Here is a 288,358-nt window from a genome sequence, read left to right as displayed (position 1 = left end):
CATAGTATAGTTTTCTTCTGCTCTTCGTTTAGTTTAGTTACGTTATTTCTCAATTTACTGTATGTTTGCCAGTCTGCTGTGTTGTCACACTTATTTGCTATTCCCTTTGCCTTGTCCCTCTTAGCCATACAGTTTTTCAATTCATCATCTATCAATGGGGATTTGACAGGTCTAACAGTCAGTTCCTTGATGGGCGCATTCCTATCAGTAACCGGAAAGAAGCGGTTTCATAAAAGCTTCAAGTGCAGTGTCCGGATGTTCCTCATTACACACATCAGACCAACAAATATTTTTCACATGTTGCTGTGTGATGTGCCGATTTGTCTCTTCACCATCTGCAGTGTGACTGTAAAAGCAGCAGGGGTTGAGAGAGAGAGGGTGGCGGGGGGCTTCCGTTGGAGGTGGTGGTGAGGGTAATTGTACTGTCCGTGTGTGTATGTGTGTAATTGAACTGTCCATGTCTGTCTGTGTGTGTGGTGTATGTGTGTAATTGATCCAGTGATGTGTTTTGTGAAGGCCAGCCTGCAGACAAAGCCTCTGATTAAACAGACAGCTGCTGCTCTCTCTCTCACACAGGGTTCCCGAGTGACGCAGCGGTCTAAGGCACTGGCTCTTAGTGCTTTAGGCGTCACTACAGACACCCTGGTTTGATTCCAGGCTGTATCACAACCCGGCCGTGACTGGGAGCCCCATAGGGCAGGCGCACAATTGGCCAAGCGTTGTCCGGGTTTGTCTGGTGTAGGCCGTCATTGTAAATAAGAGTTTGTTCTTAACTGACTTGCCTAGTTAAATAAAGGTTCAACAAAATACACACACAGGGTGGTCCAGTCGAAGGCTTATCTTAAAGGTACGGAGCTCAGCTTGGTTGACACATTTGTATAAGGGGACTGAATACACAGACAGATGGGCACGCACACACGCACACACATAAACACATATACTGTCACATTCATGCAAAACTTCTAAATGTATACATATTCCTACAATTAGGCAGGAGAGAAAGAGTGAGAGAGAGAGTGAGAGAAAGATACTTTTTTATTGTTTATTATCTATTTCACTTGCTGTGGCAATGTAAACATACAGTTGAAGTCAGAAGTTTACATACACCTAAGCCAAATACATTTAAACTACATTTTTCACAATTCCTGACATTTAATCCAAGTAAAAATTCCCTGTTTTTGGTCATTTAGGATCACCACTTTATTTTAAGAATGTGAAATGTCAGAGTAATAGTAGAGGGAATGATTTATTTCAGCTTTTATTTCTTTCATCACATTCCTTAGTGAGTCAAAAGTTTACATACACTCAATTAGTATTTGGTAGCATTGCCTTTAAATTGTTTAACTTGGGTCAAACGTTTCAGGTAGCCTTCTACAAGTTTCCTTGCTCGCACACGCTTTTTCAGTTCTTCCCACAAATTTTCTATAGGATTGTGGTTTGGGCTTTGTGATGGCCACTCCAATACCTTGACTTTGTTGTCCTTAAACCATTTTGCCACAACTTTGGAAGTATTCTTGGGGTCATTGTCCATTTGGAAGACCCATTTGCAACCAAGCTTTAACTTCCTGACTGATGTCTTGAGCTTCAATATATCCACATCATTTTTTCCCCCTCATGATGCCGTCTATTTATTTTGTGAAGTGCACCAGTCCCTCCTGCAGCAATGCACTCCCACCCCCATGCTTCACGGTTGGGATGTTAAGCCTCCCCTGTCACATCTGCTCCTGCTACACCCTCTGGTGTTCATCCGGTGTCTTCCTGACCTGCAGTTACTCCCCCTGTAGACTCTCTCCCTCTCTGTGTGATTGTGTGGTTAGAGACAGGTGTGCTGGAGTCAGAGCAGATCCCTACCAGCTGCAACTCGTTCCATAATCAAGACCTCAGTTCATGATTCTAGCCATGTATGATTACTCAAGCACCTGTTACTCTGCTGCGCCTGTTTCCCTGCTTGACACCATTTATCCTCTCATTGCAGTTACTGCTTTGTCTCTGTCTCCTGTCTCCTGTTCCACATCTCACCCCCCAACTACCCTGCTCTGGATTTTACTCACCACCACTACCTTGGATTCCCCTCAGGACCTGTTTACCTTGTTCTACTCTGCCAACTCCAACCTGTCTCCACATCTGTTTTTTCTGCAACTCATCCAAGCTTCCCCAGATCTGCACTCCATATCTCTCTGTGTAACAAAACATATTTTGGTTCATTCATCCTTGTTTCCTCATTACATTTTACATTTTAGTCATTTAGCAGACGCTCTTATCCAGAGCGACTTACAGTAGTGAATGCATACATTTCATAAAAAAATTTCTGTGCTGGCCCCCCGTGGGAATCGACTCCACAACCCTGGCGTTGCAAACAGCATGCTCTACCAACTGAGCTACAGGGAAGGCTGCTCTTGGGTTCCCCTGTGTCACTCCACTTAACAGTACGATCTGGCCAAGAGATGAACCCAGCAAACTCCACTACTCTTCACCAAATTCTTGTTGGTCAAGGCACCCTTCTTGAGCAACATGACCCAGCCCTGAAAACACTGCTGTAGAACATCAAGGAGTTTTCACTGAGCCTGTCTGACCTACAGGTCCGAACCTCCGCCCAGAGTTCACAACCAGTCTCAAGTCCATCTTCTCCGCCCTGGGAGCCTTTTGTTCCGACTCCTGAGCGCTATGATGGTAATCTTGGCGCTTGCAGAGCCTTTCTTGTGCAATGTTCACTAGTATTTGAGCAACAGCCCTACTCTTATGCTAGTGAATGAGCCAAGATTTCTTTTTTGATTGGCTGCCTTCGGGGAGTAGCGCTTTCCTGTGCCACTGCAGTGTGGGAGAGACAGTCACCTATCTGCTTCTCCTACGGTGGATTCACAGATGAGATGAGGAAGGTCTTCGACCACCCGGTCTGTGGAAAGGATGCTGCTAAACAACTTCTGTCCCTTCATCAAGGCTCCCAAAGTGTGGCTGAAATGGCATGTGAGTTCCGCACCCTCACCGCAGAGAGCGGCTGGAATGACGAGGCCCTTCAGGGAGCATTCCGGAACGCACTCACTGAGACCCTCAAAGATGAGTTGGTGTCCAGAGAGGAGCCTGATGGACTTGACGAACTCATTTCTCTCACTATCCGCATTGACCACCATCTCCGTGAGCGTCGGAGGGAGAGGGGAGGTAGGGTTGCATGTCCCATAACATCTGCTTCAGTGCCTTGCTCTCTTTCTCTGACTGCATCACATCTCCAGGCATGTTCTAATCCTGAACCCATGCAGCACGGCCGGACCCGTCTATCTCCAGAGGAGAGGCAGCGGCATATCAGTACTAGGAGCTGTTTATATTGTGGCCAGGTTGGTCACCTGGTCTCCACTTGTTCCCTGTGACCAGGAAAAGAGGGGGCTCAGCAGTAGTGGGGATATACTATTGAGCCAAATCGCCTGCCCAACTCCCCGACCCCTGCTTGAGACCAACCTTGTGTGGCAGAGCCAGGCTTGTCCTCTGCCTGCTATCATCGATTCAGGCGCCGACGAGAGCTTTCTGGACCGAGGGGTCATTAATCAATTGGGTCTGGACACTGTTTCGCTCGATTCACCTCTGGATGCCAACGTTCTCAATGGAAAGATACTCTTCTGTGTTTTGGAGAGAACTGTTCCTGTTATCCTGCGTCTCCCTGGAAATCACCAGGATAAGATCAGTTTCCACATAATCGACTGTTCTCACTCACCTCTGGTTCTGGGTCATCCATGGTTAAAGCTACACAACCCACAGATTGACTGGTCCACCGGAAGGGTAACTACTGGGAGTACATTTTGTCATTCTAATTGTCTACATTCTGCCCTTCCTCCTGCCTTGTCTGCACCCCAGTCCATTCCATAACCCCCAGACCTGTCTTCGTTTCCTCCAGAATATCACGGTCTAGTTCCTGTATTCAGTAAGCACCACACCCTGAGCAAGAAGCCATGGAAGAAGACATCCAGGACTCCCTGGCTCTCAGACACATCAGGCCTTCTTCCTCTCCGGTGGGAGCTGGGTTTTTCTTTGTCAAGAAGAAGGATGGGTCACTGAGGCCATGCATAGACTTCCTTGGGTTGAATAGTATCACTGTCAGGAACAAGTATCCCTTGCCGCTTTTGCCCCCCTCCATGGTGGCACAGTGTTTACTAAACTTGACCTCCGGAATGCCTACCACCTTGTCCGCATCAGAGAAGGGAACGAGTGGAAAACAGCGTTCAACACACCACTTGGACATTTTGAGTATTTTGGTCTCACTAACGGCCCTGCTGTTTTTCAGAGCCTGGTTAATGATGTCCTGAGGGATGTCATTGGGCATTTTGTTTTTGTCTATGTGGATGACACTCTTATTTTTTCGAAGGACCTTGTGGCTCACAAGCAACACGTTCACCAAAGGCTATTGGAGAATAAGCTATTTGTTATGCCTGAGAAATGTGAGTTTCATGTTTCCTCTGTGTCCTTCTTGGGTTACATTATTGCTCAAGGACAGCTACGAATGGACCCTGCCAAGGTTAGGGCAGTCAGAGTGGCCTGTGCCCGCGAATCTGAAGCAGTTACAGAGTTTCCTGGGGTTTGCTAATTTTTTATAGATGATTCATCCGTGACTACAGTCGTTTGGCAGCTCCTCTCACCTCCACTCCATTCCACTGGTCCCCTGAGGCAGAGGCAGCGTTCCAGGAACTCAAGCACCGCTTCACTTTTACTCCAATCCAGACCCAGAACTCCAGTTCGTCCTCGAGGTGAACGCTTCCTACACCGGGGTAGGTGCAGTCCTGTCTCAACGTTCTCCCTCGGATCAGAAGCTCCATCCTTGTGCCTTCTTGTCCTGCAACCTCTCACCTGCAGAGAAAAATTTTGACATAGGTAACCGGGAACTCCTGGCTGTTAAGATGACTCTTGTTGAGTGGCGTCACTGGTTAGAGGGTTCGGTCCTTCCCTTCATTGTGTGGACGGATCACAAAAATCTAGCCTACATCCAGACCGCCAAACGTCTGAACTCTCGGCAGGCCAGGTGGTCACTGGCCTTCCCCCATTGAATGGTAACTCAGTCATCCTCACTATTATTGACTGATTTTCCAAAGCGGCTCACTTCATTCCCCTCTCCATGCTTCCTTCCTCCCAGGAGACTGCGGAACTGCTGGTATCCCATATTTTGTGGCTGCATGGCATCCCTAGTGACATTGTTTCTGACAGAGGACCCCAGTTTACATCCCAGGTATGGAGAGCCTTCTGCACAGCTCTGGGTATTTCGTCTGGATATCACCCCCAGACAAAGAACCAGACCGAGGAGTTGGAAACTGCAATACACTGTGTGACTTTGGCTAACCCTTCCTCCTGGAGTGCCCAGCTACCCTGGGTCGAATATGCCCACAACACCCTCATCAACGCCTCATCAGGTATGTCTCCCTTTGAGTGTGCTCTGGGTTACCAACCTCCCTTGTTCCCTGCCCAAGAGGTCGACGTAGCGGTGCCCTCAGTCCAGGACCACATGCGTCGTTGTCGTCGCACCTGGAGGAGGGCCCGGGCTGCCCTTCTTCGTGCCTCCGCCAGGACCCAATCCCAAGCTAACCATCGCCGTGCTTCAGCCCCAGTCTACACTCCAGGCCAAAAGGTATGGATTTCATCAAAGGACTTGCCCCTGAAAGTGTTTTCCAAAAAACTAGCTCCCGGATTCATTGGCCCTTTCAGATTAATCGTGTCATAAACCCCTCTGCTGTTCATCTGAAACTCCGAGACTCACCCCACCTTCCATGTATCCTTAATTAAACCAGTCTGCTCCAGTCCCCTGTCCCCTCATGCAGCTGCTCCTCCACCCCCTCGGCTCATCGACGACCATCCTGCCTATACTGTCCGGTGGCTTTTGGATGTGCGCTGTCGGGGCCTTGGGTTAGCAGTATCTGGTGGTACTGGCCTGAGGAGCGCTGCTGGGTGCCCCGCCGTCACATTCTGGACCCCTCCCTCTTACAGGATTACTATATCTCACACCCAAACAAGCTGGGTCGTGCACCAGGTGGAGTCCGTTGAGCGCGGGGGGGGTACTGTCACATCTGCTCCTGCTTTATCTGCAACTCATCCGAGCTTCCCCGGATCTGCACTCCATATCTCTCTGTGTAACAATAAATATTTTGGTTCATTCATCCCTGTTTTCTCATCTGAGTCTGCTCTTGGGTTCCCCTGTGTCGCTTCGCTTAACATCCCCCCCCAAGCCAATAGGCTTATTTTTTGAGCTAGGCTCAGCTTGCTCCAATCATTCTCTCAATGTCCTCTTATTCAGTACAGCGTCTGAACGTCAGCAGCAACTGTCATCTCTGGAATGAGATTCTGACTAATGTGGTGCATTGAGGCAGAACAAACCACACATGTGATGTTTATATGCTGCATTAAAACAATCTGTGTGCGTGTGTTTCCAAGCAGGGGCTATAAGAAGCAAAGGCAAAGCCCAAGCCTTTTAAGTAATATGCCTGTTAATGTACAGTAACATGCTGGGTAGAGGAGGAATGTAACCCGTTAATGTACAGTAACATGCTGGGGTAGAGGAGGAATGTAACCTGTTAATGTACAGTAACATGCTGGGTAGAGGAGGAATGTAACCTGTTAATGTACAGTAACATGCTGGGGTAGAGGAGGAATGTAACCTGTTAATGTACAGTAACATGCTGGGTAGAGGAGGAATGTAACCTGTTAATGTACAGTAACATGCTGGGGAAGAGGAGGAATGTAACCTGTTAATGTACAGTAACATGCTGGGTAGAGGAGGAATGTAACCTGTTAATGTACAGTAACATGCTGGGTAGAGGAGGAATGTAACCTGTTAATGTACAGTAACATGCTGGGTAGAGGAGGAATGTAACCTGTTAATGTACAGTAACATGCTGGGTAGAGGAGGAATGTAACCTGTTAATGTACAGTAACATGCTGGGGTAGAGGAGGAATGTAACCTGTTAATGTACAGTAACATGCTGGGGTAGAGGAGGAATGTAACCTGTTAATGTACAGTAACATGCTGGGTAGAGGAGGAATGTAACCTGTTAATGTACAGTAACATGCTGGGTAGAGGAGGAATGTAACCTGTTAATGTACAGTAACATGCTGGGGTAGAGGAGGAATGTAACCTGTTAATGTACAGTAACATGCTGGGTAGAGGAGGAATGTAACCTGTTAATGTACAGTAACATGCTGGGTAGAGGAGGAATGTAACCTGTTAATGTACAGTAACATGCTGGGTAGAGGAGGAATGTAACCTGTTAATGTACAGTAACATGCTGGGGTAGAGGAGGAATGTAACCTGTTAATGTACAGTAACATGCTGGGTAGAGGAGGAATGTAACCTGTTAATGTACAGTAACATGCTGGGGAAGAGGAGGAATGTAACCTGTTAATGTACAGTAACATGCTGGGTAGAGGAGGAATGTAACCTGTTAATGTACAGTAACATGCTGGGTAGAGGAGGAATGTAACCTGTTAATGTACAGTAACATGCTGGGGTAGAGGAGGAATGTAACCTGTTAATGTACAGTAACATGCTGGGTAGAGGAGGAATGTAACCTGTTAATGTACAGTAACATGCTGGGTAGAGGAGGAATGTAACCTGTTAATGTACAGTAACATGCTGGGTAGAGGAGGAATGTAACCTGTTAATGTACAGTAACATGCTGGGTAGAGGAGGACTAATGATGGAGGGAGTTTCTTGGCGCCTGCAGCATGCTGTGGTGGAAGTGCTGAGGTTTATTATTTTTACCCTGGCTGTGTCCCAAATGGCACCCTATTCTCTTTATAGTGTGCCTTATGACTCTGGTCAAAAGTAGTGCACTGTATAGGGAATAGGGTTACATTTGGGATACAACCCAATCTACCTTGGCAGCCCCGGTAAGCCTGCAGAGAGTGTAAATCAGACACAAGACATCTCCTTGCTAAATGTGTTCATGGGAGCGGAATCAAGGAGATAAGACATTCGAATGAAGTTCGACATTAAAGAAGATGGTGACTGGGATTCTTAAAGAGAGAGGGAGAGAGAGATCTCGCTCCAAGACATCTACAGCTCAGAGAGGGAATCCACTCAGATTGTAGGCAGAGCAAAGACAAGATCATGTGTTATTGCTATTTAAATAAAATATTAATCAGTTAGAAATCAATAATGTTTGTCTCAGTGGATGGAATAACAATTTGATTAACTGTCTTAATTAAATTATAGGCTATTCCTAAGGCACAAATGATCAATTAAAACAATACGGAAAGGGTAATCATTAGCATCATTATTATTCTCTGCCCATCATGGATATTGCTCACATAAATAATATCACTAACAACAAGAGGCTCCCTGTTTCACTATTCCTCCATGTATCATGCCTGTCTCAGAATGTAATTATAATAGAATGTTGTCCAAGTATAATAATAGCATGTTGTGCTATTCGACAGCACGTGTTCTAGTGTTCCAGTGTTCTAGTGTTCCAGTATTCTAGTGTTCTAGTGTGTTCTAGTGTTCCAGTATTCTAGTGTTCCAGTGTTCTAGTGTTCCAGTGTTCCAGTATTCCAGTGTTCTAGTGTTCCAGTATTCTAGTGTTCTAGTGTTCCAGTATTCTAGTGTGTTCTAGTGCTCCAGTATATTCCAGCTGCATGTTCAACTCTCCTGTTGAACAAACCATAATTAGGACATCCACTCTGCATCCATGCACCTCTATAAACCAGGTGTGTGTGAACGCACCGTTCTGTGTGTGCATTCAGTCCCCTTGTGCAAATGTATCAGCCAGGCTGAACTCGTGTGTGTCTGTGTGTGTGTGTGTGTGTGTGTGTGTGTGTGTGTGTGTGTGTGTGTGTGTGTGTGTGTGTGTGTGTGTGTGTGTGTGTGTGTGTGTGTGTGTGTGTGTGTGTGTGTGTGTGTGTGTGTGTGTGTGTGTGTGTGTGTATCACATGATGATCCACCTGTTCATTCTAGTCAGATAACCTGTGATTTTCTATTTTAACTACTGGGAGGTGCAGAATGTTACCAGACCCAGTGTAGTTTGTCTTGTTAATGAGAAGAGAAGTAAGAGAAGATTATTACCTCAATTACCTTGACACCGGTACCCACTGTATATAGCTCCTCTATTGTTATTTACTGCTGCTCTTTAATTATTTGTTATTCTTATCTCTTACTTTTTTGTAGGTTTTTTCTGAAAACTGCATTGTCGGTTAAGGGCTTGTAAGTAACCATTTCACCTGTTGTATTCGGCGCATGTGACAAATACAATTTGATTTGATTTGAACAGGATACTAGGAAGAGGAGGCCGTGTAGCCAGTCTTTTCAGCCATCAGGATACTAGGAAGAGGAGGCCGTGTAGCCAGTCTTTTCAGCCATCAGGATACTAGGAAGAGGAGGCCGTGTAGCCAGTCTTTTCAGCCATCAGGATACTAGGAAGAGGAGGCCGTGTAGCCAGTCTTTTCAGCCATCAGGATACTAGGAAGAGGAGGCCGTGTAGCCAGTCTTTTCAGCCATCAGGATACTAGGAAGAGGAGGCCGTGTAGCCAGTCTTTTCAGCCATCAAGATATTAGGAAGAGGAGGCCGTGTAGCCAGTCTTTTCAGCCATCAGGATACTAGGAAGAGGAGGCCGTGTAGCCAGTCTTTTCAGCCATCAGGATACTAGGAAGAGGAGGCCGTGTAGCCAGTCTTTTCAGCCATCAGGATACTAGGAAGAGGAGGCCGTGTAGCCAGTCTTTACAGCCATCAGGATACTAGGAAGAGGAGGCCGTGTAGCCAGTCTTTTCAGCCATCAAGATATTAGGAAGAGGAGGCCGTGTAGCCAGTCTTTTCAGCCATCAAGATATTAGGAAGAGGAGGCCGTGTAGCCAGTCTTTTCAGCCATCAAGATATTAGGAAGAGGAGGCCGTGTAGCCAGTCTTTTCAGCCATCAAGATATTAGGAAGAGGAGGCCGTGTAGCCAGTCTTTTCAGCCATCAAGATATTAGGAAGAGGAGGCCGTGTAGCCAGTCTTTTCAGCCATCAAGATATTAGGAAGAGGAGGCCGTGTAGCCAGTCTTTTCAGCCATCAGGATACTAGGAAGAGGAGGCCGTGTAGCCAGTCTTTTCAGCCATCAAGATATTAGGAAGAGGAGGCCGTGTAGCCAGTCTTTTCAGCCATCAAGATATTAGGAAGAGGAGGCCGTGTAGCCAGTCTTTTCAGCCATCAAGATATTAGGAAGAGGAGGCCGTGTAGCCAGTCTTTTCAGCCATCAAGATATTAGGAAGAGGAGGCCGTGTAGCCAGTCTTTTCAGCTTGGAGTCTCCCTTTCCTTCTTTTTCTTCATCGCCGGTCATCTCGGCCAGGAGCAACAGGTAAGCCCGCTTTGCGAGGAATAAAGGAGTCAATGTATTATTCCAGATCCGATTCATGATTGTCGGTCGTAGAAAAATTATTGCACAAACATTATGAGCAAACAAAGTAATAATTAATGCTAAAATAAAAGGACCTTTGACACTGGGACCTGCCAGGCATGAATATAGGATCACTGGGACCTGCCAGGCATGAATATAGGATCACTGGGACCTGCCAGGCATGAATATAGGATCACTGGGACCTGCCAGGCATGAATATAGGATCACTGGGACCTGCCAGGCATGAATATAGGATCACTGGGACCTGCCAGGCATGAATATAGGGTCACTGGGACCTGCCAGGCATGAATATAGGGTCACTGGGACCTGCCAGGCATGAATATAGGGTCACTGGGACCTGCCAGGCATGAATATAGGGTCACTGGGACCTGCCAGGCATGAATATAGGATCACTGGGATCTGCCAGGCATGAATATAGGATCACTGGGACCTGCCAGGCATGAATATAGGATCACTGGGACCTGCCAGGCATGAATATAGGATCACTGGGACCTGCCAGGCATGAATATAGGATCACTGGGACCTGCCAGGCATGAATATAGGATCACTGGGACCTGCCAGGCATGAATATAGGATCACTGGGACCTGCCAGGCATGAATATAGGATCACTGGGACCTGCCAGGCATGAATATAGGATCACTGGGACCTGCCAGGCATGAATATAGGATCACTGGGACCTGCCAGGCATGAATATAGGATCACTGGGACCCGCCAGGCATGAATATAGGATCACTGGGACCTGCCAGGCATGAATATAGGGTCACTGGGACCTGCCAGGCATGAATATAGGGTCACTGGGACCCGCCAGGCATGAATATAGGGTCACTGGGACCTGCCAGGCATGAATATAGGATCACTGGGATCTGCCAGGCATGAATATAGGATCACTGGGACCTGCCAGGCATGAATATAGGATCACTGGGACCTGCCAGGCATGAATATAGGATCACTGGGACCTGCCAGGCATGAATATAGGATCACTGGGACCTGCCAGGCATGAATATAGGATCACTGGGACCTGCCAGGCATGAATATAGGATCACTGGGACCTGCCAGGCATGAATATAGGATCACTGGGACCTGCCAGGCATGAATATAGGATCACTGGGACCTGCCAGGCATGAATATAGGATCACTGGGACCTGCCAGGCATGAATATAGGATCACTGGGACCTGCCAGGCATGAATATAGGGTCACTGGGACCTGCCAGGCATGAATATAGGATCACTGGGACCTGCCAGGCATGAATATAGGATCACTGGGACCTGCCAGGCATGAATATAGGATCACTGGGACCTGCCAGGCATGAATATAGGATCACTGGGACCTGCCAGGCATGAATATAGGATCACTGGGACCTGCCAGGCATGAATAGAGGGTCACTTGGACCTGCCAGGCATGAACAGAGGATCACTGGGACCTGCCAGGCATGAATAGAGGATCACTGGGACCTGCCAGGCATGAATAGAGGATCACGTGGACCTGCCAGGCATGGGTAGAGGATCACTGGGACCAGCCAGGCATGAGTAGAGGATCACTGGGACCAGCCAGGCATGAGTAGAGGATCACTTGGACCTTCCATGCATGAATAGAGGATCACTGGGTCCTGCCAGCCATGAGTAAAGGATCAGCAGATGAACCAATGGCAGGCTAACAAATGGAACCTGCTAATGAGATTTGTCATAGACTACAGAAGATGGAGAATAAAACAGCTCATAAAATAATGGAGAGTGATGAGAGAGATCAAAATGTATTTGGTGCAACACTGTGTGGGAGCCTACCACCGAGTGAGCAGAGGAGGCTGGTGGGAGGAGTCAAACATTTGGTTTCCATGTGTTTGATGTGTTTCATACCGTTCCATTGATTCCATTCCAGCCATTACAATGAACCTGTCCTCCTATAGCTCCTCCCACCAGCCTCCTCTGCGAGGGAGAGTACTACATTTATATCCCCCTCTCTTTCTGCAGCTGGAGTTATTTTCAGCCCTATGTACTGAGACATCCTTACATAAGTGGATTGGTTGACTTTCCAGGCCTCCTGACAAATTCTGACTGACTGCCATTTTCTTTTCAATTTTATTGAGAGAAATAATTATTATTTACATGGGTGTAGTTTCACATTAAAATCTTGCATTTAATTTACAGCAAGTGAACAATAATGTAGTGAATTCCAGTGTGTCAGTGGGTCTGATGTAAATCTGGTGTCCTGTTTCTTCAAAGGGGCTGAGACTGTTTGATTGGTAGTTCAAGGATTTATGTAACGGCTCAGAAACTATGTCCCCCTTTAACGTGAGGGATTCCACACACACACACACACACACACACACACACACACACACACACACACACACACACACACACACACACACACACACACACACACACACACACACACACACACACACACACACACACACACACACACATATAGTGGCTTGCAAAGGTATTCACCTTCCTTGGCATTTTTCCTTTTTTGTTGCCTTACAACCTTGAATTAAAATGGATTTTGGGGGGATTGTATCATTTGATTTACACAACATGCCTACCACTTTGAAGATGCAAAATATTTTTTATTGTGAAACAAACAAGAAATAAGACAACAAAAACAGAAAACTTCAGCGTGCATAACTATTCACCCCCCCAAAAGTGAATACTTTGTAGAGCCACCTTTTTCAGCAATTACAGCTGCAAGTCTCTTGAGGTATATCTCTATAAGCTTGGCACATCTAGCCACTGGGATTTTTGCCCATTCTTCAAGGCAAAACTGCTCCAGCTCCTTCAAGTTGGATGGGTTCTGCTGGTGTACAGTAATCTTTAAGTCATACCACAGATTTTCAATTGGATTGAGGTCTGGGCTTTGACTAGGCCATTCCAAGGTCTGGGCTTTGACTAGGCCATTCCAAGACATGTAAATGTTTCCCCTTAAACCACTCAAAGTGTTGCTTTAGCAGTATGCTTAGGGACATTGTCCTGCTGGAAGGGAAACCTCTGTCTCAGTCTCAAATCTCTGGCAGACTGAAACAGGTTTCCCTCAAGAATCTCCCTGTATTTAGCGGCATCCATCATTCCTTCAATTCTGACCAGTTTCCCAGTCCCTGCTGATGAAAAACATCCCCACAGTATGATGCTGCCATCACCATGCTTCACTGTGGGGATGGTGTTCTTGAGGTGATGAGAGATGTTGGGTTTGCGCCAGACATAGCGTATTCCTTGATGGCCAACATTTTTGATTTTAGTCTTATCTGAGCAGAGTACCTTCTTCCATATGTTTGGGGAGTCTCCCACATGCTTTTTGGCAAACACCAAACGTGTTTGCTTATTTTTTTCTTTAAGTAATGGCTTTTTTTCTGGCCACTCTTCCGTAAAGCCAAGCTCGGTAGAGTGTATGGCTTAAAGTGGTCCTATGGACAGATACTCCAATCTCCGCTGTGGAGCTTTGCATCTCCTTCAGGGTTATCTTTGGTCTCTTTGTTGCCTCTCTGATTAATGTCCTCCTTGCCTGGTCTGTGAGTTTTGGTGGGTGGTCCTCTCTTGGCAGGTTTGCTGTAGTGCCATATTCTTTCAATTTTTTAATAATGGATTTAATGGTGCTCTGTGGGATGTTCAAAGTTTCTGATATTTTTTTATAGCCCAACCCTGATCTGTACTTCTCCACAACTTTGTCCCTGACCTCTTTGGAGAGCTCCTTGGGCCACTTGCTTGGTGGTGCCCCTTGCTTAGTGGTGTTGCAGACTCTGGGGCCTTTCAGAACAGGTGTATATATACTGAGATCATGTGACAGATTATATGACACTTATTTAGCTAATTCTGTGACTTCTGAGGGTAATTGGTTGCACCAGATCTTATTTAGGGGCTTCATAGCGAAGGGGGTGAATACATATGCACGCACCAGTTTTCCATTTTTTTTAAGTTGTTTTTTTTATTTCACTTCACCAATTTTGACTATTTTGTGTATGCCCATTACATTAAATCCAAATAAAAATCCATTTAAATTACAGGTTGTAATGCAACAAAATAGGAAAAACGCCAAGACTACACACAGAGATAATAGCCACATCTCCTTTTGGCACTGGCACTGTGTCACTGACTGGCTGGACAGGCTGAAGTGAACCCATTACAGAGACATTTTGAATTTTGAAAAAAAGGCACTGAAAGAAAAGCCGAGGCCATCACTCTGACTGACAGCTAGCTGCTAACAATGTTTCCCAACAAGGGAAAGTAAGGTGGTGCCCCAAATGAAAACATTATTCACTACTTAGTGCACTACTTTAAAAAAGTAGAGTACTACTGTATACAGAAAATAGGGTGCCATTTTGGATGCACACTAAATCTACCCAACAGAAGGAGATCGATACAGAATGGTAATGAAGAGGCTGCAAGGAAACAGGCAGATTACTATACCAAATTCACTTATATCTCTCTAGTTGAATCATTAAACAGGAAATCTCAAATAGAAAATAAGTACAAATAAACATTTCCCAATAAACTATACTGTACACAATCTGTACACAATATATAGATATATAGTTATATACATTCATTTTAAGACGTACATTCATTCAAAACGTGGCAATGTAAGACACAATACCTAGTGATCCAACCTGCGACAAATATATTATGTCAAATACATTATGTCAAATACCTATAAATATTAGAAGGTATTTGAGGATGACTTGGTTTAGCTTGACGTTTACACTTCTGGGACCATTCCATTGGTTCAATTGAGCCGGGCTAAACTAAATCAACCGTGGCTCGCATATTTGAAAGTATTTGACATATTGTATTTGACCCAGGTCAGGCATGTGATTTGTGATGTGAACATCATCCAAATTATTTATCATTCCATAAACCTCTGCATATATAAGAGCGCATCAAACATAAACATAATACCAAACATAAATGTAATATAAACCATAAAGATTACAAACTTACAGCAGTCATGTCGCAGGGTGATGTCATTATGTGAAACCTTCCACCATGAATTTATACCAGTTAGAGGTGCACGTACACAAATCAATTCATCACAATGTATTACTGACACAGCAGTAATTAAACCAGTGGCGTAAAGTAAACATCTCAGTAAATTCTATGAATGTAAAGCGTGAACGCAAAGGCTTGCATCCAAAATGGTGTCCTATTCCCTACACTGTGCACAATGTAAGGAATAGAGAATACACTATGTAGGGAATAGGATGCCATTTTGTACACACCCTGATATCAGAATTCTGATGAGACATCTCACTGCTACAGTTGGTTGGCAGGATCTACAGTTAACTGTTGGCAGAACTCTCTAAACTTGAAACTGTGAAAACACCTCCCTCCCTCACCCCTCCCTTCTCCTTCCCTCCTTCCCTCACTCCCTCACTCCCACAGAGTAATCCTCCTCAGATACGGGGGGGAACAGAGAGAAAGGAGAAAGTAAAAGAGAAGAAGGTTAGATTTTCAAGGTTGAATGGTTTGGACCTTTCAGATGTGCAACTCAGCACGTTTCCATCCATCCATCCATGTGTATCTATGTCTGTCCCATCCATCCCTTTATGTCTCTCTCTTTCTCCCTCCCTCCCACCCTCCCTCATCCACACAGAGCAAAACTGAGTAATCATCCTCAGAGACACGGGGACTGGAAAAACAGAGAGAGGAAAAAGTGGAGGAGATGGAGGTTAGGATTCCAAACAAGGAAGAGGAACTCTCAACCCTTTCCACCACTTCTCCAGTTCAGTGAGATCTAGCGTCTCGCCCCAAGAGTTAAGCACGTGCCAGCTTGATCAGTTTGGACCTTTCAGATGTTCAAATCATCCATCCATCTATTTTTGTCTATGTCTCTGTACCATCCATCCCTCCATCCCCCCCCCCTTTCCTCCTCCAGACCTCACAAGTTTCCCTGTTCGGAGCAGAAGAAACCTCCCTCCTTCTTCTTCCTCCTCTTCAGCCTGTGGTCCCTCCAGCAGATGGCTGCCATCAGCAGCATGACCACCCCCACCACCAGCAGCACCATGGACACCACCTTGGTCTGGTACAGGTCTGGCGTGTTATACATGAAGGTGACCGCCGTTCCCGCTACCCCGATCACCAAAGAGATCACCCCGAACGGAAACACACAGCGGTACCAGGACTTCTCCGTACCACCCGTGGCCTGGGCCAGACACTGCAGCGTAGAGAGCGACTCTGGAGGTAGGACCAGGTCCCCTCCTCCATGGGGCGACTCTGGGGGTAAGCTGCTGCCACAGTCCAGGTCTGAGTGAAGCCCTGGGGCCGGGGCCTGGCGTCCCGAGTAGCAGCCCATCTCAGAGCTGAGGTCCTTGGAAGAGGAGAGAAGTGAGAGGGGTTCCTCTGGTGGTTTTCCTCGTGGTTCTCTTCTTTCTGCTGCTACTGGGGCTGCTGCTTCCTCTGATGAGGTTGTCTGGAGTCAGCATTTGTCTGGAGGGTGAAAGACGGAGAGAAGAGATTAGTATCAGGAGGGAGACATTGAGATATATGGAGAAAGAAAGACAGGCAGAAGGGAGACAGAGAGAGAGAGAGAGAGAGAGAGGATGAAGAAGTTATCTGGATAAATAAAAATAAATGGAGATGGGAAGAGGAAGAGGAAGAGACCGATGAAGTCAGAAAAAAGAGACAAAGAGAAAGATTCAGACAGAAAGAGAAAGATTCAGACAGAAAGAGAAAGATTCAGACAGAAAGAGAAAGATTCAGACAGAAAGAGAAAGATTCAGACAGAAAGAGAAAGATTCAGACAGAAAGAGAAAGGGAGAGGGAGATACGAACTCCGGCTTCGCATGCAGTCTCTCTGCAAGACGATCCACTTACTCTGTCTCGGTGTGTGTGGTGCGTGGTGTGGTTGTGTGTGTGTTCTATGTTGCATCCGTCCACACTGCTTTGCTCCCAGGTGTGTGTGTGTGTTGTGTTTCCAGAGCTTGTGGGGTTTAAAAAGACTGAGAGAAGGAGGATTGGCTAAGGAAAGGTGGTGGGTGTGACTCAGGAACCTGATTGGCTGCACAGTCACAGTGACGTCAAAGACAAGAGGGATGCAGGGGGACGTGGAGGGGGGCCGTTGGGAAAGAGAGGGATGATAGAAGATTGTTAACCATCTCCTCTTCAGTTCCTTCACTCTGAGCCATTATGTATGTATGTATGTATGTATGTATGTATGTGTGTGTGTGTATGTGTATGTATGTATGTATGTATGTATGTATGTATGTATGTATGTATGTATGTATGTATGTATGTATGTATGTATGTATGTATGTATGTATGTATGTATGCATGTGTGTTCATGTGTGTATGTGTGTGTGTGTGTGTGTGTGTGTGTGTGTGTGTGTGTGTGTGTGTGTGTGTGTGTGTGTGTGTGTGTGTGTGTGTGTACAATATCTGTGTTTCTGTCTCTCTCTCTGTGTGTGTGTGTGTGTGTGTGTGTATGTGAGTTACTGTGTGTGTGTGTGCATGTATACAGTATATGTGTTTCTGTCTCTCTCTCTGTGTGTGTGTGTGTGTGTGTGTGTGTGTGTGTGTGTGTGTGTGTGTGTGTGTGTGTGTGTGTGTGTGTGTACAATATCTGTGTTTCTGTCTCTCTCTCTGTGTGTGTGTGTGTGTGTGTGTGTGTGTGTGTGTGTGTGTGTGTGTGTGTGTGTGTGTGTGTGTGTGTGTGTGTGTGTGTGTGTGTGTGTATCTGAGTTACTGTCTGTGTGTGTGCATGTATACAGTATCTGTGTTTCTGTCTCTCTCTCTCTGTGTGTGTGTGTGTGTGTGTGTTGATGCAGAAGAGTGAAGCAGGTAACTGTAACATTGTGTGCACTATTTCCCTTCTATATAATCTCCACGTCAGCTACCTTTAACATGCAAAGCCACTTGAACTCAATAACTAGTAATATAGTAAAACAAATCAACTAAGAGTGGAGCACACACAAACACACAGACACACATTTTCTCTATCCCTATAAAATGTTAAAAGCCCAACAAGCAGGATAAATGAATAACGACGCTCCAATTCTCTGGATGGCAGGTTACTCTATCTATACTCTTGGAACGAAAGGTGCTATCTAGAACCTAAAAGGGTTATCCTATGTTCTGCTGAGTCATTTTATAGGCCAATGTTGTTAACATTGAAATAGAGGAAGCCAAAGAAAAGAAGCATCTGGTAAATTTGCGAAGTTCTAAGAAATAAAACCACATAACATCCATAAAACCCCTCAAGATTCTGATCCTGCCTGGCAGGGTTGGTCCTACAAAGCCCCCTGGTGGGTGAGCATAATATACAAGGTATTTCACAAAGCTGCTAATGAGAACATTGACGACCTTGTATCTAGCCGGTGGGTATTCCGGTGCGGTGACCCCACCCAGGTAGTGGCAGTGCTGGCAACACTAGCTGCAATAACTGTCTCGGACAGTCAGAGAGGGGGCAAATGATTGTGTCCCTGCTGGCACAGGGACACAATCCTCTCCACCCTCTCTCCAGATGAAATCTCGCGTCTTGTGACGGCCGGCCGCCCAACAACCTGCCCACTTGACCCTATCCCCTCCTCTCTTCTCCAGACCATTTCCGGAGACCTTCTCCCCTACCTCACCTCGCTCATCAACTCATCCTTGACCGCTGGCTACGTCCCTTCTGTCTTCAAGAGAGCGAGAGTTGCACCCCTTCTGAAAAAACCTACACTCGATCCCTCCGATGTCAACAACTACAGACCAGTATCCCTTCTTTCCTTTCTCTCCAAAACTCTTGAACGTGCCGTCCTTGCCAGCTCTCTTGCTATCTCTCTCAGAATGACCTAATTGATCCTAATCAGTCAGGTTTCAAGACTGGGCATTCAACTGAGACTGCTCTTCTCTGTGTCACGGAGGCTCTCCGCACTGCTAAAGCTAACTCTCTCTCCTCTGCTCTCATCCTTCTAGACCTATCTGCTGCCTTTGATACCGTGAACCATCAGATCCTCCTCTCCACCCTCTCCGAGCTGGGCATCTCCGGCGCGGCCCACGCTTGGATTGCGTCCTACCTGACAGGTAGGTGGCGTGGCGAGAATCTGTCTCCGCACCACGTGCTCTCACCACTGGTGTCCCCCAGGGCTCTGTTCTAGGCCCACTCCTATTCTCGCTATACACCAAGTCACTTGGCTCTGTCATATCCTCACATGGTCTCTCATATCATTGCTATGCAGATGACACACAATTAATCTTCTCCTTTCCCCCTTCTGACAACCAGGTGGCGAATCGCATCTCTGCATGTCTGGCAGACATATCAGTGTGGATGACGGATCACCACCTCAAGCTGAACCTCGGCAAGACGGAGCTGCTCTTCCTTCCGGGGAAGGACTGCCCGTTCCATGATCTCGCCATCACGGTTGACAACTCCCTTGTGTCCTCCTCCCAGAGTGCTAAGAGCCTCGGCGTGACCCTGGACAACACCCTGTCGTTCTCCACTAACATCAAGGCGGTGACCCGATCCTGTAGGTTCATGCTCTACAACATTCGCAGAGTACGACCCTGCCTCACACAGGAAGCGGCGCAGGTCCTAATCCAGGCACTTGTCATCTCCCGTCTGGATTACTGCAACTCGTTGTTGGCTGGGCTCCCTGCCTGTGCCATTAAACCCCTACAACTCATCCAGAACGCCGCAGCCCGTCTGGTGTTCAACCTTCCCAAGTTCTCTCACGTCACCCCGCTCCTCCGCTCTCTCCACTGGCTACAAGACCATGGTGCTTGCCTACAGAGCTGTGAGGGGAACGGCACCTCCGTACCTTCAGGCTCTGATCAGGCCCTACACCCAAACAAGGGCACTGCGTTCATCCACCTCTGGCCTGCTCGCCTCCCTACCTCTGAGGAAGCACAGTTCCCGCTCAGCCCAGTCAAAACTGTTCGCTGCTCTGGCACCCCAATGGTGGAACAAGCTCCCTCACGACGCCAGGACAGCGGAGTCAATCACCACCTTCTGGAGACACCTGAAACCCCACCTCTTTAAGGAATACCTGGGATAGGATAAAGTAATCCTTCTAACCCCCCCTTAAAAGATTTAGATGCACTATTGTAAAGTGGTTGTTCCACTGGATATTATAAGGTGAATGCACCAATTTGTAAGTCGCTCTGGATAAGAGCGTCTGCTAAATGACTTAAATGTTAAATGTAATTAAAGTTATGTATAGTAACCCTAGGTGTAAAATAGTGTCACGGCTGTCAAAAGGAGAGGACCAAGTGCAGCGTGTGTGTAGTTCCACATTTTATTTACTCTGTGAAACTATGCAATACATAAATAAACTGAATCGACAAAACAACAAACCGTGACGCAGAGGAGAAACAAACACTACTCAAAAATAATCACCCACAAAACCCAGGAATAAAAACCCCTACTTAAGACTGATCTCCAATTAGAGACAACGAGGACCAGCTGCCTCTAATTGGAGATCATCCCAAACAAACCAACATAGAAATACAAAAACTAGAACCTAAGAACATAGAAATAGAACACATAGAATAAACCCCCCTGTCACACCCTGACCTACTCTACCATATAAAATAACAGCTTACCATGGTCAGGACGTGACAAATAGTAAATAATGGCTACTTCTCAGAAAGTATTAAACTGTCAAGAGGAGTAAAACAAGGTGGTCCACTATCGGCAAGTGGAAGGGGGGAAAAGTCAGGAACTTGTCTGTTGGCCCTGCAAGAAAATTGTGATAAATAAAAAAGTATACCAGTTTCATTTAAGGACCAGAAACTGACAGCTGTGCCACATAGATTGCAAAATATTTGTGAAGAGATTTTCAATGTACCGATTTCATGGCACATGGTTTATGAACTGATACTCAAAACAATGCCAGATTCAAAACTTTGATTATTTGGTATTTGGTATTTTATTAGGATCCCTATTAGCTGTTGCAAAAGCAGCAGCTACTCTTCCTAGGGTCCACACAAAACATGAAACAAAATACAGAATGACATAATACAGAACATCAATAGACAAGAACGACAAACATTTATTTTAAAGGCACATGTAGCCTACATATCAATGCATACACACAAATTATCTAGGTCAAATAGGGGAGAGGCGTTGTGCGGCGGGGTGTTGCTTTATCTGTTTTTTTTAAACCAGGTTTGCTGTTTATTTGAGCAATATGAAATGGAAGGAAGTTCCATGCAATAAGGGCTCTATATAATACTGTACGATTTCTTGAATTTGTTCTGGATTTGGGGACTATGAAAAGACCCCTGGTGGCATGTCTAGTGGGATAAGTGTGTGTGTCAGAGCTGTGTGTAAGTTGACTATTCAAACAATTTGGGATTTTCAACACATTAATGTTTCTTACAAAAAGAAGAAGTGATGCAGTCAGTCTCTCCTCAACTCTTAGCCAAGAGAGACTGGCATGCATAGTATTTATAGCAGCCCTCTGATTACAATTAAGAGCAAAACGTGCCACTCTGTTCTGGGCCAGCTACAGCTTAACTAGGTCTTTCCTTGCAGCACTGGACCACACGACTGGTCAATAATCAAGATTAGACAAAACTAGAGCCTGCAGGACTTGTTTTTTGGAGTGTGATGTCAAAAAAGCAGAGCATCTCTTAATTGAATTGAATCTATATGTTTTGACATGGCAGTTTACAATCTAAGGTAACGCCAAATAATTTAGTCTCCTCAACTTGTTCAACAGCTACACCATTCATTACCAGATTCAGCTGAGGTCTAGCACTTAAGAAATTATTTGTGCCAAATACAATGCTCTTAGTTTTAGAGATGTTCAGGACCAGTTTATTACCGGCCAACCATTCCAAAACTGACTGCAACTCTTTGTTAAGGGTTTCAGTGACTTCATTAGCTGTGGTTGCTGATGCATATATAGTTGAATCATCAGCATACATGGACACAGATACTATGTTTAATGCCAGTGGCAGGTCATTGGTAAAAATAGAAAAGGGTAGAGGGCATAGAGAGCTGCCCTGTGGTACACCACACTTTACATGTTTGACATTGGAGAAGCTTCCATTAAAGAAAACCCTTTCAGTTCTATTAGATAGATAGCTCTGAATCCACAATATGGCAGAGAATATGGCAGAGGTTGAAAAGCCATAGCACAACAACAGGTTATGGTCAATAATATCAAAGGCTGCACTGAAATCTAACAGTACAGCTCCCACAATCTTTTTATCAATTTCTTTCAACCAATCATCAGTCATTTGTGTCAGTGCAGTACATGTTGAGTGCCATTCTATATAAGCATTCTGAAAGTCTGTTGCTAATTTGTTAATATAGAAATAGCATTGTATTTGATCAAACACCATTTTTTCCAACAGTTTACTAAGAGCTGGCAGCAAGCTTATAGGTCTACTGTTAGAACCAGTAAAGTCCGCTTTACCACTCTTGGGTAGCAGAATTACTTTGGCTTCCTTCCAAGCCTAAGGACAAACACCTTCCTCTAGGCTCAGATTAAAGATATGACAGATAGGAGTGGCTATAGAGTCAGCTACCATCCTCAGTAGCTTTCAAAGTTGTAAATGCCAGGAGGTTTGTCATTATTGATCGATAACAATCATTTTTTCCACCTCTCCCACACTAACTTTACAAAATTCAAACTTGCAATGCTTTTCTTTCATTATTTGTTTTTTTATGCATGAATGCAATTGCTCACTGTTCGTTGTTGGCATTTCTTGCCTAAGTTTGCTCACTTTGCCAATGAAGTAATCATAAAAATAATTGGCAACATCAAATGCTTTTGTGATAAATAATTTAAATCATATTAAATTATTATACAAAATTCTTGCAACCAATAGAATGTTATATATATGGGGGATACAACCTTCCCAGCTCTGCAGATTTTGCTGCGAGGAGGCAGTGTCATTAAATGTATTTTGGTATTGTCCATATGTAGCTTGTTTTTTGGTCACAGGTCCAGGAATGGATGAAGAATTGCAACATTTACCTGGAGCTAACGCTGCAGATAGCAATACTGGGGGATTTGAAAAGTCATAGTCAATCGATCAATAATATAATAATAATTTTTGCAAAAATGTTTATCTTTAATTTACAATCTGTAGAAACTATGAGAATAGAAAGGTTCAGAACTTTTGTGAAACAGCACAGTTAAAAATATATGGCAAATAGAAATCAAACTGGATGGCATTCAGAAATAAATGCGCAGGGTTGAGGGTAGCGGAAGGATTAAAAACCTAAAAATATATGGAGGATTGGAAATGATGCAGACAATTACATTGATGGAAGCTACAAGATAGCTGCAATATTAAAGCAGATCTACCCCCTAAAATAATAAATAATACAACTTTTTTTAAAGTCCATAAACTGATTTATACTTTAGAACTGAGACAGTCTGAAAGGATAATAACATATTAGCCTGAAGGACATAAAATATCCCAACATAGCATTGTGAGAAGAAAAAAAGCACTGAGCAAAAAAAGAAATTGTAAGTGAAATTGTGTGGGCCTTGGTGATTGTTTTCTGGCCAACCATCAAGGGAAGCCATGTGACAGAGTGCATGTGAGGGACAACATGGTTTTTATGTTCATGGTTGTGTGTGTGTGTGTGTGTGTGTGTGTGTGTGTGTGTGTGTGTGTGTGTGTGTGTGTGTGTGTGTGTGTGTGTGTGTGTGTGTGTGTGTGTGTGTGTGTGTGTGTGTGTGTGTGTGTGTGTGTGTGTGTGTGTGTGTGTGTGTGTGTGTGTGTGTGTCTCTCTAAGTGTGAGGGTAAGTATATGCATGTGTGAGTGAACAATGGGGGTCAATCTAATACCAAAGTGCAGGGCCGGTGTAATGGATGCTGTGAATGAATGACTCACAGGGAGAGAAGAGCAAGGAACAGAAGGAGAGATAGAGGGAGGGATGAGGGAGGCGGAGGGATATAGATAGAACTCGACAGAAAAAGCAGGGAGAGAGAGAGAGCTAAAGAAAGATCTGTCACGTCATTGCCAACATATTAGGATCGTTTATGCGCTCCAAAATAATACGGACTATTGTCTTACATACAAAACACCGAAAGACCACTCTCTCAACCCTGACTGTTATTCTGACTGTTCCAGTTCCAGGGATTTACTTCCAGTTCACTGAAGCAATTGATTTCTGATGGAAAGGTGAAAACAAACTGACAAATTCTTAAGAAATCAATTTCAGAGAGGTGATTAGTTTACTGTAATGTGTGTGTGTGTGTGTGTGTGTGTGTGTGTGTGTGTGTGTGTGTGTGTGTGTGTGTGTGTGTGTGTGTGTGTGTGTGTGTGTGTGTGTGTGTGTGTGTGTGTGTGTGTGTGTATTTGAAGTGTGTGGTGCATGTGTTAGCCTGTGCTGTGTGTCTAAAGAGACAGAGCCCTGGGGAAAGAGAAGAAGGCACTCATCTGTGGCCTTCCCTCTCTACTGTCACTGCAGGAGCCATATTACAGATCTCAGAGGGCCAATAACAAGCTAACTGTCCCTGGACGAGACCTGAATGACTCAGTAGTGCCTAAAAAGGTGCCTGTTGCAGATGGTAGGATGGTGGAGGTGTGTGTGTGTGTGTGTGTGTGTGTGTGTGTGTGTGTGTGTGTGTGTGTGTGTGTGTGTGTGTGTGTGTGTGTGTGTGTGTGCGTGCGCATCTCAGAGTAGGAGTGCTGATCATCGGAGCAGTTCTGCCATATAGATCATAATGAACAAGATTACATTGATTGATAACTACTGTGAAAAATTACACTTTTACCTGATTTGTTTGATATTAATAGTTAACAACTAATACTTAACAAATAGGAGGATATTTATGTCCTGTTAGTGTCTGTGTTTCTATGGTCTCCCTGCAGCTAGTCTGGGCGTATTGTCACTAGAGATGGCTTGAGCTGACAAATGAGTTAAAGACTGCATTACATAGACAAGATGTTGTGGGTGTAACCGAGATAGAGATAGCCAGGAGGAGTTTAGAACAATTCCTCATTGTCTCTAAATCATCCTTGCATCTGGGAAACTAAGCCAGGGTGGGTTAAGACAACAACCCATGCGCAGATAATGACAGGATTAACCTAGAGTGGCTTATGATGCTCCTTGGTCTGCATGAGGGGGTTGAACCAACCATGACTGAGCATTGTTAGTGTCAGCTATATATAGGACTCTGCATTTGTGTAAAGATTAGGTTACTTGATCCAACACTCAAGGGTGGGGGTGTCGACCAGCCTCATTATTGCAATAATTAATCGATATTAAATAAAGATGATTGTTTGAAGAAATTACCAAATCTCTCTCAGTACTGAATTTCCACGACACTACTCTCTGTCACTCTTTCATCCCTGTAAAGATTGGGACAGTCTTCCCTTTGAGTGATCTCTAGGCTAGCACGTCATTATAATGTCCTTTCTTTTGAAGATCTATGACAGCTTTTTTTTTCTTGCATTCAATTCTGTAAAAGAAGAAGGAGTATGGAACTGGCATTGGCTTTATGTGGCTTTTTTAAATTTATTTTTTCACTTTTATTTAACCAGGTAGGCAAGTTGAGAACAAGTTCTCATTTACAATTGCGACCTGGCCAAGATAAAGCAAAGCCGTTTGACACATACAACAACACAACAACACACATGGAGTAAAACAAACAGACAGTCAATAATATAGTAGAAAAATAGTAGAAAAATAAGTCTATATACAAAGTGAGCAAATGAGGTGAGATAAGGGAGGTAAAGGCAAAAAAGGCCATGGTGGCGAAGTAAATACAATATAGCAAGTAAAACACTGGAATGGTAGATTTGCTGTGGAAGAAAGTGCAAAGTAGAAATAGAAATAATGGGGTGCAAAGGAGCAAAATAAGGGGAGGAATTGGCTTTGGGGGTGACCAGAGAGATATACCTGCTGGAGCGCGTGCTACAGGTAGGTGCTGCTATGGTGACCAGCGAGCTGAGATAAGGGGGAACTTTACCTAGCAGGGTCTTGTAGATGACCTGGAGCCAGTGGGTTTGGCGACGAGTATGAAGCGAGGGCCAGCCAACGAGAGCGTACAGGTCGCAGTGGTGGCAAGTATATGGGGCTTTGGTGACAAAACGGATGGCACTGTGATAGACTGCATCCAATTTATTGAGTAGGGTATTGGAGGCTATTTTGTAAATGACATTGCCGAAGTCGAGGATCAGTAGGATGGTCAGTTTTACGAGGGAATGTTTGGCAGCATGAGTGAAGGATGCTGTGTTGTGAAATAGGAAGCCAATTCTAGATTTAACTTTGGATTGGAGATGTTTGATGTGAGTCTGGAAGGAGAGTTTACAGTCTAACCAGACACCTAGGTATTTGTAGTTGTCCACATATTCTAAGTCAGAACCGTCCAGAGTAGTGATGCTGAACGGGCGGGCAGGTGCAGGCAGCGATCGGTTGAAGAGCATGCATTTAGTTTTACTTGTATTTAAGAGCAGTTGGAGGCCACGGAAGGAGAGTTGTATGGCATTAAAGCTCATCTGGAGGGTAGTTAACACAGTGTCCAAAGAAGGGCCAGAAGTATACAGAATGGTGTCATCTGTGTAGAGGTGGATCAGAGAATCACCAGCAGCAAGAGCGACATCATTGATGTATACAGAGAAAAGAGTCGGCCCAAGAATTGAACCATGTGGCACCCCCATAGAGACTGCCAGAGGCCCGGACAACAGGCCCTCCGATTTGATACACTGAACTCTATCAGAGAAGTAGTTGGTGAACCAGGCGAGGCAATCATTTGAGAAACCAAGGCTATTGAGTCTGCCGATTATGATTTTAACCTTTAATTAACTAGGAAAAGCCCATTGAGAAAGCCTAAAGCCAAGTCTCTTTTTCAAGGGAGACCTGGCCAAGAAGGCAGCAACAATCAAAACAAAACAGAATTAAAACAATACAATACAATTCAAAACATGATCCAGCCAAAAAAAAGCATTTATACTCCTCTGTAACAGTCTCTCCCATTAAACATGTAAATTCATTCAGTGGCATTAACATATCTAGATGAAGCATGGCTTGTAGACTATTCCATACCTCTGGTGCACAAGATGAGAAGGCAGTCTTGCCTAATACTGTAAATGTCCTGGGGACTTTAAGTAGCAACCACCTAGCAGACCAGGTATGGTAACTGCTGGTGGTGGAGACCAGACTGCAGAGGTAAAGAGGGAGTTTACCCAAAAGGACTTTGTAGATGAACACATACAAATGTAGCTTTCTGCCCATATAAAGTGAAGTTCAACCTACCATTTGGTACAATGTGCAATGGTGGGTGAGTGACTTGGCATTTGTAATAAAGCACAAGGATGCATGATTAACAGAGTCCCAGTCTCTGTAAAACAGAGGAGGCTGCATGATAAACAGAGTCCCAGTCTCTGTAAGACAGAGGAGGCTGCATGCATATACAACAAGTCACCATAATCAATTACAGAGAGAAAATTGGCCTGAACAAGCTTCTTTCAAGCCATAAGCAGGAAGCTTATTACAAAAATAAAAACCCAATTTCAATTTAGGCTTCCTCATATGAATTTTAAAGGAAAACTTGTCATCCAACCATATACCTAGGTATTTGTAGGATGACACTTTTTCAATGGATAAGCCACCAGATGTGACAATGCTAACCTTCTCTTTCTGAGTGCGAGCTCTAAAGGTCTTGAATTTTGTTTTTTGTACATTCAAGACCAGTTTGAGACCATAAAGGGAGGCTTGCGGTGACTGAAAAGCAGTATGGAGCTCTTCAACAGCCTGAACCAGAGGAGGAGCACATGAATATATGACTGTATCATCTGCATACAGATACAACTTTGCTGTTTTCATCCCATGTCCCAAATCATTAATACAAATTGAGAACAACACAGGAGCTAAAATGGAACCCTGGGGCACACCTCTATTCATCTCAAGAAAGCTAGACTTGTGATTGTCAGCGTATACACATTGTGTTCTGTCAGAAAGAAAGTTCCTAAACCAATTTACTGCCCCTTCACTGAGACCAATGTTACTGAGTCTAGCTAGCAACAATTCATGGTCAACTGAATCAAATGCCTTTGATAAATCAACAAACAGAGCAGCACAATGTTGCTTTTATCAAGTACATTTATGATGTCATTTACCACTGCCATAGCTGCAGTTGTGGTGCTGTGCACCGATCTAAAGACTGAACCCTGCTCAGTATGTTCTTTTCAATTAAGGCATTTTTAAACTGTGAGCTCTCTAGTGATTCATACAGTTTGGCCAGGATAGTGAGTTCACTAGGGATTCATAGACTTTGGCCAGGATAGGGAGTTCACTAGGGATTCATAGACTTTGACCAGGATAGGGAGTTCACTAGGGATTCATAGACTTTGGCCAGGATAGGGAGTTCACTAGGGATTCATAGACTTTGGCCAGGATAGGGAGTTCACTAGGGATTTATAGACTTTGACGAGGATAGGGAGTTTGGAAATAGGACCATAGTTATTAGCGTTTGAGGGATCTCCACCCTTTAGCAGTGAGAGGACATAAGCTGATTTCCAAATGCTGTGTATGGAATTGGTCAAGAGACTCAAGTTGGAAATGTGAGCCACAGGTTCAGTAATAATACCAGCTGCTATCTTTAAGAGGTAGGGGTCCAGGTTGTCTGGACCTGCAGACTTTTTAGTGTCTATTGCCTTTAGTGCTTTATAGACCTCAGCATAAGAAATAGGCTCAAAGTTAAAATGGTTCACATGAGGGCCTATATCATAGTTTACTGTAACAGAGCTTACATTAGAGGCCTGGGCCCCACCATTATCAAAAACTGAACCAGCAGATATGAAGTGCTTGTTAAAAACCCCTACAATATTTGCATTATCTTTCACTTCATTAGAATCCATCATTAGAACCTGACACTGATTTAATTAACTTCCAGAACTTGGTAGGGTTGTTTAGGTTCTCTGTGACTGTGTTTAGATATACATCTGATTTGGACTTCCTGATCAATCCTGTACATTTGTTTTTAGCACTCTGAAGGAGGGCTAGTCAACAGGAGCATGTGTATGTCTAACTTGAGCCCAAGAGAAGTTATCTGAAAAACAGGGATTGTCCCTTCCACTGATTCTAAATTCCTTAACATGGGCATGCTTATCACAAATGGACACACATTTCATATAAAAATAGTCCCAGGCAGTGTAAACATCAGGAATCAGACTTACTCAGTCAATATTATGGTACAGATCATGTAAGAACGCTTGCTCATCAAAATGTTTATAGCGGGGTTTGGCTTTGGTCATTTTTGTATATCTAACACAAGCAATTGCATAGTGATCACTGACATCATTACAGAAAATCCCAGTCAATATGTATTTGTGAGGGGTATTCGGAACGTCCAATACTGTCATGCCCTGATCTGTTTCACCTGTCTTAGTGATTGTATCCACCCACCTCCAGGTGTCACCTGTTTTCCCCATTAGTCCCCGGTGTATTTATCCCTGTGTTTCCTGTCTCTCTGTGCCAGTTTGTCTTGTTTTGCCAAGTCAACCAGGGGTTTTCCTAGCTCCTATTTTTCCCCAGTCTCTGGTTTTTATCCTAGCCCTCCTGGTTTTTGACCCTTGCCTGTCCTGCCGCCAAATCCGCCTGCCTATCCCCGTGTACTGTGTGGACTCAGACCTCATCATTGAACCCCTGCCTGTCCTGACTTCGAGCCTGCTTATCGCCTGGTACTGTCTGGACTCTGATCTGGTTTTGGAACTCTCGCCTGTCCCCGACCTGCCTTTTTCCTACCCCTTTTGTTGTAATAAATATCATCGCTCAACCATCTGCCTCCTGTGTCTGCATTTGGGTCTCTCCTTGTGTCCTTATAAACAGTGTTGATTTGTTTGGTGTTCTGGGTTTTAGTCTTGTAGGCGCATTAATTAATTGTGCGAGTTTCAGAGAGTCACACAGTTATTTAAAAGAGTCCGATACAGATGTAAGCATGTTCAAGTCTTCTGAAAGAATGAATTCAGTCATTTCGCTTGTGCAGGACATCAGAAAGAGTTGTTCGTCTCCCAAGGGCGGTCTGTAGCGGCTGACTACAGTGATGTGGGAGTCCATATATACGTTCACTTTAACTGCAAGCAATTCAAAATGTTAGGCTTTGGTAATTGAGAATTTCAGAGGTGTTAAACTTGGATTTCACATCAATTGCAACCCCTCCTTTACTCATCCAATCCATTCTGAAAACCGTGTACCCATCAATAGAAATCAAGTTATTTGACACATTTCTTTAGCCAAGTTTCTGATTAAAATCATTGTCTGCATTTGTCTTATTGGCCCATATTCTATTTTTGAAAATGTATTTCTGACATGTAAGAGGCCAAAAACTGCTCTGTTTTTAAAATCACAGGGAGTCAGTAGAGATTGCATGGTATCTACCGGCCCAAGGTTTGGTCGCATTACAAGAGATCAACAATAAAAGCATAACAATATCTCTCAGTTGCCCAATTTGTGAGGACTTGGCGGAGCCAGCACCATTGTCAATAAAACTAGTCTTTTTACACAGAAAAAAAGTAGTTCAGGAGTTTGAGATTTTGGAAGTATGCCATCAAGTGTAGATCCACTTGCATTTGAGAATGGTACAAATACAGCTGCAGAGAGAGACCAAGTTCCTGGTGGTATTGACATGATGGTCTCGTCGGAGTGTTTGCAAATTGTAGGGCATAAAGCAACGAATTCACTCACCCATTGAACATTTAGCCTATTTAATCCAGGATGGCATTGAGGAAAGAGCAGTAACAGATACATAATTCCGGTTTTTAGAGGTCTTTCAGCACAGGTGTGCAACAACCAGGAGAAGTTGTGTAGAACAACGTAAACATTATTCTATATTCATGGTTAAACTCATCAGTATCCTGTGATGACATAGGAGTATTGAACTGGCTTCGGTTTTATGTGGATTATTTTGTTTTATGCTAATCCTTAATCTTGTTGACTCAGTGATGGGGGTTTATACAGTATTAGAAAAAAAGTTTTTCGAAAGGGTTCTTCAGCTGTCTCCAAAGGAGAACCCTTTTTGGTTCCAGGTAAAACTATTTTTGGTTCCAGGTAGAACTATTTTGGGTTCCATATAGAACCCTCTGTGGAAAGGGTTCTACATGGAACCAAAATGCTTCTACTTGGAGCCAACAAAGGTTCTACTTCTCCAATGGGGACAGCCGAAGAACCCTTTTAGATGATTTTTTTATAAGACTGTAGTGAAGATGAGGCTAATACAGGGAAAAACAAGTCATTCCCGTGATGGACAGTGAGAGAGAGACTAATATTCATTACCCCCCCATCTCAGCTAAAGTGGCTGTAGATTAGAACTACAGTGCCTTGCAAAAGTATTCATCTCCCTTGGTGTTTTTCCTATTTCGTTGCATTACAACCTGTAATTTCAATAGATTTTTACTTGGATTTCATGTAATGGACATACACAAAATAGTCAAAATTGGTGAAGTGAAATGAAAAGAATAACTTTTTTTTAAATTCTAAAAAATTCAAAATTAAAAAGTGGTGCGTGCATATGTATTCAGCCCTTTGCTAGGAAGCCCATAAATAAGATTTGGTGCAACCAATTACCTTCAGAAGTCACATAATTAGTTAAATAAAGTCCACCTGTGTGCAATCTAAGTGTCACATGATCTGTCACATGATCTCAGTATACATACACCTGTTCTGAAAGGCCCCAGAGTCTGCAACACCACTAAGCAAGGGGCATCACCAAGCAAGCGGCACCATGAACACCAAGGAGATCTCCAATCAAGTCAGGGACAAAGTTGTGGAGAAGTACAGATCAGGGTTGGGTTATAAAAAAATATCTGAAACTTTGAACATCCCAGGGAGCACCATTAAATCCATTATTAAAAAATGGAAAGAATATGGCACCACAACAAACCTGCCAAGAGAGGGCCACCCACCAAAACTCACAGAGTTTGCCAAAATGGAATGTAGGAGACTCCCCAAACATGTGGAAGAAGGTACTCTGGTCAGATGAGACTACAATTGAGCTTTTTTGCCATCAAGGAAAACGCTATGTCTGGCGCAAACCCAACACCTCTCATCACCCCGTGAATACCATCCCCACAGTGAAGTATGGTGGTGGCAGCATCAGGCTGTGAGGATGTTTTTCATCGACAGGGACTGGGAAACTGGTCAGAATTAAAGGAATGATGGATGGCGCTAAATACAGGGAAATTCTTGAGGAAAACCTGTTCAGTCTTCCAGAGATTTGAAACTGGGACACCTTGACACCTTCCAGCAGGACAATGACCCAAAGCATACTGCTAAAGCAACACTCGAGTGGTTTAAGGGGAAACATTTACATGTCTTGGAATGGCCTAGTCAAAGCCCAGACCTCAATCCAACTGAGAATCTGTGGTATGACTTAAAGATTGCTGTACACCAGCAGAACCCATCCAACTTGAAGGAGCTGGAGCAGTTTTGCCTTGAAGAATGGGCAGAAATCCCAGTGGCTAGATGGATGTGCCAAGCTTATAGAGACATACCCTAAGAGACTTGCAGCTGTAATTGCTGCAAAAGGTGGCTCTACAAAGTATTGACTTTTGGGGGGGTGTATAGTTATCCACGATCAAGTTTTCAGTTTTTTTGTCTTGTTTCTTGTGTTTCACCAAAAAAATTATTTTGCATCTTCAAAGTGGTAGGCATGTTGTGTAAATCAAATGATACAAACCCCCCAAAAATCCATTTTAATTCCAGGTTGTAACAAACCTAATAGCAAACAAAATAGCAAAAATGCCAAGGGCGGTGAATACTTTCGCAAGCCACTGTATGTTAATTCCACTGCCATTCCAACTCGCCCATTAGATGAGAACGTGTTTGGATCAGTACACACTAATGCAAGCAGACACACACACACAGACACACACAGACACACAACACACACACACACACACACACACACACACACACACACACACACACGCACTGCTGTGTAGGAAAATTCTCAGTAACAAAAGAGTGATCAAATTAAGATCCTACATCTGTAAAAAAAAATAAAAAAAAAAATAATAAGGTTTACATTAATTCTCTCTCTTTCTCTGTCTATCTGCTTTCAGTCCTCAAGGACCAGAGGGTTTTAAGTGGCAGTGTGGCACACAAAGCCATGCCAGCCTCATCTGTTCCTCTCAGACTTTCACCCAAAATAGGCACATCTTTCCTTTGAAACGGTTGAAACCAGTATTTTAGTATTTTTCTGCATCTTGCAACAACAACAAAGTCTGCATTTTGCATTAGGATTTAAAATGAATGAGCCTTATTTTCGCCTATGCAAGATGGTAGAGAGTGGTCGTGCAACTTCAACAGATTATATTGCATTTGTGTGTATGTGTGAACTAAATATCTCACCAATCCAGAGCCACACTCACACATGAATGAATACAACACTCAAATGAATACCTTTCTCCTTCAAAACCACAGAGGGAGAGAGAGAGCCATTGAAGTTTATTATAATGATGTAATAAGTGGTTCCTGTGTGTGTGTGTGTGTGTGTGTGTGTGTGTGTGTGTGTGTGTGTGTGTGTGTGTGTGTGTGTGTGTGTGTGTGTGTGTGTGTGTGTGTGTGTGTGTGTGTGTGTCATTGCTTTCCTTCCTTTTTAGCAGAACATCATTAGCTTGGAGCTCAGCTACTAAACCCACACAGACCTTTAACCAATTTAACCATCCCTAAAAATGTAACACAGAGCATCCTGACCTGGGGTATATTTTGGAAGATGTAGGACTATTCATCATTTTCCAACCTGTCTGCTCCTTTTCCCAGGACACAGACCCACAGAGACTAACATTAGGAGATAAGGTTCTGGTAAAATGATTTAATCTGTCATCACCCCGAGAATACCGTAGGATCAATGTCACCTCGCTCCCTCTATTCCTATCTCTTTTTGTATTTTCACTCCTTTTCTACCTCTGTATCAGCTCTCTCCTTGCAACTCCCAGTCTTTTCTCGCTCTGTCTGTATCAGCTCTCTCCCTGCAACTCCCAGTATTTTTACTCTCTGTCTGTATCAGCTCTCTCCCTGCAACTTCCAGTCTTTTCTCCCTCTGTCTGTATGAGCTCTCTCCCTGCAACTCCCAGTATTTTCATTCTCTGTCTGTATCAGCTCTCTCCCTGCAACTCACAGTATTTTCATTCTCTGTCTGTATCAGCTCTCTCCCTGCAACTCACAGTATTTTCATTCTCTGTAAAACAGAGGAGGCTGCATGATAAACAGAGTCCCAGTCTCTGTAAGACAGAGGAGGCTGCATGCATATACAACAAGTCACCATAATCAATTACAGAGAGAAAATTGGCCTGAACAAGCTTCTTTCAAGCCATAAGCAGGAAGCTTATTACAAAAATAAAAACCCAATTTCAATTTAGGCTTCCTCATATGAATTTTAAAGGAAAACTTGTCATCCAACCATATACCTAGGTATTTGTAGGATGACACTTTTTCAATGGATAAGCCACCAGATGTGACAATGCTAACCTTCTCTTTCTGAGTGCGAGCTCTAAAGGTCTTGAATTTTGTTTTTTGTACATTCAAGACCAGTTTGAGACCATAAAGGGAGGCTTGCGGTGACTGAAAAGCAGTATGGAGCTCTTCAACAGCCTGAACCAGAGGAGGAGCACATGAATATATGACTGTATCATCTGCATACAGATACAACTTTGCTGTTTTCATCCCATGTCCCAAATCATTAATACAAATTGAGAACAACACAGGAGCTAAAATGGAACCCTGGGGCACACCTCTATTCATCTCAAGAAAGCTAGACTTGTGATTGTCAGCGTATACACATTGTGTTCTGTCAGAAAGAAAGTTCCTAAACCAATTTACTGCCCCTTCACTGAGACCAATGTTACTGAGTCTAGCTAGCAACAATTCATGGTCAACTGAATCAAATGCCTTTGATAAATCAACAAACAGAGCAGCACAATGTTGCTTTTATCAAGTACATTTATGATGTCATTTACCACTGCCATAGCTGCAGTTGTGGTGCTGTGCCCCGATCTAAAGACTGAACCCTGCTCAGTATGTTCTTTTCAATTAAGGCATTTTTAAACTGTGAGCTCTCTAGTGATTCATACAGTTTGGCCAGGATAGTGAGTTCACTAGGGATTCATACACTTTGACCAGGATAGGGAGTTCACTAGGGATTCATACACTTTGGCCAGGATAGGGAGTTCACTAGGGATTCATAGACTTTGACCAGGATAGGGAGTTCACTAGGGATTCATAGACTTTGGCCAGGATAGGGAGTTCACTAGGGATTTATAGACTTTGACGAGGATAGGGAGTTTGGAAATAGGACCATAGTTATTAGCGTTTGAGGGATCTCCACCCTTTAGCAGTGAGAGGACATAAGCTGATTTCCAAATGCTGTGTATGGAATTGGTCAAGAGACTCAAGTTGGAAATGTGAGCCACAGGTTCAGTAATAATACCAGCTGCTATCTTTAAGAGGTAGGGGTCCAGGTTGTCTGGACCTGCAGACTTTTTAGTGTCTATTGCCTTTAGTGCTTTATAGACCTCAGCATAAGAAACAGGCTCAAAGTTAAAATGGTTCACATGAGGGCCTATATCATAGTTTACTGTAACAGAGCTTACATTAGAGGCCTGGGCCCCACCATTATCAAAAACTGAACCAGCAGATATGAAGTGCTTGTTAAAAACCCCTACAATATTTGCATTATCCTTCACTTCATTAGAATCCATCATTAGAACCTGACACTGATTTAATTAACTTCCAGAACTTGGTAGGGTTGTTTAGGTTCTCTGTGATTGTGTTTAGATATACATCTGATTTGGACTTCCTGATCAATCCTGTACATTTGTTTTTAGCACTCTGAAGGAGGGCTAGTCAACAGGAGCATGTGTATGTCTAACTTGAGCCCAAGAGAAGTTATCTGAAAAACAGGGATTGTCCCTTCCACTGATTCTAAATTCCTTAACATGGGCATGCTTATCACAAATGGACACACATTTCATATACAAATAGTCCCAGGCAGTGTAAACATCAGGAATCAGACTTACTCAGTCAATATTATGGTACAGATCATGTAAGAACGCTTGCTCATCAAAATGTTTATAGCGGGGTTTGGCTTTGGTCATTTTTGTATATCTAACACAAGCAATTGCATAGTGATCACTGACATCATTACAGAAAATCCCAGTCAATATGTATTTGTGAGGGGTATTCGGAACGTCCAATACTGTCATGCCCTGATCTGTTTCACCTGTCTTAGTGATTGTATCCACCCACCTCCAGGTGTCACCTGTTTTCCCCATTAGTCCCCGGTGTATTTATCCCTGTGTTTCCTGTCTCTCTGTGCCAGTTTGTCTTGTTTTGCCAAGTCAACCAGGGGTTTTCCTAGCTCCTATTTTTCCCCAGTCTCTGGTTTTTATCCTAGCCCTCCTGGTTTTTGACCCTTGCCTGTCCTGCCGCCAAATCCGCCTGCCTATCCCCGTGTACTGTGTGGACTCAGACCTCATCATTGAACCCCTGCCTGTCCTGACTTCGAGCCTGCTTATCGCCTGGTACTGTCTGGACTCTGATCTGGTTTTGGAACTCTCGCCTGTCCCCGACCTGCCTTTTTCCTACCCCTTTTGTTGTAATAAATATCATCGCTCAACCATCTGCCTCCTGTGTCTGCATTTGGGTCTCTCCTTGTGTCCTTATAAACAGTGTTGATTTGTTTGGTGTTCTGGGTTTTAGTCTTGTAGGCGCATTAATTAATTGTGCGAGTTTCAGAGTCACACAGTTATTTAAAAGAGTCCGATACAGATGTAAGCATGTTCAAGTCTTCTGAAAGAATGAATTCAGTCATTTCGCTTGTGCAGGACATCAGAAAGAGTTGTTCGTCTCCCAAGGGCGGTCTGTAGCGGCTGACTACAGTGATGTGGGAGTCCATATATACGTTCACTTTAACTGCAAGCAATTCAAAATGTTAGGCTTTGGTAATTGAGAATTTCAGAGGTGTTAAACTTGGATTTCACATCAATTGCAACCCCTCCTTTACTCATCCAATCCATTCTGAAAACCGTGTACCCATCAATAGAAATCAAGTTATTTGACACATTTCTTTAGCCAAGTTTCTGATTAAAATCATTGTCTGCATTTGTCTTATTGGCCCATATTCTATTTTTGAAAATGTATTTCTGACATGTAAGAGGCCAAAAACTGCTCTGTTTTTAAAATCACAGGGAGTCAGTAGAGATTGCATGGTATCTACCGGCCCAAGGTTTGGTCGCATTACAAGAGATCAACAATAAAAGCATAACAATATCTCTCAGTTGCCCAATTTGTGAGGACTTGGCGGAGCCAGCACCATTGTCAATAAAACTTGTCTTTTTACACAGAAAAAAGTAGTTCAGGAGTTTGAGATTTTGGAAGTATGCCATCAAGTGTAGATCCACTTGCATTTGAGAATGGTACAAATACAGCTGCAGAGAGAGACCAAGTTCCTGGTGGTATTGACATGATGGTCTCGTCGGAGTGTTTGCAAATTGTAGGGCATAAAGCAACGAATTCACTCACCCATTGAACATTTAGCCTATTTAATCCAGGATGGCATTGAGGAAAGAGCAGTAACAGATACATAATTCCGGTTTTTAGAGGTCTTTCAGCACAGGTGTGCAACAACCAGGAGAAGTTGTGTAGAACAACGTAAACATTATTCTATATTCATGGTTAAACTCATCAGTATCCTGTGATGACATAGGAGTATTGAACTGGCTTCGGTTTTATGTGGATTATTTTGTTTTATGCTAATCCTTAATCTTGTTGACTCAGTGATGGGGGTTTATACAGTATTAGAAAAAAGTTTTTCGAAAGGGTTCTTCAGCTGTCTCCAAAGGAGAACCCTTTTTGGTTCCAGGTAAAACTATTTTTGGTTCCAGGTAGAACTATTTTGGGTTCCATATAGAACCCTCTGTGGAAAGGGTTCTACATGGAACCAAAATGCTTCTACTTGGAGCCAACAAAGGTTCTACTTCTCCAATGGGGACAGCCGAAGAACCCTTTTAGATGATTTTTTTATAAGACTGTAGTGAAGATGAGGCTAATACAGGGAAAAACAAGTCATTCCCGTGATGGACAGTGAGAGAGAGACTAATATTCATTACCCCCCCATCTCAGCTAAAGTGGCTGTAGATTAGAACTACAGTGCCTTGCAAAAGTATTCATCTCCCTTGGTGTTTTTCCTATTTCGTTGCATTACAACCTGTAATTTCAATAGATTTTTACTTGGATTTCATGTAATGGACATACACAAAATAGTCAAAATTGGTGAAGTGAAATGAAAAGAATAACTTTTTTTTAAATTCTAAAAAATTCAAAATTAAAAAGTGGTGCGTGCATATGTATTCACCCCTTTGCTAGGAAGCCCATAAATAAGATTTGGTGCAACCAATTACCTTCAGAAGTCACATAATTAGTTAAATAAAGTCCACCTGTGTGCAATCTAAGTGTCACATGATCTGTCACATGATCTCAGTATACATACACCTGTTCTGAAAGGCCCCAGAGTCTGCAACACCACTAAGCAAGGGGCATCACCAAGCAAGCGGCACCATGAACACCAAGGAGATCTCCAATCAAGTCAGGGACAAAGTTGTGGAGAAGTACAGATCAGGGTTGGGTTATAAAAAAACATAAAATGGGTTATAAAAAAATATTCCCAGTATTTGATCCGTTTTTATGTCTTCTTAGCTCAATAACGAGGCTGAAATATATTTAATTTCCAATAGTCAATCGTAAACGCTAGGGCAATAACAGAACAATATGGTTCATTTCCCACTCCCAGAGTTATTACCAAATGATTCGATTTTTCTTTGCCCAGGGGCCAAAAGCAATTCTGAAAGGAGGCAGTTTTTTCTCTCACTGCAAACAGCCATAGTTCTGTGTGGGCAGATATATATTGGATGAAAACACTTGGGGTAGAGTAATGTGATAAAACAGAACAATATAATGAAGAAATATAAATGAAAGGGAAATGTGTGGGAGGGGGATCTCACAACCAATAAATGAAATGGCAATTTGTGGGTGATCTCACAACTTGCCTTATTAAAACATTACAAACAGTTGATTTCAAGTCCCCTCAAAGTTGAATTAGGATAGATTTCTTGCATTTGTAACTATTGTTGGCATTCATTACAGAAATGGCTGAAAGTACAGCATGCAGTATATGATATGATAGGTTATACAGTAGATTAATGATGTCAAAAGATTGTTGGCTTGTCATCAGCACTTCTTTCAGTCCAACAATCAAATACAAAACAAGAATTGTAGATACTGTATGTCGAGTCATGCTATGGTTGCATATAGTTTCCTTGTCATGCTTGAAAGTGCGTAGAGAACCTTTGGGCACCCAAGGGAAACAAGGGTAGTGGATCTGATACTGAAGGTAACCCGAAACCAAGGAGGGATTTACTCAAAGCAATGGTGCCACCTACTGGTTATTCTGGAGAAGAGTATAGTATGTCTGCTCAACAGTATAGCCTTTATCAGCCACACTTAATAGGCTGACTGTTGTCTGGAACCGGACCCAGAACTTAGTAGGGGGTCTCAAAAACAAATATTACAAATAATGTATGATAATTTATGCTTTGGATGCGTAGAGTTTATTTGTCATGCTTAAAAGTGCATAGATAACCTTTAGGTTTCCCAAGGGTTACCAACAATGATGTATATAAACCTGCCTCACCACTGCATCTCTGTTCTCCTCTCTCCCGCAGACCTGATACTGAAGGTAACCCTGAACCAAAGATGGATTTACTCATCCAATGTGAGTACATGTTGTTTGAGGTACAGTTGGTCAATACAGATACAGTACTATAGCAGGTGTTTACATACACCTTAGCCAAATACATTTAAACTCAGTTTTCACAATTCCTGACATTTTATCATAGCAAAAATGTCCTGTCTTAAGTCAGTTAGGATCACCACTTTATTTTAAGAATATGAAATGTCAGAATAATAGTAGAGAGGATGATTTATTTCAGCTTTTATTTCTTTCATCACATTCCCAGTGGGTCAGAAGTTAACATACACTCAATTAGTATTTGGTAGCATTGCCTTTAAATTGTTTAACGTGGATCAAACGTTTCAGGTAGCCTTCTACAAGCTTCCCACAATAAGTTGGGTGAGTTTTGGCCCATTCCTCCTGACAGAGCTGGTGTAACTGAGTCAGGTTTGTAGGCCTCCTTGCTCGCACACACTTTTTCAGTTCTGCCCACAAATGTTCTATAGGATTGAGGTTAGGGCTTTGTGATGGCCACTCCAATACCTTGACTTTGTTGTCCTTAAGCCATTTTGCCACAACTTTGGAAGTATGCTTGGGGTCATTGCCCATTTGGAAGACCCATTTGCGACCAAGCTTTAACTTCCTGACTGATGTCTTGAGATGTTGCTTCAATATATCCACATAATTTTCTTTCCTCATGATGCCATCTATTTTGTGAAGTGCACCAGTCCCTCCTGCAGCAAAGCACCCCCACAACATGATGCTGCCACCCCCGTGCTTCACGTTGGGATGGTTTTCTTCGGCTTGCAAGCCTCCCCCTTTTTCCTCTAAATATATAACGATGGTCATTATGGCCAAACAGTTCTATTTTTGTTTCATCAGACCAGAGGACATTTCTCCAAAAAAGTATGATCTTTGACCCAATGTGCAGTTGCAAACCGTAGTCTGGCTTTTTTATGGTGGTTTTGGAGCAGGTCCTTTGCTGTTGTTCTCGGATTGATTTGCACTTTTCGCACCAAAGTATGTTCATCTCTAGGAGACAGAACGCGTTTCCTTCCTGAGCTGTATGACGGCTGCGTTGTCCCATGGTGTTTATACTTGCGTACTATTGTTTGTACAGATGAACGTGGTACCCTCAGGCATTTGGAAATTGCACCACCCTTTGGAGAGCTTTGCGGTTGTGGGCGGTGCAGTTGCCGTACCAGGCGGTGATACAGCCCAACAGGATGCTGTGAATTGTGCATCTGTAAAAGTTTTAGTGTTTTAGGTGTTAAGCCAAATTTCCTCCTGAGGTTGAAGAGGCACTGTTGCGCCTTCTCCACCACACTGTCTGTGTGGGTGGACCATTTTAGGGAAACGGAGTGATGTGTCAGTGACGTGAACGCTGAGGAACTTGAAGCTTTCCACCTTCTCCACTGTGGTCCCATCGATGTGGATAGGGGGGTGCTCCCTCTGCTGTTTCCTGAAGTCCACGATAATCTCCTTAGTTTTGTTGACGTTGAGTGAGAGGTTATTTTCCTGGCACCACACTCCCAGAGCCTTCACCTCTTCCCTGTAGGCTGTCTCATCTGGCTACAGTCTCCCCAAGAGAGGTCAGGAAGAATTCATGTCTTTGTATCCCAACTCTACCAGATAATGTGGTCATTTAACAGATGTTTTTATCCAATCTGACTTACAGAACTGTCAACATTGACAGTTAGTGATACATATGAGCTGATATTGTGCTGGAAAGGACAGGATCAATAATGTATCTGTCTAATTCAGGGGTTTTCCACCTGTGGTAAGAGGAACCACTGGTGGTCCGTGGGGTACTGCAGTTGGTCCACAATTATGATACATTTTTGAAAACATTGGAGAACATTTGGGACTAATTTTCCATTACTTTTCACAATGCAAATTGTTTAACAAACATCCATCTGTAGTAATAGGCCTTTCATTTGTGGCATTTACTCAGATTTTCAGGCAATGGACTGAGCACACATCTGGTCAACCTCTCCAAGCTGATGGAAAGCTTTCCTCCAAGGTCTGTTCAGTACTACTGCCAGAAATGGAAAGAATGATGAAAAGTGTTTTTCTCTTGAACATCGTACTTCTGTTTAATGGTAGGAAATAACGCATGGGTTCACCTCCCCCTGTGTTTACAATAAAAGACTGAGGGAGCGGATAGTGGATTTCTGGCCTCCTTAGGTTAAAGACAACCTCAGCAGTGTGTAGCCCAAGGAAGCTAAGGACACAGTCACCAACATCCTGAAAGGTGTGTCCTCTGATTGGTAACCGCTTTTCCCATCTCCTTCATTTTCTCACTTTAGTTCCCACCTTTATATAACCATTTTATTTGAATGCCATTGTACAGAACACAGAGGGCAGGTGAGTAGACACCAGATGGAGGCTGGTGGGAGGAGCTATAGGAGGACAGGCTCATTGTAATGGCTGGAATGGAATCAATGTAACGGAATCAAACACATTGTTTCCATGTGTTTGATGTGTTTCATACCGTTCCATTGATTCCATTCCAGCCATTACAATGAGCCTGTCCTCCTATAGCTCCTCCCACCAGCCTCCCGAGTGGCAAGAGTGTGGAGTCTTGGAGTGTAGTTTCCTCTCAGTTTCCTCGTCATCATCAGTTCCACGTCATCAGGTTGTTGGGTATGGACAAGAGTCTTTTCACGTGCCTTGAGAATCACAGTGAGGCTGTAGTCAAGCTTAACGTCCAGTACAGGAAGAACAGGTGGGTTGTTCTCCCTAACAAAATCTGGTCAACTATTTCATCAAATATATATAAATATATATCTATTTTTAAACATCATATCTCCTTTTCTATGCACTCAAAGGTTGCTGTTTTCATCCATCACACCCTATGTTTTTAAACTAATTTCTTGGTGTCCCACCCTGTAAGATCATGTCCCTGAGTAACACTGATGTACGGAGGCAGGCTGGAGTGTGGCTCATAGCGGACGGCCGACGCCATGCTAACCCTGCCCTCCCAGGGCTCTGTCCAGAGGGAGCTGGGGCTGATCCATCCGGGAGACCTGGCCTGGGTCCAGGCAGCTCTCTCTCTCTTTTCTCTTTGTCTTTCTCTCTCTCTCTCTCTCTCTCTTTCTCTTAGTAAACAGCATAGTGGGTCAATTTCCGCAACAACTAAGAGCGATTAGTTAGTGTAGTAATACCTCTACATGTATCAGTATTAATCACAAAACGGGGCACCACGGGGCATTTTTTACCAAAACGGTAGTGGAACAGAAAGAAATGGATGTTGAATCAGTGACCAGATTACTGCATACATTCTTCAAGACGGATATGATGTTCTGATACACAGTACACACAATCTCTATCATTGCTGTGAATCTATGTAAATCAGACAAATTATTTTAAAATGTATTATTTTGTGTATTTCATTTGACTTTCATTGAAGCTCTCACCTTCAGTAGCAGGCTGACTAAGCCGTGCATCAGAGCAGCTTCCATTTGGTCGCTGATTCCCCCCTTGTCAACCGTCTCCAGGACAGGAACCGGCCAGACAGCTGCAGCATGCAGACACAGGTCCAATAACATACTGTACAAAGGTTCAACAACACAGTTACACAATACACAGGTCAAACAAATCACACTTAAAGGTAGAGCGAAATGCCATTGCCACTAGCAGCACAGCAGATATTGAGATGAACGAGATCTGTTACAGTGTGGTAGCCAGGATACCAAAACAGCAGAGAAGTTTAGCCTCGTGCTTCTAACCACGCTCCTGTTCTACTAGGCTGGTTGCAGGGCCAGTGACATTGGGGTCATTGCTCCCTACAGACAGCAGCTGAAGCCCATCTTAGGCCTGCTAACTGGGCAAGCCTTCAGCACTGTGGAGGTCACCGCTGTAGAGAAGTACAACAGCGTCATCACCATTTCCCTCAACAGGAGTCAAACGGAAGGCAACGTGAGTGGACCATAAACCTTAGATGTCTCTTGAGATATGAACCTTTAATTGGCAGAATGCATAACTTTTGGATGGATGGAGAAATACAGTGATGAATGGATTCTGTAGTTTGCAGATAAGCTGGTTGATATGTTGTAGAGGTGCTGTGATATGTCAGTGTTGTATAGAGATCAGTATTTTACAGGTTTAAAAAGTGTGTAAAGTTGTTGTATGACATCTGAGGTAGAACAATGTCTTTCCTCTGCTCACCATCTGGAAATCAGCCTTCAGACTGATCAAGCAATGGATCAATTTCAAAATATTGATTACTTTAAAAAGTATTTGAAATAGTTGAAAGTATGCTACAGTATTTTTGGAGATGAGTGTTTTACAAAGCCATTGCATCTATGGGTTGGTATGTTTTCTTCTTGTTTTAACTATGGGTTGGCATGTTTATTGTTTTAACTATGGGTTGGTATGTTTTGTTGTTTTAAAGATTTCTATTACAACAGAATGTGACCATTCCAAAGTTGAAGTACAGGTACCATTAACACTGAATCTGCACAATCATTAAGGCTATGTAGCAATACTCTGCAGCAAAACAAATTAATGAATTACTCAAACTTTGCTCAGACCTTTCCTCACACAGACCTCTGTTAGATTAAGATTGGTAATTAGTCATGTTTTTGAGACAGTACTGACTGTCAAGCGTTTAGTTTTTATATGTGAATAAATCATTTTTGGTATTATTGTACATGTCTATTTTCCTGTTTGTCAGTAAAATCCCAGACTGTTGAAATACAGTCCTCAATATATGTATTTGAACAACGAAGCTAAAATTTGAATTCTGACTTCAAGTTTGGGGATACCTAAAGTGCTTTTATTTCTTAAAGGAGAAGTCCACTTTATTATTTGAGGCAAATCTGTATTTTGGATGTAAATGGCATGTTAAAGAAGAATCCAGACACTTTTTGTTTTTTGCAATTTCACTTGGTTTTGAGCAACTTACCCCGACCAGTGATACACTTCCTCATAGTCGTTCTGAACCAAAGCTCCAAAAACATCACTTTAGAAATGGCAATGCTCTCAGTATAGTGATGCAGGTCTTTAGATGTTGTACACATGAAACTGTGTCATTCCGAACTTTATCTGCAACATTATATTCCATTTTGTACGACTTGAGTCATACTTTTTTTGTGTGTGCATAGGCGGGCTACACATAGATATCACAGCTGGAAAGGGGAAACAAAATGGAATATAACTTTGCAGATAAAGTTCGGAATGACACAATTTCATGTGTATAACATCTAAAGACCTGCATCACAATACTGAGAGTGCTTCCGTTTCTAAAAATATGTATTTGGGTGTGTGTTTTTTGTTGTTGCTTTTGTTAATGTTTTATCTAAATCCCTACACTGCAGAATGAGCATGAGAAAGTATATTGCTGGCGGGGGAAGTTTCTCAAAACAAAGTGAAATGTTTGGACCCTTCTATAACATGCCATTTAAATCCAAAATACAGATTTTGGTTTAAATAAAGTTAACTTCCTTAATGGTAAAACCGATATGTATGAAAATACCCCCAGATAAAAGGTGACATTCAGTAGTCACCTCATATTCAAAACTTGATCTCATATCCAAAATGCTGGAGTATAGAGACATTAAAAAATGTGCGTCACTGTCCAAATAGTGAAGATTGTATGCTGAATGTTGACTAACAATTTGACACAATGGAATAATCTCTCAAAACCCAAATAATCTACAGACACAGTCAAGAGTTTTTTTTATTTAATTGCTATGCTCCTGTTGTACATTTGGCTAGGTCTGAGTAAACAGTATAGTCTCTACAAAGTGAGAATCCCCTGCAGGACGGTTACCGCCTGGCCAGCGATATTGAGCCTGCCATCATCCTGTAGCTCAAGCTCCAGCTCTCCACCACGGCTAGAGCACTGATAGGCTGTCACACAGGGGGGAAATATAGTGTGTTAGTGGCAGTTCTTCAAATGATTCCATTTACATGATTATTGATTGGATTTTACTGGACTCAAGATGTACCTGTCCACCAATATCTGTAAATGTATTGTTCTGTGCAATGGAATTTGACCTCCATGTTGCAATACTGTTTAGATTACCCACCCAGCATCTTTTTCTTGCCAAGTTTCTCTGACCAGTAGCCTGCAAGGACAGTATGCGCAGAGCCTAAAAAAAAATATTAAAAAAATATATATATTTGAATTAAAGGTTCTAAAGGCCTACAGAATAAGACTGGCCAATGTCCTCTGTTCTTACCAGTCACAGGGTCCTCAGGAACCCCGAACCAGGGGAAGAAGTTTCTGGAGTAGAAGTCATAGCCAGGCTGACAGCCAGGGTCTCCGATCATGGTGACAAGCAGACACCTAACCCTCCCGCCAGTGTCTACACGGAGCAGAACTGCTGGGTCTGGCCGCAGGGACGTGAGCACTGACCTATAACCCAAGACTCACTGTTTCAATCCCTTTCAGGTTAAGTTGCCCTTCCATCCTCTCCGTTTCCCAACAGCCCAGGGATAATGAATAATGAGTGCTTTTATTATATATTTTAAAGGTACCTGTCACAACTGTCAGCAAGGCGCACCATTAGCATTTTGGTGGTGGCACAGAGGCACACTTCTTGAACTGGCTGGTCTCCCACAGCAGCCTGCACATACACATTCAGACTGTCACATCAAGTCTTATTCTTCACCATCAATTATAGAACCAGTGGTAAGAAGGACGATGCACTTACTTTAACTATGTCTTTAAATTCTTTGAGGCCCTGAGGATATTAATAAGCTTCAATTAGAACATTTAAAAAGTTACATTGATATGCAAAGGCTTTTATGCAATATTTATAATAGCATGTGCACTGAGTGCACAAAACATTAAGAACACCTGCTCTTTCCATGACAGACTGACCAGGTGAAAGCTATGACCCCTTATTGAGGTCATCTGTTAAATCCACTTCAATCAGTGTAGATGAAGGGGAGGAGACAGGTTAAAGAAGGATAAGTAAGCCTTGAGACAACTGAGACATGGATTGTGTATGTGTGCCATTCATAGTGTGAATGGGCAAGACAAAAGTTAAGTGCCTTTGAACGGGGTATGGTAGTAGGTGCCAGGTGTACCGGTTTGTGTCAAGAACTGCAGCACTGCTGGGTTTTTCACACTCAACAGTTTCCCGTGTGTATCAAGAATGGTCCACCACCCAAAGGACATCCAGCCAACTTGACACAACTGTGGGAAGCATTGGAGTCAACATGGGCCAGCATCCCTGTGGAACGCTTTCGACACCTTGTGTCCATACCCCGACGAATTGAGGCTGTTCTGAGGGCAAAAGGGGGTGCAAAAAAATACAAATATTTAACCTTTATTTAATTAAGCAAGTCAGTTAAGAACAAATTCTTATTCACAATGACGGCCTACAATATTAGGTAGGTGTTCCAAATGTTTGGTATACTCAGTGTATATAACATGCTGAACATGAATGTACCACATTGATTCCATCACCTACCACAGGAGTAGGTTTGTTCAGGGGGAAAACCATCACTATAGATTCCCCTTGTTGTCGCACATACAGCTCTCCACTCAATGTCTCAAAGATCACTGTTGAGTTGACATTTTCTGAAGGAAGGGGGGTCGTGGGATAGAAACAGTTAATTGAATTGCAGTCTATACAGAAAGTGTGTACTTGTTGCAATTAGCTTGCTTACATGTGAGATACTGTATTATAAACTGGGTGGTTCGAGCCCTGAATGCCGATTGGCTGAAAGCAGTGGTATATGAGACCGTATACCACGGGTATGACAAAACATTTATTTGTACTGTTCTAATTATGTTTGTAACCAGTTTATAATAGCAATAAGGCACCTCGTGGGTTTGTGGTATATGGCCAATATACCACGGCTAAGGGCTGTATCCAGGCACTCCGCGTTGACATACCACCCTTATTGTTTAATGTCGTCACTGTCATTCTTACTTTTTTTGTAAAACAGTACTGCAGCTGAAGCCAGGGTGGCATGGCCACACAGAGGAACCTCAGTGGTGGGGGTGAACCAACGCAAACGGAAGCGTGCTCCTTCAATACAACACATACAAGTTCCCATGTCAGTCATTTTAGGAAGTTGTGGTGAGTTGATTTACATGTTCTTTCCTCAATCCCCATCTACTCTCATTGGCAGCAGTCACCCCCTCTTAGTTAATTGCAATAAAATAGATTACCACCAGATGGCAGATTTGCAAACTTCTGCACAGAAAATTGTAAAAGTGGCATGTCTTTTTATATCGAATACATTTGTAAGTTTCAACTCTATTTCAGAATGTCCAAAAAAAGATACCTGAGCTGAAGTCATCTTTTGAATTGAGCCGTATGATGAAGGCAGTCTCTGACAGGTTCATCTCAGCAGCAATGTTCTGGTACATATCATCCTGCAATTCCTTTGGTTGAGAACAGTCAACAGTATTTTTTTGCATGATTACATTGGTAATATCCTGCTCAAAGAAATAAAGAGAACACTTAAACAACACATCCGAGATCTGAATGAAATAAATAATCTTATTAAATACTTTTTTTCTTTACATAGTTGAATGTGCTGACAACAAAATCACACAAAAATAATCAATGGAAATCTAATTTATCAACCCATGGAGGTCTGGATTTGGAGTCACACTCAAAATTAAAGTGGAAAACCACACTACAGGCTGATTCAACTTTGATGTAATGTCCTTAAAACAAGTCAAAATGAGGCTCAGTAGTGTGTGTGGCCTCCACGTGCCTGTATGATCTCCCTACAATGCCTGGGCATGCTCCTGATGAGGTGGCGGATGGTCTCCTAAGGGATCTCCTCCCAGACCTGGACTAAAGCATCCGCCAACTCCTGGACAGTCTGTGGTGCAACGTGGCGTTGGTGGATGGAGCGAGACATGATGTCCCAGATGTGCTCAATTGGATTCAGGTCTGGGGAACGGGCAGGCCAGTCCATAGCATCAATGCCTTTCTCTTGCAGGAACTGCTGACACACTCCAGTCACATGAGGTCTAGCATTGTCTTGCATTAGGAGGAACCCAGGGCCAACCGCACCAGCATATGGTCTCACAAGGGGTCTGAGGATCTCATCTCGGTACCTAATGGCAGTCAGACTACCTCTGGCGAGCACATGGAGGGCTGTGCGGCCCCCCAAAGAAATGCCACCCCACACCATGACTGACCCACCGCCAAACCGGTCATGCTGGAGGATGTTGCAGGCAGCAGAACGTTCTCCACGGCGTCTCCAGACTCTGTCACGTCTGTCACGTGCTCAGTGTGAACCTACTTTCATCTGTGAAGAGCACAGGGCGCCAGTGGCGAATTTACCAATCTTGGTGTTCTCTGGCAAATGCCAAACGTCCTGCACGGTGTTGGGCTGTAAGCACAACCCCCACCTGTGGACGTCAGGCCCTCATACCGCCCTCATGGAGTCTGTTTCTGACCGTTTGAGCAGACACATGCACATTTGTGGCCTGCTGGAGGTCATTTTGCAGGGCTCTGGCAGTGCTTCTCCTGCTCCTCCTTGCACAAAGGCGGAGGTAGCGGTCCTGCTGCTGGGTTGTTGCCCTCCTACGGCCTCCTCCACGTCTCCGGATGTACTGGCCTGTCTCCTGGTAGCGCCTCCATGCTCTGGACACTACGCTGACAGACACAGCAAACCTTCTTGCCACAGCTCGCATTGATGTGCCATCCTGGATGAGCTGCACTACCTGAGCCACTTGTGTGGGTTGTAGACTCCGTCTCATGCTACCACTAGAGTGAAAGCACCGCCAGCATTCAAAAGTGACCAAAACATCAGCCAGGAAGCATAGGAACTGAGAAGTGGTCTGTGGTTACCACCTGCAGAACCACTCCTTTATTGGGGGTGTCTTGCTAATTGCCTATAATTTCCACCTGTTGTCTATTCCATTTGCACAACAGCATGTGAAATTTGTCAATCAGTGTTGCTTCCTAAGTGGACAGTTTGATTTCACAGAAGTGTGATTGACTTGGAGTTACATTGTGTTGTTTAAGTGTTCCCTTTATTTTTTTGAGCAGTGTATTTAAGTATACCTGTGGTAAGATAACTTAAAGCAAATACTCATGTTGATTATTCAGCAATACATGAGCATATGCAATGACATGTAATCATGTATTATTTGCCTCCCAAATAGAAAAAAGTATACTTACATGTAAAAGCAGACAAACTGCTGCAGGATTTCCTTTGAATGGTAAGTTGGTAAACGCATCAACAGTGAATATTGGAATCTCCATGACTTACTAGAGTAGACCTGTGCTGATTTCACCGAGAAATGAAGAAGTTTAACAGCTGCACGCCTCTAAATAAACTTTAACCAGAGGGTGTATCATTCCAAAAGTCTAAAGTCCATTGCTTCCTCTCATTTTCTTCGTCTGCACCGACTTGATAGGGCTGGCTTGACTAGACAATCTCCCCATAGAATAGGCCCAAAATATTGCGCTTGCAGACCAGTGCAGGTGAAAAAGGTTAGTCAACTCTGGTCTAGTAGCTATCTTTATTTCATTGATGTGATAGAAACCGTAGGTAGGCATCTGCCCAGGGTAAATGTGTATTGTTTCAAAATCATTGTAAAAAGGAGACGAGGAGAGAACCCCACCTAGACTATTTTGATCAGATATAGGCAGCAGTCCAAACTAGACAGCCCTCGGTCCTAAACCCTCGAATTACGTTTTACATCGTCAAATCTGAGTATACCTTATGTCCCTTGCCAAAGCGAGTGAGACTGATGATCGGAGAGGCAACCTCCTTGGTGGAAATATTGAGCTTAAAAACGTATTAAAGGTATTAATGTACCTAGCAAGCGAACATAGCTAGCTAAAACTAACGTAACTGTCAGGTAATTTAGCTAGCTAAAGTTACAGTTACCCATAGCTGGCTGGCTAGTTTTATAGTTTGGGCATTTATTCCAATAAATGTCAGAATTCCAAAAAATATGTTTATGAAACTAGCTACGTTTTATATATATATATATATATATGTTTTTTTTAAGAAAGCTAGTTTTGTAATTTTGTCTGACATGCCGAAAATGCAGTAACGTTGATGACATTTGAGACTTCCTGGACACCAGAGTTTGACACGTGACTATAGTTTGCATTGAATTGTGGGTCATATCAACCCCACAAGTGTTACAGGTCTCTTTTTCATTAACAACAAATCAATACAGACTTAGAATTCAATACATACACTTAGAATTCTAACAGCTTTTTTGTTAGTAGAGTATTTAATTGTCTTAAAATACAGTTCAATTTATTTTTGTAGGGTAAGAATTTTTAAAAAAAATTTATTTGTAAATTTACATTTGTGAATATGAAATTTGGCCAAAGAATAATGAAATGAATTACATAAAAATGTTTCATCTTATTCCCATCGTAGGTAAAGAATCCAAGCGTACATCTCTCCACAATAGTGTTACACCTTCATAAAAGTGTTCAATTATAAATCTACTGATGTCTTGCCACAGTTCTGTACTTGCTCCCTCGAGCTAAATCGGTCGTAAAATCGATGGCTGGGGGGGATAACGTTTGTGAATTGGACCTCCAATTAAGTGGGCAATCTAACTGCATCCGGTTTCGACGGTGATAACCCGAGGGAAAGTAGCTAGAGCGACGGCTGAGGGGTTAAAAATAACGTCTGCGTTTCAAACTCAAAGTAGACAGTCCGGTTTAAAACAGCGGCGTGTTCAGTTCGATTCAACGTTTGTAGCAATGTGACGGTTTGTACTGAACGACACGTTTCCCCAAAACTGCGTTGTTCTACAACAGTTTGGTGGGTACGTTGAAGTGTGGCCTGATCAATATGGGTGTGACCATTTGAAATCACATAACTCGTGCAGCACACACCATACATCATCTCCATCTGTCCTACCATAATCACGTCGTTCTTCAAATGGTCGTTTAGTACAGTACCGTTTCCGTTTAATAAAACGTTGCACAAAGTTTTATCGAACGAAACGCACCCCAGACCGAGACGCACATTATGATTGCGTTCCAGGTTGTGTTTTTTGCAGTCGGTCTGCACAGATTACTAATCGCTGTGTATTTTATTTGCAATCTCGATGTACATCTCAGAAGATACAGTATCTGAATAATGGTTGTAATATCCATCAACATTGTTGTTATCCTACGTGCAGCGTGACTGTTCAAAAGACGGGCTAGAACACAACCACGTTGCCACACTGCCGGCTAAGATGTTATGTTATCGCGACATTACCTGCTGTGAACTGTCTGTCACCTGAGAAAAACTTAGACCCTGTGTCGATTTTAGCATGTAAATCTTGGTGCGGCAAACTCCCCAAATTTTTTTTAGATGCATGCCAGCAAAGCCTAGTTAAATAAAGTTGAAATAAAAAGCCACTACACAACACAAAATAATACATGAATTGCACTACAACGTGACAAACGTGCACACAAACTGTTAGGGCTTACATAAAGCTGTCCCAACAGCAGAGCTTTCTTTTCAGCACCATGTAGTGAATCCTTACCTCTGCTACACCCGGCTATCAGCAGAGCCTTGTCTGGCAGCAAAACTCAGCCTCATTTACTGCCTTTTAAAAAAACATAACTGATATGGCTGACTTGCTTAAAACAAATGTGGTTTCTACTGACAATGGAGATGTACAAACTATGGCATGAGGGGACAACGACCGTATAAGAGGCAATCTGTGATTTAGATTAAGACATTAATGAGCAAGCTAGGACGGACTTAGTCAAAATAACTATTTGTTCAGCACTTTTGAAATGTACAGTCATGGCCAAAAGATTTGAGAATGACACAAATATTAATTTCCTCAAAGTGTGCTGCTTCAGTCTCTTTAGATATTTTTGTCAGATGTTACTATGGAATACTGAAGTATAATTACAAGCATTTCATAAGTGTCAAAGGCTTTTATTGACAATTACATGAAGTTGATGTAAAAAGTCAATATTTGCAGTGTTGACCCTTCTTTTTCAAGACCTCTGCAATCCGCCCTGGTGTTACAGTGTAGGTTCCGTCCCTCTCTTCGCCCCAACCCGGGCTCGAACCAGGGACCCTTGCACACATCAACAACTGACACCCCACGAAAGCATCGTTACCCATCGCGCCACAAAAGCCGCGGCCCTTGCAACGCAAGGGGAAACCCTACTTCAAGTCTCAGTGCGAGTGACGTCACTGATTGAAACGCTATTAGCACACACCACCGCTAACTAACTAGCCATTTCACATCGGTTACACTCACCCCCCTTTTGACCTCCTCCTTTTCCGCAGCAACCAATGATCCGGGTCAACAGCATCAATGTTACAGTGTAGGTTCCGTCCCTCTCTTCGCCCCAACCCAGGCTCGAACCAGGGACCCTTGCACACATCAACAACTGACACCCCACGAAGCATCGTTACCCATCGCGCCACAAAAGCCGCGGCCCTTGCAAGGGGAAACCCTACTTCAAGTCTCAGAGCGAGTGACGTCACTGATTGAAACGCTATTAGCACGCACCACCGCTAACTAACTAGCCATTTCACATCGGTTACACTGGCATGCTGTCAATTAAATTCTGGGCCACATCCTGACTTATGGCAGCCCATTCTTGCATAATCAATGCCTGGAGTTTGTCAGAATATGTGGGTTTTTGTTTGTCCACCCGCCTTTTGAGGATTGACCACAAGTTCTCAATGGGATTAAGGTCTGGGGAGTTTCCTGGCCATGGACCCAAAATATAAATGTTTTGTTCCCCGAGCCACTTAGTTATCACTTTTGCATTATGGCAAGGTGCTCCATCATGCTGGAAAAGGCATTGTTTGTCACCAAACTGTTCCTGGATGGTTGGGAGAATTTTCTCTCGGAGGATGTGTTGGTACCATTCTTTATTCATGGCTGTGTTCTTAGGCAAAATTGTGAGTGAGCTCATTCCCTTGGCTGAGAAGCAACCCCACACATGAATGGTCTCAGGATGCTTTACTGTTGGCATGACACAGGACTGATGGTAGCGCTCACCTTGTATTCTCCGGACAAGCTTTTTTCCGGATGCCCCAAACAATCGGAAAGGGGATTCATCAGAGAAAATGACTTTACCCCAGTCCTCAGCAGTCCAATCCCTGTACCTTTTGCAGAATATCAGTCTGTCCCTGATGTTTTTCCTGGAGAAAAGTGGCTTCTTTGCTGCCCTTCTTGACACCAGGCCATCCTTCAAAAGTCTTCGCCTCACTGTGCGTGCAGATGCACTCACACCTGCCTGCTGTCATTCCTGAGCAAGCTCTGTACTGGTGGTGCCCCAATCCCCCAGCTGAATCAACTTTAGGAGACGGTCCTGGCACTTGCTGGGCTTTCTTGGGCACCCTGAAGCCTTCTTCACAACAAATGAATCGCTCTCCTTGAAGTTCTTGATGAGCTGATAAATGGTTGATTTAGGTGCAATCGTACTGGCAGCAATATCCTTGCCTGTGAAGCCCTTTTTGTGCAAAGCAATGATGACGGCACGTTTTTCCTTGCAGGTAACCATGGTTGACAGAGGAAGAACAATAATTCCAAGCACCACCCTCCTTTTGAAGCTTCCAGTCTGTTATTTGAACTCAATCAGAATGACAGAGTGATCTCCAGCCTTGCCCTCGTCAACACTCACACCTGTGTTAACGAGAGAATCACTGACATGATGTCAGCTGGTCCTTTTGTGGCAGGGCTGAAATGCAGTGGAAATGTTTTTTGGGGATTCAGTTCATTTGCATGGCAAAGAGGGACTTTGCAATTAATTGCAATTCATCTGATCACTCTTCATAACATTCTGGAGTATATGCAAATTGCCATCATACAAACTGAGGCAGCAGACTTTGTGAAAATTAATATTTGTGTCATTCTCAAAACTTTTGGCCACGACTGTACAGCGACAGAATTCAGAACATGGGCTGTTCTTACAGTATTCTCCCTGTACACCAAGTCAGAACCATAGGATAAATAAAGGGGGCATATAAGCACACAAAAGCTCTTACAATATTTGATAATTACATTTCTTTAAAACAGTCTATAAGCTACATGTGCACCACCAAGTCAGAACAGTAGGTGTAACCGATGTGAAATGGCCAGCTAGTTAGCGGTGGTGCGCGCTAATAGCGTTTCAATCGGTGACGTCACTCGCTCTGAGACCTGAAGTAGTTGTTCCCCTTGCTATGCTTCGTAGGTGTCAGTTGTTGATGTGTGCAGAGGGTCCTTGGTTCAAGCCCAGGTTGGGGCGAGGAGAGGGACGGAAGCTATACTGTTACATAGGCTAAATTATGAGGGGGAGAAGGGACAAAATGATTAGGGTGAGGCACATGGGCTACTAACAGCTTACTACACAATGTACACTTAGTATTACTTTCTTAGCTACAGTATACATATCTCCAATGGCATATTACAGAATTTATGCAGCAGCATGCAAGAGATTGTTGGACTCACCTTTTGTGCTGTGCTCACTTGAACAGGAAGGTGGCGTGGTGTTCCTTTGTGGGCAAATTTTGTCATCAAACTTTGACAAAGTCTGGAATTCTCTGGATTTATGGTGCTTTCAAGACAACTGGGAACTCGGAAAAAAACAATGTTGAATCATGATGTCAGTGATCTTCAGGTCGGAGCTCTAGAAAAAGGCCCGAGGTCCCGACTTGGAATTCCGAGTTGGATGACCGTATTTTCCCCATTCGGAGCTCTTTTTCCCCTGAGTTCCCAGTTGTCTTGAACTCACTGAAGTATGAGATTTCCCAGTTGTTTGAATGTAGCAGAAGTCATGCTAGAATTGACAGCATGGCCAATGTTTTTAACCTTTTAATGGCCCATGGTGTTGAATGTTTATCCTTTTAAGCTTGGAAAAGAGACACTTAAACCTAGACTTAGACCACACACCAAAACAGTCCAAAACAGAGAGGCTTAAAATTAAGCACTGCTTGTTTTTTTAAAATGCATAAATACCAAATTATCAGTGTCTACTACAGTATTTGCCTAAATGTAACTTGTCTATATCGTGATACTTTTTATGTCTCTCTGGATTTATTTTTGTTGTGTGATATCTATATATTGTTTTGTACAATGTTCATGTAAACACTGCTTATAGCTAACTTCGCTAAATTAAACTAGTCAATATATGCAAGGTTTGCCACAGAGGAAGATGCAATCGACCTTGAGGCAAATAACTAGCTAGCTAACTAGTAAATGGTTTAACTAGCTACTAGTAGGTACCTGGAAATTGAATTCCACATCAGGCCTAGCAAATAAGTTTATAAGGTATATGCTTGATATTGCTAATGAAAACTTTTCTTTCCCTTTTCAACCATGGTCCAGACGAAGGGACTATGTAGGTGAATGAGGGGTAGGTGGTGAGGATTTGGGGCTTGCCTTGTTCCTGCACCCAGGAAGAGGTGGCAGGCAGGGTTCTTCTCTGGTGAGTAGGAGCTCCACTTCCATGAAACTGAAAGTCGTGGCGTTCAAGAGAGTCACATTGCATTATCATTGTTTGCGCCTTGTTGGTCAATGAGGAAGGCACCAATTAAGTTAATCCTGTGCATCTCTTGCAGATTGTAACGTCGTGGGGAAAGTGAATGGAGTGTGCTTCACGTTTTTCAAAGGAAGGAAGGTCCAGTGGGGAAGCTTTCATGGAATTGAAAACAAAATAGGATTTTAAAAACACCATAGCAAAGGATAGCAAATACATTGCCCGTCGCAATATTGTAGGCAGGTGATTTTATATTTGTTTTACTGATGATAAGCATAATGTAAAAAGTATTTATGGGTTTCTGGACTGGGTGTTTAAATGCAGCGGCCCTACAGACTACGACAGCTGCAACGGGTGTATGATACGTCTCCGGGGCACTAGGGGGGCCACCCCCTTGTTGCCCCCCTAAATGTGGAGTATGAAATAATTTTTACATAACACATTTTTGCTATTGTTCTTTTTTTACATCCATTATTAGACAGTGGCAACGCGGAACACTAATTTAACCCACACATTTTCTAGAGGGAAGGCTTTAGGCGGAAAACAACAGTATCGTATCACATGCATCTGCATTATGAACACGGTCTTTTGCCTGCTAATGCCTGCAATGCAGTGAAGAAAACGATATGACAACAATAACGTCTAATGTAACTGGCCCCTCTAACAGTACAACTGGCCCCAGCTTGGCCCCCCAAGTTGAAATGGTCTAGAACCGCCACTGCTCCAGGGACTTCCATTGGCTGCAGTAAGGAGGAAATAGTGAAGTAGTGAAATAGTAAAAGTGTCTATGAACAAAGTGTTACAATTTTGAATGCAAAAACCACCAGGCCTAATGATGGATTAGATGTTCCAGCACAAGAGGTTGGTGGCACCTTAAAGGGGAATGGAAACACTTTAGGAAGTAAATCTAAGCAAAGAGATGCATTCAATCCAATAATACTAAACATGTGCATTTAACACAAAAACATCTCTATATTTAGTATTTTGATCGCGGACAAGGTTTATTTGAGCTATGGTCAGCGCCATTTTAAATTGCCATAGTAACGACTGACGACTGGTCTGGTAGAGAATGGGAGGTTAGGGGCGGGCAACAGCGAGTAGCGATTCAATCATGAACTGTATAGCGCCAGGCTGTAGGAATTGACTCAAAAAAAAAAAATCCCTCGGTAAACTACCATCGGCTGCCCAAGGACCTACAACTTTTGAAGAAGTGGCTCCATGTCCTGAAGAGGAAGGATGTGCCACCTCGAGCTATCAGGATCTGCAGACAGCATTTTGTGGAGGCAGACTTCGCGATGAAGGGCACTTTCGATGCGGCAACCGGGAGCTTCCGAATGGAAAGGAGTCAAAGGCCTACATTGAAGTCCTTTCTGCTTGCAGAACTCCATTTGACATTTCGAGGGTTATGGTGTAGCGACCGACCATCATCAACATCGCTTACCCGTTATTGGGTAACGTTAGTTACTGTAGCTAGCTTCCACCTCAGATAGTCAAGTACTGTAATACATTTTGTTGACAGATTTGTTTTTGTAATGTTTTGTTAGCTCCAACTCATTTAGCTAGACTAAAGTTGACATAGCTAATGTTTGCTGAAAAATAAATGTCCCTGTATTTGCAGTGTGTGTGTGTGTGTGTTGACAAAGCATACAACAGGTAGCTTGTTAATGCCAACTGATATATTTGGGTTCAGTTTGTTTTCAGGAGAACATCTTCATCCCTGAAAATGTTTTCATTTGTGCATACAAATCCATGTTATTTCTAAGGCTGTTTATTTCAGGTATATGCTGTGATTCTTGAATATAACTATAGCCTAATAGATGCCTTAATTGTTTTCTACCGACAGGAAAGAACAGTTAGTACAGCATGCCAAACTGACCCCTGGGTGCCAGAGTGTTCCTGTGCTGCGGTGGAGAAGAGGTCCACCGGGACCAGGGCCCAGCTAGATTGCGCTCACGACCATCAGTATACAACCGAGTCCTGCCCCGATACGCCCCAGATGGAGCTGATGGAGAATGAGATCAGTGAAGACCAGAACTCGCTGTATGAACCTGAGAGCTCAATCACAATCATCACAGTGCGAGCCGAGATATACTATCGATCACTTTGGGGGAGCGGGATGGTGTTCCAAAAATGGAGAAGGAGCAGGCCATTCAACAGCAAATTCAAAGATACACCCATCCATAAAAGGAATCAGAGTGAAATTGTTTTTCCACTGTTTTTTTTTTAACCAGTTTCAATGGATGTGCTACCATGTCCTGGTTCTGCTGTTTCAACTCTGTCAACCTATCGTTTACATTTACGTCATTTAGCAGACGCTCTTATCCAGAGCGACTTACAAATTGGTGCATTCACCTTCTGATATCCAGTGGAACAACCACTTTACAATATAACATCTATATATATTTTTTTTTTTGGGGGGGGGTTAGAAGGATTACTTTATCCTATCCCAGGTATTCCTTAAAGAGGTGGGGTTTCAGGTGTCTACTGAAGGTGGTGATTGACTCCGCTGTCCTGGCGTCGTGAGGGAGCTTGTTCCACCATTGGGGTGCCAGAGCAGCGAACAGTTTTGACTGGGCTGAGCGGGAACTGTGCTTATGCAGAGGTAGAGGGGCCAGCAGGCCAGAGGTGGATGAACGCAGTGCCCTTGTTTGGGTGTAAGGCCTGATCAGAGCCTGAAGGTACGGAGGTGCCGTTCCCCTCACAGCTCCATAGGCAAGCACCATGGTCTTGTAGCAGATGCGAGCTTCAACTGGAAGCCAGTGGAGTGTGCGGAGGAGCGGGGTGACGTGAGAGAACTTGGGAAGGTTGAACACCAGACGGGCTGCGGCGTTCTGGATGAGTTGTAGGGGTTTAATGGGACAGGCATGCTCACCTATGAACTGTTGCACCCTCTATAAACTCTGTGGTTATTATTTTGATGTAAAATGGGCTTTTGTAAAATATATTTGTTTGTTTGCTGTGCTGGATGCTGTGTATTCACTACCTGTCTGAGTGATGGGACATTTTTATAGTATCTGTAACATATTTTGGTGTGTATTTAATCTGCATCTTAACTTCTTAAAGTGGCAATCAGCAGCAGAAACAATAACAAAGTGCCTCCCTGCTCCTCTTCTGGTAAAAAAGCTGAGGGATGGGCCTGGAGAAATATAACCACTCTCAAATTCATAGACAGAGCTATAGATGCAAGGACTGACCATCCATGATATCAACATTGTAATCCTGTTTCGATGATCTGTTTCCACTACCATGTACCCAGTCTGCTAAATGGCATATATTATTAAAGTCTCCTTTGACAACGAGCTTGCCAGTGTAGTTACCATTCCTTTCCAATAGATGGCAGCCAAAGCTAGTTGAAGTCGCTTCTCTAGCGACAGGGACATGGGATTAGTACGCACTGAAAGTAGTTTTATCTTCAAAGCAAGTTTATCAGGTTACACTTGAACCTGTTGTTATAGGGGACAAGCTAACTAATACTATATTTACATAAGGCGCAGGCATTAGGTCTATGTCTTAGGCAAGGCTAGATTAATTAAATTAACTGGTTTTATTCAAACTTGTATTCATTGCCTTTGCTTCTAGCTATGCGCCTTATGGAAGAAACAACACGCAGGGATGAGACACCTCTATATGTTAACAGCCTTTTAATACTGCATCATGATGAAAGTGCAAAACAAAACCTGCTGCAATATTAGCAGATTATGGGAAAGCTGCGCCATATTTTTACTGCGATTGCTTAAATACATTTTATTATTCCTTGCCCCTCTGAATCTATAATTAAGGCATCTGTTTGACCCCAACTATTTGGCTTAGATAAAGTTGCCCATTTGAAATCATGCAGTGTCTTGTCTGCTGATGTTCTCCATATGGCTGTTACCCCATGTTATGTTCTTGTCATAACTCAAACTGGATTTACATCCATTCAGGTACATAGAAATCTTTAAGAGCAGCCGGAATGAAATCCAGGCTTACTATGAGCTCCCCAGAAGGTTGATGAGGCAGAGACCCGGTCCCTATGACAGACCCATGATGGGCGAGGTGGGTTCTTCCCTGGGCCAGCCCGAGGGGGTGCTCTTTTGGACCATATGCGTGGAGGTGGCTGCTACGCTGGGGGTATGTATGTTCAGTAGTTTTGGTTAGTGAAGTCAATTTAGTGTTTGAGAATGGACTGGATTGAGGATGGCTAATGGACTGACAAGCTGATCATTGATTCCCCATTCTCTGTCTGTTCACATAGGCTATGGCGGATTTGACAACTACAATGGCTTCAGTAATTACTGTTTTCTAATGGAATATTTGATGACCGAATTAGGGGCGATAGAGGAAGAGGTACGATATGCTCGATAGAGGAAAAGGTAAGATATGCTCTTTTCTTTGTAATGTCAGACTGATAGTGTTCCTGAAATTCCTTCTCAGATACATTAACTCCTTTATCTGTGATTGCAGCTATAGGTGGCCTTGGCTACGCTGGTGCAGGTGACACTAGCTCCCACAGCGGTCATTTTGTACGCGAGGAGCCTGCCTTTCCGTGCCACTGAGGGAGACATAGCCAATGTAAGAATCACGTTTCTCTAGCACCCATAATCACTCCCATTCCTTTTTCCAATGATGTCAACACGTTAAAAGATCATATTCACAGTACAATTATGTAACTCTAATTTGTACAATCATGATGTTTGTATCAGGCCCTTATTCTTTGGTGTGTGTGCACCTTTTGGTTTAGTTCTCACTATTGATTCCTGTGAGAGTTCATATAGACGTTGGACCCAATGGAAAAGCCACAGGCCAGGCCGATGTTGAGTTTTGGTCTCATGAAGATGCTGTTTCAGCCAGGTCAAAGGACAAGAATCACATGCGTACGTGGATCTCTAAGTCTCTTAACTATTGCCCCGTTATGATAACCATTACATAAATAATTGTATGAGTTTTTTTTGTTCTGCAGAACATTGATATATTGAGCTCTTCTTAAACTCAACTGCTAGTGGAGCATCTAAAATGGGTAAATACTTTCCATCATCTCTGATACCATCATCTGCCTGTATTTCAGAAAACACGCAGATGACAATGGTTGAATCAATGTTATTCATTTCTGGATTTATTTCTTTTTTGGTTTTAGGCCGTGGTGGAGGTTTCTATGGTAGCTCAAGAGGGAGTGGCCTGAGGGGGATGTTCTAAAACGGAGTTAACTAATCCTTGAAGTCTTAAAGATTGAATTTGAATGTTTTCACGTTCATGAAAAGTACCTACTTAGAATATTTTCCGGTCTCAAAGAGTGGTATATAAAAAAAATTATATATACAGTACCAGTCAATTTTGGACACACCTACTCCTTCCAGGGGTTCTTTATTTTTTTCTACAATGTAGAATAATAGTGAAGACATCAACACTATGAAACAACACATATGGAATCATGTAGTAACCAAACAAAGTGTTAAATCAAAATATATTTGGGATTCTTCAAAGTAGCCACCCTTTATTTAATAAAATGCATACAGATAATGATCCAACATGAGAAAATGGGTTATCAGTGAGCTGTTTCTGATTTGATAAGCCAATGAATGTGGTTGTGTTTTGATCAGCTAGCTAGCTAAAATAAAGTTATACCAGTCAGATGAGCGCTAACATTGGCTTGCTAGCTAACCAACAAGCGAGGAAACCTAGATATATTTTGCGAAGGAAGGTTTTTCATAAGGCTTAAGTCGGTGTAAACTGCTGTTACACAGAAACTTGTGTGTAAGAGCACAAACAAATATGCACAACTTGGCTGCTATGATAGCTAGCTAACTTAGTTAACTGGCTATGTAACATTAGCTTATGTTACGTTCGATTCCAGGCTGCATCACATCCGGCCGTGATTGGGAGTCCCATAGGGCGGCACACAATTGGTCCAGCGTCGTCTGTGTTTGGCCGGGGTAGGCCATCATTGTAAATAAGAATTTGTTCTTAACGGACTTGCCTAGTTAAATAAAATAAATATGTATGGCCAGTTCATGCACTAGATAGTTTCCCAAAGTTTGGTGTTGCTTTGAACCTGTCACAATGCATGCAAAGGGCATTGCAAAACTAGCTAGGCTACTCGAGGTAGCCAGATTTGAGATGGGACAAACATTGTTTACACTTCAACTAGCTATGCTAACGTTGCATTCCCTCAACACAAACAATAGGCAAGAAAACAAAAGCAGTTAGCTAGCTATGTTGAACCGTATAGTCATTGGTTGAACCCCAAACGCACATGTAAACAGAGCCTCGGGTTGTGCACTACAGTGTGCAAATATGCAGCCAATTTACCAGACTGACAGCATCGCTATTTCAAACATCCCAAATAAATTCTAGCTTCTCTCCTGCCTTCTTGACATTATAATCCACATTTGCGCTGACTGATCAACTGTCAAGTTACTACCTGGAAATATGTAGTAGCCATTAACAAGTAAACTGGGGAGGGGAATTCCCCCGGAAATGTTTAGATATTTCCTAATGTTAACTCAGTTAAATTATTCAGTACTTTGAGAGTCACTTACAAAAATTGTTAACATAGTTTTAGCTTAAAAGCACCAACGAGGGTCATTTTTAATGATTGCAAAGAGACACTGTCAAGCAGTAACACTTATTTTTATTAACCTTTCGTAACAAATGGTTTAAATTCCCTAAAATAAATAATATTTTAACGTGTAGTTAAATTTTGTTTTAAAATATATGTTTTTGAACAGATATTTTGATCTTCATCCATAGCCACTTGTTATGAACATGTCTGTTATTCATTCAAAGTGTTTCTGTGGTACTCAAAGGCTGAGAAATTTGAAATGTAGCTAATCTGACATACTGGTACAACCTAAGATAGCCACCGGTAACAGAAAATTTGTATACAATTGGGTCCACATTTTCAGCTCCGACACTTCAATTTTTAGAACATCATTTGAAGTGCAAATTACAAAAAAAGACACCTTTTGCATGTGGAAATGTTGTATAATTACTTTCGGTGTAAAAAAAAAAAACATGGAAATTAAACAACATTTTCAGTGAAACGCAGGCATTTGTCTGTGGCCGAAAAAGAAATTCACATGAGCACCACAATGCCTACTTCACCAATGCTCTAATAAGGTTATCCAGCACACAGCTTTGACCCACTACAGTAGTTTTGAATCCCAAGTAACCTGTCTATATGTTGTTTGAAGTACAATAGACCAACATAGCTACTGTAGTAGGTCAAAGCTGTCTGCTGGAACCCCTTGGTAGAGCATCACTGAAGCATTGTGCTGCTCATGTTAATTTACTTTTTTGGCTTCAGACCAATGCCTACTTCTCACAACCCAACCTGAACATTTAAAACCACACAGTATTACAACCCAACCTGAGCCTGTCTTTAAGACACAGGCAAGAAGTAGAAAGGGAAATATGCTAACCTACTACCTGCTTTACCAAAAACAAACAAGTAAAGTGTGTTGTACAGTAATCTCTCAGAGAGATTAACATATGTGAGGTTTTCTGTTCTGGGTTGCTGAGACTGGTAGGACTGTATCGGACTTAGAAATATCAGCTTTTCTAAATAGTTTATTGTAGTGACTTTCAGTAAAAATATTGTGCACACAACTGATACAGTGTATTAGAGTGAAAACACTAATCTGATCGCACTTATAGACAATGCAACTTTTAAAGACAATTTCACCGCATTTGCAGATGGCATTAATGGTAAACTTTTCATATGTTGGCTGTATTAAAAATTACCTTTAAAATGTCAAGCACGCTATAACGCGGATCTACCACAGATCGGATTGAATCACACCCCCTTCTTGGTTACATCAGATCTTCAATGAGGTTGTAATTAAATCCCCAAACAATACAAGTCAATTGATAGATGTACTGTATATTGATGTCATAATACTCTAAATACTTCAGTGCAGAGCCTTATAGCTCAATATTTCAGTATAAGTATCTGTTTCATTATAAATCACATGGTCTGTTGAGGGCAGTGTCTTGGTTTGAAGCCAATCAGTCACAACCAACTGTCACGTCCTTCAGTTAGAGTGTCTGACTAATACTGTGTTTATCATAGCCCATCTAATCTTACGACTGTAAACCCATGGTAGGCAGTGTTCGAGAGCATCAAAACTGTGATGTATCGTGTAAATTGTGACTGATGGATCTACAAATAATATTGGAGTAGTTATTTATGATACAAGGTGATTTGAATATCAGTCAGACTGGACTCTGCTTAAAAGTCGGCTGCTATGTGTTAATAGGCCATCTTACATGATTTCTGTGGTTTATTTAATGTGTAGAACCACACAGACAGTGATGTGCTAGTCTGTCTCTAAGCATGTTGTGGGTGTGATCATTCAGTATCCCTGTCCTCTTCAGTGTACCAACTGTCCTCTTCTTCGTACACTACCTCTATATCATGCGGCTCCACTAACTGGCAACGTTTGATGACATCACTCTGTGAACTCTGGGGTCATGTGTAGTCTGAGTAGGTCCTGACCCCTTCTGATCACCATGGTGATGCTGTCGCTGGTCCTCACTGCATTGTAAATCTCCTCTGACGTGTTCACCTTGGTGCCGTTGATCTCCAGCACAATGTCACCTGGCTTCATACCTGCCCTGTGGAGGGTTATAACGTCACTGTCACCTAGCTTCATACATGCCCTGTGGAGGGTTATAACGTCACTGTCACCTAGCTTCATACCTGCCCTGTGGAGGGTTATAACGACACTATCACCTAGCTTCATACCTGCCCTGTGGAGGGTTATAACGACACTGTCACCTAGCTTCATACCTGCCCTGTAGAGGGTTATAACGACACTGTCACCTAGCTTCATACCTGCCCTGTAGAGGGTTATAACGACACTATCACCTAGCTTCATACCTGCCCTGTGGAGGGTTATAACGACACTGTCACCTAGCTTCATGCCTGCCCTGTGGAGGGTTATAACGACACTGTCACCTGGCTTCATACATGCCCTGTGGAGGGTTATAACGACACTGTCACCTAGCTTCATACATGCCCTGTGGAGGGTTATAACGTCACTGTCACCTAGCTTCATACATGCCCTGTGGAGGGTTATAACGACACTGTCACCTAGCTTCATACCTGCCCTGTGGAGGGTTATAACGACACTGTCACCTAGCTTCATACCTGCCCTGTGGAGGGTTATAACGACACTGTCACCTAGCTTCATACCTGCCCTGTGGAGGGTTATAACGACACTGTCACCTAGCTTCATACCTGCCCTGTGGAGGGTTATAACGACACTGTCACCTAGCTTCATACCTGCCCTGTGGAGGGTTATAACGACACGTCACCTAGCTTCATACCTGCCCTGTGGAGGGTTATAACGACACTGTCACCTAGCTTCATACCTGCCCTGTGGAGGGTTATAACGACACTGTCACCTAGCTTCATACCTGCCCTGTGGAGGGTTATAACGACACTGTCACCTAGCTTCATACCTGCCCTGTGGAGGGTTATAACGACACTGTCACCTAGCTTCATACCTGCCCTGTGGAGGGTTATAACGTCACTGTCACCTAGCTTCATACCTGCCCTGTGGAGGGTTATAACGTCACTGTCACCTAGCTTCATACCTGCCCTGTGGAGGGTTATAACGTCACTATCACCTAGCTTCATACCTGCCCTGTGGAGGGTTATAACGTCACTGTCACCTAGCTTCATACCTGCCCTGTGGAGGGTTATAACGTCACTGTCACCTAGCTTCATACCTGCCCTGTGGAGGGTTATAACGACACTGTCACCTAGCTTCATACCTGCCCTGTGGAGGGTTATAACGTCACTATCACCTAGCTTCATACCTGCCCTGTGGAGGGTTATAACGTCACTGTCACCTAGCTTCATACCTGCCCTGTGGAGGGTTATAACGTCACTGTCACCTAGCTTCATACCTGCCCTGTGGAGGGTTATAACGACACTCACCTAGCTTCATACCTGCCCTGTGGAGGGTTATAACGTCACTGTCACCTAGCTTCATACCTGCCCTGTGGAGGGTTATAACGACACTGTCACCTAGCTTCATACCTGCCCTGTGGAGGGTTATAACGTCACTGTCACCTAGCTTCATACCTGCCCTGTGGAGGGTTATAACGACACTCACCTAGCTTCATACCTGCCCTGTGGAGGGTTATAACGTCACTGTCACCTAGCTTCATACCTGCCCTGTGGAGGGTTATAACGTCACTGTCACCTAGCTTCATACCTGCCCTGTGGAGGGTTATAACGACACTGTCACCTAGCTTCATACCTGCCCTGTGGAGGGTTATAACGACACTGTCACCTGGCTTCATGCCTGCCCTGTGGAGGGTTATAACGACACTGTCACCTAGCTTCATACCTGCCCTGTGGAGGGTTATAACGACACTGTCACCTAGCTTCATACCTGCCCTGTGGAGGGTTATAACGTCACTGTCACCTAGCTTCATACCTGCCCTGTGGAGGGTTATAACGACACTCACCTGGCTTCATACCTGCCCTGGAATGTTTTTGAAATATACCTTTACAGTGCATTCCACATTCGTTCATTCTTAAGTGTATTTCACCGACGCATGAAGAAAGAATAAACAATGTACACATCACAGTTGAATTGAATATGGAGACCTTACACGGACATTACACGGTGCTCACCTGTTGGCTGGAGAGCCCACGATGACCCGGTGGATCATGATCCCATAAGTGACATCAGGGAAGGAGGGATCCCTCAGCTTCAACTCGGCAATGATACTGCAACAGAATAGATATCCAACTATGACTAAATCCTCCACTGCCATACATCCTACCCCAGGTAGGTGATAGCTTTCCTGTTAACTCAGGTGCAGCGCAATAGCTGTCATATGACCTTTACCTTGGAGTCAGGGTCAGCATCATGACACCAATGTATCTCCGCTTGGTGTCCAACACCCCCAACCGAGACTCTAGGAGAGACAATCACAAACACCAACACTTCCAAGAAGTGCAAATAACTTCAAGGTAGGGGGTCTATGGTCTTATTAGCCTGGTCTCAGACCTGTTGGTGGTGTCTGACCTAGGCTTATTGTCACACCATGACCATAGGAGCCAACATAGGAATTGGCAGGACAGCACAAACAGATCTGGGACCAGGCTATGGTCCTTCGTCAGCACGGTAAAGTAACTCACTCTTCTTGTCAGAGGCTTGGTTCAGGAAGTGTTTGACGTGATCCGAGGGGATCGCGAAGGAGATCCCTGCCGTCACCTTCATGGTGTTGATGCCGATCACCTCACCATCCAGATTAATCAGAGGCCCTCCAGAATTCCCAAACTGCAAGACAGAACAATCCAGAAGCATTATTGATCATGTCATACATTTGGAGAACATAACGCTTTACTCTTACTAGATTTAATTTTGCAGATGGGGGCTTGTGATGTGTGGTTGTTCATACAACTTGTTCCTTACAAGCTGGACACACCGATTGTACATTCATCTGGATAAGAGTGTCTACTAAATTACTACTGGCAATTAGTTCACATCCATGACCAGACCAGTGGAGTTACGTCGAAGGCAGTGGACCACAATGCTTTACTAGCAGGCTAGGGTCACAGTCAATGCTTTACTAGCAGGCTAGGGTCACAGTCAATGCTTTACTAGCAGGCCAGGGTCACAGTCAGTGCTTTACTAGCAGGCCAGGGTCACAGTCAATGCTTTACTAGCAGGCCAGGGTCACAGTCAATGCTTTACTAGCAGGCCAGGGTCACAGTCAATGCTTTACTAGCAGGCCAGGGTCACAGTCAATGCTTTACTAGCAGGCCAGGGTCACAGTCAATGCTTTACTAGCAGGCCAGGGTCACAGTCAATGCTTTACTAGCAGGCCAGGGTCACAGTCAATGCTTTACTAGCAGGCCAGGGTCACAGTCAATGCTTTACTAGCAGGCTAGGGTCACAGTCAATGCTTTACTATACTAGCAGGTCAGGGTCACAGTCAATGCTTTACTATACTAGCAGGTCAGGGTCACAGTCAATGCTTTACTAGCAGGCCAGGGTCACAGTCAATGCTTTACTAGCAGGCCAGGGTCACAGTCAATGCTTTACTAGCAGGCCAGGGTCACAGTCAATGCTTTACTAGCAGGCTAAGGTCACAGTCAATGCTTTACTAGCAGGCTAAGGTCACAGTCAATGCTTTACTAGCAGGCTAGGGTCACAGTCAATGCTTTACTAGCAGGCCAGGGTCACAGTCAATGCTTTACTAGCAGGCCAGGGTCACAGTCAATGCTTTACTAGCAGGCTAAGGTCACAGTCAATGCTTTACTATACTAGCAGGTCAGGGTCACAGTCAATGCTTTACTAGCAGGCTAGGGTCACAGTCAATGCTTTACTAGCAGGCCAGGGTCACAGTCAATGCTTTACTAGCAGGCCAGGGTCACAGTCAATGCTTTACTAGCAGGCTAAGGTCACAGTCAATGCTTTACTATACTAGCAGGTCAGGGTCACAGTCAATGCTTTACTATACTAGCAGGTCAGGGTCACAGTCAATGCTTTACTATACTAGCAGGTCAGGGTCACAGTCAATGCTTTACTAGCAGGCCAGGGTCACAGTCAATGCTTTACTAGCAGGCCAGGGTCACAGTCAATGCTTTACTAGCAGGCTAGGGTCACAGTCAATGCTTTACTAGCAGGCTAGGGTCACAGTCAATGCTTTACTAGCAGGCCAGGGTCACAGTCAATGCTTTACTAGCAGGCCAGGGTCACAGTCAATGCTTTACTAGCAGGCCAAGGTCACAGTCAATGCTTTACTAGCAGGCCAGGGTCACAGTCAATGCTTTACTAGCAGGCTAAGGTCACAGTCAATGCTTTACTAGCAGGCCAGGGTCACAGTCAATGCTTTACTATACTAGCAGGTCAGGGTCACAGTCAATGCTTTACTAGCAGGCCAGGGTCACAGTCAATGCTTTACTATACTAGCAGGTCAGGGTCACAGTCAATGCTTTACTAGCAGGCTAAGGTCACAGTCAATGCTTTACTATACTAGCAGGCTAGGGTCACAGTCAATGCTTTACTAGCAGGCTAAGGTCACAGTCAATGCTTTACTATACTAGCAGGTCAGGGTCACAGTCAATGCTTTACTAGCAGGCCAGGGTCACAGTCAATGCTTTACTATACTAGCAGGTCAGGGTCACAGTCAATGCTTTACTAGCAGGCTAAGGTCACAGTCAATGCTTTACTATACTAGCAGGTCAGGGTCACAGTCAATGCTTTACTAGCAGGCTAGGGTCACAGTCAATGCTTTACTAGCAGGCTATGGTCACAGTCAATGCTTTACTATACTAGCAGGTCAGGGTCACAGTCAATGCTTTACTAGCAGGCCAGGGTCACAGTCAATGCTTTACTAGCAGGCTAAGGTCACAGTCAATGCTTTACTAGCAGGCTAAGGTCACAGTCAATGCTTTACTAGCAGGCTAAGGTCACAGTCAATGCTTTACTATACTAGCAGGTCAGGGTCACAGTCAATGCTTTACTAGCAGGCCAGGGTCACAGTCAAGGCTTTACTAGCAGGCTAGGGTCACAGTCAATGCTTTACTAGCAGGCTAGGGTCACAGTCAATGCTTTACTAGCAGGCCAGGGTCACAGTCAATGCTTTACTAGCAGGCCAGGGTCACAGTCAATGCTTTACTAGCAGGCCAGGGTCACAGTCAATGCTTTACTAGCAGGCTAAGGTCACAGTCAATGCTTTACTAGCAGGCTAAGGTCACAGTCAATGCTTTACTAGCAGGCTAAGGTTAATGTCAATGCTTTACTAGCAGGCTAAGGTCACAGTCAATGCTTTACTAGCAGGCCAGGGTCACAGTCAATGCTTTACTAGCAGGCCAGGGTCACAGTCAATGCTTTACTAGCAGGCTAGGGTCACAGTCAATGCTTTACTAGCAGGCTAGGGTCACAGTCAATGCTTTACTAGCAGGTTAGGGTTATAGTCAATGCTTTACTAGCAGGTTAGGGTTATTGTCAATGCTTTACTAGCAGGCCAGGGTCACAGTCAATGCTTTACTAGCAGGCCAGGGTCACAGTCAATGCTTTACTAGCAGGCTAGGGTCACAGTCAATGCTTTACTAGCAGGCTAAGGTCACAGTCAATGCTTTACTAGCAGGCCAGGGTCACAGTCAATGCTTTACTAGCAGGCCAGGGTCACAGTCAATGCTTTACTAGCAGGCCAGGGTTACTGTAAACAGACCAGGGTACTCACATCGATGGCAGCGTCTGTCTGGATATAGTCCATGTTGGGTTTGGACAGACCCAGCTCCTTGCTGCCCCGCTGGACTGAGGAGACGATACCTGACGTGATGGTGTTCCTCAGGGCAAATGGGCTGCCCATGGCAACCACAAACTCCCCCTGACGCACATCCGACGACAGCCCCAGAGGGAGGGTAGGGAGAGGGTGCTACAGAGAGGAGAGAGACACAGTTAGAGGGTAGGGAGAGGGTGCTACAGAGAGGAGAGAGACACAGTTAGAGGGTAGGGAGAGGGGGCTAGAGAGGACATAGACAGAGGGTGCTATAGAGATGGAGAGGGTGATACAGAGAGGAGAGAGAGACGGAGAGGAGAGAGAGACGGAGAGGGTGCTACAGAGAGGAGAGAGAGACGGAGAGGGTGCTACAGAGAGGAGAGAGAGACAGAGAGGGTGATACAGAGAGGAGAGAGAGACAGAGAGGATGCTACAGAGAGGAGAGAGAGAGACGGAGAGGATGCTACAGAGAGGAGAGAGAGAGACGGAGAGGATGCACAGAGAGAGAGAGAGAGACGGAGAGGATGCTACAGAGAGGAGAGAGAGACGGAGAGGGTGCTACAGAGAGGAGAGAGAGACGGAGAGGGTGCTACAGAGAGGAGAGAGAGACGGAGAGGATGCTACAGAGAGGAGAGAGAGAGGAGAGGGTGCTACAGAGAGGAGAGAGAGACAGAGAGGGTGATACAGAGAGGAGAGAGAGACAGAGAGGGTGATACAGAGAGGAGAGAGAGACAGAGAGGGTGATACAGAGAGGAGAGAGAGACAGAGAGGGTGCTACAAAGAGGAGAGAGAGACAGAGAGGATGCTACAGAGAGGAGAGAGAGACACGGAGAGGATGCTACAGAGAGGAGAGAGAGACGGAGAGGATGCTACAGAGAGGAGAGAGAGAGACGGAGAGGATGCTACAGAGAGGAGAGAGAGACGGAGAGGGTGCTACAGAGAGGAGAGAGAGACGGAGAGGGTGCTACAGAGAGGAGAGAGAGACGGAGAGGGTGCTACAGAGAGGAGAGAGAGACGGAGAGGGTGCTACAGAGAGGAGAGGGTGCTACAGAGAGGAGAGGGTGCTACAGAGAGGAGAGAGAGACGGAGAGGGTGCTACAGAGAGGAGAGGGTGCTACAGAGAGGAGAGGGTGCTACAGAGAGGAGAGAGAGACGGAGAGGAGAGAGAGACGGAGAGGATGCTACAGAGAGGAGAGAGAGACGGAGAGGGTGCTACAGAGAGGAGAGAGAGACAGAGAGGATGCTACAGAGAGGAGAGAGAGACTGAGAGGGTGCTACAGAGAGGAGAGATAGACAGAGAGGGTGATACAGAGAGGAGAGAGAGACGGAGAGGGTGATACAGAGAGGAGAGAGAGAGACTGAGAGGGTGATACAGAGAGGAGGGAGAGACAGAGGATGCTACAGAGAGGAGAGAGAGCCGGAGAGGGTGATACAGAGAGGAGAGAGAGACAGAGAGGGTGCTACAGAGAGGAGAGGGTGCTACAGAGAGGGTGCTACAGAGAGGAGAGAGAGAGACGGAGAGGGTGCTACAGAGAGGAGAGGGTGCTACAGAGAGGGTGCTACAGAGAGGAGAGAGAGACAGAGGGTGCTACAGAGAGGAGAGGGTGCTACAGAGAGGGTGCTACAGAGAGGAGAGAGAGACAGAGGGTGCTACAGAGAGGAGAGAGAGACGGAGAGGGTGCTACAGAGAGGAGAGAGAGACAGAGAGGGTGCTACAGAGAGGAGAGGGTGCTACAGAGAGGGTGCTACAGAGAGGAGAGAGACAGACCGAGAGGGTAGGGTGAGTGTCATGTCTCAATCATAACCTTGTCTTACCTGGGCATTGATTTTTATAGTGGCTATGTCTGCCACCTGATCAACGTCTTGCACAGTGGCGTTATACGTCTCCCCATTGGTTAGCTTGACCCGGACTCCTCTCTTATTGGCCACTACATGGGCATTGGTGACTATGAGCCCATCACTGCTGACAATGAACCCAGAACCGTTGGAGATGGGGACTTCCCGACCGGAGAACGGGTGCCTGTCAGTATCATAGTTGAACATTACGTTATTGTTCATTGGTTATAATGGACATTTAGAACTGGATGGAGAGCAATTGTTGGTCAGGGTTTATCATCAACTTGGTCTCAGATCTGTATGTGCTCTTGCCAACATTGCCAATCCAAACATGACATGATAATCGGTGACAAGTAGTTGGTACGATAGCACAAACGGGACTGGCACTATTGTATTTTATTATCAAAACAAACTAGCCTATCAAAGCGGTCATGTGATCTTACCGGCCGACGATTTCAATATACACGACAGCGGGCGTAGATTTTTCCACCACATCCGCAATGAAGTTGAACTTGAATCGTGGACTGTCGGGTTTAAAAGGAGAGGCACAGTGGGCTGTTGGCAAGACACGTTCTAGGATGGAATCACAAAATAAATCTCTCCTCTCACAAACTTTGTCCTCCTCGTCCCCTCTGAAATGCAGAAGTGCCGCACTACCGAGTCCCAACCCAACAGCGACTGACTTGAGGAGAGTAGTCCGCTCTGAGCCACTGTCCCTGCCGCCTCCTGCGCTCCAAATGGTCGGAACATTGTTGGCATGACGGGTGTTTGCGTCTCCCGTTGAGTGCTGTTTGTAACCGACAGAAGCACCGGAAACTCGTCCTAGTGTTCGCTCGTTCAAAATGTTACATTTTCGGAGATATTCCCCAGTGTACCTCTTGATTATCCAGAAGAGCGGACGATTGACATGTTTTGACATGTTGTTGCATCAGTCAGAATGCAGTGAAATAACTTTTACAACAAATTCAACAATTCACACTCCTTTCTTGACCATATGGATCTACAACGCTTTCTGACCTTAGTAACCTACGGATTTATAAAAACGTAATCATAAAACAATATGACCACGAACTAACTAGATCGAAAAAATAACCAGCGTCTCGTCAGTAACACACAAAAAAAAGTACTTCCGGGTCACAGAATTATAGAAACGTTCTAAATAAAAGCCCCGCACGTAATAATAGAAGTGTCAACCTGTATTTATTCCTAAAATATGAAAAATTATTATCTAAACATTAACAATGATTTATATTTGTTCATATTTAAGTGACATTAGAATTACATTTGGGTTTTAAAACATGTTCCAAAGTCAAATAAAATCATATAGACTTATAGAGAGAACTATTCTAGGTGCCGAAGTAAGTGGAGTTGGGATTGCTCACTAGGGTCTGTGGAATCTATATATAGTGTTATTTCATGAGGGACTGAGGTCTAAATGCCAAGCAATACTTTCTACTCCACCCACTCTATTCACTGCAATGCAGGCCTATATGTGATTACTTACTTCAACAACACAACATAAACGGTGAACTGGCAGACCTGTTAACAACCTAGATTAACCTAATGATGAGCCAGTTGAGCCTTTTACACATTTAAAATCAGTAATTATCTTTAGTTCAGATTTTCCCCCATGTAGTTATAATTTTTTTTACATAATAACATTATGCAAAGCTGGAAAAAAACGGATTTTGTATGATACACATACCGTTTACCTGTGCAAAATCCCAAAACCGGAAGTCTTAATGTTGCTGCTGTGATGTTTTAACGCCACTTCCCATACTGAAGTGACTTATTCTTATCAGGTTAGGAGAATTAGGCGACACCGTCCGAACCTAGATCACGACCATAGAGAATGATAGAAACCTCTAGTGGCCAAAATGCAATTTTAGTATGGGCAGCGCCATTAAGGGCTACCACCATTTTAATGTATTCAATTGGCTAAGGGTTTCCTAAGGTTAGGAAAAGGGTTAGGGTTAGCTAAATTGCAAAAAAAATAAACTTTTGATGTCAATTTGACAAAAGCTGTATCCCGTCTAGACATTACCCTGTGCGGTGGGCTGTCAAACTTCTAAGGGTTGTGTTCCTGCACGACTACATTGCAGATACCTCGACGGCCCTGAAAGAACGTCACTGGAAACCATATATCCTGAGGCTGCATTTATTGTAGCTGGGGATTTTAACAAAGCTAATCTGGAAACAAGGCTCCCTAAATTTTAATCAGCATATCGAATGCGCGACTCGAGCTGGCAGCATTCTAGATCATTGCTATTCGAACTTCCGCGACGCATACAAAGCCCTCCCCCACCCTTCTTTCGGCAAATCTGACCACGACTCCATTTTGTTGCTCCCAGCCTATAGACAGAAACTAAAACAGGAAACACCCGTGCTCAGGTCTGTTCAATGCTGGTCCGACCAATCTGATTCCACGCTTCAAGATTGCTTCGATCACGTGGACTGGGATATGTTCCGGATAACCTCAGACAACAACATTGATGTATACGCTGATTCAGTGAGCGAGTTTATTAGCACGTGCATCGGTACTGTTGTACTCACGGTGACTATTAAAACCTTCCCTAACCAGAAACCGTGGATTGATGGCAGCATTCGCGCAAAACTGAAAGCGGGAACCACTGCTTTTAATCATGGCAAGGTGCCCGGAAATATGACCGAATAAAAACAGTGTAGCTATTCCTTCCACAAGGCAATCAAACAAGCTAAGCGTCAGTCGCAATTCAACAGCTCAAACACGAGACGTATGTGGCAGGGTCTACAGACAATCACGGATTACAAAAAGAAAACCAGCCCCGTCGCAGACACCGACGTCTTGCTCACAGACAAATTAAACAACTTCTTTGCTCGCTTTTAGGACAATACAGTGCCACTGACACGCCCCGCTACCAAAACCTGTGGGCTCTCCTTCACTGTGGCCAACGTGAGTAAAACATTTAAACGTGTTAACCCTCACAAGGCTGCTGGCCCAGACGGCCTCCCTCGCCGCGTCCTCAGAGCATGCGCAGACCAGCTGGCTGGTGTGTTTACGGACATATTCAATCAATCCATATCTTAGTCTGCTGTGTCCACATGCTTCAAGAGGGCCACCATTGTTCCTGTCCCCAAGAAAGCTAAGGTAACTAAGCTAAACAACTATCGCCCCGTAGCACTCACTTCTGTCATCATGAAGTGCTTTGAGAGACTAGTCAAGGATCATATCACCTCCACCCTATCCGATACCCTAGACCCACTCCAATTTGCCTACCGCCCCAATAAGTCCACAGACGATGCAATCACACTGCACACTAACCTAACCCATCTGGACAAGACAAATACCTATGTAAGAATGCTGTTAATTGACTACAGCTCAGCATTTAAAACCATAGTACCCTCCAAACTCGTCATTAAGCTCGAGACCCTGGGTCTCGACCCCACCCTGTGCAACTGGGTCCTGGACTTTCTGATGGACCGCCCCCAAGTGGTGAGGGTAGGAAACAACATCTCCACCCCGCTGATCCTCAACACTGCGCCCCCACAAGGGTGCGTTCTCAGCCCTCTCCTGTACTCCCTCTTCACCCATGACTGCGTGGCCATGCACGCCTCCAACTCAAATCATCAAGTTTGCAGACGACACTACAGTGGTAGGCTTGATTACCAACAACAACGAGATGGCCTACAGGGAGGAGGTGAGGGCCCACGGAGTGTGGTGTCAGGAAAATAACCTCACACAACAAAGGAGATGATCGTGGACTTAAGGAAACAGCAGAGGGATCACCCCCCTATCCACATTGACGGGACAGTAGTGGAGAAGGTGGAAAGTTAAGTTCCTCGGCATACACGTCACGGACAAACGGAAATGGTCCACCCACACAGACAGCGTGGTGAAGAAGGCGAAATTTGGCTTTTCACCGAAAACACTCAAACTTTTACAGATGCACAATCGAGAGCATCCTGTCGGGCTGTATCACCGCCTGGTACGGCAACTGCTCTGCCCACAACCGTAAGGCTCTCCAGAGGGTAGTGAGGTCTGCACAACATATCACCGAGGGCAAACTACCTGCCCTGCAGGACACCTACACCACCCGATGTCACAGGAAGGCCAAAAAGATCATCAAGGACAACAACCACTCGAGCCACTGACGGTTCACCCCGTTACCATTCAGAAGACTAGATCAGTACAGGTGCATCAAAGCTGGAACCGAGAGACTGAAAAACAGCTTCTATCTCAAGGCCATCAGACTGTTAAACAGCCATCACTAACATTGAGTGGCTGCTGTCAACATACTGACTCAAATCTCTAGCCACTTTAATAATTAATAATTGGATGTAATAAAATGTATCACTAGTCACTTTAAACAATGCCACTTTATATAAATGATTACATACCCTACATTACTCATCTCATATGTGTATACTGTACTCTATGCCATCTACTGCATCTTGCTTATGCCGCACAGCCATCACTCATCCATATATTTATATGTACATATTCTTATTCATCCCTTTACACTTGTGTGTGTATAAGGTAGTTGTTGTCAAATTGTTGGATTACTTGTTAGATATTACTGCACTGTCGGAACTAGAAGCGCAAGCATTTCGCTACACTCGCATTAACATCTGCTAACCATGTGTATGTGACCAATAAAATTTGATTTGGAAATAATCACAAAATGAATGACGGTGGTGTTTGTTTTGAAGCCAGAAAGACATCCACATAAAAAAAATCGAATTTTGTCAATGTGGGTGTCAGGGGGGAAAATGGAGTCCCTAGATGGGTGTCAGGGATGAAGCGGCAGTATTATCATAAGGAGACGTGTACTTGGAAAATGGAGGAGGAATGGAGGGAAAGAGGGAGAAGAGGTCTAAAAGAGTGAGGGAAGAAGAGGGTGAGCTTGAGTCGGATAAAAATGGTGGAAAAGGGGAGATGGTTTGTTAAAGAAGAATGTTAGAAAGTGTAAGCAGAGGGAGCTGAAGACAGGAGGAGAAATAGAAGTGATTTTTTTACCATTATTTTACCAGGTAAGTTGACTGAGAACACATTCTCATTTACAGCAACGACCTGGGGAATAGTTTCAGGGGATAGGAGGGGGATGAATGAGCCAATTGTAAGCTGGGGATGATTAGGTGGCCGTGATGGTATGAGGGCCAGATTGGGAATTTAGCCAGGACACCAGGGTTAACACCCCTACTCTTACAATAAGTGCAATGGGATCTTTAATGACCTCCGAGAGTCAGGACACCCATTTAACGTCCCATCCAAAAGACAACACCCTACACAGAGCAGTTTCCCCAATCACAGCCCTGGGGCATTGGGATATTTTTTAGACCAGAGGAAAGAGTGCTTCCTACTGGCCCTCCTACACCACTTCCAGCAGCATCTGGTCTCCCATCCAGGGACTGACCAGGACCAACCTTGCTTATCTTCAGAAGCCAGCCAGCAGTGGTATGCAGGGTGGTATGCTGCTGACCATGAGGGTTAAGTATCGGAGGTAGTAGGTGAGGTAAAGTCATCGGAGACTGAGGTATGCACAGAGGATCAGGTTGAAGAAGAGTCTGACAGTAGGAGTAAAGTTTATGGAAAAAGTGGACTCTTGCTTTTTGGCTGGTACATTTGTGGTTTCATGGTGGGTGAAAAAAAGAGTTGGGTCATGTGGAATCGGTGAGGGTAACTAGAAGTGGTCTAGTGATAATTGTTTGTGTTTCTATTGGGCAGAGGAAGAATGAGCTCGAAGTAAAATAAACGGGGGCAAGAAAAGTGAATTGTTTCGTTCTCAAGAAAAGGGCACCAATGAAAGGAGTGATAACTGGGGTAGCAGTAGATATAAACGTTGACCAGCTGAGGGCAAAGATTCCCGGTGTATGTGTAACAGTACTGCTTCCGTCCCTCTCCTCGCCCCTACCTGGGCTCGAACCAGGGACCCTCTGCACACATCGACAACAGTCACCCTTGATGCACCGTTATCCATCGTTCCACAAAAGTCGTGGCCCTTGCAGAGCAAGGGAAACAACTACTTCAAGTCTCAGAGCGAGTGACGTCACCAATTGAAAAGCTATTAGTGCGCACCCCGCTAACTAGCTAGCCATTTCACACCGGTTACATATGTGATGCTCGTCGTTTGATGCGATGCAGACTGGGTGGCGAGAGTGGGGAAACAGAAGAGTCATTGTCTGTTATTTTGAGTTTTGAAGTTGAGTCTTTGCCTGACAAAGTGAAGTTAGGATATATAAGTTATCCTGTACGAGCGTATGTGCCGAATACATTACGTTGTTACAGGTGTCAAGTTTATGGGCATGTGGCAGCAGTGTGTAGGAGGGAGGGTCCCAGGTGTGAGAAGTGTGCAGAAGGGCGTGAGACAAAGGAATGTGTAGTATTGGGGAAAGTAGTGGTATGTGATAATTGTAGGGGTGCCCATGGAGCTGGGGATCATAAATGTCCCGTGTGAGAGAGGCAGGTTGAGGTTTCCAGGGTTAGAGTAGAGCAGAAGTTGTCAAATGCTGAGGCAGTGAAGAAAGTAGAGTTAGATGGGTTAAGGGGGAGGAGTGGTGAGAGTAGTAGAGATATATCAGTATAGAGGGATAGGCCAAAAAGTGAAATAAGTTTCAGTAAGATCTGACTTTTTCTGTTTCTCAACAATGCACTCTGTTCAATATCAAAGGTAAGAAAATAAAACATCCAGAATAGGATCTTAAAAAGCACAGATCAGACATCTAAAAATAAAAACTAATTTAAAACAAATCTAAGAATAAAAACACATAGGTAGTGGTGGGTAAGCCATCCTACTCAAATTCTACTCAAATGTACTGTATTTGTAAATGTACATCAGCAGTTGTCAAAGTGCTTAACAGTTACAGTAGTTACCTAGCCTAAACCCCACCGAGCAAGAAATGCAGAGGCAGAAGCAAAGTAGTGAGGAAAAACTCCCTTAAAGGCAGGAACCTAGAAAGAAACCTAGAGAGGAACCAGGCTCCGATTGGTGGCCAGGCAGAGATTTAAGAGTACATGCGGCCATGTAGGAAGTACAGAATAATGTACATACTCTCCCAATATCACCTGCAGTTAGAATGCATCAGTTTGTGTGTCCATAAAACCAGGGTACAGTCTACTCACTACAGTCCCTATAATACAAAACCGGTCAGTTTAAACCAAAAATGTCATTTATGGAAGAGAACTTTGTAAATGAATAGGGTTAAGGGTTTTAAAAGCTTTTGTTAAAGTATGTAAGTATTTGATTAACTAATCTGTCTGTCTGGATGCTGGTCAGAAAAGTCCCCATAGTCTCTCTTGTGGAGAGGACAATCCTGGTGTTATGGGATAAATGAGGAACAGAGGTAATGACGTTTCCATTGTGTCTTTAGACTCCTGGCTCAAGTGGTGCTACCATATAATTAAATGATAACATTTACATTACATTTACATTACATTTAAGTCATTTAGCAGACGCTCTTATCCAGAGCGACTTACAAATTGGTGCATTCACCTTATGATATCCAGTGGAACAACCACTTTACAATAGTGCATCTAAATCTTTTAAGGGGGGGGGTTAGAAGGATTACTTTATCCTATCCTAGGTATTCCGTAAAGAGGTGGGGTTTCAGGTGTCTCCGGAAGGTGGTGATTGACTCCGCTGTCCTGGCGTCGTGAGGGAGCTTGTTCCACCATTGGGGTGCCAGAGCAGCGAACAGTTTTGACTGGGCTGAGCGGGAACTGTGCTTCCTCAGAGGTAGGGGGGGCCAGCAGTCCAGAGGTGGATGAACGCAGTGCCCTTGTTTGGGTGTAGGGCCTGATCAGAGCCTGAAGGTATGGAGGTGCCGTTCCCTTCACAGCTCTGTAGGCAATCACCATGGTCTTGTAGCGGATGCGAGCTTCAACTGGAAGCCAGTGGAGAGAGCGGAGGAGCGGGGTGACGTGAGAGAATTTGGGAAGGTTGAACACCAGACGGGCTGCGGCGTTCTGGATGAGTTGTAGGGGTTTAATGGCACAGGCAGGGAGCCCAGCCAACAGTGAGTTGCAGTAATCCAGACAGGAGATGACAAGTGCCTGGATTAGGACCTGCGCCGCTTCCTGTGTGAGGCAGGGTCGTACTCTGCGAATGTTGTAGAGCATGAACCTACAGGATCGGGTCACCGCCTTGATGTTAGTGGAGAACGACAGGGTGTTGTCCAGGATCACGCCAAGGTTCTTAGCACTCTGGGAGGAGGACACAAGGGAGTTGTCAACCGTGATGGCGAGATCATGGAACGGGCAGTCCTTCCCCAGGAGGAAGAGCAGCTCCGTCTTGCCGAGGTTCAGCTTGAGGTGGTGATCCGTCATCCACACTGATATGTCTGACAGACATGCAGAGATGCGATTCGCCGCCTGGTTATCAGAAGGGGGAAAGGAGAAGATGAATTGTGTGTCGTCTGCATAGCAATGATAGGAGAGACCATGTGAGGATATGACAGAGCCAAGTGACTTGGCGTATAGCGAGAATAGGAGAGGGCCTAGAACAGAGCCCTGGGGGACACCAGTGGTGAGAGCGCATGGTGCGGAGACAGATTCTCGCCACGCCACCTGGTAGGAGCGACCTGTCAGGTAGGACGCAATCCAAGCGTGGGCCGCGCCGGAGATGCCCAACTCGGAGAGGGTGGAGAGGAGGATCTGATGGTTCACAGTATCAAAGGCAGCAGATAGGTCTAGAAGGATGAGAGCAGAGGAGAGAGAGTTAGCTTTAGCAGTGCGGAGAGCCTCCGTGACACAGAGAAGAGCAGTCTCAGTTGAATGCCCAGTCTTGAAACCTGACTGATTAGGATCAAGAAGGTCATTCTGAGAGAGATAGCAGGAGAGCTGGCCAAGGATGGCACGTTCAAGAGTTTTGGAGAGAAAAGAAAGAAGGGATACTGGTCTGTAGTTGTTGACATCGGAGGGATCGAGTGTAGGTTTTTTTCAGAAGGGGTGCAACTCTCGCTCTCTTGAAGACGGAAGGGACGTAGCCAGCGGTCAAGGATGAGTTGATGAGCGAGGTGAGGAAGGGGAGAAGGTCTCCGGAAATGGTCTGGAGAAGAGAGGAGGGGATAGGGTCAAGGGGGCAGGTTGTTGGGCGGCCGGCTGTCACAAGACGCGAGATTTCATCTGGAGAGAGAGGGGAGAAAGAGGTCAAAGCACAGGGTAGGGCAGTGTGAGCAGGACCAGCGGTGTCGTTTGACTTAGCAAACGAGGATCGGATATCGTCAACCTTCTTTTCAAAATGGTTGACGAAGTCATCCGCAGAGAGGGAGGAGGGGGGGGAGGGGGAGGAGGATGCAGGAGGGAGGAGAAGGTAGCAAAGAGCTTCCTAGGGTTAGAGGCAGATGCTTGGAATTTAGAGTGGTAGAAAGTGGCTTTAGCAGCAGAGACAGAAGAAGAGAATGTAGAGAGGAGGGAGTGAAAGGATGCCAGGTCCGCAGGGAGGCGAGTTTTCCTCCATTTCCGCTCGGCTGCCCGGAGCCCTGTTCTGTGAGCTCGTAGTGAGTCGTCGAGCCACGGAGCAGGAGGGGAGGACCGAGCCGGCCTGGAGGATAGGGGACAGAGAAAATCAAAGGATGCAGAAAGGGAGGAGAGGAGGGTTGGGGAGGCAGAATCAGGAGATAGGTTGGAGAAGGTTTGAGCAGAGGGAAGAGATGATAGGATGGAAGAGGAGAGAGTAGCGGGAGAGAGAGAGCGAAGGTTGGGACGGCGCAATACCATCCGAGTAGGGGCAGAGTGAGAAGTGTTGGATGAGAGCAAGAGGGAAAAGGATACAAGGTAGTGGTCGGAGATTTGGAGGGGAGTTGCAATGAGATTAGTGGAAGAACAGCATCTAGTAAAGATGAGGTCAAGCGTATTGCCTGCCTTGTGAGTAGGGGGGGAAGGTGAGAGGGTGAGGTCAAAAGAGGAGAGGAGTGGAAAGAAGGAGGCAGAGAGGAATGAGTCAAAGGTAGACGTGGGGAGGTTAAAGTCACCCAGAACTGTGAGAGGTGAGCCATCCTCAGGAAAGGAACTTATCAAGGCGTCAAGCTCATTGATGAACTCTCCAAGGGAACCTGGAGGGCGATAAATGATAAGGATGTTAAGCTTGAAAGGGCTGGTAACTGTGACAGCATGGAATTCAAATGAGGAGATAGACAGATGGGTCAGGGGAGAAAGAGAGAATGTCCACTTGGGAGAGATGAGGATTCCAGTGCCACCACCCCGCTGGCTCGATGCTCTAGGGGTATGCGAGAACACGTGGGCAGACGAAGAGAGAGCAGTAGGAGTAGCAGTGTTATCTGTGGTAATCCATGTTTCCGTCAGCGCCAGGAAGTCTAGGGACTGGAGGGTAGCATAGGCTGAGATGAACTCAGCCTTGTTGGCTGCAGACCGGCAGTTCCAGAGGCTGCCGGAGACCTGGAACTCCACGTGGGTCGTGCGCGCTGGGACCACCAGGTTAGAGTGGCAGCGGCCACGCGGTGTGAAGCGTTTGTATGGCCTGTGCAGAGGGGAGAGAACAGGGATAGACAGACACATAGTTGACAAGCTACAGAAGTGTTGTTTCTTGTATTATTGTCTCGTGTCTTTAGAGAACTGTTTCACTTTGATATCCTTTTTCTTCTGTCCTGATTTTCTCTTTCTTTTCTTCTGTTAACTAGATATTCTTTTATAACAATTGAACAGAAATGTAATAAGTATTAAAGTTCAAATGCCCATCCCTAGAATTGACCACACCACTGCCTCAACTGTAATTAGGCTTTTTCGGTCATGAAAAGTGCCATAGAAGTTAAAATAATCATGTGTATATTATGTGGGCTACATCTCTACCTGACAAAGAACAATGGATAAACATCCTTTCTCTGGGCTCTACCTCATTTATTTTCAAAAAGTAACCATGTACAAAATAAAGTTAAACATTTGGGCTTAGTTAATGATTGATGCCTTAATAGGCCACTACATCAATGGAATTTACCATTGAACAGATTCCCAGATTTCAGACAGTACCTTTAACCAAGAGCAGTGACCTGAGGGGTATGTCTTCTTAATATTATATCTTTCAACTAACACATTTTACACAAAGAATTTTTACATGTCCTCAGTCATTATGAATATTCTTTCTGTGAGTTCGCAGATGTCTTTTTAGACTTGATGCTAACTTCAAGTGAGTTCCACACAAATGACATTGCACTCCCTCACCTCTATGAGTCCTCAAATGAACTGTCAGGTTTCCCTTCAGACCGAAGCATCTGCCACATTCATTACAGCGATGAGGTTTCTCCTCGGTGTGAGTCATCATATGCTTTGACAGGCTTCCATTCTCACCAAAACATTTGCCACATTCTTTGCACCAAAATGGTTTCTCCCCAGTGTGAATCCTCATATGCTTTTTCAGGTTTGACCTGGAGAAAAAGGCTTTGCTACATTCTTTACACCGATGCGATTTCTGTTCCGTGTGCTTTTTCTGATGAAATTTCAGACCACCTTTAGTCGTCAAGCATCTTCCGCACACATCACATTTAAAAGCCCCCCCTCTATGAACACCCATATGATTTTCCAGGTTCTCTTTGTGAAAGAAACATTTGCCACATTCGGTGCAGCAATGTTGTCTCTCCTCCGTGTGACGCTTCATGTGCCTGGTCAGGTAGCAGTTCAGGGTGAAACACTGTCCACACGTGTCACACATGTATGGTCTCTCATCACTGTGCCGATTCCGCCGATGCCTCATCAGACTACGTGCTGCCGTAAAGCATTTTCCACACACGTCACATTTTAGATCAGGCAATCCACTGGTTTCTTTTCTTGGTCTCTCTTCACTGTGATGATTTTGCTGATGCCTTTTCAGATTCGCTGCTGTCGCCGAGAATTTCCCGCACACGTCACATTTCAGATCAGGCGACTCAGCGGTGTGTTTCCTTGGCCGTCCTCTTCCCCTCTTTGACCTTGACAGTGGTATTCTGCTCACCACTCCAACCACTTTTTCATTATCACCGTCTGGGTTTACATCAGAGTGGGTCTGATAGTCACTGGTTGATTGGGACTCTCTGTTGCTCTCGTCTTCTGATTCTGTTTGGTTCTCAACCGTTATGATGTTGATAGAGTCCCATATAGACTCTACGGCATCAGATTCCACCGGCCCCAGATTGGCGCTCCATTCCTGCTCACAGTGCTGCTGGTCACAGTTAACCCCCTCTTCAGTAAGAGTGAGTTGCTGGAGGTCTGGAGGGAAGAAAGAGCAAAATTAAAACACTGAAAAGTGACAAGAAATGGGGATACTACCTACCTTTGACTGATTATTGGACTGAACACACGATGAATCCCAGTAAAATATAATATGCTTACACTTTCAGAAACAGATTAGATACAATTTAATACAAAATGACCTAAAATATAGATTATGAATAACAGTTTTTGCTGTGAAATTGGTAGCCTCTAGCACACTCAGACGAGAGTGCTCTGAAATCGGAGTAGATAGCCAGAGTGAATTTATGAACGCACCCTGAGTCAGTCATCTTCTACATGTGGCCGTGTCACTTAGAAATTAATACTTCCTGCAAAGACGTTGGGAAACGCGAGACGTCCGGCATCTAAATTGGCGAGGGAACTCCTTACACAAAAAGTGGTTTAAATATTGTTATGAATATTCTCTGGTTATCGGAGTTCCACCTGCAATTCGAAACAGGTGTGTATAAGACACCCAGTGCCTTCCGAATCCAAAATGAAGAAAGATTTGCCAAGTAGAGGCTGGTTGAAAATATGTTTACCAGTTTAGCTATGCCGCTGGAGGTTCGATATAGATTCTGAATGCACTGTAAGTATAGGCAAAGTATTCAGACCCCTTGACTTTTTCCACATTTTGTTACATTACAGCCTTATTCTAAAATTGATTAAATATTTGTTTTTCTCATAAATCTACACACAATACCCCATAATGACAAAGCGAAAACAAGTTTTTATACATTTTTACAAACTTAAACAGAAATACCTTATTTACATAAGTATTCAGACCCTTTGCTATGAGACTTTGAAATTGAGCTCAGGTGCATCCTGTTTCCATTGATCATCCTTGAGCTGTTTCAACAACTTGATTGGAGTCCACCTGTGGTAAATTCAATTGATTGGACATGATATGGAAAGGCGCACACCTGTCTATATAATAAAGTCCCAAGTTGACAATGAGCAAAAACCAAGCCACGAGGTCGAAGGAATTGCTCGTAGAGCTCAGAGACAGGATTGTGTCGAGGCACAGATCTGGAAAAGGGTACCAAAACATTTCTGCAGCATTGAAGGTCCCCAATAACACAGTGGCCTTCATCATTCTTAAATGGAAGAAGTTTGGAACCACCAAGACTCTTCCTAGAGCTGGCCGCCCAGCCAAACTTAGCAATCGGGGGAGAAGGACCTTGGTCAGGGAGGTGACCAAGAACCCGATGGTCACTGACAGAGCTCCAGAGTTCCTTTGAACCTTCCAGAAGGACAACCATCTCTGCACCACTCCACCAAATCAGGCCTTTATGGTAGTGGCCAGATGGAAGCCACTCCTCAGTAAAAGGCACATAACAGCCCATTCGGAATTTTCCAAAAGACACCTAAAGACTCTCAAACCATGAGCAACAAGATTCTCTGGTCTGATGAAACCAAGATTGAACTCTTTGGCCTGAATGCCAAGCGTTACGTCTGGAGGAAACCTAGCAACATCCCTACGGTGAAGCGTGGTGGTGTCATACCCAAGAAGACTTGAGGCTGTTATCGCTGCCAAAGGTGCTTCAACAATTAGTGAGTAAATGGTCTGAATATTTATGCAAAATGTTTTTGGTTTGTAATACATTTCTAAAAACCTGTTCTTGCTTTGTCATTATGGTGTATTGTGTGTAGATTGAGGTAGAAAAATGTTTTACTACATTTTAAAATAAGGCTGTAACATCACAAAATGTTGAAAAAGTCAAGGGGTCTGAATACTTTCCGAATGCTTTGTATACAGTGTTGGGGGAGGTATTCTGAAATATAGTTTAACAAGCTACCAATTACATCACACTGGAAGACGTTAAAACTACACTAAAGCAATCCTTAAGAGGAATACACTGTATTTTGTTACTTTGTTACTGTTTAAGTTACTTTGAAAAAGTAGTTCACTACATCAAACTGACCTCATAAAAAAACGGTAATATCTATATCTAAAATGTCATATAATACAAAGTTAAGAAACATGACTACAAGAACAGATGGTAACAGTGTAATAAGATCTGTGTGAGACAGAAAGTGAGTGTTATTCCAGGTGAAGCTGGTTGAGAGAATGCCAAGATTATGCAAAGCTGTCATCAAGGCTACTTTGAAGAATCTCAAATATAAAACATATTTTGATTTGTTGAACACTTTTTTGGGGTTACTACATGATTCCATAGTTATTTCATAGTTTTGATGTCTTCACTATTATTCCACAATGTAGAAAATAGTAAAAATAAAGAAAAACCCTGGAATGAGTAGGTGTGGAAAACTTTTGACTGGTACTGTACAGTTTGGGATTCCTCCTCTGTAAACGTCATGTGCCCGATGACCTGCGAGTGGAGAAGGAGAGTCATTTCATACAAGCACATTTGTTTCCACCTCTCCTCGCCTCTTCTCCTTGACTACCTTTTACCTTTTTGAAAAAGAGGCAAGGAGAGGATGGAGGAGGAGACGCGAGGAGACAAGTAACCAACTGAGAATCTCCCTTATATTTTGGGATTCCTCTTCTGTAAATGTAATTTGCCTGATAGACAAAGCTTTGCTTGTCTTTGCTAGTGGACAAAGTCTCATTTCATACAAGCCAATTTGTTTCCACTTTTCTTCTCGTCACCTTGATTTATTAATGGGGCTTGTGAAGCAAGAGTCCCCACTTTAAATCTTAGACATACTTCGGACATATTATTATTCGTTAGCGCGCTACTCCTGTTACACCGTTTAAGCTAGAAACGCTGTTCAAACTTGCAGACTGGTCTGGATTGAGTTGCTTGTATACAACTTTTTGATATCTTTCATACTTTTCAAACTATTAAGCTTTTTGTCCTCAATCCACTTTCATGGGATTTCCTCAGCATTCTAAAGGGCCCATTGTGACATCATGACTCCCAACATTCTATTCTATGCAACTTTTGACATCTGTTTTTTTACCACTTTTCAACAAGTTAGTGTATGAAATATTAATTCAATCTACTTATCTGCTATTCAAATCTGAAATCTGAACAAAATTACACACACTTATATATATATATATATATATATACACACACAAAAGTATTTGGACACCACTTCAAATTAGTGGATTCAGCTATTTCAGCCACACCCGTTGCTGACAGGTGTATAAAATTGAGCACTCAACCATGCAATCTCCATAGACAAACATTGGCAGTAGAATGGCCTTACTGAAGAGCTCAGTGACTTTCAACATGACACCATCATAGGACGCCACCTTTCCAACAAGTCAGCTTGTAAAATTTCTGCCCTGCTAGTTTCCATTGCTGAGCAGCCGCACACAAGGCTAAGATCACATTGCGCAATGAAAAGCGTCAGCTGGAGTAGTGTAAAGCGCACCGCCATTGGACTCTGAGCAGTGGAAACACGTTCTCTGGAGTGATGAATCTCACTTCACAATCTGGCAGTCCGACGGACGAATCTAGGTTTGGCGGATGCCAGGAAAACGCTACCTGCCCCAATGTATAGTGCCAACGGTAAAGTTTGGTGGAGGAGGAATAGTGTTCTGGGGCTGTTTTTCATGTTTCAGGCTAGGCCCCTTAATTCAAGTGAAGGGAAATCTTAATGCTACAGCATACAATGACATTCAAGACGATTCTGTGCTTCCAACTTTGTGGCAACAGTTTGGGAAAAGCCCTTTCCTGTTTCAGCATGACAATGCACCCGTGCACAAAGTGATGTCCATAAAGAAATGGTGTGGAAGAACTTGACTGGCCTGCACAGAGCCCTGACCTCAATCCCATCGAACACCTTTGGGATGAATTGGAACTCACTAATGCTTGTGGCTCACTATTGTAAAGTGGTTGTTCCACTGGATATCATAAGGTGAATGCACCAATTTGTAAGTCGCTCTGGATAAGAGCGTCTGCTAAATGAGTCCACGCAGCAATGTTCCAACATCTAGTGGAGAACCTTCCCAGAGGAGTGGAGGCTGTTATAGCAGCAAAGGGGGACCAACTCCATATTAATGCCTATAATTTTGGAATGAGCTGTTCGACGAGCAGGTGTCCACATACACTAAATTACCAAAAGTATCTACCGATCAAATGATAGTTAGTATTCTACTCTGCGCCAGCGACTTTTCCTCCAACGTTTTGTAAACAACTGAAAGTTTGACCATTTTCCCAGCACTTGAGACAAACACTTTGAGGGTATGACATCTTGGTCTACTTCTCTGCTATTTAAATCTGGAATCAGAACAGAATTATCTTCTACCAATCAAAAGTTACAGCTGTTTGTCAGAGTTTAGAGTGAAAAAAAGTAGCTAGATAACATCAACTAACAGCTCTCATGTCTCAAATGGAGATGTTGCTATGGATACTCACACACGCAAGGGAGTGCATGGGGCAGCGCAGGGAGTGAGAGACAGAGAAAATCAGCTATGGATACTAATGGAGGAAGTTACTGTATTTCTAATTTTGGATTGCGCAATCAGGCACAGGTAGGGGCTTCCGGATCCAAATGTGACTCCTTAGCCCAGGGCTAAAGCTTAGCCCAGGGCTAAAGCTTAGCCCAGGGTTAACAAATGCTTGTGTGAACACGGGATAAACTAGCTCAGGGCCAGTCATGCTGATGACACACTAGCAATTTTTGGAGGGAATGTTACTGAGCAATGTTGCTGGCAATGGAGTGGGGTATGAGAGTTCATAATTTCATAATAAACCATATATGAACTTAAAACTAAATTTCCCCATTTATTTACTCATCCCCTATAGCTTGATGTTGCCTGCCACATCTGTACTGGAATTTATCAGCTAACAAACAAAAAACAAAGAGGTGTTGCCCCTGCCATCCACCCAACTAGTCCTCGATCATTACTCAGTTTCATTACATTAGACATAAGAGTCACTGGATGAAAGCGTCTTCTGTACGGGGGAGTTTTGTTAAGAGCCCCGATGCTCAGTCTGAATATTAACGAGCATCGCTTGCCGTACGGTTTTGGAAGCATAAGGACCTTATCTTTCATATCAGTGAGAAAAGAAAAAAGGTTAAATTGATATACACCTTTAAGGTTTCCACATGGCCATATTTCCATGTTACAGCGCATGTTTACCGAAAACAGACCGAAGACAGAGTGTACTAGCTGTGATAATTAGCCACCTGCATCTCCGAACACATGTGTAAACTGAAGACGGACGCCACAAACGTGCTGTTACTGAAATATACTGTTGGCTGCAAGTGTGTTAAAACTGTGTACACTAAGTGTGTATTTTGCATTTGTGAAATTATTTTGATGTGATATGAAAGTAGTGGGATTTATGTTTTTAGAACCATACCACAATTGAGAATCGATTAACTTTTAGATGGAGTAATTGGATGTTTCCAGAGCCAATTCTCTTTTAAACAGAACATGTACGGTCCTTGGAAAATAAAGAGTAAGGTTAGACTCCTTTAGTCCATTATTGGGCTTACTGCCAGTCAAGTCAAGACAATGAAGACATAAGGACAATTACATTTTTATTTTACCAGGTAAGTTGACTGAGAACATGTTCTCATTTACAGCAACAACCTGCGGAATAGTTACACGGGAGAGGGGAATGAATGAGCCAATTGGAAGCTGGGGATGATTAGGTGGCCATGATGGTATGAAGGCCAGATTGGAAATTTAGCGAGGACACTGGAGGTTAACAACCCTACTCTTACGATGACTTGATTTAGCAAATGCTTTACTTCACAGTTCTAAGCTAGGAAGTGTAAATGGTATTCATCCAGCTAGACAGCTAGTTTAACATACAAAAAAACGAATCTAAAACAAAATGTAAAAACTACATGGCTAGCTAGCGAGCGAATTAGCCTGTTTGTCACATTGACGTAGGACTATAAACAAAATCTGTGGAGATTTTAGAATGTAAATCTTTGTGGGGAAAACAACTTAAAAAAAAAAAATTGATGCATGCCAGTAAAACTACTACACAACACTAAACAATACATGAATTACACTATAACGGTGACCAAAAGCTGTTCAAACAGCAGAGCTTTCTTTTCAGCACAATGGAGTGAATCCTTACCACCGCTACACCTGGCTATCAGAGGAGCCTTGTCCGGCAGCGAAAGTTAATTCAGCCTCATTTACGGCCTTTTAAAAAAACATCTTATATGGCTGACTTGCTTAAACAAATGTGGTCTCTATGACAATTGAGATGTACAAATATGACATAAGGGAACGATGAGCGGATAAGAAGCGATCCGTAATTTCGATTAAGACTTTTGAATTGTACAGCGACATAATTCAGAACATGGGATGTTCTAACAGTATTCTCCCTGTCCACCAAGTCAGAACCATGGGATAAATAAAGGGGGCATATAAGCAGACAATGAAAGATCTTACAATATTTGTTGATGCTCTCTAAAACAGGCTCTCTAAAACAGGCTATAGACTACATGTGCACAACCAAGTCAGAATAGTAGGCTAAGTTCTGAGGGGGAACGGGACCAAATGATTAGGGTGAGGCACATGGGCTAACAGCTTACTACACAATGTACAATTAGTATTACTTTCTTAGCTACAGTATACATACCTCCCTGGCATATTACATAATTTATTCAGCAGCATACAAGACATTAATTGGAAAGGGGGATACCTAGTCAGTTGTACAACTGAATGCATTCAACTGAAATGTGTCTTCCGCATTTAACCCAACCCCTCTGAATCAGAGAGGTGCAGGGGGCTGCCATAATCAACAACCACGTCTTCGGCGCCCGGGGAACAGTGGGTTAACTGCCTTGCTCGGAGATTCGATCCAGCAACCTTTCGGTTACTGGTCCAACACTAACCACTAAGCCGCCCCAGCGACAGGTGTGCTGTTCTCACTTGAACAGGAAGGTGGCGCAGCGGTCCTTCTTGCAGGCACATTTTGTCATGAAACTGGCATTCTCTGGATTTATGGTGTTTTAAAGACATCTAGGAACTCGGAAAAAACAAGCTCGAATCACGAAGTCAGTGATCTTCAAGTCGGAGATCTAGAAAGAGGCTTGAGTTCACGACTTTTTGGATGACCGTTCAAAACATAATTTTCCAAGTCTGAGCTCATTTTTTTCCCCCCCAGAGTTCCCCGTTGTCTTGAACTCACTGAAATCTGAGATTTCCTAGTTTTGAGTTTCCAGTTGTTTGGAACGCAGAAGAAGTCATGCTGGCTTGACAGTATGGCCAATGTATTCAACCTTTTCTGGCCCATGGTGATGCGTGTGAATGTTAATCCTTTTAAGCTAGGAAAAGCCCAGACTTGGACCACACACCCTCTCCACCGAATAGCAGGCAGGGGAAGCTAAATAGGGAGTGCTTAGCATCGCTTGCAGTTAGCCACTGATTCTTTCCAAACCACTCATTGTTGAATTTGCAATTTCCGACTTGTGTAATGTTTATGTCCAATGGCCGATGAGCACCGATACATTTTATCTATTATTTCTCTTCATATGACAAGGATTAAAAAGGATTTGCCAGTAGATTGTCGATGTGATTCATGATGATGACTGCTTGTCTAGCTTGCTAGCTAAGATTTTATAAGTATGATGTTGACATGATCAGTCCAATCAAAGCTACGGTAGATATAACGTGAATTGACTTCAATTTATCTGTGGCCAATCCAATAACCTTGCGCCTTCTTGGATGGGCACTTCTAATGTAACTCTATTATGGTAGCAGCCAAGTGGGCTTGAACTTTCAAGCTCTGTAGATTTTGCGGTGACGCAGTGTCCACGAGTGACACTGAGCCAATCACGGCACAACTAGAGAAGATTAAACACCTACGCTCTGTATTTTCCTGCTGGCTGACCCTACATCACAGAAAGCACTGAGCTAGGCTGAAACACCTGCATTTTGGAGCGGCCTTACTCAAGAAAGCAAAAAGAGAACGTTTGTATGCTGCTTTATTAACTCAAAACATTTTTTACATTGTTTGCAAACTGATGTGACACATATTAATGTCAAAATAACATGCAAAACAGGCAACAAGTAAACAAAAAATATATATATATATATATATTCGGGAAGTATTCAGACCCCTTGACTTTTTCCACATTGTTACATTACAACCTTATTCTAAAAGGGATTAAATTGTTTTTCCATAATCTGCACACAATACCCCATACCGACAAAGCAAAAACAGTTACATTTTTTTGCTAATTTATTCCAAATAAAAAACGGAAATATCACATTTACATAAGTATTCAGACCCTTTAATCAGTACTTTGTTGAAGCACCTTTCGCAGCGATTACAGCCTGTATTTGAGGAGTTTCTCCCATTCTTCTCTGCAGATCCTCTCAAGCTCTGTAAGGTTGGATGGGGAGCGTTGCTGCACAGCTATTTTCAGGTCTCTCCAGAGATGTTCGATCGGGTTCAAGTCCGGGCTCCAACTGAGCCTTCCCTGTGGCTCAGTTGGTAGAGCATGGTGTTTGCAACGCCAGCATGGTGTGTGCAACGCCAGGGTTGTGGGTTTGATTCCCACGGGGGGCCAGTACAAAAAAATTAATTATACAAAAACAAATAAAAATGCATGAAATAAAATGTATGTATTCACTACTGTAAGTCGCTCTGGATAAGAGCGTCTGCTAAATGACGTAAATGACTGGGCCACTCAAGGATTCAGAGACTTGTCCCGAAGCCACTCCTGCCTTGTCTTGGCTGCGTGCTTAGGGTCATTGTCCTGTTGGAAGGTGAACCTTTGCCCCAGTCTGAGGTTCTGAGCGCTCTGGAGCAGGTTCCTCAACGATCTCTCTGTACTTTGCTCCATTCATCTTTGCCTCGATCCGGTCTAGTCTCCCAGTCCTTGCCGCTGAAAAACATCCCCACAGCATGATGCTGCCACCCCCATGCTTCACCATAGGGATGGGGCCCCGTTTCCTTCAGACGTGATGCTTGGCATTCAGGCCAGAGTTCAATCTTGGTTTCATCAGTCCAGAGAATCTTGTTTCTCATGGTCTGAGAGTCTTTAGGTGCCTTTTAGTACTCTCCAAGCAATCTGTAATTTATTTTACCGATTCGCCACTTCCGTCTGGCCACTCTACCATAAAGGCCTAATTGGTGGAGTGCTGCAGAGATGCTTGTTATTCTGGAAGGTTCTCCCATCTCCACAGACAAACTCTAGAGCCCTGTCAAGTGACCATCAGGTTTTTGGTCACCTCCCTGACCAAGGCCCTTCTCCCTCGATTGCTCAGTTTGGCCAGGCGGCCAGCTCTAGGAAGAGTCTTGGTGGTTCCAAACTTATTCCATTTAAGAATAATGGAGGCCACTGTGTTCTTAGGGACCTTCAAAGCTACAGACATTTTTTGTACCCTTCTCCAGATCTGTGCCTCGACACAATCCTGTCTCTGAGATCGACGAGCAAGTCCTTCGACCTCATGGCTTGGTTTTTCCTCTGACATGCACGGTCAACTGTGGGACCTTATAAAGAGAGGTGTGTGCCTTTCCAAATCATGTAACGTAACAAAATATAGAAAAATTCAAGGGGTCTGAATACTTTCCGAATGCAAGTGTGTGTGTGTGTGTGTGTATGTATATATATATATTTATTTTGAGTCCCACCTGTTTAGCTAAAGAAAAAAAAAAGAAATATATATATTTTTTTTTTCTTTTTTTTTTCTTTAGCTAAACAGGTGGGACTCAAAACTGGTGTGGTTCTGCCCCACCTGACGAGTCGCCACTGAACAAAGCCTAATGCATGGCTGGCTACTACTGCCTGAATTTATTCCAGACACCGATTTAGATGAAGGTAGGTTAATTCTAACCACATTTATCCAGACACATATTTAGATGAAGGTAATTACATTTGTAATTTTATGTTCTAATGATCTGTTGTTTAGTAAACATGCCTGGGTGAGAATAAATAATATTAGCAAGCATGGGCTTGGATCACGACATTATGACAGACTTCGTCAGCAATGGAATAATTATATGGACAGACAAAGTAGGCCACTTTCTGAATTTAGACAAACTTAGAGAGTATGGAATCTTGATTTTCAAATCATTACACTTTTTCCATTACCACAAAAATACTTTTAAAGAGCTAAAACAAGAGTCACAATTTTAGTTGATGTAATTACCTTTGACCTTTTTCAAAAAGAGGAGAGAACCACAGCAGAGAAGTGTTGCCATATTCTTGGTTTTCCCGCAAATTGGGGTACTTTAAAAAGGATATCATGGGTGACAATGTATTGGTCGCGGGTTGCTGGTTTTTGGGCTATTTCTAAGTTGCACCGCGGCTGCCATGGCATTTCTCTTTAAAAGAAATGTATATTTCACTGTGACCTGCTGCTTCCTGTCAGGTGTGAGTGGGTGACGGGGAGGGCCGGAGGGGCGTGTCTGTTGAGAGAGAACTACAGCTATTGGCTGAGTCACATGAGCATGAGGAGAATGCGCGCACCTCATGACAACTTTTTACCAGTTGTAAATAGGCTATTTAGATTGTCATTACGGAGACATCTATTTTCAACCCTTTTTCCGTAAATCATATTAATACGCTAGAACTGATGCACATCAAGAAATAGTGCAGACAAAGTACTGGAAAACGAGTTTGGGCGCACTAGAGCGCATTAAACAAATCTGCTAGGAGGTGGTTTAAACTGCAGTCGAATGTTGACATTACTGGAAAAGGGTATCAAATCAAATGTTATTAGTCACATGCGCCGAATACAACAGGTGTAGTAGACCTTACAGTGAAATTCTTGCTTACAAGGCCCTAACCAACAATGCCGTTTAAAAATACAAATAATAAGAAATAAAAGGAACAAGTAATTAAAGAGCTAAATGTTTTATGCATGCTAAGTTTTTGGGGGCTGCACGAGTGGAAATTTGAAATGGAAGTTATGGCACTCCCTCGTGTGGTTCTTTTTATTTGTTAAGTCCTCAATGAAACTGACATTAAAATGTGGAAAGAGATACATTTGCCTTTGTTGGCCATCAAGTAAACTATTAATTTATATGCCATTGTAGGCTACCATTTGATACAATAAATGTTGAAATGACGATATCAATGGCTTCATTGTAAATACATTTGTGCCACTTGTGTAGCATACATAGAGCTGCCAAACCAATTTAATAAGTAGCCTAATAACTTCAGTTTATTGTTGTTGTAGCCTTATGTTATTATGCCAATTTTAATGGACGTTTAATGAATTAAATTGGAAGTTATCAAAGTTCTATCGCAACTGCCGATCAGTTGCTAGAACGCATTAGATTGAGTCAGATTAGACTACAGGGAGAAAAATAAATGAAAGTATATTCACTTCATATTTACTTGACCAGGCAAGTCAGTTAAGAACAAATTCTTATTTACAATGACGGCCTACCAAAAGTCAAATGGCCTCCTGCGGGGACGGGGGATGGGATAAAAAAAATAAAAAAATATAATATAAATATAGGACAAAACACACATCACGAAAAGAGACAACACTACATAAAGAGAGACCTAAGACAACAACATTGCAAGGCAGCAACAGATGACAACACAGCATGTTAGCAACATATTATTCATATTTAATTCAGAGATTGAAATTATGACCCCATCCTCAGTAGCCTATTCCAGCAGGCTACTGGGAAACACAAGCACTTCTTACCTCGAAATCGCCTCGCTATTCATGTGGAATAAATGAGTCTGTTAATTTGAACTAAGCAAGCTGCTAGATCATTCAATTTACATCAGGCCTACAGCTCGTCTAGGCTACTGTAGATCATCTAAAATTAGATCTAGGCCTATCAGGGGCTATAGGATACCATTTATAATGGTTTTTAGTCTCAACATCTGGCACATAAGAGCACAACTGCAGCAAAATAGTCTAACATTAGTTTATGTTCATCCAAGTTTTTCTTGTTCAGAGACTGAGATACTCTGTCCAACTTTCATCACTCAAACTCTCCTGTCAGATTTATCTATAGTTATGCACGTGCGCAAAGGGGATTTATTTACAATTATAAACCTGGTTCAGCCCTGAATACTGCTTGGCTGAAAGCCAAAGTAAATCAGACCATATACCACAGGTATGACAAAAAAACTTTTGACGGTTCTAATTAATTACTTGGGTAAACAGTTTATTATAGCAGTAAGGAACCCTTGGGGTCGTTGGTATATGGCCAATGGCTGTATCCGAGCACTCCTTGTTGCGTCATGAAATAACAGCCCTTAAATAATGATGAATAGATCCACCATTGAGCACAATAACAACACTTGTTACAGAATATTTTACATAGAAATAACATCTGTCAGACTGGCCATATACCATACTCCCTTGTGCCTTAATCATAGCAGTCATACATTGACGGAACATTTTTTGGCAAGTTTAAATCAGGGTGTGCAATAACATTTGCCTAGGTTGGTTCATGCCTTTTGGGGAGGTTTGGGCTCGAAATTTTTGCTACACCTGGCAACCCTGCGGAGATGAAACGCGAGGAAATGAGCAAAACATTTGAGATTCTCCCACTGTCAGTATATGGCTAATTTATGTGGTACGCAAATCCTCAAAAATTGGGCTAAATGTCAAATGAAAATCAAATAGAGATATATATATATAGTCACAAACCTGCTAATCTATGCAACTTTATCTCTGGTTTGAAAACCAAATCCAGGATTCTTCGTAAACGTTCATTCGCCCGTCTCAAACGGCAGATTTCTTCCTGGTGCTCTGCTATCGTTTTTTTAACTGCCACGGATATCTCCACAGGAACTGCGATTAATTTTTCGTTGAGGAACAGATTAAGCAGCTGTAGTTTGTACATGTTAGGAAGGAAAGGGATGAGATGGAGAAGTTTTTTTTTTGCAGCAAGATTCGCTAACTACGGTCGGACACAAGGCTGCTGCTGCTTCTATGGTATCATGGCGGTCCGCAAACAATCGTTTGAGTGCATGCCGCCCCCTACTGTGCTGGAATGTACGATCAATCATGATCTCCTCAATTCTGTTCCATCATGAAAATAAAATTCAAAACCAAATAAATCCCTCTTCTAACACACCCTCCCCCAAACCCGCTAAACTTGATATATATCAGGCTGAAACACTCCACCGTTCAGATTGTTCAGCATGTCAACAATCATTTCAACAGTAACATCTGTAGGCCGTCATTGTAAATAAGAATTTGTTCTTAACTGACTTGCCGAGTTAAATAAAAAATTCAAAAATATTTTACCCCAATATCTCTTTTGCCATCTCCACAATAATCTTCAACCTGGCGTTTCTGCTTTCCACAACCCAAGTCGTATTGATAAGCTTACCAATAAAAGCTATGAAGTCAACTTGATTCATTATCAAAGTGTCCTTTGACACCGCATATTCATGAGCACAAGATTTCTGAACAGGCCTCGAAACCATGCCAGGACCATCAGAAGCACCACCCCCGACAGTAGGGTCGGCTCATCAAGTTAAATCCAATATTTTCATATTGGACATGCATATTGCACCATACAAAATGATCTGTAGGTTACTTTGTTTCGCAGTAAAATGGGGTCCATTCTACTCAGGAGCACTTCTAGTTTCCAAATCTACAGAGTTTACACTCAGAGGAACATTCTACAAACAAACAATATACAGTTGAAGTCGGAAGTTTACATACACTTAGGTTGGAGTCATTAAAACTCGTTTTTCAACCACTCCACAAATTTCTTGTTAAAAAACTATCGTTTTGGCAAGTTGGTTAGGACATCTACTTTGTTTATGACACAAGTAATTTTTCCAACAATTGTTTAAAGATTATTTCACTTATAATTCACTGTCACAATTCCAGTAGGTCAGAAGTTTACATACACTAATTTGACTGTGCCTTTAAGTAGCCTACTGTATACATCACATAAAAGTATAGCACTGTACAGAAAAAAACTATAAATTGTGTCCGTAAAACCAGGGTCCAGTCTACTCACTAGAGTCCCTAGAATACAAAAGAGTTTGAACAAAAAGCTAGGTCAAAGGAAGTGTTGCTGGTCTTTTGTATTTGTATTCATTATGGATCCTCTTGGCAACAGCTACTGGGGTCCGGCAAAATTAAGGCAGTTATGCAATTTTAAAAACATTACAATACATTCATTACAGAATTCACAGCTGTGGTCAAACAGCTTAAAGTGGGGCTTAATGAAAACGTTAAGCTTTGACCCCCTGCTAGCACAGGGGGTCAATGTTCGAGTGCGGAGGTGTCAGAGAAGAGTCCAAAGTGTAAAACTGTACATGATTAGAGATGACGTAGCCCTCCATACCTCTCCCTTCGCTGAAGACTGGAGCCCTCCTCACCTCTCCCTGCCCTAAAGTATTTTCCCCATTCATTTGCAAGAGCGGTTTTCACAAATCAGACACAAGATGTGTGTTTCAGGCCCTATTCAGGTGATTGATGTCATAGAATGGTGCAGTGTGTATTGTGTAATATTTTCATGGAAAACCTACCTTGAATTTACAAGCTGAGTCCACTCTAAAGACCATATCATACAGTGCCGTGAAAAAGTATTTGCCCCCATTCAGATTCTCTATTTTTGCATATTTTTTATTGAATGTTATCAGATCTTCAACCAAAACCTAATTTTAGATAAAGGGAACCTGAGTTTACAAATAACAATAAAAATAAAAATTATTTAACAAAGTCATGCATCACCCAATTCCCCTGTGTGAAAAAGAAATTGCCTTCTTCCACTCAATAACTGGTTGTGTCACCTTTAGCTGCAATGACTGCAACCAAATACTTCCTGCAGTTGTTGATCAGTCTCTCACATCGCTGTGGAGGAATTTTGGCCCACTCTTGCATGCATTTTTATTCTTTATTTATTTAAAAAAAAATTGTATTTTAGTAAATACTTTAACACTTATTTTTCTTAAAACTGCATTGTTGCTAAAGGCCTTATAAGCACTTTACTGTAAGGTCTACACCTGTTGTATTTGGCGCATGTAACAAGTCAAATTTGATTTGAACTGCTTTAACTCAGCGACATTTGTGGGTTTTCAAGCATTAACTGCTCGTTTCAAGTCCTGCCATATCTCAATTGATTAGGTCTGGACTTTGACTAGGCCATTCCAAAACATAAAATGTGTTGCTTTTTAGCCATTTTCATGTAAACTTGCTTGTGTTTTGGATCATTGTATTGATGCATGCGCTCACAGACAGATGGCCTGACATTCTCCTGTAGAATTATCTGATACAGAGCAGAATTCATGGTTCCTTCTATTAAGGCAATTCATCAGGGCCCTGAGGCAGCAAAGCATCCCCAAACCATCACCATGCTTGCATAATGGAACCCCATGTCATCCAAAAACTAACTTTTGAATCATCTGTCCATAGAAAATTCTTCCAAGAGACTTGATGATCATCCAGGTGCTTCTTGGCAAACTTATGCAAAAGTTTTGGATGAAATGGGTCCCATTATGTCTGGCAAAAAACAAACACAGTAAGAACCTCATACCAACGGTCCAGCATGGTGGTGGTAGTGGGATGGTTTGGGGATGGTTTGCTGCCTCAGGACCTGGACAACTTTGATGCACTGCAAAGTAACTGGCATCTAGTGAACAAGAGAATATATTGAAAACTGATAAGACAAACAGCATATATTTTGATTATGTGAGATGTACCATATCTATTTATTTTTTATGAAAAGTATTCATTCCAGTTTTGGAAAATTATACATTGAAACACATTGTTTTGCTGATTGAATACAAAACAAAATATACAGCAAGTGTATCATTTGGTACACACAAATGAATGTACAGTACATCTTAAATTATTTGTCACTTTGTGATACACGATTTTAAACTTGTATGACAAATATTCAAATAAAATGTGCAGAAAAACAACAAATACTCAGAAATGAAATATTTTTTCCACTTTATAAAAATAAATACAAGATGGGTGTTTCCAAACGTAATCATTTGCTACGTTAGGTAGCTACAGTATATTTTAATGATAATTATAGTTATTGTTAAGTTAATAATTAATTAGGCCTACTTAAGTTAATATTGTGTTTTTCAGTCAGTAATCAAAGGCACAACATATACATTTGCTGTGCTGTTTCATGTAGTTTCTTCTTCATAACCAAGGCAGCATTGGGAACATTAGTGCTTTTGGTAAACATACTTCTGAAATGTGCCTGCATTCTATCATGCAGAAACAAATCTGTGAAAGGTACTCATTCAGTATTTTGGCTTATTAGAGGCACATGTGAATTACAACATGTAAGACCATCCACATTCAAGTGAAATAACACGACTCAACAAAACCAAAATATGATTATGTCCAATGACTCGACGGCTTATCACAACAGGCTCAACCACTCTATTCCTCCGTCCGTAGAGAAACATACTTTGCATCGTCTCTTGATATTCTTACTGGAGATTTGGAATGATATGCTCAGCTGCCCACATGGTTTTAGTCTATTGTGGAGACAGGCAGCCCAATTCTGATCTTTTGCCCAATTATTGGCAAAATATCTGATATGATTGGTGAAAAGTGAAAAAAAACATCAGAATTGGGCTGCCTGTCTAAACGCAGCCTTAGTGTCATATAAGTGTCACAGATATAACATCTCAAATCTCATGTTACACAAAGGACAACACCTAGGAGAACCTAAATGCTTGACACCTGATAACAGTCACACAAGCTCAGAGGTTTCCTGGTAGTCTGAACAGCGGGGGGGCTGAGTTAAAGCTGTGGATGGGGCTGAAAGGAGGCATCTCATGTGGCATTTGAGGAGCAGCGTTGGAGAAGAAGGGCGTGGCACGTATCACAGACCCTCACTGGTTTTGGCGAGGCGGGGAGGGGCAGCTCGTTGTCAGAGCAGGCATTGCAGAAGATCTCCCCACAGTTTCTACAGTGGTGCTAGAGAAATGAGACGCATTGAAAACACAAATCAGCTAATCTAGGCAAGAAGTACACTGCAAGGAAAAGATGTGCGTTATGGTTTACATAGGTTAACAATTAGAATGGCAACTATGTCACATCTTTTTGTGTTGCATGCTGGTTAAGCACTGTCCCAATTAATTTCACACAAAAAATGTAATGAGTTTAACCTAACCTTTCTCCGAGAGATGGAGAACTCCTTCTCACACAGTTTACAGATGTTGGCGTCTTTGTCCTTCAGCCAGATCTGCCCCCCCTGGAATATTTGATTGTTAGATAAGCGACTCATGAAACAGCATCGGCCAAGGTCAACATGCGGGTTAGTAGATCTGTTGTTTTCATAAGAACAAAAAAATGGGCTGATTGTTATTCAAGTGAAAGTTCAGTCCAATGTAGAACTCGAGAAACACTTACCTGAAGAGCTTTATTTGCCTCTTTTATGTCCTCGATTTTAAGTTTTGATCTGTGTTAAGAATAAGAAAAGCCAGGCATCAGTTTAGAGTTCACGTCACTCAATTTATTCAGGCAAAATTCCTAACTGGAACTTTGCAACAGTATGTGGACTAACTAAGGCCAAGAGGCATGTAAAAGGATCATGAATGTGATTATAGACCCTCCTCCACAACATAAAAGCATGTTGCTCCTTTCCACTCCTTTCTGAAAAGATACGTTGAGATTTCTCTAACTGATGGGGGTAAGAGGTTGCATTCCTTTTTGAAAGACAGACCGTGTTAAATAAAAATACATCAAACGAGGAGTTTAAAATAGACAAGTACTCGCTAAGTTTGCATCCCAGCTCCTCCAGGGCCTGCTCCTGTTCGTCACATACTCCAGTCAGCTGGCTGTTCTCATCCTGCAGCCTGTGGAACTCCTGGAGAAAAACATGTCAAATACGTCAGTCCACTGTGTGTAAATATACTCTATCCCTGTGACACAACGTAAAATGGAAAATATGTTGAACATAATACTTTTTAAATGCCACAATGTCACAAAAAGCTCTACGAGGAACCCTCACAAACCTTTTTAAGCCCATTTATTTGCTGGGCTTCAGCACTGAGCTGGGCGACGATGTCTCGTTCCCTCTCCAGGTTGTTTTGTAAGGTCTGCTGCCACTCCTTCTCAATCTTTAAGTCTGTCTCCAGCTGCAACCTACAACAGGAACAACATCCCGGATAACTCTGTTCAGTCTGTATCGCTGAAGATTGGCGCTAAACATTTAAAAGTAATTTCCGACTGAGTCGACATTTGTAGCATTTACCATAAAGGCACTCTTCGCTAGCACGGGAACACTGCCTTTAAATTTCAAATCACACTGTAACGCTGAATTTCCGGTATACGGACTGAATAGAGACCCAAATCTTCATTTTGGTGCAGAGACAAACAATATATTTATTATATAGAAGGAACAAGTGCTAAGAGCTGCTGTAAATATAGCGTATGTATGTGTACTTACCTCTGCTTCTCTCTCTGGGCTACCTGCTTTTGGAGGCTGTCGGCTTTGTTGACAAAGTCCTGCTTGAATTTGCGCGCTCCATCTTCTGCGGTCCAGCGGTCCCGATCAACCTCCTGTAATCTGGTGTAATTCAAACCAACTGGGTAAAACTGAGGCTCCAATCACAAGGAAAAAGGGGTGCAGGGGGTTGGGATGCAATGGGACAAACTGGCAAAAGAAAAGGGGGAGGCCAAACATCTACAGGCAGACCATTCTAAAGAGAAGATGGCCAGACATCTACAGGCAGACCATTCTGAAGAGAAGATGGTCAGACATCTACAGGCAGACCATTCTGAAGAGAAGATGGTCAGACATCTACAGGCAGACCATTCTGAAGAGAAGATGGTCAGACATCTACAGGCAGACCATTCTAAAGAGAAGATGGTCAGACATCTACAGGCAGACCATTCTAAAAGAGAAGATGGTCAGACATCTACAGGCAGACCATTCTGAAGAGAAGATGGTCAGACATCTACAGGCAGACCATTCTAAAGAGAAGATGGTCAGACATCTACAGGCAGACCATTCTAAAGAGAAGATGGTCAGACATCTACAGGCAGACCATTCTAAAGAGAAGATGGTCAGACATCTACAGGCAGACCATTCTGAAGAGAAGATGGTCAGACATCTACAGGCAGACCATTCTGAAGAGAAGATGGTCAGACATCTACAGGCAGACCATTCTAAAGAGAAGATGGTCAGACATCTACAGGCAGACCATTCTGAAGAGAAGATGGCCAGACATCTACAGGCAGACCATTCTAAAGAGAAGATGGTCAGACATCTACAGGCAGACCATTCTGAAGAGAAGATGGTCAGACATCTACAGGCAGACCATTCTAAAGAGAAGATGGTCAGACATCTACAGGCAGACCATTCTGAAGAGAAGATGGTCAGACATCTACAGGCAGACCATTCTAAAGAGAAGATGGTCAGACATCTACAGGCAGACCATTCTGAAGAGAAGATGGTCAGACATCTACAGGCAGACCATTCTAAAGAGAAGATGGTCAGACATCTACAGGCAGACCATTCTAAAGAGAAGATGGCCAGACATCTACAGGCAGACCATTCTGAAGAGAAGATGGTCAGACATCTACAGGCAGACCATTCTGAAGAGAAGATGGTCAGACATCTACAGGCAGACCATTCTAAAGAGAAGATGGTCAGACATCTACAGGCAGACCATTCTGAAGAGAAGATGGCCAGACATCTACAGGCAGACCATTCTGAAGAGAAGATGGTCAGACATCTACAGGCAGACCATTCTGAAGAGAAGATGGTCAGACATCTACAGGCAGACCATTCTGAAGAGAAGATGGTCAGACATCTACAGGCAGACCATTCTGAAGAGAAGATGGTCAGACATCTACAGGCAGACCATTCTGAAGAGAAGATGGTCAGACATCTACAGGCAGACCATTCTGAAGAGAAGATGGTCAGACATCTACAGGCAGACCATTCTGAAGAGAAGATGGTCAGACATCTACAGGCAGACCATTCTGAAGAGAAGATGGTCAGACATCTACAGGCAGACCATTCTAAAGAGAAGATGGTCAGACAGTGGCAGGACAGTTTGTAACATTTCTATGGACACAATCAGGGAGCTGATTTAACGCTGGCAATTATTTTAAAAGATTCATTCCACTACCACAATTTCAAAACATCTAACTTTATTGTTTCATGTGATAAAAGACAATTATTATACTTTTTATTGGCTATAATGAGTAGAGTATTTGCTCTTACAGATATGTTTGAGTGTATTAGCTTTTACAGTACCACAATAACAGGATGCACTACAAAACTTCCTTTAGTGAAAGGAGCTCGTCTTAACATTAGACTGATTAAAAAACCAACAAACTTTTTAAGAACAGTCAACCCATTACTTTACGATACTACATATGAACAAATCCCCTGCCTAGTGTTTACTGAGAGTTAGTGGTTGTGTTTGAATGCTCAGAAAGAGATGTCTTTAACAAGCTTGTATTGGTGCTCAGTGTCTGCGCTGGCACATTTTACGAATGACATGGCGAGCGTTCGCGTCTGGCTTAGCAAATCTTTATCACTATTGAGACCAAGTAGACAAAACAGGAAGTGTATCGATGTAGAAATATGTATGAAATTAAACGTATGAGGGTAAAAGATGGAAGCAATAAAAGACAAGAAGGAAAAGAAAAGAGAAATAGGAAGTCAATATCAGGGAACTTCCATTTGACCAAAATAAATAAGAAATTGTTAAGCAAAGTATTCTCATAGAAATATCACAAAGAAGATGGCGTTAAACGAATGGAAGAGAAAGGGAGGGATGGTCCATGTTGACTGAGACATGACAAAGCTACGGTCACATCACATCACACAACAAGACTACAGCCAAGTCAATGCTCCAAAATGGATTTGTAATATGGTAAAACATACATTCATAATACACCTACATGCAAAAAGAGAAAATACTTTGCATGCCACTGGGCCGGTTTCCTGCACACAGATTAAGCCTAGTCCCAGAGTATAAATCTCCATTGAAAGTACTTTTTAGTCCAGGGAAAGATTTACTCTGTGTCCAGGAAACCAGGCCTTAAATATTACCTTCAAATAATTGAAGAGGATATTTTAAGTCAACTCCCTTACCTCTGTTCCAGCTGTTTCATGGTTGCTGTGATTTGATTGGTCTTCTCCTCCAAACGAGTGATCATGTCGTTCTTCTGTTTCATGCCGTCATCGGAAGTCTGGTCGACAACACAGCAAAGCCATTAGATCAGTACAGTCACTGGAACATAACCTGATAACATAAACAACATAGCCTACTCTATGCACAAAAGCACCAGTAAAATTTGCCACACAAAAAGTTCCACGGCACCTGCATTTTTGAGTACATTTCCACGTTGATGGCCTTGACTTCGTCCAGCTGGTGGCGCAGGCCGATCAGTGTGTCCTGCTTCTCGTGGATGTCCTTCTCCAACAGTTTCATGGCCAGATCCATCTCCTGCTTCATGCTCACCTGCACCACCAACTCATTCTCCACATCCTACAGTGGGGGACAAGGAGAACAGCTGTCCGTCACCCCAAATCCTGCTCAACTGTAAAGCACTGACCTTTCTCACACAGACCATGCTACTGAATGCTCCTTACAACCAAAGATGACCATTTCAGAATTCTGCATTGGCTTATATTGGCAATGTTTCCTCTATTGTAAAGGTGAGTCTCCCCTTTCTACATTAGCTGCTTCCTCTGCCTAGAAAAAAAAACATTGGCTTCAATGGGTTTCAACTGAAAATGTGCCCCATATAGAAAAATGATCAAGGGGAAATGCTTGATGATGACAGACCTGGCGTAGTTGACACTCCTCCCTGAGCTGCCTCCTGGCCTCGTTGTACATCTCGTCCAGGCCCTGCCTCGACTTCTTGAAGGTGTCCAGCTCCACGTCCACGTCCACCTGGGTCACCTGACAGACAGTGACACGTCAACAGAGGTGACATTAGTGGATTAGTCCAAACCCACAATTCCTAATACCACAAACACTACAAATGAGGAACACGGTTTTACATTTGACTGACAGAGAGAGAACAGGACATTGTAAAAGGCATACCTCAAGTTGCTGCTGAGCTTTCATGAGAATAATAGTGTTCTCATTTCTAAGCTGATGATTCTCCTCTTGTAGTTTGATTATGTTGTTTTTTGCAATCGCCAGCTACAATGAAAAGAAGTTCAAATGAATACCAAATCAGATGTATAAAATGGTCAATTATTTGTAATGTTAGTACTGTATTAATGAGAGACTTTGCCATACCTCCTCAATGAGTTTAGAGTTTGATTTCTCCAAGTTATCGACCCTCCCTTGTAAGCCGTGTACTGAAGAACTGTGCCAAAGATACAAGTGCTAATTTAGTGCCATTTCGTATTTAGTCTCTCACAACAGGTGTTTGAAGAAGCACACTGCTTCAAGTATCGCATGTTTAAAACAGACTTTAAAAGGTCCTCATTAAAGAACATGAGTTAACGTCCTCACAAAACACGAGTACTTTCATTGTCTTTTAGAATTACATTTCCTGCAGTTGAACTAGTGAGCTTGAGTTCTTTAGAGGTTGAGGTTGTGCAATGAGCATAAGACTATAGAAGAGAAGAGACATCTTTATTTGCGTAACCAGTGCCAATAACTTGGTCTAAATAAGAGTTCCGCAGCACAAAACACAGTTGAGCAATTATCTCACACACACACACACACACACACACAGACACACACACACACACACAAAAAAAAAAATCACAATGATACAGTATGGTAAAGAAAAAAGATAAATACACTTACTTAAGCTGCCTGTTTAATTCTTCAACGTAGTTCTTCTGGTCCAGGATGGCTGCTATTTGACCATTTCTATTGGGAAAACAAATCATGGACGATAAATCAGAAAAGAGAACATTTATGTTCGAAAGTGTTAAGTATTTTGATATACAGTTGAAGTCGGAAGTTTAAAATACACCTTAGCCAAATACATTTAAACTTAGTTTTTCACAATTCCTGAAACTTAATTGTACTAAAAAAAATCTCTATCTTAGATCAGTTAGGATCACCACTTTATTTTAAGAATGTGAAATGTCAAAATAATAGTAGAGAGAATGATTTATTTCATCTTTTATTTCTTTCATCATTTGGTAGCATTGCCTTTAAAATTGTTTAACTTGCGTCAAACATTTCGGGTAGCCTTCCACAAGCTTCCCACAATAAGTTGGGTGAATTTTGGCCCATTCCTCCTGACAGAGCTGGTGTAACTAACTGAGTCAGGTTTGTAGGCCTCCTTGCTCGCAAACGTTTTTTCAGTTCTGCCCACAAATTTTCTATAGGATTGAGGTCAGGGCTTTGTGATGGCCACTCCAATACCTTGACTTTGTTGTCCTTAAGCCATTTTGCAACAACTTTGTAAGAATGCTTGGGGTCATTGTCCATTTGGAAGACCCTTTTGCGACCAAGCTTTAATTTCCTGACTGATGTCTTGAGATGTTGCTTCAATATATCCACATAATTTTCCATCCTCATGATGCCATTTATTTTGTGAAGTGCACCAGTCCCTCCTGCAGCAAAGCACCCCCACAACATGATGCTGCCACCCCCGTGCTTCACGGTTGGGATGGTGTTCTTCGGCTTGCAAGCATCCCCCTTTTCCTCCAAATGTAACGATGGTCATTATGGCCAAACAGTTCTATTTTTGTGTTATCAGACTAGAGGACATTTCTCCAAAAAATACGATCTTTGTCCCCATGTGCAGTTGCAAACCGTAGTCTGGATTTTTTATGGCAGTTTTGGAGCAGTGGCTTCTTCCTTGCTGAGTGGCCTTTCAGGTCATGTCGATATAGGACTCGTTTTACTGTGGATATAAATACTTTTGTACCCGTTTCCTCCAGCATCTTCACAAGGTCCTTTGCGGATGTTCTGGGATTGATTTGCCCTTTTCGCACCAAAGTACGTTCATCTCTTGGAGACAGAACGCGTCTCCTTCCTGAGCGGTATGACGGCTGCGTGGTCCCATGGTGTTTATACTTGCGTACTATTGTTTGTACAGATGAACGTGGTAACTTCAGGCGTTCGGAAATTGCTCCCAAGGATGAACCAGACTTGTGGAGGTCTACAATTTTTTTTCTGAAGTCTTGGCTGATTTCTTTTGATTTTCCCATGATGTCAAGCAAAGAGGCACTGAGTTTGAAGGTAGGTCTTGAAATACATCCACAGATACACCTCCAATTGACTCAAATGATGTCAATTAGCCTAACAGAAGCTTCTAAAGCCATGACAATTTACTGGAATTTTCCAAGCTGTTTAAAGGCACAGTCAACTTAGTGTATGTAAACTTCTGACCCACTGGAATTGTGATACAGTGAATTATAAGTGAAATAATCTGTCTGTAAACAGTTGTTGGAAAAATCACTTGTGTCATGCACAAAGTAGATGTCCTAACCGACTTGTCAAAACTATAGTTTGCTAACAAGAAATTTGTGGAGTGGTTGAAAAACGAGTTTTAATGACTCCAACCTAAGTATATGTAAACTTCCGACTTCAACTGTACTTGTATCTTTCTCAGCGTATCCAAGACAATGTGTAGTAGATATATTTTAATGGATATATTCCATCTCGTTAAAGTAACAAGAGTATCTACTTTACCTTTCTTCACTTCTGTAGTCATCAATGTCATTTTTCAAGTACATGGAGAAGTCAATGACCCCAACCTAAGAAATGTAAAATGTCACACAGCCAGTATTATTGAACATTTCTGCATAAACTTTGACCAGTATATTCCTTCTCAAATTGGGCTGAGACAATTGGAGTGTAAACGTCTGCTGCTAAAATCTGAATAGACTAGAAGCACAGCTGAACAGTTTAGATTATACTAATTTGTTTGGGCTTTGACATTTGTAGATACTAGTTTGATTAGTTTGTTGGGATGAAACGAGTGCTCTCCACGAGGTGAAAGGAACGCTGATCCTGCGTCCGCGAGTAGGACCCTGAATAACATTGAGGTGTCCTCTCACTTGCCTATTTTAAAAGGCTGTCATGGGGAATTTAGAACAATGACTGAAGTGGGGGGGTTGACTCACCTGTGTATCCAGGTCTTCTCCCTTGACACAAAGGTTGGCATCGATCACATTGAGTCCCACCAGCAGGCCAACGATGACAGCACCCTCCTCCTCTACCATCACAGCAGAATTCTCATAGAAATCACTGTGGGTGCAAAACGCACAGCGAAACATATTTCCCATCAAATCATCATCACATACAATGTTTACAAATTAATAACTAAAATATAGTTGTTGCATAAGTATTCACCCCATTTGTTAATGCAAGCCTAAATTAGTTCAGGAGTCAAATTTGGCTTAACAAATCATAATAAGTTACATGGACTTCACAATGTGTGAAATAATAGGGGTTGAAATGATTTTTGAATGACTACCTCGTCCTCTGTCCGCCATACATACAACATCTGTAAGGTTTCTCATTCAAGTAATGAATTTCAAACACAGATTCAACTACAAAGACCAGGGAGCTTTGCGAAAGCCTAATAAAGAAGGGCAGTGCATTTACATTACATTTTAGTCATTTAGCAGACGCTCTTATCCAGAGCGACTTACAGTAGAGTGCATACATTTTATTACATTTTTTTTTTTTTAAATACTGGCCCCCCGTGGGAATCGAACCCACAACCCGGGCGTTGCAAATGCCATGCTCTACCAACTGAGCTACAGTTGGTAGCCTATTGTTACTAGATGGGTAACAATAACAAATTTAGCACGGTCAAGTTAATAATGATGCTGTGGATTTTTTTCACTCCACTTTGACAGTGTTTTGTGTAGATCATTCACCATATTTTAAAAATGAAATTTCACTTTTGTAACAATAAAATGTGAAGCTTCAAGGGGGGTGAATACTTATGATAGGCACTGTATATACCATCACTGCTTATTCTATCAGTTTTCTTATAGAAAATGACTGACACCACCTCTACCCATCTGAAGGTGTTAGCGTCTCGTCTGCTGAGAAGCAGATGGTGAACCACTACCGAGGAGGCTGTCTGCCGGCCCAAGGACTTTGAATGGAGGTGAAGATGTGAGTGAGAAAAACCAGTGTGAGTGAGTTGAGACTGGGAGTCCTTCCAGTACCTTAGCAGGTCCTTTCTGGTGATCAGAAGGCGGAGGTAATCAGCCAGCCTCTTCTGCATCAGAGCTAGACGCAGCCAGGCCCGAGCTCTGCCCAGCGGAGTCCTACAATAAACAGAACAAAAACTACAGCCATTAGTCCAACAATACATATTGATATATGATATTCCTATTTAATTTCAAAGTGAAGAGTGGCCCATTGGGAGGGGGACAATACTTAATAGTGGATGAGTCATATAAAAACATCCAAACACGGTGTACTGTATGTGTGTTGACATTAGATGTGGCGTGCATGATTTATGATCGACATGCAAGTTGTTTCCATAATGTTTAACAGCCCGGCTGAGTCATCTTTATAGCACACAGAGGAAAATGTGTATGCTTGCTTTCCTAGGTTATAGAACATACAGTGCAAAGTATTCAGACCCCTTCCCTTTTTCTCATTTTGTTAAGTTACAGCCTTATTCTAAAATGGATTGAATCATTTTTCCCCCTCATCAAATAATGACAAAGATAAAAAAAACATGTTTTTTTTTGTTGAAAAGGTAAGTCTTCAGACCCTTTTGCTATGAGACTCGAAATTGAGCTCAGGTGCATCCTGTTTCCATTGATCATCCTTAAGCTGTTTCTACAACTTGATTGGAGCCCACCTGTGTTATATATTCTATTGACTGGCCATAGGGCTGTGACGGTCACAACATTCTGTCAGCCGGTGACTGTCAAGCAAATAACTGTCGGTCTCACGGTAATTGACTGTTAATTAGCATAAATACATTTAGCATCTCCTGGCTTCCTACAAGCCACTGATACAGACCTTTGGAACAACTACATTTTAAAAAGTCTAATAAATCCATGTAATATAGCCTTCACCTTCACAATAAACCCATTATTTATTTTAGACAGGTCTAAAGAAACACGATATAAAGAAAATGTAGCCTTTTTCAGGAGAACATAATAGTATACTCTGAGTTGTCCTTATGTTAGGTCCTGATCTGGCTATGTCAAATGGCTTTGGGCTACATGTGTTCATTTAGCAGACAAGATTTGCTTAGAATTCTGTGGCATTATTTTATAGTATGAAGAATAAAATTGAACAAAGATGTTTTCTCCAAACGATTTGAGGGAGTGCGCAATTCTTTGTTGAGCCGTTAACAAATAGGTATTCCTATATGCTTAAATTTAGAGTTATTAATGTAACTTCAGTTGTTCTACAAACATTGGGATATATGTTTTGATTTGTAATACACTGTAAGGCTGCATGATGTGACTAATGATGATTAGAAAAAAGTTGCTTGAAAGGCATGAGCTCTGCTTTGTGTTGTGCACAGGCTGAACACACTACATCAGTCACTCATTCACAATTTGAAAAGCACTTGATGTCTTTCAAATGAAGACAGACACATCGGGGACGCAACTGCTTGCGTCCTTATCCAAATCTGAGGTGCATATTGAAGATATTGCAAGAACTGTCCACATTTAGTTTTAGGCCTAACGAATAGCAAAAGCACTAGCCTATGTCAATCTACTATCCCCCATAGTACAAAAGTTGACCTATTCTGTGCTAGAAATAATTATTCCAAACATAGTCTGGGACAGTTGTGGGATGCGATAGATCCCACATGAACACAACCACTAGCATCAAAAAAACTTTTTGATGCAATGTTGCTAACACAACAGCAGAACTTTTTAGCTTAAAATGTTGATAAACTATCAGGATATTTCTTCACATTATAAGCTCAGCAATGCGCACACGGCAGTCAAGAGCAAATGTTCCATTAGTGGAAAACAACATTATCAAAAGTGACCACAAATGTGATTATCCATGTAATGCTTTTTTTTATTAATGTGCATTTTTATGGTGAAAATGATCTTCCCAGAACTTGAAACTCACGTGCTGCATACAGTATGCATGCCAGTTAGACTCTACACCTGTTGTAAAGCAGATTAATGTGCTTAATTTTAAAGAAGTTATTTGGCCACTTTAGTTGTGATTACAACCCTTATCAAAACATATAGGCCTATACTACATGAGGTGTGTGACTATTATTTGAAAAAGTAGAAGAAAAAAAAGAATGCGCAGTTTGCCTTAAGCTGGCCATCATTCACAAGTGATAGGCTAATATTATCACCGATCACACTATTCTTGATTTAATCTTGTCTTTACATATACTAAATAATATATGTGTGAAATTTGTTTTGACTTAGAATGGACCATTATCATGCACCTGTCGGGAAACAGGGGCAGCGGGAAAAAAAGACATGTCATCTCTGCACTTAAATAGAGAATGGAGGATGCTTTTCCTGTGGTTTATTTTCATGCCAGCCAGGTAGGCTATACTCCTGTTGTAAAGATAAGCAATGTGATTAATATTTGCTTAATATTAGGAAAGTTGAGAAATAAATATAGTAGGCCTAGCCTATAGAAAACTGATGGGATCCTCCTCTTTTTAAGAGGCCATCACTCAGTTCTCACACAATTGCATAGCCTATAGAAATGTTGCGCAACACGAGCTTATGGGCTCTCATGAAGTGTTTGATTAGATTTTAGATTAGATTTGCATTGATGTCAGAGTGACTAGAGGGACAATAGAGTGCTGACTACCAGACAGTTAGTAAGTGTGGTAGGCTACTAATGACCATCAGCATCATCAGAGCTTGGAGAAGCCTAGTTACTATGACTAAACGATCACATGGAATTTGACTACCTTCAGGACTCGTGACCGCTGGTGTGGTGGTAATACGGTCACCGCAGCCCTAATTTCACATGATTTGGAAAGGCACACACCTGTCTATATAAAGGTCCCACAGTTGACAGTGCATGTCAGAGCAAAAACCAAGTCATGAGGTCGACGGAATTGTCCGTAGAGCTCCGAGACAGGATTGTGTCGAGACACAGATCTAGGGAAGGGTACCAAAAATGTCTGCAGCACTGAACACAGTGGCCTCCATCATTCTTAAATGGAAGAAGTTTGGAACCACCAAGACGCTTCCTAGAGCTGGCCACACGGCCAAACTGAGCAATCGGGGAGAAGGGCCGTGGTCAGGGAGGTGACCAAGAACCGGATGATCACTGTCAGAGCTCCAGAGTTCCTCTGTGGAAATGGGAGGCAACCATCTCTGCAGCACTCCACCAATCAGGCCTTTATGGTAAAGTGGCCAGACGGAAGTCACTCCTCAGTAAATGGCACATGACAGCCCGCTTGGAGTTTGCCAAAAGGAACATAAAGGACTCTCAGACCATGAGAAACAAGATTCTCTGGTTTGATGAAACCAAGATTGATCTCTTTGGCCTGAATGCCAAGCATCACCTCTGGAGGAAACCGGGCACCATCCCTACGGTGAAGCATGTTGGTGGCAGCATCATGCTGTGGGGATTTTTCAGCGGTAGGACCTGGGAGACTAGTCAGGACCGAGGGAAAGATGAACGAGGGAAAGTACAGAGAGATCCTTGATGAAAACCTGCTCCAGAGAGCTCAGGACCTCAGACTGGGGTGAAGGTTCACCTTCCAACAGGACAACAACCCTAACCACACAGCCAAGACAAGGCAGGAGTAGCTTCAGGACAAGTCCCTGAATGTCCTTGAGTGGCCCAACCAGAGCCTGGACTTGAACCCAATCGAACATCCCTGGAGAGACCTGAAAATAGCTGTGCAGTGACCTGCACATCCAACCTGACAGAGCTTGAGAGAATCTGCAGAGAAGAATGGGAGAAACTCCCCAAATACAGGTGTGCAAAGCTTGTTGTGTCATACCCAAGAATAATCTAAGCTGTAATCGCAGCCAAAGGTGCTTCAACGAAGTACTGAGTAAAGGGTCTGAATACTTATGTAAATGTCATATTTCATTATTATTATTACTGTTGCTTTTTAATTAGCAAAAAAAATGAAAAACCTGTTTTTGCTTTGTCATTAATGTGTGTAGACTGATGAGGGGGGGGGAATCACATTTAATCAATTTTAGAAAATGGCTGTAACGTAACACAATGTGAATACTTTCCGAATGCACTGTATGTCTTAACCTTTCTATATGTGGTTCCCTTTACAATCTGGGCTGAAATGATGCTTCACCAGAGTTTCAGTCTTAATGAAAAACACGAAGCGAAAGTACAAAAATACTTTGAGGCACTTCCTTGTTCTGGCTCAAGTTTCTCTTTAGCAGTGAACACAGGGTTCCAATTAGGCCTAGTGCTTTTAAACTTGTAGTACACTTTCTGCTTGCAGTGAACCGTAGTGGTCATTAGGGCCTACAAATGTAAACAAAACCAACGTGAACACAAAGTTCATAAAATATACATTTCTGAGAAGAAAGGACACTGTTCTGGTGAGCTCAAATGTGTAAACCCCTTAGTTAACCGAAAAACATGACAAACAAAAGCCAACGTGTTTGGGCATGGTGTCAGCCTGTTTCAGGGCGTAAAGATGAAGGCTGACACCATGCCCAAATGCATTGGCCTGTTTGTCTTGTTCTTAACTATTTCTAACTAAATGCCACGAAAATAAAGGCTTTTTAAGGCTCGATTCAATCGGTATCGATGAAGATCAGCTTTGCAGCTTGATTGACATTTAAAGCCAATGTTCCCTCATTAGCGGAGACTGCATTCAAGGTAAATACTGCATATGTCGGCTCAATCCGAAATTACCTTAAAACTTCAAGCGTGCTACGTCGCTGAACTTCGGCGATATGGATTGAATCAAGCCCTAATCAAGAAGTTAATCCCTCCATTTTTCTACATAGAAATGTCAGCTACAGTCATCTCTCTCTCTCTCTTCTGGTACCATACTTTAGTCCTGGTAGGTCCCTGACGCTGGCTGCGATCTCTCCTGCCTCGGGACACAACTTCTCCACCATCTCTAGAGGACCCCACAGAGACTTGTTGTATCCAAGAAATGACTTCTTCACTGCGGGTGCAAGAATAAACATTGAGCCTTATCTCATAGGTAATGTTACACAACACACTGGAGAAAATATTATGTTGCAACTTTTAACTATCAAGAAAATAATGGGAAAGGGGAGATTATAGCATATTTATATATTTCGGCACATCCTGCCAACAGTGGGCATCGAGGATGATACAGTATGTGTTGGTTAATGAACATAACAAATCATTATGTAATAAAAATGTGTCCATGAGCTGATCGTGTCAACATTATGAATGGGATTCAACTAGTTCTGCACCATGGTAACTATGATAAGTGAATACCTCTGAGGCCATGTTTGAGGCAGTGCTCCATGACAACAAAGAACTGCTGGAGTGGGGGGTAGTCGGAGTCCAGGGTGCGTCCAAAACTGAGGGCCGACTCGATCAGGCCTTTGATGCTGAGCTTGGCCATGTTCAGCAGGTTGGTTCTCTCCATCGACATAGGGTCCCGCAGAGCTGGAGAGGGAAGGAAACAGACCCACATTTGGGAATGGTCAATTCAAACACTACCTATAGTATGTCAACAAAGAGCCATGCCATTATGTTTTGCATAGTGGTGCACACATACATACATACATACATACATACATACATACATACAGCACATGTTGACATCTGTAATGCCTATCTACATTATGTCAATAAACAGTCATCAATTCATCATCTCACATTTCATAGTTCCATTTCATAGTTCTCTGCAATATGTGTTGTACAGACATGACACGTATGTTGGCACGTTATTGGGTTTCATCCTGGCTAATAAATAACCTTTTCTAATCAACTAAATGTATGATGAGTGTTTCATTACTATTTCTGATCGAACCAGAAGAAAACATCGATCAGAAAGAGTTTTGCACTGGCCTTTAGCTGTAAATATGCAACTGACACATGGGGCAAATGATGCCATCTATCATGTTGCTATTCTGCTTCAGATCAGAGTAGTCAGTAGGTGAGAGATCTGTTAATGTGCAATCTGTGTGTTACAGGCCTATTCCCACTCCACAAGGGACGCAGCAGGTCTGAATCACCCAAAGGAACTGCAGCAAGCATCGCATCTGGATCACCATATGAACACGGGGTGTGGTTCTAACTAGCTATTGGTTAATCGCACAAAAACATCATGAGGTTATCACAATTTGACAGTGAGTGAGTTGAATTGATAAGAGAATAATTCTGCTCACGCAGAAAAATAGATGCATGTCGCACAATCAACAATGACCGACATATATGCATTTGATACTGTAGCAACACGTTTGGAGCAGGGACGGGATGACACGACAGCTGTGTTGATCTATGCAAAATCCAACAACAAAACAAGATGAGCACATAACTCCAAATTACCTTGGGCACTCCATTCGTTTACAAAAGATGTGGGTTCCGCTACCTTCGCCAAAACATGACTGCTGCTTCCTGAAAAGGTCTCTGATGCTTTCCTGGCTAGTGCAAATATGGGTGCCTGCCATCTCCCGTCCCCGGCTCTCATGGTCGTGGTGGTGCTAGCTTTTTCACCGGCCGATTTTTCTTCCTGAAACCTAAGGATTCCGAATACTTGAGACTTCTCTTTGTTGCTCTCTGCTTCAGCTAATACAAGGTCGTGCTCTGCAGGTGTCGCCATCGTCGAAATATCATACGGACAATTCACCTGGCGACCATTGTTGCAGAAATGTCTGGGATAGCATTGCTAAATCATCCAATTCCAACACTATAATGCCTATCAAATGTCGTCTACATTCTAAGTGTGAACGCCGCTTTCACAGGCATCAATGACAAATGATGATCCCTTATTCGCCGCAGAGTACAGATCCTATGAAGCCGAATCCCTCAGGTCCGTATGGGTGGCGTCAAAAACGCACACAAATGCACTACGTAATGGCGTGAGATACTTGGGATTGTGCTACCCTCTACCGCGGGCTGGAAGAAATCTAGTTCTTTCTGCATACAATTTGGAGTACTGTATAATATAATGATATGTACAGGTATCAATTATTTAAATGGAGTAAAATAAAATCTGATTTAAGTAATTAAATATTAATAAAACAATTAGTAAACTTGCCTAGCTCTATACAGCGTTTAGAGAACATAGAAGTGTTGATCAAACATGAATATTTCTTGTCATCAAAAGTTCGCAGAAATTAATAATCTTACTAAGTAATGAATAAAAATGGTCACTAGATAAACTTGATGCATGTCCCTCTAAAGTTAATAAATGATCTGGAATGGATAGTTTTCATAATTCAATGGAGCCTTTTAGTAGGATTCCAGTTTTTCCAAGTCTGTGTCTGTAATCCTCAGTTAAAAAAAAGAGTGGGCACAATATAATTGAGAAGAAATGATAGGCTATCTGCTTTTGTTTACCTTGACTGTATGCAAGTCGCTCCATGCTCTCAGTATGAGTGATGCCCCAGCGATGTAAACTCTGAGGGGAATACATGGTGAAGATCACTTCAACCCAAGATGGTCCTGGGACCTGGACAAACAACTATTTAGTCTGCAGTAAGAGAGGAGAGAAGTCGAAGTGTTACACAAATACAGGGATGCCAACAACAGCCTTAGAAAAAGCATCACACACATTCTCCCCATGAGAGAATAATGACTGTGAAATGTAAATTATAATTCATGCAAAACCAAAATCATGAAATTGAAGGGGAAATAACTGATTTATGTGCCCGAGGGCCAACTGAGGCCCACACAGTGTCAGTTGGTCACAGACCAACATAAAACAGGAATATTCTGACACAGTATAATGTGCACTTTATTGCCCTTAGTTTTGAATCTGGACCATAACACAGCATGTCATGAGCTCATGGAAAGAGATAAACAAAATGATAAACAATGTAATAAATCCGAGCAATATGGTTATAAATATGTTGGTCTTAGATCCATTAACTAAATAAGCGGAACATTGTTCCGTGGAAACATACAGATTCTATTAACTTGCCTATTCCATTTCCTAATTCTACAGGCGGAACAGCCTTCTTGTATTTTCAGAAGCAAGCAGGAACCAGGACTGTGGAGTCCATTGTGTCCACTGACAGTGTCAGTAACATTTCTGCTGTTTTCCTGCTGATTTGCCAGTCAGTGCTGCACTATCATATGACTCTGATTTCCTGCGGCACCCTCCCTTTCTACCAGTTACACATGGACTGAGATATGTCCTCTACACTCTGTAACATCCTCCCTGAGAGATATAATCTACATTATAACATCCTCCCTGAGATATATATTCTATACTGTAACATCCTCCCTGAGATATATATTCTATACTGTAACAACCTCCCTGAGATATATATTGTATACTGTAACATCCTCCCTGAGATATATATTCTATACTGTAACATCCTCCCTGAGATATATATTCTATACTGCAACATCCTCCCTGAGATATATATTCTATACTGTAACATCCTACATGAGATATATATTCTATACTGTAACATCCTCCATGAGATATATATTCTATACTGTAACATCCTCCCTGATATATATATTCTATACTGTAACATCCTCCATGTTATATATATATTCTATACTGTAACATCCTCCCTGACATATATATTCTATACTGTAACATCCTCCCTGATATATATATTCTATACTGCAACATCCTCCCTGAGATATATATATTCTATACTGCAACATCCTCCCTGAAGATATATATTCTATACTGTAACATCCTCCCTGAATATATATATTCTATACTGTAACATCCTCCCTGATATATATTATTCTATACTGTAACATCCTCCCTGAGATATATATTCTATACTGTAACATCCTCCATGAGATATATATTCTATACTGTACCATCCTCCCTGATATATATATTATATACTGTAACATCCTCCATGAGATATATATTCTATACTGTAACATCCTCCCTGAGATATATATTCTATACTGTAACATCCTCCCTGAGATATATATTCTATACTGTAACATCCTCCCTGAGATATATATTCTATACTGTAACATCCTCCATGAGATATATATTCTATACTGTAACATCCTCCCTGAGATATATATTCTATACTGTAACATCCTCCCTGAGATATATATTCTATACTGTAACATCCTCCCTGAGATATATATTCTATACTGTAACATCCTCCCTGAGATATATATTCTATACTGTAACATCCTCCATGAGATATATATTCTATACTGTAATATCCTCCCTGATATATTCTATACTGTAACATCCTCCCTGAGATATATATTCTATACTATAACATCCTCCCTGATATATATATATTCTATACTGTAACATCCTCCCTGAGATATATATTCTATACTGTAACATCCTCCCTGAGATATATATTCTATACTGTAACATCCTCCCTGAGATATATATTCTATACTGTAACATCCTCCATGAGATATATATTCTATACTGTAACATCCTCCCTGATATATATATATTCTATACTGTAACATCCTCCCTGATATATATATATTCTATACTGTAACATCCTCCCTGATATATATTTATTCTATACTGTAACATCCTCCCTGAGATATATATTCTATACTGTAACATCCTCCATGAGATATATATTCTATACTGTAACATCCTCCCTGAGATATATATTCTATACTGTAACATCCTCCATGAGATATATATTCTATACTGTAACATCCTCCATGAGATATATATTCTATACTGTAACATCCTCCCTGAGATATATATTCTATACTGTAACATCCTCCCTGAGATATATATTCTATACTGTAACATCCTCCATGAGATATATATTCTATACTGTAACATCCTCCCTGAGATATATATTCTATACTGTAACATCCTCCCTGATATATATATTCTATACTGTAACATCCTCCCTGAGATATATATTCTATACTGTAACATCCTCCCTGAGATATATATTCTATACTGTAACATCCTCCATGAGATATATATTCTATACTGTAATATCCTCCCTGATATATTCTATACTGTAACATCCTCCCTGATATATATATTCTATACTATAACATCCTCCCTGATATATATATATTCTATACTGTAACATCCTCCCTGAGATATATATTCTATACTGTAACATCCTCCCTGAGATATATATTCTATACTGTAACATCCTCCCTGAGATATATATTCTATACTGTAACATCCTCCATGAGATATATATTCTATACTGTAACATCCTCCCTGATATATATATTCTATACTGTAACATCCTCCCTGAGATATATATTCTATACTGTAACATCCTCCCTGAGATATATATTCTATACTGTAACATCCTCCATGAGATATATATTCTATACTGTAATATCCTCCCTGATATATTCTATACTGTAACATCCTCCCTGATATATTCTATACTATAACATCCTCCCTGATATATATATATTCTATACTGTAACATCCTCCCTGAGATATATATTCTATACTGTAATATCCTCCCTGATATATTCTATACTATAACATCCTCCCTGATATATATATATTCTATACTGTAACATCCTCCCTGAGATATATATTCTATACTGTAACATCCTCCCTGAGATATATATTCTATACTGTAACATCCTCCCTGAGATATATATTCTATACTGTAACATCCTCCCTGAGATATATATTCTATACTGTAACATACTCCCTGAGATATATATTCTATACTGTAACATCCTCCCTGAGATATATATTCTATACTGTAACATCCTCCATGAGATATATATTCTATACTGTAACATCCTCCCTGAGATATATATTCTATACTGTAACATCCTCCCTGTATATATTCTATACTGTAACATCCTCCCTGAGATATATATTCTATACTGTAACATCCTCCCTGAATATATATATTCTATACTGTAACATCCTCCCTGATATATATATTCTATACTGTAACATCCTCCCTGATATATATATTCTATACTGTAACATCCTCCCTGAGATATATATTCTATACTGTAACATCCTCCCTGAGATATATATTCTATACTGTAACATCCTCCATGAGATATATATTCTATACTGTAACATCCTCCATGAGATATATATTCTATACTGTAACATCCTCCCTGAGATATATATTCTATACTGTAACATCCTCCCTGAGATATATATTCTATACTGTAACATCCTCCATGAGATATATATTCTATACTGTAACATCCTCCATGAGATATATATTCTATACTGTAACATCCTCCCTGAGATATATATTCTATACTGTAACATCCTCCCTGAGATATATATTCTATACTGTAACATCCTCCCTGAGATATATATTCTATACTGTAACATCCTCCCTGAGATATATATTCTATACTGTAATATCCTCCCTGATATATTCTATACTGTAACATCCTCCCTGATATATATATTCTATACTATAACATCCTCCCTGATATATATATATTCTATACTGTAACATCCTCCCTGAGATATATATTCTATACTGTAACATCCTCCCTGAGATATATATTCTATACTGTAACATCCTCCCTGAGATATATATTCTATACTGTAACATCCTCCCTGAGATATATATTCTATACTGTAACATCCTCCCTGATATATATATATTCTATACTGTAACATCCTCCCTGAGATATATATTCTATACTGTAACATCCTCCCTGATATATATATTCTATACTGTAACATCCTCCATGAGATATATATTCTATACTGTAATATCCTCCCTGATATATTCTATACTGTAACATCCTCCCTGATATATATATATTCTATACTGTAACATCCTCCCTTCTGTGTTCTCTTGTAGAATGTTCACTGAACATAGACTAATTAACATTATACACTAGTACTAAACAAACCGCTGGACTGTCTGTCTGGACTTTGATGAAAATAGTGCTGACTTACCTCAGGCAGAGCAACAATAGCAGCAGCACACTGCTTGGCTTGTTTCAGATGGGCTCAGACTGACTCAGTAACTCCAGATCTTGCCTGGCTGGGTTGGGGTCTGTTTGGTGTGCTGCATTGGGCCTTGCTACTGAGGGAGCCTCATCCCTCTGCAGTCAGTCACAGGCAGAGAAGAGGGAATGTCGCCCAGTGGAACAACTCGGAGCACAGAGTACACATACGGGCAGCAGATGAGAGGGGTCGATGAGGGCGGAGGAGGAGTCTCCTGTTTGAGGAGGGGCAGGAATGGTTCTGCTGATGGGGAGGAACAAGTCTACACAGGCCGGCCAATCCCTGGCCTCCTGTAGTAAATGTATTGCAAAGACATTCAGGAAGTGGTTTAAGTGAGTGACACCAAAGATGGTGGATGAATTAAGATGTCCCACTCAGGCCTTTTACCATTAAAAAAGGTCAGTTCCGGTCTGCTTAACGGGGTGGCTGTATATGAAGCAGAAAACATTTGGGAATAGGATATGTCCTTCCTCTTCCGTCTCTGGTGACACCTCTGTATGAATGCATTAATAGCAAAATGCATGGAATACATAGATTAAGATGTATCAAGATGATCTGATCACTCAAGTAGTATTTCAGTGATCAATCACAGTGACAGAAATGTATCAAATATTAATGTGGATATTACTTTCAAGTGACCATTCATTATTTAGTAATTAGTAATGTATTTGTATTATTTAGAATGACATACAACATAACAAACTGCTGTTTTATGTTCAAATGGTAATCCAACTGTCCGATCAGTAAAAATGTAATGTTTAATTGTCAGTCATCTCGGTTAATCCAGAACTAAAATCTCACGTAATTAGTCAGATGTGTAGTCTGTCCACGAGAGATACAATTTTCTCATATGATGTTCTATATTCTACCCAGAAGATGGTAGTATCTCCCAAGGCAAGAGTCATGGTACCCGCTCCCTCCATTAGATTGACAATCTGTTTAATTTGGATTAATAAAAGGAATGGACAGATCGTATTTTAATTTTTGACCATGCGGTCAAACAGGAATGGTGGAAAGAAAACACAATTATTTGTGGTTCCTATTCAAAGAAAGCTACCAGGCACCAACATGATGTCACTCATTCCAACCTTTGCTCCATTCATAAACCACAGTGTTTGAAAAATGGATTTAGTTTTAGTGCCTCAAGTAACTATTATTGTGAATATTTGGTCATCAACATCACACTAGTAGCCATTTGGCCAGGGTGGTGGCTGCTGGGTAATTGATTTAAAGATTTTCCATACTTGAGTGATCAATAAAACCCTGTGTGTCGTGACAGTTACCTGTCAACAAATCAATAAAGGCTATGGAGCCGGTCAGCAGCAGGTCATTACCAGGAAGGCAGGGAGCCTCCCTCTGAGGAGAAAGATAAAGCAATCACCATGATCAGGACGGAGGAGTTAACAAAACCGATTGAGAATCTCCCCATGGTCAGGACGGAGGAGTTAGCAAAACCGATTGAGAATCTCCCCAGGATCAGGGCAGGGGATTTGAAATCAGGTAACTGTCACAACACACAGGGCTCTTTATTGGTTGAAAAGTCTCTGAATTGTATAATAAGAACAATGAGAGCAATTCAGAGACATTTCAACCGTTGCCATGAAAGAGCCCAGAAGCCTGGTAATTGGGATGAGGTACTGTATATAAGCCACTGCTAATAGTACTAATACATAATTCATGAACAAAGTATTCACATTTTTGATGCAAAAGAAACAAAGTGCTCAAAGCCTTTCTGCAGCAATACCATTGATGGTCATATACGGTATTGTTTTTATAGGCTTGAGGGCAACTCACACAAAAGTATGCCATTGTTGAGCTCCAGTGGGAGGATATTTAGTAGTATTTCACCACACACCAAGACATATGAGGAGAAAGATCATCTTTAACTACCTGTTTGAGTATTTCAACATAACCTACTGTCTCTTATTTTATACCTACATCTCACAGCTGGCTACAGCTGTACCCAGTGGTATCGCAGGCTCGATCTTTACCTTGGCCACAAATGCACTGTCGCAGAAAATGAATGGAGAGGGCAAGTCCAGTAATGTATTAGCACCAAAAAGGCCTCTGAGTGGTATTCTATTGCTGGGACCAATTGGAAAATCGAGGAAACTTCTAGCAAACATCTGTTCTGCCAGCCAGTCAGTGTACTGAACAGTGTATACTGACTAATCACTATACTGTACTATATAAGCATGGGATGTCTCCCTATAGACACAGTCAACCGTGTGTAACTCTTAGGGTGTGAACATAGAGTAAAAACAGCTTATATCAGGGTAACTGCCTTTATGTAGCCCTTCAATTGCACAAAATCATATCTGATTGAGTTTGAAGTGGTCTCTGGTTGATTGCCTCACAATCGTTAACAACTTTCCAACAACTGGCTTTTGGCAAGATAAAAATAGCATTGATCTTACACAAAAGGTCATCCATCAGTGTAACAACTCAGCACTGTATTTGTGTCTCTATATTTGTCTTCCCCTGAGAGGAAGGCTGTTAATAAGACACTTTTCTATCTTGTTGTTTAGTGAAGAGGCATCACAGACACGTGTACGTCTTGGAGATGCTAACTTGTGCATGTCAATAACCAGTGCTTGTAAAAGTACACAATTGCTATACCTTTGTAAAAGTAAAGATACCTTAATTGAAAATGACTCAAGTAAAAGTGAATGTCACTCAGTAAAACACTACTGGAGTAAAGGTTTAGCTGGTTTTAAATATACGTAAGTATAAAAAATGTAATGTAATTGCTCAAATATACTTAAGTATCAAAAGTAAAAGTATAAATAATTTCAAATTCCTTATATTAAGCAAACCAGACAGCACCATTTTCTTGTTCTTAAGCCAGGGGCACACTCCAAAAACTCATAATTTACAAACTAAGCATATGTGTTTAGTGAGTCCGCCAGATCAGCGGCAGTAGGGATGACCAGGGATGTTCTCTTGATAAGTGTGTGAATTGGACCAATTTTCTGTCCTGCTAAGCATTCAAAATAGAATGAGTAATTTGGGTGTAATAAAGTACACTATGTTCTTTATGAATGTAGAAGTAAAAGTTGTCAAAAATATAAATAGTAAAGTAAAATACAGATACCCCCAAAATCTACTTAAGTAGTACTTTAAAGTATTTTCACTGAAGTACTTTACACCAAGGGCAATAACTATGTGCATGTATGGCATTGCTCAGACAGGGACACAAAAGAAGACTGGTGGCTGGTATTAAGCATTAGGTCCCAATTGGTTTAGTCATTATATTTCTGGGCACACTCCATTCTCTCTAAATATGGAAATGTCACTGAGTGCAGTAATTGGTCTTTAGATAGATAGACAGATTTGGTATGCATATTCAAGTGGCAATACAGTGTGAAAGGAAAACAAAATGTCCCTTCTGTCAGACATGATTATCTGTGTAAGACATCAATACTGTAAAAATCATATTTGTGATTGTGGTGATGCATTATATTCACATTTTTAGACATTAAATTAGTAATCCTCCCTCTCTCTGGGGTTTGTCTTAAAGTTGTGCTTTACGGAGACTTAGACAATGCTAGTATAACAGTATCCATAGAGCCCTTTATAAGATCATTATTTAAACAAATACTCTTGATTCTGCTGATGTTTAACATTATTTCAGCTAAGAAGGCACCAGACAGATGCCAACTTGGGTATCACATTGCGTTATTGTGATTTATTGTGATTTTTTTTTTTAATCTACACAAAATAGTCCATAATATCAAAGTGTAAAGCAAATTTTACAAAAAATATTTTTTTTTTACAAATTAATAAAAATGTAATATCTCAAATATAGTATTTTTATTTAGGCAACCTAAATTAGTTCAGGAGGAACATTTGGCTTTACAAATTACATAATAAGTTACATAGGCTCACTCTGTGTGAAATAATAGGGGTTGACATGATTTTTAAAAACGACTACTCCTTCCTCTGTCCCCCATACATACAACATCTGTAGGGTCCCTCAGTCATATACTGAATTTCAAGAACAGATACAACTACAAAGACCAGGGAGTTTTTCGAATGCCTCATAAAGAAAGGCAGTGATTGGTAGATGAGTAACAATAACAAATCAGATATTGAATAACTATTTAAGCATGGTCAAGTTAATAATGATGATGTGGATGATGCATTAAACCACCCAGACACATCAAAGATGCAGTCATCCTTCTGAACTGAACTGCAGGACAGGAAGGAAACTGCTCAGGGATGTCACCATGAGGCCATTGGTGATTTTAAAACAGCTACAGAGTTCAATGGCTGTGATGGGAGAAAACTGAAAATGGATCAACAACACGGTAGTGACCTAAATGACAGAGTGAAAATAATAAAAATATATCGAATCTAAATATTCCAAAACATGCATCCTGTATGCAACAAGGCACTAAAGTGATACTACAAAAAAAACATGTCAAAGGAATACACTTTTTGGCCTAAATCCAAAGCCTTATGTTTTGGGCAAATCCAACACACAACATCATTGAGTAACAGCCTCCTTATTTTCAAGCATGGTGTTGGCTGCATCATGGTATGGGTATGGTTGACATCAGCAAAGACCAGGGAGTTTTTCAGGATAAAAATAAACGGGATGAAGGCCAAGCACAGGCAAAATCCTAGAGGAAACCCTGCTTCAGTCTGCTTTATCTCAATCTCTTCATTAAAAGACTCATCATGGACACTCTTACTGACAGTTGTGGCTGCTTTGCGTAATGTATTGTTGTCTCTACCTTCTTACCCTTTGTGCTTTTGTCTGTGCCCAATAATGTTTGTACCACGTTTTGTGCTGCTGCCATGTTGTGTTGATTCCATGTTGTTGTCATGTTGTGTTGCTACCATGCTATGTTGTCATGTGTTGCTGCCTTGCTATGTTGTTGTCTAAGGTCTCTCTTTATGTTGTGTTGTGTTGTCTCTCTTCTCATGATGTGTGTTTTGTCCAGTATTTTTATTGTATTTTTTTATTTTTAATCCCAGCCCTCATCCCCGCAGGAGGGCCTTTTGCCTTTTGGTAGGCCGTCATTGTAAATAAAAATGTGTTCTTAACTGACTTGCCAAGATAAATAAAGGTTAAATTTAAAAAAAAACAATAAAAAAAAACTCCAGACACTGGGAGGAATTTACATTTCAGCAGGACAATAACCTACAAAACTAGGCCAAATATACAGTGCAGTTGGAAAGTATTCAGACTTTATCCCCTAGACTTTATCCACATTTTGTTACGTTACAGCCTTATTCTAAAATTGATTAAAAATAAATGTCCTCATCAATCTACACACAATACCCCATAATGACAAAGTACATTTTTGTTGTTGAAATTTTAGACTTTGCTATTAGACTCGAAATTGAGCTCAGGTGCATCCTGTTTTCATTGATCATCCTTAAGATGTTTCTACAACTTGACTGGAGTCCACCTGTGGTAAATTCAATTGATTGGACATGATTTGGAAACGCACCCACCTGTCTATATAAGGTCCCACAGTTGAGAGTGCATGTCAGAGCAAAAACCAAGTCATGAGGTGAAAGGAATTATCCGTTGAACTCCGAGACAGGATTGTGTCAAGGCACAGATCTGGAAAAGGGTACCAAAAAAGGTCTGCAGCATTGAAGGTCCTCAAGAACACAGTGGCCTCCATCATTATTAAATGGAAGAAGTTTGGAACCTCCAAGACTGTTCCAAGAGCTGGCCGTCCGGCCAAACTGAGCAACCGGAAGGGCCTTGGTCAGGGAGGTGACCAAAAACCCGGTGGTCACTCTGACAGAGCTCCAGTTCCTCTGTGGAGATGGGAGAACCAGAAGGACAACAATCTCTGCAGCCCTCCACCAATCAGGCCTTTATGGTGTAGTTGCCTGACAGAAGCCACTCCGCAGTAAAAGACACATGACAGCCCGCTTGGAGTTTGCCAAAAGGCATCTAAAGGACTCTCAGACCATGAGAAACAAGATTCTCTGGTCTGATGAAACCAAGATTGAACTCTTTGGCCTGAATGCCAAGCGTCAGGTCTGGAGGAAACCTGGCACCATCCCTACGGTGGAACATGGTGGTGGCAGCATCATGATGGGCGGCAGGTAGCCTAGTGGTTAGAGCATTGGGCCAGTAACCGAAAGGTTGCTAGATCGAATCCCCGAGCTGGTAAGGTAAAAATCTGTCGTTCTGTCCCTGAACAAGGCAGTTAACCTACTGTTCGTAGTCCGTCATTCTAAATAAGAATTTGTTCTTAACTGACTTGCTTAAATAAAGGTTAAATAAAAATGTGTGGATGCTTTTCAGCGGCAGGGACTGGGAGACTAGTCAGGATCGAGGGAAAGATGAACGGAGCAAAGTACAGAAAGATCCTCAATGAAAACCTGCTCAGGACCTCAGACTAGGGCGAAGGTTCACCTTCCAACAAGGCAATGACCCTAAGCACACAGCCTTAGACATTAAATTATGTGAAATAATAGGGGTTGACAAGTCTCTGAATGTCCTTGAGTGGCCCAGCCAGAGCCCGGGCTTAAAACCGATTGAACATCTCTGGAGAGACCTGAAAATAGCTGCGCAGCGATGCTCCCCATTTGTATTTGTATTTATTATGGATCCCCATTAGCTGCTGCCAAAGCAGCAGCTACTCTTCCTGGGGTCCAGCAAAGTTAAGGCAGTTTTTACAATTTTAAAAACATTCCAATACATTCACAGATTTCACAACACACTGTGTGCCCTCATGCCCCTACTCTACCACGACCACATAGCTACAGTACTAAATCCATGTGAATGTACAGTGAGGGGAAAAAAGTATTTGATCTCCTGCTGATTTTGTACGTTTGCCCACTGACAAAGAAATGATCAGTCTATAATTTTAATGGTAGGTTTATTTGAACAGTGAGAGACAGAATAACAACAAAAAAATCCAGAAAAACACATGTCAAAAATGTTATAAAATGATTTGAATTTTAATGAGAGAAATAAGTATTTGACCCAAATCAAATTTATTTATATAGCCCTTCGTACATCAGCTGATATCTCAAAGTGCTGTACAGAAACCCAGCCTAAAACCCCAAACAGCAAGCAATGCATGTGAAAGAAGCACGGTGGCTAGGAAAAACTCCCTAGAAAGGCCAAAACCTAGGAAGAAACCTAGAGAGGAACCAGGCTATGAGGGGTGGCCAGTCCTCTTCTGGCTGTGCCGGGTGGATATTATAACAGAACATGGTCAAGATGTTAAAATGTTCATAAATGACCAGCATGGTCAAATAATAATAATCATAGTAGTTGTCGAGGGTGCAACAAGCACGTCCGGTGAACAGGTCAGGGTTCCATAGCCGCAGGCAGAACAGTTGAAACTGGAGCAGCAGCACGGCCAGGTGGACTGGGGACAGCAAGGAGTCATCATGCCAGGTAGTCCTGAGGCATGGTCCTAGGGCTCAGGTCCTCCGAGAGAAAGAAAGAAAGAAAGAAAGAAAGAAAGAAAGAGAGAATTAGAGAGAGCATATTTAAATTCACACAGGACACCGGATAAGACATGAGAAATACTCCAGATGTAACAGACTGACCCTAGCCCCCCCGACACATAAACTACTGCAGCATAAATACTGGAGGCTGAAACAGGAGGGATCAGAAGACACTGTGGCCCCATCCGATGATACCCCCAGACAGGGCCAAACAGGCAGGATATAACCCCGCCCACTTTGCCAAAGCACAGCCCCCACACCACTAGAGGGATGTCTCCAACCACCAACTTACCGTCCTAAGACAAGGCCGAGTATAGCCCACAAAGATCTCCGCCACGGCACAACCCAAGGGGGGGGGGGCGCCAACCCAGACAGGAAGACCACGTCAGTGACTCAACCCACTCAAGTGACGCACCCCTCCCATGGACGGCATGGAAGAACACCAGTAAGCCAGTGACTCAGCCCCTATAATAGGATTAGAGGCAGAGAATCCCAGTGGAGAGAGGGGAACCGGCAAGGCAGAGACAGCAAGGGCGGTTCGTTGCTCCAGCCTTTCCGTTCACCTTCACACCCCTGGGCCAGACTATACTTAATCATAGGACCTACTGAAGAGATAAGTCTTCAGTAAAGACTTAAAGGTTGAGACTGAGTCTGCGTCTCTCACATGGGTAGGCAGACCATTCCATAAAAATGGAGCTCTATAGGAGAAAGCCCTACCTCCAGCCGTTTGCTTAGAAATTCTAGGGTCAAAAACATTATAGACTGATCATTTCTTTGTCAGTGGGCAAACGTACAAAATCAGCAGGGGATCAAATACTTTTTTCCCCTCACTATATAGTGGGTATGTTATCGTGTGTGTGTGTATGCATGTGTCTGTGTATATGTGTGTGTGTGTGTATATGCAATGTTTGTGTTGCTTCACAGCCCCCGCTGTTCCATACGTTTTTTTTCTTCAGTTTTTTTTTAAATCTAATTTTACTGCTTGCATCAGTTACTTGATGTGGAATAGAGTTCCATGAAGTCATGGCTCTATGTAGTACTGTGTGCCTCCCATAGACTGTTCTGGACTTGGAGATTGTGAAGAGACCTCTTGTGGCATGTCTTGTGGGGTATGCATGGGTGTATGAGCTGTGTACCAGTAGTTTAGACAGACAGCTCGGTACATTCAACATGTCAATACCTCTCATAAATAAAAGTGAGCCAGGAGAGATTGACATGCATATTATTAATCTTAGCTCTCTGTGTACATCCAAGGGCCAGCTGTAAGCCAATTGAATTTTACTAAGACATTTTGTGGCACTTGACCACACGACTGAACAGTAGCCAAGGTGCAACAAAACTAGGGCCTGTAGCACCTGCCTTGTTGATAGTGTTGTTAAGAAGGCAGAGCGTCACTCTATTATAGACAGACTTCTCCCCATCTTAGCTACTACTGCATCAATATGTTTTGACCATGACAGTTTACAATCTAGGGTTACTCCAAGCAGTTTAGTCATCTCATCTTGCTCAATTTCCACATTATTTATTACAAGATTTAGTTGAGGTTTAGTGAGTGTTTTGTTCCAAAGACAATGCTTTTAGTTTTACAAATATTTAGGGCTAACTTATTACTTGCCACCCACTCTGAAACTAACAGCAGCTCTTTGTTGAGTGTTGCAGTCATTTCAGTTGCTGTAGTAGCTGACGTGTATAGTGTTGAGTCATCTGCATACATAGACACTCTGGCTTTACTCAAAGTCAGTGGCATGTCATTAGTAAAAATTTAAAAAAGCAACGTGCCTAAACAGCTACCCTTGGGAATTCCTGATTCTAAGTGGATTATATTTGAGAGGCTTCCATTAAAGAACACCCTCTGTGTTCTGTTAGATAAATAACTCTTTATCCACATTATAGCAGGGTGTGTAAAGCCATAACACGTACGTTTTTCCAGCAGCAGACTATGATCGATAATGTCAAAAGCTGCACTGAAGTCTAACAAGACAGCCCCCTCAATCATTTTATCATCAATTTCTCTCAGCCAATCATCAGTCATTTGTGTAAGTGCTGTGCTTGTTGAGTGTCCTTTTCTATAAGTGTGCTGAAATTCTGTTGTCAATTTGTTTACTGTGAAATATCATTGTATCTGGTCAAACACCATTTTTTCCAGAAGTTTACTAAGGGTTGGTAACAGGCTGATTGGTTGATTATTTGAGCCAGTAAAAGGGGCTTTACTATTCTTGGGTAGTGGAATGACTTAAGCTTCCCTCCAGGCCTGAGGGCACACGCTCTCTGGTAGGCTTAAATTGAAGATGTGACAAATAGGAGTGGCAATATTGTCAGCTATTATCCTCAGTAATTTTCCATTCAGATTGTCAGACCCCGGTGGCTTGTCATTGTTGATAGACAACAATAATTTTTTCACCTTTTCCACACTGACTACGGAATTCAAAAGTACAATTCTTCTCTTTCATAATTTGGTCCGATATACTTGGATGTATAGTGTCAGCATTTGTTGCTGGCATGTCATCCCTAAGTTTGCTTATCTTGCCAATGAAAAAGTCATTAAAGTAGTTGGCAATATCATTCAACCTGGCAGAGCTTGAGAGGAGAGGATCTGCAGGAAAGAATAGAAGAAACTTCCCAAATACTGGTGTGCCAAGCTTGTAGCGTCATACCCAAAAAGACTCGAGGCTGTAATTGCTGCCTAAGGTGCTTCAACAAAGTACTGAGTAAAGGGTATGAATACTTATGTAAATGTAATATTTCCATTTTTTGTTATTGTAATAAATTTGCAAACATTTCTAAAAATCAGTTTTTGCTTTGTCATTATGGGGTATTATGTGTAGATTGATGAGGGGGAAAAAAATATTGAATCAATTTTAGAATAAGGCTGTAATGTAACAAAATGTGGAAAAAGTTAAGAGGTCTGTATACTTTCCGAATGCACTCTAGGTACCGGAGTGGTTTATACCTGACGTGGTCCAAAATCTATAAGTGGTACCATGTCACCGTATTAAACTACATTATCAAATAAATAATTTCTAAGTATATTAACAAATACTCTATTGTCAGATAACATTTTGCATGCCTTTCATTCACATATACAGTACTCCACAATCACCCAACCTCAACCCAATTGAGATGATTTGGGATGAGTTGGACCGAAGAGTAAAGGAAAAGCAGCTAACAAGTGTTCAGCATATGTGGGAACTCCTTCAAGACTGTTGGAAAAGCATTCCAGGTGAAGCTGGTTGAGAGAATGCCAAGAGTGTGTAAAGCTGTCATCAAGACAAAGGGTGGCTACTTTGAAGAATCTGAAATATAAAATATATTTTAAATTGTTTAACACTTTTTTTGGTTACTACAGCGTTATTTCATAGTTTTGATGTCTTCACTATTATTCTACAATGTAGAAAAACCCTTGAATGAGTAGGTGTGTCCAAACTTTTGACTGGTGCTGTATTTACAGAGTTACATTAACATTTCAGTAATTTAGCAGACGGTGTTATTCATAGCGACATACAACGCATTCATCTTCAGTACTATAGCAAGGTGAGACAATCACAAATCACAGGACGGACAAGAGACCAGAGGTGACAAAACGGATTGCTCAGGTTGGGGTGTAGGTTTTGAGCATAGCCTGAAGGTACGGAAGGTCTGCTCCGTAGGCAAGCACCATGGTCTTGTAGTGGATGCAAGATTTGACTGGAAGCCAGCAGTGTGCGGAGGACCAGGGTGTCATGGGAGAATTTGGGAAGGTTGAACACCAAGCGGGCTGTGGCGTTCTGGATGACTTGCAGGGGTTTGATGGCACAAGCGGGGTGCCCAGCCAACAGAGAGTTGCAGAGTTTCAAAAGGAAACCCCATCGGTTCCTATAAGTTAGAACAACTAACACCATTTCTTGATGGGTGACAGTTGATGTTCTGGTTGTGGGTGGATAAGAGATGCATTATCCAACACAATCATCAACCAAAGGTGGTTATCTAAGTCCTGTTAGGTTTACAAGATAAGTTTAGTCTCCACTGTTGTCTGTCGCTGTTTTATCAAACAGCAAAATACAGACCCACGATTCTAATTTAACCACACTTGTCATGCCTCTTAATCTCCCAGTTCAAACAGTATGGGCCATGACAAGCAAATGTGAAGCAAACAGAAGGTGCGTCTCTCGGTCCTTGGCATCCCGGGGTGACATTGGGACAGCGAGTAGTGTGACTTGAGTCCTGCTTAATCAAAAGAGCAAGCTAGAGCGAGGACAGCGAGTGAATCCACATTACATTACATTTTAGTAATTTACAGTTAGTGCATGCATTTTAAGGTAGCTGGGTGAGACAACCACCTATCAAATTAAATGTTATGTTTCATTTGCTTTGTAAACAACAAGTGTAGACTAACAGTGAAATGCGTACTTACGGGCCCCTCCCAACAACGCAGAGAGCAGAATCGGTCAGGAGCCTGTAAAATTGAATCGGTCAGGAGCCTGTATCCACTGCAGTGCGATCTCACCATCTCAGTCATAGTATGTCAAATTTTTCCTCAATAAAGTCAGTGCTAGTAAGAAAAGACAAGTGCAGGTGTTATTAATCACACGATTCATCCCACACGGAGTTAATCACATGTACGTTAATCACATCTTCTAGGGCAGTCGTTCTCAAACCTCTTCTCGGGGAACCCCAGCCGTTAACTATTCCACACCTAACACACCTGATTCAACTTGTCAGCTAATCATCAAGCCCTTGATTAGGTGAATCAGGTGAGCTAGTTCAAGGCTACAACAACATTATAAAACGTCTGGGGGTCCCCAAGAACCACTGCTCTACGGTAGCCCCATCGGAGAGAGTATTTCTTGTGGAAAACCAAAGTTATAAGTCTATTTTTCCTACCTGCTGGTCTAATATCTCCCCAGTCCCCTCCTCGTGTCAGAAGATATGAAAGAGGCCTCGAGTGAGCTGTGTCATAGGTTGAAACGGGTGTTGACTCACACATCCTGGTCCCTGGTGAGGAAGGGTTGTTATGGAGAGAGATCATTGTGCTTGGTGAGGGAGGGTTGTTATGGAGAGAGATCCTGGTCCCTGGTGAGGGAGGGTTGTTATGGAGAGAGATCCTGGTCCCTGGTGAGGGAGGGTTGTTATGGAGAGAGATCCTGGTCCCTGGTGAGGGAGGGTTGTTATGGAGAGAGATCCTGGTCCCTGGTGAGGGAGGGTTGTTAAGGAGAGAGATCCTGGTCCCTGGTGAGGGAGGGTTGTTAAGGAGAGAGATCCTGGTCCCTGGTGAGGGAGGGTTGTTAAGGAGAGAGATCCTGGTGCCTGGTGAGGGAGGGTTGTTATGGAGAGAGATCCTGGTGCCTGGTGAGGGAGGGTTGTTATGGAGAGAGATCCTGGTCCCTGGTGAGGGAGGTTCGTTATGGAGAGAGATCCTGGTCCCTGGTGAGGGAGGTTCGTTATGGAGAGAGATCCGGGTCCCTGGTGAGGGAGGGTTGTTATGGAGAGAGATCCTGGTCCCTGGTGAGGGAGGGTTGTTATGGAGAGAGATCCTGGTGCCTGGTGAGTGAGGGTTGTTATGGAGAGAGATCCTGGTCCCTGATGAGGGAGGTTCGTTATGGAGAGAGATTCTGGTCCCTGGTGAGGGAGGTTCGTTATGGAGAGAGATCCTGGTCCCTGGTGAGGGAGGTTCGTTATGGAGAGAGATCCTGGTCCCTGGTGAGGGAGGTTCGTTATGGAGAGAGATCCTGGTCCCTGGTGAGGGAGGGTTGTTATGGAGAGAGATCCTGGTCCCTGGTGAGGGAGGGTTGTTATGGACAGAGACACAGTAGGTGGACTCTGGGATAAGGGCATTGTATTATCCCAGGTAAGTAGAATGCCACAATAGGACACAGGTTGGTAATCTTTTCAGAAGCATTGATCCCCACTCCACCCCCCAAGCCTGGATGACAAGCAACCAGGTAGAACACAGACTGTGCACGGAGGGCAGACAGATAAACCATACATTTGAAAAGGCAGATCGAATGAGCCATTTGTCTTAATATCATACGTAGCTTCTACAATAATAACATTGTACTATAAAGGGCCTAGAAAAAACACAGAGAAACTGAAGCAACCGAAGAAAACTGAAACGGATCTCTCGCCTACCAGATGATGTGCTTGATGTCCTTGGACATAAATTAGCTTCTAATAGAAATAAATGTTGCATGAGTGAGTTAACCAATCAGAGTGCATGAGTGAGTTAAACAATCAGTTTTGTGCATCTGTACATAGATGGGAAGTGATGGGCATTAGTCCAACTATGTGTAGAGGTGAATTGATGGGCATTCTGCCATCTATGGATCCTTTGACGTATTAGGCTCCCACTATTTGTTTTACAGTAGCCATAGCAACATCGCCACAGATGAAGATATCTCTTTTAGGGCACGTACATCATCATCAGACAAACATGACAAATACGATGACTCCACCCCACTGAGTGAAAAACTCCAGCAGTACCATGGGGATATCAGGCTGTATCGCAACCAGTCGTGATTGGGAGTCCAATAGGGCGGCAATTGGCCCAGTGTCGTCCGGGTTTGGCCGGTATAGGCCGTCATTGTAAATAAGAATTTGTTCTTAAGTGACTTGCTTAATTCAATTATCGTAAAAAATTAAAAATCCTGATAAGAAATATCACATTCATTTATAGCCAATCATTTACATGTTATTTTTCAAGACAGGACTGGGTATTTACAGTAGTATGACACACACTGGATACTTATAGAAATATGTTAGATGTCATTCTACATGCTTTTTGTCCTCAATGCATTTGATGTCCTCTGAAAGCCCATCAGTATATCAGTGGTGGTTGGGATGAGGATGGGTGTCCTACAGACAGTAAGGATGAATAGGAGTCCCCGGGAAGCAGAGTGGAGGAGTGTTGTCTGACATCTATAACAACCCCCAAAGATGAGACAAATTTCCACTTTAAGAACCACTTAACTGTAGACAAAACAAGCAATTTGTTCCCACCAACTCTGTTAGTAATCTGGAAGACACCTTGGCTGTATATGATTGAGTGTGTGTCATCCTTAGAGGACACCTCCTTGATTGTGGTGTAAACAAAAGAACAATTGTTTGTTGTGCCACAGAAATCCTGTGGGCACAGGGCACCATTTCTGAAATAAAAAATTCAATTCCCAAGGAGTATCTCTGAAATGTGACAGCAGAATGATGGCTTAAGGGCCTAATTCTTCCTCTGGAAAGAAGGGTACAGATTTTAGCTGCAGGCCATTTTCAGAACTTTCCTGATTAAAATAGAACTTCCCCAGATGCTCCGTTGTACAAAATCCAATAGCTGACAAAAAAAATGTTGTACATGAGAAATGTTCACTGTCATATTAGTGTTTTTTTATTTTGTATTTCTTTACTTATATATTGTTTACCTAATACCTATTTTTTACTTAAAAATTGCACTGTTGGTTAGGGCTTGTAAGTAAGCATTTCACTGTAAGGTCTAGTGTAAGGTTGTATTCAGCGCATGTGACAAACTTTGATTTTTAATGTTTTGCTGTTAAAATTGCAGTGTTGCTGGCAGGGCCAAATAATGACAGGCTGTCACACATTTGTACAAACATTTTAATAAGTGTACCAAATCCCGATACATACATTACGTAACATAAATATCAAGTGAAATGATCCTGTCGTTAAGGGGTCAAGTGCTGAAAAGTGTCATGAACAAGCTATAAGGTGCTTTCTAGGTGTCCTACATGGTCATTTAGATGTTTCATCTGTACTTATGGCCATTTGGCCATTGGAGCACTAACAGTACATAGCATTTTACAGCCAATGTTAATTGTGAGTGAAGGGTAAAGAGATAAAAGAACAGTGAAAGACAAGGGAGAGAGAGTGAGGGTACTGGATGGACATGCTTCGATGTCATGACAAAAACCATGCAAGAATGTCTACAACTGTAAAAACGGCACAGTACACAGGGCATACATTTCTAGCAGAAATGTCAGTATTTGTCTTGAGAAAAACTGAAGGCATCATGGAAAAAAACAAATATGGGTTTTGTGTTAGAAAGGTGTTTGAAAATGTTGAAGAGGTTAAAGTATACTCATGATGACTAATGGGTTTGTAGTGGGACAGAGAATAACAATTACACCAAGGGTTATTTTGGGTGGGCTGGGCTCCATGAAAGAGTCAAATATTTAGTGTCACAGCCCTCTGCATAGGCAGACAAACCAGCAGGACAGGAAGAGCAACCAAAAACGCCACGACAGAGGCTGCTCAACAGGACTGTAAATATGATTTATTTATTCACCAGATCACTAGATAATGCTCAAAAGTATTACAGTGAGCTCACACCAAAAAATAAACAGCATAAGTTAAAAAAAGACAACTTTATAACCTCCACCACAACTGAACAGTAAGAAGATTTCAAAGCAAGATAAAAAAAAAATCTGATGGCACCTTAAAAGTTTGTCACAAATAAATAATCAATAGCTTTGACTGACATTCATTTGATGTAATTTGAGTCGAAAATTAGTTTGAAAGTTGAACATTTGTTTTTGACTTCCCATTTGGTGTGGATGGATTCAAATATGAAGTCATTCATCGTTCTGTCTCAGAACCACCTCATTTAGTCCTTTTCCATGGAAACAGGCTGCGGATGGCACTTATGGTCTGAATAAGTATGTAACAGCTAGCCTTTAAAACTAGGCATGCAATCCCATACGACCATGCTTTTAACAGACATACAGTACCAGTCAAAAGCTTGGACAGACCTACTCATTTTGAGGGTTTTGTGAAGACGTCAAAAAAACGATGAAATAACACATATGGAATAATGTAGTAACCAAAAAGTGTTATATAAATCCAAATATATTTTATATTTGAGATTCTTCAAAGTAGCCACCCTTTGCCTTGACAGCTTTGAACACACTTGGCATTCTCTCAACCAGCTTCATGAGGAATGCTTTTCCAACAGTGAAGGAGTTCCCATATATGATGAGCACTTATTAGCTGCTTTTCCTTCACTCTGCGGTCCAATTCATTCCAAACCATCTCAATTGGGTTGAGGTTAGGTGATTGTGGAGGCCAGGTCATCTGATGCAGCACTCCATCACTCTCCTTCTTGGTCAAATAGCCCTTACACACAGCCTGGAGGTCCTGTTGAAAAACAAATGATAGTCCCACTAAGCCCAAACCAGATGGGATGGTGTATTGCTGCGGAATTCTGTGGTAGCCATGCTGGTTAAGTGTGCCTTGAATTCAACATAAATCACTGACAGTGTCACCAGCAAAGCACCCCCACACCTCCTCCTCCATGCTTCACGGTAGGACCACACATGCGGAGATCATCTGTTCACCTACTCTGCGTCTCACAAAGACATGGCGGTTGAAACCCAAAAAATCTCCAATTTGGAGTCATCAGACTAAAGGACAGATTTCCACCGGTCTATTGTCCATTGCTCGTGTTTCTTGTCCCAAGCAAGTCTCTTCTTATTATTGGTGTCCTTTAGTAGTGGTTTCTTTGCAGCAATTTAACCGTGAAGGCTTGATTCACAGTCTCCTCTGAACAGCTGATGTTGAGATGTGTCTGTTACTTGAACTCTATGAAGCATTTATTTGGGCTGCAATTTTTGATGCTGGTAACTCTAATAAACTTATTCTCTGCAGTAGATGTAACTCTGGGTCTTCTTTTCCTGTGGCGGTCCTCACGAGAGCCAGTTTCATCATAGCGCTTGGTTTTTGCGACTGCACTTGAAGAAACGTTCAAAGTTCTTGACATTTTCCACATTGACTGACCTTCGTGTCTTAAATTAATGATGGACTGTCATTTCTCTTTGCTTATTTGAGCTGTTCTTGCCATAATATGGACTTGGTCTTTTACCAGATAGGGATATCGTCTGTATACCACCCCTACCTTGTCACAACACACCTGATTGGCTCAAACGCATTAAGGAAAGAAATTCCACCAATTAACTTTTAACAAGGAACACATGTTAATTAAAATGCATTCCAGGTGACTACCTCATGAAGCTGGTTGGGAGAATGCCAAGAGTGTGCAGAGCTGTCATCAAGGCAAAGGTACTTTGAAGAATCTCAAATATAAAATATATTTTGATTTGTTTAACACTTTTTTGGTTACTACATGATTCCATGTGTTATTTCATAGTTGATGTCTTCACTATTATTCTACGATGTAGAAAATAGTAAAAAATTAAGAAAAACCCTAGAATGAGTAGGTGTGTCCAAACTTTCGACTGATACTGTATACAATCATTGGCAGGAAGACCAAGTACATGATGCTGCTCTGCGAAGAGCTTAAGAGGCTCACTAGCAGATCCCACAACAGGTAAATGTCACTGACTGAGCAAAGCCATAAAACGTAGCTTCCAAACCATTTAACAGTACAAAATCATAAGAAAATGTGGACAACAGACCATGTGTATGTTGTACATCATTAACAACATTGGTATTCCTAACTCAAATGAAGCCACATTGTGTGACTGACCATAAACTTACTGTAAGTTAATTCGATTTTTACTCACATAAACCATTAAAGGGATAGTTCGTGATTTTAGCAGAGGCCCTTTATTTACTTCCCCAGAGTCAGATGAACTCATGGAAGTCCAGTATAAAAGGACGTTAAAAGGTAGTTTCGCGAGCCAAGGCTAACTAGCGTTAGCGCAATGACTGGAAGTTTACGCAAATAGCTAGCATCCAGTCATTGCGCTAACGCTAGATAACAATTGTGCTAATGCTAGTTAATTACTTCCTTAAAACTGCACGCATGTACATACAAATGGTGTCCACGAGTTAATCGGACTCTGGGGAAGTAGATGGAGGTCCTCATTGCCAAAATCCCAAACTACTCCTTTAATGTGTTGAACCCATGACATCTCCAATGATTATGAAAGTATAGGTAGGTACCCTCCATAAAATTCACCATAGAAAATATATCTCTTTGAACAGCTAAAAATGTCCCATTTAATTAATTGGCATTAATACAGGAGTCTGAGGTAATAATGATTGAAATATTGGTATTCCTATGAGAGACTGGCTAGTGAGCTACATATTTGTATTTAGTATGACAGAATGTAATTTTTTTGCTGTAAATCTATATATAAAATCGACATTTCACCAATGAGGGGAAAAAAATATTAACAAAAAGCGATTTCTTTTTCACACAGCACAGGCACATACCGGTATGTATACCCTTCCATCCTAATAAAACCTTAATAAATGAACCCCTGAAAAAACAAACAATCCCTGAATAGAACTAAAAACACACACTAAAAGGTCTCTGAACAGTGGTTGTAAAACTGGAGCTGATAGCTCCAGTGTGTTGGAAGGCTTAGGCAGGCACAGCAGTGTTTTAGGCTAGTTAGATAACATGAGGCACGCTCAGTCAATCTCTGGCATGCACCTGCAACATTTGACCATTCTGCTCTGCTTCTTGGGTTCCCTGAAGCCATCACTGTCCCCTGCGTCCAGCAGTCCATCCTGGTAGTTACCATACTCAGCAATGGCATCCTCCACTCGTGTGATGTAGAGCCAGCAAATGATCACGCCCAAGAACTGCAAACACAAGGAGATTCAGAGTCAGAGATGGAAAATAGGAATCTTGAACTACACCCTTGGGTAAGATGACCTTGCTTTAGCAAGCACTAGTTCAATGTCAAATCAAATTGTATTTGTCACATACACATGGTTAGCAGATGTTAAAACAAATGTAGCAAAATGCGTGAGCTTCTGGTTCTGATTGTACAGTAATATCTAACAGTTCCCCAACAACTATCTAATACACACAAATCTAAAAAGGGGTGAATGAGAATATGTACATGTAAATACTGTAAATTCCGAACTATAAGCCGCAACTTTTTTCCCAGGCTTTGAACCTCGCGGCTTAAACAATGACGCGGCTAATATATGGATTTTTCCCGCTTTCAATTTTTTTTTCTAAAAATAAAAACATTCTGTGACGTGCTCAGTTTTTTGGCGGCACGAAGCTTTCATTAGACCAATCAAATTGCCGAACGGGTTAAGGTCAAACAACTTTTTTGTTTACTGTTTAGATTAAATCGAGCGCTCTCAAACTTCCCATCATTCTGATTACGGTAGTCATTTTGTCACCCTCATCATGGCAAAGACACGGAGAAATGCATATGATGCAGCTTTCAAGTTGAAGGGCGATTGATCTGGCTGTTGGAAAAGGAAATAGAGCTGCTGCACGGGAGCTTGGTCTTAATGAGTCGATGATAAGACGTTGGAAACAGCAGCGTGAGGAATTGACTCAGTGCAAAAAGACAACTAAAGCTTACTGCTAATTTTACATTTTTTGTTACAAGCCGTGTTTCGTTAAAACCTATTTATTTTTGTTACAAGCCGTGTTTTGTTAAAGCCTGTGTAAAGTTCATTTGTTTCAATGTACCGGTAGGCACCTTCGGCTTATAGACATGTGCGGCTTATTTATGTTCAAAATAATATATTTTTTTAAATTCTGTGGGTGCGGTTTATATTCAGGTGCGCTTAATAGTCCGGAAATTACGGTATATGGATGAGCGATGGCCGAGCGGCATAGGCAAGGTGCAATAGATGGTATAAAATACAGTATATACATATGAGTAATGTAAGATACGTAAACATTATTAAAGTGGCATTATTTAAAGTGGCATTGTTTAAAGTGACTAGTGATCCATTTGTTAAAGTGGCCAGTGATTGGGTCTCCATGTAGGCAGCAGCCTCTTGGAGTTGGTGATAGCTGTTAGGCAGTCTGACGGCCTTGAGATAGAAGTTGTTCTTCAGTCTCTCGGTCCCAGCTTCGATGCACCTGTACTGACCTCGCCTTCTGGATGGTAGTGGTGTGAACAGGCAGTGGCTCGGGTGGTTGTCTTTGATGATCTTTTTTGCCTTCCTGTGACATCGGGGTGCTATAGGTGTCATGGAGGGCAGGTAGTTTGCCCCCAGTGATGCGTTGTGCAGACCGCACCACCCTCTCGAGAGCCTTGCGGTTGAGGGCGGAGCAATTGCCGTACAGCCCGACAGGATGCTCTCGTTTGTGGATCTGTAAAAGTTAGTCAGGGTTTTGGGTGACAAGCCAAATTTCTTCAGCCTCCTGAGGTTGAAAAGGCGCTGTTGCGCCTTCTTCACCACAATGTCTGTGTGGGTGGACCATTTGAGTTTGTCGTTGATGTGTACGCAGAGGAACTTAAAACTTTCCACCTTCTCCACTGCTGTCCCTTCGATGTGGATAGGGGGGTGCTCCATCTGCTGTTTCCTGAAGTCCACGAGCATCTCCATTGTTTTGTTGACGTTGAGTGAGAAAGATTGGGGTACTTTGGATCTACAGTGCATTACCGACCACTGCCTTTTTTTCTTTGGGGGAGGGGGTTGTCAATAAGCAATTTGTTCTGTCCTTGATACAAAATACATTTCAAAAACTTAAAATAATTGTCTGAAGCATGCATTTAACCAAAAGCACAGACCTGAGACAGACGAGAGCTACAATGATGTATGAACAGACAGCCACAGCTTGTGTTGATTCTAGAGCTTAAGCTACATTATGTTCTCTTACTGCCAGCAGCCCCACAATTTCTATAGCAAATCACACTGCAGAGCATCTGACTTTACTCTTAAGAAGAACTGTGCAGAACGCATGAAATAACCCATACAGTACATCTACACCATGTTGAGGTAAAAAGCTCAGGTTAAGAATGTATGAACAATGACTTTCTTAGACGGTATCCTTATGGGTGTATGTTGAAAGTATTCAACATAACATCAGTAGAAGTGCTGTAGCCAGCAAGTCAAGACAGCTATATCATTTTAGTTTCATAACTCATTGACTGAGGGGTCTGAAACGCAGACATAAAAAAAGTGTCCCCCAAGTCTTGAACAGATGGCTAATCAAATCTAAGGCTGTCTGTCCACTTGTTCAACCTTGGCCTGTTTCAAATAAACAGGTATCTGACAACTTCTAGAAAACGATGTGCACGCTTCAATAAGGCAGAAGTCCATGTGTTGTTGTGATTCTGGATGGCCAGATAGCTAGCAACAATGACAAGAAGTTGCCATGTGAGGAATCGTAGGTGCCTCGTTTCAGCTAGTTTTAGCTTGTCGTTGTCTTGTTTTGAGGTGTTTGAACTGATTTTAGTTTTAACTCAAATTCGCTAACTACTCACTAATTGTAACAATGTATTTGAGAGACAAGTGCTGATTGGTGCAAATGTATTTACATTTTCAACAATCTAAACCAACGCTGTCTGTTTAGCCCCATAGTTGCGCATGAAACGGTTTTGTTGCTAAACAACCAACCCGTCTATGAAAAAAACCCTAATTTTATCAGACACAGTCTCGAAGTATATAATGTACAGTATGTGGGAGGATTGCTCAAATGACTAGATTACATCGAATGATTAATCCTATGTGGCAATGTCAACAAAGCATTAGTAGCTCAATAGAAATACCCTCAAATCAATAACATATGGGATCTCAGGGAAAAACTTCATTCGACAACTCACTTTTGCCTACAGTGAAGGAAAAAAGTATTTGATCCCCTGCTGATTTTGTACGTTTGCCCTCCGACAAAGAAATGATCAGTCTATAATTTTAATGGTAGGTTTATTTGAACAGCGAGAGACAGAATAACAGCAGCAAAATCCAGAAAAACACATGTCAAAAATGTTTAAACTGATTTGCATTTTAATGAGGGAAATAAGTATTTGACCCCTCTGCAAAACATGACTTAGTACTTGGTGGCAAAACCCCTTGTTGGTAATCAGAGGTCAGACGTTTCTTGTAGTTGGCCACCAGGTTTGCACACATCTCAGGAGGGATTTTGTCCCACTCCTCTTTGCAGATCTTCTCCAAGTCATTAAGGTTTCGAGGCTGACGTTTGGCAACTCGAACCTTCAGCTCCCGCCACAGATTTTCTAATGGGATTAAGGTCTGGAGACTGGCTAGGCCACTCCAGGACCTTAATGTGCTTCTTCTTGAGCCACTCCTTTGTTGCCTTGGCCGTGTGTTTTGGGTCATTGCCATGCTGGAATACCCATCCACGAACCATTTTCAATGCCCTGGCTGAGGGAAGGAGGTTCTCACCCAAGATTTGACTGTACATGGCCCCGTCCATCGTCCCTTTGATGCGGTGAAGTTGTCCTGTCCCCTTAGCAGAAAAACACCCCCAAAGCATAATGTTTCCACCTCCATGTTGACGGTGGGGATGGTGTTCTTGGGGTCATAGGCAGCATTCCTCCTCCTCCAAACACGGCGAGTTGAGTTGATGCCAAAGAGCTCCATTTTGGTCTCATCTGACTACAACATTTTCACCCAGTTGTCCTCAATCATTCAGATGTTCATTGGCAAACTTCAGATGGGCATGCATGTGTGCTTTCTTGAGCAGGGGGACCTTGCGGGCGCTGCAGGATTTCAGTCCTTCACAGCATAGTGTGTTACCAATTGTTTTATTGGTGACTATGGTCCCAGCTGCCTTGAGACCATTGACAAGATCCTCCCGTGTAGTTCTGGGCTGATTCCTCACCGTTCTCATGATCATTGCAACTCCACAAGGTGAGATCTTGCATGGAGCCCCAGGCCGAGGGAGATTGACAGTTATTTTGTGTTTCTTCCATTTGCGAATAAATCGCACCAACTGTTGTCACCTTCTCACCAAGCTGCTTGGCGATGGTCTTGTAGCCCATTCCAGCCTTGTGTAGGTCTACAATCTTGTCCCTAACATCCTTGGAGAGCTCTTTGGTCTTGGCCATGGTGGAGAGTTTGGAATCTGATTGATTGATTGCTTCTGTGGACAGGTTTCTTTTATACAGGTAACAAACTGAGATTAGGAGCACTCCCTTTAAGAGTGTGCTCCTAATCTCAGCCCGTTACCTGTATAAAAGACACCTGGGAGCCAGAAATCTTTCTGACTGAGAGGGGGTCAAATTCTTATTTCCCTCATTAAAATGCAAATCAATTTATAACATTTTTGACATGCATTTCTGGATTTTTTTGTTGTTATTCTGTCTCTCACTGTTCAAATAAACTTACCATTAAAATTAGTGGGCAAACGTACAAAATCAGCAGGGGATCAAATACTTTTTCCCCCCTCACTGTACATGTACTGTAGCTTCAGGTGATAGAGATCATCATTTATTCCCATAGACAGGCAGCCACAGCTCCTTCCAATCAATAGAATGTGAGTAAACAATGGATTTAATGATTAAAAGTGCCAGTCAGAAGACTTAACCCTTTTTACAGCCACTTACTGTGAGAAATAGCTCTCTTTAGTCAATACTGTCTTTAGTCAAAAGCTGTCTTTAGTCAATACCCTCCAAGTTTTGTTCCCTCCAATGCTACATGTGATTGTCAATATGGGGAACCATATACAGTGCCTTCAGAAAGTATTCACACCGCTTGACTTTTTCCACATTTTGTTGTGTTACAGCCTGAACTTGAAAGTAATTCAATTTAGATTATTGGTCACTGGGGCTTACCATAATGTCAAAGTGGAATTATGTTTAAAAAAATGTTTTACTAATTAATTAAAAATAAAACAACCCTGAAATGTCTTGAGTCAGTAAGTATTCAACCCCTTTGTATAGTAAAAATAAAAGAAACCCTGGAATGAGTAGGTGTGTCCAAACTTGACTGGTACTGTATATATTTATGAAATGACATTGAATCAACGTGGAAAACTGATTGGATATACAAAAAGTCATCAATGTAAGGGAATATTATATTTTTTTCACCCAACGTTTAACCTAAATCCAATGTCATGGTGACATTTTTTGTTGATTTGACTTGAATTCAGGTTAGTTGACAACTCAACCAAATGTAAATAAAAATAGACATCTGATAGACAAATGACATCTGTGCCCAGGGGGTTTTGTTTTGAAAGGAGAGCTGTAGTATTTTGTTAATTGGCTCAAAATTATTGGGGTGGGGGGGATGTAGCTACCAATAAAGAATTCTAATTATTTAATATTTATAAAAACAAAAGTCTCTCTAGAATAACTTAAAATTGTATTCATTGTTTTCAGAGGAGCAGATTGCATTTGGACACATAATTAACATGTGACGTATTCTGCCCTTCACAACAAAGTTTCAAAGAGACACATACAATTTTCAAACTTATTAGTGGTAACCAAAGAACAACCTCCATCTTTAAATATCTACAAATGTGTATCCCTGTCGCGCTCTCCATCCCTTTTTCTACAAGATACAAGTGGTAATATTGTTAATAAAACATAGATAATTAACAGGACATTTTATGGCGCATGTAGTGAAGCAAGGCTCGTGGGACTATTTACGAAACACCTTCTCATCTGCATTTTCACCGGCTGCAGGAGAAAATGTTCCTTCCGGACTTAAGTACCACAGCTATGGTAGATGAGCATGTAAGTTACAAACAAGGAAGCCCTTCAGGTTCCCTTACTCATCAAGGTCCCACTTCAACAGAGAGGCTTCAACATCGAACCTACATGGACAACAATAGATTTCTTCAATGTATTCAGCTCAAGTCAGTTATTGAGAAGGTTCTTGCTTATGTCCCCCAACCTCCCTTACCCCAAAACAGCCTCATGATTAGTTCTCAGCTGTAAGGGTGGAACAAGTTATACACGCAAGACTCACTGCTGTGGAAATACTGCTCTGTCTTGGCCAGTTTATGGGACATGTAGAAAACAACATAGCTTTAAGTTATGTCTCCATAGGGAATTAATGTGTATGGGGAGATAAACCAAATATGTCTTCCATTCCTAACTGGGAGGCTCATCCAGCATGCCAAACGCACTCATATTCCCGAATGGATATACAGTGCATTTGGAAAGTATTTAGACCCCTTGACCAGTTTATGGGACACTGTAGAAAACAACAAAGCTTTAAGTTGTCTCCATAGGGAATTAATGTGTATGGGGAGATAAACCAAATATGTCTTCCATTCCTAACTGGGAGGCTCATCCAGCATGCCAAACGCACTCATATTCCCGAATGGATATACAGTGCATTTGGAAAGTATTTAGACCCCTTGACTTTTGCACATTTTGTTACATTACAGCCTTATTCTGAAATGGATTACATTTTAAAACATCTCAATCTAGACACAATACCCCATACTGACAAGGCGAAAACAGGTTTTTAGACATGTTGGCAAATGTATAATACATTTTTTTTTAAACAATACCTAATTTACACAAGTATTCAGACCCTTTGCTATGAGACTCGAAATTGAGCTCAGCTGCATCCTGTTTCCATTGATTATCCTTGAGATGTTTCTCCAACTTGATTGGAGTCCATCTGTGGTATATTCAATTGATTGGACATGATTTGGAAAAGCACGCGCCTGTCTATATAAGGTCCCACAGTTGACAGTGTACGTCAGAGCAAAAACCAAGCCATGAGGTCAAAGGAATTGTCCGTAGAGCTCCAAGACAGGATTGTGTCGAGGCACAGATCTGGGGAAGGGCACCAAAATATGTCTGCAGCATTGAAGGTCCCCAAGGACACAGTGGCCTCCATCATTCTTAAATGAAAGATGTCGTTTGGAACCACCAAGACTCTTCCTGGAGCTGGCCGCCCAGGCATACTGAGCAATCGGGGGAGAAGGGCCTTGGTCAGGGAGGTAACCAAGAACCTGATGGTCACTGACAGAGATCCAGAGTTCCTCTGTTGAGATGAGAGAACCTTCCAGAAGGACAACCATCTCTGCAGCCCTTCACCAATCAGCCCTTTATGGTAGTTGCGAGACAGAAGCCACTCCTCAGTAAAAAAAGGCACAAGACAGCCCACTAGGAGTTTGCCAAAAGGTACCTAAAGGACTCTCATGGAGCCCTGTTTCATAATATTACCTTATGTCCGAGCTGCTTGCCGCAGTTCTGAAGTAATTGCGAAAAAACAGGCGGTATTGTAAGGCATTTTTCACCCTGCCAGCTCCCATTAGTTCTATTTGTGCCAACAGCTAGAATAACTCAAAAAGCTCTTAATAAGATCTGAGAAACTACGCTCACAGAATCTGAAGGTGTAAATTCAATGTTGCACATTTGTCCTATTTTCCCTCTGTCCTTGATAATATGGACATGGAATTGGAAACCAATAGAAAGTGTCCCATGTGCCAATCTATGACTTGAAACTGATAAGGAGGATGCATCCTCCTCTCTAGTCGAGATATATGAGACCACTGTAGATGAGGCCATTATTGATATAGTTGAAGTCGGAAGTTTACATACACCTTAGCCAAATACATTTAAACTCAGTTTCACAATTCCTGACATTTAATCCTAGTAAAAATGCCCTGTTTTAGGTCAGTTAGGATCACCACTTTATTTTATGAATGTGAAATGTCAGAGTAATAGTAGAGAGAATGATTTATTCATTTCATCACATTCCCAGTGGGTCAGAACTTTACATACACTCAATTAGTATTTGGTAGCATCGTCTTTAAATTGTTTAACTTGGGTCAAACGTTTCAGGTAGCCTTCCACAAGCTTCCCACAATAAGTTGGGTGAATTTTGGCCTATTCCTCCTGACAGAGCTGGTGTACCTGAGTCAGGTTTGTAGTCCTCCTTGCTCGCAAACACTTTTTCAGTTCTGCCCACAAATTTTCTATGGGATTGAGGTCAGGGCTTTGTGATGGCCACTCCAATACCTTGACTTTGTTGTCCTTCAGCCATTTTGCCACAACTTTGGAAGTATGCTTGGGGTCATTATCCATTTGGAAGACCCATTTGCGACCAAGCTTTAACTTCCTGACTGATGTCTTTTTTTTTTTTGTACCTTGTCAGCTCAGGGATTCGAACTTGCAACCTTTCGGTTACTAGTCCAACACTCTAACCACTAGGCTACGCTGCCATCTTGAGATGTTGCTTCAATATAGCCACATCATTTTCTTTCCTCATGATGCCATCTATTTTGTGAAGTCCCTCCTGCAGCAAAGGACCCGCACAACATGATGCTGCCACCCCCGTGCTTCACAGTTGGGATGGTGTTCTTCGGCTTGCAAGCCTTCCCCTTTTTCCTCCAACGATGGTCATTATGGCCAAACAGTTCTATTTTTGTTTCATCAGACCAGAGGACATTTCTCCAAAAAGTACGACATTTGTCCCCATGTGCAGTTGCAAACCGTAGTCTGGCTTTTTTATGGCAGTTTTGGAGCAGTGGCTTCTTCCTTGCTGAGCGGCCTTTCAGCTTTTGTCGATATAGGACTCATTTTACTATGGATATAGATACCTACAGGCGTTTGAAAATTGCTCCCAAGGATGAACCCGACTTGTGGAGGTCTACATTTTTTTTCTGATGTCTTGGATGATTTTTGATTTTCCCATGATGTCAAGCAAAAAGGCACTGAGTTTGAAGGTAGACCTTGAAATACATCCACAGGTACACCTCCAATTGACTCAAATGATGTCAATTACCCTAACAGAAGCTTCTAAAGCCATGACATAATTTTCTGGAATTTTCCAAGCTGTTTAAAGGCACAGTCAACTTAGTGGATGTAAACTTCTGACCCACTGGAATTGGGATACAGTGAATTGTAAGTGAAATAATCTGTCTGTAAACAGTTGTTGGAAAAATTACTTGTGTCATGCACAAAGTAGATGTCCTAACCAACTTGCCAAAACTATAGTTTGTTAACAAGATATTTGTGGAGTGGTTGAAAAACTAGTTTTAATGACTCCAACCTAAGTGTATGTAAACTTCTGACTTCAACAGTATATAAGACCATTATAGATATGAGTCCATTATAGAAACCGATAAACTCCACCACAAAAATCTGTGTAATAGGATACATTTATTAACTAAAACTATTTCTAAAGTGATTTCCTAAATCAAATATGAAAGAGCTCACAATATACCGTAATTTCCGGACTATTAAGCGCACCTGAATATAAGCCGCACCCACGGAATTATTTTTTTAAATTTATTTTGAACATAAATAAGCCGCACATGTCTATGAACCGCAGGTGCCTACCGGTACATTGAAACAAATTAACTTTACACAGGCTTTAACGAAACACAGCTTGTACCAAAAAATAAAAAATTTGCAGTAAGCTTTAGTTGTCTTTTTGCACTGAGTCAATTTCTCACGCTGCTGTTTCCAACGTCTTATCACCGACTCATTAAGACCAAGCTCCCGTGCAGCAGCTCTATTTCCTTTTCCAACAGCCAGATCAATCGCCTTCAACTTGAAAGCTGCATCATATGCATTTCTCCGTGTCTTTGCCATGATGAGGGTGACAAAATGACTACCGTAATCAGAATGATGGGAAGTTTGAGAGCGCTCGATTTAATCTAAACAGTAAACAAAAAAGTTGTTTGACCTTAACCCGTTCGGCAATTTGATTGGTCTAATGAAAGCTTCATGCCGCCAAAAAAACTGAGCATGTCACAGAATGTGTTTTTTTTTTTATTTGAAAGCGGGAAAAATCCATATATTAGCCACGTCATTGTTTAAGCCGCGAGGTTCAAAGCCTGGGAAAAAAGTTGCGGTTTATAGTCCGGAATTTACGGTAACTGAATACTTTCCATTTGTCAATAATCACTGCCATTTTTTAAAACCGTTATGTGGAAACCCGTACCTGCCTTCTGCTAAAGCCATTAACCAAAGTTGAGCCTACGACGTCGTTAATCATTCATTGTGTAATATTGGTGGACATCAGATGTCAGTCTGACATGGTGGTTAACTCTTACCTGGGGTAATAAGATGCCAAGCAGCAAGCCAGCCATTATCTTATAGTTATCCATTAACCAGATGAAGACCGCATCAGTACAACCTCTGATGTAGATGACTCCCTGCAAGGCCAGCCTCTGACAGGAGGGACAGAATGTACAGTGTAAACATGTAAATGGCAGGCCTTTATGGGGATAGGGGTGCTGCAGCATCCTCAGCACCACTACTTCCCGCAGCTATGAATATGTGTGATTGATGTGTGTGATATGGTCTTTCAGATATGTTTAAAAAGCAAAAGATTAATTTGACACTTTGGTTATTGGTCGGCAATGTTCCTTTGTATGACAGCGGTACACATACATTTCACATTTAGACTTTCACATTTAGAAATTGAGCTGGTGAGACGCATTGAGAGAACATTTCGATCAGACAAGTCTTACCTCATTTTCAAGGACCTTATATCCACATAGTGTGTTGGCAACTTCATTAGGCTGAAAAGGAGCAAGATAATACTATGTCAAAGGGATGTAACATATTTCAGAACATTATTGGCAGGTTACACAAGCATATTTGAAGTTAGGATACATCTTTTGATGAGGATTATTCAAATAATTCAGCATTTTGAAGAATCTCCTCTACAATCTCCACTTGCTTTTCTCAAACAAAGTCAAACAGCTTGATGCTTGTGTGTACAAAGTTGTGGGAAAGTTAATAAAATGTCTAAACGTGGGAACCCTTTGACTTGTCGATCTTCTAAACAGATGTTAGAAATATTAGATCTCATGTCAAACAGGCTCAGAAGCCCTGGTGTAGTTGAACTATTTTAGAAGTTAAGCCCTTTAGATAGTAGCTTGGGCAAACATTCCACTCCTTGTCATGCTAACTACACAGAGTACAAGGAGTGGAATGTCAGCAAAACAGGTTCTGGATTTCAGGCTACTTGGCTCGTGGGAGTCCAGCTAATAGCTACATAGCCATTATCCCTCAGAGAGAGAGAGTTCACAAAAGTCAGTCATCGCATTAGGGAACGCAAAACACAAGCCAACGCAAAACTCGGCATGTTCAAATGATTTACACAATGGATATGTAGCCCAATGTCCAGCCAGAGGACAAGCTCAAAAGAGCAATCAATAAACCTCATTTAAAACATTAGCTAAGACCTTGATTTATATATTAGTAAGCAATGCGACAGAATGCTCAGTTTTTCAACATTTTTGAAAGAAAAGGCAAGTTGAAACAAGTTGTTAAACATTGCCAAAACTCCTGCAGGGCCCCACAATCCACATAATTTATTAAAAAGGTACAAACAGTATATAATAAGTGAGGGAAAACACACAACTCATCAATGTAGCCCTGAATGACCTACACCAGAGAAATCTACTAGCTTCAGCTTTTTTCCTCAAAAACAGACACCTACCTCTTTTTATAGACAAAATGATGCTGTTAGAAGTTGTCCATTATATTTTACTTGAATTAATTCCACTTGAATGATAAAGGTATACATTATTCAGGGTATTTTGACGGAAATATCCCTGAGCAACTGTGCATGTTCAGAAAACAACAATAGTGGTCTTTCAATATTTTTGCTCAATAATGACAGCTACCATGGAGGAGAAAATGTGATATGATAGCCAGCCCATGGGCATTTTGACAGGCTTTTTAAAAAATGATTAGTTTTTTTAAATATGGAAACTTCAGGAGAGTTGCCAAGTAGAGGCATTTGAAATGTCAATAGACCGAATTTATGCTTGGCATAAAACGACAACAACTAAGACAGACATGTTCCTGACTGTTTTTTATTCCCTTCAGAGACCGGATTTTAATTGTGGACAAACAACGCAAGATTTTTTGTCTCACGCTTTTCTGTGAAGCCTTGTGAGGTGTCAATATCTGGAGTTTAGAGAATACATTAAGCCAGATGGGTGGGGGATTTTCCCTCTAGGTTCTCTGCTACTATATCTCAGATCCCAGCGACTGACTGACTATATATATATATTTATTTTTTAAATGTAACCTTTATTTAACTAGGCAAGTCAGTTAAGAACAAATATATATGGAGAAAGGTCAGGGGTGCACAGCTGGAGAAAATCATAAGCTTGAATTAGAAAGCATGCACATTTTGACTTGCTATTTCGGCCACAGGTTAAAACTTGAAATCTTTGAGACATTAGACAAAAAGGTTTGCATGTCCATAAGCAGTTAAATAAAATAGACAGTCTTTTTTTACCTTGCCATTTAAAATCAGGACAACATATTAGGATTGAGAGCCATCAGAACAACATATTAGGATTGAGAGCCAGATCCTCTTACAGCGGCATGGCAGCATAAGCCCCCTGTCCCCACCTGCCTATGTTCTCTTTGTACTTTTTAAGAACACAAAGTGGTTGTCAGTTCTGCTGAGTGACACCCTGCCTGGTCAGCTGTGGTCTCAGAGAGAGAGGGAGAGGAGATGGTAAAGGCTCACATCCACAGACAGAGACCCCATGTTTTGTGAGTGCTACGTCTCCCCTCCCAGAGGGCCGCAGCACCGTGCCTGAGGACAGCCTGACCTGATGATTCCTGGCAGTTCCTGTCGCCAGTCCACCTGATGATCCAGTGCTGCTTTTCTGCCTGCAGCTGTGCACCCCTGACCTAACTTCACCTGGTGCACTACCTTGTCCCGGACCCCTGCTGATTGATGGGTTGTGTGTACCTTACATATACATTCAATTGCTTTCTCAGCAAATGAATAATGCAAAGTTTTTTTCACTGTCAGATTTTTTGTCAGAGTTCACAACATTCATCTTTTCAATGAATGTTTCTACTTAGCTATGAGTGAAAACAGAACCAAATCACAGCCCCATGATATTGATTAACAAAGATCCCAATTACCCTCTTTCCCCGGGTGGAATGTTTCTGGCAATGGTTGATGACATTTAAAAAAGTTAATGACTTCTGCCTCTCACCAGATAAATTATAAGCAATACAATTGCAAGTTATTGCAAGCTGTGATATTGAATTGTGATGGCATTTGAGTCCCTCGCCTCAGAAACCATGAAAAACACTTTAAAATTACAAATAGTTGCACATCATACTGGTTTGTGTTTATATGGAACTGTTTATCAATAATAAAACATAATGCAAGTCCTTTATACTTCAAAACCTCAGTTTTTAAACGATGCATAAGAACAAAGGGCAAGCAAATTGGCTTGTCCCAGTAGTGATGAGTACAGTTCTAGTGACATATTTTTCAGATTTAGAGATATTTATTTTAAATGCTAGAAAATAAACAATTAATATATTGTATAGCTCAATAAAAACAAATAAGGCTATTAAAATACTTTAAAACAAATATATATGTCCAAGTTGTCATTGGTGTTACCGGGGGCTCCCGAGTGGCACAGCGGTCTAAGGCACTGCATCTCAGTGCTAGAGGCATCACTACAGACCCTGGTTTGATTCCAGGCTGTATCACAACCGGCCATGATTGGGAGTCCCATAGGGCGGCGCATAATTGGCCCAGCGTCGTCCGGGTTAGGGTTTGGCTGGGGTAGGCCGTCATTGGAAATAAGAATGTGTTCTTAACTGACTTGCCTAGTTAAGTAAAAGGTTAAATAAAATACTGCCTTGAAAAATCACTTATTACAAAGTTATACAGGGACCTTGAGCATTCCCTCCAGTGGCAAACTTATCAGGCGAGGGGTCTATATTAAAGAAATTTATGAGTTAATCACAGCCTTCTAGTAGGTCATCCATTTGAGGATTCCATTGATAATTTGGTGTGCCTTAATAAAACGTGTTTCTGGTGTTAACTCAATTTAAATGAAGAGAAATGACATGGTGAGCAAAATGATTAAATCATATCACTTTAGTAAATTATTTTGAAATGGTTACTGACCTTAGATTTGAGCATCTGTGGCCTCCATTTAAGAATATCCTCAATTACCTATTTGTTATTGGCGTTTCCGTCATTGGCGTTACTACTCCTACTGGTGGCACAATGTTATCATCATGATAACAACAATTTTAAAAAAAGTCATTAAGCTGTCATAGTTGATTTAGAATGGGAAGAGGTACCCAAATAAATTATAATAAAAAGAACGCAATGCCAAAATGCCACCGCAATTGAAGAATGACCCTACTGTTGAATGTAGGGCTCAGAACAACACAGAGGGGAACAAACGTCATAGGGGGCATCCAGAGATACAGAGATCAAATCTAAGCTACTGATGAAAAGTTTTCGACAAGTATGCAAATGTATTAGGGCACATGCAGTGCTGCTATGGATGTGGTCTCCAATAAGGCGGCAGGTATCCTAGCGGTTAGAGCGTTAGGCCAGTAACCAAAAGGTCGCTGATTCGAATACCCCGAGCCGACAAGGTGAAAAATATGTGGATATGACCCTTGAGCACTTAGTCATATGGCACCTCTGGAGCAGATTAGGGCTATGTCTAACCCTGTAAAACAACACCTTTCACTGCACTGGTGTATGTGACAACAAAACATTCTCTGCTGAAACAAGACAATGCTAAACAGTTCAGTTATGAGTGGAAATAACCTGATTCAGTCTGCTTTCCACCAGACACTTGTCAGATCAAAATGTGAACTTGTGAAATTTTTCACTTGGAGAAAACAGTAGCCTCGAGGTTAGAGAGGCGGGCCAGTAACTGGAAGGTTATTGGTTTGAAACACAGAACTGATGGATAAAAGCAGGCGGGAGTGAACTGCAGTCAGAGGGTTACTGGCATCATTATCCCCTATGCTACCTACTGCCGTCTTGTCCTCAAGCAAGAAACTTAAACACCCAAAACTGCTCCACTGAGTTGACCCTGTGTTGCTCCCAGCCTGTCGTGTGTTTGGTTGGGTACTGTGACAGATTTATTATTAATTATTTTTTCAAATTTGCATTAAAATGGATTTAAATAACAATCTATTATATAGTAATTTGCATAATGAGCTCTCGATGGAAGAGCAGCAGAGACCTTGTTTTCGAGGCAGCAGGTGTAAGGCACTCCACAAGCCAGCGGTCCAGGAGCTGTACAGTTATGGTACATGTTCACTTCCCAGTCTTTGTACTCCTGCCCTCCACAACATTTGAACTGTAAAGAACAGACAGAAACAAACATTGTTAATACAACTATCAAAACACTTATAGAATGGTAGGCCTATAGCAGTATTCCAAAACATCCTGTTTGCAACAACACACTCAAGTAATACTGCAAAAAACATTTGTGTTATGTTTGGGTGAAATCCAATACAATACTGAGTACCACTCGCCATATAATCAAGCATAGGAGTGGCTGCATCATGCTATGGGTATGCTTGTAATGATTAAGGACTGGGGAGTTTTTCCCAGGATAAAAAAGAAACAGAATGAAGCACCGGCAAAAGCCAAGAGGAAAACCTGGTTCAGTCTGCTTTCCACCAGACACTGGGAAATGAATTCACCTTTCAGCAGGACAATAACCTAAAACACAAGGCCAAATATACACTGGAGTTGCTTACCAAGAAGACATTGAATGTTCCTGAGTGGCCGAGTTACAGTTTTGACTTAAATCTGCTTGAAAATCTATGGCAAGACTTGAAAACGGTTGTCTAGCAATGATCAACAACCAACTTGACAAAGCTTGAAGAATAAAAAAAAAAAGAATAAATGTGCAAAATATTGTAAAATCCAGGTGTGCAAAGCTTTTAGAGACTTACCCAGAAAGACTCCACTGTAATCGCTTCCAAACTGCGCTATGCCACTGGCCTATACCTTGATCCCTCTTTAAAACAAAACTTTAAAGGCTTAATTAAGCAGTTAAAAACCCTTTATGTGTACTCAGATACACACATCCAATACAACATGTTTTTAACAGGTCCTTACATCATGCACAACAAGTGGCATAACTCTTAGCTTTACCACACTCTAGCATGCCATTTGCTTATACATTATTTTTGAAGCATAGAACTATAGCCTTATAAAGGGCTTTAAATTGTTGTTAGTTTGAACTTCAAGTACAATTTCTAACTTTTCTGCTCTGGTACAGCAAGGTTGTTTACACGTTGAGCTTTTGCAATTACTATAATTTACAAGAGCTGAGATACACACTGTGGGTCTGCTTTGTCTTCAAATCTCATACCTTAAAAAAGGCTCTTAAAACACCTACAGCAATTTGCTAGTACTTATTTCAATTAGCTGGATAGGATTCTCAGAAAGTTTTAAGTGTACTATACCAGAAGCTATAGCATTATGGGTGTGAAACATCATTTGGTCATTTAGAACCCTGTAAAGTTTCAGTGAAGGGATCAAAATTAACACTGTTATTAAGAATGTCCAGAGGTAAATTCCACATTCTACTTGAATAATATGGATATTCACTATTCTGCATTCATTCATTGGGCCAACAGCTCTCATGGGGGAATGTATGAATAAATATTAGTCCACTTTTATTTTTTACGAGCAGCAGGATTCCTATGCCAGTCCCCCAACTCATTTGAATGGCTCTCTGGGTAATTACTTCAGCATTTAGCTAGTTCCAGTAAACTAGACACTCTTAGTTGAGTGACTTTTTAAATCCAGATTGTAAGAGAATCATTTAGAAATCAGGGCATCTTTACCTATGAACATATTTATTCCTGAAGAAAACCCACAAAAAAACATGGATGTGATGATGGAGAACTAATGAGGTGGAGTGGCTCTGACATGATTGAGTTACAAGCACATGAGGTAGAGAGTCCTTGTTTGTGCTTAGGGAGATTAGCAAGTAACCTTTTCTCCAGCAGATTCTACAAGCGCTATGCACCAACTCCATGGTTCACCACAGAGACCATGTAGGCCTGTACAGACTAACATCAGAGTGTAAGAGCTAACCCAAGCTAAAGCAATACTAGGCCTACTCTAAAGATCAATAAACAAAAACCGGCCTGTGCTAAATGTTAAATGTTTGTTTTGGACACACGCAAAACCTTGAAGCGAAATATCACACCACGAGCTAGAAATCTAATGCAGCCATCTAGTGTTCTACCAAAGAGGCTTGAGATACGTGCATCCATTTGAGTGCTATTAAAATACCCAGCAATAATTACAGTGATTACATACACATGCAACAACTTGGAATAGCAGAGACCTTTGCTTAAAAGTGTAAAGATTGTCATTGAACATTCACAAATGTTTTGCATTTTAATAGTGTACCTTTTCACAGTCCTGTGAAGTGAACGTTTTTTTATGCAAATACATTTGCAGAGGTCTCAATCCAGTGGCAGAAAGTCACGTCTCCCTAAAAAGCTGTGCCTCGGACGCCACTAAACCCATCATGAAAGACATCCTACGGTACACAATACAATCATTTCCCCCATAGAACCTGAGTGACCACTTCCAGAGGCAGTCTTCAACTTGGCTGGCGAAACGCCTCCGAGTTAAAAGCAAACTGAACTACACTTACTCCCTCACTCTAAAAATAAGTCCGACGTAGACTCAAACACTGTCTAACCTGAAGCAGTTCAACATCTCACCATAAGCCTGCACTTAAGAAAAATATTCTCTGTGAAAACCCTGTCAAAGTACCTAGGAAGAAAGAGCTCCAACACACAAACTCTTATTCAATAGTGAGTTTTCCTTTCTATTAATCTGGAAGGGTTTTCAAGGCTATAAAAAGGGGACAGCAGCATTCACTCAATGCAGTTGTATTGATTTACCTCCTATCAACAAGTCCAAACTAACACCACTACCTTCCTCAGTGGGGATTGTCAAAGCTCCCGTGTTTGAGGTGGTTCAGGATATGTCAAACACGTCACAGTTGGAGAGAATTGAGACAGAATGACACGTTAATATTCTATTATGGGAGACAGACCTGTCCTCCAACATTCACAGTTTCCAAGTAGTTATTTCCTTCAACGTTTTCCATCCTACAAAACGGCTTGGTGTTGCTCATGGAATAAAATATTGTGAGTATAATGCTCAAAATAAATCCCAATGCTTGTGTTTGATTTAAACATAGGTGACTATTCGATCATCAGTAGTCTTCCTGTGTAACAACTCAAAGCAGGGTCGCTGGTGAAAAAGACTTCTCAATAACACATTTCGTTAAGGTTAGGTGTGAGAATGAGAACTCCAAATGCTGCATGGACAGCATCCACCGCTCTCCAACCCAGTAGGAATCCTCTAAATACAAACTGCTCTTCGCCCTTGAGTTGGCCAACCACCATGTCACAAAGTGAATAATCTCAAATTACATTTGGTCAACAGCAATGGGGGGAAAAGCTGGCAAACAGTTTCAAAGAAAATCCACTTATTTTTCAAACAGAAATCTTACCTTTCTCTGAACAAAGTCCATGATGTTTTTGAAATCCAGATCGTCGTAGTAATTCACCATTCCTTTGCGAATGTTTTTGTTTAAGAGATCCACTGTCTATGGTGGAAAAGTAAAATAGAAGGTGAAATGTATTAAGACTGTAGGATTGAGATATTAGTGTGGAGGCAGCATTATAACAATTTATTAAATAAAAAAAAAAAAAATGGGGAACTCTTTACTGACACACTCTCCCTTTATTCCTCCTCGCAATAAAAATGACCTAAATTCAGTCATGAGAAATTCCTCAGAGACAAATGACCGTGTGACCCATTTTTGATTGAAAACTATCCTGACTGGAGACGTTTACATTAAATTCATATCTTTCAATAACATATGCATTTGACCATTGGAGGATTACTTACTGTTGAGATTTGAAAATGGCAATTCTCTCTACAGATTAGACTAGTCACTGCTGTTTAAACATTTACCTTAAATATTTATGAAATAGTGAAATGCTGTGCTATTATTTTTTTCTATTTGTTCTAGAACTTTCTCCCTTCTTTTTCATCTTCTCCCAAAAAGACTCCTAGGTTTTCTACATCTAATCTTCAATACAGATCAAATGGAAGTGTGCTTATCAAGCTGATCTTGTTCTTGTCATTGACACATCAGGAAAGGGTCATAATGCAAGAAAACATTAACTCGTTGATTTTGTATTATTGATACCAGCATATCAAATTAAGGGTCTCACATTCTCAGAAGTTAGTGGCTTAACAATGTAAAGGCCAGAAATCTTTCACGAATTTCAAAAGGCAATGGTAATTGGAATATCATAGACAATAGATTTGAAAATGCCTACATGGAAACCACAAGTGGCAATCTGATATCAAATTTGCGGTTAATATCCATGCCTGATATCAACACAACTGATTTAGTCCCACTACGTTGACATATTGTAATGTACATGTTTCATAAACTTGTTAGCTCTCCAATGTAAAGCGGCAATCAGCAGTAGAAACAATAACAAAGCGTCTCCCAGCCACCGTTTCAGTAAAAAGCTGAAGGATGGGGCTGGAAAAATGTAACCACACTCAAATTCATAGACAGAGCCATGTAAGGATCCATGATATGAACATTATAGTTTTAACCATCTTGAGGCTAGATAGTGTTTGTTTACATTTACTTTGTTTACAAACACTGGAGTAAAACAAGCTTATATTTTGGCCTCTCATGAGGCATTTATAAGTTATATTCTTCAAGACGAAATGTGTACATATTCATTTATATGTCCAAAAATGGATGTAGCAGCTGGTGATTGCCCCTTTCAAATCAGAACTTTGCACAAGCCCAGGTAAATGTATCCAATAACAGACGGCATGTATATAAAGTCAGCAAAAAAAGAAACAGCCCCTTTTTTAGGACCCTGGTCTTTCAAAGATAATTCAAATAACTTCACAGATCTTCATTGTAAAAGGGTTTAAACACTGTTTCCCATGCTTGTTTAATGACCCATAAACAATTAATGTTTCGCACAGCACATCGCACAGCAAGAACTGGCAAATCTGTGCAGTCCATGAGGAGGAGATGCACTGCAGTACTTAATGCAGCTGGTGGTCACAACAGATACTGACTGTTACTTTTGATTTTGACCCCCCCCTTTGTTCAGGGACATATTTTTCAATTTCTGTTAGTCACATGTCTGTGGAACTTGTTCAGTTTATGTCTCAGTTGTTGAATCTTATGTTTATACAAATAATTACACATGTTAAGTTGCTGAAAATAAATGCAGTTGACAGCGAGAGGACGTTTCTTTTTTTGCTGAGTTTAGAGATTGAGAGAAAATCTCTGATTATGAGTTTAATAACGTGATATAATTGGGGTTTACCTGATGCCTGAAAACCAGAGCCAGGATGCCACCAAGGAGCTCCAGAATAAGACAGACTGTCAACGTGTAGAGAAACTAAAAAAAAAAAACATTTAAAAAAAGGTTAATACACAGAACAGTCAAGTTTAATGGTTTATTAATGGACATTTGGTTAGAGTCCCTTTGATCAGAATTATTTTTATTTAATTTTTTTTACTTTATTTAACTAGGCAAGTCAGTTAAGAACAAATTCTTATTTTCAATGACGGCCTAGGAAAAGTGGTTTAACTGCCTTGTTCGTATCTTGCTAACCACAAAACCAACGGTTAGCTCTGACATCTAGACTGCTGCTGCTCTCTACCATTTTCATAGCAACTTTTTTATATATGAAAACAAATGTACTGGAAAACAAATGTATTGATCAATCATTGATGAAATTGAAGGGGCACCATTCTAAGATGTTGCTGATTGTATGCCTAATGTCTTTTAATATCAGGCTCAATTCAAACAGCCTGCATTGTAGTTTCCTGCACTGCAGCAGAAAAAAAATCAAGTGTTCCCCAATTAAACAAGATTGCAGAATTTCTTCAGGGTAAAAATACCTTGCTTTTAGTAGAAGACAAAAAAAACTCAAATATGTTCAAAAGTGAGTCAAACTATGTAAAGGAATCAAATTCAATACGCCACAAGTACTGGTGTCTCATTAAAAGTGGATGCAACCATCTCAAATGTGATTAATATTCATTTGGTCATTAATTCATAAAGAGCAAAGTGAAAAATGCAAAATGGATGAGGGCCTGCTACAGTACGATTACATATTTCAAAATGTCAACGCAGGTGGGTAAACTGTTCCAAATTAATAAATCAGTGATAATTATGGAGCTAGTGGACTTTCATTAGTGGTTGTGTCTTAATTACCGCTTGTTTGATTTTGCAGACAAATCAAGCTATAACAACCCAGCCAACTGTGATGCTATGCAAACATTTTCAGGTAACATTTATGGCTTAGCACATACTTTGCATACTGATATGAGCTAAATTGTCTCGTGCCACTAGCACTGAAGACCTGAAATTATATTGAGAAAGACTGTTGTTTCAAGGAATGTACACAGTCACAGAAGCACATAAGGCTCATTCCATGTCCATGCAGTGAGTGTTGCAGATTGGAACTCCCTAGAATTTAACAATTGAAACCAATGGAATTGTACTGTAAAAAAGGCTGGCCCTCTTAACCTGACTGGCCTTCAGACCTGTCAACCATTTTTTTTAACCTTTATTTAACTAGGCAAGTCAGTTGAGAACAAATTCTTATTTACAATGACAGCCTACAGCTCTCTCAATTCCAACCAATCAGTGCGCTTGGATGCAGTCCAGGTCTCCACCCAGCACACCTCAAGTCAGAGCATGTTCCCCTGCCACCTCAAGAAGATTTCTATAATTAAGGACTCTTACATACTATTTGTCCTCTCTTGAAGTGTTGTGCACCACACCCACAGTGCATTTGGAAAGCATTCAGACCCCTTCCCACATTTTGTTACGTTACAGCCTTATTCTAAAATGGATTAAATACTTTTTTTCCCACCCCAATCTAAACACAATAACCCCATAATGACAAAGTGAAAAGAGGTTAAGAATTTTTTGCTAAAAAAATGTAATCAACTAAACAGAAATATCTTATTTAAAAAAAATATCAAGGCCCTTTTCTATGAGACTCAAAATTGAGCTCAGGTACATCCTGTTTCCACTGGTCATCCTTGAGATGTTTCTACAACTTGATCGGAGTCCACCTGTGGTAAATTCAATTGATATGACATGATTTAGAAAGGTACACACACCTGTCTATATTAAGATCCCACAGTTGACAGTGCACGTCAGAGCAAAAACCAAGCCATGAGGTCAAAGGAATTGTCCGTAGAGCTCCATGACAGGATTGTGTCGAGGCACAGATCTGGGGAAGGCTACCAAAAAAAATCTGCAGCATTGAAGGTCCCAAAAAAACAGTGTCCTCCATCATTCTTAAATGGAAGATGTTTGGAACCACCAAGACTCTTTCTTGAGCCGGCCGCCCGGCTAAACTGAGCAATTGGGGCAGAAGGAAGGGCCTTGGTCAGGGAGGTGACCAAGAACCCGACGGTCACTGACAGAGATCCAGTGTTCCTCTGTGGAGATGAGAGAACCTTCCAAAAGGACAACCATCTCTGCATTACTCCACCAATTAGGCCTTTGATGGTAGAGTGGCCAGATGGAAGCGGCAAATCAGTAAAAGGCACGTTACAGCCCGCTTGGAATTTGCCAAAAGGCACCTAAAGGACTCTCAGACCATGAGAAACAAGACTCTCTGGTCTGATGAAACCAAGATTGAACTCTTTGGCCTGAAAGCCAAATGTCACATCTGGAGGAAACCTGGAACCATCCCTACGGTGAAGCATGGTGGCAGCATCATGATGTGGGGATGTTTTTCAGTGGCAGGGACTGGGAGCAATGAACGGAGCAAAGTACAGAGAGATCCTTGATGAAAACCTGCTCCAGAGCGCTAAGGACCTCAGACTGGAGCGCAAGTTCACCTTCCAACAGGACAACGACCTGAAGCACAAAGACAATGCCGGAGTGGATTCGGGACAAGTCTCTGAATGTCCTTGAGTGGCCCAGCCAGACCCCGGACTTGAACCCGATCTAACATCTCTGGAGAGACCTGAAAATAGCTGTGCAGCGACACTCCCCATCCAACCTGACAGAGCTTGAGAGGTTCTGCAGAGAAGAATGGGAGAAACTCCCCAAATACAGGTGTGCCAAGCTTGTAGCGTCATGCACAAGAAGACTCGAGGCTGTAAATCGCTGCCAAAGGAGCTTCAACAAAGTACTGAGTAAAGGCTCTGAATACTTATGTAAATGTGATATTTTCGGGGTTTTGCAACAATCAAAAAAATAGCTTTTCACTTTGTCATTATGGGGTATTGTGTGTACATTGATCAGGGAAAAAACTATTTAATCCATTTTAGGATAAGGCTGTAATGTAACAAAATGTAGGGGGGAAAAAAATCAAGGGGTTTGAATACTTTCCAAATGCACTGTATATAAAACCTTCTAATGGACGGAGCTGGTGACCAAGTTACAGTGATGGGCCTACATATCATGTTCTAACTGAACAGCACTATAGTTGACAGAACCAAAACCAATCAGCATTAAGTTTACAGCAGTTGAGGGCATATCCTGCCAACCGCTCAGACGAGCTCCAGCTAGATGTTTTTACATGGTCCTATTTCTCGTCGGATTTAGCGACCAACCATTTTTCCCCAGGTACAATGGAACCAATGAAATAGTCCCATAATTGTAAAGCCCAAGGTAAATAAAGCAGAGCTTAAATACATGAACATACTGTATTTGACATACAGTGCATTCAGAAAGTACCCCTTGACTTACTCCACATTGTGTTGTTACAGCCTGAATTCAAAATGCCCCCCCCCATCTACACAAAACACCCCATAATGACAAAGTGAAAACACGTTTAGACATTTTTGCAAATGTATTGAAAATGAAATACAGAAATCTCATTTACATAAGTATTCACACCCCTGAGTGAATACCTTTGGCAGAGATTACAGCTGTGAGTGAGTAAGTTTTCGATACATGGATTGTACAATATTTGCACATTTTTGTTTTAAAATTGATTCAAGCTCTATCAAGTTGGTTGTTGATCATTGCTAGACATCCATTTAAGTCTTACCATAGATTTTCAAGCCGATTTAAGTCAAAACTGTAACTAGGCAATTCAGGAACATTCAATGAGTGTCATCTTGATAAGCTACTATAGTGTATATTTGGCCTTGTGTTTTAGGTTATTGTCCTGCTGAAAGGTGAATGTGTCCCAGTGTCTGGTGGAAAGCAGACTGAACCAGGTTTTGCTCTAGGATTTTGCTTGTGCTTAGCTCTATTCCATTTATTTATAAGTCGCTCTGGATAAGAGCGTCTGCTAAATGACTTAAATGTAAATGTAAATATTTGTATCAACAACAAATCTCCCTAGCCCTTGCCGATGACAAGCATACCCATAACATGATGCAGCCACCACCATGCTTGAAAATATGAAGAGTGGTACTCAGTGATGTGTTGTGTTGGATTTGCCCCAAACATAATGCTTTGTATTCAGAACAGAAAGTTAATTTCTTTGCCACAATTTTTACAGTTTTACTTAGTGCCTTATTGCAAACAGGATGCATGTTTTGGAATATTTTTATTCTGTACAGGCTTCCTTCCTTTCACTCTGTAATTTAGGTTAGTATTGTGGAGTAACTACAATGTTGTTCATCCATCCTCAGTTTTTTCTTATCACAGCCATTAAACCCTGTAACTGTTTAAAGTCACAATTGGCCTCATGGTGAAATCCCTGAACGGTTTCCTTCCTCTTCAGCAACTGAGTTAGGAAGGACGCCTTTATCTTTGTAGTGACTGGGTGTATTGATATACCATCCAAAGTGTAATTAATAACTTCATCATGCAGAGATGAGGTAGTCATTGAAAAATCATGTTAAACACCATTATTGCACACAGAGTGAGTTCATATAATTTATTATGTGACTTGTTAAGCACATTTTTACTTATTTAGGCTTGCCATAACAAAGGGGTTGAATACATTTAAAAACATAATTCCCCTTTGACATGATGGGGTATTAACACATTTTAAATTCAGGCTGTAACAAAACAAAATGTGTAAAAAGTCAAGGGGGGTGTGAGTACTTTGAAGGCACTGTATTTGAACCAGGTCTGGTGTGTAGTAAACCTGATAAACCTCAAACTTAAATCCCAGTCTTGTATGCAATTGTGTGAGTCTACTACTCACCACTTTGAGGAGCAGCAGGTTGTCCCTGAGGGAGGCTAACACACCGATGAAGGACACAATGAACATCACCACCCCCAGGACGATGAGGATGATGGCGGGGGCCAGGAACACCCCCTGCAGGGTTTTGTAGCGCTGCCGCTCCACCTCCGCATAGATACCGATGGCTAGGACGAACCCACCAACCAGCTACCGGAAATAGAAACATGGAGGTGAGAGAATTTAGTATAGGGGACAAGAGTGGTTACCTATACTGAAAGGTTACTTAGAAAATGGGTTGTTCCACCCCACCAGTATCCATGTTCCATGCCCTTTTTGAATAGTATAACTTAGTATTATTTCACCTAATTTTAAACATTCTGTCATAAAGAGCACATATTCAACTTAATAAAAAAAAAATGTGTTTTTATTAAGTTTAGACCACAGCGCCAATCTGGATGCCAATTTGAATTATTTTTGAATGACAAATGACATGAATATATTCAGCATGACATTCATGTAAGCATTATAATATAATTACACAACCCAAAAGTAATGTGAAATGCAATCATGCTAGTAGCAGCCAGAAGCCCTGGGCAGAGCATTGCACCCTGGGAAGCGAAATGCACTCGGGAATCGTAGTATACATTTCGTAGGCACTAACTCCACCATGGTACGTTGGACATGGGTAAATGTATTTATTTAACCTTTATTTAACTAGGCAAGTCAGTTATTGTAAATAAGAATTTGTTCTTAATGGCCTACCAAAAGCCAAAAGGGCTCCTGCGGGGGCTGGGATTTAAAAATATAGGACAAAAACACACATCACAAGAAGAGAGACCTAAGACAACGACATAGCAGCAAAACAACATACAAATTAATGGATTTTTGGGATAAATGCCGAAAATAAGGTCTGTGGTAAACAAAGGCTTAGGAGATTTTATACGTTTTGTTTAATGAGATTTAAAAAAAAAAAATGGCACAAAGGCGTCACAATTCATAAAATAAGAAATTATATATTTGTTCTACTAGTTATCAACACATTCACTGTAAAAAAATATATATTCTGTCAATTTAGCTAATACACTTTCTTTTTTTTGCCATGGTATCGTTTCAGTATCGAGTATTGTTTCGGTATTGAGTATTGATACTAAATCTGGTATCGAAGTAATAAAATCTGGTATCGTGACAACACTCGCAAGTGGTGATGCAGCCAGTCAAGATGCTCTCGATGGTGCAGCTGTAGAACTTTGAGGACATGAGGGCCCATGCCAAATCTTTTCAGCCTGCTGAAGGGGAAGAGGCATTGTTGTGCCCTCTTCCAAGACTGTGTTGATGGGTTTGGACAATGATAGGTCCTTAGTGAAGTGGACAACGAGGGACTTGAAGCTCTCGACCCGCTCCACTACAGCCCCGGTGGTGTGAATGGGGGGGCGTGCTCGGCTACTTTGTCTTGCTGACAATGAGTGATAGGTTGTTGTCCTGGCACCACATAGCCTGGTCTCTGACCTCCTCCAGGATCTAGTTGCAGAGGGAAGTGTTTAGTCCCAGAGTCCTTAGCTTAGTGTTGATCTTTATGGGCACTATGGTGTTTAATGCTGAGCTGTAGTCAATAAACAGCATTTTCACATAGGTGTCTCTTTTGTCCAGGTGGGAAAGGGTAGTGTGGAGTGCAATAGAGATTGCATTATCTGTGGACCTGTTGGGGCGGTATGCGAATTGGAGTGGGTCCAGGGTGTCTGGGATGGTGGTGTTGATGTGGGCCATCACCAGCCTTTCAAAACATTTCATGGCTACAGATGTTGAAAAGGAGATTCTGGCCAACTTCACCCATATTTTCTTTTCTTTTTGCAGAAAAAAAAAAATTGTGTGTAGTTCCAGTAGTTAGCTACACGGCGAGAATATAACTAACTACTGAAAATACTGCATAGATTAGAATTCAGTTGAACTACCACCCAGTTACTGCAAAATGTAGTTCAATTACTAGTTGAACTACATGTAGTTCACTACTACCCAACACTGGAATTTGGGCACTTTAGCAAGTCTTTATTCATATAAAATCTGATCTATGCAAGAATTTCAAAACATTGCATTGATTTGTTGAAATGACGTGGAAACAACGTTGATTCAACCAGTTTGGCTCCCTGCTGAGGGTAATTCATCAGTAAATAACATCTGTGCTAGGTAACAGTTTAGATGTAATAGAAAACCCATTGATTCAGAGTTCTTAGAGTATACAGTTCAATGCAAAGATTCATTCTAATTTGAGGGATTAAGTTTATTGGCTGTCCATTGCCATTTCAATTAGCTGATTAGTTTGCTAAGCATTAGCAGAAAAGCAATACATCTGATCTTTTACTAAAAGTGTCAAAATAATTCCAGCAAGGAGAAGGGCTCACTCTTTAAAAGTAATGAAAGTTAATTAATAGGAAACAATCTATTTAAAATCACAACACGTTAATGCAAGCACAGAAACACCTTGGTTTAACAGTAAGCGAAAGATACAATTTTCTTCCAGCTTCACTGTTGGTTGGAAAGCAACTGCGAGGTAGCGATAGTATTCATTTTCCATTGGGAATAGTAACTCCTCCAGCACTAATGAACCAGTATGTAATCCTGATGTAGTATTACAAAGGTGTCGTTCTCCGGTGTTCATTACATCTTATACCTGTGACAACTAATCAGTGTCTCTGGGTCTATGAATGTCTGTTTCCCCAGGTGGCAGGTGGGCCACAGGCAGCTGATTGGACAGCTTTCCCCACTTCAGGGCCAATTAGATTTTCTCTTCAAACATCAATGCAGCAATTCTGGCTTTGTTAGTAATTCAAAGAAACTGGCTGTACACATAATGCCAGAGGTTTTAATTGCAAATAGAACACCGAGCTCTGCTGTTGTGATTGTGACCTCTGATGCTACAGGTGGTCGGTAATTGAAAGGGACACCAAACAGCTATGAGGCGGCACTGCGTTCTGAACTGAGATTGTGGTATCAATGTAGGCCTACACAGGAAAGTACAAGGCTTTTCGATCCCTTGATACCAGTCCAAATGGAGGGTGCTATATGTGGTTGCTAGGTAAAACTCATCTACATGCAAACACCCAAGGGAGGAACAGAGTTTGGCAGTAAACAGGCCATAGGCCTATAAAGTACTGTATAATACAGTCACTATAAAATCCATACAAAACACGGTGGCTGTCATTCACAGTGCCTTTCCCTTACAAAAAAAGATTGCAGTTTTGAAACTGCAATAAAAGTGCAGTAACTGCAGTCGACTGTGGTATTTTGGACACAGTAATTGCAGAATAACTGCAGTGTGAAGCAGTTGAACTGCAGTTATACTGCACTGTAACTGCAGTTACACTGAAATAAGTACTGAAGTAAAAAAAAAGTTATTTTGGATGAGGTACTTGTATACTGCACTGACTGCAAATTTTTTTCTGGAAGGGTTTGTATTTGTTTCTGTGCTCACAACACATTAAATTGCTGTCCTAATGTCAAACAGACCATGTGGAATGGTGCACCAAAGGGTAAGGCAGCTTGTCTGTCTGCTGGTCTAGACAGGAACATCAGCAGGGACAAGGGACCATGACCTCAACTTGTTGTGAGTTGTGGAAGTTGTAAATTAGTGGTATCTAAAAGGCAGTACTCAACGACAGTGCTGGTACGCATGAGTGTTCATCCAGGACAAAAAGTAAAATATACCCTGCCCTGTCCTCTCACTGTCCTCTTAACAGAAGCAATTTTAGTGGAACAAAATACCATCCTTGGTTCTATTCATGAACCTCTTGATAATAGCAACTTGTTTTTCAATGACTTATGTGACTTTATATGGCATGAAGACAGGCTACTAAAAGCATCCAAGACGTAAGCATTGACATCAGAGTCAGGACGTTTCAGTGACTGTGTGAGTGCATTAAGCATCACTACCAGATATATACTGCTCAAAAAAATAAAGGGAACACTTAAAGAACACATCCTAGATCTGAATGAAATAAATAATGTTATTAAATACTTTTTTCTTTACATAGTTGAATGTGCTGACAACAAAATCACAAAAATAATCAATGGAAATCCAATTTATCAACCCATGGAGGTCTGGATTTGGAGTCACACTCAAAATTAAAGTGGAAAACCACACTACAGGCTGATCCAACTTTGATGTAATGTCCTTAAAACAAGTCAAAATGAGGCTCAGTAGTGTGTGTGGCCTCCACGTGCCTGTATGACCTCCCTACAACGCCTGGGCATGCTCCTGATGAGGTGGCGGATGGTCTCCTGAGGGATCTCCTCCCAGACCTGGACTAAAGCATCCTCCAACTCCTGGACAGTCTGTGGTGCAACGTGGTGTTGGTGGATGGAGCGAGACATGATGTCCCAGATGTGCTCAATTGGATTCAGGTCTGGGGAACGGGCGGGCCAGTCCATAGCATCAATGCCTTCCTCTTGCAGGAACTGCTGACACACTCCAGCCACATGAGGTCTAGCTTTGTCTTGCATTAGGAGGAACCCAGGGCACACCGCACCAGCATATGGTCTCACAAGGGGTCTGAGGATCTCATCTCGGTACCTAATGGCAGTCAGGCTACCTCTGGCGAGCACATGGAGGGCTGTGCGGCCCCCCCAAAGAAATGCCACCCCATACCATGACTGACCCACCGCCAAACCGGTCATGCTGGAGGATGTTGCAGGCAGCAGAACGTTCTCCACGGCATCTCCAGACTCTGTCACATCTGTCACGTGCTCAGTGTGAACCTGCTTTCATCTGTGAAGAGCACAGGGCGCCAGTGGCAAATTTGCCAATCTTGGTGTTCTCTGGCAAATGCCAAACGACCTGCACGGTGTTGGGCTGTAAGCACAACCCCCACCTGTGGACGTCGGGCCCTCATACCACCCTCATGGAGTCTGTTTCTGACCGTTTGAGCAGACACATGCACATTTGTGGCCTGCTGGAGGTCATTTTGCAGGGCTCTGGCAGTGCTTCTCCTGCTCCTCCTTGCACAAAGGTGGAGGTAGCGGTCCTGCTGCTGGGTTGTTGCCCTCCTACGGCCTCCTCCACGTCTCCTGATGTACTGGCCTGTCTCCTGGTAGCGCCTCCATGCTCTGGACACTACGCTGACAGACACAGCAAACCTTCTTGCCACAGCTCGCATTGATGTGCCATCCTGGATGAGCTGCACTACCTGAGCCACTTGTGTGGGTTGTAGACTCCGTCTCATGCTACCACTAGAGTGAAAGCACCGCCAGCATTCAAAAGTGACCAAAACATCAGCCAGGAAGCATAAGAACTGAGAAGTGGTCTGTGGTCACCACCTGCCGAACCACTCCTTTATTGGGGGCGTCTTGCTAATTGCCTATAATTTCCACCTGTTGTCTATTCCATTTGCACAACAGCATGTGACATTTATTGTCAATCAATCAGTGTTGCTTCCTAAGTGGACAGTTTGATTTCACAGAAGTGTGATTGACTTGGAGTTACATTGTGTTGTTTAAGTGTTCCCTTTATTTTTTTGAGCAGTGTATTTAACAGGACACTCAAGGCACATAAAATAACACTAATTATTCTAATCGCCGAGGACTATTTCTAATGATAAGAACCTATTGACTCGCATGTGCATCAGATAATCATGTCAAATCCTTAAATGAAACACCTCCGTAAAAGGCATTTAGCTTCTCTTCTTTGATATCTGGGTCGTAGAATAATACGTTTTGCTGCAAATACTAGATTTTTTCCCCCAGGTCAAGTACTGTAAAATAAGATTAATATCCATATCTAGTTGTTGAGCAGAAACACACACTGTTGTTTAAAACAATACTGACAAATCCATAATCCAATACCTATCTGGTATTAAGAGGGGCTAGCACGCTGGCATGGCACGCTGGCATGGCACGCTGGCATGGCACGCTGGCATGGCACGCTGGCATGGCACGCTGGCATGGCACGCTGGCATGGCACGCTGGCATGGCACTGTGGATTCTCAACAACCTCCAGGGGTACACATTCATCAGCATGATTTTGTGGTCTGACTCTCTACTTCACCATTCTTCTCTATGGCACAGTACTCAGTAACTGTATCAACAGCGAGCAAAAATAATAAAACTAAAACTAATAAAGCATGTTGCTATAAAAAAAATTGACATCAGCAGAACTACCACTATCCATGCACACACTGAAGCCTTGTGAGTATACCTATTGCCATAGACTGGAACACCCTGACAGAAATGCCTGCAAGGAGAAATCCAACAGATTGGTGAGAAAATAGTGTGAGGTCCATGCAGCCTTTTGTTTGTTTATGTTCACAGGAGGTTGGTGGCACCTTCATTGGGGAGGACGGGCTCGTGGTAAAGGCTGGAGCGGAGTCAGTGGAATGGTATCGAATACGTCAAACACCTGGTTGCCATATATATGATGCTATGACGTTCCGGACATTATTATGAGCCGTACTCTCCTCAGCAGCCTCCTGTTGAAGGCTCATAACAAGTGTATGCCTGCTCCCTGATGGCTCTGCCGTCAAGGAGCAGCGAGGCCAATCAAAATACCATGTGTGGCATTAACAAGCCCACAATACGAAACATGAAATTCTAAATAATTATTGGACTATAGGCCTTTCATGCCGGATTCCTGATAGATGACCTGCAGGATTTCCTGTTAATTTTCCAAACACTCAAAATCACAACAATGGGTGAATTCGTCACTGAATGCAGTCCCTTCTTTGAATAACTCTGTTAGTTTGTTCAACATATAATCTACTGTGTGTACAATAAATCAAAAGATATTTCCAACCAACTTTAACTTTTAAAATGTGTTATGTTGCCAGACTTGGCAGGTTGTTCCGAGCCAATAGTAAATAAATAAAATATATATTTATATAGATATGTGTATGTCTGTGAGAGAGTGAATGTGTGGTAGAGACAGCACTAAAGATGCCCACATTTGAATCCATTATGCCCAGTAGTGGCCCACACAGCCATTATCAACAAAATACTGTGTAGAAATATTGTTAACCCTAACAATGTAGAAACCTTGGTCCGTTCAGGCTCAAATCTACAGTTGAAGTCGGAAGTTTAAATACACTTAGGTTGGAGTCATTAAAACTCGTTTTTCAACCACTCCACAAGTTTCTTGTTAACAAAACTATAGTTTTGACAAGTCGGTTAGGACATCTACTTTGTGCATGACACAAGTAATTTTTCCAACAATTGTTTACAGACAGATTATTTCACTGTATCACAATTCCAGTGGGTCAGAAGTTTACATACACTTATTTGACTGTGCCTTTAAACAGCTTGGAAAATTCCAGAAAATTGTGTCATGGCTTTAGAAGCTTCTGATAGGCTAATTGACATGATTTGAGTCAATTGGAGGTGTACCTGTGGATGTATTTCAAGGCCTACCTTCAAACTCAGTGCCTCTTTGCTTGACATCATGGGAAAATCAAAAGAAATCAGTCAAGACCTCAGAAAACAAATTGTAGACCTCCACAAGTCTGGTTCATCCTTGGGAGCAATTTCCAAAAGCCTGAAGGTACCACATTCATCTGTACAAACAACAGTACGCAAATATAAACAGCATGGGACCACGCAGCCTTCATACCACTCAGGAAGGAGACGCGTTCTGTCTCCTAGAGATGAACGTACTTTGGTTTGAAAAGTGCAAATCACTCCCAGAACAACAGCAAAGGACCATGTGAAGATGCTGGAGGAAACGGGTACAAAAGTATCTATATCCACAGTAAAACCAGTCCTATATCAACATAACCTGAAAGGCCACTCAGCAAGGAAGCCACTGCTCCAAAACCGCCATAAAAAAGCCAGACTACAGTTTGCAACTGCACATGGGGACAAAGATCATACTTTTTGGAGCAATGTCCTCTGGTCTGATGAAACAAAAATAACAACTGTTTGGCCATAATGACCATCGTTATATTTGGAGGAAAAAGGGGGAGGCTTGCAAGCCGAAGAACACCATCCCAACTGTGAAACACAGGGGGGGCAGCATCATGTTGTGGGGATGATTTGCTGCAGGAGGGACTGGTGCACTTCACAAAATAGATGGTATCATGAGGGAAAGTTATGTGGATATATTGAAGCAACATCTCAAGACATCAGTCAGGAAGTTAAAGCTTGGTCGCAAACTTCCAAAGTTGTGGCAAAATGGCTTAAGGACAGCAAAGTCAAGGTATTGGAGTGGCCATCACAAAGCCCTGACCTCAATCCTTTGGAAAATTAGTGGACAGAACGGAAAACGGCATGTGCGAATAAGGAGACCTACAAACCTGACTCCGTTACACCAGCTCTGTCAGGAGGAATGGGACAAAATTCACCCAACTTATTGTGGGAAGCTTATGGAAGGCTATCTGAAACGTTTGACCCAAGTTAAACAATTTAAAGGCAATGCTACCAAATACTAATTGAGTGTATGTAAACTTCTGACCCACTGGGAATGTGATGAAAGAAATAAAATATTAAAATCATTCTCTACTATTATTCTGACATTTCACATTCTTAAAATAAAGTGGCTATCCTAACTGATCTAAGACAGGGAATTTTTACTAGGATTAAATGTCAGGAATTGTGAAAAACTGAGTTTAAATGTACTTGGCTAAGGTGTATGTAAACTTCCAACTTCAATTGTATTTGCTTTATTGAAACCAAAGATGGACTTTACAGGGTGAAACATGGACTGTTTCACCCTGTACAGTCTATTTGAATAACTGAAAACCCCTGAGCAATGATTATTTCGTTACTCTCTATGCAAAGCATCAATTTAAGGATCACCAATAAATCTTTTCCAAGTAAATTTGGATTCAGATCATCCATCAAGATCAAAGACATTGGTTCCATTGAAAATAACCATGAAAGACATGTATTGCTTGTTTAACGAATTTAAATGGCAACCTTCTGAGAGTATAGGGGGCATAATGCACTTTGTGCACTAACAATTTATTCACAAGCCATTGTAGATCTCATTCGACTGACATAAAATAGGGTGGACTATAAAGATATCCTATGCACTAACTCTTCTCATGCATAATACTCTATTTATCCAAACATGACATGGCATTTATTAGCACTTATACTGTCGGTCACATGCCCTTCGAAGGCACACACTGTAAAATGTGCATTCCATTAGGCTCAGGAGTGAGGCACCAGCAAAAACAAACAATGTAGAAAATTAATACCCATGGCATTTGTTTTCAGCAAATAGTATTTGGTGTATTGGTAAATAGCAAATGCTCTAGAAAATATGACATTCCATGAGACCATCTACTTGTTTTTGTTACGGTAACACGGTAGTAGGTAGCAAAACCTATGTGATATTCCTTCAAATTAATCGTGTGTATCATGGCAACAGTAGCCAGTGTGCGAAATGTCACTTCCAGAGTGTGTGGTTACGATACGACGTTCAGATACCCATCAAACCACCAGCCCCAAAATGAACCGTGTGTAGACTACAATATCGGACACCTGTCGATCCAAACTAACTTTTAAGTTATTAACAATCCTAATAGGCGATTGGACAATATTTTGTGTTTCACAAACACCAGCAAGGGCGAATATTAATGTTTTTTTCCGGAATGTGCGAGTCCGTTTATACGCCCTCTGTTATTTGCATAGAGTCTGCCTGTATTTGGCGACACACTGGATATTAAGCATAGACTACTCACCCAGAAGATAGTGGAATATACAATGAGGGCGAACTTTAGGAAGACGTAGGAGAACTTCTCACAATATCTGACATCATTGGACATGTTTGATCCCTCTTTCGATTCCGAAAAATGAACTTCCTGTTTCTCGTCGCACACACCTGGAACTCTGTTAAAGCACCACCTGCCAGCAGTAAATATGTTTTGACTGATAGACAGACGCCCCAATTAGGACACTGCAAGGAATGAATGGAGCACTTCTGCCACTGTGGCTTCTGTTTTAGTAGCCTAATGTTTCTGACATTACAGACCAAACATATTTACTCGTAATGAACCTTTTAGTATTTTTTTATATGGATGTAGGCTACATTGTATATAACAACTGGTTTTAATATAGGCCTATACCAATATTATTGTTGCTTCCCCTGAGTTATAGTTCATATAAGGAAATCAGTCACCTGAAATGAATTAATTAGGCTTATCTATAGATTTCACATGACTGGGAATACAGATAAGCATATTTTGGTCACAAATACCTTTAATAGAAGGTAGGGGTGTGGATCAGAAATTCAGTCAGTATCTGGTGTGACCACCATTTGCCTCATGCTGCACAACACATCTCCTTCGCATAGAGTTGATCAGGCTGTTGATTGTGGCCTGGGGAATGTTGTCCTACTCCTCTTCAATGGCTGTGCAAAGTTGTTGGATATTGGTGGGAACTGGGACACGCTGTCATACACGTTGATCCAGAGCATCCCAAACGTGCTCAATAGGTGACATTTATGGTAAGTATGCAGACCATTGAAGACCTGGGACATTTTCAGCTTACAGGAATTGTATACAGATCCTTGCAAAATTATCATGCTGAAACATGAGGTGATGGTGGTGGATGAATGGCACAACAATGGGCCTCAGGATCTGGTTACGGTATCTCTGTGCATTCAAATTGCCATCGATAAAATGCAATTGTGTTCATTGTCCGTAGCTTATGCCTGCCCATACCATAACCCCATACCATAACCCCACCGCCACCATGGGGCACTCTGTTGACAATGTTGACATCAACAAACCGCTCGCCCACACGACGCCATCTGTCCGGTACAGGCCATCGAAGATAAGCATTTCCCCACTAAAGTCGGTTACAACGCCGAACAGCAGTCAGGTCAAGACCCTGGTGAGGACGACGAGCACGCAGATGAGCTTATCTGGGACGGTTTCTGACAGTTTGTGCAGAAATTCTTCAGTTGTGCAAACTTACAGTTTCATCAGTTGTCCGGGTGGCTGGTCTCAGACGATCCCACAGGTGAAGAAATTGGATGGGGAGATCTGGCTGGTGTGGTTACATGTGGTCTGCGGTAGTGAGGCCGGTTGAACGTACTGCCAAATTTTCTAAAACAACATTGGAGGTGGCTTATGGTAGAGAAATGAACATTACATTTTCAGGAAACAGCTCTGGTGGACATTCCTGCAGTCAGCACAGAATTTGAGAGAAATAAGCTTTTTGTGCGTATCGAACATTTCTGGGCTCTTATTTCAGCTCATGAAACATAGGACCAACACTTTACATGTTGTGTTTATATTTTTATATGTGGTTATTTGTATAATTGTCTATAGATGGGAAAGCGGACAATGTCATGAAAACGATGCACACGCTTCAATTGGGCAGAAGTCCGTGAGTTGTGATTCTGGATGGCTAGATAGCTACCAACAATGACAAGAAACTGCCATGTAGGGAATTGCAAGTAGCTCATTTCAGCTAGTTTCATCTTGTTCTTGATACCATGTCTTTTTTTTTTTGGGTGTTTTGACAGATTTCATGTCAATACTAATATGGAAAAAAATTGCTAGCTAGATAACCAACTGTAACAATATATTTGCAAGACAACAAGTGCTCAATGTGCAAATGTGTTTATGTTTTCAATAAACATTGGAGACTAAACATAGTTTACATGTTGTCAACCATCTAAGCCAACCACATCTGTTTTGCCCCATATTTGTTTACGTATCGGTTTTGTTGCTAAACAACCAACCTGTATATAGCGGGGATGGGCATCTGGGGGCCTCGCGGGCATCCCTTTTGAAGGCCCTCGGATCAATTTCCTTGTAGTGATCATAATCTAATTACCGCCTGGGGGTCCCCATTGATTTTGTTAGTCAGTCTCACTCAGATATCATATTAAAAACTGCAAACATTTCTCTCCACCCTATGGCAAAATGTGTGGAATTGCAAAGAATTTGGTGTGAAGCAGCTGGCAGCTCAAATGCGGCACATTATGATGAGTTCAGAATTATTTGTGGCCCCCATCCCAATCAAAGTTGCCTATGCCTGGTCTATAAGGTACTGTCAAATGCAAATGTGATAGGGTAGGCCTACTGTCAAATGTGATATGGTAGGCCTACTGTCAAATGTGATATGGTAGGCCTACTGTCAAATGTGATATGGTAGACCTACTGTCAAATGTGATATGGTAGGCCTACTGTCAAATGTGATATGGTAGGCCTACTGTCAAATGTGATATGGTAGACCTACTGTCAAATGTGATATGGTAGACCTACTGTCAAATGTGGCAAAATTAGATACTATTATGAATTTAGACAAACCAAAACTTGAACTTCATGCAGAAAGGTCTTGCCCATTTTTCAATACCATATCAGCAGAGTTACTTTTCAGAGAAAATTGGGAATTTCACAACGTGGCTGAACAATATCTAAGGAATTTTGATCTATTTTAACCCATGTATTCTGAAAGAAGGCTGCTGAACCACTAGACCATGTCAACAATTCTATCCTTCTGTTTTGCCTGGATGGGAGGATTCATCACAGATCTATTTTGATTCATTTTGGCTTGCTGGTGTTTGTCTCATGTATGGATGGTACTTGGATGGTACCCAGACAGTGGATTCAATATTGTTGATTTTAGACAGTGAGTTGAAAGACACTATCATTAAACCTTTTCTAGCCACATACTGTATTGATTTTATGAGATGTTTCAGTTCTGGCAAGCTACTTGAAATAGAATGGCACTTATCTGGTATGTTGAGCCTGATGCATTGGGGAGTAGTTGGACTCTGTAGCCTCCTCTGCATTCAGATATCATGTTTGGCTTTTGAAAACAACCCGGACATAGCACTAATCCCCAGACGTGTATAATCTAATATCAATCAATATGAAATACTATAGATAGACAGATAGTTATGTTACTACATGCATGATGACCCCGGTCTGCTCTGTGGCTACCTCCAGAATGAATTCCATTATGTTAATCAAATCTCATAAAGGAATAAAACTACCAAATTGAGGGCTAACCCAAAATATTCTAATGCTATGCTACACTAATGCAATAAATCACTAATGGCTTTAACCCATTTGCAATGGAGAAGTTGATACCTGAAGAAATGGCCAAATGTCAGGCTACATGGCATCAATAGTGCAATATTAACCCATGGGTTTGAGGATATTTGGCCACATAGTGTCATTGTGGTTAAATCTCTTCACCCCTATCACTTAGAATGAATGGAGCCATTTGGCTGAAAGAGCCCATTGCAGACTAATGCCACTCCTATATGTGTGCCTGTTTTGCTTCATTGTGTTCTGCATGTTCCTGGACCTCTTTTGTGTGAGGCTATATTTGTAGGCTATATGTTATTGACAGCACTTCTAAAATCAGATGCTATTGTTGAAAGTGTGCATCTGTGCTATCACAGCTGTTGTATTATAATGACACGTCAAACCCTACACGTTGATAACATTGTAGGCTCGTGCGCACATTCCAAACCGCTAGCTCTCCAATCACCGCTGGCAGCTCAGCTTTACGCACGCGCCACTGACAAGACTGACAAAGTTCTGTGGCCATGAAGCGCATTTCAGAAATAGCAGGAGAGCCGGAGAGGGTCCTTGGACTTCACAACACCTGAATGGTTTTGAAATTGTGATTTTTGTTCAAGAAGCAGACATCGGAACTAATCATTAATTGCCCAAAACGCGAAAGGGATTTTGTCTAGTGTGATATAGAGATGAATACAACGACGTCGGAACCGGTCAACCTCTCAACAACCATATATTTTCAGAGTTATGGAAACAAGACGACAAACAATCGTTTTGAACAGCCGGATTGGCAAGTGGCGTTGTGGGCAATTGCTTATTCACTGATAGTGATTGTGTCCGTCGCAGGAAATGTCACTGTAATTTGGATAATTTTGGCTCACAAAAGAATGAGGACAGTGACTAACTATTTTATAGTAAATCTTGCATTCTCGGACTTGTCAATGGCTACTTTCAACACTGTCTTCAATTTTGTATATTCTACACACAACGACTGGTACTTCGGGTTGGGATACTGTAGGTTTCAGAACTTCTATCCCATCACAGCGATGTGCTCAAGCGTTTATTCTATGGCAGTTATTGCAGTTGACCGGTAAGAACATACAACGAGCCTTGCTATTACGTGAAACAGACTGCTCTAGTCGGTAGAGACTACAATAATTGTCAAGGGAAATCAAAAATTGCAATTTCCACTCAAACCATGGTGAATGTCTTCAAATTACGCACGTTCCCAAGAAGACATATAATCAATCTTATCAACAATGTCTGTATCACTCAGATACATGCCAAATGAAGCTACTTGTCATTGAAGTGGACAATAATCATCACATGCTGATTTTTTTATTATATTTCTGATTTATATGAATATTTTTTCCAATATAGCGTACTGAGCACTGGAGATGATAAGAGTGCAGTACATTATAATTCTGATATTGTTTTAATTTGCTTAACAACACGAGATTTTTTCTAAATATTCAATTTATCGCTTCACCGGGTTTTATCGTCTTGTGTGTTCACCACAGTGCATGTCTGTGCGCGCATAAAAGAGCGCACTAGCCTACCTAAATACACATATTCTGTTGATATCGGGACAATTCGTATATTTTTCTGCATATAACTATGGATCTATACTGTTTAACTTTTGTGCTATACATTGGCTTAAATTCTCTCTCTCTGTTTGTCTCCCACTCTCTCTCTCTCTGTGTGTGTGTGTGTGTGTGTGTGTGTGTGTGTGTGTGTGTGTGTGTGTGTGTGTGTGTGTGTGTGTGTGTGTGTGTGTGTGTGTGTGTGTTTTCACGATATTAATGACATTCAATCAGATATTTCGTTGACAGCCGGTTAATTCTGGTTGCAACATCACCCTGAAATCAGCACCACATCCTTTTTGTATTCAATTATAAATATGTTAATGAGTTCAAACTATGGTTGTATTGTAGACATTGCTGTTTTCAAAGCTCTCATGAACAGAAGTTATGTCATGTCATATAAACTCATCAAAAAAAGTAATGTCCCTTTTTCAGGACCCTGGTCTTTCAAAGATAATTCGTAAAAATCCAAATAACTTCACAGATCTTCATTGTAAAGGGTTTATACACTGTTTCCCATGCTCAATGACCCATAAACAATTAATGAACATGCACCTGTGGAACGGTTGTAAAGACACTAACAGCTCACAGACGGTAGGCATTTAAGGTCACAGTTATGAAAACTTAGGACACTAAAGAGGCCTTTCTACTGACTCTGAAAAACACCAAAAGAAAGATACCCAGGGTCCCTGCTCATCTGTGTGAATGTGCCTTAGGCATGCTGCAAGGAGGCATGCAGATGGGCAATAAATTGACAGGGCAATAAATTGCAATGTCCGTACTGTGAGACGCCTAAGACAGCGCTACAGGGAGACAGGACGGATAGCTGATCGTCCTCGCAGTGGCAGACCACGTGTAACAACACCTGCAGAGGATCGGTACATCCGAACATCACACCTGCGGGACAGGTACAGGATGGCAACAACAACTGCCCGAGTTACACCAGGAATGCACAATCCCTCCATCAGTGCTCAGACTGGCCGCAATAGGCTGAGAGAGACTGGACTGAGGGCTTGTAGGCCTGTTGTAAGGCAGGTCCTCACCAGACATCACCGGCAACAACGTCGCCCATGGGCACAAACCCACCGTCGCTGGACCAGACAGGACTGACAAAAAGTGCTCTTCACTGACGAGTCGCGGTTTTGTCTCACCAGGGGTGATGGTCGGATTCGCGTTTATCGTCGAAGGAATGAGCTTGACACCGAGGCCTGTACTCTGGAGCGGGATCGATTTGGAGGTGGAGGGTCCGTCATGGTCTGGGGTGGTGTGTCACAGCATCATCAGACTGAGCTTGTTATCATTGCAGGCAATCTCAATGTTGTGTGTTACAGGGAAGACATCCTCCTTCCTCATGTGGTACCTTTCCTGCAGGCTCATCCTGACATGACCCTCCATCATGACAATGCCACCAGCCATACTGCTCATTCTGTGCGTGATTTCCTGCAAGACAGGAATGTCAGTGTTCTGCCATGGCCAGCGAAGAGCCCGGATCTCAATCCCATTGAGCACGTCTGGGACCTGTTGGATCAGAGGGTGAGGGCTAGAGCCATACCCCCCCATAAATGTCCGGGAACATGCAGGTGGCTTGGTGGAAGAGTGGGGTAACATCTCACAGCAAGAACTGGCAAATCTGGTGCAGTCCATGAGGAGGAGATGCACTGCAGTACTTAATGCAGGTGGTGGCCACACCAGATACTGACTGTTACTTTTGATTTTGATTACCTTTGTTCAGGGACATATTATTCCATTTCTGTTAGTCACATGTCTGTGGAACCTGTTCAGTTTATGTCTCAGTTGTTGAATCTTATGTTCATACAAATATTTGCACATGTTAAGTTTGCTTGAAAATAAACGCAGTTGACAGTGAGAGGACGTTTCTTTTTTTTGCTGAGTTTATTACAGAATGAGGACCCTCCCATTCATTCATCATGACAGTGAAATTCTGATGAGTGAGTCACCAGGGTTTTCAGAACATTTCAGTCTTCAGCGGTCTAAGCAGCCAATGACATGCACTGTTATAGGGCTCTGACTGTACCTGACCTTTGCTTGGTTCTCTTCCACAGATACTTGGCCATAATCTACCCTTTGAAACTAAGGCTATCCTCCACATCTACCAAGATTGTGATTGGTCTCATCTGGGCGGTGGCATTCTCCCTGGCATTCCCCCAGTGTTACTACTCTGTCACCGAGTACTATCCACCACGGACTATCTGTTTCGTCAACTGGCCTGATGACTATGGTGGGAAACACCATCTCACGTGAGACACCCACAGTACCTTTCTCAGCAATATGTCTGTCTAGATCAGGGATGGGCAACTCCAGTCCTCGGGGGCCTAATTGGTGTCACACTTTTGCCCAAGCCCCAGCAAACACAGCAGACTCCAATAATCAACTAATCATGATCTTGAGTTTAGAATGTAATTAGTTTAATCAGCTGTGTTTGCTAGGGATGGGGGGAAAGTGTGACACCACTCCGGACCCCGAGGACTGGTGTTGATCTCTGGTCTGAATGTACACTCTTAGAAAAAAGGGTTCCAAAAGGGTTATTTTTGGTGCCAGGCGGTACTCTTTTTTTTGGGTCCATGTAGATTAGAACCTTATGTGGAAAGGGTTCTATATGGAACCCAAAAGGGTTCTGCCTGGAACCAAAATGGGTTCTTCGAAGTGTTCTCCTATGGGGACAGCCAAATAACCCTGTTTGGTTCTAGATAGCACCTTTTTTTTGTCTTTTTTTCATGGTTAGAAATACATGCTTCATTTTTTTTTATGTTCAATACTTCAAAGTCTCTATTAGAAAGGGATGTTTCAAGCCCAAGCCCACGTTATCACTTATTTGTGTCTGTAATACTTGACCTTCAACATCTGTCTCACAGATACCAGATAGCTTTGATCACACTGATCTACCTGCTCCCCCTGCTGGTGATGTTGGTCACCTACAGCCTTATTGGCCAGACACTGTGGGGCAGTGAGGTACCGGGGGAGACCTCAGACCACTACCAGAACCAGATCCAGGCCAAACGCAAGGTCAGCTATGTCATATTGATGCAAAGCCTTGACTGAATAGTTTATAAGAACCTGTGTTTTTTAAAAGTGTATCTCTCTATTTACTGGAAGCACTGCGTCCAGTATTCTACCAGTATAGTCATTGCATATGCATACCAAACAAAGACAAACACTTCAAATGCTTGAGCTGCACTAAATCAAGCGCTTAAACCCATGTCTGGTCCATGTATAGTGAGGGAAAAAAGTATTTGATCCCCTGCTGATTTTGTACGTTTGCCCACTGACAAAGAAATGATCAGTCTATAATTTTAATGGTAGGTTTATTTGAACAGTGAGAGACAGAATAACAACAACAAAAAATCCAGAAAAACGCATGTCAGAAATGTTATAAATTGATTTGCATTTTAATGAGGGAAATAAGTATTTGACCCCTCTGCAAAACATGACTGAGTACTTGGTGGCAAAACCCTTGTTGGCAATCACAGAGGTCAGACGTTTCTTGCAGTTGGCCACCAGGTTTGCACACATCTCAGGAGGGATTTTGTCCCACTCCTCTTTGCAGATCTTCTCCAAGTCATTAAGGTTTTGAGGCTGACGTTTGGCAACTCGAACCTTCAGCTCCCTCCACAGATTTTCTATGGGATTAAGGTCTGGAGACTGGCTAGGCCACTCCAGGACCTTAATGTGCTTCTTCTTGAGCCACTCCTTTGTTGCCTTGGCCATGTGTTTTGGGTCATTGTCATGCTGTAATACCCATCCGCGACCCATTTTCAATGCCCTGGCTGAGGGAAGGAGGTTCTCACCCAAGATTTAACGGTACATGGCCCCGTCCATCGTCCCTTTGATGCGGTGAAGTTGTCCTGTCCCCTTAGCAGAAAAACACCCCCAAAGCATAATGTTTCCACCTCCATGTTTGACGGTGGGGATGGTATTCTTGGGGTCATAGGCAGCATTTCTCCTCCTCAAAACACGGCGAGTTGAGTTGATGCCAAAGAGCTCCATTTTGGTCTCATCTGACCACAACACTTTCACCAGTGGTCCTCTGAATAATTCAGATGTTCATTGGCAAACTTCAGATGGGCACGTATATGTGCTTTCTTGAGCAGGGGGACCTTGCGGGCGCTGCAGGATTTCATTCCTTCACGGCGTAGTGTGTTACCAATTGTTTTCTTGGTGACGATGGTCCCAGCTGCCTTGAGATCATTGACAAGATCCTCCCGTGTAGTTCTGGGCTGATTCCTCACCGTTCTCATGATCATTACAACTCCACAAGGTCAGATCTTGCATGGAGCCCCAGGCCGAGGGAGATTGACAGTTATTTTGTGTTTCTTCCATTTGCGAATAATCGCACAAACTGTTGTCACCTTCTCACCAAGCTGCTTGGCGATGGTCTTGTAGCCCATTCCAGCCTTGTGTAGGTCTACAATCTTGTCCTTGACATCCTTGGAGAGCTCTTTGGTCTTGGCCATGCTGGAGAGTTTGGAATCTGATTGATTGAGTGCTTCTGTGGACAGGTGTCTTTTATACAGGTAACAAGATGAGATTAGGAGCACTCCCTTTGAGTGTGCTCCTAATCTCAGCTCGTACCTGTATAAAAGACACCTGGGAGCCAGAAATCTTTCTGATTGAGAGTGGGTCAAATACTTATTTCCCTCATTAAAATGCAAATCAATTTATAACATTTTTGTCATGCGTTTTTCTGGATTTTGTTGTTGTTATTCTGTCTCTCACTGTTCAAATAAACCTACCATTAAAATTATAGACTGATCATTTCTTTGTCAGTGGGCAAACGTACAAAATCAGCAGGGGATCAAATACTTTTTTCCCTCACTGTATATGCCATGGTATCAGAGATGCTCTGCTGTCTCAGTGTGTTGTGTTGTCTCAGTGTGTTGTGTTGTCTCAGTGTGTTGTCTCAGTGTGTTGTGTTGTGTCAGTGTGTTGTCTCAGTGTGTTGTGTTGTCTCAGTGTGTTGTCTCAGTGTTCTGTGCTGTCTCTGTGTGCTGGGCTGTCTCAGTGTGTTGTGTTGTCTGTGTTTTGTGTTGTGTCAGTGTGCTGGGCTGTCTCTGTGTGGTGTGTTGTCTCAGTGTGTTAGGCTGTCTCAGTGTGTTGGGCTGTCTCAGTGTGTTGGGCTGTCTCAGTGTGTTGTCTCAGTGTGTTGGGCTGTCTCAGTGTGTTGGGCTGTCTCAGTGTGTTGTCTCAGTGTGTTGGGCTGTCTCAGTGTGTTGGGCTGTCTCAGTGTGCTGGGCTGTCTCAGTGTGTTGTCTCAGTGTGTTGGGCTGTCTCAGTGTGTTGTCTCAGTGTGTTGGGCTGTCTCAGTGTGTTGGGCTGTCTCAGTGTGCTGGGCTGTCTCAGTGTGTTGTCTCAGTGTGTTGGGCTGTCTCAGTGTGTTGGGCTGTCTCAGTGTGTTGTCTCAGTGTGTTGGGCTGTCTCAGTGTGTTGGGCTGTCTCAGTGTGTTGTCTCAGTGTGCTGGGCTGTCTCAGTGTGCTGGGCTGTCTCTGTGTGCAGGCTGTCTCAGTTTGTTGGGCTATCTCAGTGTGTTGGCTGTCTCAGTGTGTTGGCTGTCTCAGTGTGTTGGGTTGTCTCAGTGTGTTGTGTTGTCTCAGTGTGTTGTGTTGTCTCAGTGTGTTGTGTTGTCTCAGTGTGTTGTGTTGTCTCAGTGTGTTGTGTTGTCTCTGTGTGCTGTGCTGTCTCTGTGTGCTGGGCTGTCTCAGTGTGTTGTATTATCTCAGTGTGTTGTGCTGTCTCAGTGTGTTGTGCTGTCTCAGTGTGTTGTCTCAGTGTGTTGTGTTGTGTCAGTGTGTTGTCTCAGTGTGTTGTGTTGTCTCAGTGTGCAGGGCTGTCTCAGTGTGTTGGGCTGTCTCAGTGTGTTGGGCTGTCTCAGTGTGTTGGGCTGTCTCAGTGTGTTGGGCTGTCTCAGTGTGTTGGGCTGTCTCAGTGTGTTGTCTCGTCTCAGTGTGTTGGGCTGTCTCAGTGTGTTGGGCTGTCTCAGTGTGTTGGGCTGTCTCAGTGTGTTGTCTCAGTGTGTTGGGCTGTCTCAGTGTGTTGGGCTGTCTCAGTGTGTTGGGCTGTCTCAGTGTGTTGTCTCAGTGTGTTGGGCTGTCTCAGTGTGTTGGGCTGTCTCAGTGTGTTGTCTCAGTGTGTTGGGCTGTCTCAGTGTGTTGGGCTGTCTCAGTGTGTTGGCTGTCTCAGTGTGTTGGGCTGTCTCAGTGTGTTGTCTCAGTGTGCTGGGCTGTCTCAGTGTGTTGGGCTGTCTCAGTGTGTTGTGTTGTCTCAGTGTGCAGGGCTGTCTCAGTGTGTTGGGCTGTGTCAGTGTGTTGGGCTGTCTCAGTGTGTTGGGCTGTCTCAGTGTGTTGGGCTGTCTCAGTGTGTTGTCTCGTCTCAGTGTGTTGGGCTGTCTCAGTGTGTTGGGCTGTCTCAGTGTGTTGGGCTGTCTCAGTGTGTTGGGCTGTCTCAGTGTGTTGGGCTGTCTCAGTGTGTTGGGCTGTCTCAGTGTGTTGGGCTGTCTCAGTGTGTTGGGCTGTCTCAGTGTGCTGGGCTGTCTCAGTGTGTTGGGCTGTCTCAGTGTGTTGGGCTGTTTCAGTGTGTTGGGCTGTCTCAGTGTGTTGTGTTGTCTCAGTGTGTTGGGCTGTCTCAGTGTGTTGGGCTGTCTCAGTGTGTTGGGCTGTCTCAGTGTGTTGGGCTGTCTCAGTGTGCTGGGCTGTTTCAGGGTGTTGGGCTGTCTCAGTGTGTTGTCTCAGGGTGTTGGGCTGTCTCAGTGTGCTGGGCTGTCTCAGTGTGTTGGGCTGTCTCAGTGTGTTGGGCTGTCTCAGTGTGCTGGGCTGTCTCAGTGTGTTGGGCTGTCTCAGTGTGGGCTGTCTCAGTGTGTTGGGCTGTCTCAGTGTGTTGGGCTGTCTCAGTGTGTTGTGTTGTGTCAGTGTGTTGTCTCAGCGTGTTGTGTTGTCTCAGTGTGCTGGGCTGTCTCAGTGTGGTGTGTTGTCTCAGTGTGTTGGGCTGTCTCAGTGTGTTGGGCTGTCTCAGTGTGTTGTCTCAGTGTGTTGGGCTGTCTCAGTGTGTTGGGCTGTCTCAGTGTGTTGGGCTGTCTCAGTGTGTTGGGCTGTCTCAGTGTGTTGGGCTGTCTCAGTGTGTTGTCGTCAGTGTGTTGGCTGTCTCAGTGTGTTGGGTTGTCTCAGTGTGTTGTGTTGTCTCAATGTGTTGTGTTGTCTCAGTGTGTTGTGTTGTCTCAGTGTGTTGTGTTGTCTCAGTGTGTTGTGTTGTCTCTGTGTGCTGTGCTGTCTCTGTGTGCTGGGCTGTCTCAGTGTGTTGTATTATCTCAGTGTGTTGTGCTGTCTCAGTGTGTTGTGCTGTCTCAGTGTGTTGTCTCAGTGTGTTGTGTTGTGTCAGTGTGTTGTCTCAGTGTGTTGTGTTGTCTCAGTGTATTGTCTCAGTGTTCTGTGCTGTCTCAGTGTGCTGGGCTGTCTCAGTGTGGTGTGTTTTCTCAGTGTGTTGGGCTGTCTCAGTGTGTTGGGCTGTCTCAGTGTGTTGTCTCAGTGTGTTGGGCTGTCTCAGTGTGTTGGGCTGTCTCAGTGTGTTGGGCTGTCTCAGTGTGTTGTCTCAGTGTGTTGGGCTGTCTCAGTGTGTTGGGCTGTCTCAGTGTGTTGTCTCAGTGTGTTGGGCTGTCTCAGTGTGTTGGGCTGTCTCAGTGTGTTGGGCTGTCTCAGTGTGTTGGCTGTCTCAGTGTGTTGGCTGTCTCAGTGTGTTGGGCTGTCTCAGTGTGTTGGGCTGTCTCAGTGTGTTGGGCTGTCTCAGTGTGTTGTGTTGTCTCAGTGTGCAGGGCTGTCTCAGTGTGTTGGGCTGTCTCAGTGTGTTGGGCTGTCTCAGTGTGTTGGGCTGTCTCAGTGTGTTGGGCTGTCTCAGTGTGTTGGGCTGTCTCAGTGTGTTGTCTCGTCTCAGTGTGTTGGGCTGTCTCAGTGTGTTGGGCTGTCTCAGTGTGTTGGGCTGTCTCAGTGTGTTGTCTCAGTGTGTTGGGCTGTCTCAGTGTGTTGGGCTGTCTCAGTGTGTTGGGCTGTCTCAGTGTGTTGTCTCAGTGTGTTGGGCTGTCTCAGTGTGTTGGGCTAGTGTGTGTCTCAGTGTGTTGGGCTGTCTCAGTGTGTTGGGCTGTCTCAGTGTGTTGGCTGTCTCAGTGTGTTGGCTGTCTCAGTGTGTTGGGCTGTCTCAGTGTGTTGTCTCAGTGTGCTGGGCTGTCTCAGTGTGTTGGGCTGTCTCAGTGTGTTGGGCTGTCTCAGTGTGTTGGGCTGTCTCAGTGTGTTGGGCTGTCTCAGTGTGTTGGGCTGTCTCAGTGTGTTGGGCTGTCTCAGTGTGTTGGGCTGTCTCAGTGTGTTGGCTGTCTCAGTGTGTTGGCTGTCTCAGTGTGTTGGGCTGTCTCAGTGTGCTGGGCTGTCTCAGTGTGTTGGGCTGTCTCAGTGTGTTGGGCTGTCTCAGTGTGTTGGGCTGTCTCAGTGTGTTGTGTTGTCTCAGTGTGCAGGGCTGTCTCAGTGTGCAGGGCTGTCTCAGTGTGTTGGGCTGTCTCAGTGTGTTGGGCTGTCTCAGTGTGCTGGGCTGTTTCAGGGTGTTGGGCTGTTTCAGGGTGTTGGGCTGTTTCAGTGTGTTGGACTGTCTCAGTGTGTTGGGCTGACTCAGTGTGTTGGGCTGTCTCAGTGTGTTGGGCTGTCTCAGTGTGTTGGGCTGTCTCAGTGTGTTGGGCAGTCTCAGTGTGTTGGGCAGTCTCATTGTGTTGGGCTGTCTCAGTGTGTTGGGCTGTCTCAGTGTGTTGTCTCAGGGTGTTGGGCTGTCTCAGTGTGCTGGGCTGTCTCAGTGTGTTGGGCTGTCTCAGTGTGTTGGGCTGTCTCAGTGTGCTGGGCTGTCTCAGTGTGTTGGGCTGTCTCAGTGTGCTGTCTCAGTGTGTTGGGCTGTCTCAGTGTGTTGGGCTGTCTCAGTGTGTTGTGTTGTGTCAGTGTGTTGTCTCAGTGTGTTGTGTTGTCTCAGTGTGCTGGGCTGTCTCAGTGTGGTGTGTTGTCTCAGTGTGTTGGGCTGTCTCAGTGTGTTGGGCTGTCTCAGTGTGTTGTCTCAGTGTGTTGGGCTGTCTCAGTGTGTTGGGCTGTCTCAGTGTGTTGGGCTGTCTCAGTGTGTTGGGCTGTCTCAGTGTGTTGGGCTGTCTCAGTGTGTTGTCGTCAGTGTGCTTGGCTGTCTCAGTGTGTTGGGCTGTCTCAGTGTGTTGGGCTGTCTCAGTGTGTTGGGCTGTCTCAGTGTGTTGGGCTGTCTCAGTGTGTTGGGCTGTCTCAGTGTGTTGGGCTGTCTCAGGGTGCTGGGCTGTTTCAGGGTGTTGGGCTGTTTCAGGGTGTTGGGCTGTTTCAGGGTGTTGGGCTGTTTCATGGTGTTGGGCTGTCTCAGTGTGTTGGGCTGTCTCAGTGTGTTGGGCTGTCTCAGTGTGTTGGGCTGTTTCAGGGTGTTGGGCTGTCTCAGTGTGTTGGGCTGTCTCAGTGTGTTGGGCTGTCTCAGTGTGTTGGCTGTCTCAGTGTGTTGGGCTGTCTCAGTGTGTTGTCTCAGTGTGTTGTCTCAGTGTGTTGGGCTGTCTCAGTGTGTTGGGCTGTCTCAGTGTGTTGGGCTGTCTTAGTGTGTTGTCTCAGTGTGTTGGGCTGTCTCAGTGTGTTGGGCTGTCTCAGTGTGTTGGGCTGTCTCAGTGTGTTGGGCTGTCTCAGTGTGTTGTCTCAGTGTGTTGGGCTGTCTCTGTGTGCTGGGCTGTCTCTGTGTGCTGGGCTGTCTCTGTGTGCTGGGCTGTCTCAGTGTGTTGTGTTGTCTCAGTGTGTTGTGTTGTCTCAGTGTGTTGTGTTGTCTCAGTGTGTTGTGCTGTCTCTGTGTGCTGGGCTGTCTCAGTGTGTTGTATTATCTCAGTGTGTTGTGCTGTCTCAGTGTGTTGTGCTGTCTCTGTGTGTTGGGCTGTCTCAGTGTGTTGTCTCAGTGTTCTGTGCTGTCTGTGTGTTGTCTCAGTGTGTTGTGTTGTGTCAGTGTGTTGTCTCAGTGGGTTGTGTTGTCTCAGTGTGTTGTCTCAGTGTTCTGTGCTGTCTCAGTGTGCTGGGCTGTCTCAGTGTGGTGTGTTTTCTCAGTGTGTTGGGCTGTCTCAGTGTGTTGGGCTGTCTCAGTGTGTTGTCTCAGTGTGTTGGGCTGTCTCAGTGTGTTGTCTCAGTGTGTTGGGCTGTCTCAGTGTGTTGGGCTGTCTCAGTGTGTTGGGCTGTCTCAGTGTGTTGTCTCAGTGTGCTGGGCTGTCTCAGTGTGTTGGGCTGTCTCAGTGTGTTGTCTCAGTGTGCTGGGCTGTCTCAGTGTGTTGGGCTGTCTCAGTGTGTTTTGCTGTCTCAGTGTGTTGTGTTGTCTCAGTGTGCAGGGCTGTCTCAGTGTGTTGGGCTGTCTCAGTGTGTTGGGCTGTCTCAGTGTGTTGGGCTGTCTCAGTGTGTTGTCTCAGTGTGTTGGGCTGTCTCAGTGTGTTGTCTCAGTGTGTTGGGCTGTCTCAGTGTGTTGGGCTGTCTCAGTGTGTTGGGCTGTCTCAGTGTGTTGTCTCAGTGTGTTGGGCTGTCTCAGTGTGTTGGGCTGTCTCAGTGTGTTGGGCTGTCTCTGTGTGTTGGCTGTCTCAGTGTGTTGGGCTGTCTCAGTGTGTTGTCTCAGTGTGCTGGGCTGTCTCAGTGTGTTGGGCTGTCTCAGTGTGTTGGGCTGTCTCAGTGTGTTGTGTTGTCTCATTGTGCAGGGCTGTCTCAGTGTGTTGGGCTGTCTCAGTGTGTTGGGCTGTCTCAGTGTGCTGGGCTGTTTCAGGGTGTTGGGCTGTTTCAGGGTGTTGGGCTGTTTCAGGGTGTTGGGCTGTCTCAGTGTGTTGGGCTGTCTCAGTGTGTTGGGCTGTCTCAGTGTGTTGGGCTGTCTCATTGTGTTGGGCTGTCTCAGTGTGTTGGGCTGTCTCATTGTGTTGGGCTGTCTCATTGTGTTGGGCTGTCTCTGTGTGCTGGGCTGTCTCAGTGTGTTGGGTTGTCTCAGTGTGTTGTGTTGTCTCAGTGTGTTGTGTTGTCTCAGTGTTCTGTGCTGTCTCTGTGTGCTGGGCTGTCTCAGTGTGTTGTATTATCTCAGTGTGTTGTGCTGTCTCAGTGTGTTGTGCTGTCTCTGTGTGTTGGGCTGTCTCAGTGTGTTGTCTCAGTGTTCTGTGCTGTCTGTGTGTTGTCTCAGTGTGTTGTGTTGTGTCAGTGTGTTGTCTCAGTGGGTTGTGTTGTCTCAGTGTGTTGTCTCAGTGTTCTGTGCTGTCTCAGTGTGCTGGGCTGTCTCAGTGTGGTGTGTTTTCTCAGTGTGTTGGGCTGTCTCAGTGTGTTGGGCTGTCTCAGTGTGTTGTCTCAGTGTGTTGGGCTGTCTCAGTGTGTTGTCTCAGTGTGTTGGGCTGTCTCAGTGTGTTGGGCTGTCTCAGTGTGTTGGGCTGTCTCAGTGTGCTGTCTCAGTGTGTTGGGCTGTCTCAGTGTGTTGGGCTGTCTCAGTGTGTTGGCTGTCTCAGTGTGTTGGGCTGTCTCAGTGTGTTGTCTCAGTGTGCTGGGCTGTCTCAGTGTGTTGGGCTGTCTCAGTGTGTTTTGCTGTCTCAGTGTGTTGTGTTGTCTCAGTGTGCAGGGCTGTCTCAGTGTGTTGGGCTGTCTCAGTGTGTTGGGCTGTCTCAGTGTGTTGGGCTGTCTCAGTGTGTTGTCTCAGTGTGTTGGGCTGTCTCAGTGTGTTGTCTCAGTGTGTTGGGCTGTCTCAGTGTGTTGGGCTGTCTCAGTGTGTTGGGCTGTCTCAGTGTGTTGTCTCAGTGTGTTGGGCTGTCTCAGTGTGTTGGGCTGTCTCAGTGTGTTGGCTGTCTCAGTGTGTTGGCTGTCTCAGTGTGTTGTCTCAGTGTGCTGGGCTGTCTCAGTGTGTTGGGCTGTCTCAGTGTGTTGGGCTGTCTCAGTGTGTTGGGCTGTCTCAGTGTGCAGGGCTGTCTCAGTGTGTTGGGCTGTCTCAGTGTGTTGGGCTGTCTCAGTGTGTTGGGCTGTCTCAGTGTGCTGGGCTGTTTCAGGGTGTTGGGCTGTTTCAGGGTGTTGGGCTGTTTCAGGGTGTTGGGCTGTCTCAGTGTGTTGGGCTGTCTCAGTGTGTTGGGCTGTCTCATTGTGTTGGGCTGTCTCAGTGTGTTGGGCTGTCTCAGTGTGTTGGGCTGTCTCATTGTGTTGGGCTGTCTCAGTGTGTTGGGCTGTCTCAGTGTGTTGGGCTGTTTCAGGGTGTTGGGCTGTCTCAGGGTGTTGGGCTGTCTCAGTGTGTTGGGCTGTCTCAGTGTGCTGGGCTGTCTCAGTGTGCTGGGCTGTCTCAGTGTGCTGGGCTGTCTCAGTGTGTTGGGCTGTCTCAGTGTGTTGGGCTGTCTCAGTGTGTTGGGCTGTCTCAGTGTGTTGTGTTTTCTCAGTGTGTTGTCTCAGTGTGTTGTGTTGTGTCAGTGTGTTGTCTCAGTGTGTTGTGTTGTCTCAGTGTGTTGTCTCAGTGTTCTGTGCTGTCTCTGTGTGCTGGGCTGTCTCAGTGTGTTGTGTTGTCTGTGTTTTGTGTTGTGTCAGTGTGCTGGGCTGTCTCTGTGTGGTGTGTTGTCTCAGTGTGTTGGGCTGTCTCAGTGTGCTGGGCTGTTTCAGGGTGTTGGGCTGTTTCAGGGTGTTGGGCTGTTTCAGGGTGTTGGGCTGTCTCAGTGTGTTGGGCTGTCTCAGTGTGTTGTCTCAGTGGGTTGTGTTGTCTCAGTGTGTTGTCTCAGTGTTCTGTGCTGTCTCAGTGTGCTGGGCTGTCTCAGTGTGGTGTGTTTTCTCAGTGTGTTGGGCTGTCTCAGTGTGTTGGGCTGTCTCAGTGTGTTGTCTCAGTGTGTTGGGCTGTCTCAGTGTGTTGTCTCAGTGTGTTGGGCTGTCTCAGTGTGTTGGGCTGTCTCAGTGTGTTGGGCTGTCTCAGTGTGTTGTCTCAGTGTGTTGGGCTGTCTCAGTGTGTTGGGCTGTCTCAGTGTGTTGTCTCAGTGTGCTGGGCTGTCTCAGTGTGTTGGGCTGTCTCAGTGTGTTTTGCTGTCTCAGTGTGTTGTGTTGTCTCAGTGTGCAGGGCTGTCTCAGTGTGTTGGGCTGTCTCAGTGTGTTGGGCTGTCTCAGTGTGTTGGGCTGTCTCAGTGTGTTGTCTCAGTGTGTTGGGCTGTCTCAGTGTGTTGTCTCAGTGTGTTGGGCTGTCTCAGTGTGTTGGGCTGTCTCAGTGTGTTGGGCTGTCTCAGTGTGTTGTCTCAGTGTGTTGGGCTGTCTCAGTGTGTTGGGCTGTCTCAGTGTGTTGGGCTGTCTCTGTGTGTTGGCTGTCTCAGTGTGTTGGGCTGTCTCAGTGTGTTGTCTCAGTGTGCTGGGCTGTCTCAGTGTGTTGGGCTGTCTCAGTGTGTTGGGCTGTCTCAGTGTGTTGTGTTGTCTCATTGTGCAGGGCTGTCTCAGTGTGTTGGGCTGTCTCAGTGTGTTGGGCTGTCTCAGTGTGCTGGGCTGTTTCAGGGTGTTGGGCTGTTTCAGGGTGTTGGGCTGTTTCAGGGTGTTGGGCTGTCTCAGTGTGTTGGGCTGTCTCAGTGTGTTGGGCTGTCTCAGTGTGTTGGGCTGTCTCATTGTGTTGGGCTGTCTCAGTGTGTTGGGCTGTCTCATTGTGTTGGGCTGTCTCATTGTGTTGGGCTGTCTCTGTGTGCTGGGCTGTCTCAGTGTGTTGGGTTGTCTCAGTGTGTTGTGTTGTCTCAGTGTGTTGTGTTGTCTCAGTGTTCTGTGCTGTCTCTGTGTGCTGGGCTGTCTCAGTGTGTTGTATTATCTCAGTGTGTTGTGCTGTCTCAGTGTGTTGTGCTGTCTCTGTGTGTTGGGCTGTCTCAGTGTGTTGTCTCAGTGTTCTGTGCTGTCTGTGTGTTGTCTCAGTGTGTTGTGTTGTGTCAGTGTGTTGTCTCAGTGGGTTGTGTTGTCTCAGTGTGTTGTCTCAGTGTTCTGTGCTGTCTCAGTGTGCTGGGCTGTCTCAGTGTGGTGTGTTTTCTCAGTGTGTTGGGCTGTCTCAGTGTGTTGGGCTGTCTCAGTGTGTTGTCTCAGTGTGTTGGGCTGTCTCAGTGTGTTGTCTCAGTGTGTTGGGCTGTCTCAGTGTGTTGGGCTGTCTCAGTGTGTTGGGCTGTCTCAGTGTGCTGTCTCAGTGTGTTGGGCTGTCTCAGTGTGTTGGGCTGTCTCAGTGTGTTGGCTGTCTCAGTGTGTTGGGCTGTCTCAGTGTGTTGTCTCAGTGTGCTGGGCTGTCTCAGTGTGTTGGGCTGTCTCAGTGTGTTTTGCTGTCTCAGTGTGTTGTGTTGTCTCAGTGTGCAGGGCTGTCTCAGTGTGTTGGGCTGTCTCAGTGTGTTGGGCTGTCTCAGTGTGTTGGGCTGTCTCAGTGTGTTGTCTCAGTGTGTTGGGCTGTCTCAGTGTGTTGTCTCAGTGTGTTGGGCTGTCTCAGTGTGTTGGGCTGTCTCAGTGTGTTGGGCTGTCTCAGTGTGTTGTCTCAGTGTGTTGGGCTGTCTCAGTGTGTTGGGCTGTCTCAGTGTGTTGGCTGTCTCAGTGTGTTGGCTGTCTCAGTGTGTTGTCTCAGTGTGCTGGGCTGTCTCAGTGTGTTGGGCTGTCTCAGTGTGTTGGGCTGTCTCAGTGTGTTGGGCTGTCTCAGTGTGCAGGGCTGTCTCAGTGTGTTGGGCTGTCTCAGTGTGTTGGGCTGTCTCAGTGTGTTGGGCTGTCTCAGTGTGCTGGGCTGTTTCAGGGTGTTGGGCTGTTTCAGGGTGTTGGGCTGTTTCAGGGTGTTGGGCTGTCTCAGTGTGTTGGGCTGTCTCAGTGTGTTGGGCTGTCTCATTGTGTTGGGCTGTCTCAGTGTGTTGGGCTGTCTCAGTGTGTTGGGCTGTCTCATTGTGTTGGGCTGTCTCAGTGTGTTGGGCTGTCTCAGTGTGTTGGGCTGTTTCAGGGTGTTGGGCTGTCTCAGGGTGTTGGGCTGTCTCAGGGTGTTGGGCTGTCTCAGTGTGTTGGGCTGTCTCAGTGTGCTGGGCTGTCTCAGTGTGCTGGGCTGTCTCAGTGTGTTGGGCTGTCTCAGTGTGTTGGGCTGTCTCAGTGTGTTGGGCTGTCTCAGTGTGTTGTGTTTTCTCAGTGTGTTGTCTCAGTGTGTTGTGTTGTGTCAGTGTGTTGTCTCAGTGTGTTGTGTTGTCTCAGTGTGTTGTCTCAGTGTGCTGGGCTGTCTCAGTGTGTTGGGCTGTCTCAGTGTGTTTTGTTGTCTGTGTGTTGTGTTGTGTCAGTGTGCTGGGCTGTCTCTGTGTGGTGTGTTGTCTCAGTGTGTTGGGCTGTCTCAGTGTGTTGGGCTGTCTCAGTGTGTTGTCTCAGTGTGTTGGGCTGTCTCAGTGTGTTGTCTCAGTGTGTTGGGCTGTCTCAGTGTGTTGGGCTGTCTCAGTGTGTTGGGCTGTCTCAGTGTGTTGTCTCAGTGTGTTGGGCTGTCTCAGTGTGTTGGGCTGTCTCAGTGTGTTGGGCTGTCTCAGTGTGTTGGCTGTCTCAGTGTGTTGGGCTGTCTCAGTGTGTTGTCTCAGTGTGCTGGGCTGTCTCAGTGTGTTGGGCTGTCTCAGTGTGTTGGGCTGTCTCAGTGTGTTGGGCTGTCTCAGTGTGTTGTGTTGTCTCATTGTGCAGGGCTGTCTCAGTGTGTTGGGCTGTCTCAGTGTGTTGGGCTGTCTCAGTGTGCTGGGCTGTTTCAGGGTGTTGGGCTGTTTCAGGGTGTTGGGCTGTTTCAGGGTGTTGGGCTGTCTCAGTGTGTTGGGCTGTCTCAGTGTGTTGGGCTGTCTCAGTGTGTTGGGCTGTCTCATTGTGTTGGGCTGTCTCAGTGTGTTGGGCTGTCTCATTGTGTTGGGCTGTCTCAGTGTGTTGGGCTGTCTCTGTGTGCTGGGCTGTCTCAGTGTGTTGGGTTGTCTCAGTGTGTTGTGTTGTCTCAGTGTGTTGTGTTGTCTCAGTGTTCTGTGCTGTCTCTGTGTGCTGGGCTGTCTCAGTGTGTTGTGTTATCTCAGTGTGTTGTGCTGTCTCAGTGTGTTGTGCTGTCTCTGTGTGTTGGGCTGTCTCAGTGTGTTGTCTCAGTGTTCTGTGCTGTCTGTGTGTTGTCTCAGTGTGTTGTGTTGTGTCAGTGTGTTGTCTCAGTGGGTTGTGTTGTCTCAGTGTGTTGTCTCAGTGTTCTGTGCTGTCTCAGTGTGCTGGGCTGTCTCAGTGTGGTGTGTTTTCTCAGTGTGTTGGGCTGTCTCAGTGTGTTGGGCTGTCTCAGTGTGTTGTCTCAGTGTGTTGGGCTGTCTCAGTGTGTTGTCTCAGTGTGTTGGGCTGTCTCAGTGTGTTGGGCTGTCTCAGTGTGTTGGGCTGTCTCAGTGTGCTGTCTCAGTGTGTTGGGCTGTCTCAGTGTGTTGGGCTGTCTCAGTGTGTTGGCTGTCTCAGTGTGTTGGGCTGTCTCAGTGTGTTGTCTCAGTGTGCTGGGCTGTCTCAGTGTGTTGGGCTGTCTCAGTGTGTTTTGCTGTCTCAGTGTGTTGTGTTGTCTCAGTGTGCAGGGCTGTCTCAGTGTGTTGGGCTGTCTCAGTGTGTTGGGCTGTCTCAGTGTGTTGGGCTGTCTCGTGTGTTGTCTCAGTGTGTTGTCTCAGTGTGTTGGGCTGTCTCAGTGTGTGTGTCTCAGTGTGTTGGGCTGTCTCAGTGTGTTGGGCTGTCTCAGTGTGTTGGGCTGTCTCAGTGTGTTGGGCTGTCTCAGTGTGTTGGGCTGTCTCAGTGTGTTGGGCTGTCTCAGTGTGTTGGCTGTCTCAGTGTGTTGGCTGTCTCAGTGTGTTGTCTCAGTGTGCTGGGCTGTCTCAGTGTGTTGGGCTGTCTCAGTGTGTTGGGCTGTCTCAGTGTGTTGGGCTGTCTCAGTGTGCAGGGCTGTCTCAGTGTGTTGGGCTGTCTCAGTGTGTTGGGCTGTCTCAGTGTGTTGGGCTGTCTCAGTGTGCTGGGCTGTTTCAGGGTGTTGGGCTGTTTCAGGGTGTTGGGCTGTTTCAGGGTGTTGGGCTGTCTCAGTGTGTTGGGCTGTCTCAGTGTGTTGGGCTGTCTCATTGTGTTGGGCTGTCTCAGTGTGTTGGGCTGTCTCAGTGTGTTGGGCTGTCTCATTGTGTTGGGCTGTCTCAGTGTGTTGGGCTGTCTCAGTGTGTTGGGCTGTTTCAGGGTGTTGGGCTGTCTCAGGGTGTTGGGCTGTCTCAGGGTGTTGGGCTGTCTCAGTGTGTTGGGCTGTCTCAGTGTGCTGGGCTGTCTCAGTGTGCTGGGCTGTCTCAGTGTGTTGGGCTGTCTCAGTGTGTTGGGCTGTCTCAGTGTGTTGGGCTGTCTCAGTGTGTTGTGTTTTCTCAGTGTGTTGTCTCAGTGTGTTGTGTTGTGTCAGTGTGTTGTCTCAGTGTGTTGTGTTGTCTCAGTGTGTTGTCTCAGTGTGCTGTGCTGTCTCTGTGTGCTGGGCTGTCTCAGTGTGTTGTGTTGTCTGTGTTTTGTGTTGTGTCAGTGTGCTGGGCTGTCTCTGTGTGGTGTGTTGTCTCAGTGTGTTGGGCTGTCTCAGTGTGCTGGGCTGTTTCAGGGTGTTGGGCTGTTTCAGGGTGTTGGGCTGTTTCAGGGTGTTGGGCTGTCTCAGTGTGTTGGGCTGTCTCAGTGTGTTGGGCTGTCTCAGTGTGTTGGGCTGTCTCAGTGTGTTGGGCTGTCTCATTGTGTTGGGCTGTCTCAGTGTGTTGGGCTGTCTCAGTGTGTTGGGCTGTTTCAGGGTGTTGGGCTGTTTCAGGGTGTTGGGCTGTCTCAGGGTGTTGGGCTGTCTCAGTGTGTTGGGCTGTCTCAGTGTGTTGGGCTGTCTCAGTGTGCTGGGCTGTCTCAGTGTGCTGGGCTGTCTCAGTGTGTTGGGCTGTCTCAGTGTGTTGGGCTGTCTCAGTGTGTTGGGCTGTCTCAGTGTGCTGTCTCAGTGTGTTGGGCTGTCTCAGTGTGTTGGGCTGTCTCAGTGTGTTGTGTTTTCTCAGTGTGTTGTCTCAGTGTGTTGTGTTGTGTCAGTGTGTTGTCTCAGTGTGTTGTGTTGTCTCAGTGTGTTGTCTCAGTGTTCTGTGCTGTCTCTGTGTGCTGGGCTGTCTCAGTGTGTTGTGTTGTCTGTGTTTTGTGTTGTGTCAGTGTGCTGGGCTGTCTCTGTGTGGTGTGTTGTCTCAGTGTGTTAGGCTGTCTCAGTGTGTTGGGCTGTCTCAGTGTGTTGGGCTGTCTCAGTGTGTTGTCTCAGTGTGTTGGGCTGTCTCAGTGTGTTGGGCTGTCTCAGTGTGTTGTCTCAGTGTGCTGGGCTGTCTCAGTGTGTTGGGCTGTCTCAGTGTGTTTTGCTGTCTCAGTGTGTTGTGTTGTCTCAGTGTGCAGGGCTGTCTCAGTGTGTTGGGCTGTCTCAGTGTGTTGGGCTGTCTCAGTGTGTTGGGCTGTCTCAGTGTGTTGTCTCAGTGTGTTGGGCTGTCTCAGTGTGTTGTCTCAGTGTGTTGGGCTGTCTCAGTGTGTTGGGCTGTCTCAGTGTGTTGGGCTGTCTCAGTGTGTTGTCTCAGTGTGTTGGGCTGTCTCAGTGTGTTGGGCTGTCTCTGTGTGTTGGCTGTCTCAGTGTGTTGGGCTGTCTCAGTGTGTTGTCTCAGTGTGCTGGGCTGTCTCAGTGTGTTGGGCTGTCTCAGTGTGTTGGGCTGTCTCAGTGTGTTGTGTTGTCTCAGTGTGCATGGCTGTCTCAGTGTGTTGGGCTGTCTCAGTGTGTTGGGCTGTCTCAGTGTGTTGGGCTGTTTCAGGGTGTTGGGCTGTTTCAGGGTGTTGGGCTGTTTCAGGGTGTTGGGCTGTCTCAGTGTGTTGGGCTGTCTCAGTGTGTTGGGCTGTCTCAGTGTGTTGGGCTGTCTCAGTGTGTTGGGCTGTCTCAGTGTGTTGGGCTGTCTCATTGTGTTGGGCTGTCTCAGTGTGTTGGGCTGTCTCTGTGTGCTGGGCTGTCTCAGTGTGTTGGGTTGTCTCAGTGTGTTGTGTTGTCTCAGTGTGTTGTGTTGTCTCAGTGTTCTGGGCTGTCTCAGTGTGCTGGGCTGTCTCAGTGTGTTGTATTATCTCAGTGTGTTGTGCTGTCTCAGTGTGTTGTGCTGTCTCTGTGTGTTGGGCTGTCTCAGTGTGTTGTCTCAGTGTGCTGTGCTGTCTGTGTGTTGTCTCAGTGTGTTGTGTTGTGTCAGTGTGTTGTCTCAGTGGGTTGTGTTGTCTCAGTGTGTTGTCTCAGTGTTCTGTGCTGTCTCAGTGTGCTGGGCTGTCTCAGTGTGGTGTGTTTGTCTCAGTGTGTTGGGCTGTCTCAGTGTGTTGGGCTGTCTCAGTGTGTGCTGTCTCAGTGTGTTGGGCTGTCTCAGTGTGTTGTCTCAGTGTGTTGGGCTGTCTCAGTGTGTTGGGCTGTCTCAGTGTGTTGGGCTGTCTCAGTGTGCTGTCTCAGTGTGTTGGGCTGTCTCAGTGTGTTGGGCTGTCTCAGTGTGTTGGGCTGTCTCAGTGTGTTGGGCTGTCTCAGTGTGTTGGCTGTCTCAGTGTGTTGGGCTGTCTCAGTGTGTTGGGCTGTCTCAGTGTGTTGGGCTGTCTCAGTGTGTTGGGCTGTCTCAGTGTGTTGGGCTGTCTCAGTGTGTTGGGCTGTCTCAGTGTGTTGGGCTGTCTCAGTGTGTTGGGCTGTCTCAGTGTGTTGGGCTGTCTCAGTGTGTTGGGCTGTCTCAGTGTGTTGGGCTGTCTCAGTGTGTTGGGCTGTCTCAGTGTGTTGGGCTGTCTCAGTGTGTTGGGCTGTCTCAGTGTGTTGGGTGTCTCAGTGTGTTGGGCTGTCTCAGTGTGTTGGGCTGTCTCAGTGTGTTGGGCTGTCTCAGTGTGTTGGGCTGTCTCAGTGTGTTGTGCTGTCTCAGTGTGTTGGGCTGTCTCAGTGTGTTGGGCTGTCTCAGTGTGTTGGGCTGTCTCAGTGTGTTGGGCTGTCTCAGTGTGTTGGGCTGTCTCAGTGTGTTGGGCTGTCTCAGTGTGTTGGGCTGTCTCAGTGTGTTGGGCTGTCTCAGTGTGTTGGGCTGTCTCAGTGTGTTGGGCTGTCTCAGTGTGTTGGGCTGTCTCAGTGTGTTGGGCTGTCTCAGTGTGTTGGGCTGTCTCAGTGTGTTGGGCTGTCTCAGTGTGTTGGGCTGTCTCAGTGTGTTGGTGTCTCAGTGTGTTGGGCTGTCTCAGTGTGTTGGGCTGTCTCAGTGTGTTGGGCTGTCTCAGTGTGTTGGGCTGTCTCAGTGTGTTGGGCTGTCTCAGTGTGTTGGGCTGTCTCAGTGTGTTGGGCTGTCTCAGTGTGTTGGGCTGTCTCAGTGTGTTGGGCTGTCTCAGTGTGTTGGGCTGTCTCAGTGTGTTGGGCTGTCTCAGTGTGTTGGGCTGTCTCAGTGTGTTGGGCTGTCTCAGTGTGTTGGGCTGTCTCAGTGTGTTGTGCTGTCTCAGTGTGTTGGGCTGTCTCAGTGTGTTGGGCTGTCTCAGTGTGTTGGGCTGTTTCAGGGTGTTGGGCTGTTTCAGGGTGTTGGGCTGTCTCAGTGTGTTGGGCTGTCTCAGTGTGTTGGGCTGTCTCAGTGTGTTGGGCTGTCTCAGTGTGTTGGGCTGTCTCAGTGTGTTGGGCTGTCTCATTGTGTTGGGCTGTCTCAGTGTGTGTTGGGCTGTCTCTGTGTGCTGGGCTGTCTCAGTGTGTTGGGTTGTCTCAGTGTGTTGTGTTGTCTCAGTGTGTTGTGTTGTCTCAGTGTTCTGTGCTGTCTCTGTGTGCTGGGCTGTCTCAGTGTGTTGTATTATCTCAGTGTGTTGTGCTGTCTCAGTGTGTTGTGCTGTCTCTGTGTGTTGGGCTGTCTCAGTGTGTTGTCTCAGTGTTCTGTGCTGTCTGTGTGTTGTCTCAGTGTGTTGTGTTGTGTCAGTGTGTTGTCTCAGTGGGTTGTGTTGTCTCAGTGTGTTGTCTCAGTGTTCTGTGCTGTCTCAGTGTGCTGGGCTGTCTCAGTGTGGTGTGTTTTCTCAGTGTGTTGGGCTGTCTCAGTGTGTTGGGCTGTCTCAGTGTGTTGTCTCAGTGTGTTGGGCTGTCTCAGTGTGTTGTCTCAGTGTGTTGGGCTGTCTCAGTGTGTTGGGCTGTCTCAGTGTGTTGGGCTGTCTCAGTGTGCTGTCTCAGTGTGTTGGGCTGTCTCAGTGTGTTGGGCTGTCTCAGTGTGTTGGCTGTCTCAGTGTGTTGGGCTGTCTCAGTGTGTTGTCTCAGTGTGCTGGGCTGTCTCAGTGTGTTGGGCTGTCTCAGTGTGTTTTGCTGTCTCAGTGTGTTGTGTTGTCTCAGTGTGCAGGGCTGTCTCAGTGTGTTGGGCTGTCTCAGTGTGTTGGGCTGTCTCAGTGTGTTGGGCTGTCTCAGTGTGTTGTCTCAGTGTGTTGGGCTGTCTCAGTGTGTTGTCTCAGTGTGTTGGGCTGTCTCAGTGTGTTGGGCTGTCTCAGTGTGTTGGGCTGTCTCAGTGTGTTGTCTCAGTGTGTTGGGCTGTCTCAGTGTGTTGGGCTGTCTCAGTGTGTTGGCTGTCTCAGTGTGTTGGCTGTCTCAGTGTGTTGTCTCAGTGTGCTGGGCTGTCTCAGTGTGTTGGGCTGTCTCAGTGTGTTGGGCTGTCTCAGTGTGTTGGGCTGTCTCAGTGTGCTGGGCTGTCTCAGTGTGTTGGGCTGTCTCAGTGTGTTGGGCTGTCTCAGTGTGCTGGGCTGTCTCAGTGTGTTGGGCTGTTTCAGGGTGTTGGGCTGTTTCAGGGTGTTGGGCTGTCTCAGTGTGTTGGGCTGTCTCAGTGTGTTGGGCTGTCTCAGTGTGTTGGGCTGTCTCAGTGTGTTGGGCTGTCTCAGTGTGTTGGGCTGTCTCATTGTGTTGGGCTGTCTCAGTGTGTTGGGCTGTCTCAGTGTGTTGGGCTGTTTCAGGGTGTTGGGCTGTCTCAGGGTGTTGGGCTGTCTCAGGGTGTTGGGCTGTCTCAGTGTGTTGGGCTGTCTCAGTGTGCTGGGCTGTCTCAGTGTGCTGGGCTGTCTCAGTGTGCTGGGCTGTCTCAGTGTGTTGGGCTGTCTCAGTGTGTTGGGCTGTCTCAGTGTGTTGGGCTGTCTCAGTGTGGCTGTCTCAGTGTGTTGGGCTGTCTCAGTGTGTTGGGCTGTCTCAGTGTGTTGGGCTGTCTCAGTGTGTTGGGCTGTCTCAGTGTGTTGTCTCAGTCTCAGTGTGTTGGGCTGTCTCAGTGTGTTGGGCTGTCTCAGTGTGTTGGGCTGTCTCAGTGTGTTGGGCTGTCTCAGTGTGTTGTCTCAGTGTGCTGGGCTGTCTCAGTGTGTTGGGCTGTCTCTGTGTGCAGGCTGTCTCAGTTTGTTGGGCTATCTCAGTGTGTTGGCTGTCTCAGTGTGTTGGCTGTCTCTGTGTGTGGGCTGTCTCTGTGTGCTGGGCTGTCTCTGTGTGCTGGGCTGTCTCTGTGTGCTGGGCTGTCTCTGTGTGCTGGGCTGTTTCAGGGTGTTGGGCTGTTTCAGTGTGTTGGCTGTCTCAGTGTGTTGGGTTGTCTCAGTGTGTTGGGTTGTCTCAGTGTGTTGTGTTGTCTCAGTGTGTTGTGTTGTCTCAGTGTGTTGTGTTGTCTCAGTGTGTTGTGTTGTCTCAGTGTGTTGTGTTGTCTCAGTGTGTTGTGTTGTCTCAGTGTTCTGTGCTGTCTCTGTGTGCTGGGCTGTCTCAGTGTGTTGTATTATCTCAGTGTGTTGTGCTGTCTCTGTGTGTTGGGCTGTCTCAGTGTGTTGTATTATCTCAGTGTGTTGGGCTGTCTCAGTGTGTTGGGCTGTCTCAGTGTGTTGGGCTGTCTCAGTGTGCTGGGCTGTCTCAGTGTGTTGGGCTGTCTCAGTGTGTTGGGCTGTCTCAGTGTGTTGGGCTGTCTCAGTGTGTTGTGTTTTCTCAGTGTGTTGTCTCAGTGTGTTGTGTTGTGTCAGTGTGTTGTCTCAGTGTGTTGTGTTGTCTCAGTGTGTTGTCTCAGTGTTCTGTGCTGTCTCTGTGTGCTGGGCTGTCTCAGTGTGTTGTGTTGTCTGTGTTTTGTGTTGTGTCAGTGTGCTGGGCTGTCTCTGTGTGGTGTGTTGTCTCAGTGTGTTCGGCTGTCTCAGTGTGTTGTCTCAGTGTGTTGGGCTGTCTCAGTGTGTTGGGCTGTCTCAGTGTGTTGGGCTGTCTCAGTGTGCTGGGCTGTCTCAGTGTGCTGGGCTGTCTCAGTGTGTTGTCTCAGTGTGTTGTCTCAGTGTGTTGGGCTGTCTCAGTGTACTGGGCTGTCTCAGTGTGTTGGCTGTCTCAGTGTGTTGGGCTGTCTCAGTGTGTTGGGCTGTCTCTGTGTGCTGGGCTGTCTCTGTGTGCTGGGCTGTCTCTGTGTGCTGGGCTGTCTCTGTGTGCTGGGCTGTCTCAGTGTGTTGTCTCAGTGTGCTGGGCTGTCAGTGTGTTGGCTGTCTCAGTGTGTTGGCTGTCTCAGTGTTCTGTGCTGTCTCAGTGTGTTGGGCTGTCTCAGTGTGTTGGGCTGTCTCAGTGTGTTGGGCTGTCTCAGTGTGTTGGGCTGTCTCAGTGTGTTGGGCTGTCTCAGTGTGTTGGCTGTCTCAGTGTGTTGTCTCAGTGTGTTGGCTGTCTCAGTGTGTTGGCTGTCTCAGTGTGTTGGGCTGTCTCAGTGTGTTGTCTCAGTGTGTTGTGTTGTCTCAGTGTGTTGTCTCAGTGTTCTGTGCTGTCTCAGTGTGCTGGGCTGTCTCAGTGTGGTGTGTTGTCTCAGTGTGGTGTGTTGTCTCAGTGTGTTGGGCTGTCTCAGTGTGTTGTCTCAGTGTGTTGGGCTGTCTCAGTGTGTTGTCTCAGTGTGTTGGGCTGTCTCAGTGTGTTGGGCTGTCTCAGTGTGTTGGGCTGTCTCAGTGTGTTGGCTGTCTCAGTGTGTTGGGCTGTCTCAGTGTGTTGTCTCAGTGTGCTGGGCTGTCTCAGTGTGTTGGGCTGTCTCAGTGTGTTGGGCTGTCTCAGTGTGTTGGGCTGTCTCAGTGTGTTGGGCTGTCTCAGTGTGTTGGGCTGTCTCAGTGTGTTGTCTCAGTGTGTTGGGCTGTCTCAGTGTGTTGTCTCAGTGTGTTGGGCTGTCTCAGTGTGCTGGGCTGTCTCAGTGTGTTGGGCTGTCTCAGTGTGTTGTCTCAGTGTTCTGTGCTGTCTGTGTGTTGTCTCAGTGTGTTGTGTTGTGTCAGTGTGTTGTCTCAGTGTGTTGTGTTGTCTCAGTGTGTTGTCTCAGTGTTCTGTGCTGTCTCAGTGTGCTGGGCTGTCTCAGTGTGGTGTGTTGTCTCAGTGTGGTGTGTTGTCTCAGTGTGTTGGGCTGTCTCAGTGTGTTGTCTCAGTGTGTTGGGCTGTCTCAGTGTGTTGTCTCAGTGTGTTGGGCTGTCTCAGTGTGTTGGGCTGTCTCAGTGTGTTGGGCTGTCTCAGTGTGTTGGGCTGTCTCAGTGTGCTGGGCTGTCTCAGTGTGTTGGGCTGTCTCAGTGTGTTGGGCTGTCTCAGTGTGTTGGGCTGTCTCAGTGTGTTGGGCTGTCTCAGTGTGTTGGGCTGTCTCAGTGTGTTGGGCTGTCTCAGTGTGTTGTGGCGGTGTCTCAGTGTGTTGGGGCTGTCTCAGTGTGCTGGGCTGTCTCAGTGTGGTGTGTTGTCTCAGTGTGGTGTGTTGTCTCAGTGTGTTGGGTTGTGTCAGTGTGTTGTCTCAGTGTGTTGGGCTGCGTGTGTTGTCTCAGTGTGTTGGGCTGTCTCAGTGTGTTGGGCTGTCTCAGTGTGTTGGGCTGTCTCAGTGTGTTGGCTGTCTCAGTGTGTTGGGCTGTCTCAGTGTGTTGTCTCAGTGTGCTGGGCTGTCTCAGTGTGTTGGGCTGTCTCAGTGTGTTGGGCTGTCTCAGTGTGTTGGGCTGTCTCAGTGTGTTGGGCTGTCTCAGTGTGTTGTCTCAGTGTGTTGGGCTGTCTCAGTGTGTTGTCTCAGTGTGTTGGGCTGTCTCAGTGTGCTGGGCTGTCTCAGTGTGTTGGGCTGTCTCAGTGTGTTGTCTCAGTGTTCTGTGCTGTCTGTGTGTTGTCTCAGTGTGTTGTGTTGTGTCAGTGTGTTGTCTCAGTGTGTTGTGTTGTCTCAGTGTGTTGTCTCAGTGTTCTGTGCTGTCTCAGTGTGCTGGGCTGTCTCAGTGTGGTGTGTTGTCTCAGTGTGGTGTGTTGTCTCAGTGTGTTGGGCTGTCTCAGTGTGTTGTCTCAGTGTGTTGGGCTGTCTCAGTGTGTTGTCTCAGTGTGTTGGGCTGTCTCAGTGTGTTGGGCTGTCTCAGTGTGTTGGGCTGTCTCAGTGTGTTGTCTCAGTGTGCTGGGCTGTCTCAGTGTGTTGGGCTGTCTCAGTGTGTTGGGCTGTCTCAGTGTGTTGGGCTGTCTCAGTGTGCTGGGCTGTCTCAGTGTGCTGGGCTGTCTCAGTGTGTTGGGCTGTCTCAGTGTGTTGGGCTGTCTCAGTGTGTTGGGCTGTCTCAGTGTGTTGGGCTGTCTCAGTGTGTTGTGTTTTCTCAGTGTGTTGTCTCAGTGTGTTGTGTTGTGTCAGTGTGTTGTCTCAGTGTGTTGTGTTGTCTCAGTGTGTTGTCTCAGTGTTCTGTGCTGTCTCTGTGTGCTGGGCTGTCTCAGTGTGTTGTGTTGTCTGTGTTTTGTGTTGTGTCAGTGTGCTGGGCTGTCTCTGTGGGGTGTGTTGTCTCAGTGTGTTGGGCTGTCTCAGTGTGTTGGGCTGTCTCAGTGTGTTGGGCTGTCTCAGTGTGTTGGGCTGTCTCAGTGTGTTGTCTCAGTGTGTTGGGCTGTCTCAGTGTGCTGGGCTGTCTGAGTGTGTTGGCTGTCTCAGTGTGTTGGGCTGTCTCAGTGTGTTGGGCTGTCTCAGTGTGTTGGGCTGTCTCAGTGTGTTGGGCTGTCTCAGTGTGTTGGGCTGTCTCTGTGTGCTGGGCTGTCTCTGTGTGCTGGGCTGTCTCAGTGGGTTGTCTCAGTGTGCTGGGCTGTCAGTGTGTTTGCTGTCTCAGTGTGTTGTGCTGTCTCAGTGTTCTGTGCTGTCTCAGTGTGTTGGGCTGTCTCAGTGTGTTGGGCTGTCTCAGTGTGTTGGGCTGTCTCAGTGTGTTGGGCTGTCTCAGTGTGTTGGGCTGTCTCAGTGTGTTGGCTGTCTCAGTGTGTTGGCTGTCTCAGTGTGTTGGCTGTCTCAGTGTGTTGGGCTGTCTCAGTGTGTTGGGCTGTCTCAGTGTGCTGGGCTGTCTCAGTGTGTTGGGCTGTCTCAGTGTGTTGGCTGTCTCAGTGTGTTGGGCTGTCTCAGTGTGTTGGGCTGTCTCAGTGTGTTGGGCTGTCTCAGTGTGTTGTCTCAGTGTGTTGGGCTGTCTTAGTGTGTTGGGCTGTCTCAGTGTGTTGGGCTGTCTCAGTGTGTTGGGCTGTCTCAGTGTGTTGTCTCAGTGTGTTGGGCTGTCTCAGTGTGTTGTCTCAGTGTGTTGGGCTGTCTCAGTGTGTTGGGCTATTTCAGGGTGTTGTGCTGTCTCAGTGTGCTGGGCTGTCTCAGTGTGCTGGGCTGTCTCAGTGTGTTGGGCTGTCTCAGTGTGTTGGGCTGTCTCAGTGTGTTGGGCTGTCTCAGTGTGTTGGGCTGTCTCAGTGTGTTGGGCTGTCTCAGTGTGTTGGGCTGTTTCAGGGTGTTGTGCTGTCTCAGTGTGCTGTGCTGTCTGTGTGTTGTGTTGTGCTCCCTGAAGGTGGTGAAGATGATGATAGTGGTGGTGACGACCTTCGCCCTGTGCTGGCTGCCCTACCACATCTACTTCATCCTGGGCAGCGTCAGCATTGAGATCTACACGCAGAGGTACATCCAGCAGGTCTACCTGGCCATCTTCTGGCTGGCCATGAGCTCCACCATGTACAACCCCATCATCTACTGCTGCCTCAACCAAAGGTACAGCTAGACCACATCACAACCAAAGGTACAGCTAGACCACATCACAACCAAAGGTACAGCTAGACCACATCACAACCAAAGGTACAGCTAGACCACATCACAACCAAAGGTACAGCTAGACCACATCACAACCAAAGGTACAGCTAGACCACATCACTACACTCATCTTGTGGCAGTGGTATGGTACCGTATCATAGATTCAACAACCTAAAACCCACATTCAAATTGAACCTTTTTTAATGAAGCAGAAATGCAAGAGTTCATTCTGAATGTTTATCAAAGTTAGCTGGCTAACTTGCTGATCTTGCTTTGTTATATTCCCATTGGCATCTCTCTTTTCTAGGTTTCGCTCGGGGTTCCGTCACGCTTTCAGCTGGGTCCCATTCATCAAGGTGTCGGACGAGGACAAGATGGAGCTGCAGTACACACGGACCTTCAGGATGATCCGTAGCTGTCGCACTGACAACACCAACAGCACTGTGGTCCGCCACAACTCCACCTAACAGGATGACCACACCCCAGTCAAGCTCATGAAAAGCTGAGGACATGAGTACATGCTAAAGCTCATGAGCTCAGCTGCTAGGAGAAGTAAAACAAATCATGTTATTATTGTGTACAGTCCGTCAGTCAGTCGCACCAAACATCTTTATCGTCACACACACCAGATAGGTGCTGTGAAATGTGTTATTTTACAGGGTCAGACATATAAGTACGGCCCCCCTGGAGCAAATTGGGGATAAGTGCCTTGCTCAAGGGCAGGTTTCATTTACTGGCCCAACACTAACCACTAGGCTACCTGCTGCCCCAATGGGAAGGAAGAATAGGAAAGAGAACTTCCGTGGTATAAGCACCAAGCCTTATCTGTTGCAGTATTAAGGTAGTGTTATTATTTGTGTTGTTTTAGCGTAATATTGGTTTATGTTATGTGCCACCTGACTTTGTAGACCATATTGTGAAATGTGCAAGTCAACCCAGTTGTAAATATTCACTGAAATATCAAGTAACTGATGAAAGAGACAGATAAATGAACACACATCGTACTTTGATAATAGTACAGAAATGAATGATGGGGTAACATCTGCCGCAATATGATTTGAGGACTGTGATATTTTTTACAACTACACAGAAGATCCACAACTGACTTCTGAACTATGAAACCACTATCTCCTGTGACTGTTCTTGGGGAAATAAAAGTTATCCACTAACATAGCATCCTTGTCCATGAGCTTAACTGTCTGTATTATATTATCAATGTCCTAACTATAACATCACTGGAACATTTCATGAACAAAAGCTCAGAATGGAAGTTGACCTTTATTGGAAAAAAGTAGTGCTGTGATAATTACCATATATATTCAAAGATAAGTAAAAGCTTCATATTTGCTTGCACATCAAAATAAAGTTTCATTTAATCCCATTGCATCATTTGGACCAGCTTTAGTGCATCTCTATAATTGTACAAAATAAATGTATTCTAGACATCTGACACCAAATAAGGCAAGCATTTATCATGTTCTATCATTTATCATGTTCTATCATTTATCATGTTCTATCATTTATCATGTTCTATCATTTACTATCATTTATCATGTTCTATCATTTACTATCATTTATCATGTTCTATCATTTACTATCATTAATCATGTTCTATCATGTTCTATCATGTTCTATCATTTATCATGTTCTATCATTTACTATCATTTATCATGTTCTATCATGTTCTATCATGTTCTATCATTTATCATGTTGTATCATGTTCTATCATGTTCTATCATTTACTATCATTTATCATTTACTATCATTTATCATGTTCTATCATTTATCATGTTCTATCATTTATCATGTTCTATCATTTATCATGTTCTATCATTTATCATGTTCTATGCATTTATCATTTTCGTACAGTAAGACTCAAACATTCAACTGCCGTATGCAAACCTATACTCCTATTTTGTTCCCTTCATTCTGTTATAAGAATCTTTTTTTACATTGTACACTGTTGGAATTCAAGTCATTATCTTGTTCACAAAAGACAATTGTATTGATCCAGTTGCTTTAAAGCTCTGGTTTTCAGGAGGAGTTGTTAGGTAAAAAGCATGATTTTTATATATACTTAATATGACAAAACCTGAGGTTTCACAAAGACTGCCAAAGCAATGTATTAAGGAAAAATCCTACAGGATGGCTGAATAGACTTTTGAACGAGCATGTGAGCAGCCTGCCCTTGAGCAATGAAAAGATGGTCAAGGAACAATGGTGCATTCATGACAACCCTAGAAATTCTATCAAACAAAAGAAAAGTTGACATTTGACATTTTGGAAATACTTACAGTAGAATGCAATGTTAAAAATAAAACTCAATTTTGCAATTGAGATCTTAAACCCTTACAATGATTAACCCCTACCACTCATTATGTCAAAACATCCACACAATAAAATAAATAACATTTAACATACCTAGGCAAGGTATAAGACATTCAAAGCAGAAATATTCCCTTTCTTCTCTACTATACATTATAGCCCCAAATACCTACAGCAGTGTTCTAACATCACAAATAAGACTAAATCAAACAGAGAGCCCAGTTCCTTCCATCCAGTACAGCAGACCAACACAAAGAGGAAAAAGGCTGGTAATAGCAGGTGTAGGAAGTAAATGGTTTGGAAGCATGTAATGTTCTGTCATTAGTGCCCACAACGGGTTGTGTCTGAAGCAGAGTGGTGGATACTGTAGCAGCGTCATCGTTAAATCATCAAATCAAATTTTATTGGTCACATACTGTAGCATACCTCTCTACCCATGTGTAAGGAGAGGAGGAAGAGGACGAGGAGGGGGGCAGGCCAAACAGACTCAGCTCTTCTCCTCCTGCTCACGCATGCGACATCCCACAGCGGTGATGAGGGCTGCACCCTTGCCGCTCCCGTCCTCAGAGAGAAAGAAGTTGACATTGCACTTAGGGGCCAACTCTTTCACTGTCTGGTGCATGATCCCCGAGAAGCTGTGAACGGATAGAAAAAGACATGGATGGTCTCGCATAACACACTTGACTTTGTTCATGCTATTGTAACACTGAAAGTAAATCAATGAAGATGTAGAACTTGATAAAAGAGAATAGAACGAAGATGTGCAATACAATTTTTATTTTATAACTGCAATAAACTACACAACCATTGCTGGCCCATACTCAACATTCACCATAATATCATTGTCAACTTGAATAACTCAGTCAATGACTGTGATACATGTTGTTACAAGCCAATTGCAATCACATCATTATTACTCACTGTGGATGAAGCTTGTAGAGCGTTCCGTCCACCCCCACGGTGATGTCCATTTGGTCCAGCCCGCGGTTCTCTCGTATTTTGTCGACGACGGCGGCCATTCCAGCTCCACAGAGCTGGGCTGCCCGGTGAGACACTGTACCACACACCTCCTTGACAATGATACTGTCATCACATGTGCTGTCCAGACCTAGCTGCTGCAGAATGGACCTCACCTGCAGTAGCGCCAAGCGGTCACTGAAGGGAAAATGAGGACATTTTGTTGAGACCATTGCACAACAAAAGGTAGTTATGACACAATCAGTTACCATTTCAATCGCAGATTCAATATGGCTGCCAACCTTTCAATCTGGGAGAGGAATTTAGTTTCGAAAATGCCTCTGGTCTTTAGGGTCTCTGATATCTGCCCTCTGAAGAGGAAGCCACGCTTCGTCAAGTCGATCAGGATGTTTCGCACAATCTCCCCTAGGTACATACCGCTGCACATCTTTTCATACCTGAGATGAAGAAAAAAACAAAAACATTGACATATATCTAGATCTCTAATAACAAGACTATTCAATATCAAAGAGAGAGAGCAGCCCAGTCACCTCTGCTTGCCAGGGTTGAGTGATAAGTCATCCACAGCTCTGTCATATTCTGTCCTGATGTCATCCAGACAGCCGTTGTCCCCGAAGGCGCCCCACTCCATGTTGACACACATCCTCCCCACATCTCCCTCCACCGTCTCAATGTTCCTCATCTCCTCCATGTAACAGGCGTTGCTGCCAGTTCCTGAAACCACAAACCATACATGTTGTCATGACTGTCCTGTGAGGATCACAATGGGTCAGATCAGCTTGGCAATGATTGACAATAACCAGACCTTCTCTCACCCACAGAATAGGGGAAGAGGGAACCCTGTTGTAAATTGCAGGAAGAAGGGGGGCTCTTTCTCCCCCTTTAGTATCAACCAAAGGAATGTCTTTGTTTCACAGACAGTTTTCCCGCCGAAACTTGAACACGGTCAAAAGTGGATACTGGAACAATATTTCGAACATAACAATGTGGGGAACGGTCAGTGATTCCATAAAAAATTGTATGGACGAAATACTGTAACTTGGAAAGTGTATCCCCTTTATCTGTCAAGTTTCCATCCAGTATGTTGTGCATATAATATGAACAATTTGTTAAGATTAGAATGTGATTTTAGGAGGGAGAAGAGAATATATTTCCTATAAACTGTTCATGGTAAGAAGCCACGCCCCGAATGAAGTCAGAGAGCGTGTCAGACTGACAGAACAGTCCCCTTTTGACGAGAGTGAAGAAAAGGATTGCCCACAGAAATTAACATTAGACCAAGAAAGACAGGGAGTTGCAGCCCACGTCTAAAGTGGTTTAAACGCTGAATCTCAGAGCCAGGAGCTACATTTTTTAAATGGTTGGAATTTTGAACCTCAACACGAGGTGAAGAAATAAACTCACAAGCTGCAACTCTTGTCCATTGTGGTCCAAATCCTGAATACCAACACAAGGGGTAAAACAAACTCCCGTCTCAGACAATCACTGGTACAGCTGATTAGCTGTCCTGAGTCAAATATCTCAGCCTTTCAGAGGAGGGCTGGTTCCGACCAAACACAATAATAACAATGTTCTGTAGTTGTCTGGATATAGGGACATTGTTACTCTCGCAATCAGCTGTTATTCTGATAATTCCTACTTTCACTGTCCTCTCCGTCTCTCAAATCTATATTGCCATGGTCTAGAATTAGTTTTGAAAGTACTGCACTTTGCCAGGTGCAGGAAACAAAATATACATCATAGAAAATAAATCGATACACTTGGACACTGATGAGTGCTCCACTATACTTTGCAAAGACACAGGAACATTCAACAGTGTGTGGGTGTCCATTTCCTGCCCATGCTCTATCATTAGGCAGAAACCATTTCGAATCAGCATTATGGAGATGTCTGAAAACAGATGACCAACCTGCAATCAGGCCAACCTCACAGGTGGCTTCTTCATATGCACATGTCATCATGGTCCCAACCGTGTCGTTCACTACTGCCACTACGTCCAAGTCAAACTCCTGAAGTAAACACAGATATAAAAACACATGTACAGGACGTCTTTGGGAAACATATACAATGTGGAAATGAGGAGTACTGAATTTATAGAAATACCACTGAGAAATATGGTATCACAACTTTCTATATCATGGTAAAAACAAACAAAAAGAGCAGCCTCCAGCGACTTTTCGTTGTCAATAGATGCCCAGCTTGTATATATTAAATACCCAAAGAACAGCCACTTACAGCTGGGGCCTTCGTTATATCTAGGGCCAAGAGATTTTCCTGCTCAGGTCCGGGCTCAGGTTATAGAATCATGCCATCTCTCCACTTACCTCTCTCCGTTTAATCCCCTCTCTGAGAAGCCCCACAACATCCTCCCCTTCACAGTCAGTGGCCTTGAAGCCTTTGGTCCAGGTGACCAGGATGCCCTGAACAAAGACAGAGATGTTCTATTAGTGATTTACACACACACGTCAAGATTTACAGGTTTGTTTGACACAAAGAAATATATTAGCTAGTATCTTTATAAAACATGCAACAGGGTGGACAATGCACTTCTTTTGAGCCTAAAATGAAGAACATCAGCGCAAAATCGAAAAATGGAGACCCCGCCTTAGTTTTGAGGCGGTATTAAATCTCTCTCACTCACACACACACACACACACACACACACACACACACACACACACACACACAAGTTGTGAACAATATGTCTGAGATGTAAAAAGCTCATGAATGGCTGATTACTTTACACCTCACCCGACCTATAGTTTAAGAAACCTTGCTGTAAAAGATGCAGTCAGCTCACCGCATCCAGGCTGGTTTGTCTGCACGGGAATGAGAAAGTGAAGCCCAGAGGCAGGCGGGTGTTCTTCATGCCCATGTAGTCCAGGAAGTCAGATATGCATTGGACAATGTGGTCAAAGAGCTGGAGGGGTGAAATGGAGGGTATGTTTCAACAAGCACATGTAACATTTACTTACACAGGTAACAAAGGTTGGCTGTTAGAATGTGCGTTCTGTTGTTTCTATAGAAATATAATAGAAGCTATTGCGTTTACGTTTTCCAATATGTGAGAAAATGTTTGTTGTTTTGGTACAGAATGAGATATGTCCATACTCAGATGAAACGCCCAAACTAACTCACCTCTTCTCCGGTCCCCTGCATCACCTCCATAGGAATGGCATATATTTTGTTATGCATCTCTACAGTCCGCCGCTTGCCACTACGTATCTTTACTAACAGCACTCTAAAGTTTGTCCCTCCTAAATCCAAAGCCAAGAAATCACCCTTTTCTGGAAAACACAACATAAGAATACGATCTATAATTAAACAAAATATTATTTGATTTTCCATTTCATTATGAGGTGATTAGAAAACGTAAGTGATTATAAAGGGTTCATAAAAGCTTATGACAAGTCTTACAATGCATTGTACTTGTTCACTTTATGTAAAGTGTTACCACTGTCATAGCCATTTGAAATTAGGGCTCAGACAAGCAGTGTGTTATCAGAGTTTAATCTCTCATTAGAATTGGATTGATTTACATCAAGGTGTGGGAGTGCTGTGCAGTAATTGTGCTAGTCGTAGAAGCACATTGACCTTAATCAGGGCACTGCAAGAGGGGCTAAGCCAATAAAATACACAATATAATATCCTTACATGGAAAGAGACCATCATTATACAGCAGTGTGGCAAAGCATTAAGGATCTGTCAACCTGTTGATGTGGTTTTATACAGCAGGGGGATCTGTCAACCTGTTGATGTGGTTTTATACAGCAGGGGGATCTGTCAACCTGTTGATGTGGTTTTATACAGCAGGGGGATCTGTCAACCTGTTGATGTGGTTTTATACAGCAGGGGGATCTGTCAACCTGTTGATGTGGTTTTATACAGCAGGGGGATCTGTCAACCTGTTGATGTGGTTTTATACACAGCAGGGGGATCTGTCAACCTGTTGATGTGGTTTTATACACAGCAGGGGGATCTGTCAACCTGTTGATGTGGTTTTATACAGCAGGGGGATCTGTCAACCTGTTGATGTGGTTTTATACAGCAGGGGGATCTGTCAACCTGTTGATGTGGTTTTATACAGCAGGGGGATCTGTCAACCTGTTGATGTGGTTTTATACAGCAGGGGGATCTGTCAACCTGTTGATGTGGTTTTATACAGCAGGGGGATCTGTCAACCTGTTGATGTGGTTTTATACACAGCAGGTGGATCAGAGGAAGTGTAAAATTCCCATTGAGTTATAACGCATGTCAAATGGTTTTCATCTCTAAATGTTTTGTCACAGAGCTAAACCACTGTGTTCAACAGGTAGAATCACAGCCCGGCTAACTAGTTTCAATCCCAGTTGAACTTTTCTTACCTGATCCATCTGGTGTGCTGCGTACATATGTGGGCCACATCTTGACGGTGGCGCTGTCATGGGTCTTTTTCCCCAGGCCGTTCTGGATCTCCGTCCTCATCCTCTTCTTGACCTCCAGCAGCTGGTCATTGGTCAGTCTGAACTCAGCCAGGGTCTCTGTGATCTGACGACGCTGGTCAGCCAGCCGGTAGGCCACGGCGGTCACCATGGCAGCGCCCTTGGAGCTGCCACTCTCTGAGAGCAGGAAGCGGACGTCTGACTCAGGAACTAGGCGGCGGACGGTTTTGTGGAGACGCCGGGCATATCTGAGGAGATGGGCAGGGAGATTCTTAGTCAGACCAAAATCCTGAGTTTAGATTCTCACGTGTAACTCAACCTTTCATGCAACTTAACAACTCAGACTTTTTGCCCTAGTACCTAAAATATAATGTTGATATCTGTATCAGTGTCTCTTTTTTCAAAGTCCATTATAGTATACCCCTAAACCATTTGACAGAATCACATAGCTTCAAATCAAGATACACAATTAAGATTCACAATAAGAGCTAGGTACATTATGCCTTGTATCCAGGGGGCCCTCTAGCGGTATAGGCTAAACACCGTATCCAGGGGGCCCTCTAGCGGTATAGGCTAAACACTGTATCCAGGGGGCCCTCTAGTGGTATAGGCTAAACACTGTATCCAGGGGGCCCTCTAGTGGTATAGGCTAAACACTGTATCCAGGGGGCCCTCTAGTGGTATAGGCTAAACACTGTATCCAGGGGGGCCCTCTAGTGGTATAGGCTAAACACTGTATCCAGGGGGCCCTCTAGTGGTATAGGCTAAACACTGTATCCAGGGGGCCCTCTAGTGGTATAGGCTAAACACTGTATCCAGGGGGCCCTCTAGTGGTATAGGCTAAACACTGTATCCAGGGGGCCCTCTAGTGGTATAGGCTAAACACTGTATCCAGGGGGGCCCTCTAGTGGTATAGGCTAAACACTGTATCCAGGGGGGCCCTCTAGTGGTATAGGCTAAACACTGTATCCAGGGGGCCCTCTAGTGGTATAGGCTAAACACTGTATCCAGGGGGCCCTCTAGCGGTATAGGCTAAACACTGTATCCAGGGGGCCCTCTAGTGGTATAGGCTAAACACTGTATCCAGGGGGCCCTCTAGTGGTATAGGCTAAACACTGTATCCATTGGGCCCTCTAGTGGTATAGGCTAAACACTGTATCCAGGGGGCCCTCTAGTGGTATAGGCTCAACACTGTATCCAGGGGGCCCTCTAGTGGTATAGGCTAAACACTGTATCCAGGGGGCCCTCTAGTGGTATAGGCTAAACACTGTATCCAGGGGGCCCTCTACTGGCACATGCTAATCACTGTATTCAGGGGGCCCTCTAACGGCATAGGCTAAACACCATATCCAGGGGGACCTCTAGTGGTATAGGCTAAACACTGTATCCAGGGGGCCCTCTAGTGGTATAGGCTAAACACTGTATCCAGGGGGCCCTCTAGTGGTATAGGCTAAACACTGTATCCAGGGGGCCCTCTAGTGGTATAGGCTAAACACTGTATCCAGGGGGCCCTCTAGTGGTATAGGCTAAACACTGTATCCAGGGGGCCCTCTAGCGGTATAGGCTAATCACTGTATCTACGGGGCCTTCTTCTGGTATAGACTACTCACTGCGGGTGCATCTTGTAGAGAGAGCCGTCGATGCCCACAGTAGTGCGAAGACGAGGATTCCCTTTGTTGTCCTTTAGCCTGGAGAGGATGCCACCCAGAGTGGCAGCAATGAGGTTGGCTGATCTGTGGGAGACTATGGTGCATACGTGCTGCACAGCGATGCAGTCATCTGCAGATGGTTCTACACCTAGGCGACCTAGGATCTCCTTGGCTTTGGTAAGGCCTTCTTTACTCCTGGACAATGACAGGTACCGAGAAGGGATGAGCTCAGTGGTGGTAAATAACATTACAAAGTCTTAAAACATGACACAAGTCGTCTGGACCCGAAGGAAAATAAAACTGACTGACACCTACTTTTCAATGGCAGAAACATGTTTTGTTTCAAATGTCCCTTTGGTAAGAAGTTCAGGGGTTATCCGACCCTCAAACAAAAATTCTTCTTTGGCCATCTTGACCAAGATGAGTCGCACAAGTTCGCCCATGTACATCCCACTGACCATCTTCTCAAACCTGGAGAGAAAAATATTCAATACATTACTAAACACTGAGAGAAAAGGTAACACATAAGACAATTACTACCAAAACACTAGACTGATCTTTTCATGTCTTCAAGTCACTCGGTAAGATCTGCTTTATAGTCTCATAATAACAGCAGACATACAGCTGTTTCCCTGGGTTCAGAGATCCCCGGTCAATCTCTCTGTCAAACTCTGTGCGAATGTCCTCCAGCATCCCATTGTCCCCGAAGGCTCCCCACTCTGTGTTGATGCACATCCTGCCCTCGTCTCCCTCCACCAGATCAATGTGCCTCAGCTCCTCCATGTAACAAGCATTAGTACCTGTGCCTGAGATGACATACAGAAGCAATGGTGAGGAAGAATCTGCCTTCAACTATTTGCACAATGTTACAACACTGTACATAGCCAATAATATAACATTTGAAATCTCTATTATTTAAAAAAAATTGTGAGTAATGTTTACTGATTGTTTATTTCCCTTGTGTTTGTTTTCTATTCCATTTGCTTTGGCAATGTACACATATGTTTCCCATGCCAATAAAGCCTTTGAATTGAAAGACTGTTGGGTAGCTAGAGGTAAAGACTCATAATACTGACAATGAAACAGCCATTCTGAATGAAGGATGCAAATGAGTGCCAGGCTGACCTATGACAACCCCCACTTCACAATGCTGGTCGTCATAGCCACAGGTCATCATGGTTCCCACTGTGTCATTAACAAGGGCCAGGACATCCACATCAATTCCCTATAAACAGTGTTGGCTGCAGTTTTAATTTACAACTGCATGTTTTAAAATTCTGTAGTATATCCAGAAACAAAGGAGAATGAGGAAACACCAAGAGACAACATATTGGTAGCGAGAGTACTACTTCCTGTATATACAATGTAGCTCTGTATATACATGATGCTCCATTCTTGTGCCTTTTATTTGATTCCTTGTGTTACTCAAAAAAAATATATACTAATAATAATAATTTAAACCTTTAAAAAACTTTTTTTTAACTAAATATTTTTTTGAAGCAAGCATTTCACGGTGAAGTCTTATTAAAATCCCGTTGTATTCGGCGCGTGTGACAAATAACATTTGATTTAAGAGTGTAACCAATGAGCTTCAGCCCGGCTTGAACAAAACTGGGGTAAAAGGATGATAAGAAGGGAAACATTGAAATCCAACAGCACTGTATCTGTCTGTTGGGAGGTAAGTGGATGTCCTACCTATGATGATACCAACTTCACACCGCTGGTCATCAAAGCCACAGGTCATCATGGTTCCAACTGTGTCATTGACCACTGCCATGATGTCTGCATCATAGTCCTGGAAAAAAACACAGGGTTCCAACTATACAACCATGGTGCAACAGATTACTTTCTAATCATTGCTTATGACTGAACTTCATTGTCATTGCATCAGGCAAGCATGCTTGAAAACATCAAACCTACACCACGCTTTTTGATAGCCTTGTTCAGAAGCGCCACAACGTCCATTCCCTCAACTCCACTGGCTTTAAAGCGTTTAGTCCAATTGAGCAAAAAACTCTGCAACAGACAAACAGGAAGTTAGGCTACAGATGAATGAGCTGTAATATATGAACAGTCTTTGAAACGGATACTCTTAGGTGTACTGTCCTATTGGTGTGTTCATTTGTAATCCCAGCCCCCTGTCGCCGCAGGAGGCCTTTTGTCTTTTGGTAGGCCGTCATTGTTCTTAACTGACTTGCCTAGTTAAATAAAGGTTAAATAAAAAAAAATGTAAAAATTCTCTCACCTCATTCAGTTTGGTTTGTGCGCAGGGAAATGAGAAGGTGAAGCCAACTGGAAGCTTCTTGTCCTTGATATTCTGCTTCTCCATGAAGTCACCCAGGCACTCTGCAACATGGTCAAACAGCTGCAAAAGGAAAACAATTCAGTGAGGGATAGTTATCTCGAAAGCAATGTATGGACAAGGAGAGACTACAATGCACACTTTGGTTTTGTTTCCCTTGCCACTAGGCTTTTAGGGCTATCCCTGACGCACTGAATATTATTAAAATCATTGAATAATGAAGTAAGCTTTAAGCAGCATTTTTTTGTGCGAACACCATACACCTTCTTGTTTATTTTAATCATGCCCACAGCACCCAAGTAATAATTTGGTAATACCCATGGTCAACTTGGTTTGACATTCAATACATCTATGGGGCAAGTTAGGGACAATCAGTAAATTACACATTGTACATGGGACAATATTTTAAAATGTCAATAGCTCCAAATGTCAATGACTTAAAAACCTCCAACCAACTATAAAATGTAGAAATTCATATACAAATATTGAAAGCATTTAATTAGACAACTAGAGGTGTGCAACCTGAAATGATTGTCTCATTTACATTGTGCAATTTATTGACAGTCCCAAACTATCCCCAGGGATAGGCTATCCACAGTCAAACTAATTTGGCCAGTCACACATCGGCAGGTTGAAGCTAATTGGCAATATAATCGGGCTAACTCTTCCCACCTGCGAACACACACACGAGACACCGACATCAAACAAATCCCCGCTGTGAAATATATTTTCAATAACAATTTTTTTTCCCCCCAGCTGTTTGAAGCTGGTGTACAAAACCGAAGGTAAAAGACACAAAAACAAAACTTAAGAACTAAGCATACAAAATAGCACACAAAGAACATATCTACAGCTGCTTAGACTTGCTTTCAATGCGAATGACATATCTATAACATTTTTCTGTGTGAATTTGATCAGGTTGCCCAAAAAGTTACATATTGCAGCTTTAAGTCTACTTATCTCAAGTCTGAATCAGGCCCTTAGACATTTATATATGGTATGAGTTTGAAAGGTACCCCGTACCTGAGTGCCGCTGCCATGGATGATGTCCTCAGGAGTGTCATAGACCTGGCTCTCCATCTGAACAGTCTGCTTCTTCTCATGGGACACCTTTACTCGCAGGATGCGGAAGGCCGAGCCTCCCAGATCCAGAGCAATGAAGTCCCCCTTCTCTGTAACAAGCAAAAACAATATGGATGTGTAGCCTTCGTCGCACCTTCAAATGCATTTTATTGTGCATTATTATTCTGTGTTCTGTTTTATCTACAGACGTAGGATCTTAATTTGAGCCAGTTTGCTACAGCAGGAAAATAATCCTGCAGCAACAGGAAATGTGAATTATTGTGTGGATTATAATGAATAAAAATTTTTGTAGGGGTTGATGCATTGCAGGAAAGCTCTCCTGCAACAGGGTGTTTAAATTAAGATCCTACATTTGTACTTTGTCTTTTTAAGAACACAACCAAATAAATGTTACCCTGGTGGGATAATAAAGTTGATATAATATAATCTAATGTGGACACAGCAAGAACACTGGGAGCAGAGGCATGATGCCCACTGAAACTGAAGGGGACACATAGTACTGATAGAGGTATGTAGGTTATACATTTAGTTCTACAGTCAGATTCCACAGACACTAAACTCCTTGTGTTGCCCATGCCTGGGTTGACTATCCTTGGCATTGCCCATGCCTGGGTTGACTATCCTTGGCATTGCCCATGCCTGGGATGACTATCCTTGTGTTGCCCATGCCTGGGATGACTATCCTTGTGTTGCCCATGCCTGGGATGACTATCCTTGTGTTGCCCATGCCTGGGATGACTCTCCTTGTGTTGCCCATGCCTGGGATGACTATCCTTGTGTTGCCCATGCCTGGGATGACTATCCTTGTGTTGCCCATGCCTGGGATGACTATCCTTGTGTTGCCATGCAAGAGTTTTGTAAATGCTAAGAAAACAAATGTCATGTTTTTTTCTAGGTCTAAACTCTCAGTTAGAAACACTTTTGTAATCACTAGCTTGGATGGTACTCAAATCAAACAGGTCTCTGCATATAAATACTTAGGGGTATGGTTAGATGATAGGCTTTCTTTTAAAAAACATGTTACTGAATTGGGAAAAAAGCTCAAATTCAAGATAGGGTTCCTTTACAGAAACAGGGCTTGTCTGTCCTTTGTAAATAGAAAACAAATTGTGCAGGCTACTTTTATGTCCGTTTTAGATTATGGTGATATTATCTATATGCATGCATCGGCAAACACATTAAAACCACTGGATGCTATTTACCATTGTGCACTCAGGTTTATCACGGGTGATAGTTACAAAACTCATCACTGTATCCTATATCAACATGTGGGTCGGGCCTCTCTATCTGTGAGGCGAGAGCAACATGCTCTCTTGTTTATTTATAAAGCGCTTCTTTTAAAACTACCTCCATATATATCATCATTAATTTCCACTAGATATACACATTTTAAAACCAGATCACAGATGTGGATTACATTAGAGACTCCTGCGGTCTCCACAGAGTTGGGTAGGTGTCACGTCCTGGCCAGTATAAGGGTTAATTGTTATTGTAGTTTGGTCAGGACGTGGCAGAGGGTATTTGTTTTATGTGGTTCAGGGTGGTGTTTTGGAAAAAGGGCGTTTGATTTATTATTTCCGGGTTTTGAGTTATGGTCTATGTTTATGTATTTCTATGTGTAGTCTAGTAAGTGTGTTTCTATGTTGAGTTAATTGGGGTGGACTTCCAATTGAAGGCAGCTGTTTGGTGTTGCCTTTGATTGGAAGTCCTATATTAGTTGGGTGTGTTTGTCTGTGTATTTGTGGGAGATTGTTCTTGGATTGCTGTGTTGTCTTCAAGACTGTTATTTTGTCGTTCATCGGTTAGTTATTTTTGTATACGTGTTTTTTTTTTTCCCTTCTTTTCCCGTAAATAAAGAAGATGAGTATACATGTCCCTGCTGCGTTTTGGTCCTCCATTACCGACGACATCCGTGACAGTAGGACTGCCTTTAGTTCCTTTGCACCTTATTTATGGAACAAACTGCAGATCCAACTTAAGTTAGACACTCTGGTGTCCCTTGCCCATTTCAAAATGTTATGGAGGATCAATATGATGTTGTCTGTGATTGTTTCTGTTGAATTGTGTCTTTGTTTTGTATGTTTGAAATGTTCTTGTCTGTTTGCCTAAAACTGTACATGTCAACATGTTTACACAGGGCACAGCCGTAAAAGAGATCCAGGTCTCAGTCTGTTTTCCCTGTTAAAATAAAGATTAAAAAAAAGAGTATATCAGTTTGGCTAAAGCTCTTGGCAAAAATCCACTCTACTGGGAATTAAAGACAGTTTGACACTGTCTTGAGAACATGTTACAATTAAAGCAGTAGTACTTTATGGGCATGACAACTTCTCCTTTGAAAACCAACAGAACTGAAAAGTAAAAAAACGAAATAAGAGGAAATGCAACATTTGAACCCTAAAGGCCTACTGCATATATGATCTCTTCCTCCATTCACGAGCTAATACCCTGACAGTGTGATGTATGCCACATTTGCTGTGATTTACTTCAAAGTGATTGTTTGCTAGGAAATGCTTTTTTTTTATATACATCCAATCCTAAAACACTGAGTGCAGACAGATTAACAACCTAATTCACCCTACTGCTGTCGCCTGACAACAATAAATCATTGCTAAGTTGGCTATCTGCTAGTATTCACACTCTGACAAATGGGTCTTCTGATGGGAGAAAGTGAGAATGCTTCACCGACCACTCGTCTCTGAATTGCGCTTTCCTGATAGGATGCTAATAGATACTGTTTTAGCCTACCAGTAGTTGATTCATTAGGTAATGATTGCTCTACACAGTTGCACTAACTGCAGTCAGTGTAGCGTTGCAACATTAGGCTATGTCAAGAGGTAGTCAAACCCATTAGACTTCCTTCACTGCTTCCTTGTTAATAAATGAACAAATATTTAAAGTGTGAATGACAGCAGAATTCAGCGGCCTGGATGTTACTTATTAACACAGTAACAGTAGGAGTCTTAAAGGAGCAACTAAACTATACTGTATTTACAATGTCCATCTTTATTAGTGTCGTATTACTTACAAATGAAGACGCTGAAAATCACATGAAAGTATAGATAGACTAGTGAAAACCATTGTTTGAAATCTAATTCTCCACTCCCTTCCACAATTCCTTATGGAATAAATAATTGAAGGAATGCCAGGGGGAGGATTCCTGGTCAACAATACAAGGGCATTGCAGGTCCTCAAGCATCTTCATAGCGTACTATGTATTAATTTCAATCATGGTACAGGGTGATTTCAGAAGTTTTACTGTGTTAAACAAGAACCAAGACATTCATAGCAATGCTTGTGGAGCTAAAAGATCATCGGGATACAGTATCATGTCACTGACCTTAGGAAACATTTTGGTGTTGCCGTAGCTGATAGACGTATTCCATATAGTTGATAACACATATAGTTGATAACACATATAGTGTCACGGTTGTCGTAGGATGAAGCGGACTAAAGTGCAGCGTGAATATCGTTCCACATATTTTATTGAACTGTGAAACTATGCAATAGATACAAAATAAACTGAATGAACAAAAACAACAAACCGTGATGAAGAGTTAACATACACTTACTCAAAATCAATCTCCCACAAACCCAGGTGGGGAAAACACCTACTTAAGTATGATCTCCAATTAGAGACAACGATGACTAGCTGCCTCTAATTGGAGATCATCCCAAACAAAACACAACATAGAAATACAAAACTAGAACATAACATAGAAAATCTAAACTAGAAAAAAAAAATGTCACGCCCTGACCTACTCTACCATAGAAAATAACAGCTTTCTATGGTCAGGACGTGACATATAGTTGATAACACATATTGTTGATAACACATAACATATATAGCTGATAACACATATAGCTGATAACACATATAGCTGATAACACATATAGCTGATAACACATAACACATATAGCTGATAACACATAACACATATAGCTGATAACACATATAGTTGATAACACATAACACATATAGCTGATAACACATATAGCTGATAACACATAACACATATAGCTGATAACACATAACACATATAGCTGATAACACATAACACATATAGCTGATAACACATAACACATATAGCTGATAACACATAACACATATAGCTGATAACACATATAGTTGATAACACATAACACATATAGCTGATAACACATAACACATATAGCTGATAACACATATAGTTGATAACACATAACACATATAGCTGATAACACATATAGTTGATAACACATAACACATATAGCTGATAACACATAACACATATAGCTGATAACACATAACACATATAGCTGATAACACATATAGTTGATAACTGATAAGGAAATGATATAATAAAGGTAAATGAATAAAGAATCCCTCCCTGAAACGTAACTGATTAGTAATTAGTAGATATGTAGCATGTGTGATGACTAATTAAAGTACTGAACGTAAGTCCCACCAGGTCTAGTAGAGGCCCGGGAGGAAGAGAAATGTGTGTGTGTTAGTGGGCCTAAGGGAACTGTAGACGTGTGTGTGACCTGACCTGAAGAGGCTTGGAAGAAACAGGGAGTAGCCTTCAAGGTTCCCCTAATCTCGGGGGAAAGGAACAGGCAGCGCTGGATAGTGATTAACAGTGGTGAGAAGTCCGGGGAGGGATACTATTCACCTACTGTTCGTGTGTATGGATGTGCGTAGGATATCTACTGTTTGTGTGGAGGTATGTGCGTAAGCGGGGAGGGAGCATAAAATAAACTTCTTTGTGTAATGTACTTCAGAACGTTCTCTGAATAAACTGTACGAACCTTTTGCAGAAGCTGAGTCTTTGACTAATTATTATTAACCCATTGTCTTACAAACCTTGGGGATTAGTCAAAGCTTAATTATTATCATTAGGATAGGAATAATTATTCTAACAATGACACATATAGCTGATAACACATATAATTGATAACACATATAGCTGATAACACATAACACATATAGCTGATAACACATATAGCTGATAACACATAACACATATAGTTGATAACACATAACACATATAGCTGATAACACATAACACATATAGTTGATAACACATAACACATATAGTTGATAACACATATAGCTGATAACACATAACACATATAGTTGATAACACATAACACATATAGCTGATAACACATAACACATATAGTTGATAACACATAACACATATAGCTGATAACACATAACACATATAGCTGATAACACATAACACATATAGCTGATAACACATAACACATATAGCTGATAACACATAACACATATAGTTGATAACACATATAGCTGATAACACATAACACATATAGCTGATAACACATATAGCTGATAACACATAACACATATAGTTGATAACACATATAGCTGATAACACATAACACATATAGTTGATAACACATATAGCTGATAACACATAACACATAAAGCTGATAACACATATAGCTGATAACACATAACACATATAGCTGATAACACATAACACATATAGCTGATAACACATAACACATATAGCTGATAACACATAACACATATAGTTGATAACACATATAGCTGATAACACATAACACATATAGCTGATAACACATATAGCAGATAACACATAACACATATAGCTGATAACACATAACACATATAGCTGATAACACATATAGCTGATAACACATAACACATATAGCTGATAACACATATAGCTGATAACACATAACACATATAGCTGATAACACATAACACATATAGCTGATAACACATATAGCTGATAACACATAACACATATAGCTGATAACACATATAGCAGATAACACATATAGCTGATAACACATAACACATATAGCTGATAACACATAACACATATAGCTGATAACACATATAGCTGATAACACATAACACATATAGCTGATAACACATATAGCTGATAACACATAACACATATAGCTGATAACACATAACACATATAGCTGATAACACATATAGCTGATAACACATAACACATATAGCTGATAACACATATAGCTGATAACACATAACACATATAGCTGATAACACATAACACATATAGCTGATAACACATAACACATATAGCTGATAACACATAACACATAAAGCTGATAACACATAACACATATAGCTGATAACACATATAGCTGATAACACATAACACATATAGCTGATAACACATATAGCTGATAACACATAACACATATAGCTGATAACACATAACACATATAGCTGATAACACATATAATTGATAACACATATAGCTGATAACACATAACACATATAGCTGATAACACATATAGCTGATAACACATATAGCTGATAACACATAACACATATAGCTGATAACACATAACACATATAGCTGATAACACATAACACATATAGCTGATAACACATAACACATATAGCTGATAACACATAACACATAAAGCTGATAACACATAACACATATAGCTGATAACACATAACACATATAGTTGATAACACATAACACATATAGTTGATAACACATATAGCTGATAACACATAACACATATAGCTGATAACACATAACACATATAGCTGATAACACATATAGCTGATAACACATAACACATATAGCTGATAACACATAACACATATAGCTGATAACACATAACACATATAGTTGATAACACATATAGCTGATAACACATAACACATATAGCTGATAACACATATAGCTGATAACACATAACACATATAGCTGATAACACATAACACATATAGCTGATAACACATAACACATATAGCTGATAACACATAACACATAAAGCTGATAACACATAACACATATAGCTGATAACACATAACACATAAAGCTGATAACACATAACACATATAGCTGATAACACATAACACATATAGCTGATAACACATAACACATATAGCTGATAACACATATAGCTGATAACACATAACACATATAGCTGATAACACATATAGCAGATAACACATAACACATATAGCTGATAACACATAACACATATAGCTGATAACACATATAGTTGATAACACATATAGCTGATAACACATAACACATATAGCTGATAACACATATAGCTGATAACACATATAGCTGATAACACATATAGCTGATAACACATAACACATATAGCTGATAACACATAACACATATAGCTGATAACACATATAGCTGATAACACATATAGCTGATAACACATAACACATATAGCTGATAACACATATAGCTGATAACACATAACACATATAGCTGATAACACATAACACATATAGCTGATAACACATAACACATATAGCTGATAACACATATAGCTGATAACACATAACACATATAGCTGATAACACATAACACATAAAGCTGATAACACATAACACATATAGCTGATAACACATAACACATATAGCTGATAACACATAACACATATAGCTGATAACACATATAGCTGATAACACATAACACATATAGTTGATAATGTTGACCATGCTCACACGTAGCTCCCCAAGTTAATGCCTATAGGCTTCAGCTCAATGGCTTACCACAATCTTGTGGTACACAGGAGACCCGGGTTCCAACCCCCGCCGGTCACATACATAACACAGCCTTCCACCGAGTACAGCCTTCCACCGAGTACAAAAATCTGGAGGTGGGATTATGTGTAATCACAGGCTTTTGATAGGGTGCTGGAGGGCTTGAATATAGAATGCTTACACGCTGCAGCAAAGGCAGATTCTACCATGATTACATGGCAAGCTTGGCGCTGCAGTAGGCCTACAGCAATTCAGACATCATTGAATGAATGCATTGATGAACCCACTGGATGCTTCATTTGTCAATTTGAAACACATGTTCAAGTTAGTTGATAAAAAAAATGTATCAACCTTCTGCTACTATAGATTAAGACACACCAGCTGTCACCAAGTGTTGGACACAATAAAACGCAATTCTTCATGAATCAAACATTATTTCAGCTTGCTGTATCAGGAACATCAGATAACCTTTTTCATTAAAATGGTTTGATTTGAATGTTGGCAGATCGAATGTGCTGCCAACTCATTTTGACCTGCCCTGAAAGATCATATGAGAATTGATGAGGTGAGATGTATGAGATTGTGTCCTTTATTATTGGTAAAATAAAATGTAGATTGTACTCAGGAAATCAGATCCTCAAATTTCTATTGTGACTGTAACTCTAGCCAATGGGAGAAAAAAATGGAAACAATGCCACTTAACTAACTGGGGTGTAATCATTCCGCCGACTCTGTTGCAAAGCGTTTCTTAAACGAAAGCAAATGGAATGAAATGGGGAGGGACTTATCTGAATTTGTCCAATAAAAACTCTAATTTTAACATCTCAGGCTAATGATTACACCCCAGGTTTCTTTCTCACACCTAGATGTGTAGAGATGTACAATCTTCATTTCAGCAGTTTCTCACAGCAGGAAAATAATCTGGCAGCAGAGGAAATGTGCATTATTAATGGACATTTTTGTAGGGGTTTCTAAATGTTTTGGTGGAGCTAACCTAACATATAAGGAGTAAAAGAAATGCCCGAAAATAGATCCCTTACATACTGGTCTTGACAAGAAGAAGAAAAGAAGAAGAAAAAACTGTTGGGGGAGGTTCCCTTCTGCACTGTTCAACCAATCCAGTAAATGTGGAGGAGGGGTTAAGATGGAGTGTCGCCTTGTTAACGTCCAAAAGCTGAAGTAGCGTCACATTGGCAGCGTTTCAAACTCATAAAAGACAGACCCTCCTCCACTTACCCTCGCCTTATGCCGTTTGGGGAATCCCTGCGGCCATCTTTGTCATTGGTCCAAATGATTAGCCAAGCAAGGGAAGTTGGCAACGTAAGCCCCTCAGCCCTCGTTTTTGATCGAGTTTGCGAGTGTGCAATTATGTTCACTCTGGGCCTGAAACACCCCATAATTCAATTCGTGATGATTGTACATCCGCTAAGAAAAGTCAGCCAAAATGTAAAACCAACATTAATATGGAGAAGTCAACATACAAGTGTAAATAAGTTAGAAATTGTGCTACTAATGCACATGATGACTCAAACACGTATCATAAAAGTAATTATGTTTTTGTTTGGTTAGCTTTTGGAAACGTTAACTTGCAAACATAACTTTCCCTGACATCACACTCATACATTGATTTACCTGATATAGTAGGATGGCTAACATTTGATGTCTGCGGATGCGTTGTCTTCTAGCCAAGATATGAAATGCAATCATAATTGACTGTAGCGCATATAAGGCACACACACAACAGTTCCATAATGACTGAAAACACAACCGTGGGATGAACGAGTGACACATTTCCGGGCAAGAGTGGTCCATTTAAAATTGATTTATTCTTCCCTCGCTCCTTGCCCTGCAAGTGTCAACTCGTCAGACATCATAATACGTCATCAGAAGTGTCCACTTAATTTGAGGGCTGAGGGGAGAAGGTGTGTCTTTTAAGTGTTTGGACTGCAGCCAGGCACTCTTTCCATTTCCCCTGAAAACCGGAACATCCCGTTGTTGGGGGACTCAGCAGAGGTCAAATCAAGTCTGACATTCTAAAGTGGAAATTACGAACTTTAGAAGCCTTTTTTAAAGTTTGAATACACTACAAGTTGGTATTTCCTGGTGTGCAGTACATTTCCTGAAACTAATTAAGATCCTACACCAGTAACTGTGCAAATCTTTAACATGTTACACCTTGTCCCTTTTAAAGAAAGGCATACATTTCCCACAACTCTTCTTCATCTGAATATCCATGCTCACCTGAACCATCAGGAATGGACCTGACGAAGGTGGGCAGCATCTTGACGGTTGCTGTGGGGTTGGTGTCCTGGCCCAGCCCATTTCCCAGCTCCATCCTGAAGCGCTTCATGATGTCCAGCAGCGTCTCGTCGGAGAAACGCATGGCGTACAGGTACTTATCGATCTGAAAGACATCAACATGTCATCATCATTGATCACTCATGGCTCACATCAACACCATTATCCCAGAAACCCTAGACCCACTTAATTTGCATACCGCCCCAACAGATCCACAGATAATGCAATCTCTATTGCACTCAACACTGCCCTTTCCCACCAGGACAAAAGGAACACCTACGTGAGAATGCTATTCTTTGACTAAAGCTCAGCGTTAAACACCATAGTGCCCTCAAAGCTCAACACTAAGCTAAGGACCCTGGGACTAAACCCCTCCCTCCGCAACTGGATCCTGGACTTCCTGACGGGCCACCCCCAGGTGGTAAGGGTAGGTAACAACACATCCGCCATGTTGATCCTCAACACGGGGGCCCTTCAGGGGTGTGTGCTTAGTCCCCTCCTGTACTCCCTATTCACTCATGACTGCACGACCAGGCACAAGTCCAACACCATCATCAAGTTTTCCGATTACACAACAGTGGTAGTCACCAACAATGATGAGACAGCCTATCGGGAGGTCAGAGACCTGGCCGTGTGGTGCCAGGACAACAACCTCTCCCTCAATGTGATCAAGACAAAGGAGATGATTTTGGACTACAGGAAAAGGAGGACCGAGCACGCCCCCATTCTCATAGACGGGGCTGTAGTGGAACAGGTTGAGAGCTTCAAGTTCCCTTGGTATCCACATCACCAACAGACTATCATTGTCCAAACACACTAAGACAGTTGTGAAGAGGGCACGACAAAGCCTATTCCCCCTCATGGAACTGAAAAGATTTTGCATGGGTCCTCAGATCCTCAAAAGGTTTTACAGCTGCACCATGGAGAGCATCCTGACAGGTTGCATCACTGCCTGGTTTGGCAACTGCTCGGTCTCCGACCGCAAGGCACTACAGAGGGTAGTGCGTACGGCCCAGTACATCACTGGGGCTAAGCTTCCTGCCATCCAGGACCTCTATACCAGGCGGTGTCAGAGGAAGGCCCTAAAAAGTGTCAAAGACTCCAGCTACCCTAGTCATAGACTGCACGGCAAGCGGTACCGGAGCGCTAGAGTCTAGGTCCAAATGGCTTCTTAACAGCTTCTACCACCAAGCCATAAGACTCCTGAACAGCTAATCAAAGAGCTACCCAGACCCCTCTTTACGCTGCTGCTACTCTCTGTTTATTATCTATGCATAGCCACTTTAACTACATGTACATATTACCTCAATTACCTCGACTAACCAGTGGCCCCGCACATTGACTCTGTACTGGTACCCCGTGTATATAGCCTCGCTATTGTTATTTTACTACTGTTGTTAGATTATTTGTTACTCTCTATTTTACATTTTTTACTTATCTATTTTTTACTTAACACTTATTTTTATTAAAACTGCATTGCTGGTTAAGGGCTTGTAAGTAAGCATTTCACTGTAAGGTCTACACCTGTTGTATTCGGCACATGTGACAAATACAATTTGATTGGATTTGACAACCACCTTCTTCTTGAGGGAAATGTTTTATTCAGTTTAATCCACTCATCATTCATACATCAACATTCAAAACATTAAGATTATTTTATCTGCTTTCTCCTTGAAAGGGAACACAATGGGCTCACAAACGACACCAAAAGTTACAAAACATTCAAGTAATACTAGTGATTCAGCTGTCCTTTGACATACTGGGCCTAGTGACATGAAGGCCACACCTCTAACCCTTAATCTTGGGAGAGTGAGCCGTTCTCTCTAAAGCCTTTCCACATCTGTCCATGTGAATGAAGGCAGCACTAGTGAAATAAAACAGGAGTTTATTTGAGGACAGAGCTCTATTGAGCTACCTCGAGACATTCCAGTAACGAGCTAGACAGTACCGGTCTGTAATAAGAGGAATAAAACTGAAAGGAATTTATGTGAGATATAAAATGATTGGGTTAGCACTAACTGTATAAACTTTATTATTCCAATGCAGGAAACATAAAAAGCAAGTCACGATGATTGTCATACAGTACATACAGTCAGCAATGCTATAAAAAATGAGGAACACATACCATACAGTGCCTTCACACCCCTTGACTTTTTACACATCTTGTTGTGTTACAGCCTGGTTCAGATTGAGGAAGAAAAAAAAGACATATATGCAAATATTGTACAATCCAGGTGTGCAAAGCTCTCAGAGACTTACCCAGAAAGACTCAAAACGGTCATGTGATTCTAACATGTATTGTCTCAGGGATGTGAATACTTAAGTAAATTAGATATTTCTGTATTTCATTTTCAATAAATTTGCTAAAATGTACTTTGTCATTATTTTGGGTATTGTATTTTATAAATTTTCAAATCAGGCTGAAACACAACAGCATTGTGGAATAAGTCAAGGGGTATGAATAATTTCTGAAGGCACTGTAAATATCAGTCATTTATGAAGAATGCGTGGGCTTCCTGTTCCAGGAGTTAGATATTACACATATTTCCTGTTCTAACCATTTCATCAGCCTTGAGATTAAGCTGATGAAATTTGGTAATACGTGTAGTACAAACATGAAGTATTATTTATAGTAGTTTTGTAGACACAACTAACCCTGTAAGGAATGCTTTGTATTGACTGAAAATGGCTGCCTGTTGAACATTCACTGCATTGTGTTCAGAACACCGTTTGAGAGTTTAACCTGATGTAATATGGGTGTGTTTCTCTAGCCACTGACTAAAGGCCTTCCAGTATGCCAAACAAATATTTCGATATGTCAATGTTTTTTTTTACTACCACAGCACACATCGCAATAAAGGAGTGAGGATATGTAAACTTAGCATTCACTGGTGACTTTTTACAGTCATCACATTGTTTCCTGTTTCCTAAAGATGTAGAATGGGAGTGTGGCCTATGAGCACATCCCTCCCTGATGGCCACCTAGGGATAGTTGTATGACATATTAATCACGTAAATTAGTCAGTACAAATACACACAATCTATGTGATACCTATGTCACATTCCTTATCCTTGATCATATTGCACATTGTAAAAAAAAAAAAAACGATTATGGATACTACTCAGAGAGGATATTGCACATATTGTAAAAAAACTATTATGGATACTACTTAGAGAGGATATTGCACAACTAAGGAAGATCGGATTGTACAAGACCTAAATGTATTACATTCCTTTTTAGAGGTGCGTCAATTTAGAACATATGGGTTCTCTTCTAGCAGTTTCCTACATTAACTGAGTTGATGACCAAAACAGCAGATTTAGAGGAGGAAATAACAAACAAAAAAAAAATGTACTTGCAGCTGACCAAACAAGTAAAAGCACATACATCTTTGGGCCTGTTACAAAATGCTAGTTGAGCCCAACAACTTGCAACTGAATGTTTCATTCATTAGCACTAGAAGTCATGCAGCAGCACATCTCAGACATCCACACAAATAACCTTCAGAGAATAAATAACCTGTACCTCGCTGTAATTTCTTTACATGGCTGTGCCAGAGAAATCTAAAGATGTTTGATACTTCTGAATGATAGCTGGTTTTAATCTAGTGACGTTACATTTACCACAAGGATATAGGCTTGCCAGCTAGAGTATGTACTTGCTAGCTTTTCTTTAGGAACATTTTCCACTAACACACCCTAGCCAGTAGTCCTACAACAGCCAGGAGAGGAGATATGGGGCAGTTCCAACATGCACATTCTCAACGTTTGCATTCCTTTCTCTCTCAACAATGACAGAGTGAAATCATTACAGCAAGGGCCTCCAGGAAGCGGGTGGAGGCAATGTCATTCGGCGGCTGAAACCTGACTCTCTGCTCACAAAAGGTGGGTAGCTTTAGATGCTCCTGACCTCTCACAGGGTTAGAGTTACCACACCCTACACATTCATTCACAACAGACGTGGAAAAACCCGTGGCCCACTGCTCAGGGCAGCCCACATCCTGGTTTCAAGGACATTGCAGTGGTACAGACAAGATGCCCTGACCAGCACTGTAAACGCTGCTGCATGCTATCACAACACTGGGAAACGTAACCATGACTCTAGTCAGAGAGAATCTACCAACTTCGGGGCACTCGATAAGCCCAGGGCTTCAGATTATGTCACATTTTGTCACATGGCCCTGAGCTCTGGGCCTCAAAGCTGTCCTATTTTTAGGAGGAAGGTAGCAACGGCTCTGCTTGCTGTAGCAAGGTCCCTACAGGGCACTCACCTTTTTGACTTTATCATCCTTCAACTCAGTGAAGAAGTAGGCCAGAAGCTGTGCTGCTATCATCCTGTCCACCGATGTGGTGAAGGAGAAATGGAGAGCTAAAAAAAGGGAAATCCCTATAGTCTCCTCTCACTGGTGAGGAGGTTAAAAAAAGCTCACAGTTTCAAACAAAGCAGTCATGTATGGGGCTCCTACACAGATCAGTACTATCGCAACACTCACTCTCTGGGTCCAGGAAGTCAGACTATGTGGAGTAAGTTTAGCTTGCATGAGATGCACGCAGTAGGGGGGCTGGGATGGGGACTGGTTTAAGCCCTTCCTTCTGCCTGTGCTCTGATTGGCTGAACTGCTGAAGCCAGGGCCTCCCGGGCAGAACCCAGCTGAAAGGGTGGCTGGCTGGCTGCCTGCAGTACACACTCTCTTTCACAAGAACATCGGGTGGGGGAGGAAACCAGGAAGTAGAGGAGAGAGGAGGGGAAAAAGACCGGTCTCAATCCTTTTTTTACTGTGAAGAGGAAACCAACAGGCATGTTCGGCACGTTGCTGTGGTGATGGCTCATAGGGGTTAAACAGTAGGCAGAAAGAGGGGTTAGGTTATGTTGAATTGTCCTTGCTCTTGGGTTGAGCCTGTGGCACTCGAGTGTCCTCCTCTGACCCCTGAAGCACTTTTTCTCTGGGGGGGGGAGGGTCACTGCATGTTGTCAGGGAGCTCATTAAGCTGACTAATATATTTATCTGGACTGCCCCTACTGGAGACTGCTGCTGTCTGTTACCTCACTGCTGCCTACAATGGGCAGTGGTACAAGCTGCCTGAAGGACACTTGTAGGGTGTTGTAAAGGTTTAAGATGTGGCTTAGAAGTCCAGTTGTGTTGCAATGGCAAAGGAACTGACTGTATGACCACTACAAATTAATAATACGTTTGATTTTCAAATACACACAAAACAGAAAAAAACCTAGTTTTGTGTATTTTAGTCAGCCTGTTGTTAACAATTTATAACGTCCCCCTGCTAAATAAGGAATTCAGTCTGAATCCAGGTTCCCTTTTGTTCTTTGTCTCACACACAGTGAGTGGTGGATGTGGTTCAGCTCACGAGGGTCAGATGACACACCACTGACGTGTGCTATTCTCTGAAACACGAGTCCTCTATCCAACCTCTCCCACACACCTCCCTGCTCCCCTCCAAACTGCTGTAATTGAGCAGGAGGGATTGTCACTGCATTTGTCTGGTAATTCCAGAGCTACCAGGGGAAGTTAAGTCACCAGGGAGAGTTAAGTACTCTCTTACTCACTTCTTTTGAAGGTTCGGGGTTTTTGAACAAGGTTCAGAGTTTGCTCACACACTTTCTTTGGACACCAAACGAGCTTGAATGCCATACAACACTCCTTCTGTGGCCTCCAACTACACTTAAATGCTAGTTAAACTAAATGCATGCTCTTCAACCGATCGCTGCCCACATCCGCCCGCCCGACTAGCATCACTACTCTAAACGGTTCTGACTTAGAATATGTGGACAACTACAAATACCTAGGTGTCTGGTTAGACTGCAAACTCTCCTTCCAGACTCACATTAAGCATCTCCACTCCAAAATTAAATCTAGAATCGGCTTCCTATTTCGCAAAAAAAGCCTCCTTCACTCATGCTGCCAAACATACTCCCGTAAAATTGACTATCCTACCAATCCTTGATTTCGGCGATGTTATTTACAAAATAGCCTCCAACACTCTACTCAGCAAATTGGATGTAGTCTATCACAGTGCCATCCGTTTTGTCACCAAAGCCCCATATACTACCTACCACTGCGACCTGTATGCTCTCGTTGGCTGGCCCTCGCTACATATTCGTTGCCAAACCCACTGGCTCCAGGTCATCTATAAGTCTTTGCTAGGTAAAGCCCCACCTTATCTCAGCTCACTGGTCACGATAGCAACACCCACCTGTTGCACGTGCTCCAGCAGGTATATTTCACTGGTCATCCCCAAAGCCAACACCTCCTTTCCTTCCAATTCTCTGCTGCCAATGACGGAACAAATTGCAAAAATCTGAAGCTGCAGACTTATATCTCCCTCTCTAACTTTAAGCATTTGCTGTCAGAGCAGCTTACCGATCACTGTACCTGTACACAGCCCATCTGTAAAAAGAACACCTCATCCACATGTTTTTTTTGTTGCTCTTTTGCACCCCAGTATCTCTACATGCACATCATCATCTGCACATCGATCACTCCAGTGTTAATGCTAAATTGTAATTATTTCAACACTATGTCCTATTTATTGCCTTACCTCCCTACTCTTCTACATTTGCACACACTGTACATAGATTTTTCTATTGTGTTATTGACTGTACGTTTGTTTATGTGTAACTCTGGGTTGTTGTTCTTGGTCGCACTACTTTGCTTTATCTTGGCCAAGTCGCAGTTGTAAATGAGAACTTGTTCTCAACTGGCCTACCTGGTTAAATAAAGGTGAAATAAAAATAAAATATACTTCAGAATTTAGAAATAGTGAAAGAAGAACAGGTTGACGGGGGAAAATGTGTGTGTGTGTGTGTGTGTGTGTGCGTACGTAACGTTAGAGAGAGTGTGAGAGAGACAGAGACTGAAAGCATGATAGAGAGAGGGCTCCAGCACACCTGCTGAACTCAATCATCGCTTTACAATTTTAAAGACAATGAAAGCAGATCTGTTACCATGTTACTATTCACAGAAACCTAAATCCACTAGGCTTGGGTTTTCCATCAATACTAATAAAACAGGGAATTCATTCAAAATGTTAAAACTTGGTATTACTCAGCTATAGTATACTATAGAGGGTGAGGTGTGATTGCATGCATATCCAATGTGTAACACAGACACACAACCAACCAACACAGTCTTCATAAACATAAAGCGACTTCCTGTCAGTGGCAGTTTCAGTTAGAATCACCATGGTGACAACATAAATGATGTTTACACAGTAGATAACGGAGAGGAAATGTTCCTCCAAAGAGCTGGGATGAGTAGGAATTCACACTGAGCAATAGAATGGGATTTTGATCATGTGCAATGTATGAGTCACGTTTTATGAGGTGACCATTCAAATATTCACTTTATTTTACAGCCACACATAGAGTGAACAGTTTGAACCTGGTGGGAAGAAAATCACAATAATAAATGTGTCCCCCTATGCTGGGGTATTCATTTTAGATTATTTTTTAAATGTATTATTATTAGATTTGAGATTTTTTACAGAAAAGTTGAAACACGAGAAGTAATACTGTAACACAAATCATTTCATTATGCTTGTATTGTCTATTGTCACATAAGTGATTCAGTTTGAGTGGTCTACAGAAGAAAGGTCAGTGGTGTTCATCAACAAAACATCTTCAGGCAATGTTGTGAATAAGCCATGTACATCAGTTTTCATACAAGTTATCCAGCTCCCAACATTTCTATCTATCACACAGCTAATGCCTTATGTTCCTGTCCAATAATCCAATTAACAAACACTCAGTACGGTATTAAGCAATGGCTTCAGTTGAATTTGCTTTGTTCAGCTAACTATAATGCACATTCATGACAATCCTAGCATCTCCCTCCACTTAATGAGATAGTTGAGTGATACGTACAGTAGGATGTGGTAAAATATCTTCATCATCTCTCACTTCGTCTATCTTCAATCTCTTCATGTTCTCCGTGGTTGAAGGAAAAAGGAAAGTCTTCTCCTCAATAAGATTAGGTAATCTCAACGTAAATCAGTGCTACCAACTTGTTCCTCCAGATAGGATTGGCCGGGATTTGAGAGAGGGTGATTCATTATATAATCAAATGGTGACTATGCTACTTTGCCGGGCCCAGTGTGTCTGCAGTCCTTCAGAATCACATATCTATGCCGATTCCCCTTGTGATACTGTATTTCTGACTGAAAGCTCTTATTGTTACAACATTAAAAAAACAAGAATACTGAATGAATGCACCCAAATATCTTCAGCCAAAGGAGCAACAAAGGCTTCATTAAATCTTCCAGACACCTTGCCTCTCTTTAGAAATGCACAAAGAAATCACAGGTTGAACCAATGCCCTCTAAGGGACCTTCACAATTCTTAAAATAGCCATAATCATCCTATACATTGAGGGGGGCATGTACAGTATGTCAGTACATAGTGCTGTTTATATGCTGGTTTTGCGAGTGTGACCTACAGCATGCAGCAGCCCCTAAACCTGAATGAGCTGAATCATTAACCCAGGAGGCTAGGTTGCTACTAGGACAGAAAGGGATTACCGTGAGCAAGGTTTTCCCTCTACTACTGTGTATGGTTTTATGACATAGCATGCAGCAGCCCCTAAACCTGAATGAGCTGAATCATTAACCCAGGAGGCTAGGTTGCTACTAGGACACAGAGGGATTACCGTGAGCAAGGTTTTCCCTCTACTACTGTGTATGGTTTTATGACGTAGCATGCAGCAGCCCCTAAACCTGAATGAGCTGAATCATTAACCCAGGAGGCTAGGTTGCTACTAGGACAGAGAGGGATTACCGTGAGCAAGGTTTTCCCTCTACTACTGTGTATGGTTTTATGACGTAGCATGCAGCAGCCCTGGTTTAACTCTTCCATTTAATCCCACTAGGGGTCTAATTTAGCCAACATACAGTTGAAGTCAGAAGTTTATATACACCTAATACATTTAAACTCAGTTTTTCACAATTCCTGACATTTAATCTGAGTAAAAATTCCCTATCTTAGGTCAGTTAGGATCTCCACTTTATTTTAAGAATATGAAATGTAAGAATAATAGTACATAAAAGCTGAAATAAATCATTCTATTTATTTCATCACATTCCCTGTGGGTCAGAAGTTTCCATACACTCAATTAGTATTTGGTAGCATTGCCTTTAAATAGTTTAACTTGGGTCAAACAATAAGTTGGGTGAATTTTGGCCCATTCCTCCTGACAGTTGTGGTGTAAATGAGTCAGGTTTGTAGGCCTCCTTGCTCACACACACTTTTTCAGTTCTGCCCACAAATGTTCTATAGGATTGAGGTCAGGGCTTTGTGATGGCCACTCCAATACCTTGACTTTGTTGTCCTTAAGTCATTTTGCCACAACTTTGGAAGTATGCTTGGGGTCATTGCCCATTTGGAAGACCCATTTGCGACCAAGCTTTAACTTCTTTACTGATGTCTTGAGATGTTGCTTCAATATATCCACATCATTTTTTTCCCTCATGATGCCATCTATTTTGTGAAGTGCACCAGTCCCTCCTGCAGCAAAGCATCCCCACAACATGATGCTGCCACCCCTATTGTTCACGGGTTGGGATGGTGTTCATCGGCTTGCAAGCCTCCCCCTTTTCCTCCAAAAATAACGATGGTCATTATGGAAAAACAGTTCCATTTTTGTTTCATCAGACCAGAGGACATTTCTCCAAAAAGTACGATCTTTGTCCCCATGTGCAGTTGCAAACCGTAGTCTAGATTTTTTATGGCGGTTCTGGAGCAGTTGCTTCTTCCTTGCTGAGCGGCCTTTCAGGTTATGTCAATATAGGACTCGTTTTACTGTGGATATAGATACTTTTGTACCTGTTTCCTCCAGGATCTTCACAAGGTCCTTTACTGTTGTTCTGGGATTGATTTTCACTTTTCGCACCAAAGTACGTTCATCTCTAGGAGACAGAACGCGTCTCCTTCCTGAGCGGTATGACGGATGCATGGTCCCATGGTGTTTATACTTGCGTACTATTGTTTGTACAGATGAACGTGGTACCTTCAGGCGTTTGGAAATTGCTCCCAAGGATGAACCAGACTTGTGGAGGTCTATAATTTTTTTTCCTGAGGTCTTGGTTAATTTCTTTTGATTTTCCCATGATGTCAAGCAAAGAGGCACTGAGTTTGAAGTTAGGGCTTGAAATACATCCACAGGTACACCTCTAATTGACTCAAATTATGTCAATTAGCCTATCAGAAGCTTCTAAAGCCATGACATCATTTTCTGGAATTGTCCAAGCTGTTTAAAAGCACAGTCAACTTAGTGTGTGTAAACTTCTGACCCACTGGAATTGTGATACAGTGAATTATAAGTGAAATAATCTGTCTGTAAACAGTTGTGGGAAAAATTACTTGTGTCATTCACAAAGTAGATGTCCTAACCAACTTGCCAAAACTATAGTTTGTTAACAAGAAATTTGTGGACTGGTTGAAAAACTAGTTTTAAGTGACTCCAACCTAAGTGTATGTAAACTTCCGACTTCAACTGTAATAGGGGACATTCCAATGTTGTAACACAGGATATGAATAAAAATGAATCACTTTACCTGACTGTGTAATTGAATTCTACAGGAGGTGACAATTGAATATAGATTTGGAAACCATTGGTAAGTGTCAATATGTCTTGCTCAACACATGCTAAATACTAAGAAATTGGGTTTCCTCAAGTGTTCTTTGGGAAGGGTGATGGTTCGATGACCCAAAGAACCCTTTGAGTACTTGAATGGTTCTTTGCAGTTCAAAAAAATGTTCTTTCCTCTTTTAGTGATAATTCAAATGTAGGGGTGGCGGCTCATTGGAATATTTTGGGACATGGTTTGAGCACTGCTCTTTTTGTGCAACCATGAGTGAGCGTGTCATTCCAGTTTATCCAATCTGTTGTGTTATGCAATTATTACACGTTAGATATAAGACGATGGCCAGTAATGGTGTCTTGTGAAAGACTCACAAATGGCCTTAACAAAGAGCTGCAGTTAGTTTCAGAACGAGAGGAAAGAAACAAATCAGTCCTAAATAAATACAAATGATTTGCTAAACCCTAAACCTCAACAAAATCTTGTAATAAATAATGTGGAAACAGAGCAAGTTGAGGTGACTAAACTGCTTGGAGTAACCCTGGATTGTAAACTGTCATGGTCAAAACATGTTGATACAACAGTCGCTAAGATGGGGAGAAGTCCGTCCATAATAAAGTGTAGCTCTGCCTTTTTAACAACACAATCAACAAGACAGATCCTACAGGTCCTAGTTTCTTGGACATGGGCTACTGTTCAGTCATGTGATCAGGTGCCCAAAAGAGGGACTTCGGGAAATTACAATTGGCTCAGAACAGGGCAGCACGGCTGGCCCTTAAATGTACACGGAGAGCTAACATAAATAATATCCATGTCAATCTCTCATGGCTCAAAGTGGAGGTATTCGGTATTTTATTAGGATCCCCATTAGCTGTTGTAAAAGCAGCAGCTACTCTTCCTGGGGTCCACACAAAACATGAAACATGACATAATACAGAACATTAATAGACATGAACAGCTCAAGGACAGAACTACATACAGTTAAAGTCGGAAGTTTACATACACTTAGGTTGGAGTCATTAAAACTCGTTTTTCAATCACTCCACAAATTTCTTGTTAACAAACTATAGTTTTGGCAATTCGGTTAGAACATCTACTTTGTGCATGACAAGTCATTTTTCCAAAAATTGTTTACAGACAGATTATTTCACTGTATCACAATGCCAGTGGGTCAGAAGTTTACATACACTAAGTTGACTGTGCCTTTTACACAGCTTGGAAAATTCCAGAAAATGATGTCATGGCTTTAGAAGCTTCTGATAGGCTAATTGACATAATTTGAGTCAATTGGATGTGTACCTGTAGATGTATTTCAAAGCCTACCTTCAAACTCAGTGCCTCTTTCCTTGACATCATGGGAAAAATCAAAAGAAATCAGCCAAGACCTCAGGAAAAAAAATGGTAGACCTCCACAAGTCTGGTTCATCCTTGGGAGCAATTTCCAAACTCCTGAAGGTACCACATTCATCTGTACAAACAATAGTACGCAAATATAAACACCATGGGACCATGTAGCCGTCATACCCTAGAGATGAACGTACTTTGGTGCGAAAAGAACAACAGCAAAGGACCTTGTGAAGATGCTGGAGGAAACAGGTGAAAAAGTATCTATATCCACCTTAAATCGAGTCCAATATCAACATAACCTGAAATGTCGCTCAGCAAGGAAGAAGCCACTGATCCAAAACCGCCATTAAAAAAACAGACTACGGTTTGCAACTGCACATGGGGACAAAGATCGTACTTTTTGGAGAAATGTCCTCTGGTCTGATGAAACAAAAATAGAACTGTTTGGCCATAATGACCATCGTTATTTTTGGAGGAAAAAGGGGGATGCTTGCAAGCCGAAGAACACCATCCCAACCGTGAAGCACGGGGGTGGTAGCATCATGTTGTGGGGGTGCTTTGCTGCAGGAGGGAATGGTACACTTCACAAAATAGATGGCATCGCGAGAAAAGAAAATGATGTGGATATATTGAAGCAACATCTCAAGACATCAGTCAGGAAGTTAAAGCTTGGTCGCAAATGGGTCTTCCAAATGGACAATGATCCCAAGCATACGTTCAAATTTGTAGCAAAATGGCTTAAGGACAACAAAGTCAAGCTATTGGAGTGACCATCACAAAGCCCTGACCTCAATCCCATAGAAAATTAGTGGACAGAACTGAAAACGGCATGTGCGAGCAAGGAGGCCTACAAACCTGACTCAGTTACACCAGCTCTGTCAGGAGGAATGGGCCAAAATTCACCCAACTTATTGTGGGAAGCTTGTGGAAGGCTACCTGAAACGTTCGACCCAAGTTCAACAATTTAAAGGCAATGCTACCAAATACTGATTGAGTGCATGTAAACTTCTGACCCACAGGGAATGTGATGAAAGAAATAAAAGCTGAAATAAATTCTTCTCCCTACTATTATTTCATATTCTTAAAATAAAGTCGTGATCCTAACTGACCTAAAACAGGGAATTTTTACTAGGATTACATGTCAGGAATTGTGAAAAACTGAGTTTCAATGTATTTGGCTAAGGTGTATGTAAACTTCTGACTTCAACTGTACATACATCTTTTTTTATTTTTTTTTACAAAAGGCACACGTAGCCTAAATATCAATACATACACACAAACTATCTATTCTAGTCAAATAGGGGAGAGTCGTTGTGCCGTGAGGTGTTGCTTTATGTTTTTTTAAACCAGGTTTGCTGTTTATTTGAGCAATTTGAGATGGAACGGAGAGATTGAGAGATTGACTTCATCACTACTTGTTTTTGTAAAAAGTGTAGACATGCTGAATGCACCGAGGTGTCTGTTTAAACTACCAGCATACAGCTCAGACACCCATGCATACCCCACAAGACATGCCACCAAAGGTCTCTTCACAATCCCCAAATGAAGAACAGACTATGGGAGGCTCACAGTACTACATAAAGCCATGGCTATGTGGAACTCTATTCTACATCAGGTAACTGATGCAACTAGTACAGGTATTCCCAAACTGGGGTGCGCGCAATGCCGTCGGGGGTACACCAAATAAAAAAATATAGTCCATTTATATTTTCCAACTGGGCTATACATTTGGGTGAGGTTTTTTTCTTGCCCGAGTAGCCTTGTTTCACTGCCAAAAATAAAATTAAACCATCTAGTATTCAGCGAAATAACAACAAAATGTCAAATACAGCTAGCGTAGTCAAATAATTAACATCCAATCACATTAACCGTTACTCTCTCATGTGAATTCCACTAACAGTCCGTATGTAGCCAAACGTAGCTGCTGCTCATTCCGTTTGCTCGAAAATTGATAAATGGTTAAAAAAAAGTAAGGCCCGCATCCATAGAGACACATACCAGCTCTACTGGTAGTACTGCTACTACCAGCAGTACTACACCTGCACCTGTCCATGACAAAAGTTGTTCTGCTTCCACGAGCACATCCAATGCTAGCATCAGTAATTCTACATTTGTTGTTAGCACAGCTAGCATGGACACTGACAGTTGTGAATCTGATGCAGCCAAAGAGCTACTGCCCGCTTACCCGGGAAAGCACCGAACAACAGACAGGGACATCGAAGAGGCGCAAATATGATGAGAACTACATTGATTTGGGGTTCACTTATATTGGGAGTAGTGCCTTTCCTCAGCCACAGTGTGTTATATGTGTAAAAGTACTATCTCACAACGCGATGAAACCTTCACTCTTGCACAGACATTTAGAAACAAAACATGCCAATTTGAAAAATAAGCCACGGGAGTTTTTTGAGCGAGAATTAAGACAACTTTCGAGTAGTAAGATCTATAATACCATAAATAAGAAGGGGCTAGAAGCGTTTTTATGTGGTGAGCTATATGTCCGTTACATTTTTGGGAGGGCCAATTAAGGAAGACATCCTCTTCTGCAAACCACTGGAAACCAGTACAACAGGAGAAGATATTTTTAAAGTACTGGAAAGCTTTGTGACATCAAATGGACTTTGGTGGTCAAGATGTGTTGGTATCTGTACTGATGGCGCAAAAGCCATGACAGGGAGACATAGTGGAGTGGTAACGCGCGTGCAAGCAGTCGCTCCCGACGCCACTTGGGTCCACTGCAGCATCCACCGAGAGGCTCTTGCTGCCAAAGGAATGCTTGACAGCTTGAAAGACATTTTGTACACTACAGTGAAAATGGTTAACTTTGTTAAAGCAAGGCCCCTGAACTCTCGTGTATTTTCTGCACTATGCAGTGAAAGGGCAGCGACCACGTAATGCTTTTACAACATACAGAAGTGCGCAGGTTATCAAGGGGCAAAGTACTGACGCATTTTTTTGAATTGAGAGACGAGCTTAAAGTTTTCTTTACTGACCATAATTTTCACTTGTCTGACCGCTCGCATGATGATGAGTTTCTCACACGACTGGCCTATCTGGGTGATGTTTATTCTCGCCTGAATGATCTGAATCTAGGATTACAGGGACTCTCTGCAACTATATTCAATATGTGGGACAAAATTGAGGCTATGATTAAGAAGTTGGAGCTCTTCTCTGTCTGCATTAACAAGGACAACACACAGGTCTTTCCATCATTGTATGATTTTTTGTGTGCAAATGAACTCAAGCTTACAGACAATGTCAAATGTGATATAGCGACGCACCTGAATGAGTTGGGTGCGCAATTACCCAGGTACTTTCCTGAAACGAATGACACAAACAACTGGATTCGTTATCCCTTTCATGCTCTACCTCCAGTCCACTTACCGATATCTGAACAAGAAAGCCTCATTGAAATTGCATTCAAGTGGTTCTGTGAAAATTGAATTTAAATCAGAAGCCACTGCCAGATTTCTGGATTTGGCTGCGCTCAGAGTATCCTGCCTTGGCAAATCGCGCTCTTAAGACACTGATGCCCTTTGCAACCACGTACCTATGTGAGAGTGGCTTCTCGGCCATCACTAGCATGAAAACTAAATACAAACACAGACTGTGTGGAAAATGATTTAATACTGAGACTCTCTCCAATACAACCCAACATTGCAGAGTTATGTGCATCCTTTCAGTCACACCCTTCTCATTAACCCGTGGTGAGTTTACAGGCTTACAATGATGGCAAAAAACAACATTTGAGAGTGCGCTGACCCTGGTGCTAGAGGGGGTACGCAGCTGGAGGTTGAATGTTTGAAGGGCTACGGGACTCTAACAACTTTGGGAACCACTGAACTAGTAGAATCAGATTTGAAAAACAGATAAAAATACACCTTAAGGAACAGCAGGGACTGTGAAGAGACTCACACACAGGCACAGACACACATACACATGATTAGGCACGCACTCTACACACACGTACACATGGATGTTGTATTGTAAATATGTGATAGTAGCCTGAGGGAACACTAAATGTATAGGGTAAAGTGTTATGAAATGTAATGTTATGTAATATTTTAAACTGTATAACTGCCCTAATGTTGTTGGACCCCAGGAAGAGTAGCTGCTGCCTTGGCAACTAATGGGGATCCATAATAAATACAAACATATATTGTCGGGACCAGGTGTGAGTTTTACTCCTGACTACATGTTGTCAAGGTCTGGACTAGGCCTGCGGTTCAAACTCATAAAAGACACACCCTCACATTATGCCCATGGTGGAATCCACGTCATCTTGGAGGGCGGTCCAAATGATTAGCCAAGCAAGGGTAGTCGGCTTTGCGAGTGTACAATTATGTTCACTCCGGGGCTGAAACTCCCCATAATTCAATTCGCGACGATTGTACATCCGCTTAGAAAAGTCTGCGAAAACTTAAAAACAACATCAATGGAGAAGTCAACATACAAGTGTAAGTAAAAACGAATGCAAATAAATTACAAATTGTGCTAATAATGCACATGACGGCACAAACACGTCTCGTAAAAAGTAAATATGTTTTTGGTTATCTTTCGGAAATTGTAGAAATAAAACATATTCCTTCTTCAGAAGTTCCAGCTAGGCAGGCTAACGTTAGTTAGCTAATTGATTTGCAAGCTATCACACAGTAGGCGTATATTAATAATTATATATGTAATATAAGTAGACATGCACTCATATTTGACTGTAGTGCATATAAAGCATCCACAAGCTACCGGTGGCTGAAAACACAATCATCGCGGGATGAAGGTGTGACGAATTTCCAGCCAATGGTGGTCCTTTTAAAAATCATTATTTCCTCCCTCGCCTTGCAAGCGTATGCTTGTCAGACGTCATGATACGTCATCAGAAGTCTCCACTTAATTTGAGGGCTGAGGGGATAGGGTGTGTCTTTTTAAGTGTTTGGACTGCAGCCTTCGAGTTAGTTTGACTCCTGACCACATGTTGCCCCTAGAGGGTTGATTCGTCTTTCCTTGCTGTGTCTCATCTGACCAGAAATATTATATCCTCTTCTTTCGTTATACCAATAAAACGACACAAGTATAATTATAATCCTGTGAAATCGAAAATTCCGTTGCCCCTGGAGACTACTCACTGTGGATGCAGCTTGTAGAGCGTTCCGTTCACCCCCACAGTGATGTTCATTTGGTTCGGCCCACAGTTCTATCGGATTGTATCGACAACGGTGGCCACCAGGCGGAGACAATGTACCACACACACTTCCCTTTCTCAGAGGTCCCCAGCCGGCCTCTCTGGGAGGAGAAGATTCAACTGATTAAGTTACAAAATAAACTGGATAATATATATAGATTCAATAAACTGGATAATATATATTGATTCAATAAACTGGATAATATATAGAGATTAAATAAACTGGATAATATATAGAGATTCAATAAACTGGATAATATATATAGATTAAATAAACTGGATAATATATAGAGATTAAATAAACTGGATAATATATAGAGATTAAATAAACTGGATAATATATAGAGATTAAATAAACTGGATAATATATAGAGATTAAATAAACTGGATAATATATAGAGATTAAATAAACTGGATAATATATAGAGATTAAATAAACTGGATAATATATAGAGATTAAATAAACTGGATAATATATAGAGATTAAAAGCAGGAGACATTATTAGATCTAGGAAAAAATGGATTGAGGAGGGAGAACAGAATTCATCCTATTTCTTTAGACTTGAGAAATGTCACTCTACAAATAACACTATCCACAAGTTAAACATTGATGGTGTTATTACAGATGACCAAAAATGAATTGCTAAATATTGTAGCAATTTTTACAGGAAATTGTATAGCTCTACGTACTGTCAGGAATCCACAGATATGTTTTTTGACTCACTGAATAATGTTCACTCTATCAGTGACACAGAATCTAAACAGTGTGATGAACCCATCAACGTTGAAGAGATTATAGAGTCTATCAAACATCTAAAGAACAATAAATCACCAGGTGTTGGTGGAATTACTTCAGAATTTTACAAATAATTTTCTGAACAAGTAGCTATTTGAAGTGTTGAGAGTGTTTTTAATAATGTTCTCCCTCCTACAATGAGTCAGGGGTTAATAACACTGATGCCTAAGCCTAAAAAAGAAGTGCTGCTCATCGATAACTGGCGTCCAATTTGTCTTCTTAATAATGACAATAAGATATTAGCCTTACTACTTGCAAAAATAATTAAAGAAGTCCTGGATGCAATCATTGATGAAACACAGTCTGGCATTATGAGGAACAGACATATTTCTAACAATATCAGACTAGTATTAGACCTACTTGACTACTCAGACCTAATAAACGAGGATAGCTTCATATTATTTGTAGTTTTTTATAAAGCATTTGACACAGTAGAGCATCAGTTCCTCTTCCACTCTCTTGAGAAATTTGGCTTGGGGATTTTTTTCTGTAAGGCTATTAAGAATCTCTATACATATGGCAACAGCTCTATCAACTTGAAATATGGCACCTCACCTAGATTTGAGTTAAAGAGAGGAATTGGGCTTGGTTGTACTATCTCTCCATATCTGTTTTTATTAATCACACAACTTCTCACAAATTCTTTAAATAATAGTACTGTACAAGGTATTTCCAGAGCTGGTAAAGAAATTATAAGCCAGCTGGCTGATGATACTACACTTTTTCTGAAAGACGCTAACCAAATTCCCATATCGATCAATGTGATACAATCCTTTTCCAAAGCGTCTGGTCTATATCTTAACATGAATAAATGTGAACTCATGGCTGTCAAAGATTGTGTGACACCTTCAAATTATGGTATTCCAGTGGTAGAAGAACTTACAGTTGAAGTCGAAAGTTTTACACACACTTAGGTTGGAGTCATTTAAACTAGTTTTTCAACCACTCCACAAATTTCTTGTTAACAAACTATAGTTTTGGCAAGTTGGTTAGGACATCTACTATGTGCATGACACAAGTAATTTTACCAACAATTGTTTACAGACAGATTATTTCACTTATAATTCACTGTATCACAATTCCAGTGGGTCAGAAGTTTACATACACTAAGTTGACTGTGCCTTTAAACAGCTTGGAAAATTCCAGAAAGTGATGTCATGGCTTTAGAAGCTTCTGATAGGCTAATGGACATCATTTGAGTCAATTGGAGGTGTACCTGTGGATGTATTTCAAGGCCTATCTTCAAACTCAGTGTCTTTTTGCTTGACGACAAGGGAAAATCAAAAGAAATCAGCCAAGACCTAAGGAAAAAATGGTATACCTCCACAAGTCTGGTTCATCCTTGGGAGCAATTTTCAAACGCCTGAAGGTACCACGTTCATCTGTACAAACAATAGTACGCAAGTATAAACACCATGGGACCACGCAGCCGTCATACCGCTCTGGAAGGAGATGCATTTTGTCTCCTAGAGATGAACGTACTTTGGTGCGTGGTCCCATATCGGAGGAAACCGATACAGAAGTATCTATATCCACAGTTAAACGAGTCCTATATCGAAATAACCTGAAAGGCCGCTCAGCAAGGAAGAACCCACTGCTCCAAAACCGCCATAAAAATGCCAGACTACGGTTTGCAACTGCACATGGGGACAAAGATCGTACTTTTTGGAGAAATGTCCTCTGGTCTGATGAAACAAAAAAAGAACTGTTTGGCAATAATGACCATCGTTATGTTTGGAGGAAAATGGGGGGGCTTGCAAGCCAAAGAACACCATCCCAACCGTGAAGCACGGGGGTGGCAGCATCATGTTGTGGGGGTGCTTTGCTGCAGCAGGGACTGGGGTACTTCACAAAATAGATGGCATCATGAGGAAAGAAAATTATGTGGATATATTGAAGCAACATCTCAAGACATCAGTCAGGAAGTTAAAGCTTGGTCACAAATGGGTCTTCCAAATGGACAATGATCCCAAGCATACATCCAAAGTTGTGGCAAAATGGCTTAAGGACAACAAAGTCAAGGTATTGGAGTGGCCATCACAAAGCCCTGACCTCAATCCTATAGAACATTTGTGGGCAGAACTGAAAAGGCCTGTGCGAGCAAGGAGGCCTACAAACCTGACTCAGTTACACCAGCTCTGTCAGGAGGAATGGGCCAAAATTCACCCAACTTATTGTGGGAAGCTTGTGGAAGGCTACCTGAAATGTTTGACCCAAGTTAAACTATTTAAAGGCAATGCTACCAAATACTAATTAAGTGTATGTAAACTTCTGACCCACTGGGAATGTGATGAAAGAAATAAAAGCTGAAATAAATCATTCTCTCTACTATTATTCTGACATTTCACATTCTTAAAATAAACGGTGATCCTAACTGACCTAAAACAGGGAATTTTTACGAGGATTAAATGTCAGGAATTGTTAACCTGAGTTTAAATGTATTTGGCCAAGGTGTATGTAAACTTTCAACTTCAACTGTACATATTTAGGCATAACCATTATTAAGGATTAGAAGTGTAGAGGCTTACTCCATTTTAACCCTCTTATTAAAAAACGCAGAAGAAACTAAATCAATGGCTAAAGAGGGACTTCATCTTTAAAAGGAAGCGTCCTAATAACCAAGGCTGAAGGTATCTCTAGACTAACATATGGCGCTCCAGCTTTATATCTTGATAGTAAAATAAGCAAGGAGATAGACCAGATGCTTTTCAACTTTCTGTGGAGAAACCGTACTCATTACATTAGGAAAACTGTTGTAATGAACACTTATGAGTATGGTGGGCTGAATTTTCTGGACTTTACTACCTTTACTACTTTTAAGATCAATTGGATAAAACAATTCCTAAGAAGATCCACTTCTATGTGGAATTTTATTCCTCATCATGTCTTCTCTACTTTTGGTGGCCTTAACTTCATGTTGTTTTGCAATTATAATATTGACAAAGTTCCAGTGAAACTTTCTGCTTTTCATCGGCAGGTTTTCTTGTCAGGGTCCTTAAATTCTGCTTCTACATTTTCTCCACACAGATATTATATATGGAATAATCGTGATACATTGTATAAAAATTCTTATTTGTTTTTAGAATATTGGTTCTGAAATAATATCCTATTGGTGAGACAACTGGTAAATGCAGAGGGTTTTTTACTTAGTTATAAGGAATTCTTATCACTTTACAAGGTCCCTGTAACACCTAAAGATACTGCAATTGTTTTAGATGCCTTTCCCTCAGGTGTTGCTTTATTATTCAGGGACGTGTCAAGACCTGACCCTCAGAGCCTACCTTCCATTAACCCTCAGAGCCTACCTTCCATTAACCCTCAGAGCCTACCTTCCATTAACCCTCAGAGCCTACCTTCCATTAACCCTCAGAGCCTACCTTCCATTAACCCTCAGAGCCTACCTTCCATTAACCCTCAGAGCCTACCTTCCATTAACCCTCAGAGCCGACCTTCCATTAACCCTCAGAGCCTACCTTCCATTAACCCTCAGAGCCTACCTTCCATTAACCCTCAGAGCCTACCTTCCATTAACCCTGTTGACTCATCAGTAGGAAAGATGTGTTTCTCTTTAGGTCCATTCAACAAGAGCGATACGAACCTTGTTTCAGCAGGATGTTGTATACCTTATGTCATACCTTATTGGAATGGATTTATTGTTAATATCTTTTGTTAAAAAGTTTGGATGTTGCCACACATGCCTACTTGTTAACAAAATGAAGGAAGTTTCTTTTTAAATTGTTCATAAATATTATCCTGCCAACCACTATATGAAGAAGTTTAAGGAAAACATCAACTCAAATTGTTCCTTTTGTAATGACCACCCAGAAACAGTGTTGCATCTTTTTTGGCATTGTATTCATGTAAGGAAACTGTGGCAAGACATCAGTAGATTTATAATTGAACACATTTATGAAGATCTTACACTATTGTGGAGAGATGTACTGCTTGGATTATTTACCTACAATAGAAATAAGCTGAAGCATTTTTATGTAATTCATTTCATTATTCTTTTGGCCAAATTTCATATTCACAAATGTAAATTTACAAACAAAACACCACATTTTCTTACCTTACAAAAAGAAATTGAACTATATTTTAAGACAATTAAATACTCTACTAACAAAAAAGCTGTTAGAATTATAAGTGTATGTATGTCCCTTAAGGTCGTTGTGTAATGTGATATTGTACCCACTAGCCCCGCCCACTAGCCCAATTGTCCTTTGTATATTATGTATATATACACTTGTGTTCTCCGCCATCTCCATGTTTCTCATTTCTTCCATGTAACACACGTTACTCCTTGTCCCTAGGGGGCAGCATTTCACTCTGAGATCATACACATCTCACTGTTTTGTTAGTGTTGTGCAATATAAAATCACCAGGGCTGAGAATAGCTAGGGCCTACATACCAGCAATGAGTCCTATCTCACACTTGGGGTCTTCATATGACCACATCATTGTGCACGCTGTGTCATTCACCACAGCAAGAATATCCAGATCAAATTGCTACAGGAAACAAAATATTACATTTGGCCTATGGATACTTTTATAATTGGCGATAGTATTGTTATTTCCATCCAGACTAGCTATTACACAGCACAGTAGGGCTTGTTCCATTTCACTTACATTCCTTGTTCTTATAAGCTTCTTGCAGCATTTCCACCACATCACTTCCTTCACAGTCTGTGGTCCAGCTAACCAAACTTCCCTAAGGAAGGAAGTATTACAATGGAGAGCGGTTACATACTTGAAAAATAATGGAATGTCTTACCCTGATTAAGCAGACAGGGCATTGAAATAACTGCCATTCTTTGGCATTAAGGTTGCTGATCTTTATCATGACGATTCTACTTTTACCTTATCGATTCCTGTCTGTCTGCAGAGGAAGGAGAAGGTGAAACCAAGCGGGAGGCGAGTATTCTTCATCCCCATGTTGTCCAGAAAATCTGAGATGCACTGGACAATCTGGTTGAACACCTGGAAACAGAGAATTTGTTTGAGTCAGGTTAAGGTTAGGCACCACAGGGGTATCCTGCAAAGCAGGATAAATGAGTTAGCCAGCTAACTTGCCTAAATATTCTGAAATAACATTACTTTTTAGAAAGATAAGCTCGAAATGGGCATGGGCTGATCGACTCAACAATCAAAACACATATCTACGTTTTGATTTCTTAATAAAGCAGAAAATCACTAGTTATTTCTGGTTGTTTATCAAAGTTAGCTGGATAACTCATTGATCGTCCAGTAAATGCCTCAGAGTGGGGCGGTGGCAGCCTCACCTCTCCTGTGCCCTGCATGATCTCCAGAGGGATGGCGTAGATCTTGTTGTACACGCGAACAGACTTGCTTATTCCACTCCGGATCTTCACCACCAGCACCCGGAAGTTAGTTCCTCCCAGGTCCAAAGCCAAGTACTTTCCTCGCTCTGCAATAATAAACGTTGTAATCACTTGAATTTGAATGAAACAACTTCAATCTAATTATATGATTTTAAACAGCAACATCTCATAAACTGTTTCGGTGACGGTTCAGAATAAAGTGTGATAAAGGGTATTAGCATGGTAATAACATGATAATGTTCCGCATTATGAATAACAAGGTAAACCTTCAATCTGTAGCCAGTCCTCTCACCTGTCCCATCAGTTGTCCTGTACACGAAGGAGAGCAGCATTTTAACGTAGGCCGTGCTGTGGGAATCCTAAGGCCTCTTTCTAGGGGTACCTGGGAGGATGGCGGAGAGAGTGAGAAAGAGAGGGGAGAGAAAGAGCAGAAACCTTACACTCTGAATATATAGTCACACAATGACCATGTTTGTCAGTGCAGTTCACACCTACTGTTAAGTCACATGTAAGTGGCTTTTTATTTTTTTATTTCACCTTTATTTAACCAGGTAGGCAAGTTGAGAAAAAGTTCTCATTTACAACTGCGACCTGGCCAAGATAAAGCAAAGCAGTTCAACACATATAACAACACAGAGTTACACATGGAGTAAAACAAACATACAGTCAATAATACAGTAGAAAAAATAAGTCTATATACAATGTGAGCAAATGAGGTGAGATAAGGGAGGTAAAGGCAATAAATAGGCCATGGTGGCGAAGTAAATACAATATAGCAATTAAAACACTGGAATGGTAGATTTAACAGTAGATGAGTGTGCAAAGTAGAACTACTGGGGTGCAAAGGAGTAAAATAAGTAAATACAGTAGGGGAAGGGGGTAGTTGTTTGGGCTATTTATAGATGGGCTATGTACAGGTGCAGTGATCTGTGAGCTGCTCTGACAGCTTGTGCTTAAAGCTAGTGAGGGAGATAAGTGTTTCCAGTTTCAGATATTTTTGTAGTTTGTTCCAGTCATTGGCAGCAGAGAACTGGAAGGAAAGGTGGCCAAAGGAGGAATTGGCTTTGGGGGTGACCAGTGAGATATATACCTGCTGGAACGCGTGCTACGGGTGGTACTTTGCAGGTATCTAGTTCTATTGATAATTCATTGGAGACTGTCTGATGTTTTTGGAATGATAATACTCATTAAGATAAGACTCCCATTTAAGTTGTCTAGAGTAAATCATGAACCTAGGCTGCATTGCTAAATACCTCAGCTACTTCGGACTAAATACCTCAGCTACTTCGGACTGTCCACAAGTGAAAGAGAAGGTGAAGCCCAAAGCTTTCGTCTTCTGATTAATGTGCTTCTTTTGCAGGAAGTATTTCAGAGACTCACATGGTCAAACAGCTGTAAAAGAAACATGGTTGGGCAGATTACTTAAAAAGAAAAAAGGAATCGATGACTGATTACAGATTACATGACAATAAAGGTAATTAGTAATGTAATCTGTTAACTCAAAATGAGTAACGCAATCTGATTCCTTTTGCATTACATTTCCTAGGTTAGACAGAATCGGCCTCCTCCGTTTATGCTGCAGACCTATACGTGTTGTCTCTAACTCTGCCCACAGAACTGCCCAGCATCCTTGGGAAAGTACTGGCTCAGATGCTTGCTGCATGGTATTGATGAAATGGCATCACTGCTAAAAAGTCAGCTTCACAGTCAAGTTCAATTATCATTCTTTGATTGTACAATTAATTATAGGCTTACTCCACCCAGCCACCAGCAAGCAGATTGTGGCCAGGGAATGGTCATTTTAATGTCTGACCCACCCTTAACATAACAGTCTGGAATGATGAAGATTTCAATAGACAGATTTAACGGATCCAAGAGAAATCGGATTATTGCATGAGTTGGATGACAAACTATGCACATACTCTGAATGTAGATTATTTAAAGTTTGTAAAAATTTGCAACTGACCTTTAGGCAAATAACTGACCAATGAACCTACAAAGCTATAGAAATACTTGACTCTGTCCAAATAAAGGACCTAACATACTGTAAATATTGTAGAGGTCTAGATAACAGCCTTGCAAGTGTGAATGATTCAGAATAGTATGACTGAAAATACATAAGCTATTCATTCCATGCTTTATTCTCATAGGCCCATTTGTGTGTGGGGGGGGGGGGGGGGGAGTACAAAGCTGTCCTCTTTAGTTTCCTGTATCCACACTTCAAACAAAACTAAACAGACAGTTGAAGATGGAGCATGAAAAAGTCTTAAAAAGGGCTTACCTGTTGCTACTGCACTGGGCCGGGAATTGACTACAGTATTTATGTTGAAAATTATGTAAAAGTCATCATTGTGGGGATAGTTTCAGAACCAAATAATAATTCAACCCCTGATGACAACCACACAGCTGACTACTTGAAATTACAACATACTGTAGTTAATGTACACTACTGTTCAAAGTTTGGGGTCACTTAGAAATGTCCTTATTTTTTAAATTAAAGCACATTTTTTGTCCATTAAATTAACATCAAATTGATCAGAAATAGTGTAGAAATTGTTAATGTTTAAATGACTATTGTAGCTGGAAACGGCTGATTTTTTTTTAATGGAATATCTACATAGGCGTACAGAAGCCCATTATCAGCAACCATCACTCCTGTGTTCCAATGGCATGTTGTGTTAGCTAATCCAAGTTGATCATTTAAAAGGCTAATTGATCATTAGAAACCCCTTTTGCAATTACGTTAACACAGCTGAAAACTGTTGATGATTAAAGAAGCAATAAAACGGGTCTTCTTTGGAGTAATGGAGTATCTGGAGCATCAGCATTTGTGGGTTCGATTACAGGCTCAAAATGGCCAGAAGGCAGCCAGCATCCCGGAGTCGCCTCTTCACTGTTGACGTTGAGACTGGTGTTTTGCGGGTACTATTTAATGAAGCTGCCAGTTGAGGACTTGTGAGGCATCTGTTTCTCATACTAGACACTAATGTACTTGTCCTCTTGCTCAGTTGTGCACCGGGGCCTGCCACTCTTTCTATTCTTGTTAGAGCCAGTTTGCACTGTTCTGTGAAGGGAGTAGTACACAGCGTTGTACGAGATCTTCAGTTTCTCATATGGAATAGCCTTCATTTCTCAGAACAAGAATAGACTGACAGTTTCAGAAGAAAGTTCTTTGTTTCTGGCCATTTTGAGCCTGTAATCGAACATACAAATGCTGATGCTCCAGATACTCAACTAGTCTAAAGAAGGCTAGTTTTATTGTTTCTTAAAATAGCACAACAATTTTCAGCTTTGCTAACAATAGCATAAGGATTTTCTAATGATCAATTAGCCTTTTAAAATGATAAACTTGGATTAGCTAACAACGTGTGTAACGAGTGCGCTGAGTCGGGAAGCAAGTACAGGGAGGGAGTGTTTTAGTAAATAAAACAATAAACACAAACAACGCACTGACATGAAACAGTCAATAACACCTGAGGAGAGAACCAAGGGGAGTGACCGATAAAGGGAAGATAATCAAGGAGGTGATGGAGTCCAGGTGAGTGTCATGAGGTGGTTGACGATGGTGACAGGTGTGCAGGATAATCAGCAGCCTGATGACCTAGAGGCTGGAGAGGGAGCATACGTGACAATGTGCCATTGGAACACAGGAGTGATGGTTGCTGATAATGGGCCTCTGTACGCCTATGTAGATATTCCATTAAAAAATCTGCCGTTTCCAGCTACAATAGTCATTTACAACATTAACAATGTCTACACTGCATTTCTGATCAATTTGATGTTATTTTAATGGACAAAAAAATAGCTTTTCTTTCAAAAACAAGGAAATTTATAAGTGACCCCAAACTTTTGAACGGTAGTGTATGTATTGTATGCCCTCTACATATATCAGTAAACATGTTAGACTGTGTGATTACAAATCCCATTCCAATAAACATGTTTTCAGAGGACAAGGTCCCCCTTTTTCTCACAAGCCTTACTGTGTCTCCATGGAAACGAATAATGCAACAAGGTTAAGCATTCCTCAAGCAACAGTGTGAAATAAATGTAGCCACATTAAGCAACCATGACAGCCAGAGTTTCATCCCTGAATGAAGGGCCTCCTCATAGAAAGGTTTAATCTGTCTCAAACAGGCATTTCACATGCATGCATGTATGAATGAAATAAAATGAAATAAAATAAAGTGATCCTGTAAACTGCACTAAATCCTGCTATGAACTATTTGGAAACTAACATTAACATTTTTGCCAAAAAAAATCTACCTCTAGAAATTGTAAACCATCCTTTGTGTTGTTTGTCTCAAACAAACTTGGGGAAAATGACTATCATTGTTTACTTTGCTTCCAACGTACATAAATCAAAGCATCCATACAAATGTCAAAATTGTAATCCTGTACAGTAAATGTATGGCACGCAATTTACATGTTTTGTGTCGCCAACATCCGTATTTCTATAGCAACTAGGCTAGTTACAGTATGTACACATAGCCCCCCCCCCAAAAAAAGTTGCTGATCAAATACAATCCTTCACACATCAGAAATGCGTCACATTCTTGATTTGGTCCTCCTGAGGCTTGGAGGAATGGAAAGAGAGCAAGTGCACAGCAAACATGTTCACTTCTGTTACCTGTAAATTCTATCCTGCAACTACAAATGTGTCTACTCAAAGCAATACAACCTTAATCAGAACAATCTGGTAAAGTTCGAGAGGAAACCGTTTCAGTCCTTGAGCTTGTGGCTCTGTGTCCCCTCAGGTACAATGTGTGTTTTTCTTCCTTTCCTAATCCATGGCCCCTCCATTGGCCCAGTAATGAGTAGCCTAGTTCTAGTCTTTCTCTCTCACTACTCCTAGCAATGCCTTGGCTCGGTTCCAAAGAACACTTTCCTTTGGAACCATGGAACCTTTTACTGTGTCCAATTCGAAAGAAAAGGATGGGTTCAACAACAGAAAGGGAAGCCTAGATCTATGTACGGTATCAAGCCCATGTTTTTCCTAGGACCTTGGTGGGAAGATCCAGGGTCATTTCAGTCACAGTATAAGAGTGCTCACTGCTTTAATTTCTAACAATTCAGAAGGTTGAAACATCATGTCCCCTCACAAATAACAGCTTCAATCAGTTCACAAATGTGATTGTTTTGTAACAAATTAGGAAATAATGAAATTCTGTCTCCATTCCCTCTCAGTGGCTCTTGTGTTTTGAAAGTGGTTAAAACGAATCCCAGTGGCTGTTGTTTTGAAAGTGGCTAAAACTAATCCCAGTTCAGAGAGAACACTGAGACCATGCTGAGACCTTGTGCTGCATTCTAAGTGTCACATAACCTTTATCATGTGGTATGAAGTGTTCATTATAAAAGACGTTATAACCAGTGTCATAAGGCAAGAGATTCACTGACATGACATCTTATAACCATTTGTTATGAAGCTTGAGGACATGTTTACATTGTCGTTACGAGTAAAATAAAGACTTAAGAGACTTGTCACCTTACGTCTCACATACAATAAATACAAAGACCTCGACAAAAGAAAAATGTAACTTTTATTTTATCAATCACATTATCACTTGAACTGTCAGTTTCGCAAATCATACATAGGAGCATATAATTAGTGGTGTAAAGTGCAAGAGACGATGTCTCATAAAACATTTGAGTTTCTGTTACAGTAGTCTAGCCCAAGCATAGGATGGGCACAAATTGCTCAAGGTATGTTACCTCCCCATGTAAAAATGTGTCATTGCTTTCTGCATGAGACGGACTATCTACGTGATGCAGTCAACCATTTTACTTTTCAAGTGATATAAAATAAGACAAAATGACTTTGTAATAAGATATTTATTTACCCTTCGGCCCACAAAATGACTGTTTTTGAGCAGTTATAGACAGGAGCTGGGACACACACAGTCCAATTGGTCAACAGCTGCATAATACAGCCTGGTATGAAGTCCCGTCAAAATAACCGGAAACAGGTCCTGTTTTTCACAACAACTAATTCGGAGACTGGAGCGGTCACTTTTTCTTCCCTTTAAATTTTATTGTTCAAAGTTTCCGCAACCAGTTTGCCTCCTACTTCCTCTTGACGGTGCTCCTTGGACCACTCCTTCTGCAATTGCCTTAGGAGGTCGGGAGTCAGTAAGCCCTCCTGCACTAGGCGGGAGCCTAGGGACTTGTCCAGCTGCCCAGCCTCTACTCCACTGTCCTGGGCTTTGGGAGCTCCTCGAACCTTCCTTGGGGATACTGGGCTGGGCCCCGGCCTCCTCTGGTTGGAGAGGGGGTCTGTCCCAGGGGTGGCGCTGGTCTCCGTGGCTCGGATGAGTCGTGTGATGTTGCGCACGCCCAACTGGATGATGCTGTCCAGCTCCTGCTGGATCTCTCGGACACGATTGGCATCCGGGAACATGTCCATGAAGCGATAGCTGGAGACAAAGTCATAAAGAGAGTATTATTAATATCTGATTGAGAATAATTGCAATAAAGACAATCAATGACCTCATTAGGCACATTGTGTAACTAAATTCTGTGATGACCTTTAGCACAACAAGAACACTTGGTCATTTTGATTGGTGAATGATTTTGGTAAGGTAGAGTGGTGAGAGATGGGATCACCTGAGCCAGAGGTAGAGGTCTAACACATCATGGACAGCCTCCAGGTGCACCAGGTCCTTGATGTTCTTGGGTGGGACCAGGGGCCAGCTGACGAGCCGACACACCCAGTCAAAGGTCAGAGGCTCATCTCTGCTGAACTGTCTGGCAAACTGGAGACGGAGAGGGCGTCACCTCACAGACAATCAGTGTCTCATCATCCAGAATCAATTACCATAGGATTACCTTTAGACCATAGTCACCGTAATGTTTCACCCAACCCACAATAGATCTTATCAACACTGCTGCCATAACAACACTGATGTCATGTCCCTTAAAGCCCGACAACTAACAAAAGCTTATCAATGGTGCTACAGTTACTGTACGACCGGAAGACAGCTCATATCAGAGGCAAACTGGCAACATACTGATCATGCCAGAATATGAATCAATGGAGTGACTCATGCAGGGACGTGTGCTTCCCATGACAAATTCTATATCCAAACGGTAGACCCATCACTGAATGACAGGAAAATTCAGAGGTTAGAGCCGTATTCACAAAGCGTCTCAGAGGAGCTGATCTAGAGCCAGGTTCCCCCTGTCCATACAATCTTGTTACACTGAGGGAAAAAAGTATTTGATCCCCTGCTGATCTTATACGTTTGCCCGATATGTCCCTAATAATCAGTCTATAATTTTAATGGTAGGTTTATTTGAACAGTGAGACCGAATAACAACAAAGAAATCCAGAAAAAGGCATGTCAAAAAGGTTATAAATTGATTTGCATTTTAAGAGGGAAATAAGTATTTGACCCCCTCTCAATCAGAAAGATTTCTGGCTCCCAGGTGTCTTTTATACAGGTAACGAGCTGAGATTAGGAGCACACTCTTAAAGGGAGTGCTCCTAATCTCAGTTTGTTACCTGTATAAAAGACACCTGTCCACAGAAGCAATTAATCAATCAGATTCCAAACTCTCCACCATGGCCAAGACCAAAGAGCTCTCCAAGGATGTCAGGGACAAGATTGTAGACCTACACAAGGCTGGAATGGGCTACAAGACCATCGCCAAGCAGCTTGGTGAGAAGGTGACAACAGCTGGTGCGATTATTCGCAAATGGAAGAAACTCAAAAGAACTGTCAATCTCCCTCGGCCTGGGGCTGCATGCAAGATCTCACCTCGTGGAGTTGCAATGACCATGAGAACGGTGAGGAATCAGCCCACAACTACACGGGAGGATCTTGTCAATGATCTTAAGGCAGCTGGGACCATAGTCGGGCAAGAAAACAATTGGTAACACACTTCGCCGTGAAGGACTGAAATCCTGCAGCGCCCGCAAGGTCCCCCTGCTCAAGAAAGCACACATACATGCCCGCCTGAAGTTTGCCAATGAACATCTGAATGATTCAGAGGACAACTGGGTGAAAGTGTTGTGGTCAGATGAGACCAAAATGGAGCTCTTTGGCATCAACTCAACTCGCCATGTTTGGAGGAGGAGGAATGCTGCCTATGACCCCAAGAACACCATCCCCACCGTCAAACATGGAGGTGGAAACATTATGCTTTGGGGGTGTTTTTCTGCTAAGGGGACAGGACAACTTCACCGCTTCAAAGGAACGATGGACGGGGCCATGTACCGTCAAATCTTGGGTGAGAACCTCCTTCCCTCAGCCAGGGCATTGAAAATGGGTCGTGGATGGGTATTCCAGCATGACAATGACCCGAAACACACGGCCAAGGCAACAAAGGAGTGGCTCAAGAAGAAGCACATTAATGTCCTGAGGTGGCCTAGCCAGTCTCCAGACCTTAATCCCATAGAAAATCTGTGGAGGGAGCTGAAGGTTCGAGTTGCCAAACGTCAGCCTCGAAACCTTAATGACTTGGAGAAGATCGGCAAAGAGGAGTGGGACAAAATCCCTCCTGAGATGTGTGCAAACCTGGTGGCCAACTACAAGAAACGTCTGACCTCTGTGATTGCCAACAAGGGTTTTGCCACCAACTACTAAGTCATGTTTTGCAGAGGGGTCAAATACTTATTTCCCTCATTAAAATGCAAATCAATTTATAACATTTTTGACATGCGTTTTTCTGGATTTTTTTGTTGTCATTCTGTCTCTCATTGTTCAAATAAACCAACCATTAAAATTATAGACGGTGATCATTTCTTTGTCAGTGCGCAAACATACAAAATCAGCAGGGGATCAAATACTTTTTCCCCCACTGTAACCCTTTACACTCTTGGGAATTGGCCTGTAGGGCTACATTTTAAATGTTTCTTACAAAATAGATATGGAAAAGAATATGCATAACCACGGCAGAAATAAATTAACAGTTCAGAGATCATGGGGAAATTATTAGACAAAAGTTGAGGAGAACAGTTCACCTGACAAGACTGAATCCAAACATTATACCGTTGATTTGTGCATTTTACATTTACTATACTTTTTGCCACATTTGATAATGAAATCTGAAATATGCTGGATACATTGAGTTACATAATAACACTATCCATGACAATTTTGGGGTAGGTGCAACATAAGACAAAAAAATTACAAGAGTTTGAGCGTGAGGTCTAACTGGTGTCTCCAAGTGGACCCACACCTCTCCAGACTGGGTACAGTTCATACAGAATTTAAATGTACTTTTATGACTCAAGGAAAGAGCCTTCAACTATAAGGTGCTTTTTTGATCTCTCCTAGCTTTGCCGTTGAGGAACTGAAGCAAACACATTTGTAGTTTGTTTGTGACACAGCCCTGCATCCCCACCTTTACACAAGTACTGTTGTTGTTTAAGCAATCCAAAAAAAGTCCATTATAAATAGCATGTTACTGTACAGCCAATGCGTTCCAATTGAGGGAACTTATCAGTGTCCAAATCTGCCATGTTCAACCTGAATACGGGTACGAGTGTAAAGGGTTGATAATGGCCTAAAAGGTGATACCGTGTATGACCCCTCCTACATTGTGAATGCGGGCCCAGAGGTTTTAACCAGTGTTGCTAATGGAATGGGGATGATTCTGCTGTAAAGATGTCTCTGCTCCTACCTTCAGGAAGGAGGTGCACACAAAGGGCTGCTTCTTGTTGATGGGTGCAGTGCAGAACACATATCGAGAGCGCAGGTTGAGGGGAATGTGCTGGATCATGTCAGCCAGAAACTTGAAGTCATCAATGTTGCACACAAAGTACATACCATCAACTTGGGAGAGGCTCACGAATATATCCTGGGGGTAGAAAGAAAAAGGGTTACTTTTAAATTAACACAAATAATTCTGTTCTAATCTGAATTCAACAGTAAATCTTAATTCTCGGTACAGAGTAATTTGTAGTGAAGTAAAGATACTTACTATCAGATTGGACAGGGTGGCATCAGGTAAGTGGTAGGCAAACATTTCAATCTGCTCTGATGTAGGGTGCAGCCCAGCTATCTAGGATTCGGAAAATTAACATCAATGTCATACTTAATTGTCATTAAATAAAATAAAGGATATTAAATAGTCAGATAGATCTCACAGTGGAGGTCTAAGGTCAGAAACGGTCCATATTCCTCACCTCGATGGCATGGACGGTCCTGCTGAGTATCTCCTTGAGGATAGGCAGGTCGTCGCGGTGCATGGTGGTGACCTCGCCCTCTTTAAAGATGGAGCTGAAGCGTCCTGCCCGCCCGGCGATCTGGAGAGCCTGAGACGTGGAGATGGTGTCCAGCTCCTTCTCACCCTTCTCATTGATGTTGGGTTTCACCAAGGAGTTGAAGATGATTCTCTTGATACTCCTAATGTGGGAGGGGCATGGCTTATACAGCTGTAGAATCATAATTTCAGCCAGTTTGCTACAGCAGGAAAATAATCCTGCAGCAACAGGAAATGTGAATTATTACGTGGACTATAATTAATGGACATTTTTGTATGGGTTGATAGATTTTTTGGTAAAGGAAAAATAAATGAAAATTCAAAAGTAAAAATTAAATGTCGGAAGCCTTTTTCAACCTATAATACAATACAAGTTGTACATTTCCTGCATTGTAACAACTACAACGCTGCTGCAAACTGAAATCAACTAATCATGCAAGAAATGTGTATGTTTTTTTCTGTTTAGTAGTTTTATGACAATGTGTAGAACAATGTACTTCAAACATAATATGAATTGTCAGAGGTCAATTAAAACAATAAGCTAACAAGATCAGCTTCAATGCTCAACTCACAGGTTTAGTCCCATCCCAATGGCATCCGTTGCAACCAGGATCTTACATGGGTCCTCTGGGTCATTGAACTTCTTTGCTTGAGATAGCTTGGTCCCTGTTGAGCAGATGATGGACAGTGCTTTAATGATACACACTATTACACCTCAAGGATTTGAGTGATGTCACGGTGGGAGTATATCAGCCATTTTGTTTTTCCTGTCCAGCACCTGAACAAGTTGAACGTTCATAGTTTTCACACCATTCTAAATCTCCATCAGCTCAATTACTGTGCTCTGTGGACATGTAAGAACAGAGGAAAGCCTTACCAGGTGGAAGGCTTCCGTAGATGACTGCACACTCCAGGCCTCGGATCTCGATCTGCCTACTGATGGAGTAAATATCGTTTTTGCTGAAGCAGACGATGCAGTCGCCTGGTCTCAGGTTATCCAGAGACTCCACAGCACGGTCCAGAATTGAACACGGAGTGAGCCTCTCGTAGTTACGAACCTGCCAGTAGAATATGTCAACTGTAAGACACTTGGCTTTTCTTTTTTAAACACTAGACGTCTGAGTTTTTAATTGATATTCAGCAGAATCATGTAAATGACAAGCAGGCCTCAACCCCAAATGACTGAGTCTCATTAGAAGCCAAACACACTAATGTTCAGTAGACTGGCCAGACTCACCTCCACCTCTTCACCTGTTGTGTACATGAGTTCTGTGACAAAGTTAATCGCAGCAGACTCTCCACACACATGGATCTCCTCAGCACACAAACCTATTCCCAGACAGAGAAAAACAAATAATCCCTTAGTTATTACTGTGAAATTATAATTTTACCATATTGTTATTGACCTAGTAAATATCTGGTAATTTATATACAATAACAATACTCTAATGGTCTGTAGTTTGTCCCAACGGTCACAGTGAAGTTACTGACCGAGAAGAGCCCTGGTCCAGGCCCATCCCCTCGAAAAGTCCCTAATCATCTGGATCTCATCAATAACCGCTACTTCATCTGGACAGAACACACGAGAAGACACGTTTCACATGTTAGTGAACACAGCAGGCGATAACCAATGTCAACAAATATCTAGCAGAACATGAACCCAATACTTACATGGAAGTGATAAAATAAACATATTTCATGTACATGAGGTTAAGTTGAGAGGTAAGATAAGACACTGACATGGAGTTGTGACACTGCACATCTCGATAGTACAGGCCACATGCTCAGCTTGTCTCCCCTCTGCATCCACAAATGTTCTCTCTTCTCCTGTCACCAAATCACATGGCACGCCCTGGGGAGAAAGAAACTTTGATTTAACGTCCTCCTTCGACATAGTGCTCTGAGAATTAAATTAAACATTTTTGCTTCAATTGTTTCAAGGTATTAGCTACACAACAAGCCTTCTTAATGTCTTCTCACTATGGAGGTTTACTAGTGAAAGAGGGATCATACTAACAGCAGTGTTGCTCTTTTCAAAGATCTCGTGGGCCAACAGCTTCAGCGGTCCACAGTAGACACCAGACTTGGCAGCCAGGTATCTCTGAATTGCATGATGGGTCTTTCCACTGTTGGTCGGACCGGCATGGAATATCACCTTCCTCTGTATAGCTCGAGCCTCAGGGTACCTGGGAAACATTCAGGTGCATGGCTGAAAGACATTTGTGTGGAGTATTGTGTGAACACAGCGCTGTATGTGTAAATATGTTAAGCCAGTAACCGAAAGGTCGCTGGTTCGAATACCTGAGCCGACAAGGTGAAAAATCTGTCGATGTGCACTTGAGCAAGGCACTTAACCCTAATTTGCACCGCATTACTATGGCTGACCCTTTAAAAACAACACATTTCACTGCACCTATCCCCGTATATGTGACAATAAAACAACAAAAACTATTGTAAAATGTGTTTAATGTTGAGATCACATGAAGATGAAGTGTGATACTTACCAATTAGCTGGTACACGCAGATCACTGATTTTTCGTAGATCCTCCATGCAGTCCAGCATGGGGAAAATCTGCTTGGCATGTCTCATGAAGTAAGGATAAAGGTCATCTATGTGGCCTGGTGAACACAAGCAAACACACTCATCAGTTGACAGGGTGTTCAGTTCCAACTCACAGTTGCTTTCAATCACCTGATTCATTACATCATAAGCAGAGTGTTGAACTCACCTGCTCCACAGCATATATCATTGAGGATGATATGAAGGTCTGCACTGAGTGTAGAGACTTCCAGCACATACTTCCGAAAACTGATGAAGGCTTGGTGAAAGAGACGAGCTAACAACACAGAGATGAATGTTTTGGTACTCCCATGAGGCTTGGTTGGAAGAGTATGATCACTAAACATATGTTTGATGAGGGTACCATACCGGTAGGCCAACTAGTTGAAAATGATTGTTGTTCTCACCATCGAGACCTTGATCCGCAGCAATTTTTTGCATCTCGTTCCTCTTGTAGAACTTATTCAGTATTTTTAGAAGTTCACCTGTTAGGAGAAACCACATAGTAACGACTGATAAAACAGTCATGTAGTAGGCCTATTATTGAAGCTATAAACATTATAGGAAGAGAGTCCCAGCGAACAACTTTTTCAAAATATATATTGACAAGGAATGTGACTAATCGTTCACAAGTCTCAGACTCATAGCGAGCTGTCACAGACATGGCTGTAAGACTAGTATACCGTTAGAATACAGCCACCATGTCTCAGGGCTATGGCTGCCCCAGTATCTGTGCGTTAGAGATGTCAAGGACATCACACTCACTGTTGACATCTCTACTGGACAGATACTGGGGCAGGCCATGGCTTGCCCGAATATACCGACTCTACCTTTACGCTTGTTTACACTGAGCTGCACTTGGGTCAGAAAGCAATCATCGTTACATTTAGCCCAATATTAGACTAAAGAAACCTAACATTACTCTTACCAAAGGACTTTAGATGTTCTGCTTAAAGGTGAATTGGCTCTGGAAGCAAGACAAATAGTGCATCCAAACATGAAACTATTCTCAATTGCAGCACAGTTCTAGAAACATAAATCCCTCTACTCTCATATCACATTGTTACAGGCTTTGGTTTTCCCATTTAGATTTCGAGGTTGGACGTCACCTCGTTAGTCAGTATGTGTTACACCTGTGCTGGCTTGTCATCTCGTTAGTCAGAAGGCGTTTCACCTTTGCTGGTACTAAGGATATTTAAGAGCACCTGGTACAGTGCACCAGTTGGCTTGAGAGATGTGGATGGTTAACACCTTTAGTTGGCGCGCCCTATTACATTTTTTAAAGACCATCCTTTATCAGCTCTTCATTAAGACAGTGTGGAGCTGGTGCTAGACGTGGGTTGGGAAACATACGTCAAAGCAGGGATGGGATATGCCACTGAACTCCAAATTGTACCTTTATCCACACTACTCCATCGAGAAGATTGAAGTACTGCTAGTTTTCCCGGATAACTGCCCTTTTCATCCTCATGCTAGTTATCAGCTGCTGTTATGGAATGGCACGTTGCATTGAACAAAGGAGTTGGTTGGTTGACACGGCCATTCCAAAATGGCCCCGGTAGCGACTGCTAGCTAGCATGAGGGCAAAAAGGGTTGTTTTCTGGAAAACTAGCAGTATTTCAATCTTGATCATAGTGTAGATAAAGGTCCAATGGCCTATCCCATCCCTGCATTGAGGTACGTTTTCCCACCCATATCTCGTGCCAGCTCCATGGTGTCTTCATATAAACGTGATTGCCTTCTGACCTCAGTGCAGCTTATTGTAAACAAACATAGTGGTACATGATCTTCCAATATTGTGTATAACCCTGGAAGATAGACCGGGGGTGCTGTATTGAAGCCATATTGGCACTAAATTATACAAATAAGTCCATTTCAGCTATACTAACAACTCATCTGTCTTAATTGGCAATCAACAACATTAACAGTTAGCGCAACAATATAGATGTTACAAATACAGTACTTCTGTCCAAAGGTTGCGTTAGCTCAGCTCCCACAGCCCAATCACCGCCGACATCACTCTTGACGTTGAGAGGCACAAATAGTGAGGTGTCTGGTGCTCGTGACGAACTGTTGGAATAAACACCTCGTCTGGAGGTCACAGGACCAGACCAGGGGTCTTTCAATGACGTTGTAGATCCAAAGTTTCCACAACGGCTGTCCACCAGAGCGTTTTTGTTTCGTACAGATTTGGCGCATATTCTGTGCTGTACTCTTGAGAACAACAGCATACAGCGGTTTACTGACATCCTTGGTTGCTAGATACAGTCCGCGATTATGTTGCCTTGTCTGGTGTGTGTCAATAAACACTTTTCAATGTCCCATTTTATGCAATGTGTCAATCTTTTGCTGGTAAGTCTTTGCACAGTATTGTAGCAGAGGACTGACTACATGGGCTTCTTTCTGTGATACAACGTGCAGAAGGACCCTTGTTTGCATTGGAGTCCAAAAATATGCCTGTAGCAATATGTAAATTATATATCATAGTAATTCAGGAAATAAGTTGATTTAATTAGTAAATATATAATTGTTTCTATAAAAATTACGTGATTATACGTTCAAATGATATATGTACTATATGAGCACATATCTACTGATAATACTTCTGGCATGTCTGTGATGCCTACATTTCACAACTCAAAAGGACCTTGAAAAGGTCAAAGCCGGATCAAAGGTTAAAGTGCGCATCGATAAAAACCTGAAAACAAACGTTAGTTATAAATTATGATCGCGTTTGGGGAGGTGCTGCCTTCATATTCATACCTGAACACAATTCATGAAAATAAAGCACACAAAAAAAAAACACATTTCTGGGATTCCAGCGTGATATAAGAGGTGTAGCGTGAATTTGCGTGATCAATGTCAATTGCATGTGTCTCACGGTGAATGCGTGAGAGTTAGCAGCTCTAGTTATACACAAATGCAAACGTTAACTTCATGCACAAAATTAAAATGCCTACTATAACTCAGCATTTGAGTGAGATCAATGGAACACATTATTCTTGTGATAGTTAAAATGTTTATGCATATAACCAGGTAAAATCCAAATGTGCAAATCCCTGTAGGTCCCTAGGACCAGGATTGAAACCCCTAATATACTGAACATAAGGTGCAACAACTTCAGTTCATAAAAGGAAACCAGCCAATTGAAATGAATTCATTAGGCCCTAATATATGGATTTCACATTACTGGAAATATAGATATTGATCTGTTTGTGATAGATAACTTTAAAAAGGTAGGGGCGTGGATCAGAAAACCAGTCAGTATCTGGTGTGACCATTTGCAGCACATCTCCTTCACATAGAGTTGATCAGGTTGTTGATTGTGGCCTGTGCAATGTTGTCCCACTCCTCTTCAATGGCTGTGCGAAGTTGTTGGATATTGGCGGGAACTGGGAAACGCTGTCATACACGTCAATCCAGAGCATCCCATACATGCTCAATGGGTGACATGTCTGGTGAGTATGCAGACCATTGAAATTTAAAGGTAAATCGCACAACCTCAAAAGCTAGCTAATGAGGTGACGCATGCAGGACACTTAAGGCTGATGAGTAAGTGTCACACATCCCAATGTGCTACAGAATAACTGGGACATTTTCAGCTTCCTGGAACTGTGTAAAGATCCTTGCGACATGGGGCTGAGCATTATGATGCTGAAACATGAGGTGATGGCGGCAGATGAATGGTACGACAATGGGCCTCAGGATCTTGTCACAGTATCTCTGTACATTCAAATTGCCATCGATAAAATGCAATTGTGTTTGTTGTCCGTAGCTTATAGGTGCCCCTACTATAACCCCACTGTTCCCATGTTAACAACAATGACATCAGCAAACTTCGCCAACACAACACCACCTCTGGCAACAGCTCTGTTGGTCATTACTGCAGTCAGCATGCCAATTGCACACTCACTCAAAACTTGAAACATCTGTGGAATTGTGTTGTGTGACAAAACGGCACATTTTAGAGTGGCCTTTTTTGTCCCCAGCACAAGGTGCACCTGTGTGATGATCATGCTGTTTAATCAGCTTCTTGATATTCCACACTTGTCAGGTGGATGGATTATCTTGTCAAAGGAGAAATGCTCACCAACAGGGATGTAAACAAATTTGTACTAAAAATTGAGAAATAAGCTTTTTGTGCGTATTGGACAATTTCGGGGATCTTTTATTTCAGCTCATGAAACCAACCCTTTACATGTTGCATTTATATTGTTGTTCAGTGCATAAGTAATCAGAATGTATTAAAGACATCACTCCAATACATACAAGTCTAAATTCGCATTTCCTTTAAACGGATGACGGATGGATATAGACAGGTTGGATATATACAAATGTTCAACGTCCACACAAGTCTGTTACATTGGACCCAGTATAAAAATCAACATGCAGTGGTGGGTCAGGGCAGTATTTGGCATAACAGTTTCTTCATGACCTTACAGGCACTTAAAAAATATTGCCTGTATAGTGTTCAGATGTAGCACAGCCCCATCTGAGCTTAAATATTTAACCTTAGAGAAATTATGTAAAGTGGTATTTCTCTAAATCTAGTCCCCCCAAAAATGTAAATACCCATTAAACAGCATTTTGTGTCACCTCAATCCAATGCCACTAGCAAAAGCATTTATTGATATATCATATATTTGAAGAAAGAAAGCGCAAATTACAAGAAAAAGTGAAGTGAAAAAAAGAATCAAACTACAGGTTGTAGCTACACTAAATGAGTTAGAAATCTTTTACATATTAAGGTGAATTATAAACAAGGTACTATTTGAGCTCAAATAATGCCTATTGTCTTACAGCTTGACCTTAGAAACTGACCCGACAGCCAGCATTGACATGATACTAACCCATCACATTCAATTTGACCTGCTTACATGCATTGGAACATCCTTTGAAATATCTAGTAGTGAATGATTGTATGCCAGTGTTGAACCAAACCAAGTGCCTCTTTTACAGAGGGTAGGTCCCAAAAAAATGTGATGGTAGCTCCCATTCCAGTGCTATTTATTGTGTGTCAAAGAGACGAGTCCATACAGTACGCTAACAGAGTAGACCCAGCACAGTCAGATGCACCAGTAGGTCACTGTCACATTGCAGAAGGTAGATAGATGTATTAAATGGCTGACTCTTTATTTTCTCCTTGCGTGTCGAGTTGCGCCCCCTCTCTCTTCTCATTTGCTTTAAGCTATAATCAGAAGCGTTCTCAGCATTTTTCCATTTCACTCCAATGGCTTTCACATTTCGGGTTGCTGCTCAGCAGTAAGGGCCGGCCGTGGCTCCGGCGACTCGTAGCGTTGGAAGTTCCTTTTCCTTATTTTCTCAGGAGCTTTCCTCCAGAGAACGACCTCCTAGTAATAGAGAAGAATTACATCAACACTAGTGACAGTGATCCTCTCATAGGTTATTGTAAATGTGCATATCGAGATGAGACGATCACTTTCAATAATACTATAGGCCTACTACCTCGTTTTTAGTTCAAACTACTGTAATATGTTGCTGCCACAGATATACACTACATGACCAAAAGTATGTGGACACCGTCGAACATCTCATTCCAAAATCATATGCATTAATATGGAGTTGGTCCCCCTTTGCTGCTATAATAGCCTCCACTCTTCTGGGAAGGTTTTCCACTAGATGTTGGAACATTGCTGCGTGGACTTACATTCAGCCACAAGAACATTAGTGAGGTCGGCACTGATGTTAGGCGATTAGGCCTGGCTCGCAGCCCGGAATCCAATTCATCCCAAAGGTGTTCGATGGGGTTGAGGTCAGTGCTCTGTGCAGGCCAGTAAAGGTCTTCCAAACCGATCTCGACAAGCCATTTCTGTATGTACCTCGCTTGGTGCACGGGGGCATTGTCATGCTGAAACAGGAAAGGTCCTTCCCCAAACTGCTGCCACAAAGTTGGAAGCACAGAATCGTCTAGAATGTAATTGTATGCTGTTGCGTTAACATTTCCCTTCACTGGAACTAAGGGGCCTAGCCCGAACCATGAAAAACAACCCCAGACCATTATTCCTCCTCCACCAAACTTTACAGTTGGCACTATGCATTGGGGCAGGTAGCATTCTCCTGGCATCCACCAAATCCAGATTAGTTTGTTGGACTGCCAGATGGCGAAGAGTGATTCATGGCGGCCAATGGTGGCGAGCTTTACACAACTCCAGCCGACGCTTGGCATTGTGATCTTAGGCTCGAGTGCAGCTGCTCGGCCATGGAAACCCATTTACTAAAGCTCCCAACGAACAGTTCTTGTGCTGATGTTGCTTCCAGAGGCAGTTTGGCTGTGTGCTCGATTTTATACACGTGTCAGCAATGGGTGTGGCTGAAATAGACAAATCCTCTAATTTGAAGGGGTGTACACATACTTTTGTATACAGTACCAGTCAAAAATTTGGACACACCTACTCATTCCAGGGTTTTTCTTTATTTTGACTATTTTCTACATCGTAGAATAATAGTGAAGACATCAAAACTATGAAATAACACATATGGAATCATGTAGTAACCAAAAAAAAAAAAAAAAGTGTTAAATCAAAATATATTTTATATTCTTCAAAGTAGCCACCCTTTGCCTTGATGACAGCTTTGCGCACTCTTGGCATTCTCTCAACCAGCTTCATGAGGTAGTCACCTGGAATGCATTTCAATTAAAAATGTGACTTGTTAAAAGTTATTTGGGGAATTTCTTTCCTTCTTAATGCAGCTGAGCCAATCTGTTGTGTTGTGACAAGGTAGGGGTGGAATACAGAAGCTAGCCTTATTTGGTAAAATCCCCAAATCAGCTCAAATAAGCAAAGAGAAACGAAAGTCCATCTTTACTTTAAGACATGAAGGTCAGTCAATCTGGAAAATGTCAATAACTTTGAAAGTTTCTTCAACTGCAGTTGAAAAAAACCATCAAGCTATGATGAAACTGGCTCTCATGAGGACCGCCACAGGAAAGGAAGACGCAGAGTTACCTCTGCTGCAGAGGATAAATTCATTAGAGTTACCAGCCTCAGAAATTGCAGCCCAAATAAGTGCTTCAGAGTTCAAGTAACAGACATCTGAACATCAACTGTTCAGAGGAGACTGTGTGAATCAGGCCTTCATGGTCGGAATTCTGCAAAGAAACCACTACTAAAAGGACACCAATAATAAGAAGAGACTTGCTTGGGCCAAGAAACACAAGCAATGGACATTAGACCGGTGGAAATCTGTCCTTTGGTCTAATGAGTCCAAATTTGATATTTTTGGTTTCAACCGCAGTGTCTTTGTGAGACGCAGAGTAGGTGAACAGATGATCTCCGCATGTGTGGTTCCCACTGTGAAGCATGGAGGAGGTGGTGTGATGGTGCTTTACTGGTGACACTGTCAGTGATTTATTTAGAATTCAAGGCACACTTAACCAGCATGGCTACCACAGCATTCTGCAGCGATACACCATCCCATCTGGTTTGGGCTTAGTGGGACTGTCATTTGTTCTTCAACAGGACAATGACTCAACACACCTCCAGGCTGTGTAAGAGCTATTTGACCAAGAAGGAGAGTGATGGAATGCTGCATCAGATGACCTGGCCTCCACAATCACCCGACCTCAACCCAATTGAGATGGTTTGGGATGAGTTGGACCGCAGAGTGAAGGAAAAGCAGCCAACAAGTGCTCAGCATATATGAGAATTCTTTCAAGACTGTTGGAAAAGCATTCCAGGTGAAGCTGGTTGAGAGAATCCCAAGAGTGTGCAAAGCTGTCATCAAGGCAAAGGGTGGCTACTTTGAAGAATCTAAATCTAACACTTTTTTGGTTACTACATGGATTCCATTTGTGTTATTTCATAGTTTTGATGTCTTCACTATTGTTTTACAATGTAGAAAATTGTGAAAATAAAGAAAAACCCTTGAATGAGTAGGTGTGTCCAAACTGTTGTCTGGTACTGTATATAGTGTATCTGCAGTCTTGGAACAATAACTACAGACTGGTAAATGGAGGTTGGCTTTGATGTTCTGCACCTGCTGTTTGAAGTATCTCCTGTCCTCCTCATCCACCAGCACCAGGTTAAGGAAGTACCGCACAGAGAACTTCTTGTTGACGTCCCTCATGGTGGCTGTCAGGTCGTAGCCAGCCAGAAACAGACGGATGGGAATGGACTCTCCTAAGAGCGAAAGAACAGGCATGAAGAGGATTGTGAAACAAGTTCCATGGCAAGAAGAGACAGATGTACACTACAAGTCCTGAAAACATTAAACTGCTTTGGTGGGGCGGAATAACAAAATAAAATAGATAATGAAATAAAAATCATAAAATTTGGACAAAACAACAGCATATTGTGCTTACCTTTCACAGGGGCGCCATCCATTATGTCATACTTGGCAACAGTGTCCGTCTCTGTAGTTGTGCTAGGCCCTGCAAAGGAATGTCACATGACCAAATACATACATTTCACACTGTTCTTAAACCAAACGCCCAGATTACAGGGCAGTTTTACGTTTTCACAACATTTGAAATCTGACGAAACTGGAACATTCAATAATTTAAAATAAAAATGTTATTTAAAAGAGTAACATCTTATGCCGTTTTAAGTGAACTTTCCCTTTAAGTAAACCTCATCTCACCTATTCCAGTCATCTCCTTCTTTATCAACTGAAGTTCCATGTGCTGGATTTTGATTCTCACCAGAAGGAAATAGATTTTACCCACAATGACATCTTTCAAGTGGTATCTGAGAAGACAGTTGAGGTCAGGTCAAGTTATACATTTATAATAATGTATATATAAATTCTAATCATTTATTTCATTTATGACTTCTAAATCTGAAAACAGATTTTGACATGCATTTGCTACTGTGCTATGGTTTGAATGCATAAATGTCTTATAGTGAGATATATATACTGCTCAAAAAAATAAAGGGAACACTTAAACAACACATCCTAGATCTGAATGAAAGAAATAATCTTATTAAATACTTTTTTCTTTACATAGTTGAATGTGCTGACAACAAAATCACACAAAAATAATCAATGGAAATCCAATTTATCAACCCATGGAGGAGGTCTGGATTTGGAGTCACACTCAAAATTAAAGTGGAAAACCACACTACAGGCTGATCCAACTTTGATGTAATGTCCTTAAAACAAGTCAAAATGAGGCTCAGTAGTGTGTGTGGCCTCCACGTGCCTGTATGACCTCCCTACAATGCCTGGGCATGCTCCTGATGAGGTGGCGGATGGTCTCCTGAGGGATCTCCTCCCAGACCTGGACTAAAGCATCCGCCAACTCCTGGACAGTCTGTGGTGCAACGTGGCGTTGGTGGATGGAGCGAGACATGATGTCCCAGATGTGCTCAATTGGATTCAGGTCTGGGGAACGGGCGGGCCAGTCCATAGCATCAATGCCTTCCTCTTGCAGGAACTGCTGACACACTCCAGCCACATGAGGTCTAGCATTGTCTTGCATTAGGAGGAACCCAGGGCCAACCGCACCAGCATATGGTCTCACAAGGGGTCTGAGGATCTCATCTCGGTACCTAATGGCAGTCAGGCTACCTCTGGCGAGCACATGGAGGGCTGTGCGGCCCCCCAAAGAAATGCCACCCCACACCATGACTGACCCACCGCCAAACCGGTCATGCTGGAGGATGTTGCAGGCAGCAGAACGTTCTCCACGGCGTCTCCAGACTCTGTCACATGTGCTCAGTGTGAACCTGCTTTCATCTGTGAAGAGCACAAGGCGCCAGTGGCGAATTTGTCAATCTTGGTGTTCTCTGGCAAATGCCAAACGTCCTGCACGGTGTTGGGCTGTAAGCACAACCCCCACCTGTGGACGTCGGGCCCTCATACCACCCTCATGGAGTCTGTTTTGATCGTTTGAGCAGACACATGCACATTTGTGGCCTGCTGGATGTCATTTTGCAGGGCTCTGGCAGTGCTTCTCCTGCTCCTCCTTGCACAAAGGCGGATGTAGCGGTCCTGCTGCTGGGTTGTTGCCCTCCTACGGCCTCCTCCACGTCTCCTGATGTACTGGCCTGTCTCCTGGTAGCGCCTCCATGCTCTGGACACTACGCTGACAGACACAGCAAACCTTCTTGCCATAGCTCGCATTGATGTGCCATCCTGGATGAGCTGCACTACCTGAGCCACTTGTGTGGGTTGTAGACTCCGTCTCATGCTACCACTAGAGTGAAAGCACCGCCAGCATTCAAAAGTGACCAAAACATCAGCCAGGAAGCATAGGAACTGAGAAGTGGTCTGTAGTCCCCACCTGCAGAACCACTCCTTAATTGGGGGTGTCTTGCTAATTGCCTATAATTTCCACCTGTTGTCTATTCCATTTGCACAACAGCATGTGAAATGTATTGTCAATCAGTGTTGCTTCCTAAGTGGACAGTTTGATTTCACAGAAGTGTGATTGACTTGGAGTTACATTGTGTTGTTTAAGTGTTCCCTTTATTTTTTTGAGCAGTATATATATATATATATTCTCTCTCTCTCTCTCTTACTTGGACTTGTTGTATTCAAACTCTATGTGTAGACAGTCTTCAATGCCAACTTCCATTTTAATGGAATTATTCACATCAGGGTAAGTAGCCAGCTGATGGACAATGAGCTCATACTCTTTCACCAGATCAGACAGTCTCCTCATTACTGTCACTTTGAGGAAATATCTACAGGAAATAACAAAAGGAGAGTTATGGATGGCTTACAACAATGCAAATTACATTCAACCGACACACTGCTTATATTCATAAGGTGGATGCAGCAATGACAACAAGAAGCCAACTGATGCAGTTTCACTGATCATCTCAAGCTGTGCCAATAGAAAGGGACGATGCAGAGGACTTCTGGTTATGACAGAGTCTTGTGCGCTAACCTCAGTCGGACATTGGTTCCAACGTAAGATTCATAGGGCTTCTCCACCTGCGTGAACTCAAAGTCGTAGCTTCGGTTCTGGGTCAACTCCCCTGGCAGGGCAAGCTCCTTCACCAGGTTCACAAACTCATGCGTGTTGCTTTTATCACTGAAGAGCTCTGAAAGAAATAGACCACAAGTTTAAAGACCTCTGTTAGGGTCATCACATCATCACACACAGGAACCTCACATTTCCAATAAGCACATCTGTTGTACCGAGGGAAACATTTACTTTAACAAAACTATAAATAGAGGAGTCCTAAATCTATTAACCTAGATTGTCCTGTATTAGATTAACTTTTGTCCTATGATCAGACATTCAGATATTAATATGTTATTTGTAGGCGTTCCCAAACTTCCTCAGTCAGTTTGACAACATTGAACCAACACTTAGTAATGGTCAAGGAATCTTCACAGAAACACTTTGCCACCAGGCCAGAGTGTGTGCTGTGGAGTGTGGACAACTGCGGTTTTCACATGACAAGCACATGCTTTGCTAAGCGGTTTAGCATAAATGAGACTGGTTCACAAACCAAGTGTGCTATCAATGAACAATGCATGGTTGGTGTTTGAGGTGGGCGCTGCTGTTAGGTTACAATGTCAAAATATCAATTTACACAAACTCACCAATCTGCCCAACAAACTCAATTCGAATCCCCTGGTGTTCTAGTCTCTTGCCTGTCTGCCTCACATTGAGATTCACCTTACAAGAAAACACAAACAAGTTATGGGGTATTGACATAGGACACAGTAGCTATGTTTCCATTAACTTGTCAACATTCAGAAAGTTTGCATATAAAAATAGATACGGTGCGTTTCCATTTAACTATCTCGACGATAAAAACACCTTGACGTAATGACATCACGCCTAAAGAAAAATTATTTTTCACAACCTACAGTGTCGAATAAAAATGAAGTGGTTGAAGTGTTTCCATTAGCCATTTAGGCAAATAACCTAATAAATTGACGACAGCCTGCAGCCTATGCCCTCCCACCTCTGTTCCATGTCTCAGGTAGCCCCGGGAAAACCAGCATGGATAAAATGCAATAACTGACAAATATTTGCCATATTCTAATAATTCTCGTGTCAACATATCACCACGGCCCGTGCCATGTTGAAACTTCAACTGTAATAATTATTGGATGGGGAAACTTGCCAACCAACCAGAAAAGCAATTCAGACATTCCTGAAAATCCGGACAATCACTGTGCTGCAAAAAAACCATTACTTTTCTAATTGAACATTTTGATTTGGAAAGCAGTAGGCATTTAGAATTAAATGTGGAATGGCACTTTAGAGTTGAGCGATGAGGTCACGTGCCCCGCCTACCTTCAAAATGATTTGTTGCAATAAAGAAATGTCATGTCAAGTGTGTGTACGTGCGCAACGCTCACCTTCCCAGAGACAGATTCTCCATCATAAAAAAGGTAGTTCTTCTCCACTTTTCCATCCTCTGTTTTGAGTTCTGCGGTCTTCCTAGTCTCTGCATCATTGAGTAGGACATCAATTTCACACACAGGACCAAATAAACCACCCAGGAAACTCTGAAACACAGGAAGACTTAATAAGTATACAATCATCTCAAAAGGCACATAATCATATAACGTTACACAGGCACAGAATCGGCTAACCTGACAGCTGACGTTAACAGTCAACATTTCAAAAAAACTGACGGTTTTTCGAGCTGACGATTGTATACTAGCCATGTCCAACTCTGATTATGAGATGGCGTTAGGTCAGGATGCCACTGGGCCGCTAGCAAAGCCGGGAGAAGAGGAATGCAGGGAAAGGGATACAGAAAGGAGGATTTCGAGGGAGGAATGGGGGAAGAAAATTAGAAGGAAGAAGTAGGTTGAATAGAATAAGGCAGAGGTTGAGTGTGAATCTGTTGAACGATGGCGGAAAAGAGGGTATTGGTGTATCGAAGAAGATTGGGGTCAAGTACAACCAGAGTGAACTGTGCCCCCAGACCGAGTTCTGGAGGTGAAATGGAAGTGAATGAGGGAGATTTAAGTTAGGTGGAAGGTGTGGTGAGGAGTGCAGAGCCCGAGCCTTTCATTGATGGGCATGGTTATGATGAAGACGAGTTTGGTCCAGTGGGAGTGAGATTTTTGGAGAAAGTGGAGCCAGGCCTTTTGACTGATTCACTACATGGAACAACAGATAGTTCCACACACAAAAAAATGAGTGGTATCAGGTTGGGTGGAATATATGTTGGTTGCTGAAGGTAACCCGAAGAGGACTTGTGATGTTTGCTTGTGTCCCCCCCCCCCCACAGCATCCCAAACTGCTCAATGGGTGCAATGCATTCAGAAAGTATTCAGTCCTCTTGACTTTTTCCACATTTTGTTACATTACAGCCTTATTCTAAAATTGATTAAATTGTTTTCTCCCTCTTCAACCTACACATAATGACAAAGCAAAAACGAGTTTTTAGAAATGTTTGTACATTTATTAATAATATAAATTTAGAAACAATACATTTAAATAAGTATTCAGACCCTTTATTCAGTACATTGTTGAAGCACCTTTGGCAGCGATTACAACCTCGAGTCTTGGGTATGACGCTAAAACCTTGGCACACCTGTATTTGGGGAGTTTCTCCCATTCTTCTCTGCAGAGCCTCTCAAGCTCTGTCAGGTTGGATGGGGAGTGTCACTGCACAGCTATTTTCAGGTCTCTCCAGAGATGTTCAATTGGGTTCAAGTCCGGGCTCTTGCTGGGCAACTCAAGGTCACTCAGAGACTTGTCCCGAAGCCACTCCTGCTTTGTCTTGGCTTTGTGTTTAGGGTCCTGTTGGAAGGTGAACCAGTCTGATGTCCTGTGCGCTCTGGAGCAGGTTTCATCAATAATCTCTCTGTACTTTGCTCTGTTCATCTTTCCCTCGATCCTGACTAGTCTCCCAGCCCCTGCCGCTGAATAACATCCCCACAGCATGACCACCATGCTTCACCATAGGGATGATGCCAGGTTTCTTCCAGACGTGACGCTTGGCATTCAGGCCAGAGTTCAATCTTGGTTTCATCAGACCAGAGAATCTTGTTTGTCATGGTCTGAGAGTCCTTTAGGTTCCTTTTGGTAAACTCCAAGCAGGCGGTCATGTGCCTTTTACTGAGGAATGGCATCCGTCTGGCCACTACCATAAAGGCCTGATTGGTGGAGTGCTGCAGAGATGGTTGTCCTTCTGGAAGATTCTCCAATCTCCACAGAGGAACTCTGAAGCTTTGTCAGGGTGACCATCGGGTTCTTGGTCACCTCCCTGACCAAGGCCCTTCTCCCCCGATTGCTCAGTTTGGCCGTGCGGCCAGCTATAGCTGGAGTCTAGGTGGTTCCAAACTTCTTCCGTTTAAGAATGGAGGAGGCCATTGTGTTCTTGGGGACCTTCAATTTTTTGGTACCCTTCCCCAGATCTATGCCTTGACACAATCCTGTCTCTGAGCTCAACGGACAATTCCTTTGACCTCATGGCTTAGTTTTTGCTCTGACATACACTGTCAACTGTGGGACCTTATATAAACAGGTGTGTGCCTTACCAAATCATGTCCAATCAATTGAATTTACCACAGGTGGACTCCAATTTGTAGAAACAGCTCAAGGATGATCAATGGAAACAGGATGCACCTGAGCCCAATTTCGAGTCTCATAGCAAAGGGTCTGAATACTTATGTAAATAAGGTCATTTCTAAAACTTGTTTTCGCTTTGTCATTATGGGTTAGTGTGTGTAGATTGAGGAAAATGTTTTCTTTAATGCATTTTAGAATAAGGCTGTAACGTAACAAAACGTGGTAAAAGTCAAGGTGTCTGAATACATTTGCCGAATGCACTGCATGTCTGGTAGTGAGTATGCAGGTCATGGAAGAACTGGGAAATTCAGCTTCCAGGAATTGTGTACAGATCCTTGCGACATGGGGCCGTGCATTATCCTGCTGAAACATGAGGTGATAGCGGTGGATGAATGGCAAGACAATGGGCCTCAGGATTTCATCACGCTATCTCTGTGTATTCAAATTGCAGACGATAAAATGGATGTGTTAGTTGTCCGTAGCTTATGCCTTCCCACACCATAACCCCACCTCCACCATGGGGACCTCTGTTCAAAGTTGACATCAGCAAACAGCTCGCCCACACAATGCTATACACATTTTCAACCTCTCCCTGACCGAGTCTGTAATACCAACATGCTTCAAGCAGACCACTGTCATGACGTTGGCCTGTGGGTAAGGTTTATGACCCCCCCCCCCCCATAAATACCTTTCTCTCTTCCCCTCTCTGAATCTACTGAAGGACTTGAATAGCCTGTGTTAAATATAGAGAGTCTGGGAACATCAAACAAATGGGGAAAGGTACCACATATTTTGTTAATAAAACCAGTTGGAAATATGCTTGGGAACGTAATGAGTATGTATGTCAGTTCGGTTGTCATCTGAGACATTATGACTGATGACAGGACGACATAAACTGTATCTGAGAAAGTATACGCCCTCTAGTTATCAGAGTCACATGGAATTGTTATGCAATTGAAATGTTTGATATTGAAAATGTTTGTTAGGAGATGAAATGTAATTTTAGCTTCCGAATGAGAGATTTGGGTTTTCATAAGGAAAGTGCCCTGCTCGATCAGTGGCCCAACCCTGTGAAGAGACAGGGGTTATAAACGATGAAACACCTCCCTCCCCCTCTCCACTATATAGTCCTTTGACGAAAAGATAACCACGTTGGTTCCAGTACGGGAGGTCTGCAGCCTCTACGTTAGAAGGACACACATGTCAAGTACAGAACTAAGCCAACCTCGGCGTGAGCTCTGGTATGAACTGGTATGAACTTTGAGCTTATTCACTACAGAAGTGCTACTTCCTAGCCGTTGAGTTAGCAGCGGCCGCTGCTAACGTGGGCTAGGAAAGGACGGACAACGGATCCAGTCTAACAGACGGACGAAGATACCACCACGTATCCAATTGACCACCAGAGACATTCTTCCGAGTAACAGGAAGATCTGTTGGCCAACCCGGCCAGCATCTACGACCAATCTACCGAAGCGCAGTTCAGAGTAAATATTTATTGCATTTTCCTTTTCCAAATGGGCGGTAATTTAGAATGCATAAGATAATGTATTTACGATAGCTGCTGTTTCTCTGTTCCTAAATCTTCCCGCTCTTTCATTCAAGCCCAACCCCCTTTCCTTTGTGTAACCAGCCGTCATATCTGTTCCGTCTACCGGGACGTTTTCTGTATGACATCATTGTATTCTGTGTATTTGTAATTCTGTGTGATTAGTTAGGTATTTAGTAAATAAATAATGAAACCCAATTTTGTATTGCTGATTCAACTTGTTAGCCAGGGTTCGTGAAGATAACCAAGAATTTACAACTTTCATTATGAGACTGAAAATAAAACAAGGGTTAATATTGACTGCTATCGATGTAAAATATTACAAAGTATTTTAAGAGTTTATTCGGAAGATAACGGCTCTATAAACGTTCTTCCGTGGTGCCCCGACTTTCTAGTTAATTACATTTACATGATTAGCTTAAATCAGGTAATATTAATTACAGAGAAATCATTTTATAAGTTAGTATGTCATATCACTTAATCCGGCATAGCCAAAGACACGACACCACCATAGTCCCTGTGCCCAAGAAAGTGAAGGTAACCTGCCTTATTAATGACTACCACCCTGTAGCACTCACGTCGGTAGCCATGAAGTGCTTTGAAAGGCTGGTCATGGCTCATCAACACCATCATCTCGGAAACTCTAGATCCACTCCAATTCGCATACCGCCCAAACAGATCCACAGATGACGCAATCTCAATCTCACTCCACACTGCCCTTTCCCACCTGGACAAAAGGAACACCTATGTGAGAATGCTGTTCATTGACTACAGCTGAGCGTTCAACACCATAGTGCCCATAAAGATCATCACTAAGCTAAGGACTCTGGGACTAAACACCTTCCTCTGCAACTGGATCCTGGACTTCCTGACAGGCCGCACCCAGGTGGTAAGGGTAGGCAACAACACATCTGCCACGCTGATCCTCAACATGGGGGCCCTTCAGGGGTGTGTGCTTAGTCCCCTCCTGTAATCCCTGTTCACCCACGACTGTATGGTCAAACAACTCCAACACCATCATTAAGTTTGCTGATGACACAATGGTGGTAGGCCTGATCACCGACAAAGATGAAACAGCCTATAGGGAGGAGGTCAGAACACTGCCAGGACAACCACCTCTCCCTCAACGTGAGCAAGACAAAGGAGATTATCGTGGACTACAGGAAAAGGAGGGCCAAACATGCCCCCATTCACATCGACAGGGCTGTAGTGGAGCAGGTCGAGAGTTTCAAGTTCCTTGGTGTCCACATCACCAACAAACTTTCGAGGTTCAAACACACCAAGAAAGTCACACCAAAAGATCTGGCATGGGTCCCTAGATCCTCAAAAAGTTATACAGCTGCACAGTTGAGAGCATCCTCACTGGTTGCATCACCGCCCGGTATGGCAACTGCTCGGCATCCGACCGTAAGGCACTACAGAAGGTAGCGCGTACAGGCTAGTACATCACTGGGGCAAAGCTTCCTGCCATCCAGGACCTATTGTCAAAGACTCCAGTCACCCAAGTCAGACTGTTCCCTCTGCTACTGCACGGCAATCGGTACCGGAGCGCTAAGCCTAGGTCCAAAAGGCTCCTTAACAGCTTCTACCTCCAAGCCATAAAACTGCTGAATAATTAATCAAATGGCCACCAAGACTATTTGCATTGAAACCCTCCCCCCTTTGTTTTTATACTGCTGCTACTCGCTGTTTATTATCTATGCATAGTCATTTTACACCTGCCTACATATACAAATGATCTCGACTAACCTGTATATAGCCTCATTGTTTTTGTGTTACTTTTTGATTTTATTTTTTACTTTATTTTGTAAATATTTTCTTAATCCTATTTTCTTAAAACTGCATTGTTGGTTACGGGCTTGTAAGTAAGCATTTCACAGTAAGGTCTACACCTGTTGTATTCAATGCATGTGACAAATACAATTTGATTTGTCTGCCATCTGCCCGGTACAGTTGAAACCTGGGATTCATCCGTAAGGAGCACACATCACCAGCATGCTAGTGGCCATCGAAGGTGAGCATTTGCCTACTGGAGTCGGTTACAACGCCGAACTCCAGTCAAGTCAAGTCACGATCCTGGTGAGGACGAGCATGCAGATGAGCTTCCCTGAGACGATTCCTGACAGTTTGTGTAGAAATTCTTTGGTTGTGCAAACCCAGTTTCTAACGATCCCGCAGATGAAAAGGCCGGATGTGGAGGTCCTGGGCTGGCGTGGTTACATGTGGTCTGCTGTTGTGAGGCCAGTTGGACATACTGCCAAATTCTCTAAAACAACATTGGAGGCAGCTTATGGTAGAGAGATGAGCATTAAATTATCTGGCAACAGCTCTGGTGGACATTCTTGCAGTCAGCATGCCAATTGCATGCTCTCTCAAAACTTGAGAAAATGTATTTTAGAGTAGCCTTTTGTCCCCAGCACAAGGCACACCTATGTAATGATCATGCTGTTTAATCAGCTTCTTGATATGCCACACCTTTCAGGTGGATGGATTATCTTGGCAAAGGAGAAATCCTCACTAACAGGGATGTAAACAAATTTGTGCACAAATTTGAGAGAAATATGCATTTTGGGAGTATGGAACATTTCTGGGATCTTTTATTTCAGCTCATAAACATGGGACCAACACTTTACATGTTGCATTTATATTTTTGTTCAGTATAGATCTGTGCCAGCACAGAGGGTTAGGCCAACGAGTGATATATGCTTCAGTAAAGTTGGCTTCTTAGCGTTCATAGCAATGGTTATCAACTGTACCGCAGAGATGGGACGTAAGTCACAGAAAATAGATGTTGTGGCAGCTGCAAAGTACTTGGGTGTACTAGATTTGACTTCAGAAGAGTTACTGGGTGTGCTGAGTGGTGGCGTCCCGTCCTCCCAAGCCATTGGCATAGTGCAGGACAATATGGGGTTAAATAGCGGAATAGGGTTTTAATTTGTGTAGGATTACAAAGTATAATTGAGTTATACTCCAGTCTAGCTGGTGGCGGTAATGCAACCGCAACTAAACCTCATCGAAAAATAACATTTCTCGTGACATCCAGCAATTTTGCGTAGCTTTCATCGATAATCACCACAAAGTGGGAAATTATATAACTGTTACATTAGCCAATTGCCGCCAACTAAAACGTGTTATCTAGCTACAGTTGGAAGAACATAGTGGGCCTCCGACCCCTGTCTGTGTTGATAACGAACCTAACGTCGTTATGCTAGACTAACTAGCCGTTAGCCAAGCTAGCAAACGAATTAGAAAAAAAACTAAACAAATGGTCAGAGGATGACAATACCTTTAGCACATCTCTTTATGTATGTGTTGCTACTTCTTTCATTTTGAACTCACCATTTCAGCTGTTTAAACTGCTGTGACAGCTAGCTAGCCTCCGTGCTGCTAATTCCTGTGGTGATACACAAAACAGAGAAGCAGTATATCTGTGAATACAGAAGCAATGGCAACACATATATTTCAAAATAAAAGTCCAACGTCTAGCGATGTAATTTGTTTTGTCCACTGCTGATGCAAATTTTCACATTCACTGTTTGCAGATGATTGAGTACTTTTTTGAAGGTTTTGTCAAAATCTCTATTGTCTACAGTAACTTTCTTTAGAAGAGGCAGTTTATCGGTAATATCTTTTGACATTGATATAGCAGCACTTTGTGTATCAAGCCAGCATTACTTGGGGTGCATTCATAAATTCACTCTGGTTATCCACTCCAATTTCAGAGCACTCTCGTTTGAGTGTGCCTGAGCGCAGAATAACTGATGAATTTACTAACCCACAACACCCTTTTAATATGACCAGGGTCAGTAAACTTTGGCAACAAAACGCAATTCAATTGTTGCCAGCAGCACAGTTAGTCACCAACAGTGGCGATTTTAGCATGGAAATCTCAGTGCCAGCAAAGCCACTACGCAATACAACACTAAACAATACATTAATTGCACTATAACATTGACAAATGGTGCCCACAAACTGTTAGGCCCAACATAAAGCTGTCCCAACCGCAGAGCTTTCTTTTCAGCATGATGGAGTGAATCCTTACCCCCACTACACCTGGCTATCAGCGGATACTTGCCTGGCAGCAAAACAGTTAATTCAGCCTTATTTACTGCATTCTTAAAAAACATAGCTGATATGGCTGAATTGCTTAAACTAATGTGGGTTCTACTGACAATTGAGATGTACAAATATGGCATAAGGGAGGATGAGGCAATCCATAATTTCAATTAAGAAATTAATGAGCGAGATAAGACGAATGTAGTCAATATAACTATTTGTTCAGCACTTTTGAAATGTAAAGTGACAGAATTCAGAACATGGGCTGTTTTTACAGTATTCTCCCTGTACAGCAAGTCAGAACTGTAGGATAAATAAAGGGGGCATAAAAGCAGACAATGTAAGTTCTTACAATATTAGATGATGACATTTCTCTAAAACAGGCTATAGGATACATGTGCACCACCAAGTCAGAACAGTAGGCTAAGTTATGAGTGGGAAAGGGACCAAATATTAGGGGAAAGCACATGGGCTACTAACAGCTTACAACACACCATACACTTAGTATTACTTTCTTAGCTACAGTATACATATCTCCCTGGCATATTACATCAATTATGCAGCAGAATACAGCAGCATTGTCATGAGACTTTCATCAAAGTCTGGAATTCTCTGGATTTATGGTGCTTTCAAGACAACTGGGAACTCGTAAAAAAAAACAAGGTCAAATCATTATGTCAGGATCTCTAGAAAGAGGCCCGTGTTCCCAACTTGGAATTCTGAGAATGTTGGGAACACGGGCCTCTTTCTAGAGCTCCGACCTTGAGATCCTGACATAACGTATTTTCCCAGTCGGTGCTAGTTTTTCCACAGAGTTCCCTCACTGAAGTCTGGGATTTCCCAATTCAGAGTTTCCAGTTGTTTTGAACGCAGCAGAAGTCATGCTGGATTGACAGCATGGCCAATGTATTCAACCTTTTCTGGTCCATGGTATTGCGTGTGAATGTTTATCATTTTAAGCTTGGAAAAGAGACCCTTAAACCCAGACTTGGACCATACACCCTCTCCACAAACAGCAGGCAGGGGAAGCAAAATAGTGATTGCTTTGAAATGCTTGCAGTTAGCCACTCATTCCTTCCAAAACACTCATTGTTGAATTTGCGATTTCCAACTTATTGTGTAATGTTTATGTCCAATGGCCGATGAGCATCGATACGTTTTATCTATAATTTCTCTTCATATGACAGGGATTGAAAAGGATTGCAAGTAGATTTTCGACATGATTCATGATGATGACTGCTTGTCAGCTTCCTAGCTAAGATCCAATCAAAGCTACAGTCCAATCAAAGCTACGGTAGATTTGACGTTATTTTATCTGTGGTCAATGACCTTGAGCCTTTTTGGATGGGCACTTCTAATTTAAATCTAAGGCAGCACCCAAAGGGGCTTGAACTGCCTAGCTCTCCCTGTAGATTCTGCAGTGACATAGTGTCCCCATGAGTGACAGAACACTGAGCCAATCACGGCGCAACTAGAGAAGATGACCAATGCCTAAACTCTGTATTTTCCGCTGGCTGCCTCACCACAACAGAAAGTACTGATCTAGGCTGAAACAGCTGTATTTTGGAGCTGCCTTACTCAAGAAAGCACAAAAGAGGCTTTATTAACTCAATATATTTTTTTACAAACTGATATGTGACGCGTATATTTGTATTTATTTATTTTTTATTTATTTAACCTTTATTTAACTAGGCAAGTCAGTTAAGAACAAATTCTTATTTACAATGACAGCCTAGGAACAGTGGGTTAACTGCCTTATTCAGGGGCAGAACGACAGATTTTTACCTTGTCAGCTCAGGGATTCAATCTAGCAACCT

General features: G+C 42.7%; 11 protein-coding genes, 2 long non-coding RNA genes and 1 pseudogene across 23 annotated transcripts; 4 read left to right on the top strand and 10 right to left on the bottom strand.

Moving 5' to 3' along the window:
* Positions 1-15,938: 15,938 nt before the first annotated feature.
* Positions 15,939-17,252, bottom strand: LOC106589797 (transmembrane protein 100). The gene is made up of 2 exons (XM_014180138.2): positions 17,167-17,252; positions 15,939-16,779 (listed from the first exon to the last, which is right to left on the bottom strand). The coding sequence occupies exon 2, from the start codon at positions 16,643-16,645 to the stop codon at positions 16,232-16,234; it is 414 nt and encodes a 137-aa protein (XP_014035613.1). The 5' UTR covers positions 16,646-16,779; positions 17,167-17,252; the 3' UTR covers positions 15,939-16,231.
* A 28,373-nt stretch (positions 17,253-45,625) lies between these two features.
* On the bottom strand, positions 45,626-50,858 carry pbld2 (Phenazine biosynthesis-like domain-containing protein 2). Of its 2 annotated transcripts, none has more exons than XM_014180119.2 (9): positions 50,076-50,858; positions 48,217-48,316; positions 47,859-47,957; positions 47,394-47,503; positions 46,629-46,658; positions 46,453-46,541; positions 46,155-46,330; positions 46,002-46,064; positions 45,626-45,822 (listed from the first exon to the last, which is right to left on the bottom strand). In XM_014180119.2, the coding sequence occupies exons 1-9, from the start codon at positions 50,157-50,159 to the stop codon at positions 45,710-45,712; spliced, it is 864 nt and encodes a 287-aa protein (XP_014035594.1). In that variant the 5' UTR covers positions 50,160-50,858; the 3' UTR covers positions 45,626-45,709.
* Positions 50,859-55,188: 4,330 nt separating this feature from the next.
* On the top strand, positions 55,189-56,594 carry LOC123731431 (uncharacterized). The gene is made up of 2 exons (XR_006762534.1): positions 55,189-56,303; positions 56,437-56,594. It is a non-coding gene; the product is annotated as an uncharacterized lncRNA (long non-coding RNA).
* Positions 56,595-56,605: 11 nt separating this feature from the next.
* Positions 56,606-58,591, top strand: LOC123731430 (uncharacterized). Its single transcript, XR_006762533.1, has 2 exons — positions 56,606-57,805; positions 58,198-58,591. It is a non-coding gene; the product is annotated as an uncharacterized lncRNA (long non-coding RNA).
* A 370-nt stretch (positions 58,592-58,961) lies between these two features.
* Positions 58,962-61,526, top strand: LOC106589796 (heterogeneous nuclear ribonucleoprotein H3-like; annotated as a pseudogene).
* A 1,417-nt stretch (positions 61,527-62,943) lies between these two features.
* LOC106589831 (serine protease HTRA2, mitochondrial) lies at positions 62,944-74,759 on the bottom strand. 4 transcript variants are annotated; one of them, XM_045710063.1, is made up of 7 exons: positions 74,128-74,759; positions 72,402-72,606; positions 70,548-70,742; positions 67,492-67,633; positions 67,199-67,268; positions 66,982-67,077; positions 62,944-64,946 (listed from the first exon to the last, which is right to left on the bottom strand). In XM_045710063.1, the coding sequence occupies exons 3-7, from the start codon at positions 70,674-70,676 to the stop codon at positions 64,781-64,783; spliced, it is 603 nt and encodes a 200-aa protein (XP_045566019.1). In that variant the 5' UTR covers positions 70,677-70,742; positions 72,402-72,606; positions 74,128-74,759; the 3' UTR covers positions 62,944-64,780. The 4 variants fall into 4 exon arrangements, with proteins under 4 accessions (XP_045566019.1, XP_014035693.1, XP_014035691.1 ...); XM_014180218.2 differs by lacking the exon at positions 74,128-74,759 and adding an exon at positions 72,866-74,094 and having other exon boundaries at positions 62,944-64,941; XM_014180216.2 differs by lacking the exon at positions 74,128-74,759 and adding an exon at positions 72,866-73,716.
* An 8,241-nt stretch (positions 74,760-83,000) lies between these two features.
* LOC106589830 (zinc finger protein OZF) lies at positions 83,001-97,431 on the bottom strand. Its single transcript, XM_014180215.2, has 2 exons — positions 97,118-97,431; positions 83,001-84,594 (listed from the first exon to the last, which is right to left on the bottom strand). The coding sequence occupies exons 1-2, from the start codon at positions 97,311-97,313 to the stop codon at positions 83,474-83,476; spliced, it is 1,317 nt and encodes a 438-aa protein (XP_014035690.1). The 5' UTR covers positions 97,314-97,431; the 3' UTR covers positions 83,001-83,473.
* Positions 97,432-100,113: 2,682 nt separating this feature from the next.
* LOC100194859 (RUN and FYVE domain containing 2) lies at positions 100,114-122,521 on the bottom strand. 5 transcript variants are annotated; one of them, XR_006762521.1, is made up of 19 exons: positions 116,788-117,313; positions 115,729-115,902; positions 115,309-115,426; positions 110,532-110,633; positions 109,473-109,596; positions 109,039-109,103; positions 107,194-107,259; positions 106,675-106,744; positions 106,474-106,575; positions 106,213-106,329; positions 105,745-105,912; positions 105,516-105,613; positions 102,852-102,971; positions 102,418-102,547; positions 102,175-102,269; positions 101,813-101,861; positions 101,574-101,654; positions 101,053-101,377; positions 100,114-100,953 (listed from the first exon to the last, which is right to left on the bottom strand). XR_006762521.1 is itself a non-coding variant. In XM_014180117.2 (19 exons), exons 2-19 carry the CDS (start codon positions 117,875-117,877, stop codon positions 101,234-101,236), a joined length of 1,899 nt encoding a protein of 632 aa, XP_014035592.1. In that variant the 5' UTR covers positions 117,878-117,934; positions 122,303-122,521; the 3' UTR covers positions 100,114-101,233.
* A 17,239-nt stretch (positions 122,522-139,760) lies between these two features.
* LOC106589828 (tetraspanin-15) lies at positions 139,761-176,198 on the bottom strand. Of its 2 annotated transcripts, XM_014180212.2 has the most exons (8): positions 175,999-176,173; positions 166,358-166,543; positions 161,542-161,616; positions 159,678-159,773; positions 156,363-156,479; positions 151,842-151,892; positions 151,422-151,538; positions 139,761-141,316 (listed from the first exon to the last, which is right to left on the bottom strand). In XM_014180212.2, the coding sequence occupies exons 1-8, from the start codon at positions 176,080-176,082 to the stop codon at positions 141,143-141,145; spliced, it is 900 nt and encodes a 299-aa protein (XP_014035687.1). In that variant the 5' UTR covers positions 176,083-176,173; the 3' UTR covers positions 139,761-141,142. The 2 variants fall into 2 exon arrangements, with proteins under 2 accessions (XP_014035687.1, XP_014035688.1); XM_014180213.2 differs by lacking the exons at positions 159,678-159,773; positions 161,542-161,616 and having other exon boundaries at positions 175,999-176,198.
* Positions 176,199-179,800: 3,602 nt separating this feature from the next.
* LOC106589827 (neuromedin-K receptor) lies at positions 179,801-208,951 on the top strand. Its single transcript, XM_014180211.2, has 5 exons — positions 179,801-180,391; positions 182,948-183,142; positions 183,758-183,908; positions 207,645-207,841; positions 208,188-208,951. The coding sequence occupies exons 1-5, from the start codon at positions 179,991-179,993 to the stop codon at positions 208,345-208,347; spliced, it is 1,104 nt and encodes a 367-aa protein (XP_014035686.2). The 5' UTR covers positions 179,801-179,990; the 3' UTR covers positions 208,348-208,951.
* Positions 208,952-209,139: 188 nt separating this feature from the next.
* On the bottom strand, positions 209,140-235,043 carry LOC106589825 (hexokinase-1). Its single transcript, XM_014180207.2, has 18 exons — positions 234,742-235,043; positions 230,414-230,576; positions 220,579-220,727; positions 219,499-219,618; positions 219,174-219,269; positions 218,949-219,048; positions 217,876-218,059; positions 217,569-217,724; positions 217,215-217,448; positions 215,548-215,852; positions 214,322-214,470; positions 213,984-214,103; positions 213,508-213,603; positions 213,093-213,192; positions 211,714-211,897; positions 211,465-211,620; positions 211,127-211,360; positions 209,140-210,840 (listed from the first exon to the last, which is right to left on the bottom strand). The coding sequence occupies exons 1-18, from the start codon at positions 234,802-234,804 to the stop codon at positions 210,693-210,695; spliced, it is 2,757 nt and encodes a 918-aa protein (XP_014035682.1). The 5' UTR covers positions 234,805-235,043; the 3' UTR covers positions 209,140-210,692.
* Positions 235,044-252,997: 17,954 nt separating this feature from the next.
* On the bottom strand, positions 252,998-254,282 carry LOC123731418 (hexokinase HKDC1-like). Its single transcript, XM_045709991.1, has 4 exons — positions 254,011-254,282; positions 253,659-253,804; positions 253,237-253,356; positions 252,998-253,087 (listed from the first exon to the last, which is right to left on the bottom strand). The coding sequence occupies exons 1-4, from the start codon at positions 254,048-254,050 to the stop codon at positions 252,998-253,000; spliced, it is 396 nt and encodes a 131-aa protein (XP_045565947.1). The 5' UTR covers positions 254,051-254,282.
* Positions 254,283-259,238: 4,956 nt separating this feature from the next.
* On the bottom strand, positions 259,239-268,910 carry LOC106589826 (ATP-dependent RNA helicase SUPV3L1, mitochondrial). 2 transcript variants are annotated; one of them, XM_014180209.2, is made up of 15 exons: positions 268,445-268,910; positions 266,889-266,966; positions 266,651-266,758; positions 266,426-266,540; positions 265,939-266,107; positions 265,662-265,773; positions 265,413-265,490; positions 265,159-265,250; positions 264,799-264,979; positions 264,494-264,587; positions 263,845-264,064; positions 263,640-263,720; positions 263,340-263,516; positions 260,319-260,467; positions 259,239-260,128 (listed from the first exon to the last, which is right to left on the bottom strand). In XM_014180209.2, the coding sequence occupies exons 1-15, from the start codon at positions 268,728-268,730 to the stop codon at positions 259,738-259,740; spliced, it is 2,331 nt and encodes a 776-aa protein (XP_014035684.1). In that variant the 5' UTR covers positions 268,731-268,910; the 3' UTR covers positions 259,239-259,737. The 2 variants fall into 2 exon arrangements, with proteins under 2 accessions (XP_014035684.1, XP_014035685.1); XM_014180210.2 differs by lacking the exon at positions 268,445-268,910 and adding an exon at positions 267,410-268,431.
* A 1,712-nt stretch (positions 268,911-270,622) lies between these two features.
* On the bottom strand, positions 270,623-285,929 carry LOC106589824 (vacuolar protein sorting-associated protein 26A). The gene is made up of 9 exons (XM_014180206.2): positions 285,825-285,929; positions 278,770-278,919; positions 278,002-278,077; positions 277,337-277,493; positions 276,966-277,130; positions 275,083-275,189; positions 274,805-274,873; positions 274,480-274,622; positions 270,623-271,832 (listed from the first exon to the last, which is right to left on the bottom strand). Exons 1-9 carry the CDS (start codon positions 285,825-285,827, stop codon positions 271,719-271,721), a joined length of 984 nt encoding a protein of 327 aa, XP_014035681.1. The 5' UTR covers positions 285,828-285,929; the 3' UTR covers positions 270,623-271,718.
* Positions 285,930-288,358: the final 2,429 nt, after the last annotated feature.

The sequence above is a fragment of the Salmo salar genome, chromosome ssa28 (assembly GCF_905237065.1).
Source record: "Salmo salar chromosome ssa28, Ssal_v3.1, whole genome shotgun sequence".
Classification (NCBI taxonomy): domain Eukaryota; kingdom Metazoa; phylum Chordata; class Actinopteri; order Salmoniformes; family Salmonidae; genus Salmo; species Salmo salar.
Note: the sequence above shows the minus strand (reverse complement) of the source record. Positions and strands in the feature narration are given on the sequence as shown.

Bases quoted from the DNA above. Each gene is read 5' to 3' on its own strand.
- LOC123731418 (XM_045709991.1), bottom strand. From the start codon at position 254,050: ATGCTGCTCTCCTTCGTGTACAGGACAACTGATGGGACAG. The intron at 253,357-253,658 runs GTGAGGCTGCCA...CTCTGTTTCCAG, and splicing joins TCATGCAGGGCACAGGAGAG to GTGTTCAACCAGATTGTCCA. The intron at 253,088-253,236 runs GTAAAAGTAGAA...TTCCTTCCTTAG, and splicing joins GACAGACAGGAATCGATAAG to GGAAGTTTGGTTAGCTGGAC.
- LOC106589825 (XM_014180207.2), bottom strand. From the start codon at position 234,804: ATGATAGCAGCACAGCTTCTGGCCTACTTCTTCACTGAGTTGAAGGAT. The intron at 219,270-219,498 runs GTGAGAGAATTT...TGTCTGTTGCAG, and splicing joins CACAAACCAAACTGAATGAG to AGTTTTTTGCTCAATTGGAC. The intron at 210,841-211,126 runs GTGAGTAATAAT...ATCCGTTCACAG, and splicing joins CTCTACAAGCTTCATCCACA to CTTCTCGGGGATCATGCACC.
- LOC106589830 (XM_014180215.2), bottom strand. From the start codon at position 97,313: ATGTACAAACTACAGCTGCTTAATCTGTTCCTCAACGAAAAATTAATC. The intron at 84,595-97,117 runs GTTTGTGACTAT...TCTTCCCTCCAG, and splicing joins AAAGTTGCATAGATTAGCAG to ACCTCCAGCAACTCACTCTT.
- pbld2 (XM_014180119.2), bottom strand. From the start codon at position 50,159: ATGGAGATTCCAATATTCACTGTTGATGCGTTTACCAACTTACCATTC. The intron at 48,317-50,075 runs GTAAGTATACTT...TCTCAACCAAAG, and splicing joins CAGTTTGTCTGCTTTTACAT to GAATTGCAGGATGATATGTA. The intron at 46,542-46,628 runs GTAAGTGCATCG...GTGTATGTGCAG, and splicing joins AATTTAAAGACATAGTTAAA to GCTGCTGTGGGAGACCAGCC.
- LOC106589824 (XM_014180206.2), bottom strand. The intron at 278,078-278,769 runs GTGAGCGTTGCG...TTTTCTTGTAAG, and splicing joins GAGAATCTGTCTCTGGGAAG to GTGAATCTCAATGTGAGGCA. The intron at 277,494-278,001 runs GTGAGTTTGTGT...TATTTCTTTCAG, and splicing joins TGAGTTTGTTGGGCAGATTG to AGCTCTTCAGTGATAAAAGC.
- LOC100194859 (XM_014180116.2), bottom strand. From the start codon at position 117,061: ATGGCGACACCTGCAGAGCACGACCTTGTATTAGCTGAAGCAGAGAGC. The intron at 105,913-106,212 runs GTCTGTCATCAT...CCCCCACTGTAG, and splicing joins AGGAGTGTCAACTACGCCAG to GATGTGGAGAATGAGTTGGT. The intron at 101,862-102,174 runs GTACTTGTCTAT...TTCTTAACACAG, and splicing joins CTGGGATGCAAACTTAGCGA to ATCAAAACTTAAAATCGAGG.
- LOC106589826 (XM_014180209.2), bottom strand. From the start codon at position 268,730: ATGTCAGTAAACCGCTGTATGCTGTTGTTCTCAAGAGTACAGCACAGA. The intron at 266,759-266,888 runs GTGAGAACAACA...CTGTGTTGTTAG, and splicing joins TGCGGATCAAGGTCTCGATG to CTCGTCTCTTTCACCAAGCC. The intron at 264,980-265,158 runs GTGAGTCTGGCC...TTCTACTGGCAG, and splicing joins CAACAGGTGAAGAGGTGGAG to GTTCGTAACTACGAGAGGCT.
- LOC106589797 (XM_014180138.2), bottom strand. From the start codon at position 16,645: ATGGGCTGCTACTCGGGACGCCAGGCCCCGGCCCCAGGGCTTCACTCA.
- LOC106589827 (XM_014180211.2), top strand. From the start codon at position 179,991: ATGAATACAACGACGTCGGAACCGGTCAACCTCTCAACAACCATATAT. The intron at 183,143-183,757 runs GTGAGACACCCA...TCTGTCTCACAG, and splicing joins GGTGGGAAACACCATCTCAC to ATACCAGATAGCTTTGATCA. The intron at 207,842-208,187 runs GTACAGCTAGAC...TCTCTTTTCTAG, and splicing joins TACTGCTGCCTCAACCAAAG to GTTTCGCTCGGGGTTCCGTC.
- LOC106589828 (XM_014180212.2), bottom strand. From the start codon at position 176,082: ATGTCCAATGATGTCAGATATTGTGAGAAGTTCTCCTACGTCTTCCTA. The intron at 161,617-166,357 runs GTGAGTAGTAGA...TTTTTTTTTTAG, and splicing joins ACCTGCTGCTCCTCAAAGTG to TTTCTCTACACGTTGACAGT. The intron at 141,317-151,421 runs GTAAGAGTTAAC...TTGTGTTTGCAG, and splicing joins TTGGCATCTTATTACCCCAG to TTCTTGGGCGTGATCATTTG.
- LOC106589831 (XM_014180216.2), bottom strand. From the start codon at position 73,341: ATGTCAAAACATGTCAATCGTCCGCTCTTCTGGATAATCAAGAGGTAC. The intron at 70,743-72,401 runs GTAAGACAAGGT...TCCTCTCTGTAG, and splicing joins CTATAAAAATCAATGCCCAG to CACCCTCTCCCTACCCTCCC. The intron at 67,269-67,491 runs GTGAGTTACTTT...TGTCTCTCCTAG, and splicing joins CCAAGCCTCTGACAAGAAGA to AGTCTCGGTTGGGGGTGTTG.